At 40.1% G+C, this 214,521-nt stretch overlaps 6 protein-coding genes across 12 annotated transcripts; 2 read left to right on the top strand and 4 right to left on the bottom strand.

The window, feature by feature from the left end:
• Positions 1-2,222: 2,222 nt before the first annotated feature.
• ascc2 (activating signal cointegrator 1 complex subunit 2) lies at positions 2,223-11,021 on the bottom strand. The gene is made up of 15 exons (XM_049578541.1): positions 10,904-11,021; positions 8,407-8,513; positions 8,132-8,290; positions 7,795-7,968; positions 7,476-7,605; positions 7,263-7,330; positions 6,611-6,724; positions 5,722-5,834; positions 5,561-5,635; positions 5,357-5,461; positions 5,199-5,267; positions 5,006-5,080; positions 4,410-4,641; positions 2,930-3,126; positions 2,223-2,378 (listed from the first exon to the last, which is right to left on the bottom strand). The coding sequence occupies exons 2-15, from the start codon at positions 8,488-8,490 to the stop codon at positions 2,255-2,257; spliced, it is 1,719 nt and encodes a 572-aa protein (XP_049434498.1). The 5' UTR covers positions 8,491-8,513; positions 10,904-11,021; the 3' UTR covers positions 2,223-2,254.
• Positions 11,022-13,121: 2,100 nt separating this feature from the next.
• On the bottom strand, positions 13,122-55,063 carry slc39a14 (solute carrier family 39 member 14). Of its 4 annotated transcripts, none has more exons than XM_049578552.1 (10): positions 54,828-55,063; positions 44,582-44,770; positions 41,350-41,698; positions 35,483-35,660; positions 31,483-31,652; positions 25,858-25,980; positions 20,173-20,346; positions 18,115-18,349; positions 17,826-18,010; positions 13,122-17,237 (listed from the first exon to the last, which is right to left on the bottom strand). In XM_049578552.1, the coding sequence occupies exons 3-10, from the start codon at positions 41,668-41,670 to the stop codon at positions 17,085-17,087; spliced, it is 1,539 nt and encodes a 512-aa protein (XP_049434509.1). In that variant the 5' UTR covers positions 41,671-41,698; positions 44,582-44,770; positions 54,828-55,063; the 3' UTR covers positions 13,122-17,084. The 4 variants fall into 4 exon arrangements, with proteins under 4 accessions (XP_049434509.1, XP_049434506.1, XP_049434508.1 ...); XM_049578549.1 differs by lacking the exon at positions 31,483-31,652 and adding an exon at positions 28,621-28,790 and having other exon boundaries at positions 54,828-55,062; XM_049578551.1 differs by lacking the exons at positions 31,483-31,652; positions 54,828-55,063 and adding exons at positions 28,621-28,790; positions 45,392-45,567.
• A 1,767-nt stretch (positions 55,064-56,830) lies between these two features.
• LOC125890118 (STAM-binding protein-like A) lies at positions 56,831-159,386 on the top strand. 2 transcript variants are annotated; one of them, XM_049578598.1, is made up of 10 exons: positions 56,842-57,180; positions 60,113-60,337; positions 60,736-60,811; positions 60,903-60,998; positions 61,473-61,872; positions 62,081-62,205; positions 62,778-62,915; positions 63,374-63,486; positions 63,649-63,748; positions 64,816-65,879. In XM_049578598.1, exons 2-10 carry the CDS (start codon positions 60,135-60,137, stop codon positions 64,870-64,872), a joined length of 1,308 nt encoding a protein of 435 aa, XP_049434555.1. In that variant the 5' UTR covers positions 56,842-57,180; positions 60,113-60,134; the 3' UTR covers positions 64,873-65,879. The 2 variants fall into 2 exon arrangements, with proteins under 2 accessions (XP_049434556.1, XP_049434555.1); XM_049578599.1 differs by lacking the exons at positions 63,374-63,486; positions 63,649-63,748; positions 64,816-65,879 and adding an exon at positions 158,329-159,386 and having other exon boundaries at positions 56,831-57,180.
• Positions 65,862-74,769, bottom strand: LOC125890083 (zinc finger BED domain-containing protein 4-like). 2 transcript variants are annotated; one of them, XR_007449502.1, is made up of 4 exons: positions 74,481-74,769; positions 70,590-72,115; positions 66,442-68,449; positions 65,862-66,354 (listed from the first exon to the last, which is right to left on the bottom strand). XR_007449502.1 is itself a non-coding variant. In XM_049578534.1 (3 exons), exons 2-3 carry the CDS (start codon positions 71,933-71,935, stop codon positions 67,954-67,956), a joined length of 1,842 nt encoding a protein of 613 aa, XP_049434491.1. In that variant the 5' UTR covers positions 71,936-72,115; positions 74,481-74,769; the 3' UTR covers positions 65,862-67,953. The 2 variants fall into 2 exon arrangements, 1 of the variants encoding a protein (XP_049434491.1); XM_049578534.1 differs by having other exon boundaries at positions 65,862-68,449.
• On the top strand, positions 76,270-123,678 carry ppil2 (peptidylprolyl isomerase (cyclophilin)-like 2). The gene is made up of 20 exons (XM_049578545.1): positions 76,270-76,421; positions 76,634-76,683; positions 78,422-78,467; positions 78,738-78,800; positions 79,256-79,307; positions 81,449-81,500; positions 81,905-81,996; positions 84,213-84,302; positions 84,386-84,461; positions 84,583-84,743; positions 90,596-90,671; positions 93,049-93,155; positions 100,630-100,719; positions 105,123-105,156; positions 110,907-111,024; positions 112,494-112,550; positions 115,976-116,048; positions 118,114-118,176; positions 119,849-119,991; positions 123,439-123,678. The coding sequence occupies exons 1-20, from the start codon at positions 76,390-76,392 to the stop codon at positions 123,539-123,541; spliced, it is 1,578 nt and encodes a 525-aa protein (XP_049434502.1). The 5' UTR covers positions 76,270-76,389; the 3' UTR covers positions 123,542-123,678.
• Positions 159,387-159,525: 139 nt separating the features above from the next.
• Positions 159,526-207,798, bottom strand: ypel1 (yippee-like 1). 2 transcript variants are annotated; one of them, XM_049578653.1, is made up of 5 exons: positions 207,356-207,798; positions 193,738-194,022; positions 169,861-169,904; positions 165,323-165,431; positions 159,526-162,243 (listed from the first exon to the last, which is right to left on the bottom strand). In XM_049578653.1, the coding sequence occupies exons 2-5, from the start codon at positions 193,852-193,854 to the stop codon at positions 162,154-162,156; spliced, it is 360 nt and encodes a 119-aa protein (XP_049434610.1). In that variant the 5' UTR covers positions 193,855-194,022; positions 207,356-207,798; the 3' UTR covers positions 159,526-162,153. The 2 variants fall into 2 exon arrangements, with proteins under 2 accessions (XP_049434610.1, XP_049434609.1); XM_049578652.1 differs by lacking the exon at positions 207,356-207,798 and adding an exon at positions 203,961-204,236.
• Positions 207,799-214,521: the final 6,723 nt, after the last annotated feature.

Below are 214,521 nucleotides of genomic sequence, written 5' to 3'. Positions count from 1 at the left end.
ATATTCTAGTTTCTTCAAAATAGCCACCCTTTGCTCTGATTACTGCTTTGCACACTCTTGGCATTCTCTCCATGAGCTTCAAGAGGTAGTCACCTGAAATGGTTTCCACTTCACAGGTGTGCCTTATCAGGGTTAATTAGTGGAATTTCTTGCTTTATCAATGGGGTTGGGACCATCAGTTGTGTTGTGCAGAAGTCAGGTTAATACACAGCCGACAGCCCTATTGGACAACTGTTAAAATTCATATTATGGCAAGAACCAATCAGCTAACTAAAGAAAAACCAGTGGCCATCATTACTTTAAGAAATGAAGGTCAGTCAGTCGGAAAATTGCAAAACTTTAAATGTGTCCCCAAGTGGAGTCGCAAAACCATCAAGCGCTACAACAAAACTGGCACACATGAGGACCGACCCAGGAAAGGAAGACCAAGAGTCACCTCTGCTTCTGAGGATAAGTTCATCCGAGTCACCAGCCTCAGAAATGGCAAGTTAACAGCAGCTCAGATCAGAGACCAGATGAATGCCACACAGAGTTCTAGCAGCAGACCCATCTCTAGAACAACTGTTAAGAGGAGACTGCGCGAATCAGGCCTTCATGGTCAAATAGCTGCTAGGAAACCACTGCTAAGGAGAGGCAACAAGCAGAAGAGATTTGTTTGGGCCAAGAAACACAAGGAATGGACATTAGACCAGTGGAAATCTGTGCTTTGGTCTGATGAGTCCAAATTTGAGATCTTTGCTTCCAACCGCCGTGTCTTTGTGAGACGCAGAAAAGGTGAACGGATGGATTCCACATGCCTGGTTCCCACTGTGAAGCATGGAGGAGGAGGTGTGATGGTGTGGGGGTGTTTTGCTGGTGACACTGTTGGGGATTTATTCAAAATTGAAGGCACACTGAACCAGCATGGCTACCACAGCATCCTGCAGCGACATGCCATCCCATCCGGTTTGCGTTTAGTTGGACGATCATTTATTTTTCAACAGGACAATGACCCCAAACACACCTCCAGGCTGTGTAAGGGCTATCTGACCAAGAAGGAGAGTGATGGAGTGCTGCGGCAGATGACCTGGCCTCCACAGTCACCGGACCTGAACCCAGTCGAGATGGTTTGGGGTGAGCTGGACCGCAGAGTGAAGGCAAAGGGGCCAACAAGTGCTAAACACCTCTGGGAACTCCTTCAAGACTGCTGGAAAACCATTTCAGGTGACTACCTCTTGAAGCTCATGGAGAGAATGCCAAGAGTGTGCAAAGCAGTAATCAGAGCAAAGGGTGGCTATTTTGAAGAAACTAGAATATAAAACATGTTTTCAGTTATTTCACCTTTTTTTGTTAAGTACATAACTCCACATGTGTTCATTCATAGTTTTGATGCCTTCAGTGAGAATCTACAATGTAAATAGTCATGAAAATAAAGAAAACGCATTGAATGAGAAGGTGTGTCCAAACTTTTGGCCTGTACTGTATAATATACGCAGGATTTCATGGGCGCACAAGTAAAAATGCCAGTATATAAAAGACTTCTGATTTCTTCTTAGCTGAGACAGCTGCAGATGATATGATGGCGAGGAAATTGAATATAAGTTGAGAGATGTATTACATTGTTTTGAGGTTGTTTGCCAATTTCATCCATTATGTATTATTTTTGCTACACTGCATTCTTTATGATGTCGATCAAAGGCACATTTATAATGTTGATTTAAAATTATTGGAGTGATTAATTTCATCATTCTTCTAATTTACATTAATCTCCATGTTAATGATCATAATTTTATCCTGAGAAGTACTTCATAAAGTCAGTTTCAACATGAGCACAAAATAGAATCATTGATCATCCTTCTGATGTTTAATAATAATAATGATTGAGATTTTACTGCGATGAGGGTGAATTAGAGGCACGGATACTACAGTTATCCTCAGCTGCTCTGGCAGCGTTGGGGAATCTCTGCGATGAGACAGAGTCGGTGAAAGTACACTTTCTTTCCCGTATTTCTCACTGACCGCTCTAATGAGTGGATATGCTAACGTATGTTTAAGGCTTTTTCTACATCCATTTATGGTGAACTGTGGGTGTGGAAATGATGCTTTTGGCATGTATGCCCAGCACTACAATGATCAAGATTTATGAAACAGAATCAGCGACACGTCTTTATAAATCTGAAGATAAGAATGCGTATACCGTACACAGTTTTAGTCGTGAATCTGCACAGAGTTTTAAGCATCTGGCCACAGGACTTTTTAATCCTCCTGAATGCTCTTACCTCCTGCCCTTCCAGATGCGGGACATGTCCACCTGGTCCCTGCGGAAGATGTCAAACTCATCATCATCAAACACATTAGATCTGGTGTGCAGAACATCTGGAAGCTTCTCCTTCACTGGCCTAAAGGGACAGAAGAAGAAGAAGAAGAGCAGGGGTCAAATACATCCACTCCGTCCACCACAAATGATCTGCACAACAAAACTTGTCTAAAAAAAAAATTAGAAAAAACACTTCTGAGTTTCAAGTAACCAAATAAGTAATTTATCAAGCAAATACACCAAAGATTCATCGATTTTAGGCTCTAATTTTAGAGATATGCTCATTTTTTCTACTTTATATGAATATTAAATGACTACCTTTGAGTTTTGGATTCTTGGTTGTACAAAACAAAAGTATTAAAAAACATCTCATCAGAGTCTGGGATCTATTTTTTAACATTTCATTTACTATTTCTTGGACTTAACAATAATTCATCAGTAGTTTAAATCGATAAAGGAAACTGTCATTAGTCGCAGCCCTTTGGGAGATATTGCGGATTATGAATGTTGTGATGATCATATTTCATATTCAACCTAGACTTAGTACTGATACACTGTGCCTTGCATTACAGTGTGATGTCATGTGAATCTTAACAGAACGCTTTCAGCATTAAACCCAGTGTGGGGTGTCACCTTGGCATGGCTCGGTCCAGTTTGTCCAGGTTGGGGGCCAGGCGGTCCTCCAGGATGTTGTTGATGACCAGCTCAGAGTTGTAGCCGTACTCCTGCAGGCAGGCCAGCAGGAAGCCTTCGCCCAGATCAGGCAGCAGGTCCCTGATACACGACAGCAGAGATTCCAGCTCTGCCTCGCTCACAGGACACACCGCACCCTGAGGACAAACAGACAACAGAGTGCACTGTCAGAGTCAGGCTGGGTCGTCTCTACGTCGGTTTTTATCTGTGAAATCCAGAGTTTTATCACACAGCTGATACGTATAGCTCTTTATCTCTGCGCTGTAATGCACTGAAACTCCAATATAACATGTTTTCTTTCATCCTTTGTGTGTTTTTATGCTTTACAAAAAGCGCGTTGAGCACCTCCTTTGAGTTTTAAAAATGCTACACAATAAACTAGGTGTTTCAAAGTGGTTATTACTTGAGTCATTTTTTTCTCCCGGCTTTTTTTTTTGCAGCTTTGCTCATTTTTACTGGATCTTCATCATTACCATTTGTTATAGTACAGTATGACATAAAATATTGTTTAAAAGAGTGGTATGAAATAAAAGATGTCCTAAACAAAGTAATGGTATAGAATGCCATTAAAAAAAGTCATAGTATAGGACATCATTTCTCAAAGTGCAGCCCTCGGGCCAATGACAGCCCTCAGAAACTTCTGCTGCGGCTCTTTGAATGTGACATGAAATGATCTGTATACATGTTCACTTTCGATAGCTGACCTTTAATACACTCCTCAGCTACTGCGTCAAACTGCGTCCCTCTAACAAGCATCTGTCAGGTTAATAATGACGACTTGTAGGAAGCTGCTGGCTACATGGCTACAAGAGGCACCTCGCGAGTGTAGGGGGAATTATGTCCTGTCATTTTTGCCAGTGCTGTTTGCTAAAGTTAGTGATTTCTATGGACAACTCAGCAATGGTTAAGTGACACGGAAAAGATATTTTGTTTTTAATGCATGCACTTTTCCTGGGTGTGCATCATTTACATGCTTGCTCCCCTAAGTTGTCACTCACTCATCTTGCATCTCATCTGCAACTATTTTGATAATTAAAAAAGCTATTTTTAATGAAAAAAATCCAAACACTTTCCAGTTATAGCTTCTCTCTCTTCTTTTATATGATAGCAAAATAAATATTTTTGGGTTTTGGACTGCTGGTTGTAAAAAACATGCAATTTAAAAATGTTAACTTTGGGCTGTGGGAGATTATAAAGGGCATTTCTCACTATTTTCTGACACTTAATAGACAAAACTAATAAGAAAATAAGGACATAAGATGAGAAAATCGTTATTAGTTGCAGCCCTAGATTTTACCTAAACGTACCTTGTTAAGCAAACAAGCATATAACATTGTCTTTGAAAATGAATATGATGTCTACAGGACACTGAGCTGTCATAGGAACAAATTAGATTTGTTGTAATAATTACAGAACTCACATTGTTTCCTTTCTGGGGAACATCCAACATGGCCTCTGCTCCCCTCAGGCTCTCTCCTCCCTGTTCTTCTTGCTCTCGAGCCTCCTGAAAAGTAAAGCCAGCTGAGGAGGCGCCAGCAGCAGCACCGCCCGCTGCTCCCTCATGTTGAATCTGGCTGTGTGGTTTCCGTCGCCCAACAAAGTCCCAGGCACTCTCCACCCCCTGCAGCAGGTAGGACGTCCTGGTCTCATCACTGAGGGGAACAAGCCGTTAAGGTAATGACAACAACTAATACTGCAGACATTATTATCTGCTACTACTAATAGTGAAGTCCGGTTTTGGGACTCTCTTTCATCTCGGATGTCTCTCCACTACAGCTGTGTATGTATAGACCTTTAAGTTAATTATGGTCAAAGTTAAAGGTCTAGAAAAATACTTAAATATACATATTTACATTTGGAAATATACTTTCAAAGTTTATTGTACATCTTTGTCTTGAATTTGACTTTTATTTGCTCTGCTTGGTTAAGAAAATATCAGCTATTTTTAGGTGGCACTGCATGCCAAATGTTATTAGCCATAAAAAAAAATCTGTTTACATCACATCATAAGGATACATGACAGGGAGGGCCTGTTGTAGGAGGCTGATGTCGTCTGCGATGGGGAACTGCTCATCATAGTCTGACAAGAACCTGGAAAGACAATGAAACAAAATGACAAACCCCTTCATACACTTTGTCATCTTACTTAAAAAAAGTGAAACACACCCCTTATAGGAGCCTCAGAGCTGATCTTAACCAGTAATTTTACCTTTTCTCAGGTAAAATAGATGTGAAATGTTGTAGGAGCTCCTCTGCAAACGTTTGTATGTTTTCTCCCCTGCAAGGCAACAAAATCCAGCAGAATTAATGAGTGTATGTTTAATGCTAATTCTGCCGAGATGCACGTTGAGCGTTTGGACGTCTTACCCCTCCAGGATCGGCTGTAGGCAGGTGTGATGCAGCAGAAGGTGAACCATCTCCACTATCTTACGACAGGAGTGGGACAACCTCTTCCACAAGTCCTCCTGAAGACTAACAGAGAAATTTAGGAGATTGTTTACTATCATTACTGTCTCAATATTCTCTCATAGCACTTACATTTTTAAAGTATAAAATGCAGCATAAACTCACCCTTTATCATCAAAGTTTCTCTTCTTCACCGCCTTCTCGAGGTCAGGCACAGCGGTCTCATAAAACGAGGTCAGTCTGCCAGGAGAGAAACCAAAATGATCACCAGAAGCTTCAGCAAACGTTTTTGCAGCAATACTGCCGGCTGTACTTCTTCTGTATACCTGCTGAGGAAGCCGTGGGAGTGGAAGCTGGAGCAGGCGGCAGGGAAGATGTCCAGGAAGGCATGGATGGTGGTGGTCGAGTCACACAGGTACAGAATAAGATCTGAAAGATCCTAAGAAAAGAAATCAAAACACAGATACTATCAGTGACATGAAGCAGTCGGTGTGTATCCAATTAGCCACAATTTAAAGTCTTATTCCAGTCAAAATTTTTTGACATGAAACACTGGCTGCTTGTTACCAACTCTTCCTGGCACTTTTAGTAAACCAAATATCAAAAGAAGAGTTCAGTTTTCACAAACTCCAGTCAAAAAGTCATGTTAAAATGTCTTTTCTTTGTCCAGCCAATTCAATTTACTTTAATCTAATACAACGAAAAGCATAGAATCAGACATTTCAGAAACTAAAACCAAATGTTTTACATTTTTGCCTGAAAAATGACTTAATAGTTGCGGATTAATCATTAAACTAATTGTTCTACACTCTACACTCAATCTCTTACAGTAAACACTAAATATACTGCAGAAATACTGATTTATTTTTTCATTAACACTTAAAGAAATTTCTGTGTAACTGTAAAAAAAAGTAATTCACTGCTGGAAAGATGGTCTTTTCTTAAAACCGAGCCACCTATGCAGTAGAAAGACACAAATACTTTAATTGGAGCCATGTGACCAGAAAAAAAAAAACAGGAAAAGGCCTGTTGCATTTCAGTTTCTGGCAGACATATAGATGAGGAAAAGTTGTGTTAGGGAAGTGCATATCTATTTTATAACACTGGGTGGTACATTTTTTTAATGTACCACCCAGTGCCACACAAGATATTATTATTATTGTACATTAGTTCATGACATGCAGTGATCAATGAAGATGTGTGTGTTTGTCTGACCTGCTGGCTCATGGTCATGGCAGTGGGCTGTTTGTGTGCGTTTAGCTTCATGGGCTCCATGGCGGTGGCTCCCTCACAGTGGAGGCCACACTTATCCAGGATGGTGTCGAACACCTGAGGGTGACAGAGAATAAATGAATGACAGGAGGAAAATAACCTACAACCTCACAGATAGACATTTACAGCTAAATAGTATATTATTTTTGTGTTCCATGTCTTAAGCTTTTTGGAAAACCTAAATGTGGTGACTTGAAACAAAACAAAATGTCTAAAGAAACCACTGAGGGGTGAACTTGTTCCAGGCACGTGTTCTGGGCTAAGAATAAACCAATGTCACACCAAATGGCAATCAGAATATTCTCAAAATAATATACCCATTCTCACCGTAACACAGAAGGGTTGACAGCACTGTCCGTATGTAATCATTATTCCATTCAGCAAATTCACTCTTCCACAGCAATACTCACTTCACACATGACTGCTACCCCCTGTGTTCAGTTTTATAACTGCATGTGTAAATTTATATTTACCTTGTGTTTAGATGAGGATAAAATTAACGAACAAAAACTACATTATGGCTCCAGTACTAAATAAACCCAGTCTCACACTTTCCACATAAATAAACACTTGCATGTTTAAAATCGGAGCTCACCTGTAACACAGTGGGCACCGTCTCGTCCAGGTCGCTGTAGTAAGACGGCTGCTGGGTGAAGATGTTCTCTGAGAAAGTACACCAACATGGAAGTCAACCAAGAGAATCATATGGCAAAATGGATAAAAACTACAAGTTTGCACTACACAGCTTAATCAAAATATTTCTTAACACGCAACAATGCTTAGAAAGGATTCTTATGATTTAGCTCACCTATCATCTTGTGCAGCAGCTGGCTGTTGCCCTTTCCAAAGAGCACACACAAATCCAGGATTTTGGGAATGTCAAACAGGAAGTTCTCATAGATAATTTCTCCAAACACAGCCGGGGTGAGGAAGTTCTCCTGTGGAAGAGACACACAAAGCACACACAAGGAAACAGGTTACACAGTCAAGGGTTTGTACTGGGAGTGGCACTGACATGACTGTGTTTGATGTGCTGTCTTAACAGTTGACTAAAACTATAACAGGTATTACTAGGGATTAGCAGATCATCTCCCTCTGTGGAGTTCATATTTGGGAGCTGCTCCTACCTTGGACTCTTTATGTGTGGCCATCCTGAGGAAGGTCAAGAAGACTGCCTTGTGGACAGAACGCTGCATGTCGGCTACTGCCGGGGAGGAGGGCAGGGTGGCGAGGTCAAGGCCGCGAGGAGCCTGATGCAGGTATGAATCTAGGCATCTCTGCAGAGACTCATCAAACACCACCTGGTGGAGGTGACCGACCAAAGCAGAGGAGGGAGGAAGGGAGAGTGATTTTACAAGTGGGAAAGAAAAAATACTCTACGTTACGACACTGTGTCTACAGTCTTGTTCTAGCTGCTATACCTTTGTGGCTCAGAGAGATGTTAACATGTTAATGGTCCCTCACCTGACACCAGAACTTGTCATGGGGCAGTGCGAGCAGCCACTCCAGGTCCTCTGTGATGAATTTGGCATGTTCCAAAAACTCCTCCACCTCAGCAGGAGAGCTGTCTTCTGGTGGGGATTTGTAAGGCACAAAACAGCGCTCCTCCTTCCTGGCTGGGTGCTAGTGTGGAACAGAAAGCACAGGGTTTGTCTCTGATAAAACTCCAGGTTATTCCTGGAGCACCACAGACTGCTGTTTGAGTGTATGTCTGTGTGAAATGAGGTGAAATGACTCACCAGTGCAGGCAGTGTGTGCTCTTTTCCAAGTGGGCCCGGCTCGGTCACCTGCTGCTCATCCAGTGGCACTCGGGCACAGGCCATGACTTCTCCCTCTCTAGATTTCTCTACCAAATCACACCAACACACATAAATTAGACATCCATTTTGCTTCTTTATATTAGTAAATTTAGTGTAGTGTAGGAGTTTTAAAAGACATAAAAAAATAATTTACAGTTTTAAAGTGATGAAGTGTTGTACCTGTTCAATCACAGAACACGACAAGCTTTGGAAACACTAACCCTTTTATAAAGTAGTGCAATTTGATTTTCTAATATGGTACTTATTTTCATATACTCACAATATGAACAAATACAAGATAGATATAGCCAAGACAATACATAAAAACAGCTTTTGTAATCACCATCTACATAAGCAGTAGGGTAAGAAGTATTCAGATCCTTCATTTAAGTAAATGTACTAATAACACACTGAGAATATACTCTAATACTAGTCCTGCCTTCAAAACTTTATTGAGAATGCAGTAAAATGTTCCCTGTCAGTGTTTCACAGTTATATGTTTTTGGATTGGATCTACTGCAGCAGACGTTTAAGCCTGTGCTACTTTCAACTCCTTTATATATTGTTGGATAGTTGGGTACTAGTGTGCCAGACGTGAGAGGACACTGGCGTTGCTCGTTCACCGCTTCACAAACTGAATTTATTTTGTAAAATACATCCAGAATTCAGCTGCTCGTCTTCTCACTCACTCCCGCACCCGTGACCACATTCCCCCATCCTTCATAAGCTCCACTGGCTCCCTGTCCCCCAGCGTATCCACTTCAAACTCCACATAATCACCTATATACTGTAGCCCTCCACAGCCTGCCTCCACTGGCACACTCCCTCCTGCACTCTTGGGTCTGCTGATGTCCTACCTTTTTTTGCACCAGTGAGAGTATTTGCTCAGAAATACTGTTATGTTCGATTTTGTCTACCAGTCCTCACATTAATTCAAGTGATTTTGAGGAGATTAAAAAATATCGAGATACATATCATGTATCGAGATATAGCTTAAAAATATTGTGATATAAAGTTCAGGACATATTGCCCAGCCCTAGAACCAGGTGGCTTGAGATAAACTGTCTTTACATTTATGCATTTTCCAACTGATCCAAGAGGGTTTTTACAGAGCTAATTCACCTCCTTACTTATGTGAGCTCTTACGCATCCACACACCTGTCAGAACTTTGAGGTCATCCAGTCAGATGTTGCTGGATGTCCCTAGATCCAGACTAAAAAATACAGAGGTGACCGAGCTTTTTCTGTGGCTGCTCCCAATCTTTGAAATAGTTTACCCATGCAGATTAGAACTGCTCAGACCGCTGAATCTTTAAAGATTTCACTAAAGACATACCTTTTTTCTTTGGCTTTTAATGTGAGCTGATCTTTGATATCTTGACTCCACATATTGTTTTGGTTTGTTTGCCCTGTGTTTCTGTATTTTGTTAGTTTCTTTTATGCTTGTGAAGCATTTTGGTCGACTCTGGTTGTTTTTAAATGTGCTATATAAATAAATTTGACCTTGACCATGACCTATACAGCTTAATAAAAAGGAGGAGAACTTTCTTAACACATAAAGGGAACCCTTAAACCTTCAGGTTATCACAAACATTCACAATCAACACAACTGGAGATAGGCGGTTTTCACTGAACAGGGAAGGATGAAAATCTGTAATCTGAAAAGTAACTAAAGCTGTCAGACAAATGTAGTGCAGTAAAAGGTACAATTTACCTCTGAGGTGTAGTGGAGTGGAAGTATGAAGTAGCATACAATGTAAATATTCAAGTACAGTACCTTGAATTTGTACTTAAGTACAGTACTTGTGTAAATGTACATGTTGGACAGTGTGAGAAAACCTATTTATGGGGCTGTCCATCCAAATATTGGAAATATTTAACAGCAGTAACCTCCACAGTCACATTTGAGTACATAAACTGCAACTCAACATCTGTAGAGACGATGCTCATCCTTTAAATTAATATATCCTCCTTAGCTGTATCGAAACAGCTGAAGCAAAAGGAGCCCTTGTTAGCTAGCTAGCTAACAGCAGCAGTTTATACGCCACAAACAGCCACTGTTGTTGTTTAGTCATGTTGTCGTTACCTAGCTGGTTAAATCAACGTTAGTCACCACTGCTAGCTACTGAAAAGTACTGTAGCCACCTGTTAACCACTAATCTACCGTCACACAGCACCAGGCTATCTGCGTAAATCGTGGCGATGCATTTAATTAGCTGACTTCTGGCAGTAAAGCAACAAAGTCCGGTTAAGTAACTTGCTAGCTATATGCTAACGTTATTCAACTACCAAGTTGAGCCGAAGTGACAGCACGTCAATGAATGGAGAGAAGCTAATGCTAATGTAACGTGGCTAACCAGCCGGTCACTTTATAACCGTCCTCCCGTCACTTCGTATAAAATAACTGTGAAGGAAATAAGTTAATAAATCTGCCCACCTGTTTATGTGACTGTGTGTTACTCGTTCAAGCCATCTCATCACATTCGTCACAGCTTTCAACAGTTTCAGTTTCCAAACGTTTTAGCATATGTGATGGCACCGGAAGTGACGTCGATTTGTTGTTGTTGTTCTAGACTGTCTTTATCGCCCCCTGGTGGGCGCCAGAGCGCAGCGCCACTATGGATCAGGGCCATGTCTCTAGATAACTCGTTTATTGACCATATATGAGCTGGTAAATCATAAAAAAAAAGTATCTTATAGCATTCATCCATTTCTTGCAACTCATCCAGATAGTGTTTTGTATTGGTGGAAAGTAATTCAGTAGTATGTACCCCAGGAGAGAAGCACATCTACTGTTTAAACACAGTTGAAGCTGAAGGGGCTCTCAGTTGACTAATCTGCTAACTTCAGTGGGTCAGAACATGAATTTAGAATATTAGACCTGTGTATTAACTGAAACTTTGTTTTTAGGAGGGCCGACAGGCAGAGCGGTCCATTTACACTAACACAGTGGCTCCCAACTGGTGGGCCGCAGTCCAAAAGTGGGTCACGGATCCTTTCTAAATGGACCGCAAGTGTCAAGTTTGTAAAACAACACAATTTGTTTTGAAGTACAAAAACTTTAAAATGAAGTGTGTTTTACTGAAGTACATCGACACCCCAACCCTCACCTATGGTCATGAGCTCTGGGTAGTGACAGAACGAATGACATCGCAGATACAAGCGGCCGAAATGAGTTTCCTCCATGGTGTCTGGGCTCAGCCTTAGAGATAGGGTGAGGAGCTCAGACATCCAGAGGGAGCTCGGAGTAGAGTTGCTGCTCCTTCATGTCGATAAGGGTCACTTGAGATGGTTTGACATCTGATCATCTGGGCGCCTCCTGTTAGAGGTGTTCGAGGCACGTCCAACTGGTAGGAGGCCCCAGGGCAGACCCAGAACATGCTGGAGGGATTATACATCTCATCTGGCCTGGGAACACCTCAGGGTCCCCCAGGAGGAGCTGGAAAGTGTTGCTGGGGAGAGGGATGGATGGGGTGCTTTACTTGGCTTGCTGCCCCCCTGACCCAGCCCCGGATAAGCGGATGAAAATGGATGAAAATGGATGGATGGATGGATTTTGAAGTGCAGTGAATTTCCGGCACGGAGCTTTTATTTTCAAGTGCCGTTTCCTGCTGTAGAGTGAGCTTCTAATGGACAGCTACTACACAGAGATGGCAAACTAGCTCAATGACATGTTCAAATGCAAGTATGACACTGAATATATTAAATTGTGTCCAAAGAAAAAATGTCTTAAAACATGACAGTAAAATGTCAGAAAAAAATAAAAATTGTCCAAAGAAATGTTGATAAAATGTCCAGAAAATATTAATATTATTAAAATATCTAAAGAAAATGTTGACAAAATGTCAGAACTATATTATTACAATGTCAGAAAAATATTAAAAAAAATGTCTGAAAAATGTTGATAAAATGTCAGAAAAATATTTTTAAAAAGTCTGGGAAAATGTTCGAAAAATATTGATAAGTTGTCCAAAAAAAGTTTAATAACATACAATAAAATGTCCAACAAATATTAATAAATTGTCTGAAAACTACAGAGGGTAACGTTAATGAAATTAATTAATTTTATCATTAATGAAATTAATAAAATGTCAAAAAAGTGGATAAAATGTCTGAAAAACATTAGTAAATGTCAGAAAATACAGTAATTAAATGAAAACAAAAAATATCTGAATTTTTAAAAAAAAATGTCAGAAAAAAATTAGTTGTCAAAATATCAAAAAATGTCTGAAAAATGTTGATAAAATGTCAGAAAAATATTTAAAAAAAAATGTCTGAGAAAATGTCTGAAAAATATTAATAAATTGTCTGAAAACTACAGAGGGTAACATTAATGAAATATCATTAATGAAATTAATAAAATGTTCAAAAAATTGGATAAAATGTGTGATAAACATTAGTAAATATCAGAAAATACAGTAATGACATGAAAAAAAAACTGAAAAATTGTTGATAAAATGTCAGAAAAATATTAATTAGTTGTCAAAATAATGTTAAAAATGTTGATAAAATGTCAGAAAAAAATATTAATAAATTGTCTGAATATATACAAATATGTCTGAAATGTATCCAAGTAAATATCAAATCAAATCTTTATTTAACTGGTTGAATCACTGTTGAGATAAAACAGGACAATAATGATGCTTGACACATAATTTTCTTGGAAAAGGATGTTTATAAAAAAAAGATTTCCATGACACACAGAGAAGGCTGATGAGGATTCCCATAAATTACATTAGATACAATATTCTTTAAAACAATGCATCAGCAGTCTGATACATTATCAAACTCTCCAGAATGTCAAACACAGGTCGTATGACACTGAAAAAAAGAGACACTGATAAAGCAGTTTTATTGTCTGTGTGCTCCTGAATTTATTATCTGATTTACTGGTTTTGTGTCTGACCATAACATTATGAGGTTTAAATTATCATTACTGACCAGATATTGTCTCTATGTGCGTATGCTCTGACTACAGTTCTTAATACACAGTTAAAATGTGCAATGCATTAAACGTCCCATTTCTTCTAAATAAAATACAAAAACAAAGATTAACGACAACATCAAGACGACTGCATTTTTGTCTGCTTTCATGGCTTGTGGCGTAAACTGAAACTAAATACTTTATCTTGGGTGTAAAGCATTACATAAATAATGTATGGCTCAAGCAACAACGCATTATCTCCCATTCATCATTCGTATCAAGCAGCAGTAATACTGTACCTCATGGTACCCGTTTTAATAGCTGGACTTTTCCATTCAGGAACGACAAAGAACTTAGTCTAAACAATATTACGGCCAATCGCTTCCAGTTTCTATCGCTAATAAATAATCATCTACAGCTCTACTCTATGCTCATATTGAATCTATAGAAAAGTAAGTAATGGATCACTTATCCTGTGTTGAATGGAGGAAAAATCTGTGCACTCCTTGACTCTGAACGCAGCTGTGCGATATCAATAAATATGGATCAACAGATTTGTAGTGTCAACAGTAGCATCCAGGATGCTGTTGCTATGGTGTCAATGGCTGTTTCATCCTTAACAATACTACCATGACAGCTTGTTGTTGTAGCTGACAATATGACAAAAACACCAACAACTGGTCCCCTGAACATCAGCATTGCAGATCATGAACCGTTTTTCAATGGCCAAAAGTATGTGGACACCCAAACTCATGTCAGAGTTGAACCGTGAGCATTAATCATCTTTCTGTTTTTGTCTTATTTCCATCAGATGTTGGAGCCTGGCTGCAGGGGATTGTTTCCACTCAGCCACAAGTGCGTTAGTGAGGTTCAACACTGATATGGCCACAAGTTCCTCTGTATGAAACTGGGAAAATCGTTCCCTCATGGACCTGGGTTTGTGCACAGGGGTATTATCATGTCGAAACAGGACATGACCTTCTGTAAAAAAATTCATAGTCTAACATATCATTGTATGTTTTCCAGGTGCAGCTAACAATCAGTTTTAGTCTGGATTAATCAGTCGATTATTTTCTTCCTAAACCGTCCGATGCATTACAAAAAAATTCCATCACAAATTTTTCAAAGCTCATACTCAAATTTCTAGTTTTGTTCGACCAACATGTGAAAAACCCAAAGATATTAAATCAACTATCATAGCAGACAACCAGCAGAAAGAAATCCAGCAACACTTAAGAGGCTGTATTCAATTTGTTTTTGGTATTTTTACGATAAATAAAAATTACAGTATTACACATTTAAAGGTAGAGTCTGCGATTCTGGAGAATTGGTGATATTCCCTTCACCTGTGCTGTCAAGTTTATTCAATGACAGCTGAGACGTGCTCTTCAGAGCTATGAAGTATGACACATGCGCAATGTAACTGGAGCTGCAATGTTGGGGGAATACAGCAGACGGCACTAGAAGTAAAGAGACATTGTGCGCTTAGGTGCTCTTTGTTTGCGCTCTTTTTAGCTTCCTCAGGTGCACTTGGTCTGACTTTTTTAAAAATTTTTATTAAGGACCTTTAAAAAACTGCACAATTGTTATCCTCACCCATGTCTTTATTTTTCATATAAAATGTAAAACACCTCAAGGCAGACTGCGGTCGAGACAGCGAACAAATCAATCACCCCTGTGCTCTATGATTGTAGAAGATTTCACTGCGCATGTGTCGTACCCCAATGATATGACATGATGTGACACAGTAGCTTCTCCTCTTTTTAACCTCCTTGTGTCCTGCGCGTGAGCATGAACGCCCCCCGTTGCTGATTGGCTGATATAGTGTTGTGTAACTCCAAGGTTGTGTTTGATCACTGGACTTTTTTCCCCTGAGCAGACACAGAATGGACACCTAGCAGACTGTGAGGAGATATTCGGTAAATTTGACAAAAAGTGTGTGTTGAATTGGAATCACTGACTGCACCTTTACATGATGACCAAAGTAGTAGCTGCTAAATCTTTCTCTAAGTGCTGCAGCTCTTAAAGTCTCTCGTGTAACCAGCTTAAAAAAATGTTTTTATCTGAGTATCTTTTGATGCAGTCTGTTGTAAAAGTCTCTGAGGATCCAGTAAGTACTTTCAGAACAGAAGTAAGTGTTATTAAATGATTTCCTGTCTCTTTCAAAGATCTCCTGCCAATTATTCTACAGCAAAACAGATGCTTAGAGTAGCTCTGTAGTGCACTTGCGAGGAACAAACTCCGGCTATCAGAAACCATGAAAAACAACCCCTGACCAAAAGTGTATTTAGGCATCATGTCCACATACGTTTGGCCATATAGTATAACTCACAAAAAATCAGAGGGTTTGTCATAACAACCTAACTAGATACAGTATATAAGTAATTTTTTTGTCATGGTTATGTGTGACATATATGGATAAGGTCACAGAAAAGTAGGCGAGCTGTGCGTGTATATATGATTCAGCTTACAGTATTCTATTCAAACTATTACTGTTCTGTAAAAGAATAGATAATTCTGGGAAAAATAGTCAGCGGGATGTGCGAAGACCATAGATTTGCACTTCGATTTCAAGAATACGAGGAATACAAAAACTACTCGATGCTATATTAATGAAGGGCACAGATGGTTAACTCTGTGGAGAAATGCTGCCGTGGACGCCAAGTGCTGTTTCATCTAATCTGGATGAAGCCACTCATTTCAAACTCTGGACTTTGTCACGTTACATATCTGACTCAGGCTTCATTAGGGATTTCTAATTGCATGCCGAGGATGAAGACAAGTCCGTACTGAGGAGAAATAAGTGTGCCCTTCCAAACGTCACTGTGTAGCCCTTCACCATTCTCAATGGTCTGCCCATATTTGGTCTTCAAAAGTCCAATTTCATGTTTATCACGTATAAAAAAATAGAACATCAACACACAAACATCAAAGTCCAGCTGGAAGTCAGTTTGATGTTGACACTTGATTAAAATTCCAGTTCAGGTCCGTGACGATTTGTTTTTGGTATGTAATGAAAGAAAAAAGGGGGAAAGGCGAGGGTGTTAAAGTCTGGAACATAAGGATAAAATTCAAAGATGTCAGCTGCTGTTACCTGATTGTGCTTTTCCCACCTCCTAAGGAAGTGTTGTGGGCACAAAGGATTAGTGATATAAATACTCTGTATCTACTGAATCTCAACAGTTGAGGCTCAATGACATCCAAAGAGGGAAGGACGAGAGGGAAAAAAACAAGAGCAGGAGCCAAAATGGCTCATCAGTAGTCTGGGGAATAGAGAAAAGTTTGCCTGGGTGAGTATTGCACGTCAGTTCATGTTCAGCGCAGAAGTCTTTAACTCGTCTCTGCAGGCTGAGCGCTGCTTCAGTTGATATTTCTAGACTGTTGGAGGGAGCAGCTGTCAGGAAAAGGTTGATAAAACATGACAGAGAGGCTGCCACCCCCTCTGCCTGGGATCTACTGCATGTGGGAACTCTGCATGAACTGCTACTCGAACATTTTTGATAGAGGAGGTGTGCGTACCTGCCGCACAGCAGCCAAACTCCCCAAACTCCAAGAAAGCTGAGGATGGGAGGAAAACAAAGAGAGAGAAAAAGTCCTTTCCTGTTGGGGTCAGTTTACACCAGCACAAACCAGCCGACATCTCAGGTTCATTTCACACTGGTCACAGCTACTGTTGGTACAGAGGAGCCTGGTGCTAGCCCAGCTGTATCTGCCCCGAGTAGGTGGTGAGGAGGAGCATGATGGAGAAGCCTGTCAGCAGGCCGGCGTTCTGGATGGCAAAGGTGAGGAGGAAGCTGCTGCCGCCTGCATCCTCTTCCTCACGACTCACCTCATTCATCTCTGGAAACTGAGAAGTAAAAAAACAGAGAGAAAAACTTGTTTTACTTTTATATAACCAGGAAAGTACAATTAGCAGGCATGCACCTTCTCAGCATGCTTCACACTGACGAGGCAGTCCACTGATTTTAATTTCATTCACTCCTTTTTTTGAACCACTTATGCTGTTAGCGGTTGCGGGGGGCTGGAGCCTATCCCAGCTGACATTTGGTGAGAGACGGGGTACACCCTGGACAGGTTGCCGGACCATTTCAGGGCTGACACATAGAGACAGACAACCTTAACTGTACGATTGTTATACTCACTGAATAAATAAGTTAACTATTTAAAAAGTAATGTCTACTGCCAGTGATAAACTCAGCATTTCTGAATTAATGTTGTTGTTTGGTGACTGATTTTTCTTCTTGATTTAATCACCCATATGTACATGATGTCTTTAACTACAAATGGCCTCTTCCAGTCCGTGGAATTGAAAATAAATATCTTCTCATAACAAGCTTGTGAGGGAGTCAAATTATGTCTCATGAGAGCCCCTACAAGAACATACACGATACAATACATCTGTGTTGACCTCATCCCTCTTCGCTCAAACACTGACCATGTCTGCCAGAGCGATGTAGAGGAACATTCCCCCCGCCAGGGCAAAGATCCAGTTGGGGGAGAAGCTGTTGCCGGCCAGGATGCCAAAGCCCATGCCCAGGTAACAGCAACAAGCTGACAGGAAGTTAAAGAACAGAGCCTGCTGTATGCTCATGCCAGCGTTCAGCAGGATCACAAAGTCTCCTGGTGACACAAAGAGAACGACATTAAGACAAGTAAATGTATCAGGTGAGACTTGTAGCCTGGTCGAGGCTCAAGGCAGCAGCCATTAGCAGCAGTCCACTCACCCAGCTCGTGGGGGAACTCCTCACAAAGGATGGCTACGGAGGTGCTGATGCCCTGGAAGACGGAGGCGGTGAAGGAAGCGCCGATGGCCAAGCCGTCGATGAAGTTGTGGAGGCCATCGCTCAATGTGATCATCCAGGCCAGTGTGCCGATGTCAGAGTAGGTCGTCCCCTTTAGCCAATAGCAGCCACCACCGCTGCTGCCGGACCGCCCCCCGCTGTCTGGGCTCTGGGAGTCCTGGGATCAACAGAGCGGGAGACGCCCATTAGAGGTTAGGACTGAAATTAACAATTGTTTTCATTGTTGATTAATCTGTTGAGGATGATATGATAACTGATAAGTTGTTTGGTCTATTAAATGTCAGATAATGGTGAAAAATGTCAATAAGTGAAAATGACGCCCTCAAATGTCTTGTTTTGCCCACAACCTAAAGATATTCAGTTCAATTTCACAGAGGCGTAAATAAACCAAAAAATATTCACATTTAATTTTTTTTTTCCCTACAGAAAATAGTCAAACCAATTAATCAATTACTAAATTAGTGGCAGTTTATTGAATAGCTGTCAACTAATCAGTTAAGCAATAAATTGTTGCAGCTCTATTAGAAGTAAATATAAAATCATGAAGAAGGATGTGTTTGTTAATTCATCTGATAACAAATGGCTACAAACAGAGTTTTAGGTATTATTTGTGAAGACTTTTGGAAGAATTACCAGATGCAATTTAAAGGTCCAGTGTGTAGAATTTGGGGGATATATTGGCAGAAATAGATGACTGATGACATGTTTTCTTTAGATAGATAGAGCCAGTCACATTTTTGCATCAGCCACCATAGTTAGCAGACCCACGGCGACAAGAGCATCTTTAAATATTTTGTGTTTTTCTGGTTAACATAAACACATCCATTTGTTTTGGAGAGGAAGAGACCTCTGCGGATAATTGGGCTCCCTGTAAAAACCTCCTGAATGTCTGGATCTTAAGTTATCAGATAAACATGATGAGCACACATTAGCAGGTGCTGATTTAGTAGCCTGTCTCTGACTTGCCAGACAGCGTCTGAGAAACACTGATTTGTAATATGAAACTGCTTTATTCAGTGGTTTTACTTGTTTAAATCACCGGGTCTGTTTGTTTTGGTAAGGAGGAGACTTCTGTAGATAATTCAGCTCCTGATAAAAATCTCCTAAACATCTAGATCAGAAATAAGGTGAGCACACATTAAGTTACTGAAGAAAATAAGTGAACAGGTACTGAGTGAGCGGCCCATCTGTGAAGTGCCAAACAGTGTAGGAGAAACAGCGATTTATAACATGAATCTGCTTTATTTTGCATTTTTTGGGGGGTTTAAATCACCTGATCCGTTTGTTTTGGAGAGGACGAGACCTCTGCAGATGATTTGGGTCCCGGTTAAAAACCCATAAACAACGAACATTGAAGGAATTCTAACCAGGAGAACTGTCAGCTGGTTGCAATCTGCAATCCTCATGGCTAACTGCCCCTTAATCCCCTGAATCTTACACACTGGACTTTTAAATCAGTGGTTCCCAACCTCTGATCACTCGCCACAGGCTGAATACCTCTGTGAAATGTGAGCAGTTAATCTAAAGAGATTTTGTCCACTTAGCCTCCCGGTTTGTGTCCTAAGTGTTAGAAGCCTGAAGATGTAAAACTATTAAGTATTTACGAAAAAATAAAGATTAGAGACAAAGCTGGAAACAAAAACAACCCCCAAAAATTCACTCAAAACATTATTTTTCTCTTCCTATCTTAAAATAAGTTGATTTTTTTTCCTTAATATTCATGCAGCAGCTTTTTAACGTCATCTTCTATGTTACAATTTCATTGTTTTTATTATTTTCTAAAGACAGGTATGTAATGTCTCCTCTTGTGTCCCTGTGATACAGGTTTTATGATCTCATTCTCAGAAATGAAAATCCAGTCACAGAGGAAATATAAATGTAGATATTCCAGTCGCATTAAAAAAAAAAAACAATCACAAAAACATTGACAACTGAATGAATCGAGGTCTTATTCTTCTCCTTGCACTGCCTCCATCTCACCTGTGGTGTTTGTGCAGGACTGAGCATGAGCTCGCCCTCCCCAGCGTCCACCTTGCCCAGAGCCAGACTGCTGGCTTCCCCATTCTGCTGCAGCTTCTCCTTCTCGCCTTCCTCCACATCCCCATCGGGCGTCGAGTAACGATCTGAGCCGGGGTAATGACTGTGACCGTGGCTCTGAGGGACAGAGAGAGACCAGGCATCATGATCAATATATAATGTATTATTCATAAATAATATAAATAATAGATTCTGACGGATGCATTGCTGCTAGAAATGTTCCTTCCTGCCAAACAAAATAACCTTGAGCTTTGCTAAATCAATAAAAGAACAAAAAGGCAATTACACTCAAGCTGACTTAAAATTAAGCACAAACAGTGGTTCCTAGAATCTTCCTCAAGATGTCCTGTGCTGCTTTTATTCCATGTGACCATCTTGTGCTGCTGTTTCCTCCAGGGAACATGCCATTCACTCATAGTTGTTCTATTGCCTGCATGTGGACAACATCACGGCTAAAAAAGCTATACAGATATGATTTAATGCAAATATAACCATGGCCCGTATTATCCATGATAGCTTGTGATGTTGACAAAATCCCACAATACTTCTGCATTTAAACTCGCAGCACTTTCTCATTAAACAATACTTCTGAGATTCTGTGTGACATTTTAATAAAGTTTGCAAAGACAACAGACCTCATTCACTACTATAAGTGTGTGGAAATGTTCTTAGTTTGTGCACAAGATGAGTGCACACACAAATTTACCGCATGACATGTGTACCAGCCAATTTTGTTATTACTACCTGACAGGCGTGTGCCCGCTAGTTGCAATCAGCATACGGCCATGCCCCCATTACTCTATATACGTAAATAAGTCCCCGCCTGATCTGTTATTTCCACCTGAAATGTCCCTGTGGCCAGGTAACCAATGGTGAGCAGGACTTGAACCTGAGAAGGTACTGAGTGACCTTGGCAGTCAAAACAGCTGACAAGCTATTCGTCACTCTCTTCAAGCCAAGCAGCAAACTCCGGGGCTGAAAAAGGAAATGGACGCAAAGTGCCAAAAACTGCAGTTCCTTGAACAGCCACTTGAGGCTAGTTCTAAAAGCGAGTCAATCCCCATGGACCCCATCCATGTTAAAATGCCCAACTTTACATTGGTATAAAAAAACAGTTTTTTGTCTCTACACATTTCAGCATTCACCACAACTGTACAGGGGGTGATTTTTTTTTATAACTCACCCTGTTACGTTTTGTTAAAGCTTAAAATTATGCATATTTTGAAGGCGGTCTGTTTGAGAAACGAGCTGTCTGCGAGGCACCACTACAGTCTGAGAGTCAGCTCCCCCCTCTTGTCCAAATACGAACAGTCTGTGCTTCAAACATGTTTATCGGCCTCTGATGCACTCTCGTGACAGCAAGGGCTGCAATATCTTCCAGCAAGGCTAGATATCTTAACACTTGTTTGGACAAAAATCTGAATCTTTATCAGCTGGCTAAGAATTAACACTGGCTACCTGAGCAATTTTATGGCATTAGAAATTGTTTTATTTTATGAACATTTTCATAAACTCCATTGAAAGCTAGGATGGGACACATGACAATAATTGATGAGGATGAAAGGGCATCATTTTCATAGTTATTTAATATATTTGGCCAATGCATGAGCGAATTCAGTTTTAAATATTGTTATCCATTAAAACATTTTGTTGTTAAATGCAGTTTTAATATGCTCTGCATTAAGTTAAAAGGTCTGGGTTTACATTCTTTAAGACAACTGGGTGTTTATCATTTGTGTGTATGTGTGGTCTTCTAAATTTGTTCACAGATTACAAAGAAATTCAGGTAGTAAAATACTGATGAATCCCAAGACACAAGGTTTCAGCGCAGCCTTGTGTATACGTACTGTTTGTGAATGAGGCCCACTGATTGTAAGCTTGCCACACACCTACAACAAAGTCCCAGGTAAAGGGTCAGCTGGAGTACAACACTCCATGAATCAGAACAAACTCAATGTTTTGCTCAAGGACACTTCACCACAGCAGATAAACTGACATTTCAATGAACAGATTCCCCTCTCAGTACTCAGGCAAATCAAGTTTATTTATAAAGCACATTTCATAACTAAAGGCAATCCAAAGTGCTTTACAGATTAGTAGAGTCAAAGTTCATGGTAGCAAAATCACAAAGCATGCCTCAAAGGGTTGTACAAACACTAATTTCAATTCAATTTCAGCAACGACATCCCTCTGTCCTTGGACCCTCGCAATGGATAAGGAAAAATCCCCTCCAAAAAACCCTTTAACGCTGCAAATTTATACTTGTCTCCCAACATTTTAAGGTTGACACAGAGAGATTTGGAGTAGCTAAGTGACTTTTTTTTTTGGCTGTGAAGCACAAAAGCTGACAGCAGCACTGTAGGTGTAAATCTGTGTCAAAGAGCTTCTGTAATTGGATCAGCAGGTCAATGTGTTAATTAGGTTGGCTGGACCATATGGCTTGCAGCACAGTAACCACAAGGTGGAGCAAGTGTCTCCCAATCATCCCCTTACTCATTATTCACTGCTGCTTTTTGTGAATGAAATCAGCATCACTGGAAAAATGTATGAATGTCTGCAGGTTATAATTTCAGGAAAGATGAGTGTATAATTTAATTTAGGGGAAAATCTAGACAGAAACAGTGTTCTACATGTACCAACGTGTCTTCTAGATCATTTCAGCTGTTAAAATAACTGCCTCATACACTACTACTGCACTTAGGAAAATAGTCAGGGAAGGAAGGCACAGTTGCCAAGTGGCCAAGAGCCAATATCAAGACACACTGGAACAGAGCAGTCTATTTTTAAAAGACATCTTTAAAACAAACAAGTAATTAGATCTCATCACAGTCTGAATGAAAACAACACTCTAAGGGTGAAAAGAAAACACAGCAGTAGGACAAAGCCTTCAGATAAAATGAAAAAGATTCATATGTGCATGAATTCAATACTAAATATAGAAAACAACTAAACTATACTAAATAGAAAACAACTGATGAGGCCAAAAAAACCTATGAAACACGTCCTTGATCTTCGGTTTTCCAATGGACCGTTCGAGCAAGTCCGGCTTCTCTGCTGCTAACGCTGCTGCCGGGATACAGCTGAGGAGACTGCTAATGCTATGTCCTGGGACATTGCTTGCCGTGCTGCTGTAGCTCAGTCGTAACTGTAACTGATGCTGAGACTCTACTGACTGTGTGACTGGTAGACGGCGGTGGGTGGCGCAACAGGCCAAAACACAAATTCAAAACATAAACATGATTTGCGGACCGTAAATTTTTTTTTTAAAATGCAAATATTCTGGCTGTACTATTGTTGTCGGTGAGATCAGTATGTTATATGAACATTATTCCTTAGTCTCTTTGACATATTAGGAGGATTTTACAACTATTTGCTTTAGATTTCCTACATATAGCTCCTTTCATTGTGTAAAATGTTTAAAAAAAATAGTGAAAAATGACCTTATTTGTCCAACCAAAGCTTGTCACAGTCAATGTTGACTCAATTGTTTGTTCAATGCTTGTTTCTTTACTTAAATATAAACAGAAGGGAAAAAAGGGCATCCTTGTCAGGTGCGACACAGCAGAGTAAAACTCTATATTAGTCCATTAGTGATGGCACAAGCTGTGGGTGAAGTGTAAAAAAACCCTACTCAATCTAAAAACCAAATATCTACAGTGCTGAAAACACCTCAGACAGTTGACCTCTGTCAAATGCTTTCTTCAACACAAACCCTAAAGGTGAATTCCACTCATATCTACAACAATATGTACAGTAAGAAACAAACGTATTCACAGTTCAGTACAGTAAACTCCTGAGGGTAGTACTGTGAACTTGAATCACCAAAACCTTTGCCCTAAAGTCCCGTCCAACAGGTTAAACCTGCCACTGATAAACAGAAAGTAAAAGTGGAAACAATTTCATTTGCATGTCACGATGGCTCTCAGAGCTAATTATGATTTGAGACAGTGCTTAGCTGTCTGAAAACAACCTTCATGTTTTTTTAACTTGAAGTATTAGAGGACAAATGAATACATAAAATGAGTAAGAATTCGCAATAGTTGCGACTACGTACACACATGCATCCACTAGATTATGCATTCACACACACAACCTCACACCTTGTCACTAGTCTAGTGATGCTTCCCTACAACAACTGGGCAAAAAAGGGGATGTGGCATAATAAGGTGTGTCTATGTCTGTCTATCTGTGTTGTCTTTCTACAAAGTTTGGCCATGCTACGTGAATGTGTTCAGACGTTGTGCCTTTCTGTTATAGGCCAACCCTTACTCCCCGCCCCCATTGGCATCAACAGCCAATCAACTGTCCTTCGACTCATGACAAATCTTTCAACCAAATCTTGAGCAAGTCTGTAAATCCATTTGGAGGTTAAGCCCCTTTTTGTAATGGGCTACTCTCACTGCCTCCTCATCCCCAGCCAATGCTAAATTTCAGCCTGTGGCCACCAAAGGGTGCTTAAAAATTTTGTGAATCAACCAATGTGCTCTACAATATTAATTATCTAATTAACGTTACATAATTTCTTGATGAAATGTCTTCCATGTTTTAGCAGGTCGAAATTGATTATGGAGATTAGGAATTTAGGTCCTGAGCAGGATCATATTGCCTTCAAACTGTGAACTGGAAAATGGTTCCAAGCAAATAGTAATTAAAAGCCTGTGAAACTGAATATTGAGACTTTGTTTAGTCTGTAATTAAAACAGTGGGAAACTGTTTATTGCAATACACACCAATTTGTTTATTTTACCTGTGCACATTGCCATATTTATGACATACACTGGTATTGGATGAATGTCCTTCTTTAACTGAGTTGTTCTGCCCTAGACAGTGTTTGCAAGATCCAATTAAAACAGTCTCATAGCGCTCAACTGTTCCATGATGTGTCAACTGGCTCAGTCAACTCTGGGTTTTCCTCTCCAGCTTTGAGCGCGTGAAAAAGTGTGAAAGAGGCAGAGTTGTTAATTACGAGCGACATCATCACAACCATGAATGAAGCACTTAATGTGCTACTCATCACCTGCATCACCAATGTTCTGTTTTGGGGACAGCAGAAAGTCCTATTAATCGGAGTGAAATATAAACCATCGTCTTTAATCTTACAACAGAATCAGTAGATGTAGAAACACTAGAAATGATTTCCAAATATTAAAAGTAGGCCAAGGCTTAATTCATGTAGATATTATTATACATGATAAAAACATAAACTTAAACCACTGTACACTGAACTGAACTACTGTGATTTTATGAAGAGCGAGTGGGCAAAATTCAGGAGAAAAACTTCTGTTTAATTATTATATGATTTAAGTATATATATATATATATATATATATATATATATATATATATATATGAAGTGTAACAGTGAGTATTTTTTGCTATTTAGTTCGACGATTAAGAAATGTCTCTAATTATGTCACATAAAAACAAAACATAACACCACACTCTCTCTGCCGAGTAAAGAACGGAAAAGTAGTTAATAAGTGATGAGGTCTATCTCAGCGAAATGTTGCATTTACAGTCACAGGAGCCATTACACATTATTTTTCCAATAACAGACAATCTTTGGTTTTAATCAAACAGTAAACCAATATATGTATGTCACATCATTCTTGCTGTGTATGTACTCACCCCCTGTTTCTGTTTGAGAAGCACTCTGAGGACCTTTTCAGTGAAGAAGAAGAGGTAAAAGCCTCCGAACACCACCGCAGATTTGGACACGTAGAAATCCACCATGGGGTCAAACCCAAAGGCCTACCATTGGAGGAAAGGAAGATGGTGTTAGCTTGTGATGCATATTTATAGTAGCTGTTATTACATCATCACTTAATGTGCATATTTTGAAACAACTATCAAATGCAATTACTTGTTTTGAGACTGAACTGCTTATTGTGAACTCTCAGTGGGTCTACGCTGCATTGTTAGCTGTGTAAAGTTTTAAAAGTTTTAAATTCCCATGTTTATATTCGCTAATTAACAATTACATCAACTGGAGCTTACATCCTTTTGTGATACTGCAGAGATATTTCACAGCAGTCTCTAATCTGAGAGACAGGTTGAATTATACATGTAATTGTCTCCCGTCTAGTCGACACAAACCTCCCATAAATCAAATCACTCACAGCTCTGAAGTATACAAATGCTTTTTTTCTTGGTGTTCACCCGAGGTGAACTGATGCAATGAATTACACAACAGCTGTAAACCTGGCCATGATGGATGTGCACATCGTCTAGACGCCTTCTAATAACCCAAACAAATTTCAGTCGTGGGTTCTGTCATTCTGACAATATGCCCTGCCTTTGAACTTCAGTCAGTTTGTTGACATGCACCTGCGCCTCCTTCACACAACTTATTAAACTTCATCTAAATGAGAAACCTTAATTGATTCATTAGGGTAAATATTAGATTAGAATCCGTGTTTACTTTAAATCAGGTTTCTAACTAAGGCCATTCAAAGACTTTAGACACACAAAGTAGTACTAGTCTGCTGCAGCAGCATGTTTTAGTACACTTCAAATGTGTCAGGACATAATGTTCTGTTTTTGAAACGGTTTTAGAGGTGTTGATTCAGCTGCATGATCATTTTGGAGGGTGCAGTTTTTGAATTGTGCTGCATTATACAGACAGGTGTTTGCATTATTTTGTCAATGACAAGTAAACATGATGACCTTCAAAAAGTTAGGACTTATTGCAGGACTGCATTAGTTTGAGCTAGGTGGACCTAATAAACTGGCAACTCGGTGTATATTGCTATTACGATGTAAAGGAGTTGTATATGATATTGAGAGCATTAATATAGCAGGAGCTATTAATTTAATCCCTAACTAATTTAATAATCGATTAAAGGGTTTGAGTAGTTGTTTCAGAAATAGAAGTAAAAATTCTCTGATTCCAGCTCCTTCAATTTGGATATTTTTCCATTTCTTTACTCCTCTAGTGCGATCAACTGAATATCTTTGAGCTGTGGACAATACACGACATTTAAGGAGGTCATCTTGAGCTTTGGGAAACAGTGATCGACATTTGTCTCCATTTTCTGACATTTTATAGACCAAAGAACTCATCCATATATTGAGAAAATAATCCACAGATTAATCAACAATTAAAATAATCATTAGACACTGGTTCACATTACATGATTTTCACCACGATTTTGATGTCGCAGAGGATCTTGAGAGCCACATTGGGTCGGAGGTGAGTCGGCAGATAGTCTGCCACGACGAGTCCTCATGTGTGAACAAGCCTACGAGCAAGCAAAACTGGAGAAGTGTGAGACAACTCCGGATACGTCCCACGTCAACACGCAGGAGCACGTAAGAAATGTGAGGAGGACAAGTCGCAGGGTTGCCAGGTCCGCTTATTAGCCGCGACTTTGGGCTTGTTTCTAAAGTGGAGTTGCTTATTTGGGCTTGCTCTCTAAATACCACCTTTTTCTATATATATCCGTCTAATAAGTTACTTGAACGCATGATAGTCGAAAAAGAAAACGATTACGATAGTCTCCGCAACGCAAAATCAGGGTGAAAATCGTGTAATGTGAACTAGGCTTTAGTCCTTTTTGAATACCCCACTGGCTAGCTAATAGCCGCCAATCTGCACTGTGCTCTTACGGTGGTTACCGCTGATAACGGGACGCCATCGTCGTAGAAGCATAGCGCCCACCCTCTGGTTCCACCCAGTTAACAGTGTTAACTCTGCCAGCACTGTTGCCATTGTTAGCGCTGTTTATAGAGTTAGCACTGTTAGCTGCTAGCCTAACATTGAATTTCTCCTCAGGGGGATTAATAAAGGAAACAAACTTAAACTTAATAAACTTAAACTTAGCCACCTCCATGTTGAGAATGGTTGCGGGCAATTCTGTCCCAGACTCTGAATGTCATATACAGCTCCTTTAAAATAACATACATAGAAATATAATGACTTTCTATCCACCACTGCTGCCCATCGGCCAAGAGTTGCGTTTGTGAAAAGTAGCCCTAGGCACACGCATTTTACGAAATTAAACATTATTTGTTTCTGATTTCTCATGAATTTGCTTTGTAAATGCTGCTTTTTGAACATATCTTATTTGACATGCCGTACGTAGAGTGGCTGATGTATGCTTTTTAATCATTCCCAAATATAACCCTAATTTCCACTGACAATTCACCCATTTCAAATTTAAACCTCTCTTTTTTAAAATTCTGTCTGACATTTTTCTCATTGCTCTATTTAGTTTACGATGATGATGTCGTGATGGATACCAATTGGAGCATCACACTCTATATCTTGATATTATACACAACAATAAGCTCATCCTACTCATCATCTTTCTTGATACTGCATAGCAACCTCTGCACTGAGGCACTGTGAAGGAGCTGCAGCTAAGTGAGTCACGGCAGCATCGACACTACCTCTGGGATGAGCTGAAACAGGGCGTTGGAGTACAGCGTGCCAATGGCCAGGGCTATGAAGTAGAGCAGCAGTCGTTTGTAAAAGGTTTTCTTCATGAAGGGCACCACGCTTGCCCCGACCAGCGAACACAGAGAGATCAGTGTCACACACAGGATCCCATAACCCCACACTGATCAACAAGAGATGAGGCAGAGGAAAGAAAGGGAAGAAGGTGACAAGAAAAAAAGACAGAGATGTAGTTAGTTGGGAACTGATTTTATCTGATTAATCACCCATATAAGGAAAAACAAAATCAAGAGCACCACCGAGTTAACCCCCTGAAAAGAAAGAAAAAATTGAATGGAATCAACCTGAGAAAAAAAGATATCAAAGATGCCTTTTTTTCACAGACAACCGTTGAATTTGTCAACTGAAAACAGATCATCAGAAGTGACACCACCTTTCATTTGCATTAGAAGATAACCACCCTTTAAAGCAGTCCTCCTGCCTTTTTCATTTTGATGGAGGGTAGAGGTGAGTGAGGTAAAATCACAGTTTACTTGTGCACAGACACACAGACACACAGACACACACACACACACACACACACACACATACTTTTGTCTTAGTCCACTCAGGTGCATCTGTACCACTGTCCTAGCCTCAGGGTACACACCAGCTATCACTGCAAACACAAAAGGGGGGCAAATGAACTTTAAATAGCCCTACAGTGGCAGAAGGAGCACTGCTAATGAGGGGTTACATTTCAATTTGAAGGACACTTTAAGGGTGCTGTGCCCCATTTCTCCAGGATCATCTTACACAAACTGAAAAGTGTGAATCCTTAAGCCAAACTAGAAATACGGCCCCGTGGTTGTATGCCTCTGTGCACCAGTCAAGTGTCTCATACTATTTACATCCATCTAAACAATCTAAACAATCAGCACAGTTTCAAGGAGGGCATCTGAGATTAGTGTCACCAATTCAGTATCTGACGAAATGTCTCCCTTTCTGTTCCTGAGATATGACGTTGAGTTATGGCTAGAAAAGTGTTTTATGCTGATTATGATGTCACGGTGAAGTTGACCTTTGACCTTTTGGATATAAAATGTCATCACTTCATCATTTTATTCTATTAGACATTTGTGTAAAGTTCTGTCATGATTTGCGCAAGAATTCTTGTTATGGCCAAAACGTGTTATGCGAGGTCACACTGACCTTGACCTTTGACTGCCAAATTCTAATTAGTTTATTCTTTAGTCCAAAAGAACGTTTGTGCCAAAGTTAGAGAAATTCCCTCACACTGTTCTTGAGAAATTGTGTTTACAAGAATGAGACAGATGGTGGTCACACTGACTTCGACCACCAAATTCTCAGTTCATTGTTAAGTTCAAGTGAATGTTTGTGCCAAATTTGAAGAAATTCCCTCAAGGTGTTCTTGAGATATCCCATTCATAAGCATGGGAGAAGCAAGGTCACAGTAACCTTGACCCTCAGCCTGTGACCATCATGTTCATCATTGAGTTCAAATGGATGTTTGTGACAAATTTGAATAAATTTCCTCAAGGCATTCTTGAGATATTGTGTTCACAAGAATGGGATAGACGGGACAATACGAAAACGTAATACCTCCAGCTAGGGTGGAATTTACGAGCATAAGCCGTAACCTACACCATAGCCTGATGTGCACCTCCCCAGAAATGTAACTACAAGTCGCAGCGACACAGACCTTCTGTCTATTTCTGTAAGCTGAAACCATTTCCCTCAGTGGAAACAAAGCTTTTATTTACTTTAATTTCACAGATAAGAAACAATAAATTATGAAGGACATAGGCTTGTGCTAATAATGTTAGCATGCTGTATTTGTTTGGAAGACGTGTTTAGTATAAGACAGTTGTTTTGTCAGTGAACCTTGTGAGTTGTAATGGAGCCGAATTTTACAACGTTACCTTTGTTAAATGTTGCTGAAAAGTTTGCTAGCTGCTAGGCTAATTTATACAATGTAATATGCCATAGGCTTGTGCTAAAAACATTAGCATGTTGTATTTGTGGGTAAAATGTGTCCAGATAAAGACAAGTGTTTGTCTGTGAATGCTGCAAGTTATAGTGAAGCTGATTTGTGTACTTGTGTTTGAAATTGTCTCCATGAAGCCATGTTAAACATGTGTTTAATGTGTGTCTTGGGTGTGTTGAATCAACTAAACTTCACAGCACTTCACAGAAACCTCAAACACTGACTGGTGTATTGGTGGTGTAACTGCAGAGTGACACAGACACACCACCGCACAAGTACAAATGCTAACAACGGTGTACACGACATGAGTAGGCTACAGGGTAGGATCTGCTGCATGAGTATAAATCCCGCTTAAGGCTATCGCCGCTGTGGAGCCATAAAAACAGACTAAGTGAAACTTTTTTATCATATCTGTTAGCTGTTCCTCATGCTGCAGTAGTGGAGCTGAACCATCTCTGCATAAAAACCTCGTAGTTGGCCTAGATCTCAATGCCAGAGAAGGTGCAGACACAGATACAAACAAACAGTGCACACAAATACTGCCAGATGATTGGTGATGCAGTGAGGGTAGAGCGAAACCAAAAAGCCTTCACAGTGCCTATTAGAGCCCAAGAAAACCACAGAGAGCACAAATGCAGGAAGGAGAGGAAACTGATATAACCACAGGAAAGACAAAGGAGCACTTGGCCAAAGGTGAATTAGTTTTATAAACAGCCATGTGGCACCACAGTGAACTAAAGAGACCTTCACCTTCTGTGTTTTAATGTTTTTGATAAGATAAAAAAAAAAAAGAAAAGAAAAAGTTTTATGGTATGTGAAAAGATGTGTAAATAAAAGATGTAGGTAGGGATATGGATGGATGGCAAACCTCTGGCAGGAGCTGCAGGATGGCATTGGAGTACAGCGTGCCAATGGCAAGAGCGATGAAAAAGATGAGCACGTATTTCATATAGCGTGTCTTCATCAGGGGCATGATGAAGACTCCAGTGAGAGCGAAGGCATTGATCACTGTCACACTCAGGAAAGAAAAGCCCCACACTAGATGTTTGAGTGACAGGAAGGTTGGATGGAAGAGGAAGGTGCGACATTAAAACAAACTTCCACGTACAGTGTGTGGTAATGTAGCTGTGAATGCAGCTTGAGCACTGCATAATCAACCAAACATTTTTTCTTTCAATAAAATTATGTGATGAAATAAATGCAATGCTAATTTATGTCACCTAAATTCAAGTTAAAATCAAATGGGATCACATGTGATTTTGGATGTCACCAGGTGGCACAGTTTAATTCATACAACTCAGCTATGTTGTTAAAGAACATTTCTATCTAAAGGTGGTGAAGATACACAGAGGTAATTAAGTGGCTCTGAAATACTTGATAGTTTTACCTCTTCAGGCCACTAAAAATGATTCAAATTAAACAATCTAGGAAGGAAACATCCCTCTTTGGTTGAACTACTCAAAACATAGACAAATGCACCTTGTGACCAATAGACATTGCTTTGCTTATTAGGGTCACAAGCCAAAAATGTTTGGAAACACTGCCTTTACTGATACCTGTAGAAGAAAAAATAAGGCTTGTAGACATTAGTTAAAAGGTTTTTGTACCATTTCTTGTCCGAGGCTGCAGCAACTGTGAGGTTTTTGAGAAGGAAAAGTTAAACTTAAAGAGCTTCAAGTCTGGTCTGTGGTGTGACAGAACTTATCTGTGCTGAAAAGGAAACAAAAACTAGATTACGATGATTGGTGTTGATGGCAGAAGCAGACGTCCTTATAGGGTAAAGGCACAAATCCAGTCTCTGGGAAAACAGACATTTAATCACGTGTGTTTTTGGCCAGTGCACCAATCACCAAAATCTCTGTTGTTACTCAACTGAGGAAAATCCTTATTGAGTCAATCACCAGTTTCTGAAATTTACAAGGTTGTCGACTGGGCTTAGATCATTAAAATAAGCAGAGATGTAGAGCTGTGTATCATTTGCATACCATTGAAAACAGATTATGGAATTTCAAATGAAAGAACCCCATGGGAGGATTTAAAGACAGACAAAAAATGGGGCCCAGAACTGAACCTTGGGGCACACCACATAAATTATCAAATCTTTCTGAATGGAACTCCCCAAAGGAGAAGCAAAGCCATTGTTAAGTTGTAAAATTGCCTAAAGTTATTAATGTTACTGGCATCTAGAGTACCTTTTTTCAAAACAGATAAAGCCAATGTAGTTTTGAAGTCCACTGGAGAACAGCCCGTCTGAAGGAAATGGTTGTTTTGTGCAATAATTCTGCTTACAAACAGCCAAAGACCATCTTAAGACAGCTGCTAAGCATGGTGTCAAGAGCACAAGTTTTAAACTTAAGAGAAGTCACAACTAAATCAGCATCAATGACATTAAAACAGATAAAAGGTGCTGGCTGGCGGAGGGATAGCTATGACTGCAACGTGACCAGTGATTTGTGTTGATAGTAAATCTGATGTGAGTTATCTTGATCTCTGAAAAACAGTTCTTATTTAGATAATGAGGAGAAAAAATCAGGATAAACAAGTCAGTGAGATTTTCAGTAGAGATGAATTTCCATGGCATCTGCCTCCCTGCTGCTGGCAGATCTCCACAGCCTAGGCAAAGAAAAACAGCTCTCAAGCCAAAATAAGCTGTCTGCAAGGGCAAGTGTGAGGCAAGCTGAGGGCACATGAGTGGATGATAAGAGAAAACAAATTTGTCAGTGGAGAGGGAAAGATGGAGCCAGAGCTCTTTGCCATTAAACTATTTCTCCTCTACCTGCCAAAAGATAAGATAAACTGGGTAGAAAGTAACTTAAATTTGCAAGCTAACTTAGTAACACTACAGCACAATGTGATTAGTTCAAAGGAGCATATAAAGCCCACTCGCAGTCATTACATTGATAATGAAAGCTGCTATTTTTCTTTTTAGTGGAGACTAATGAAGTATGGTGAAGATTTCTGAAGCATTGCTGCTTTCAGACATCAATTCTGCTGTAGCATAGAGGGCAAAACATCACAAGCTGACCAAAATCTCAAAGCCTGTCATTAGCTAGCCACGTATTACAATCCCAATTTAGCTTCCACTTAACAAGAACTCAAAGGCTTGTTAAATTGGATGGTGGTGCCAAATGGCATTCTAGGGCTCTCAAGGACATCCTTATGGGCGTGTACAGCCAATAGCCCGTATGGAGTTACAGTGAGTCAGCAGCTGAGGAAAGAAGAGCAGTTTGTTGCTGGGATGGTTTCCTGTCTCACTGTCTTTACCTAGATGGGATCTCTGCTGCATACTAGATGTGCTGACTGAGGCAGGATTGTGGAGAATAAAAGGATGTGTTGGTTTTTGAGCCAAACTGAGAAATGCAATCTGAGCACTGGCTAACTGTGCCTGCTTATTTTGGCTTTCATCTCCTTTGGGGACATCATGATATCACTGTCTCCAGGCAACAGAACACACACATTCAGAGCTCTGATCTGGTGAAGAAGTGTGCTTTCAAGGTCTTGTTGCAATGGGCTGAAAATACAGTTGTAAAAAATGAGAGAGCAAAGGGGAGAACTTGTAATAGAGTTAGTCATTGACAGAAATGATGATGATGTACACCATCTAGAAGGAGCAAAAGAGTTCAAATATACAAATGGACACATAAAAAGCTGTAAAAAGAAGAACAGCAAAAAGCAAAGTCCGACCAGGCAACACAAATGGTATCAGTACATCAAAAAGTACAAAAGTACAAGTGTATAATCATCTGAAAATGAGAAAAGTTGTGTTTTTGTTACCTTAGAATGAGCCATTTATATCTACAGAGAGAGCAGGTCCTTGTCTATAAAGATTGCTATGTTGCACCACCATGTTTCTACAGTAGCCGAGAGTGGACAAACACTTGCTCTAAATAGGTCCATTCACGTTCTCACTTTGGTCACCGTAGTTAGAAGCCCCCGCAACCAGGGCATCTAGAAATCACAGGTCTTTTAACGTAAATTTGCTTTATTCAGTGTTTTTACTGGATTAAATCACAGAGTGTGTTTCTTTTGGAGAGGAGGAGAACTTTACAGATAACTTGTCTCCCGATAAAAACCTCCTGAAAGTCTCAATCATAAATTATCAGAGAAAAAGGTGAGCACATGTTAGCATGTGCTGGACAAGCGGCCTGTCTCTGACATGCCAAACAGCATCAGTGAAACACTGATTTTTAGCGTGACACTGCTTTATTCAGTGTTTTAACAGGTTTTAATTACCGCGTCCATGTGTTTTGGAGAGGAGGAGACCTCTGTGGACAATTCTGCTCCCAGTAAAAACCTCCTGAACGATAAACAGTGAAGAATTTCAGCTGGTTGCAATTTGCAGTCTTTACCACTAGATGCCACTAAATCCCCCGACATCTTACACACTGTTTCTTTAAAGGATATGGCTGCTGATACTCTACATTTTTGTTACTATCAACAAATTCCATAGAAAGACCAAATCCAAAAATATATTGGTTGGTTTAGTCCGTCTGTGTTTCTCAGTTTCTACTTAAAGCTGCAGTAGGTAGAAAGCCTGAAAACGGTTGATTTTTGAGTCTCATCTGAGTTAGGTTTCGTTTGTCTCCGCCCTGAGCCCCTCCTACCAGACGAGCACATGAGTATTTTATCCTACTTGGTTCTATTTCTCCCTCTCTGGGAGCCTCGGCTCTCCCACACCGCACAGCAGCCCTCCCCATCCCTCCCTCGCGGCCCCGCACATACTCCCGAACCTCGCTCTCCACCACCAGACCTATCCTTTAAATACATAGAATTAAAATACAAGAATTTTCAAAAGTATTTTCAGTGCCAACAAGATAGACAAATAGGTAATATTTTACGTTAATGATCAGTAGTAAGTCAGTGCACACCTTCAGCATCTGAGGGCCTGGCGGAGGGGTCACTGCTCGACTCCTCCTCTTTTTGCGCCTTACAGGTGCCAGCATCCAACTGCTGCAACATGGTGGGGCACAGCTCCCGTAGGCCCTGCCCATCCAGCCGGGACTGCTCGCTGATGCTGTAAATGGCCAGTGTGTCTGCAGGCAAACACTGGAAATGAAAACATAACAATCAGTCAGTTGGCCAGAGAGGAGTTACTTTTATAGTCTAGAAAAATGAGTTAGCCAGGATGTATTCAGTGGTAGATCAGGGTGCATTTTAACCAGCCTCTAGGTAGGCAGGCTTGGATTTAGAAGTTTTAATCCAAACCTATTTAGAGAATTGATTAATCATGCAAATAATTTCTCAAGCAAGAGCACCCAAAAATTGCCTGGTCCCAGTTTCTCAAATGTGAGAATCTTTTGGTTTTTGACTGTTGGTTAGACAAAACAAAACACATGAACATGTCACCTTGGGCTTTAATAAACTAACTATAAATTGACTAGTTACATTCATGATCTCCTTGTTCCTAATTCCACTTCTCTACTACTCCAATTCTCAAATCTCTGCCTTTTATCCATCCCCGCTCCAACTGCAAAACAAAAGGCGATCCTACATTTGCTGTTTTAGCCCCAACCCTCTGGAGCAATCTTCCCCAATTCATCAGATTGGCTGAATATTTGGGCTAATTTTAGCATCTACAAAAAACCCATCTTTATAACTTAACTTTTCTAAAGAGCTTCTTCACGTGTTTTGATAGTTTCAGTTTTGTCTGTCTCTCATTGTGCCATTCCCTATATTTTAATTCATTTTTACTTAATTTATCCATTCATTTCTATTTTTCATCTGTGTGTGCGTGAAGCACTTTCTAACTGCGAATTTTAAAAAGTGAAATATAAGTAAAAGTTTTACTTATTTACTATTTTCTGACATTTCATTCATTCATACATTCATTTTCCATAACCGCTTCTCCTGCTGAAAGTCACAGGGATGTTGGAGTCTATCCCAGCTGACACTGGGTGAGAGGCAGGGTTCACCCTGGACAGGTCACCAGTCTATCACAGGGCTGACACATAGAGACAGACAACCATTCACACTCACATTCACACCAATTAACCTGCATGTCTTTGGACTGTGGGAGTTGGAGTACCTGGAGAAAACCCACGCTAACCCATGCTGTGAAGCAACAATGCTAACCACTGCATCACCGTGCCACCCAATTTTCATTTCATTTATCAACTGTTAAAAAAAACCAATGAATCACTTAATAATGAGAAGAATGCCTAAATACCTAAATACAGTAATTAACAGGGTTCCCACACATTTTCATGGACAAAATTTCTTCTTTTCCATGACTTTTCAAGGACATATAAATAAATTAAAAAATGTTCTTGCCTCACTTTCCCGGCATTTACAGCACAGATTCAATTCAAACATGATCTATTGTTAGCTAGCTGGCATGCATGAAGAGAGAGATGGGATGTGGGGAGAAAAACGTCACAGATTGACACATATTAGAGCTGCGTTACGTTGTAAGCGCCAGAAAATAAATTTGCAGTTATGTTACATAACATGGAAGGTTATCTACGAAAAATTATTCAAACAATTTCATTACATACAACCGTATTTGGTGAATTTCAAAAACTTTCAATCATTTTTATTAGCTTCTTGACTTTTCCAGGCTTGGAAAACATGATTGTAAAATTCCATGACTTTTCCAGGTTTTCCATGATCGTGGGAACCATGGATTAAGGTCTAGTCTGCTGCCATCAATTCAACGTATTTTTGAATAAAAATGTAAATTAACAAACAGTCTTCATTTTCTTTAATATTATTTCTAAATGTAGGGTGTTTGCCATAAGACTTGAAATTTAAATAAAACTACAAATCATAGTGCATTAAAAATGTTTACTAACAATGTAGAACTGGACAATTACAGATGGAGGGGATGCCCAACAGCCACTGAAAGGAAGATAAGACATATACAGTAATGTCAGCTTCTGAAATCTCTCTCTCTCTGGGGTATCAAACCTCAAAAGTCACATTGAAAAGTCAAGAGAAACTGAATCCACAGTAAATATTTCATTGCTATATTGGGACACATGAGCCAGTTAGACTTTCATCTCCTGAGGACAAAAAGTGAAGCTGAATCAAAAACGAGTGGAGCTTTCCACAGCTGCAGAAAATGTATTAAATATTCTATTAAATTATTATATAAACTATTCTCAGCATACACAATGAAACATTCATCGTGGCAGCCATTAATATTGGAAAGCAACGTGTGCAGTTAAGAATGGCTGCTCCTGAACAGGTGATTAACAACATGCCAGTGACACATGACTTTTGATTATTGAGTCACACACCTGTACAAAACAGGCACTACCTGTTTGTGTCTTTATCTATTTATACGGGTAAAGAAAGCAACACACATTGGTACGTACAAAAAAACAAGATCCAGGGAGTCTCAAATTAATGCAGACGACTGTGGAAAAAAAAAATCAAGGCACTGGGTTGTCTGCATTAATTTGAGACGTTCTTTTACCAGCCTCACCAAAGAGCACCTGTTGGATCAGCCATTAGTGCCAAGCAGCGTCTTTTTTTTCCATTGCAACCACTCAATAGTGTGGATCTCCTCTAAAATCTGAACTACATGTGACCTCTATTTAATTTCTTTGAAGAGTTTGTAGCTTTGCCACCATTACTAAATCTATTCAAAAGCAGATCAGCAAGTGAGTCAATCATCCACGACACTAAGCATGGGAAAAATGTTAAATATGTAAGCTATCTGGCACCGGTGGCTCCTGCTTCTTCCAGGCAGGACTAAAGCTGGATTTACTCTTCTGCTTCAGAGTGTTTGAGGGGACGCTGAGGCTCCACCGGAGGTACTGACACAGCTAACATGTACCTCCTCAAAAAAAAATGTGAATACACATCATGGCTATAGAGTGCCGACGCGGAAGTTAGCATCGCCCTGGTTCCCTCGTCAAAAAGCTTCAGGGATTGCGCCACTGGATTTTGTATTATTGCAGAAATAAACACTGTGGCACACAATGGTTTATGACTCTCACACATTTTGTTCAGCAAGATAATCTTCACAAACAAACACCACTTTTTTGATTTTTGAAGCCTAAATACAATCATCAGAAGTTAAAAGCTGATGAAATAAAAGCTTAACAATTCACAGGTGGGGTTTTAACTGGCATATTTAAAGTCGTAGAACAAAACGTGAAAGTCTCTTGGGCTTGTGTTAACCACAGGCCTTTTTACAGGCATCTAACCAAAAACTCATTCAAAAAAAAACAAACCTTGACTTAGAGACGAGGGACCCAGGAGTGCTAAAATGCTAACTCATTTCTGGGTTTTAAGACTCATTCCTGGAGCACTCTATACAGGAGATACCACATGTAAACCATGCCTACATGATTCTGTAGCTGGTGGAGATCGTCGATTATGAAGACAACACATATTACACTACAAGGGATCAGTAGTCTTTGAAATGTTAAGAACTAATTTGAGATTTAATGATTTAGCAGAGGTGCTTTAGGGTGTTTTGTGTGTCTCCCTCTGTTTCTGGCTGTCAGCTCTTGCCTAATTGCTCGACCACACCCACCTGTCCTTACCCAACGTGGAGCAGGAATAGTGTGAAAGAGCCACTTTGTACTCCTGTTTGCTTTCGTTGGTTTGGTTATCATCCATTGTTTACACATCATAACTTGTTAGCACATATAGTTTTCATAGTTCCAACACTCAACAGCTCGCTGACGACCAATCACACACACCCAGGACTTGAATTGTTTGAATCATCATAACTGTCTGACAATTAGATAACACACATTAACGGTTACTGTATGAACCTCCCTTGTTTGTTAAGGCCTACAGAAGCCTGCTGTAACACTGGCAACACCCTTTTTCCTGTGTGAAGAACCTTCCTATTAGCACTCTTCATCACACGCTAGACCAACACAATGATAGAAGGTTGACACACTTAAGATATATCAAGCTCAAACAGCTCTACAGAGAAGTACAGATCCAGCTTAAATTACCTACTCTACAGGTCTTCTAGGGTCCAACATTTGGTACCAATCTAAAATGGACAAATTCAGAACCAAGCCCGAACAAGACGTACATAAGAGCCCAGGATAATTGAATCTATTCCCGAAGGCAAAGGACTGGCAATACACTGGCAGCCGTATGAAGCACCATCAATTATCATGCAGCTATGGTCGGAAAGGGTAATTGTACTCATGCAATGATTATGACTGAATACGAGTCCATCTTGATCCACTAAAGTATAAGACATATTGACACACAGACATGTAATCCAAGACAAATAGAACAGCAACCTGTTGCACCAGCTCTGTGTACGTTCAAACTTCGCCAAACCTAGTTAAAACCAGGGCTGGTCAGTTGGTCGATATGATCTTGTCAAACTGAATTCTCATTGGTTAGACAATCGCTGGTGTTCTTTTCATAGGAGGTTGTGTGTACACCAAGGCATTTTTATATCTCTGACATGTGACATATGAACCTTCTAAGACCCTAAGGACATCTGGGACCGACCTATTGACCGTCCCAAGAGTCAGAACAAAACATGGTGAAGCAGCGTTTCGTTATCACGCAGCACAAACCTGGAAGAACCTCCCAGATGATGTCAGATAAGCCCCAACTCTGAACATTTTTAAGTCAAAGCTAAAAACACTAGTTTTTCACATTGTTTTCTTCACCCTGTAATGACTGAAAGCTTATTTTTAAACTCAGTTTTAAATTGTTTTTTAAAAAAATATATAATCTTTGCACTACTTGTCTACACTTCTGCTATTTTTTTTAATTGTAACCCTTTATCTTTTTTCTCTTTACTCATTTCTATGTCGTTTATTATGTTTTATATTTTATTGCTCTGTAAAGCACTTTGAATTGCCCTTGTGTATGACATACATATAAAGCTGCCTTGCCTTGCCTTGCCTTTGTACTATTTTATTACCTTATTTCATTACAAACTAACTAGCAGTTCCTGAGACTCTAGTGTTGAATTTACAGCCTAAATTAAAAGAGAACTTTCACATAACTGGTGCAACCAGGTGCAGAATTGTGCCCAGACCTGGTGAGACTGAATGTAATTAAGACTGGGCCGACCACCGAACAGTTTCTAGTAATGAAGACCTCTAACTCATGATGGGACCATCTCAGTAGCAGATCAATTTCAGCAGTAATCATAAAAGAATCAAATAAAATGAAGCTATAAACTGTAAATCTGGTTTAATTTATGAAGCTACTTATGCAGCAAGATTCTGCACACTATATATTAAACTATGTGGCAGCGCTGAAATAATTAGTGGATATATCAATAGTCAATAGACAATCAAAAAAAAGATAACTCATTGTTCGTTCCAGCCTCTCAAATATCAGCATGTGGTGCTTTTCTCTCTTTTATTTCACTTTATATTAAATATTTTGGGGTTTTAACTCCTGGTCAGACATCAACTTGGACTCTGGGAAACTGTAACATGCATTTTTAGTACTGTCAAAATCCTTAGAGTTTCTAAAAATCTGTACTAGTAACTCTGTACGGTATCTTTTATATTCAACACAGTACAGGAACAGCTGGCGAAAGCAACGCTTGAAGAAAGTCACAGTGCATCTATGCCAACGCTGAATAAGGTCTACAGTAAGTTGTTTTATTCTTATATAATGTTTCCTAATTAACACTTGGAGGCAAAAACATAACATTATAAAAAAATATATAAAATGTGGTTGCTTCAGATGCAGAGATTCAGTTTGCACTCATTATCTAGGCCACAGAGGGGCATCCTGTCAACTCAAAGTGCAAGCACAAGATAAAAAAAAACCCCTTTATTCTCACCTTGGAGCTGTTGGATTTGGGAGGTGAGGTCACTGTAGGTGTCTCAGTCGTACTGCTGCTGTCACTGTCACCTTCACCCTGACCCTGGCTGAGGAGGGCCAGCAGTGAGCGCAGCTGTGGCACCGTGATGGTGCTGTTGTCTCCATAGCGGGACAGCAAGTCCTGAAGCACCTGGGCAGGGGACTGTGTCTGACCTTCTCCCTGACATGTCACGCGGCCCAAGGGGCAGATGAGCGCAGCCAGGGCCAGGACAAACATCAGCTGGGACTGGAGGGGGGTGATGGTCATAGCGGCACGGCCATGAGGGCGCCAGATAAGCATGGCTTCTTCACTGGCTGCAGGCGTTAATCTGTGGGGGGGAGGGCAGGAAGAGAATAAGAGGAGTACTTTGAAAACTACAACAAAAATAACAGTATTCTCCAAACTACAAACTTATAGAAGCACTGGATGTAAATACTATTCTATAAAGAAAAAACTCCACAGATAGCTTTAACAAAAAAGCCAAACATTTCAACATAATATCATAGCATAAATAAAACATTAAAATCATGACTTAAAGGTCCAGTGTGTGGGATTTAGAAGGATATAGTGGCAGAAAAGGAATACAATTCCTTACTATGGTTTCATTAGTGTATAATCACCTCAAAATAAGAATCAGTGTGCTTTCGGCACCTAGAATAAGCCGTTTATTTCTACACACCAGGGGTCCTCTTCTACAGAGTCCACCATGTTGTATCTACAGTAGCCCAGAACAGACAAACCAAACACTGGCTGTTGATAGGGCCATTCGCATTTTCACATCGGCCATCGTAGCTCTTCTACATGCTTGACACATGGAAGAAATGGTGCAACCTCACCACTAGATGCTACTAAACTCTACACAGTAGACCTTTAAAAGACATGCTCTGCAGAATTTTCCTAAAACACAATGTTTAGACTTTATTTTGTTCTCATTTTGCTCTGTTTAGGATGTTCCTGCACAGGGCACAGGTGTGGCTAGGAATTCATAAACAGGTTGTGACCAAGTGCCAGACCATTTGCAGCACGGATCCAAGGGGAAGCTACAAAAATCAGACACCATGCTGAAAAAATGCAAATGTCGCAAGGCCAAATGCCAAGCAGACAAAGCTTGTTTCAAAATGATGGAATCCAGGCATGGTTTTCACTTTCACTGGCGATACTGTTACAATTCCTGCATATTTAAATCAAGCAATATCTGATCAATAAGACACAAAACAGAATTTGAAGAATAATTCTGTACCCATTTTTGGCACTCAACAGTTTTGAATACTAAACACAATAACTGTGGGTCAGTACTCAAAAGAGCACTGACACCTGACCCAAGAGGGGACTGAATTTATTTTGAACAGTGCAGCTTTAGATATGTGAATATCCAATTGTTCAGAAGGTAAGGGGCCAATCCTGACTGCAAATTAACACCCAAACTCTACCCAAAGGCCCACTGTTCACCAGCACAAAGCACACTGAGGGAGGAGGAAACCAGTGGGACAAACACAGCTGCCAATTACACACAATTACAGACAATTATAGCTCACATTCACCAGACAACATATGTATTAACCAGCAATGCAATATAGTAACACTCTCTTCAACTAAAACCAGACATGCAGGTTTAGTCATAATATCTGTGTGGATAGTATGGATTCTTAGCCAATTGTCCCATTGAGATTTAGAGACAGTTTTTTCCCTCATCACTTAAATTGTACCCAGTTTTACACACACAAGAATTACAAAAAAATCCTATTTTGAATTAGCTATGTGGGGGAAAATAGTATGCAAGCATTTCGCCTATGAACAGGGTTCCTGCAGATCCTCAAAAAGTCACTGAACTGTTTAATCTAAAAATAAGCCCATAAGGCAACCTCCTGCATTTTATGTAGCCTTGATTCAGTATACCATGCATCTCTACGTTTTATTATAAATGCAAAGTCACTTACTCATCACTGCATTCTTTATGATTTGGTGGGTTGGACGTCATTGACCACTCGCAGACAACAGTACTGGTATATTTTCATCTATAAAGCAATATTGGGCAAACTTTAGGCCTCCCTCTGCACCCTTCTGTGTGTCAGCTCTGGTAATTACCAGCAACACTACTTCAAGTGCTTGCTTTTTGATGTACCTGGGTTTTAACAGATCTTGGGAAAACTGCATTCTCCTACTCTGCACCTTGGACATGAAACAATCTTTAAAAAGGTCTAAAATTAGACACACACTTATATCTATGGATGAAGTCATGGGCATCATGTGGTGATAGAGGCATGTGCTCGTTTTCTTGAGAGGCCACTATGTTTGAATAGTTGTTGTTTTATTGTGGATTTTTGTATTATATGTTGTATTCATTGCATTCTAAATGTGTTTTAATCGGCTGCTACCTCGGCCAGGTCTCTCTTGTAAAAGAGATTTTCAATCTCAAAGGAACTTCCTGGTTAAATAAAGGTTAATAAATAAAATAATTAGTATTAAAGTGTCATAAATCAATCTTTCAAAAGTCTTCAAATGCAAAGACATGGGAAATAGGATTTTCTCATTTTTTTCTGATGTTGCATTAAGAAAAACCCCAAAATAATTGGTGACAACTGTTTTATTTTAAATAATTTACTGAAAAGTGGAACCAACAAAACGCATATTTTGTTTCTGGCCAGGATGCTCAGAGCAGAGGATCCACTACCTGTTAGCTAGCTGTCACTGTACCCTGGATGATGTCGGGAAGGTGTAAATTCAACAAAAACTGGCTATATAACCAAGAATTTCACTGCATGGCAAAACCAGTACAAGGCATTGTATTCAAGGCATATGGTATTGAATGCAAAAAGTTTTTCAAACACTTAATGGCAGTGGACTCTCACATGCAGAGTGAGAAACACAAAATTGTCAAGAAAACTCAGCAACAATCACCAAGTATTTCCCAAAAAAGTCGTGTTTTATGTTATAATGAACACTTTATTTAATTCTGAGTAGGATTAAAAAAGTCTTAATAAGTCCTTCTTGCCTCAAGCTGAAAGAACCCTGTTCATAGTGCATCCACTTTTTCCATCCCTGATACAAACTTTCACATACACACACGACACACACAGGGCAAACTGTAAAGTTCCCGTCCCGTGAGCTCAACACACAGAGCACTGATTCATTTCAATGCACCCTGCAGGTACACATGCAATCCTGGGCTGAATAAACAGACCCATTCATTTCTGTGCGAAGAAACGCTCACCTCTTCCTACAGAGCCTCTAATGATAGCTGGTGCGTAAAGCGCTTCAGTCAGTCTGTCTGCCCCGAGGTTCTGGGCGTGCTGAATAATGCCCACAGGTTACCTGGGAGTAGAGATGGAGTCGGGGGAATAGCAAGTGGTGAGGAAGAAATGCCCGAACAGAGCAGCGAGCTCCTCAGGAGTGCAGTGGACTGTGGAAAGGAGAGAGACAGATAAAACAAAGGTTACGACTCACCGGTGAGGAAGAAAGAAATAGGAACGGATGGAGGAAAAGAAAGAGGCAGTGGAGAAGAAAAGAAACCTGAAATGGCAGCTGCCGCTTAAATGTTCTGTGCTCGCTCTATCCATCGACTTGCCTTCTTCAAATTCCAATCTAACTCTCAGGCCACGAAGTCCAGCACCGTACATAAAGAGAAGGCCGTTTAGTTTGCTACCAGAGGAATCTGATGGGGAATTACTGCAGCTACAAACATCTAGTTCAGCTGCACACTGCCAGCCAATCAAGTTTCCGTCACCGAGGGCTTGGAAACTCCAGAAAACTTGCTTATGAAAGGCAGGAGAGTCGAAATAAATGAAACTCCCCTCTCTTTATATATACTGCAGACATCCCCTTGAGCAAAGTGCTACACACCCCAACTGATCAGTGGCCAACAATACACATCTGTGTCTGCTGGACAGCTGTGTGGAAATGTGACACATTATGAATGTAAAGCAGAACATTTATGAAAGAGTCGACTCCTCCCAAGATAAAATACAACTTTCAAAAGGTCAGTCTGTCAGCTGCCCCTTTCTTCTAATCTGCGTTCACTCACCAACTTTCTCCTCTCGGAACTGAGGAGGCAAAGAAAAGAGTCTCCTCTTCAATAAGTCACCCTCTCCCCAATGAATTGTATCCTCTCTCCCAAATCTTTCCCCTGTGCTTGCTCTAATGAGGCCTTATTCTGAAGCAATGGGGGAAAACAGGGTACAGGAAATAAGAAAAAGAATCCTGTTTAAAGTCTCTTTAGCTCCAATTTTTCATTTCTCTCCCCTCCCTCTTACACAATCCTTGTAAAAGTTGCAAGAGCTCTGAACCTTGCCCTCCTTACTGCTGGCTGCTATTGTTAGTGAATAACAGGTTGAAGCCAGGAGTGGATAAAGATGCTGTAACAGTTGGCTGATTGACAGAAGCAATTACGACCATTTGTTGACTTCTTACAGACTGAATGATTAATCAAATAATTATCAATCATTACCGATTCATTTTACAAAGGTAAGAGAAGAGAATTCCTGCACACTGTCTTATCACTCGCATCCATCCATCCATTTTCAGCCACTTATCCGGGGCCTGGTTGCAGGGGCACCAGGCCAGGCAAAGCACCCCAGACGTCCCTCTCCCCAGCAACGCTTTCCAGCGTTCCTGGGGAACCCCAAGGCGTTTCCAGGCCAGATGAGCTATGTAATCCCTCCAGCATGTTCTGGGTCTGCCCTGGGGCATCCTACCAGAAACACCTCCAGCTGGAAGCACCCAGGAGGATCCTGATCAGATGCCCGAACAACCTCAGCTGACCCCTTTCAACGTGAAGGACCAGTTAACAATAATTAACTTCATTTAAATAACACACAACCTTTTTGATCCTTGGACCTTCATCAGGCCTAAGGACTAAGGAGGATGGAAACACTGTGTACTTAACTGCACATAATAAGACAGAGTTACTGAAGGTGTGCATGAGCCTCCGCATTCTAGATTAATTATACTTGAATGAATCTGCACTAAACCTAAACATTCATGTTGCAGTGCATTTAATTAAATGACTATGATATAACTATGCAAAATAAACAGTCATACAAAGTAATTTAGAAAATGAATAACATTTCTGTTTATTGAAAGCAGAAAAATAATAAGTACCAGGCCTATGTCTCTAAAAAATAGTGTCACAACATGTATTTTTGCATGGCAATATATTACAATGCCACTGTCTTGAAAATACCATTTTCAAATAGGAATATAATTGAACAACAGCTTTAGCTTTTTAGCCTTTTCTTGAAAATTCACTGAACTGTGTTTGATGCATTAATTTCTGAAACATTAACCATACAGAGCAGAACAGTTCTTCCAAAGTGATCTGCAACATTTCACGCCTAGTTTGACACAACCATTCATCACTGCTGAAGGCATAGCTAAAAACTGAGGAGTTGATAACCCTCAATGTAACACAATGCTGATTTGTGGTCAGTAGAGGAAGTGCAATAATAAATAAATATTTAAAGAGATATTCTGACTGCTGGCAGCGGGAAAATAATAATTATTTAATTATTGAAAATTTGAGCATGGGCCGCGGGCCAAAACTAAATCAAAAAGAGAAGATAAAGCTGTATTATCTAAAGGCAGGTAAGGAGTTCTAGATTAATTATACTGAATGTTGCTGCTATAACCTATTGTAACAGCAGCCCTTGTAAACAATACAGATAAAATCCTCCATTACAGTTGTATCAGTACAAGGTTCCTTTAAGGTACCGACTAAAACGACCTAGTACCAAGTAGGGTGGGGGGTGAGGAATCAATACTCCTCTTCCACATTTATTTTTCATTAGGAGAGAGAGGAGAGGCAAGGTGTGTGGAGAAATGTTTCAGAGTGACTAAACGCAGCAGCTTGGATAAACACATGTCTTCTTAATTTGTTTACATGGTGTACTACTGTGTTCCAATCTAACATGCGGATACACACACGGGTTAAAGGTAGAATACATGTGGGAAAATATGCACTACATTATTTTCATGACATTTAAACAATGGCTGTTAACAAGCAAGGTAAAAGCGATATAGGAGTGGAAACAATTTGCATTGGGAAATAACAGGGTTTATGGGAAACAAAAGTACTTACGATACCAGTGGGAACACAGAGAATCCATTATTACATCAATGTACCACAAGTAATCTGCCACTGATGTGTCACTGTTTGGGTTTGCTAATCCATTACTAAGTAAATAGAAGATAAAGCTGTATTATCTAAAGGCAGGTAAGGAGTTTTCTTGAAGCTTTCTCTGGTGGTGTTGCTGCTATAACCTTCACTGGTCAAGAGTTTCATAGGTGGATAAACATCCAACAATAAGCTCTGCTGCTATGCCTCTAACAGCCTGCAGCCACAGGTAAAGTGATATCGCTCTCCTCTTCCACATTTATTTTTCATTAGGAGAGAGAGGAGAGGCAAGGTGTGTGGAGAAATGTTTCAGAGTGACTAAACGCAGCAGCTTGGATAAACACATGTCTTCTTAATTTGTTTACATGGTGTACTACTGTGTTCCAATCTAACATGACATTATTTTCATGCTGTCTTATTCATAAATATATAATCATTTCATATCATCATTTAGCTGTAACAAACCAACAGATCATCGGTTTTATGCTCTGACAACTGTCATTTATATTTTTAGATTCTTCATTAAAAAATACATTTAGATCATTTATTCAAAATGTAATAAACAACAGCAACTTCTTTCACCAGTCAACCAGTCAACAAGAAACCAGGAGAAGAGCCACTAGATGGAAACAGAGCACTTCACAGCAACAGCTTGAGTTTCATCACCTGCAAAAGGCCACTCTGACTTCACTTTAGCAAATAAACTACAGTTTTCCTGTCAACAACGCGTCACTCGATTACGTAACTCCAGTACAGGAAAGGCAAAATGTTGCCACACTGCTGACTTAAGGGAAGAACTCTGGATTTTCCAAGTTTCTCCATAGTCTCTGACTCAGGCAGTGGCCATGGGGTCATCTGCTTTTGATGATCGAAATCAAAAGCTCATTTTGACTAACTGTCGTTTCAGAATCGAAATCGTGACACCCCGTTACTCCATACCAAATGTTTGCAAGAAAATCAAGACCTCTGAAACTCTCATACAATAATATCATCCTCAAACATACAGCATCGGCTGTGCTCTATCTGTCATATAGCAAGATAACCAGTGTGGAATAGCTGTTGAAGTGCTGCCTGTCACCCTGCTTCTTCCCCAGGACTTGGTATGAACCTTAAATACACACATGCACTCATGCTCCTAAATAAGACCTCATTTTGCTCTGGAGAGTGCACACGTCTAAACAGCGAAGCTACAATAAACAGTGAAGGAGCAGAATCCTTCTTTACTGGCAGACCTTCGCCTCGGTCTCAATGTGGCTACGGTCCAATTAAAACAATGTAGGTACTGCTTTTAAATGTCAGCATGTCAGGTCATACTGATGTCACCACACACTCAGACGCACATGCATTTAGAGTCCAAGGCCTATTTGTAGCCGTGGAGATAAAGGGTGGTGGTAAGAGACAGGCAGTCTGCAGCAGGGATGTTAGTCCTTCACCACGCCGGTGAAGGCCTCTGCCATGATGTTAAATATGAGTTTCAAAAGGGAGCCAAGAGCAGAGGAGACAAGAAGGAAGAGCAGGATGGGAAAATGTTTAGTCACAGTCTGCTGGACTCCAATCCCAAGGGCATGCAGCTGATTCCAGTCTGCCCAGTATTTCCAATTGTTCTCTGTTCTTAGAAAGTCACCTGTGTACCCTGCTTCTTATTTATCTTCCATCTAATGACGTTTCTGTCAGATTAGAAACCACAAACAAAACAGCACAGAGAGGTAACTTCCAGTCAAGCCACGAGCAAACGTACTAAATCAAGAAAACACACACAAATTACTTTCATTTTTTCAACAATGTCACTGGAAAATCTGGGCAACAGGGAGTGAGTAAATCCACATGTTATGATTAGGCTTAATCAGGCCAAACCAAACAATGTTATCAGCACTTATGTCACATCTCACACGCACACAGTACTTCAGACCCATGTTAACACACCTCAATGAGAAATTTCCATTGTCATCATCAATTTCACCACCTGACTGAGCAGAAATCAAATCTCTGATGGGTCACGAGTCTAACAGGAGCTCAGGCAGGAGACGCTGCCAGCTCAAACTCTTTTCCACCAACCAGCCTATGAGCGATATCCGAGCACAGAATGACACATGAAGGACTGCTTACCCATTTTGCCAGAATTTATGTAACCACAGCCCATCACCACTCCAAACCCACACACCTTTTAAATAAATAAGTGAGTAATTAAGGTGCTGGTAAGCTGAACAACACTCTCTAAAGCACCTTGGAAAAGTGTTTTTATTAGAGCTGTTAATCAGCTGCACGTAGTTCTGCAAAAGGAACAACAAACTCAATCTAGGCAAAGTTATGACTGATAAAAGTGCTGATGGAAACTCTTCTGACACTGCAGTTGTCTGCTGGATCATGACTCAGCTTTTATCTGTCTTAAAATATTTCCAAGAGAAGCCATCCTCATTTATTTTCTATCCTGCAGCAACAACAATAAGTAAAGGGTTTCTCAGTCTTATAAATGTAATCCATCAAACTACTGTGCACTTGTCTGGTGGTAGGTGATGGGGATACAGTGCTTTTACAGACAGCTATACATCTAAACTCAACTTGCTTTTGGTTGGGATCTTGATTTAACTGCCCTGTCATGTAATAAACTAGAACAAATTCTGAGGCAACAACAACTGGATGAAAAACTAGATTTGGTAAGAATATTTGTGTTGATATGCCACATTGTATTTAAGTTTGCACAACAATTTCTGTATATTTTGAATAGTGTATGGTAGTGAACTATACTAAGGTTATGTTTATATTTACCTTATTTATGCACTAAAGGAGATTGTGGACAACTTCGTGCATAAAGGACGACATAAAGCTTGTATTGGTTTGGATCGTAATAAGTTTTTGACCATGTTATGCAGTGTTGAAGTATAATGACGCATACTACATGAGAATATATAGAAACAGGACATCGAGACGGCAGTGGACCACACTAGGTGTAATTTTGGGAGGATTTGGCCTGCCACTTGTTTCCTTTTTTTTCAATCTCAATAAACCTCGTTCAGCTTTTTCCCAGCCTTGTGAGTACTGTGGATCTCCAGAAAAGGAACAGAAACACAAGTCAAAATCTTGACACCTAACAAACTAAGTGTCCTCTACACTAGACACTGCTGTACTGTCACGCCACACACTGTATCAATATTCTTCTGTAATCCAAGACTTAAAATGCACACTAAACCTTGTTCAGATACCTTTAGCACTGTAATCAACACCGTGTAGCCTGTATCAAAGCTGTGCATCTCAAACAGCTCTGCTGGTATTCAAATACACGTAATTTAATGCAGTCCAGTGATTCTGTTAATCCCATTTTGCTGCGATAAAAACAAAGACTGGCGCGAGAGAAATCAAAGTTCAGACTTATCGGATAAATACAGATATCAGATATTTCCTTTGTGGACAAAATTTGCAATTAAATACCACAACACAATTTCATTTATAAAAATACTCAGCAATGAAAACCACTGAGAACGCCAGCCATATGGAACTCTGGCTTCTGGATTATGATAAAACAGCAACTTAATTTTTTTTCAATATCATGAAATGGGTTGTTTTCTCGATTTACTGAATAATCGTTCAGTTTTTAAAGAGAACAGTGATAAATGCCTCTCATTAGCTCAAGAGTCCATGGTGACAGGTCTAGTTTTCCAAAAAACTCAAAAACATTCAGTTTACCCTACAACTCCTGCATACCCTGTTCTCAGACATTTAAAAAAAAAAATACTTCAGCCAAGTACCCCCTGACCGGTACAAAACATTTTTGGTAGACAAAGAAGCTTATATAAAAAGGTATATTACAGCAATGCGCAATCAGTGTGTGATTTACTCAACAACAACCTTGTAACTAACTCAGAATCCATCGCTAAATTCACGTCAAACCATTTTTTGTCATCATGCAATTACACTAAGACGGCATTGCAGTTGCATTGAACTGTGTGTTTGTGATGACTTGCACCTACGATTTCGTGATATTACCATTTTAGGAATTATGCATGACTGATATTCTTTAAATTGACGATTAAAACAATCTCTCATACATCCTGCGGTACTCCAAAGTACCCTTATGGGTGCACGTACCCCTGTTTAAGAAACACCAGCATAAAGCATACCCTACCTTTAATGAATGGAGACTCACAAAAGCAACCTCCAATCTTGCTTAGTTTCTTCCGAAATCAAAGCGGTCTGTTCCTCAAAGCAGACCCTGGCTTGTCCTCTCACATCTGCACACTCACCTGTCGCTTTATATACCACTGGGGCGAAGGGCAGGTTAAGCTGTGTATCGACTCATCAACCTTTACCCAAGGCCCATAATTATTGTTTCGCACAGCCCTCAGGCTGATATCATCAAGCAAGACTGTCATTAGATGAGAGAAAGATGGCTGTGGGCACCCTGCTGGTTCACTGAACTTATTGTCCATGTGCTCCACTCATCCTGAGAGTATACAACAAAGCACCATTCACCATACAATTAAAGGGTTTGGACAAGACTTGGTCTGGCTCAACCCCCTACTTTTACCAGAGGCCAGCTTAGAGGTCAGAGATCAGGAAGCAGAAAGCCACAGAGCACATGTATTTAAGTCCCGCCGCTGAGCACAACTGCTTGTCTTAGTTTTTTTTTTTTTTACACTTTCTCCTCACTACATTTCAAGAGAAAATGTTCATTTTATTTCACTAGCTCCAGTTATCTGACAGCTGCAGTTGTAGTTTATTTTCCTTTACAGTATTGCTCAGGGTTCACACACATTTCCAATGAACTTTGTTGGCTTTAAACAGTGTTGGAAATTAGCACCAGCCACCAGCCAAATGTTGGTAAAATATGCAAGTGGCTGTGAGATCTGCTTCACTCACCAGCCAAAAAAACAATGGTTATCTCTTGAGTGGCTGGCTAATTTTGGAGTCCAACAGCCACAGTGGCAGGTTGACAAAAAAGTTCATTTCCTTGGCTTTAAACCAATTCTATGACATAAATGTATAAATGGATAAATAAATAAATAAATGGATAAATTCTGCACATACATAAAAAAATAAGAGAAATGTGCTGAGTGAAAATCAACCATGATCATTCCAAAGTAAAAAATACTCCTTGTATTATTACAAAAGTTAATGACAGTTAAGTGTGATGACTGTTATGTCCACTCTTACACTGCATGATGATAAAACATACATAGATGAATGGTTTGAAATGAATATTAAATCAAACTGTTTTTCATATTTTTCCAAAACCAAATGTGAAAAAGTGTAAAAGTTCCGGAACTTTTACAGGAGCTAAAGTTTACTTGGTGCTGATTGGATGTACTCAAGGCGGGATGTGACGTCAACAGAAAGCAACAAAATAGCCGGCATTTTTAAAACTCAGCAGACAAGGGTTAGCTCGTTCATAGCTTCCACCGCCATGTAAACGAAGAGACATGCCAGAAACCCAGCAACCACCTCAGCTCCTTCCATGTTGATTATCGTCTTTCTTATGTCTGCTTTCTTCTTCTTACATCTGCTTCGTACTTCTGCTTCTTATTCTTTGTTTGTTTCTTTGCCGCGTTGCCCTGCTCAAAATGGTCGCGCAACGATTCCGTCACATCCAGAGCCCAGTAACTTTACAGGAACCTTCCTCCTACTCCGCCCTCTCAGTGGAGACACGGCGGTTGAGAGGGCCGAGCGAGAGGACGTTCCTGTAAAGTTCCTGGCCCCCAAATAGTACCAGGAACTTCTTCAGTGGAAACGGGCTATAGACTGTTTATCTAGAGCCAGTGTTTGGTTTGTCTGTTCTGGGCTACCGTAGAACAACATGGCGATCTCTGTGGAAGAGAACCCGCTTCATATGCCGATATAAACGGCTCATTCTAAGGTGACGGAAACACAATTCTTAGTGTCATGCCATTATATACTTGAGAAAACAAACTCACAAATTCACACTCCCACAACATCTCAAGACTTTCATTTTAATCACAAAAACTTTGGCCCAAAAAAACCCATATTACTCAACTGGAAAGACAAAAAAAAATTATCAATAAACCATTGGCTAAATCTGTTGACGGACTACGAAAACGTAGGAAAGCTCACAGCAACCCTACAAGACAACCTGACCCCATTCCATAACACTTAGTCTCCATTTCTGCAGTTCATTCAGAGCTGATTCCTCTTTATACTGTTTCACTTGCTCACTTCATCCTCCCAATACCAATATGACAGCAAAAGTTTGTTTCGTGTTACTTGTGTCATAATGTCTCTCTTCTTTGTTCTGTAAATATGTTTGTTGTGCACAGGTGGTAAAAAATAATAATAAAGTGTTTACAAAAAAAAGAAAACAAACATACTGTATCATATTCCATTTCTGCCAACATATCCTCCTTCTACTACTACTTCTACTCCACTTTATCTCAGAGGCAGATGTACTTTTTATGCCACTATAGTTGTCTGACATCTTTAGTTACTTTTCAGATGACAATTTTCCATACTCTCCCTCTCCACTGAAAATCACACATCTCCTGATTTGGTGATGCTGCATGTTTGTGATAAATTCTGACTTCTTAAGCTAAATAAACTTTTGAAAATCCTCTTGCATCAGCTGGAAAAAGCATCACCACAAAGCTGTTTCTGTCACCATGAAAAGCTGACTTCTTAGAGATTTGTAGCTCTCACAGGACAGCAATGCTACAAACACATGATGATCTTATAGAATATGATGCATTGCTGTAGATTAAACTACCCAACAGTGTATAAAGGAGTTTTAATGAGCACAATCTTGAATATCTACAGCTGTAAAATGCAATACACACATTAATACAACAGTAATAGTACTCCAAACACATCATGGTGGCAACCTCTGACTGCACATTGAGTACTTTTACTATTGAAGTAGGTTAGGTAGTTTTGCTGATACATAGCCCACTTTAACTTAAGGTTTTGAATACAGAACATCTTCCACTACTAGAAACAGATGATTTTGAGGGAGAACCTGCCCTCATCTAGTCATACGATGAGGGTTACCCACTGGCAGGTTTCCTACGTTTCTCCTACACACCCACATGTCTGCACACACTTCCCATCGCTCTGCTCATGATAATCATTCTCACAAATATGAAACGAAACCACCGACTGATGGAGAAGATCACACAATGAGCCACAAAGCATTTACTCCTAACTTGATATAGCTAAATGATGTTAGCTTCTACAGCAAGTCTTGACTCAACCACGCGTCAGTGTTAGTGAGATTACCGGGAACGAGAAACGTGTAATGAGCAAATAAACATCTTCACGGTTAATTATGAGCCGGTCTCGGTTGGCTAGCTACGGTACAGCCAGGTGATATTAGCCGGCTTTTGATTAGCCGTGACAATTAGCTTACCCGGTGATGCTGTTGGGGGCAGAAAATCAGGCTTGACGTCAACTCCTCTCTAACGGCAGCGTCCTTCTAGCTCCGACACACCGGATGTGTCACTCTCACACACTCTCACGGGCAGATAAAATGTCAGCAGGATGTCTCCGGTACGTTCACAGGCGGATGGGAGTATGGTTTTTTCCTCGTCCTCCCATTCAAACACACAGCAGCAGCGCGTGGAGGATGTGGTGGGGTCATTCTCAGCGGTGACGTCGACGGTTCGCTCTCTGGGTTTTCAAAATGGCGGTGTCTCCATCTTGTGGCCGCAGCCGGTACTGCTCATAAGGCTGCTCATTTAGAACCCTGGTATGTGGACACAGGCCCGAGCATGAACTGCTCTTTATCTGATGATACTACAACATTGTTTCTCCTTTATTTTCAGCAGTGTTATTTGCGAACTGTGGATTTGTTTTTAATTGTTGTCCTGCTACATATATACCGTGTTTTCACAGTAATACCTTATTATATAACAGTATGTGAGTAGTACTGATTTGGACACTATACACTGTACTTACAGACGTCGAAAGTGACACCATACAATAAATGCTGTTTTTTGTTATCAATTATTTTTATAATTTCAGCAGAGACAGAACAAACAAACAAAAAATAAACAGCAGCCATAGTATTAATGTGTGTCTACCCTACTGTGACCATGCAAGGTCAAACCTTCCATCCCTGTGGTGACCTGTATCCTCCCCTCGCTCCCACCATAATTCGACATTTCATGACACATAAATTCAGAAATTGACAGCCTTATATCGAAATGCACTTCCATACAACACAATGGTTTACAAGTAAAATGTTCAAGTCAGCAGCTTTTTAACATCTCCTGCTGCAGAGGAACATGCTTGAATAGTCCTTTCAGTAGCCCCATGTATTCTGGGTATAGATTGATCCAGTAGTATGATGTTCAAAAAGAACGTCAACCATTGTACAGGAGTAAGTGTGTGTAGGGGTTTCCATCTAAGCGTTAACATCTGGCCTGAAAACAAATCATCAAATCATTTGGAGGGAGACAGAGCCAGTGATGATGTATCATTCAAAATCAGCAGCCTGGGACAACAAGGTATCTGCACATCCAGTAAATCTGATAAAGTAGATGACAGACCTCTTTCCAAAACATGGCAAATGCAGGACACTCCCAGTACATATGTAAAAATGAACCCATGAGACCAAGGGAACATAAATGACAAATTGGAGAGGATACAAGTTAATAATAATAACAATTTCAATGACACTGAATTATCACTGAAATAATGGGCTAGTCCGGATTTGAACCCCTGACCTCTGCACCATTATGCACATTGTTTATACTTATTACAGCTATTGGTGTATACAGAATGGCATTATGACACAAGTTAACTAAGCAAGCATTTGTGTGCTGAAAAAAAGAGGTAAACTGTGCAATTAAATGCTATAAATGCACATTTTAGAATAGTTTATATGAAATACAGAAAACACATATAATAAACTGCTGCATAAATAAATAATCTAAGTTTCTACCTCGTCAAAACAAAACATTAAATTAAAAAATCTTGATCTGTACAGATGTAGGCCTATCTACCTATTATTTTTATTAGCAATAAAATATTAAAAATTATTATCTAACATAAACAAGCATGTTTTTTCAGTTTATTATTTTTAAATAATGGTTTTGTTTCTTTCAAAGTAATAAATTCAACATTAAATAAATACCACCTGTTTGGGACTCAAAGTTTAAAGTTTAAAACTGTTACTTTTTTTATTATTATTAAACAAATAATTACATCTATTATTTTTTTTATTACAAGGGATACCAGGTTCAAGGGTGATGTGTTGTCATTGTACAACACAGGAAAGTACACAACGAAATACAGTTGTAGTCCTTAATGCTACACAAGAAAAACAAACAACAAAACAAGAACAAAAACATATTTTTAATGGTATACACGCACTAACACACACAAATGAAAGGGGGTGGGGGGGTATAGAAAATAAATAAATAATACAAAAATAATAAATAAATCTTAAAATAAAAACTACGCGTCACCCCACAAAATTTTATAAAAAATTTAAAATCGTATTTACTCCTTACAAGTTCTCATAGTGGACATTTATTTATGCTATTAATGATTAGTTATTGATGTTAGTTATTATATCGAGATCCTCCTATCTTCCGATGACGTATGACGCGTCAGGCGGAAGTTGTTTTTGATTGCGGAAGTGTAGCTACAGATGCTGTAGGCGCAGCCCAGTGAAGCAATTTGACTGTTGTAATTTGACCGTATTTTGATTCAGCTTTATGTAGGCCTCCGGGAGCTTCAGTAAACAGCTCGATCAGGTAAGAACGGAGATAAAGTTGCTCACTAGTTGCTCGATGATCGACCGATTCAACTCGAACTGAGCTTTGCTAAGTTAGCTAAGTTAGCGCGGCTAACGCAACGTCGTTGCGAGACATTCATCACTGTAGTGACAGGGCAAGCGAGATATGAAGACCAACGGAAGGGAAAATATATCTTTATGACACCCAGAACCCAGACCTGAGGGTTTCTAAATGATGTAAATGTAATGTTGTGTCACTCATTAGTTAAGCTGAAAGGGCCCATAGTTTAGCATTTAGTCTAATCTGCTACTGGACCTCTACTGACTTGTTTGCAAGATATTCAGACCCGAAATGTCGTTAAATATCGGATTATAAAGAAGATATATAAAGTAAGTATGGTGATAAGCCGTTGTTTAGTGGTGGAAGAAGTATTAAGATCTTACACCAAAGTAAAACACCAAATACCACACTGTAAGTACTCCACTTCAAGTAAAAACACCGCATTCAAAACATTACTGAAGTTAAAGTATGACTCAGCAAAGTACTAAAAGTATGAAAAGTACAAATCAAATGTTCCCATCAGTGTTTTACTATTAATCCTGATGATTTGGAGTAGTGTTACTGCTGCATTAATGTGTGAGTTGTATTTTACTGCAGTAGATGTGTTTAAAATCTTGATCTTTAAATGTACAAGCAGCTGTCAGATAAATACACTGGAGCAGAAAGTAAAATATTTCCTTCTGAAATGTATTGGAGTCTAAGTATAGGGTATAATAATGTAAAATACATCAGAGTTGTACTGACTCATATTTACTTTTTAGTCACCAACTGTTGCTATGTCATTTAATTAGTTTTACCTTCCTGAGTTTATTACTTTTTAGAAACATAATGTTACATTGCCCTTGTTTTTAAAAAGAGTTTTTCTACATGTCGCTATAAATGCCAAATTTCTGACCATTTTATTGGTAAATCCAGTGGAACAACAGTTTAGACTTCTATACAAAGACAGCGTGAAACACTAAACTGCTTTCAAGTACCTTCACCTTTCTCCTTTTATCAGAGCCACACCTCTTGAGCCAAACTGTTAACAACTGACCTCTCTTGACTCACTGTGTTTCTGTGGGCTTCACCAGCTAGCCAGGAAGCCCTCACGGCAGAATCAATACAAGCCATCTGACTATTAGTCAGCATGCTGATGAAGCGTTCTCATATTTGTCTTCATTTTATCAATTAAGAGTAGAAAACGTCAGTCATACCAAGTGGACCCTCCCAGTAGAGTCAATGCTTTTTTCTAAATATATTCAGACTGAGTTGTGGCCTCAATACAGGGTGTGAAGTGACTTGTAGTGCTAGTTCATACAGGATATTGTGTGGGCTTGCATACTTACTAATTTACTAAGAACATATATGCATACTTAAGAAATTAATGATGAAGCCCTCAGATTAACACATCATTTGAAATATGTTTTAAATACTAATATGTCTATACAATTTGTCAGATTTCCAGAAATTGTGAGAGACGAGGGTTAGCTCGTTCATAGCTTCCACCGCCATGTAAACGAAGAGACACGCCAGAAACCCAGCAACCACCTCAGCTCCTTCCATGCTGATTATCGTCTTTCTTATGTCTGCTTTCTTAGGGTGAAACAATTGTGATTTTACTAAAAAAAATGCATTTTGATTTTTGAAAATAACTCAAATTCAACTAGAAACCCACGGATATGGTAGGTTTTTTTAAGAATTTGGATTTTAGCCAGCCCTCTAATAAAGCATTAAAGTTAAAGTCCCCTTAGGACTGGAGTGATTGCTCAATCATATGTCCTTACATATTAATATTTTGGTCTTGGGTGGAAGATGCTCAGCAGTATTGAGGGAAGGAAAATGTTAGTTCAGAAATGAGAAAATACACAATTGACTTACACAAAAACTGCAAAAAAACCAACAAAAAAAAAAAAACTGCTGTGTGTTGGGCACTGTGGCTGTCACCATTCCAAGTCTTTTGTCGACACACACCATGCTTGACATCAGCTGTAACACAAATATACAGTATGTCACTGAATATTTGAAATGGCTTCAATACTTATTTTCTGCAGTATCAATACACTGGCGCCAGCTGCGCTTTCTCGCTCTGTGTTATTGTGAATGTTTACTACAGTCATTCTGCTGTTCTCTGCCACTAACCAAGCAAAAAAGAGTTGCTGTTGCCTTGTTATATTTATCTTTTAACACAAATTGGACATTTTATGTTCAATGTCAATTTTTTCCCCTGTGGTATTGAAATGGTATCGATCATCAATATTTTTCAACGTTTTTTGTTCACCGTCATGACAACACTACTGCAGGTGCTAAAAGGGTCATTTTACACTAACCACAAAAAAGAAAAAAAAAAAATCACATTTCTCCTTTTGGTTTCTAGCCATAGTAGATAGTTTTCAGTTTTTCTCGAGGGGGAGGGAATATCATGCCAAGATTGAATCACTTTCAAATGAAACGTTTCAGTGAAAACGATCTGTGGATTACCTAGGGAAACCGGGATATTAATTTTGGAAATAAGTGTTGTCATTGAGGTTTTAAAATGTCATTTCTTTTTAGTGCTTTGAGCAACTCATTTAAAATAAATTCCATCTCCATCATTTTGAGTTGGTGGCAGAAGTTTCAGAGATTGATTACTCAAAAACAGTCTGCATGGCTGCAGAGAAACGATTCAGAACATAAAATGGATGAACAGACACTTAAAATTATGAAGCTATCAGAATCTAGTTTCGGGCATTTTTTTTTTTTTTTTTACAGAATTGTATCTCAAGTGTGGATTGAGCCATAAATAACAACAACAGAGGGTTAAAAAACGTTCTGACTGGCAGTGTACATTGTTGACTTCAGGTGTATCACCACAGTGTTAAGTTGCAGAATCCCTTGAATATAGTATTCAAACTTGAGTTTGTCTTCCCAGTGTTCCAGGTTGAGCTGTCACGATGACAGACCACACTGACATCAGTCTGCAGCCAGAGGAGCGAGTCCGCGCTCTGACCAAGAAGGGAAGCTCAGTGGAAGTTAATGACGATGTGCCACCACGCCGCTACTTCCGCTCCGGCATGGAGATGATCCGCATGGCCAACATCTACGCAGAGGAGGGCAACATTGAGCACGCCTTCCTCCTTTACAATAAATATATCACGTAAGTGTTCATCAGCTTTTTGTGCTTGATTGTATTACATACCTTAATTTAAGTATTAAGTCATTTGTCCTTCATTACACAAATAAATACATGAAATATGTTGTGGGTTAAAATATTAAGTTGAGACGAAACATGCAGGACAGTTCAAACAAAGATCTTCCTCAGGATTTGGCTCACTAAATAACAACTAAATAATTCAAAACAAAGTGACATTAACACGTCCTCCTTTACATTCTGTGATTCGTCCAATGAACAGTAAGTAGTTTTTGTTGTCAGAAAACCAACCAGAGTCTACTACGTCTGTCATTTCTCTGAATTACAGTTTTTTTAGGTCATGGTTTTGAGCAAGCATTCCTGGTATAGGCATGACAATATTTTTTTTTTTTCTTCTCACCAAGGCTCTTTATAGAAAAACTTCCCAAGCATCGGGAGTACAAGACTGCCAACATTCCAGAGAAGAAGGACACACTAAAGGTACACAGACAGTGTTTATACTCTCCTATATAACCTATTTTAACTGTTTTTAAGGAAATACTGAAGCAAAACATTTTTCTTTCTTCTCCAGAAACTGAAGGATGTTGCGTTCCCTCAAGCAGAGATTCTGAAAAAAGCTCTTTTGCGGAAATTTGAGCAGGACTATGCACAGTATCTTGTCAAAAAGGTAAACTGTCTGTCAGCTCCTGACACACTGGAAGGAGTGTGTTAACAGTCTTGTATATTAATTGCAATTTTAATTAAGTATTCTGACACTTAAATGTATGTTATGAAGGTTACTACATGTTATGAAATGAACAAAATTATCTAATACACACATACAGCACAACAAGCATTGTACACTGATTTCAGTGTGTTGTGTGAACCCTTAATGAGGTGAAACATTTATCAGCACCTGCATACCATGATTGTAATAAAGGAAGCATTTGTTCATTAACAGAGTAAATGGAGGTACGATAATGACATCAACCTTAAATAGTCACATTTTGTGTTTCAGTGATTTAAAGAGATATTAATTATAAATCAGCTTAAACCTCACATGAATTACTCTGCAACAAAACTGCTGCTGTAGAAGAACTAAACACAAAAGTGAGACCACCTGCTGAAACTGAAACTTGCGATGTGTTTTCTGTATGCTCAGAAAGCCGAGCAGGAGGCCTTGGCGCGGGAGCAGTCCAAGCAGCGAGCGCTGGACGCAGAGCGGGAGCGTGTGGCCGAGATGCAGCGGCGACAGCGGGAGCAGGAGCAGTTCAGTGCCTTTGAGGAGATGATCCGCCGCCAGGAGCTGGAGAAGGAACGCCAGCGCGTGCTCTTGGAATTCGCCACCCCTGCCACGCCTTCCCCTGACACACCCCTCCTTCCAGGCATCCAGGGCCCCCCGCAGGTCTCCCCCACCGCCCCGCAGAGCCCAGGGGACCTGCCCGGCAGCACCAACCACCAATACAATCGCCCTCCTGCAACCATTGGCACACCTGCCGCTGCCCCACCCACTTTCGACCGCTCACTCAAGCCCGGGTCTCTGGTCAGCCCAGGGAACAACAGTGAGTTAATCTTTCTCACATCAGGGGCCGGCCTACAGAGGATTTAAATACTGCCCTTCTCCTGCTGTAAAGTATTTACACTTCTGAGCTGATTTCTTTCCCCATGACCTATTTCATTTCCTGTTTACACCATGCCGTGTTTGAGGACAACACAGGAATCTAACTTTCCCATTCAGCTTTTCTTTATTCATCTACATGGTTTTTGCAGATACAATGGTGGATGCCCTTCGGCAGTTGGCCGTTCCCGCTGAGCTGTGCCGGAGCTTTCTGAGACTGGCCGAGGCCAACACAAGCCGAGCTGTAGAAACTTGTGGCATCCTGTGTGGCAAACTGGTAAGACTCTGGAACAGAGCGACTGTGTTACACCACTAGTGCTGAATCCCCCTTCTGAATAAATCTGTTACAGGAAGCACAAACATGTAGGTGCTCATGAAATGTTTGTCATCACGTGTTAGTAGTTTTAATCATCAGTGAAGCTACATATTTTCATCATTGAATTCCATAACGTGAGATGGTTAAACTAAGACGTTCCTTGTTCCAGTGTTGGAATTAATGTTTCAGGATGTTTTATAAGGCTATAAATATTTATGGAATGTGGATTTTGAAACCGTGACATCAGCTGACTTTTTGCCCCATAAGGGTAGACCATCATCTGACACATCTCTCACTGTACCAGATCTGCTGTGGCTTTTGTTTGATTTATTTCATGTCCTGGTCAGTTTAACTTAAAGCTCCTTGCACTTTTTTTTAATCAGTATGACTAAGCGGTTTTTTGCCAGCAGCAAACCAGTCAGTGCTCTGTTAACTTTGCTCAGACAGAGTCCTTGGGTAGCTTTTTGGCAGACAGTCTCTATGCATAATTTAAAGGACTGCAATAGCGTGACGTCGTTTTGTGTTTGTTCCAGACCAGAAATGCGTTTACTGTGACCCACGTCATCGTACCAAAGCAGTGTGGTGGACCGGACTATTGTGACACAGAAAATGAGGAGGAGCTCTTCCTCATACAGGACCAGTACGATCTCATCACCCTGGGCTGGATACATGTGAGTACAGATAGGCAAATTCTGGCCACTGTCTCACAGTGTGTAAACCACAAAATCAGCAAGTGCACTGCTGCTCTCGGGAGCACGAGCTAATCCTGCTGTATCTGGAAAGAAAAATGCACTCTGGAAAAACAGGAAGAGAACATGTGATGCAGTGAATACCATGCTTTGTGTCTGGTGCATTTAAAAACGCGTTTACAAATACTTGTCCTGGTGTTTTCATGCACAATAGTAAGGGGAGAAAAGATAAAGTCAAGTACTGTCAAAGTCAATAAACATAAATTAAAAAGAAAAATATAAAATACAATACTTGTTTTTAAATGAAGAGTTGTGCAGTTTTGTGCAGGTGTGTCTAAAGTTCACAATATAAGGAATATTTGCAGTGTGCAGAGATGATACTCCATTGTACTGAAAACCTATTGATGCAAACTGAAGTCCGTGCACTGTGTGTTTCCCAGACTCACCCCACACAGACGGCCTTCCTGTCCAGCGTCGACCTCCACACACACTGCTCCTACCAGATGATGCTGCCGGAGGCCATCGCCATCGTCTGCTCGCCTAAGTTTAATGAGTGAGTCAGAAAACTGCAGGTGTTTCATCATTATCGCCATCAGATGTGTGGGAGGAAGATTTTTGTCTTATGGCTCGGCCTCCATCTGCACTGTTGCAAGTGTTTGTCAGAGCACTGCCACTAAATCTTCTCTGTGCTAAAGTGTGACTGTGTTTGTTCCAGAATCGGCTACTTTAGGTTGACAGATCGGGGAACAGATGAGATCTCCACATGTAAACAGAAAGGCTTTCACCCTCACAGCAGAGATCCACCTCTATTTACAGTGAGTACGGCTCCACATTCATTGTTGTCAGTTATTGAAATAACTTACAACAAGCGGGAACACATAACAGTGAACAACATCCTTGATACGACTGCTTGATTCGGAGGTTTAACACCACCCCAGAGGAGGACAGAATTTGTTTGTTGTGTACTTTGAAGAATGAGGCCCCTTTTACTGTCCTGTATATGAAGACAGCAGGAATGTACTTTTAAGTAAAATGACCCCTGTCTGCGTTGAGTTCTTTTGGCTGCATGATCATGAAAAATTTGAGTTTTGTTTCAGAGAGGGAGCCTTTTTTGTGGCTGAATTTCTTTGCCAGGCCTGAGGTAGAAGGCGGAGTATTCTGTTTCTGGACTGAGGAGTTAAATAACATGTATTTTTCATTGTTACGTCATTGTCATGGTGTCTTGTAAACCCATGAGGGTTTGGTACTGTAACGAAGAGCACTTCGTAGGGTTCTCCGTGGGTACGAACACCGCTATGAACTCTCCGGGCAGGACCAAGTGACAGGATGGGAGAGGGGGTGTTGGCAATCGGTGTGCATGTTTAGTAATTGTTATTAGGTGTATTTGTATTTTGGGGTTAAGTAGCATTAATGGTAAATAATGTGTGCTAATTATATTTAATATTTAGATTCTGTATCTTAAATACAGAGGAGACAAAACGTGCGAATGCTTGTTAATGGAAGGGACCGAATAGTCATGTGGTGACACTGTACAAAGGCTCTAGTTTTTATCCGTCTGTGTTGCTGGTCAGATCTCAGACCACGTATGTTTGGTGCTGTTGTTTATATAAACAACCTGACGCTGCTTGTCATCTCCATGTCCTGTTATATCCAGCTGCTAAATGGTCATTCTAACAGGCACATGTAAGTGTGCATGACGCAAATGATAATAAATCAATCAGTCAAGTCATATATCAGTATCGGCAACTGGCCAAAATGAGTTGGAAAGTATTGGCATATAACATATCTGCAAAAATTTTATATCGTGAATCCCTAATAATAGATGCGTATGTTTTCTGTTTCTGTGATTAAACTCTAACTCAAATCTGTTTCTTCTTTTCAGCACGCGGGACATGTCAACATCACCGATGACACTGTGTCCATGATGGATTTGCGGTGATTTTTTTTTTTTCTTTTCTTTTTTCACCAGAACACTCATAGACTGTCTGTTTTATCAAACTGCAGACATTTTACTGGAGACAACACTCATTTTATTTTCAGGACGGTACTGAGCAAATGCCGACCACAAGTTTACCATTTATAAGGACTTCAATTGTTCTCAAAGGGAACAACATTGTGAACTTTTTTTTTTTTTTTGCTCTGTAAGAAAGAAAAATCCACATATTATTGCACTTTCCAAGCATACAACTATCCACAAAACAGACTGGCAAACCTCCGACTCTTCAACCCCTCTGTTTTTGTCGGTATGTGCTCCACTTCCTTCCTGTTCCACTTTTGTTTTTTTGTTATTAATAAAACATGTATGTTTGTCAGCGTCTGGTAACCCAACCTTTGTTCTGTAATTGCCATCAAAGTTTGGTTCTGCCTGACAGATAAAGTGCCAAGGACGAGAACATTCATTCTCTGTTGAGTTGTTCATTGTGCAACATGAAGTCTAGTGTGAAACTATAGTTTGTAATCTTTGTTTTGACTCGGTGTTTCCTTCATAAGCTGTCAGAAGTGCTACGAGTGATGGGAAATATGAAAGCCAGTTGTAACTCAGGTATGCAGGCAGTGCTGCTGCTCTGTATTATATTTTTATATAAAACCATCACTCCACACCATCCTTTATCTATGAAGGGGTTTGTTTAATTCCTGCTTATGATGGATTCACCTTTGACATGTTTTTATTTCCTTTATGTTTGGGGGGGAGAAAGCAGTTGGTAGTTACCTGTATAATGTGTCCATGCTTTAGAGGACGTGTGTGCAACAGGCGATCTGAATGTACCTCCTGCTCCACGTTATCACACATCACTAACCACATGGCCAGGATTCATGCCTCTAACCATTTTTGTTTGCTCCCTTCACTTGATAGAAGAAGTAAATGATTAGCCATAATAACTGTATGAGAATACCTGCGATGGATTAAATGCCAAGTCAAAAATAAACTCATTGTAGATAAATTTATTCTGTATTTTGTCACGTTTGTCCAGTTGGTTACAAATTTAAAGTGATAGAGTAGAAAAATATCTTTACATGCAAGAGAAAAAGTGAGAATAAGCATTTAAACTAAATATAAGGGGATTATTATGTATGCACCAAATGTAGGAGACATAAAAGTTAAATTATAAATACCACAGCTGTTCTCAGTCTAATGTGCATACTTTGAAATGAATAAAGGAGCCAAATGTTTCCATCATAACCCAAACTAACCTCTGTCTACAGGTGATCAGAGACATTTTAACACTCATTGACAAATGAGTGTCATATGGAGTATTCAAACAAGGCTGGTTTTATGATTTACAGTGTCAATAAATCACTTTATGCAGGTAAAGGGACGATGAGAGCATTAAAGGAATACTTCACCCACAAAATGACCATTTGTGTGTCTATGACTCACCCCGTTTGTTTTTCTCTCACGCCTCCACAGTGGACAGAGAATCTAAAAAAAGGGCAAATATTCAGTTTACAAACACACAACTTGTGCAGTATAATCTAAGTCTCATTTATCCAGTAGTATGCTCAGTACCTCCCAAACCCATCTTGCTAGCACCTGGTTGGACCCCTTTTGCCTTCAGAACTGCCTTAACTCTTGGTGTCATAGATTCAACAAGCTGCTGGAAACATTCCTCAGAGATGTTGGTCCATATTGACATGATGACATCACACAGTTGCTGCAGATTTGTCGGCTGCACATCCATGATGAGAATCTCCCGTTCCAGCACATCCCAAAGGTGCTCTATTGGACTGAGATCTGGTGACTGTGGAGGCCATTGGAGTACAGTGAACTCATTGCCATGTTCAAGAAACCAGTTTGAGATGATTTGAGCTTTGTGACATGATGCGTTATCCTGCTGGAAGTAGCCATCAGAAGATGGGTACACTGTTTCAAGGTTGGACAAGGTGTTGTTGCTTCAGAGATGGTCTTCTGCGGCCCTTGGTTGTAACCAGTAGTTATTTGACTTCCTGTTGCCTTTCTATCATCTTGAACCAGTCTGGCCATTCTCCTCTAACTGAAATGCATTGAGTTGCTGGCATGTGATTGGCTGATTAGGTATCTGCGATAACATGCAGTTGAACAGGTGTACCTAATAAAGTGGCCAGTGAACGTATGAGCTCTGCTTGAGCAAGTTCCCCAGTTACTTCAATTGATGAAGAATGTTCCCCTTTTTAGAAATACTCCATCATCATAGAGGCATGTGAGAAAAACAGTTTCCTCACAAATTCAAGGTAACACACAGTGAGTTATTTATATACAAATGGTCATCTTGCCAGAAGTATTCATTCAAGACAGTGACAGAGCTGCATAAGGTCTGAATATATGGGAGACAGTAACATAGTTGTGGTTTGGCTAGAGATGAAAAAAATCTGAGGCACTCAGTTTTAATACAATTTTTTTTAAAAAAGAAAAAAAAATCATTAATTAGAGCATATTTGTATAATTTTTCAATTGGTATAGTATTTCTAACTTTGAAATTTGGAGTTTGCATTTTTTAAGAAAAAAAAAAACAGAAAAGTAATTTCAAATTTTTTATTCATGGTTTTGAAATTTTCTTTTTAGAAAGTATGAATTTAAAAAAGGCGGGAAGACAAAAGGAAACTCTTGTTCCATTCAATTTTTGGCCACTGGCTCAATCCATCCAGTCAGGCCTCAGTTTTTCTCGGCATTTAGAAGACAGCGGACCGCAGGCAATAAAGTGACCAGAAAGTAACAAGATACAAAAACACAAACCAACAAAAAAAATGTCTACCTCCACATCTGTATCTATCTATATTTGTAACTTAAGCTCACTTCTCAGTGCAGGCCAAACAAGTCACTCTGCCACGTGTCGTATCGTGTTGTTGGGCTTTGAGCGGGTGTCTCTGGAGATGTCAAGTAAAGCATGCTGACACTCTAATTACGGAGCCACAGCTGCACCGTCATGACAGCTTCTATATCACAAGTCAATGATAAGGTCTGTAGTAGCTGCTTTTTGTTCTAGGAAGCTGAGGCAGTTTGAGAGCACTGTAAGGTAAGAGGGAGGAATAGAGATCTCGACGCTCACTTCTTTAGCATCAATGGCATATTTTTCTTTATAAAAATAAGCATCTCCACATTTTTGGCAGACAGCTTGTTCCTCTTGTCATCTACAACGTTCCCACCGGTGATGAAAAGTTGCTTGCTGTCCACATTTGTGCACGGGGCGCACAGGTAGGTCCGTGCCGCTTGTGCGAGAGCGGGAAAGCGGCCTTTATTGTACTGCCAAAAAACAAGCGGCTGTCCGTTTCGTGGGATAACTGGCTCCGACAGGTAGAGGTTCATCTGCGACGATGCTGAGCTGCAGCTGTCGTCGCCGCCGTGTTCCCCGTCTTCATCCAACAGTTCGGCATACATAGCATGCAAGGAGCCAGCTCGTGGGACTTTCTCTGGGGGCTCGGAGTCGCTCGCTGCCAGACTCCCCTCACCATTCTGCTGCTCCGGCCCAGCAGCCAGGACGTCAGAAAGCAGCTCACGAATCTGGGGTTTGAGTGCGTCGGGAAAATATCTGTCTTTATACCTTTTTATGAACAAGAAAAACAAAACATTTAATTTACTTGCTGCATTTTGTAGGTCATGCTTAACTCTTGTTTTGGTAAGTCTCAGGCTTTGCCTCATAGCATACTCCAAATTTGCGTTTTTATTCTGTAGTCTTATTATTAACTCTTCCAAATGCTTACTCCTAAAGCACATTTAGCCAAATTTAAAGCCACTGTATTCACTTTAACTACTTAAGCAATAGCCCCTACTAGTGTTGTTAAAAATACTGATTTTTCAATTTGCATTGATTCTGTGTTGAAATGTTTTTAATACTTATTCACCCACTTTCTCGCCTGCTCTCTATTTAAAGGCTAAGTTTGGTATTTTTAAACCTGAAACCTATAGTCCCATATTTCAGTGGCCAAGTGACAATTTTTAAATTGGTCCAGGAGTTGCTTAACAGGCTGCAATGTAACCATTCAGGCATGTTCACAGTCAGTGCATTTACATGCACAGTTAAGTCGAGCTACGGCTACAGCTCCACTAGGCCAATTAATTGGACAACTGTCCTTGTCCCAGGATACAAGCATATGAGGGGAATTGATTTATTGACCAAAGTATGTCCAACTCCGCTACAGTAGGTGGCAATACGCCTCCTTTCACCTTGTTATTATTGGACCTTTTTGCGCTTGACCTGTTACGTCACAGACCAAACAATCGACAAGCAAGTTAGCTACGGTTAACTAGCGGCAAACTTGTATTTTAAAAAACTCTTTAAGCTGACACAGCATGAACTGTGTCTCCTTGTCCCTCCAAAAATGCACAGCTCTAGATGAAGAATTCGCCAAGTTGTTACTGGCTTGTTTTTCTGTTACACATTTAATGCTATTTAAACTTCTGGAAACTGTAGAGCATGCACAGAGCACCTAGGCTAGTTGGGTCCAATTGACTGTATACATGCAGAAGTAATTCGACTCCCAATCCCATTATCTTGGTGTGTTAGTCCGACTTTGAGAAGTTTTGTTCACGTGTATTTTAAAAGTCTGGATTTAGTCGCACCAACACAATAAATCTATTTTCTGTAATAGTGTCTGACAACATTATGGAAAGGATCCCTACAGAGATCGACCTCTTTGTTAAAGAGTAAGATCCTTTTTGTTTAACCAGGAGCAGACACCAAATCACTATCTCCAATCCCACCAGACTCAATTTAAAAAAACTGCAATTTTATCATCATAAAACACACTTCATTCAAGGTCAACAGAAACAAAATAAAACTCACAAAACCATCTTGGTTTGTCTTTCCACTGTTCCAACCATCCCCAACTCTGGTTTGGTTGAAATAAATCCTTAATTCGCCCATTTAGACGTGAAAATATGCTGAATCTATACACGCTAAAATGACTGTTTATTTAAATTGAGTCTGGTGGGATTAGCAATAGTGATTTTAGGGCTGTATCTGGTTAAACAAAAAGGATCTAACTCTTTATTAAAAAGGTCTATCACTGCAGGGATCCTTTCCATAATGTTGTCAGTAAGGCTGCAATGATTAGTCGACTAATCGATGACTAATCGACTATTAAAATAATCAGTGACTATTTTAACAGTCGACTAATCGGTTTGAGTCATTTTTCATGGAAAAGTACTATAAAAGTACCCCAAAATACTCTTATTGCAGCTTCTTACGTTCAAATATTGGCAGCTTTACACACTCTCCCATGACGGTGAACTAAAACCCTTTGGCGTGAGTATGAAACAAGACATTAGGTGACGCAATTTTGGGGCTTGGGAGAGACAGACCGACATTTTTCAACATTTTAACACATTTTTCGATGAAATGATTAGTCGACTAATCGAAGAAATAATCGACAGATTAGTCGACAATGAAAATAATGGTTATTTGCAGCCTTAGTTGTCAGACAATCACAGTAACAATCTGAACCTGTCAATGGAAAAACAAGCACTGTTAATGGACATACACTGATGGTGCGAACATGCCCCAAGTGATTACACTGCACTGCTCTCGCTCAATACTGCACAGTTTTAAAACTGTTGTTCCCATTAGTCATTTGACACAAAAACGTGGGAAAAAAAGGATCCAAGTTGGAGAATCTCTAACTTGATAGCTGGACACACACACACACAGGAATGTGAAGAATGTGTACATAATGTTTTCTCACCTCGGATCGAGGACTGTGGCGATGGTATACAAGCGCTCAGATTCAATGTCACGGAATCGCTTCTGGACCGCTTCCAACAACGTGGCTTTAGACGTTTTAGCATCCTGGTCAGTCTCTGCTGTCTTCTCAAGGAGACGAGTTAAAGCTCTGATGGATGGTATGACATCTGCAGCCGATGCAGTCGATAAGCTGATCTGCTGCGTGAGCTCCTCAAAGGGGGCGAGCAGGGAAATCATATTTTCCACCAATGTCCACTGGCTGTCTGTGAACATGGCAGGTAAGTCATAGTCAGCTCCATAAGCAGACAGGGCCCGTCTCTGCTCCAGTAGACTCTGGAGCATGTACAAAGTACTGTTCCACCTGGTGGGGACGTCTTGCTGTAGCCTTTTAATAGGCTGGCCCAGCTGTTTCTGGATACTTTGTAGTCGTGAGTAGGCAAGCTGGGAGTGTTTGAAATGACTGACGATGCGTCTTCCAGAGGCTATTACATCACTGAAGCTACGCTGTGACAAAACTCCCTCAGACACAGCGAGCTGGAGTGTATGCGCCATGCATGGAAGGCTGGGTAAATCCGCATCCCTCATGGCCTTCTCCATGTTCTTGGCATTAACCCTTAGAATAACGTGCACCTTTTCCTTTGGGATTCCCCACGTCTGGAACATGTCGATGAATGTGGCAGCGAGAGCCTCCACCGTGTGTGACCCTGAGAAATCTTGAGAATGAAGAACAACTTTGTGTAGTTCAAAGTTTTCATCAACAAACTGCGCGTTGAGGCTCAACATGGACATGGGACATACATTCGAACTCCAAATGTCACTTGTGAAACTGAACGATTTGATGTTGTCCCTCATGAGATTGTCAATATGCGTATACACTTCTTGGTATAACTGTGGCAGGCATACATCAGTGAAATATTTACGTCCTGGCAGAATGTAGCGTGGATCCAAGTACGACATGAGTCTTTTGAACCCTTCGTCCTCCACGATAGACAGCGGCTGGTGATCAAGGCAAATGAATTCCATTATTTTGGCTGATATTTCTTTTGGTTTCTTGCTGGTCTTGCTGTAGGGCTGCTGCTGTTGCAACGTCTCTGTTACTGGCAGCTGAGTGAGTGGTGCTTGAGCCGCTAAACGGAACCGCTCCCTCTCTGCCTTGGTGCTGGCTAGCTTTGAAAACTCGTCATATTCCTCGGCGTGCCTCACCTTCAAATGTCTGATGAGGTTCGTGGTGTTGAATTTTTTGGGTTGTGACCCTCCACGAGGGATTTCCTTGGAACACACCTTGCAAATTGCAAATTTACTGTCTTTTTCGGAGACCTGGTAGAACTGCCAGACCGGCGACGCCATTTTAGCAGCGCGTAAAAAAACTGTCTAAGCTCTCAGGTCACAGTGGTCATTCTGACGAGTCTTCCTGTCGGTACTGAGAACTTCCTGATGCTGCTTCCCCTCTGATGGTGTCTCATACTGTGAGGAGTCTGGTGAGTCCAGGAACAGCTTCAGGGATGAGAATCAGGTGACTCAAATGACCTGTAAAACAAGGCAGATTCAGTTTTAGATTGTACTGTCATGTAATAATATCAAGGTGATTATGGTATGACAGAGTAAAACTTATAGTTCATTACAAAATCATCATAAATGATTAAATAATAAATACAAATAAAATAATATAAATAATGTAAAGGCATTCTGCGGCTGTAAATGGGACACAGTAAATACATACTATAAATACAGGACGCAGGTTTTTCATGTGCAGGTGTTTGTTAAATGGAGAGAAAACCCTACTGTTGCTCTGGCAGTGAGAATTTTGTGCATTTTTTAGTATGAGTATGTATGAGTGTGCTTTGGTTCAGACACAAACTCCATCAAAAGTCTCTACAACTGTTAATAAAGCCGACTGACAGCTGATCAGCGATGATACCCCATTGCTGTCATCATCAGAATCGGAGGTGGCTTCATGTGAGCTTCTGAGGAAACAACGTCTCATTTCTCCAAAGACATAGGGTGCGTTCTGAATCAGATACTTTTTCTTTTTACTTTTAGTATGTACTGTAGCTGTCCTTAAAAAGTACGTCCACGACAGTGAAATTACATTTGCATTTCTCTGGTACTGTTATCTAATACCTGCCATTTTGTTGTTGGTTATATTTCTGATTATTTTGTTCAATTATTATCCATCCATTTTTGTCCGCTTTTCCAGGGCCAGGTCGTGGGGGCAGCAGGCCAAGCAAAGCACCCCAGACATCCCTCTCCCCAGCAACGCTTTCCAGCTCCTCCTGGGGGACCCCAAGGCATTCCCAGACCAGATGAGATACATAATCCCTCCAGTGTGTTCTGGGTCTGCCCCGGGGCCTCCTACCAGTGTGCAGGAGGTGTTCAGGAGCATCCTGCTCAGATGCCCGAACCACCTCAACTGACCCCTTTTCAACGTGAAGGAACTGCGGCTCTACTCCGAGCTCCCTCCGGATGTCCGAGCTCCTCACCCTATCTCTAATCCATCTCATGCTCCATTCTACCCTCACTTATTAACAAGACCCTGAGATACTTGAACTTATTCGTTTGAGGCAGTAACTCTCTCCCAACCCAAAAGGGTCAATCCACCAGTTTCCGACAGACAACCATAGCCGCAGATTTGGAGGTGCTGATTCTTATCCCAATGGCCTCACACTTGGATACAAACCACCCCAGGTCCTGCTGGAGGTCACACTGTGATGAAGCCAACAGAACCACATCATCTTCAATTAATTAATATTCCTATGATTGCTATTCGACTGGTCCCCAGCCACTTTCATGCTGTCATCTGTCATTGTGGCTTCTGTCAGCTGTCAGTGAGCTGTCAAGCTGTCATCTGTCTGCATCTCAGTCTATGTGACGCATCTTCAGCTGCAGAGGATTGTGGGTCAGAGTAGCCAGAAAAGCATGCTGACTTGTATACTGTTAATTGCATGTAGTAGAACATCCTGCTATTTTTGGCACACTGTATTTGACACACTATGCAATGCGACATGCTAAATAATTTCTGTCATACTAAATAGTATAGTAGTATGGGTATCAGATACACAGGTTTTTCCATGTTTCCAGCCTCCTTGCATGTCTCCTTGTGTCCCTCCATGCATCCCTGATGGGAGGGACTAGGATGCAAGGAAAAGAAGCAAGTGAGGAAAACGAGGATGCAATTTAAGAGACTTGGGATGCACCTGGAGTCGTGCGCTCGGACCCCCATTGAACGCAGCATGTGTACATCACAGCACTGGCCTTGACCCAACTTTCCACAGTTCAGCTGGCCGCCAAGTTGTAGCAGCACATTAGGAAATGGCTAACAAAGCTACACAACGTTACCAGGCAAATAAATCTAAAAATAAGTACAGGTTGACCTTTTGTTGTTTTTCCCACGTGCACCTTCATGACAGACTATTTACAGTCTTCACCGCTATGTGTTTCTTCAACGTTTCTTCCTTGAATTGAGGTCCGTGTCACTGCAGACTCTCCTCTCTCCTGGATCTGGGGTGGGCGTCGGCAGACACATGAACCCCAACATGTAGAGGGGGTTCAAGTAAATATACACACACAGCTGCTGTGCTCATAAACCAGTGAGGCTCACAGACAGCAAGAGGCCTTCACGTAGCAGCAAAGCCTGAGCTAGCACAGCAGGATAGGGCTTCACAAAGCAACAAAAAGAAGTTACTTACGTACAACCTGCTGCTGTCCTTATTTAACTGGCGTCAAATTAAGCTTATCGTCCACAGCTCTCTGTGTTACATTACTTTCTCTACGTTTCTTCAGCCTGTTGGCCTACGATCTAAGCTAGCCGCGTTAGCCGCGCAGCATGCTAACGCCAACTTCATGAGGAAAACCTGCAAGACGAAAAAGTAAAACAGACTATAGTAAAACTTACAGCTTCCAAGTTTGAAGTCAGGTCATAGACAGCCAGTGCAGATCCATCCTGAGCGTCAGATTTGAAGCGAATCCTCCTGTGAACCACTGACCCTCGTTTAGAAAGCGGCTGCTTGTTGTTGCAGCGACACTTCAACCAACAATGCTAAAGAGAAAACTAAAAATAAACTTATTAAAGGTTTTTGCTGTCAAGAAATGAGCTAGCATGTCTTGGTCCTGTTGTGTTAACAGGCGCAATGCCCCCAATGGCGGCCAGAGAGGTTGTTGTTTTTTTTTCCCGCTCTTCTTCTGTCTTTTCTGTGGAGTTTGTGGCGGTTGACATTCACGTGCGTTGCACTACCGCCACCTAGTGGATCATATCAGTGTCGCAGTGTTCACCAAAAGTCCTACTCTTAAATAACAGCACAGGGATTATTGGAAGAAATAAAATAAAATAAAATAAAATAAAATAAAATAAAAATAATGAAAACACAAGCAAAAACAAACTGTACAATATTAAAAGATACATGCAGAAACTGAGAGATAATTGAAAAAAGATACAGCTTAAAGTGAAGCAGCAATATCTGAAACCACCTTAAATCATCTGGCAATGTTGTCTACCATGTTTCTCAAACGATGAGATGTCTTTAAAGTTTTTTGTTTGTCTGTTTGTTTTTAAATACTTCACAGAGGACATCCCAGAATGTCTACAGTTAAAGTTCAACAAGTTTTGGTGAGGAAGAAACTGAAGAAGACTGGCTTGTGAGTGTGACGTTAGCCCAAAAGACGCAGCAGTTTTTTCAAGTTATTAACATCAGTGTTTAAAAAAAAAGTCAGAAAAGTCTTGCTTGGTATAAAGTGATGTAGAAAACCATGAGAAAATAATTATGGCTTGTTAGACATTCAAAACATAGACCACACTTTCAGTAATAGGGACAAATACCTTATAAGACTCCTAGTTTAGTTAGTTTAGTTTTGTTCAGACATACGATAACTGAGAAAAGTTTCCTTTTTGCAGAAGGAACATAAGGGGGAAACATCAGGTCTAAAGTTATGAAGGAATTTATTACACGGATAGTATTTGTGGAAGATTTTAACACAAATTTCTTTGACTTATTGGGGACAAAAATCTATTAAATTTGGTCCAAACATTCTTGCTAATGTGAGGAAACATCACTTTCCAATGTTGAAAGGAGTCGGGACACTGACTTTGAATAGAGGTAGGAAGAACACCCCTGATATGAGCATTATTACAAAAACCAGTGGTCCTTGAGAACCTTCGAACCAAGGCTTTATTTAGTGGGAAATTAAGAAATCTCTTATCCTTACTGTCGGGTAAACTCCTCATAGGTAGGTTCCCCATATCGTTTAGTACTTCAATACACAAAATAAATAAACACAATTAATACAAATAATAAATGGATAAATGTTTTTTTTTTAAATACAAAAAAATAAAGACAATACCTTGGTCATACCAGTCTTTTAAAAACAGAGTCTTATATTTGTACACAACACTTTTACACATTTTCAGATAGATATAGCAGGAAAAAAGGAGAGTGGATGGTCCTTTCTCACACTGGGGACACATACGTATCTATGCTTAAACACCACGAAAAAGTGCATGATATCTCACAAAATAGACATTTAATATGGTATATAATGTGGTGCTAAAGCATGACATATTAACATAAATCTGGGGTTTGCTAATAATAAGACATTGTACTGCATTGTGAGAAATTGTGTTGTATTGTAACCGTTGTTCCACCAGGGGGCGGCAGAGTGCCTTTGACATAAGTGCTATGCCGTTAATGACGACGACGAAGAAGAACGTAAACAGGAAGCTACAAAAGGCGAACAGCTCTTTCAGTTGTTGTCGGTAAATTCTGTCATTTTTACCTAAATAATCTTTCAGATCACCACCAAAACTCAAAATGGGGAAGCGACAGCACCAGAAAGACAAAATGTGAGTATCAGATTTATCCCGAACAACTCACCGCAACGTATTGCGTGTTGTTTTTAGCTTAGCATGCTTGCTCCCGAGCTAGCTAAGCTAACCTACTGTAGTTTATTTCTAGCAGTACTTTAGATGTAACTTTTATAAAGGTTGGATCGTTGTTTTTCTTATTGTTTTGTTATTATTTAATGTTATGTGTGTGTGTTTTATCCTCGTCACAGGTACATCACATGTACAGAGTACACACACTTTTATGGAGGGAAGCGAGCAGGTAAGTTGTACATTTCTTTACTTGGTCAAAACAAACGTTAACAGTGTGAAGCTGAGAAGAACCCGTATAAGAGATTAAATGATTAGTCAATTAATCGTTTATTCGATCGACAGAAAATAAATCGGCCACTATTTTGATAATCAGTTAATCGTTTTAGTAATGTTTAGCCATGTTTTCAAATATGAGATTTTCTTGCTTTCCTTGGTCTGACATTATAGTAAATTTAATAATTTGGGGATTAGAAATGTTGATTGGATTATATGAAACCACTTTAGGCTCCAGGGTGTTGTAACAGGCTCAGTGTTTTCTAATATTTTGTAGATTAATCAAGAAAATAATCGACATAATCGTTAAAGTTGCAGTCCTGTACCATATGCTTGTTAGAGGAAATGCTCAGGTCTTTTACCTGAGTAAAAGTAACAATACTACAGTACAGAAATACTCTGTTATAAGTAAAACCCCTGCTGTCAAATTTTATATAATTGAAAGTACAAAATATTAACATGGAAATATACTTAAAATGCCAAAAATAAAAGTAGTCATTGTGCAGGATGGCTCGTTTCAGTGTATCATATATTATATTTTTGGATTGTAATTACTGATGCATTAATGTGTTCATCACTTTAGTATTGCAGCTGGTAAACATTGAGGTAATTCTAAATATTTGTATATTGTTGCATAGCTTCATACATAACCATATATCATAATTTATTATTTTATATGTTGTTTTTATAATCCGAATTTACAAATTAAATTAATATAGTGCAGTGAAAAATACAATATTTAGTGAAATTGAAGTGAATCAGAAAATAAAAATCCTCAGGTAAAGCACCTCAAACTTACACTTAAGAACAGTACTCTGATAAATGTATTTTGTCACTTTCCACAACTGGCTGACAGTCTATTAGGTAGCTACACCCAGCTGAAGCTAATCCAGTCAACAGCCCTACAAAAAGTCCTACTGTCATGAAGGTTACGATGTTTAGTTTGTGTTGAAGCTATTTTACAGATGCATTGATTCAACTTTGATGCAGATTTTTGTGTCTGGTGGTGCTGCTGAATTTTGTTGTGTGAACTAATATTGTTTTATATGAATAAAGACCAATATTTAACAGCACTACAAACTAGAAGCCTTCAAAATCACCATAGCATTGAGTCAGCACCTGCACACGAGGTAGAATTTATTGCAGGATTGTTGATTTGGGGCTCCCAGTGTTTTGGCTTGTGAGCCCTTAAAACAAAGTAATATCTACTCTTGACTCCTCATCAGCACCTGCATATGTTTGCCATTTGTGGCCAGTTCAAGAGAGGAATTATTTCCCTTTTCTAGTTACCCAAAGAGGTAAAATTATCTCGAAATTAATGAGCAAAATTAGATGAAAGACTGAAAAGTCCAACATGGTTTTGTGTGGCCAAAGTGTTTTATTATTTTTTCTCTTCTGCTTTTCTGTACAGTTAATAATATTGCAACCACTTGCGGTGGTCATGAAGCCAATGTTGGTGACCACTGTATAAGACTGTATTAGTTTTAGCTACAGTAGGTGGACCTAATGCACTGGCACCTTGGTGAATATGACAACACTGAATTTAATAAAAGCTAGTTAAGCTACTTTAAAATCCATGAGTCCACCTGTCATTGTCTTAAAATTATTGTGTGGTGTAACTGCTTGTGAAAATGTCTTTGGACAATCCAACAGATGTATGGAGATGAAGACCATCTGATGTTTTTACTTTTCAGAAATCCCACAGGCAAACTTCAGACGGCTCCCGTTTGACCACTGCAGGTAAGAAGATACTTGTTAACCATCCCCAGCAGAGGTACAGTAGATCCGCCTAGGCTGCATTCTGCTCACAATAAGTTTGTTATTAGACCAGCAATAAATCCTGGCCATGCTTCTCCACCAGTAATGGAGGATACGTGGCAGCAGTATATTGCACAGATGGGAAAAATCTGTGTAATAAAATCTGTCTGGTTGTGGATTTTTGCTGCGTATTTGTGAATTATAAACCATCTGTCTCGTTCTGACTTAATTGTTTTCTCTGAAACATTTCAGCTTGTCCCTTCAGCCGTTTGAGTATCCTGTGTGTACTGAGGAGGGAGTCGTCTTTGACCTGCTGTAAGTAGATAAAAAAGACATTATTTTTACAACAGGCATGCTGGGGTGTATTACCTGTGCAGGCGACTGGACAACCATGCAAAGAAAAACACATAAATGTCATGATCTAGTTAAGCCACTCAAACCAATTAATTATCAACTGTGTCTTATTGCTTGTTTTGGTCTGGTAGTAGAGGGATGTTAAGGATGACTTTAATGGTCCATCTGTTGCATTATTTGTACTGTCACCTCAACACTAGTTCAATTTAAGATTTCTCTGCGACTGTCTGTGAGTGGAGTTCTTAATAATCCTACTTCAAGCTTTGTGTCTTTAGTGTTGGTGTCATATTACACACAACAGGAAAGCAAACTGTTAGATAAGATGAATTAGATGAGGATGAGGGATGTTTGTGGTATTGTAGATAGTATATATCGTGATATCTGGTTGATTACGTCGTTTCTACTCTGTCTTTCAGGAGCATTGTCCCATGGATCAAGAAGTACGGCACAAATCCGATCTCTGGAGAGGTAAGCAAACAACAGACATCACACAGCATGTTTATCTACTGCCATCTTGATAAGGCAGTTGCTGTGTGGCTAACATGTTAACCTGTATAATTTTAGTTTAGTGGCCATGTAAAAAAAACAACACATTAATCTCATACGGAGAGACGTGATGCCTCGTACTGTACCAGATTTAGCTGTTAGCTACTTTTTATCTGTAGGTCTTGGGCAAATTGACACAAACCCTTGTACTACTAGTATAAGTGATAGAAACACAAGTTAAAAATGCAACGAATACTATATACAATCATAGATCCGTACAGTACATACAAATTCCCGTCGTCATTTCACCCCTGTGCAAGGTAAATGCTTATTCCCAGTCAGACCCCCTCCTACTTAATGTTAACCGGGCGAATTGCTGAAACAATTATCGTCTGTTGAAAAGAAAAATAATCATCGACAGTTTGTTAATTGATGAAGTAAATTATCAAGAAAAAAATGTAAAACATTTACTGATTCCAGCTTCTCAAATGTGACGATTTTGCGGCTGCCTCGATTCTACATCGTTGTAAATTGATTATCGTTGGATTTTGGCCAAGACATATGTAGACGTCACTCTTTCTACTTTTAGCAGCAGAATCAGGGGTGAGCAAGGATTATATGCTCTGATTGATAGACCACTGATCAATATCAGCTAATATTTGTCCTGAATAGTTTCAAAAGCCAATCAGATGACACAAAACACAAAAGACAATTTCTCTGAGTGCCGCTAAAGTAGCTTCACTGGTCTGGCGGCTCTGATGAACTGTAGCTCACACTGAGCATTCACTGTTAGATTCATGGTGCACTGCTCACCTCACATCCAGGTCACCTGCCTGTCCCCAGTGCAGTCACACCATCTGTCTCTCCTTGCTCGCCACACACACACACACACACACACACACACACACACACACAAACACACACATGCAGCACTGAATGCTTCTGTAGAGGCTGCGAACATTACATTAGGCTACATTTGTGTCATTTATTTTTGTTATTTATTGACAAATATATGCAAAACTTCTACAATAAGAAATATGGCCTGTGAACCACCCTTAAATGTTTACATTTTTCAACATAAGTAAAATGTAGACAAAATTACTTATGATGTTCAAGAAGCTTGTTACAGTAGTTTAATTATGTTGCCTGAGAAGAGGGCAAATGCCAAGCTGACTAAAACAACAGACGCTGAACTGAAATGACCTCGTCACGTTTTTTTCTTGAGTAGTTGTGGTTGTAAAATCAATTTATAAATGTCATATATAAGAGAAAAGACCACATTCATTTTTACTATAGCTGCAGTGTAGCACAGTTTTGGACCCTGGCTGTTCACTCTCTTGACTGTTCATTTTTTAAACTGCCCTGAACTCATGTCCCTCCTTACATTACTTTTGTAATTGATTCTAGGAGGAGATTTTCCCTGTATCCTCATGCTGACATCGACTGGAAATCCACATTTTAAAGCTGATCTTTAAAGATTCCTTTCCCAGGGTGCATGCCCCTCAACCACACCAGAGAGTTTACATTATGTAACCCTGTTTCCACCGAGCAGTCTAGTTCAATTCAGGACACTTTTTTTCCGTTTCCATTGTGAAAAGTTGTGGGTGATACTAACAGAACCGTCCCTTACCGTCCCCATTTTTTGTCCCCCCTCTGTTGGGGTACCGAGCACACAGATCTGCTACTAAAAGGCGGAGCTGTGAACACTGCAGTCTGTTGATTGGTCAGTAGAGAACGGTCACTTTTGTTTAGGGCTGAGTTGTGGCTGGTTTTTAAGGTCGTATAACCACTTCATACTGTGGCATGCTTTACAAACATTAGTAAACTATAATTATAAAATGAAGGGATGTTTGGTGCCTTTAGCAGCAGCTGTATTCTGAGAATTAAATGACCGTATTACCACTTTTTTACCACAAGTATTTGTTATGAATTGTTCAGCTGAAGAACTTTTAGTTGTCTATACAGTTAAGTTCAGCTTGAAATCCATTAGCTCTGGTTCACAGTTCAAACGATTCAAAGAAGATGATCTCTCTGAGTTTTGTACAATGTCTTTGCCATTCTGTTTTTGTAAAAACATTTTTGTGACGACACACTAACATTTCAGTTTTCCTTCTTTGTCACAGAAACTGGAAGCCAAGTCCCTCATCAAACTTAACTTTGCCAAGAACAACGATGGTAAATATGTGTGTGTTCAACTTTAACTTTAAAGGGTTCATGTAGAAAGCTGATATTGTCATTACAGCTTAATTTCCCTGATTCTAATCACCAGAATCAGTCAGTAGTTTGGAATAAAAAGGTCAAAGCTGCTCTTATCTTACTGCCCTGCTGTGTCTGAGTGCATATTGGAAAAGAAAATTAGACTTAAAGAGTGTTAAAGGGTCATTTTTTGGGGGTGGATAAGAACAAATTAAAGCAAGTGGAGGAGGAAGATGTGGGAGAGGTGATATAAATCAGTAGGAGCACAGTACATGAGGTACTTCTTCTTCTGGAGGAGATGAGTTTTCAGGCCGTGGCAGCAGACTGAGAGCGACTCTACCGCCCTGCTTGCTTCTGATTCTCTTTTTCTTATTTTGTTCCAGGAAAGTATCACTGCCCCGTTCTGTACAACGTCTTCACAAATAATTCTCACTTTGTTGCCAACAAGGTCACTGGCAACGTGTTCTCTTATGAGGTGGGTGAACTCACACACTTTCTTTACATTGATCCTCATAAAAATACTTTTGTAACACAGATCAATGTCTAAAATTACACACGCACACAAACACACACACACACAGATGTTATTGATTTTGATTTCAGTGGGATACAGTGCAGATGCTCCGCCCACATGGTCTCACAAGATGCTGCCTTACATCACATTGAATTAGCTCCGTACAATAAATGTTCCAAACAAATTGAGGATTTCACACTGTGCAGGACAAGCTTTGGTTTTAAAGATGAATTTGACAAAGTGGGCCAGTAGTTAGCGTTGTCACCTCACAGCAAGAGGGGCTTGCATGTTCTCCCCGTGTCAGCGTGGGTTTCCTCCAGGTACTCCAGCTTCCTCCCACAGTCCAAAGACATGCAGGTTAATTGGTGACTCTAAATTGTCTGTAGGTGTGAATGTGAGTGTGAATGGTTGTCTGTCTCTATGTGTCAGCCCTGTGATAGTCTGGTGACCTGTCCAGGGTGAACCCTGCCTCTCACCCAGTGTCAGCTGGGATAGGCTCCACCCCCCCGCGACCCCGCGATAAGCGGTTACAGAAAATGAATGATTGAATTTGACATAATAGAATCTGCCTTTTTTTATCTCCCACTGGCAATCACGCTTTCGGTAATGTGTGTGAGTGTGCGTTAGGGCTGCCACTAACAATTATTTTCATTGTCGACTAATCTGTCGATTATTTCTTCAATTAGTCGACTAATCATTTCATCGAAAAATGTGTTAAAATGTTGAAAAATGTCGGTCTGTCTCTCCCAAACCCCAAAATTACGTCATCTAATGTCTTGTTTCGTACTCACGCCAAAGGGTTTTAGTTCACTGTCACGGGAGAGTGTGTAAAGCTGCCAATATCTGAACGTAAGAAGTTGCAATAAGAGTATTTTGGGGTACTTTATAGTGCTTTTCTATGAAAAATGACTCAAACCGATTAGTTGACTACTAAAATAGTCACCGATTATTTTAATAGTCGATTAGTCATCGATTAGTCGATTAATCGTGGCAGCCCTAGTGTGCGTGTGTGTGTCTATTTGTCAGCAGCTAATCTCGCAAACTACTGGACCAATCAGCGTAATATTATTGTGCACATATATGACTGTATGCTCAAGAACCAATTTTTGTAAAACCTGTTTTACTGACTGTGTTATACACACTGCTGACTCCTCACACCTCTTAACCGGCCACTGGGGGTCACAAGTCCTCAACAAATTCTCATAGCAAAAAGGTGTTTCTGACAGTCTGCTCGGCTATTGCTAGATTATATTTTTTTGTGTGCATGTTTGACTAAAAGCTCAAGCGCCTCTGGTGGTTGCGGTGAGGCACAATTGTTATAAAACCTGTATTGTTTACCGCTGACTCCTCTTAACTGGCCATTGGGGGTCGCAAGTCCTCGACAACATCTCATAGCAAAAAGGTGTTTCTAGCAAACTGCTCGGCTGAAAACAACAAGCCTTGCTGTCTGTTGCAGGCCTAATATTTTTGTGTACATGTTTGACTGAAAACTCAAGGACCTCCTGTGGGTACGGTGAGCCACTCCTAACTCCTGATAGGAGCCACAAGTGATCAACAAAATCAAGTAGCAAGCAAAAGGCTCTTCTGGCAGTCAGCCCGGCTAAAAACAAGCCTTACCGTCTGTTGCACGCCACATTTTAGCCTTCATTGTGGCTCTAACATCCAGTGTTGGAAATCAGCACCAGCCATCAGCCAAATGCTGGTAAAATATGCTAGTGGCTGCAAGATTTGCTTCACTCACCAGCCAAAAAAACCAATCTACTGAGTGGCTGGTCGATTTTGGAATCCACCAGCCAAAGTGACAGCTAGACAAAAATAGTTAATTTCCACCCCTGCTAACATTTAGAGAAAAGTTTGGTCTCATTTTGAACAAGAGCCTCTGCAGGTGAATTCCATTCCGAAATTAGTATGAACCACTAAATTTAGGCACGTTATGAGATGAATAAATCCCCATTTTTTTGTTATCTTCTGTAAGGGAGCCAGGAGGGACAATTGAGTAAGATTTAACTTGTCTGTGTTCCACTACTGTCATGCATACATGCTGGACACACAGCCTGTCATATTGCTTTTAAACAACAAATAATTAAACTTGAGTTTCCCTTTCACCTAATTTAGCGATCTTGTTGTGTGCCAAGAGAGGCTTTTGTTTTCTTAAATATATTTCTGTGTCCACTCAGGCTGTTGAGCAACTCAACATTAAGACCAAAAGTTTCAAAGATCTGCTGACCGACGAACCCTTCACCAGACGGGACATTATAACACTTCAGGTGGGTGGTTGCTTTGTTGTGGTTTTAAAAAGCATTTAACCTTTAATCTGATGATGAGTATTTTATTTTGTTGTGTTTTGTAGGACCCCACAAACTTGGATAAATTCAATGTGTCCAACTTCTTCCATGTGAAGAACAACATGAAGGTGTTGGATCCAGGTGAGATATCGATCTTAAAGAAGGTTAAACTTAATTTAGTGTTGAGTTTTAGTTGAATATGAGAGTACTTTGGTTAAACTGTTTCCTTCCTCTTGCTCTTCTTTCTCCTGGCACGGACCAGACGAGGAAAAGGCCAAGCTGGACCCGGCGTACCACCTGAAGACCACCAATCTGGAGACCAGGGAGACTTTAGCTGAGCTGTACAAAGACTACAAGGGGGATCAGCTCCTGGCTTCCACCATGAAGGAACCCGAGGCCAAGAAGACGGACAAATTAAACGCTGTAAGCAAAATCACTGCGATGCTGAAGTTACTGAAAACAAGACAAGGAAAGAGGAAATGGAAAGAGAAAGTTAAGCGGTGAAAATATCTATTGAAAACCACTTAGGACCATAAAGAATCTAGGCTTTAGTATCTTAAAAATCCTCCTGGTAATAGAGGTTGTGACATATCTGGATAAACAAAACCTAACAAGGTAATGGGAGCTTATCGTTCAACAGCTGCTGAAATTTAGCTGTTTATCGACTTGGATACAAAGCATTTAAATGAATGTGTAATTCATCCATGTCTGGCAGGAGATAGGAGCTTCCAGGCATGCTACAGTAAAGTCTTTATGAATCCGTCTCCTCGTAGCTTTAATCCCATGATTACTCCAAAAAACATCAGTTCTCTTTGACTGGAAGTTAAGTCGATGATGAATTAGGCTGAACTCTGACCTCATGGATAACAGCAATGAAAGGGAAATTTTCTACCAGATTATAATCATCTTTATTTTTGACAGAATAATCTCAACTTTCCTGGAGCCTTCAGCTGTGTCACATTGTCTGTTGTCCATTCAGGTGTCATGGAGATGAGTCTGTTGACATGACAACATAGTAGCAGTTATGATTTAATCCATCGGTTTTTTTAGGACCAAAAGTTTAGCATCAAAGATCATTCTTTTGAAGATTTGTTTTATTGAAATATGCTGAATTTACAGTGTGAAAAAGGAATAGGAAAAATATACACAAGTGCACAGATACACACAAATGTCCATGTTGAAACAAAGGTTAAAACATTATAATGATACATCAGTGTAAATGAATATACATGTAAAATAGTGATGATAATAAATATAACATTACTCATAATGAACCTGACCTATAATAGCAGAGAATATATGCATACACACAGCTGTGTCTCACCAGGTAAAACAGTCTTCCAGTAATCAGAATGTCAGTGGTTTGATCCCTGACCTCTGCAGTTGATATGTCAAGGTGTCCTTGGGCAAGATACTGAACCTCCGCGTGTGTGATTTATCGCTCCTGATGAGTAGGTGGCACCTTGCCTCAAGTGTATGAATGTGCGTGTGAATGTGTAAATGCTGACTTGTGTTGTAAAAAGCCTTGAGTGGTTGCTAAGATTAGAAAAACACTATTAAAAAAATGCAGTCAATTTACCATTTATGCACGTTCATACCAAGCATAGATTGTATGTAAGAGGTACGACGAGTCTCCACTTACCCCACTGTACAAAAATGAAGCCAAAATATCCTGGATATGGCTGCTGCCATCTTGCGCTGGTGATGTCATTTGGAGCCAGAGTTTGCACAGTAGCAATCTCAGCAGTGTGGAGCTCCAGCTTATACACTGTCAGACCAATCAGGAGCAGCGCCATTGATCGCCAACATACTGATTGACACAAGTAGCTGTTAATCTGGATGTCAAACCCCCAAACTTATCAGAAAAACACACACTTGAACATACATCATTGTGATAAGAACTACCTAAAATGGATTATTTAATGTGTACTATGAGTTTTTAGTTTGGCCCATGTCCCATCTGCTAACATGGAGGGAGCTAGACTAATGATCTATACTGCAGCCAGCCTCCATCGTGGGATCATTTTAGGGAGCTGTCATGTCGTCCATCTTTATAAACAGTCTGTGAGACCAAGCGGCAACCTCTGGGGCAGAAAAGTGAAGCCAACAAAGAAGTGCCAAAAACTGCAGTTCTTTGAACGTCCACTTGAGGCTGGCTCTGAAAGTGTCTCAACAACTAATTTCAACATTCGTGGCAATTGTGCATGCAGTGGTGTATTTTTATATAACTCACCTGTTTACATTTTATTAAGGCTTAAAGTTACGCATAATTAAGTGTGTAGCTGCTTTCAGTGACAGGCTGTCTGCTGATGGTGTCCTTGGCTTCTCAGTCAGATCCACCCCTCCTTTCTTCACAACGCCAGCCTCTCGCTCAAATATGATCACTTCTGGTTCCAAAAAAATCAAGATGGCGTCTCCTGAAATGCCAAAGTCAAACGGCAATCCACAAACCAATGGCTGACGTCACAGAAGCTACAACCATTATTTTCACAGTCTTTGGGAATTAAAAGAATTGAATAGAATAAAGATTGAATGTCAAAGATTTTCTTGACCTCGGAAATAATCATTTGAAGGTCCGCGATTTCCCAAAAAGTAGAACTGAAGATACTAGAAAAAATTACAAAGATAACTTTTCTGATTCTACAAAATCCAGATGAGTTTTACCGAAATGTAGATGTAGGCTCTTTTCTTTTTTTATGCAAATATAATTCTTCTGTTGTGCTGCTGCAGCATTTCAAGAGAACATTCATTTGGTGAAGTGCAATTTCTGCTGTGTGCACAGGAGGGCGCCAAACACACAGTAATACATTGACATTAATGTAGGCGACAAGATAAACAACTGCATCCAGAAACAGAACAAAGAACGATTACAGTGCTGTGAAGAACATAAATAATGTTTTACATTACAGGAATTTAAGTAAATATAAAGAAAGATTTAGGCAAAAAGACCATGTCAGTGTCTGAAATATTAGCCTGAGGGAGAAATCGAATAAACAAAGGTGTCTGTAGTTATGCAGCAGGTTTACATTCTGTATTTTTATATATCTTCTGGATACTTAACCTTCCTACATGTCTGCTCTCAGTTATTATTGTCCGGATTAACTGCAGGGGAAACAAACACACACAGATGTCTAACAATAAAGGTCAGCCGCGGTCATGTTAACACCACAACCGTGTCCTTGAATAACCGGGGAGAATGAAGTCAATTTAAACAGCATCAGCATCTCTTTTCTTATCAGCTCTCTGTGCCATCCTGTCCTTTTTTTTATTTTTATTTATTTTTTTTTATTTAAACGCCAGAGTTTTTCCTTGGTTGCTCTCCGTCTCGAGTTCACAGTTGAGGTGACGCTCTGACAGCATCTGAGAGAACAAGGAATATAGGTCAGACGGAGCACACAAGGTAAAGTCTGGGCTTTCATGCGCCTTCACAAGAACTAGAGCAGAAGAATGCTAAACCAGGACCGGAGAGTAGACTTGAGCTTTTGAAATCCATTTTCACGTCTCCGCTTTCATCTCCCTTCAGTTGTTATTCTATTGACTTCAATAACTCCTCCAGTCTCACTGCATTGTTTGTGGTATTTTTGGATGCTGTATATTACTACTCAGTCGTTCTACTATGATTTAAGCTCAAAGAACCTTAAAGCATCTCCAATGCCCCTTAATTATAAGATGTTAGAAATCATCCAAGCTGCAGAGGCTGAGGTTCTTAATCATACAGAGGCTGCAGAGGCTGTCATTAAGCTAGTTTGCACTTGATGCACCACTTAGCACAAACCGAGGAACCAGCCAAGTATGTGTCGGCCCTGTTGAAGTTCCTCTCAGTGCTCAGTGCGTTAAGCTGATCCTGATTTCCAGAGGAATATTTCACTTCATACAAATGAGTGCTGCAAGTAATGTTTATTTTTATTAGTTATTATTTTTATTTAGAAATCTGTCTATGGTACAGTCTATAAAATGTTAGAGAACAGTGAAACAAACCAATCACGTTTTACCAGAGTGCAGGAATGTAGTTAAAAATACCAAATATATTATTTTACAGTGATATAAAGCAAAGAACAGCAGCAAATCCTCACATTAGACTTTTTTTGCTTGACCTAAACAATTAAATCACAGATTATCACAGATTCATTTTCTTTCCTTTGACTAATCCGTTAAACCAGTGGTTCCCAACTGGTGGGCCGCGGTCCAAAAAGTGTGGGCCCATTCTGAATGGACCATAAGGGACTCACAGACGTGCCAAGTTTGTAGGTGCAGTAAATTTCCAGCACAGAGCTTTTATTTTGTTGTGCCGTTTTCTGCTGTAGAGTGAGTGACTACAACAGCTACGACAGCTGCTTGACAGAGACAGCAAACTAGTTCAACGACATGGCCAAATGCATGTATGACGCTCAATTATGTTGACCTTGAAGTAATGACTAAGGACAAATCTGGACCCCGTGGCTGGACCAGTTGGGAACCACTGCCTTAAACAGCTCACTGCTATTTCAGACACATTATTACACCTAAAGAAGTGTTTCACTGCTGGGTTCATGGTCTTTTTGTTAAACTAGGCTGTCCATGCCGTTGAAAGAGGCAGATACTTTAGAAATTGGTGCCACATAGAGAGAAAAGGGGCTGTGACATTTGCCTTTGCTCAAGAGGTAGAAAAGCTGCAACTACCAGAATGCTCTGTGCCGCATCAAACCAACCAACAGTCCCACTGGTGGGAGTTGCCTATCTAGAAACAATATGGTGGCCGACTGGTAACAAACAATCTCATACTATAGTTGGACAGTAAGCTAAAATATGTTTCTGAAAACATTTGAGACAAGAAATAGGCAACGCAGTAACAGAATCTTGGTAAGCACTGTATAGTTTTACTGTTTGATTGGAGTTCAGAGAGATCGGACAGTCTCTCTCTTGATCCACTTCTGTACCCTTTTACCCCTTTTCCACCAAGTTAGCTTCTTATCTGGTTCAGGACTCTTGGAACCCTGGTGCTCGCTAGCAAACCAGTTTGTGTTTCCGCCAGTTTTGATCAGAACCATTGAAACAAAGGATGTGTCATCAACTGAGGGCGTCGCACAATGCACAGCAGAAGTAAACAGTAGTAGCAACATCGTGGAATGCATTGATTACCTGCCACATTTGTTCTGTAATCATGGATATTGTATTTGTTTTTATCCAAAAAAAAAACAAAAAAACAAGCAGTTAATGGTCAATTACTAATGAGACCACTGCATGCTCTTTTTGATGATTTCTCACTTGGCTCCTCTGTTGTTGCCTTCTCTATCTTCTCTCTCCAACCTGACATTTACACGGATGTCGTCACCATCTTTTTTGGTTCCAGTTGGGATCCAACTTTTCGAGTACCGAAACCAGTTTATTTTTGGCCAAAATGCTCTGAACAGTTCTAATTAAGGTGCTGGAACCAGAACAAAATTGAAAAAGGGGTATGAGTGTCCATGGTGGTTGGCATACCAATATGTGGAAGTGCAATCTGTAGTTCAAACAACAGCGCCAGAGCCGGCAAAATCTGCTGGGTGACGTGAAACGGGGGCGTTTGGGTGGCAAATAACAGGAAGATCTGGCCACTGGTAAGGTGGAGGGAAGTTTACCACAGTTCATTTACACATACTACCCAGATTGTTACGATACAAAGCTGGTTGAAAATGGATAAAGTATCTATTTAAAAGAGCATCAAATAACTGCGACAGAACAAACACAGAAAATATTAACACAAGGTTCGCTTGCTTGCTTTTTTGAGAGCTTTCAGGCACATCTCATCCAATAGTTTGTATCTCAACCTATATACAGCCCCTGTTTTCAGTGGTGGCCCATAATACACAGGTAGCGTGATGGTAACGGGGACAGCTGTGGCTCAGGAAGTGGTAGCTTGTCATCCACTGAATTGTGAAATGCTTTGGATAAAAGCACTATATGAATTAAATTCATTTACCATGACAACCACTGATTAGATGCAGTTGAAAGCTCTGGAAAACGCTAGACAGTGGACCTTAAATTGGGATTATTTCATTTTTATTTTGGTCCAGCAGCATTAAATTAAATTCCTCTATCAGTTGATCAGTTGCTCTGACTGTACTGGTGCCCATTGTTTTCCGTCTTTTCCCAGAAGAGAAAAAGAAAAACTAAAATGTGCTTTGGAAGACAGTTGTATCTGTCAGTTCACCAACATCATAAACGTATACATTAACAGAAGTAGACTTTTAAAAAGTTGAGTTTAAAAAACACGAAATAAAAGATGTCATTTTTTATTTTTGTCTCTTTTTCCCCAGGCCCACTACTCCACAGGCAGAGTTTCCGCCTCTTTCACATCCACAGCCATGACTCCTGCAACAACACACGAAGCAGGCAAGTGAACATCTCACACAAAAAAACCCTCTGCAGATTCCCAGCAGACAGAGACATTCACCTTGTCTTTCTTTAGTCGCTTTAATCGTTATCTATCTAGGGGAGACCGGCTAGTCACGCCTGGTCTTTTTGCAGCAAAGTGCAGCTTCTCGCTCACACAGCTGAATGTGGCTGCAACTGGGAGCTGCTCAGTTCGACTGTGTTTTCTCCTCCTGTCAGCCTCTGAGCTGTTCCATGGGAGAGATTTGCTGTTATGCAACTGTATAGTAGGTTCAGTACACTTCAGAAGAGGAGGACAATGTTTGGATTTAGTGACCCAGTTCAGTTTTCTGAAAAAGGCATGCCATATATATTTATGGATGTGTGCCTCAGTCTAAGTACCACAGAATACCGAGACATGTTGTCTTTATAGTGTAAATATATTTTGAAATGTGGGTTGTAATGTTTGATTTACGTATACACATTTTTTTCCTCATTTTTTGTTGAATGTTTCAGGACATACATGTATCAGTAGTTTGGGGTCTCAGTGCCCATTTGTAGAGAAGTAAATATCCATACTTGTAGGTAAATACCTCTATACATGGAGATATAGTGATAATAAAAATTAAAGGTCCAGTGTGTCAGATTTAGGAGGATATATTGGCAGAAACAGAATATAATAGGTTTGCTTTCTTTAGTGCATAATCACTTGAAAATAAGAATCATGTTTTCTTCACCTGTAGCGTGGGGAAAAAAACCCCACTGATTTTTAATGTGAAACTGCTTTATTCTGTGTTTTTACCGGCTTAAATCATCTGGTTTGTTTGTTTTGGAGAGAAATAGACCTCTGTGGTTTATTCAGCTCCCAGTAAAAACTTCCTGAACAATGAACATTAAAGGAATTCAAACTGGGAGACATTTCAGCAGGTTGCAATTTGCAGTCCTCGCCACGAGGTGTAACTAAATCCTCCTAAATCTTACACAGTGTTCCTTTATGTAAAAAAAGACTTAATTAAAATAGTAATGGCATGTGCATTTTTTAATCCATAATGTCATTGGGTGTTGTATTCTTTTATGATTCTAATTTTTAAATTGTTTGTTTTTGTAGACCTCAGTGCAACCTTCGTGGTAGTTAGTTGCCAACTTTGCCCATCTATTTCATTTGTGGTATTTATGTTTACTGTCAAGTTTCATGCTCCTTTGTATTTCTTGGAATTCCCTGATTTAATTTGCCTAAATCCTGCATTGTTTTAAATCCGGGATCAACCATGTAAAGCCCTTCTGTATTATTTTTTTTTTTTTTTTTTTTTTTTTTTTTTTTTAAAGAAGAAAAATGTAAATGAATTAATAAAAAATGATAAAGAATGAAGAAAATAAATAAATAAATAAAAATAAAAAAGAAAGCTGTAATAATGACACAAAAAAGAGAGAATTGATTAAAAAATAAAAAAAAAATAGTAAAATAAAAATACACTTCACATTAAAATAACAGCAAATCATCAAAGGATTTATATTTTCCTACCCAGGGTGTCCGCAGAGTCTTAAAAAGTATTAAAAGTTGATAAATCAAATGTCGGAAAATTAAGGCCCTTAAAAAGTATTAAAAAGTCTTAATCGCGATTTTATGAAGTATTAAATTTTCTTGGCATTCAAGCTTTAACAAAAAGTATCCATGAATGTATAATTTATTTTCCTCCTCGCGACTATTTCAAACAACGATGTGTAAGTAGGCACACTCGGACTGCCACTCGGGGCCGTGCACGTACCTGTGCAACATCACGCGACGGCGTACGTCCAGGCGCCAAACAGAGGAGCAAAAGACAATAAAAAATCCCTCTCATCTTATCTGAGTTCTGTTGTATGTTTGTGCTCCATGGATTTACTTGCAAACTACAACTTTTTAGTAAGTTAAAGATGTGTTGCTGCTAACGACAGCTTGAAGTGGCGATGAGGTCTTAAGTTTTTTTTTGGAAGGTCTTAAAAAAGTCTTAAAAAGGTATTGAAATTAACCTCAGGATTCCTGCATATATCCTGCTACCCATGTTTAATTGTTGTCAGATTTATTTCTATATCAGACACCTTTTGCAAGACCTTTCTAAGAGTAACATTGTCTTGCACTGAGGCAAAATGGTAATTTTAAAAAGCTATTTGGATTTAAAGACTGTTCACAGGAGAATAACGCTCGCAAGAATCTAAATAACAACCTGCACTGCTCTGAGGGGATTTTAAAGGTCAGAGATCTTACCTGCAGCGGCATCAAGCTGAGACTCATAAACAATCAATAAACTCTTAAGATTGCTTTTTCTATATAAATAACAGTCCCTGCCTGGTGTAATCTCAGATGTTGACATCTATAAAGACGAATTAAAGTAGCTAAATGTGTGTTTTTATTTTACAGATGCCATCGCAGACGACACTGTGCGTTACCAGTATGTGAAGAAGAAAGGCTACGTCCGTCTGCACACAAACAAGGGAGACCTGAACCTTGAGTTGCACTGTGATAAGGTAATGACATGCATATTAACACATACAACACAACCATGAAATCACCGACCAAGTAATGAGAAGAAATGATTGTTGTCGGGGGAAGATGGTTCCAGTTTCTACTTCTGAACTTGAGACAAGATAGAAATCTCAACTGTCCTTGTTACTGAACTGACTGAGCCTGCAGGTTATTTTTAATTTCTACATGATCACTCAAGGACAGAATTACAAGTAAAAAGGGACTTTGAGGTTCATCTGAAATCATACGTCAGGTCTTTGCAGCCCTTGGCAGGTAGCTTTGGAAGGTTGTTGAAGAGATAAAAAGTCTAAAAAGCAGTATTACTTCAAGCCTTTAGGAACTGTTTTCAATGTAACTATATAAGTAAATGTTTGATGTTGGCAACGCTGACCAGTTTAATCTAAAGTTTTATAAGTGAAGTCTGGTGTTTTTGTCACTGAGGCTGTGATTCATGCTTGGCTGATTTAATTCACTGGTATAAGGTTCTGAAATAATGTTGTCGCAGTGTAGGTTTGGCCTGAGCAGGTGGTTAAATCGTATTTAGGGCGACACATCCAAAACACTGAAATCAGTCTCTTGCAGAGCCTGTGCCCCAGGTTGCCAAGTTTACATCTTGGCAAAAATGTGTTTCTTGTGTGCCTCCGTTTTTTAAAGTCAGGTGTCAGAGGCTCCAGAGAGACAGCGTGAGTTCCAGGAATGCATTTCTGCCCCGGTAACCAGGCGCTTCGTGCGCTTGGTTTTCATTGGCTTCTGAGCTGTCGAATCAGAATAATGAGGGGAAAGTTGCAGCAGTTAGACAACCTGCCCTCTGCGCCCTCCCCATCCTCCTCCCCAGTGGTTTCCACACAAGATTGCAGCTCTATTCGTGGCCTGCTGTTTATGAATTAATGAGTGCCGCTTCACTGTCACATACACTCTCAGTCACACAGACCCAGAGCCCACCTCCCTGTAAAGTGCCCATTTGCTCACCCAGTTTTGGATGTTTCCGTCGCCTCTGCCCTCGTTGTCCCCGGCTCGGGTGAAGTGTGAGGGGGCAGATGTTGGAGATTGGTTGACGTGGCCTGGGCCTTAGTCACACATAATACCTAGGAAGGTGGAGTATATTCAAAAGCACTGTGGATAAAGTAGATAGGGTTCACCTGAGTGGGAAAGAACAGGATGACTGTATTTGAATTTACATTTTAATCATCTAAAACCTATTTTTAAAATCCAAATTTACCATTTTTGATTAGTTTGAGATTATAATCAAATACAGGACATACAGATAGCGGTGTACATTAAAGCTGGGGTAAGCAGAAATTTAGAAAATGCAAAAAGAAAAAAAAACAACAGAATTTGAAAATACACATTGATTTATTTAATCTTATATCATTCAACAGTTGCACACAGCTCATTCAATCAGCCCCTCCTAGCCCTGCTCTCTCTGTTTACCAGACCACAAATGAGACAAGAATTAGCCAGCTAGCCACCCCACGGTCTCTCCACCTCACTCCTTGCAGCTGTGGAGTGCTTCTCTGGGAGGAGAGTGGGCAGCAGCTCGGAAACAGACTGCTGATCAGTGGCTGTAGGGACTCGAATTTGGCAAATGCAAACCCTCAGCACTGGGTGTCACAGTGGGCTGTGGGCCAGCAGCAGCAAAAGTAAGTTTACTAATCCGCTGGTGAGTCGGGAGCTGAGGTTTGTGCCGGCTGCAGCTGCTGATTGGGGTTCCGTCTCCGGAGTTGCTGCCCACTTTCCCCCTGGCGAGGTGGTCTGTAGTGGCGGGCAGTGAGGCAGAACACATAACGTGATTCGAGGCTCTAGCTAATGTTAGCTTAATAAGCACGAACATGACGCCACAGCTGTGAACCTTCAGCTCCGGTAAGCAGAAGGCTAAACTGTTAGCAGCATTTTCTCTCCATCTCTGAAATGCTTTGTCAATACTGACACAGCCTACATTGAAGCCAAGAGGACGTGTGGAAGCCTAGTTTTCTCTCAGACCACTTGAATTACAATATGCTCAAAGTTTATCATGGGATTTTGCCCAATGACACCAAGATTAAACTGCCTACCTCAGCTTTAACGTGTAGGGAGAGGGAGAATGTCCAAAAGGACTATGTAAGGGTATAAAACTAAAAAAGTGTACTCAGTAAAGAGCAGATTTTTCCAGGTGTGTCTGGGGGCATGTGGGTAGGGAACAGGGAGTACAGCGCAGACTGTGTGTTATGATAGAATAGGTTCCATCTTTCAGTATTCTGCAGATGCTCCAGTGTGAAAGGAAATTGAACTTACTTTTCTCTGTATTGGTTTACATGTATTACTTTGGGATTTTTCTATGTTTATTTTAATTGTAGACTCCTGACTGTTTTTTTATTTGCTTACTTTGCGTGCTCCTTTTTGTCATTTTTTGTTGCATTTTTTTTTCTAAAGTATGAGTAGTTTTTCATTTGTTTATTTTAACTTTTTTATTTTTGTTTGTTTTTCTCCTTAAGTTGAGGAGAGGTGCACTGTATACGCCTGTAGCATCTTGAACTTTCTTGACACATTGTTATTTTTCGTTATCTGGAATTTATGCAGTCTTGTGTCTGTGCGTGAATACAATCAATTAAATAAATAAATTACACACAATAAAATAGGATAAATCTCAAAGGCTGTTTGGAGGCGCATGTAATGCATATAATTCTGGTAGAAAAATTGTTGAAGTAAATTAGAAATATCAGTTTTATTCTTTAGATTATTGGGATTATTTTAATGGGTTTTGTGTCCCTCAGGGCCTTGTGTTTCAGGTTGAGCGCCTGGGGAAATAGAGGAGCCTGCAAGCATTTGTGAATAGGGACATTTTTTTACATTTTTTTTTCCTGTCTGCATCAGCAAACATTGTTTCCATGCTGACATAACTGATTGCTGACAATTTTAGGCCCCGTTTAGGCATGTTTCTAAATTGGATTGCATTTTAAACATTCTCAGGCTCAAACTCGCACACAGAAACACAAAAGCATGCATGCAGACACGCTGAATTAACCACCATTGCAGGGTAGCAGCAGATAGAGATCTCTGACGTGAAAGATTCTGGCTAGTGGCAAAACCACAAAAGGGAAAGCCTTGTGTAAATTTGTGCTCGTTAAACATTTTATTCACACATTTACTATTCATCTGATTAGATAACTATTTTTAGGTGTTCTTTTCTATGCTAAAGATCCATTTTAAGGCTTAAACGGTTAAAGTCAATCCATTTTTTGTCCAGTGGTTTAAAACAATAAGCCTCTTTGTACCAGATTGCTTTGAAAGTCTGGGATTTATAATAGAGGGGAAAAGAGGCAGAGCGTTGAACCCCAACAGGAAGATTGAGACGTAGCGGGGAAATAAGACCAGTAGAGCTTAGACGATCCTGTCACACAGCAAAAGGCCAATGAATAAATATAGTTTTCAATGAAAGCGTCTGGTGATTCTTGGAAACCACCAGCCATTGTTGCCAAGGGGGAAAAAGTTAGTTCTTCATGCAAACACACACACAAGTGTTCCTCAAGGCTGTTGATGTTAATAACAGTAGACCTGACCAACGTCATGGGCAAAACCACACCTTCTGCTTTGGGGGCAAATGCAGGCTTATTTTACACAGTGCCAGTCAGTCAAAATGAGCTCCTGTCAGTGTTTGTTTTAGTAATGATTTACAAGAAAGTTTTTATGATCCCGGATGTACCTTCAGCAAATCCAGATGTCTGTTTTTTTACAGCAACAAACAGAGCTTTGTAGCAGACTGCTGAGCCTGACTTCTAGCTGTATAGATTCGTGACGCCGCCTCAGGCAACAGTTGAACTCTACTTCGTTGCAGACTTGTGCGTAAAACACACTTTCTAACAGGTCAGACAGAGTTATAAATGTGGGACTCTGTTTGTTTATGTGAATGCAAAGCTGTCAGCTCTTCCTGGAAGTTGAAATATAAGCTGCCTCTCTGTAGCTGTCCAGAGTCTTCTGAGACTCCGGTCACTAAAGGAGGCTGTGAACAAAGACGTTGGCGTCAAATGGCTGTGTCATCCCTCCTCTGTTGTTTAGCCCCTTAACATTAGAGTCACAGTTTACCTCCCAGTCAGCACTGGACTGTTGTTAGTCTGTCTTTACAGAGATATTTCTGTATATTTTCTGTGTTTATACGCAGTAGTTTCCTGTATATATTTACAAAGATTGTCGACTGTAATGAGGTATGAAAGGATGTCATGATTTTAACACCTGTGGCCATCATGTGGCCTTGTTTATACAGCATTTATTAATCTGTGGTAGATTAAATCCGCCAGAAAGACAAATAATGTTTAAAATTATCAGGCACATAAACTCTGATGGCTTGTTATATAGGTTCTGACCATATTCTGTGCAAACATGTCAGGCTAAAAAGATGAGAAATCAAGTTTTTAACCTTGTCACCATATGGTGTTTTTTAATATGCTACAGGATATATCATGAGTGAATTTCCGCCTTGGAACTGCAGTGTACCAATGACAGTCTCAAAAACCCAGATTCAGACAGCCAGGGTTTGTTACCTCACAAACCATCCTGTCATCTTGTTGGATGGGGCTTTCTGTTTCATTAGCGTAACGCTATGTTGAAACGAGGGGTATAAGAAATGCCAGGTGCAGCTACATATCAATATTTTGCAGGCTAAGTTTAATTTCAGTTTGTCAGAGGTGGTTTTTATCTAACATTAATTTACTTGATCTACAGAACCCTTATTAGCAGTTTGGTAAGAAAGTCAAGTCTGTTGCCATGGCGTTTCTAATGTTGTAAATAGATGAAGCGAGCGGCTATGGGGTGATTTGATATAGAGGCGGGGCTAATTTGCTTATTCTTTGATGATAAATGGAGCGCATTTAAAGCGCTTGTCTATCTAAGTGACCAATTAAAGTGATTTAAAAGCCCAAGCACCATTCACCCATTCACACACACACATTCACACAAGGTGCCACCTGCTTATCTTAGCATTCACACTTACTGGCTCACTTAGCAATTTGGACACATACTGTAGACTGCCAGGGCCAGGGACAGATTGGTAGGCGACCACTCTACATCTTTGCCCCATACTAAATGAGGCAGAGGTGTGGGGTTACATTTAAGCCATTTATAAGGCATGAAAAAACTTCTGTAGATGTAATTTTAAAGAACAGAGAACACTTTATTGCCCCTCGGGGACAAATAAAGTGTTTTGAATTGAAGTTTTTAGGCGTTTAATCAACGGCAGGAGAGGAAACCTAAGATTGCTGTAGAGCCTTATTTGCTTATTGAATAACCACCGAACAAAGGCCCATTTGGTTTTTTGACATAAAGTCAAATGTGTTTTATTTGAGCATGTTGACATGTAACCGCATAAATGAGCAAGTACTGTATCTAAATACACATACGTGCAGTTCGATCGTAATATGCTCTTTTTCCTTTTTTTCTAAACATATACTGGACAGTAACAACTGAGAAAACATGTATACAAATGCATACATATGCACAGAACATACATGCATACATACACGCATACTATAAAATGAACATAAAAATACAATTAAAATAATAATAGTAATAATTCTAATAATAAAAAACACCCCACCAGCCCTACCCTTCCGTCACAATGGTGATTTTTAGGTCACAGAAGTAAGGTAATGAATAAGTGGTGACCAAACCGTATCAAAAATTTGGTGCAGTTTCTTTGCAATAATGAGACTATAAGATAGGAAACATTGCTGTGTGTTGCTTAATTTTCTGTCATCATCAGACATTCCTGGAATAATAATGAGTGGTTCTGGTTCTTGCTGAATTTTAAGTATTTTAGATATTAGTTTGATGATCCAGTAGGTCTTCACTTTGGGACATAGAGCGAAACTTTGGAGTCGTGAGTCGTGCTTTTTGACTTAAAGCAGCTGTGTGGAACTTTCCGTTTTTGTTGATTATAGTGCCCCTTTTGGCCGAAGCGGTATGACACCCACAGCCTGTTGTCGAAAAATTCCGACTGCAGCTTTCGGCTTCATTCGTAAAATCTCGACTGCAACCAGCAATTACCGCATGCATTTGTTTTGGAGAGCGAGAGGAAAATCATAAATGCTCTGGTGTAGCTCTGAATTTCTTATAAACTGAGGACAACTGCCTGCTGTATATTTGTGTTCATGGTCACAGTCACAGATAATTTTGTGGCGTTTGTTGTAACGTTACTAGACAAAAGCGGTTCACATCAGCTAACGGTACATTTAGCTTGCTTATAACTTCCATGTTGTCATATATTGAAGTGAAACAACGTCTAACAAGTTGCGGTATATTCTCTAAATAAAAACAAAAATTACATACCTGTTGATTAGGAAAAGGGCCAACTCGGGATCAGTTTTAAAACCTTTCAAATCTCTCAGCTCTCTCCACGTGGTGAATGCCGACCGAGATTTACATGCATTTGGGCTCGAGCCCTATCACTGTCCTGTTTAGCCTTCTTCTGTTCTTTTTCTTTTAGATGGTGCTCCTTCTTTATCCACCATGACATCGAAAGTACAACCAAGTCCTTATAGATACATCTGGTAAAACTGTTATGTGTTCAGCAATGCCCGTTGCGTACCGCTTACTCAAAGAACACTCTCTGTAAACACGGCTCTTCTTCTTCTTCTCTCAATTTATTGGCGGATCGCAAACAACTTCCAGGTGCATACCACCACCTACTGTACAAGAGACTACTCCCTACTACATGCCATTTAGCCTGTTTCTTAAATCCTACTCGTAAACACGCCTCCTTCTTCTTCTATGGTTTAATGGCTGCGGGCCGCTGCGGGCGTGCAGACTTACTTCCGCCTCCGGGTGCCGTATTCTGGTTTGCTGACTAACGCTGTGTCCGACCCGACCGAGGCTACGCTAAATAGCCATATAGAGAAAGGCTTTGTTGTCGCTGTTGGGTTCAAATAAATATGCGGATCTTCAAGGGGGTGATACGAGGATACGAGGTGATACGAACTAGGGACAGTTTTATAAATGGAAACACCCATTTGTTGTGATCTGTGGCTGTGTTGCAAACATGCCCCATTCTAAAAGAAATGCTTTATCTATGTATATTATGTATACCATCAGATGATATCAGACGAGTCTGTTTTAAAGTGAAGAGGCATCAGACGGGTATTCACATTCCCCATCCACTCTATCTAAACGTAACAAGGTTGAGTGTGTGATTGTTGATGTATTTTTGGCAAACAACACATCACTTTCAGAAGACTCGGCAGTGATGTCTGACAACAATCTGCGTCTGTGCTTTTGTTTTGGCTGTGTTCACGACGCTACTTACTAATTTTACAACTCAGCACAGATTCCAGTAGGCTTATAGAGCAGCTGATATTATTGGCTGTGGAGAGCCCATTCAGTATGTTAAAACTGGAATTGTGTGAATAAATAGCTGTGAATCATTAGGAAAAAATATCTTATTTACTTAGTTTAACTGTGGGTGTTTTTTCTAAAAAAAAAACAAAACAAACTCTGATCTCTTTCCTCCAGGTTCCCAAAGCTGGAGAGAATTTCATCCGTCTGTGTAAGAAAGGCTACTATGATGGGACCATCTTTCACAGATCCATCCGGAATTTTATGGTAAGGGTTTTGACCAGATGATAAAATGCTCTTCTGCGGGTTTGCTTACCTCCACCACAGCCACCAGTGTACTTTTAAATGGCTTTGGCACACTCTCATTTCCACAATGGCAGGTTTAGAGCCAAAATAAAATGCCACCTTTGGCTTTGATTGTTGGTTTGGACAGATTATATTGGGTTAAACAGGAATGAGTGGGATGTTGTAACAGGTTCTTTGCACATAAAAAAAGATCTAATCTCAGCAATTTAGTGATTAGGTTGTAATTTTTTTTTGTGTGTCGATAGGGACTGTCCCTTTACTGAAAATGTCACTGGTTAAATTCTGGAAACGGGCCTCTATGTTATCAAAGCGCTAACGTGTTGCCACATAAAGGTGGGTGAATTAGGACTCCTAGTCAGTGATTATCCTGAAGTTAACATTCACCATCGCAAAAGAATAACTGAGCTCAGATGCTCTTTAAACTCCTCTGTGTCACTGCAGCAGCACCCAGAGCTCCCCGCCTGTCCACCAGCAAACACCAACCAGTGGGAATTCAAATTCTCCTGGAGTATTTTGGTAAAAGGAAACTCAATAAAATAGCTTACAGTGGCTTAGGCTATACAACAACTTACCTCAGCCAGACTGCCAGACGCCGCTCTGGATCAACAGGATCCTGGTAGTTGGTCTTTTGCCTCCTCAGATGAGGCGCTAGCATCCCCAGAAGGACCTCAAACTGTCCCACCAAAATCCAGAAATATGTGTGGAACCGGCTGTGGTAAAGCTTCAGCTCCCATATGAGGTGATGAAAGTCTTTTTCTCTACATTGTAAAATGGAATGAACCAAAAATCTCCTCTTGTTTTGTCAAGTGAGGAAGAGGAAAAGGTTATCATCACTGGATAATGTTAAATCCATTGTTTGTTTGTTTTTTTTTTATGAGAAATGAGCTGGCGCCAATCTGTTTAAAGGCCCAGACACACCAAACCAACATCAAATAACTAGTGGTGACAAAGACCGACTGTTGCGTCACTTCACTTCACCTGTGTCTTGACTAAAAATCAGAACTTGAAAACTGCATGGCTACTGCAATGACTACAGCCAGCGGCCAGCTAGCACGTACGTTCTGTGCTGGCATGAGAGGAAATAACTCTTTGTACCAGCGGGTGGCGGTAGTTTGTGTTCATCATTCAACAAAGGGAAACCGATATGCCGAAAGGGACGGATTCATGACACTGATTAGCCAGTTAGCACATTAACAACTCAACCCCATGTTGAAAGAACAAAAGATATTTGCCATGCGCTAGCAAACAATAACAAAAAACATTACGAAACATTTCTGCAGAAGAGCTCAATGGCTAAAAAAAATTGTTTGTTTCAATCTTGAAACAAATTAGATTAGCCAATTAGAAGCCCCTTTTACACTGCCTGTTTAAGGCAGGAATATTGCACTGTTATTCTGTACGATCACGGAATGGAGGTACAGAGTTGTCTTGCCTTTGAGCCAGGAACGTCATCAACAACTCCTCCCACAAGTCTTCAACAGCCCCTCCCATTGCGGAAGACTGCCTTGGTCTTTTTAAACTAAAAGGGTTCCGCCAATATGACTACCCCTATGAGGCGGGCACCTCGGATCAACTCGCCAATTGGCTCGGCGTGTCTAAACGCTCACAGCTTGCCGGCAAAACGGCCCAACATTCGTGGAAAATCTGGCAGTGTAAAAGGGGCTATTAACCGACAGCCAGTTGGTCTGGTGTGTCAGGACCCATACCTTTTTATTGAAGTGTAGCAGCTGTCCCATTTTGCATTGCTGCCGGTATGAATAGTTTTGATGCAAATATTTGTGAACTATTTGCCCTTTACTATGACATCTTATATGAATCTAAGTTAAAGTTTGTGTCATGAAAAATCAGGCTAAACTAGATTGAGGTGGGTTTCTCTTTCACCACATCCCTGTCTTAAACTGTTCACCACTTCCTGACCGAGTAGCTTTAATCCGAAATATTAATGAAAACCCAACCATGCTGTGATTTAGTGTCATTATCTCATATTTTGTTGAAATAATAATGTTTTAGTGTTTGCTGTTTCAGAGATGAGCAAACACAGCCTTTTCCTCCAACTGAATCGTCTTAACCAAGACTGAGAATTTGAAATACAGGTCTCTGATCAGCCTCTCGTCTGTGTATTTCAGAGCTGCAGCTCCCATAATTAAAGTGGCTCTGAGTGGACATCTGGTCTCGAGGGGACCCTTACCTTTTTTTATTCGGTCCCATGGTTTTCATACACTGAGGCAAGCTGTGAATTGTTTATCTGTAATTACTGTGCCACTTATGCCTTCGACTTATCCTCCGCAGCTGAAAGGGACAGGAGGGTGGCCTCAGAGAGAATAATTTCATAGCAACAAACACTTTTAAAGTGGTGTGTTAATGGCAACGGAGTCGTGGCCCTCACTTCCCCGTTTAAAGCAGTTTATCAGGACCCTGCAAGTGAACCGAACATCCTGAGATGACACTTCCAAAAAATTTGACAGTTTTACTTTGAGCCTGAGGGGTAGCAGTCTTGATGGGCCTCTCATGTTTCAAACACTGAGAGGGATTGTTCACGCCGATATGATGCAACGGTTATCCACGTGAGTTTGCTCAAGTACCACATTATAGTGCAGTCTTGCAGTTTCTTTAAACCTGCTGTCTCTATTCAGTCAGGAAACATAAAGGCGTTCGTCAGCTTTGATTCACGTCTGCTGAAACAAACTAAAAATATCACCTAAAGCACATTTTTTTTCAGGTGATGTAGTTTGACATGGAAGTGAAAGAACTAGACTGCTTTTTGTTTTTAAAGTATTTGAATTAGAACTGGGCAGTATATTGTTATTATATAGATATTGAGATATGAGACTAGATATCGCCATTGATTTTGGATATGTTAATTTTAAAGGCTGTGTTACAATAAAGTGATGTAATTAACATACATACATTAATTATAAAAGATCTCATTGTGTAAATATTTTGTGAAAGCACCAGTAGTGAGCCCCACAGTATCAATATCGAGGTAACTGCTCAAAAATATTGTGATATTTGTTTGTTTTTTCTGTATCACCCAGGACTTACTTTAAACTGCTACTTGAGCATTTTTCAAAATCCACTTTACAAAGTGCTTCACAATGGCAGGAAAGTAAAACAGTCAAGTCATGAATTAATCAGGTTTTAGGAGAAAGAAAAGATTTGGTGTATTATGTGTATACAGTATGGGAAAAGGTAAAGATGGTGAATGAAAACACTTTTCATAAGGGAAATAAGACAAGACAGTTTAAAGACAAATTAAAACCAAAGTAAAACCAGGAAAGGCTCTCCATTAAATTATATTTTAAGACTGGACTCTGGTGGTCTCTTAGGTGGACGGTATGTCTGTCTCTCGCTCGATGGTAACAAAATGCTCCATTGGGGCTCACAAGAATGTCTGTACACTTTGAATAATAATAATAATACAGCTAATTGACTGATATGTTTAATAGTATGTAACTGTGATCTGAGTAGCTCACCTTGCTGATAAGGATAAGTGAGTAACAGCCTGTCATCAATGGTGTGATCATTTGTTTTAATGAATGGGCATATTTATCTTTGCTAATCCTATACTGGATTCATCTCAATGTGTATTTTGAGATGTATTTTAATTTTTAGAAATAATCAAATGAATTAAGACAAATTAAATTATCAAACAATAATTTGGCGTCCCCCCTGCAGTAATGCTCTACAGGGGGCACGGACCTCCTGTTGAAGACCCAGGCTTTAAAATGGTAGACTATAGTAGATACTCAAAATAAGCTGTTGTGGCTGTTTGTGCTATGAGGGAGTAAATTAAGACTTCCAATAAAAAAGGGCTGCCATAAATGTCAGACTTGTCCCAGATGAAGATATTGTTCTTTGTGTTTTTGCTTTTTCCATTTGTTGTTGTATGAGGCCGGCGACACACTTTGAAACCAAAACGCAGAAAATAATCTTTGCACAAAGTAGTATTTTGCCAGCCCTTTGCACACTGTGTTCATGTGTGTTGTTGCTCAGTAACACTACAGGGACCCACTCCTCAAAACATCGCTCGACAGCAGCATGAGCGGTCAAAAGCCCCAGTGTGTCTTTAAACAAGACGTCCAAATAAATGCACAGAGCAGTTCTCCACTATATTAACAAGAATAGGAAAGTTGAGCCTTAACAATGAACAATAGAGGCCTGTATCCTTTGTCAGTGACTCCTAGTGCTTACAAGAACAAGGTTGGATGTGTGACAAATGGAAATACTGTAAGGTTAAATTAAAGACTTATTAGAGCACTTTACAGGAATGAGACATTTTCCTGTTATAAGTAAGAGGAGCAGCTCTTCTAATGTGCAGCAGCTAACGTCACCCAAACCTAACAGAGTTTCTTTTTGTTTTCCAGATTCAAGGAGGGGACCCCACTGGCACCGGCACAGGTAAGATGAGGACTGCACTTAAACCACATTTGGAATTACATAACACGTCTTTGTTGAATTATTAATAGCTCCTTTTTGGAAGCTTTGCGTAAATACCGCTTGCAACTCAAGATGCAAGTCAAGAGTGTTACTAAATATACTTTGTGAAGGCACATGGGAGCACTGACGACATTTCTGCACACACACACACAAAAAGACAGAGAGATGGTGTGGATGGAAGAAGGCTGAGTGTAAAGTACAAAATAGGGGTGTGGTGAACAACCAATCAAGCAGCATTTGGCATAATTTTCCTGCTTTAAAAGCCAGTTTAAAAGGCAGCGGAGTGTAATTGAGAGGGAGGCTTGCTCGTACAGTTAATTCCCTGCCTTCATGTCGTCTGTGCTGCTCCGAGGGTTCGCAGTACAAAGTGTGCTTTGTGTCTGTGGGCGTCTCTGAACACGATGCAAAATGCGTCCACCATGACAGATTTATGAAGGTGCAGAATTCCTGGCCAGTGGGTAAAAATTCTCCTCATCACTTGGACTGAACAACATGTGCACACAACTCATGAACAGACCTTTAACTGGATTTTAAAGGTGGATTTCTCCTCAGTGTTTAACAGTCCTGTATAGGGTTGCAAAGCTTCGGTAAACTTTTCAGGGAATTTTCCAAGGAAGGTTAAGATGAGGGATTTTTTTTCTTCACAACTTCAATGTGAAAATGTTTTTTATAGTGAACTTATTTTAGGGGAACATATACACATAAGTACTCGGTCTATGGTAGGAGCGGTATTGAAGATAACCGTCATATTTTAAAAAATGATGATATCGTATAAATAATCCAGCGCTTCTTAAATTATTTCCATTTCTTTCTGCTCTTGCTTTGTTTCCCTCTCCACTTCCCCACACTCATATTTTGAGTTTAATTAATTTGCCAAAAAAGAGACAAAACACACAATAAACAAAGTTAAAGATGAATTTGACTGATAGCTTTATAAATATTTTTTTCCAAATTATCTGGGGGGTATCCCAGCTGACATTGGGCAAGAGCTACAGATCGCCAGACTATCACAGGGCTGACACGTAGAGACAGACAACCATCCACGCTCACATTCACACCTACGGACAATTTAGAATCACCAATTAACCTGCATGTCTTTGGGCTGTGGGAGGAAGCTGGAGCACCTGGAGGAAACACGCTAACTCCACACAGAAGGTTCCCCCACCTCGGGTTTGAATCAGGAACCCTCTTGCTGTGAGGCGACAATGCTAATCACTGTACCACCGTGCCGCCATAAACATGTAGTGAAAATAATATATCATACCAGCCCTAGTTAATAAAAGTTAATAAAAGTATGCCCAGGGTCGCAAAGGTTTGGGAAGTTTCTGTAAATTTTCCAAGAGAAGTTAAAGTGTGTCAGATTTAGGGGGATTTAGTGGCACCTAGTGGTGAGGATCGAAGATTGCAACCAGCTGAAACTTCTCCCGGTTAGGATTCTTTTGTTGTTCATTGTTTAGGATGTTTTTACCAAGAGTTGAACTATCCCCTCTTGTTCTCTCCAAACCACACAGACTAGTTTATTTAAACCAGTAAAAACACTGAACGAAGTAGTTTCACGTTTTTACCAGAAACTGAATTACCTGCAGGTCTCTTCCTCTCCACTGAGTAAAGCAGTTTCACATTAAAGAAAATAAGTGTTTTTCTGACAGTGCTCATCATGGAGGGCAGCTAATTTCGTTGTCCAACGTGGAAACACAAATAGCCCTATCTTGAGCCAGTCTCTGCTTTGTCTGTTGTGGGCTACTGTAGAAACATGGCAGTGTAACATGGCAGACTCCCTGGACGAGGACACAGTGCCTCTGTAGAAATAAACAATTTATTCTAAGGTAATGAAAACACAGGTGATTGTACTCTGAAGAAAACATATGATTATATTATATTCCATTTCTACCTGTATATCCCCCTCATTTCTACACGCTGGACCTTTTAAGCTTGGGAATTTTTCAGAGAAAAAAGAAGAGTTTCAATATAAAAATTGTACCTTTTAAATAGTGAACTTATTTGGAGGGGAGTCATGGGGAACATAGTAGATGCAGTAGTTGTCTAGTTACTCAATGTAATTTTGTGTAATATTAAGAACAAAGCAGGCAGCTGCCATGAAGCTTTGGACTAATGTCACTCATTTTCTTGTTTACCTTCTGTCTGTTTGAAAAATCTTGTGTGCAGACAACAGCTGAGGTGACACATTTCATCTTTTGTTTGATATTCTGCTTTTTGAAGAGGTAATATGTCTGTTCACATGCAGAGATAAAGATTAAAGACAAGCTGCAGGAGCATTTGAGAGAAAAAATAGCGTTTAATTTAGAGACAATCAAACATTTGTGTGTTTTTATGCAGGGAATTGAGATAGCAAAAAAAAAGATATTGAACCATGATGTAATACTCTCCTGACACTTGAATCTTTGAGATTTAAGTGTCAAGAAAATCCCACGAAAATTGCTCACACATTTTGAGTGAATCCCTCTCACACACATCCATCCAGCAGACTGCTCACTGTAGCGTTAACACTTTCCACGAGTTCAGAAGAGCCTCATTTATCTAAAACCCCTTCACAACCAGACGCTTTGGAGAGAGAAATGTTTTAAACATTGACTTGTAAATGAAATCCCAGAGACGCGTTCAAAATATGAAACGAGGAGCACGCGCTCACATATTTTAAAATGCCCAAATAATGCGTTCATTAGCAGAGATGCTTCTCAGCTGTCAGACAGCAGAGGATATTTTAATACACGTGCTTTCTTTCCAGTTAACCCTGGCCAAAGTGTGTGCTTCTAGTGTTTGTGTAATTCAAGTGGATTTTCAAATGAACATCAGAGAGAATGCAGTTTGATTTATTGCTTAACTCTTTGGTGAGAATTAATTTCCCTCCTCATCCTCCTCTCTCGCCCATTCATTTATGATCCAGTCTAAAATGTCAGAGAGTTGATAAATTATGCAGAAATGTCACAAGGGGAAGTTGGCGGCTGCAGAAAACCTCTAAAGAGTTGATTGGTCGGCAGCATGCATCCACACCACAGCATAAACACGCACATACTGTACCTATACGTGCGCACACTGTTTCCTGCACGTACACCAGCTGGCAGGACAGTGAAACACACCTCAGGGTGACAAATCCTCTTCCCCCTGTCGGGAGCCAATAAGCTCCTGCAGTGCGTATTCCTGTATACTCATCATGATGATTCTTAATGATGAAGTCAGTCTGAATTAATGATTCACAGCTGAAGGCTCTCAACATGGCTCCATGTTCAAGGGCAAACAGGCATCATGAAAATACATGGTGCCTTATTTCTGTTTCTCTAACGGTGCAGTCATTTGAATAGATGCTACGGGTAGAGCCAGCTCTTTGTGTCGTTCTCTTACAAACTGTATACATTTCAACAGGTTCGCTTCTATTTTTCAATATAAAGATGTAATGTTGTGCATTGGAGCTGAAAATTAAAGACTATATGAACTCCATCTTAGCTGTTTACCCCCCAAAGTGCACTCATTTTTGTTTACATACATTAAATCCCAGATGGAGCAATTAAATGACGGATTAACACTGTGAACTGTCGGCAAACTTCTGCCCGAAAATGCAGTTAAAATGATTTTCTCAAAAGAAAAACAGCCCTGCCCTGCCGGCAACATAAATCTCTGAAGATGCTGGAATTGATTTTTATGGACAAGAAGTGAGAAGTGTTTGCCCAACTGTGTTTAAAGTTCCCCGCCCTCTTCACAAGGATGTTTTTGTTCATACATTAAAGGTGCCCTGTGGAGTGTTCTTATAAACGAACTCAGGTTATTTTTACATTCGGGGTTTCTCACCCAAATGCATTGTGTGCATCCTTTAGGCCATTTTAAATACATTTCCTTCCTTGTTGAACATTTGTAAAGGTGCATTGTTTACAGTCACATTTGTATGTCAGCTAGCAGCCTCCTTTCCACCATGTTGTGCTGATGTTTTGCTGCATTTATTGGCTGTTAACTGGTCATCAGTGGGAGAGCAGGAACCTCCACCTTCATTTGATAGACATAAGCCATTCATACACCGAGATCCCGAAATAGGCTATGACCCTTCATTTCAATGGCTTTGCTTTTTTATACTGAACCAAACAAGGTGGGATTAATGCTGTCCCAGTGTGTGATTTTAGACAGTATGCCAACGTTCTGGAAGCAAAAGACATGGCAGCCTTGATGTGTTATACAGCAGTGTCAGCCTTTATGTCAGGCAGCACTTTCTAAACAAAAACATGGCATAACATGTCAATACAGTCATTTACCGACCCCGTTATACGGCAGTTGATCTTGTCTCTACTCACATAGCAAGGAGCTCCCAGAGCTCACTGTCTCCCCAATTTGTGTATGTAAGTAGTGGTTAGCTGACAGGTTTAGTGAAGTTTATTTAGAGTCAGAAGTTCTGGAGTAAGATTGTTGATATTTGAACTCATTATCCAATCTAAAGGCGGTGATCGCACAGAAATGAGACACTAGAAAGGCGGGTGCTTCAAAGACACTTCAAATGCTGGAAGCGCTTATTCAATGCGCGCTAGACAACAAAAAAAAACAAAAAACAGCAAGGAGCGCCTGTGGAGTGGGGATGCATGCGTAAAAAACACACACACACACACACACACACACACACACCTCCTATCATCTCCCTATGTCTCCCCTTGAATATAGTGTTTCCCTCAAAGACAGTAGAGACAGTACTAGCTTACATGAAACTATCACGAGCTATCAAATCAAATCCAACTTTGTTTATATAACACTTTTCATTACATAAAAATGCAGCACAAAAACTGTGAACTACGAAATAAGGTCACCAGCCCATATTATCGTTGTCAGTTACATTGTACTCACCAGACAAATTCGTTGCGCTGCTCGCACAGCTCCATGCGTGTCCCCTCCTGTGTTTGTTCGAGTACTGAGGTGTGCGTGTGTTGTATTATTCTTCAAAATCAAATATTGTCAGGATAAATTTCTCGTCTTCGGATTGTTTTGTGTTGTCTGTCGCTCTTAACTGCCATAACTGCCACAACAAAACAGGAAGGTAGATTTGATTGACTGCCTGGGCCAATGACGACAATGACGAATGGTGCTACTGGTGTCTGACACTCAAAAAGTTGAAAATATTTTAACTTTTCAGCGTCTACGCACATCTAAAAAGAAGCCTCTACAAAAACGTCGGAAAAACGGCCATCTAAAAAGACGCTTGAACGCTGGTCAGACGCGCCGTATCATAGGAATACAATGGTTTTACTGGCGTCGCGTTTCTAGCGTCTCATTTCTGTGTGATCGCCCCCTAACACACCACCAGTTTAAAATCCTTCTTGCTCCCACGAACGCCCAAATATTCACAGCAGATATTTTCATAACATCATTTAAAACATTATGATGGCTCTGTTCCATTTAAGTGCCCTAATAAAGAAAGCAAGTAAACCTGCACATGAAAATGGAACACAGCCATCATGAGTGTTATTAATTACGCCTGTGCTTTTCCTGCATATCACATGTCAAAATGTCTACTGTGCAGGAGGTTTTTAAACTGAGCAAATATTCGAGCCTCATATACAGAAACTCATTATGTCTTAAACCACAAATCTTCAACTGCAGTAATCACTTTCCAGAAAAGATGATGCTGAAATTGTCTCGCGAAACACTACTACTGTCTGTCTCTCTCACTGTCTCTTTGTGTCCTTCCTTCCTCTGTCATCTGCTTCCTTCCTTCCCAGGAGGGGAGTCCTTCTGGGGAAAACCTTTCAAGGATGAGTTTCGGCCCAACCTGTCTCATACCGGTCGCGGGGTTCTCAGCATGGCAAACTCTGGTCCAAACACCAACAAATCTCAGTTGTAAGAATTTTTTTTTATTTTTTATTTATTTATTTTTTTAAAGCGTCTGTGCTAGAAAGTCAGTCAGGAGAGAATTATGTTTTGTTTTTTACTGTCTCTTCCTTCCTTTGATTTCTTTGCAGAGGCCCCTCAGGTGACTAAGACAACAGAAATTCAACACTGCGAGAATAAAATATCATGTATTGAATGCACAAACATTTTTTATTCAGTAATACACAGTCGTTTTGGCTAATTTAAAGATAAACTATGCAAGATTTTCTTTAAAAAACAATATGTAGACTCATACAGAAGTAATCCATCCTCCGTGACGATGTATTTATCTGCAGTGACTCTGCCCTCTGCCTGTATTTTCTTATTTTCTGTGCTCAGGGGTCTCATTTATAAAACAACGCATAGGATCCATACTAAAAATGTACACACAGACAAAAGCCAAAAATGGTGGCCAAAACAAATATGACAGTTTCTACAATCAGGCTTCCAACTCACCATATCCTCACAGCGCTCAGACCATAAGCAGCGGGGTGCAACAATACATCCATCTGGATCATTATATTGATTAAATGATCAATGATCCATTATCATTGATGTAAAGTGAAAGTGAAAACATTGATAAATATCCTCATCTCTAAGATTCCATGGCACATTTGGTCAACATTTCCGTCCACACACCTCCTTTCTAAACATTCAAACAGTGCAGGCGGCCTAGCGCCAGGCAGATAATGTAACCAGCCATGAAAAGACAATGAGGATCATAACTAATATCGTCCCATATTGGTCACAGGTCCCATATCGTATCGTGAGCGCAGCACTGAATTAACGCCAATATAGCGAGGTAACCTACAATCCTGCAAAATATATCTTAAAACAATTCTTCTTCATGAAGTATAAGTGTTGTTAACCTAACACATACCTTGTTTGGATTGTATTTCTAATACTACACATATGTTAAAATTGAAACTGTCATTAGAGATTTTTTATGTGCATCTAAAGCTAATTTTTTGTCTTGGTAACAACTTATTTTATTCCCCACTATTTAGCATTTCTAACTGTTAATTTAATTGATGTAGTTGTCATAGGATAGGATAAACTAGTTGAAAATACTGTAATAAATAATAAGAATCCTCATACATGCTGATGATCATATTGCAGTGTGGTTAAATGTTCATATACTCCTTGTAAATTTTAAAGAAGGAGGTGAGGGGAGCTTAAGAAAAGTGTTGCCTTTTGCTCGATGGACTTTTAGTGAGGAAAAACCCATAAATGTGTTGTTTATCTTTTGTTTTTGAAGGTTGTTCTGTTCTGTGTGCTTAATAAAACTAAAGTAGTCATGTAAACACACTGAACTGTAAAGGCAAAGCTCCCTTTTAGACTTCTTGTTTGTTTCCATTACTTTTCACTGATTGATCCACTAAACCTCAAAAATTTTGAATGTTTTACAGATGCAATGTTTTTGTTCTGTTTTCTTTCAGCTTCATCACGTTCCGGTCATGCACCTACCTCGACAGGAAACACACAGTGTTTGGAAGGTACAGTGTGTGTGTGTGTTAGTCATTTTTTAAATTGACTCCACTGCGGCTTAGCAACAGTGTTTTGTGTAATTTAGCAGCCGTGGCAGATGGTTTTGAAAGGTGACAATCCTGACAGACACTCACTTAATGCTCAGTGCTATTTACACAAACAGTTGGGTCAGTGCCACATGTTCTCTTCAGCTCTTCTTTATCTTTCCTTGTCCTCTTCGTCTCCTCCTCACTCACTGTCTCTATTTCTCACCCTTTCGCATTATTCTTTAATACATATTTGGTTCCTCTGGAGCTCCAGACAGTGCAAACAATTTTGTGACTTCCAGTCTGACTCCTGGCCAAGAGCAGTGAAAAATTTAGTAGATGCTGAATCTAAACTGAAAGGTTCTCTCTCTGTGCTGAGCTGAGCATGATCTTAAATGGTTGTCTTTTTTAGGAGAAAGCCAAGGCTGTTGTCTAAAAATATTCAGGCTGCTTTCATCTGACTGATTCTTAACATGGTCAACACACTTAAAAAGCTTCTGCTTTAACCCCTCGTCCAGCTTTTTATCTTTTCCAGACAGTAGTCTTTGCACATTTAATGGGACTGGTGATGTCAGTCCACTTAACCTGATCTATACATAATGCGAACTCTGTCACAGAGGTTTTTCTGACATGCAAATCAGACTGGACTCTTTGTCTTTTTTTGTCTGGTTGATAAGGTTTTGCCACAGACAGGTAGTTCAGCTGCGGTTCTATAAGTGAGGATCCTCTATTGGCATTTTTAAGGCTCAAAAGATGTATTTAAACCAAACGTGTAGCAAATTCTAGCCTTATGTTACTCATGGAAACACTGCAACTGGACTGTTTGTTCTGAATATTTCACATCTTGTGAATATTTGCCCTTAAAGGTTCTGTATGCAACATTCAGAGCTTTCATATAGCAGCAAACTGCTGTTTGTTATGTAAGGACATAGTGGAGTAATGGTGTCCTGACCTGAGCAGAGACTGAAGTCATGCTGCCTCAGTGTGTGTTGTAATCCGAGCTTCGCTGTGGTTTGTTGTGGTAGGCTGGTTCGGCCACGTGTGCATGTTAGCACATGTGTGTATATCACTTGCAAGCTCATCGCCGCTGCTTTGCACTGTGCTCATACGGCTGTTACAGCTGATATCAGGACAGCATTGTTGCAGAAGTATAGCGGCCACCCCCTGGTTCCCTCATAGCTAGCACTGTTAGCTTTGTCAGCATTGTTGATGTTGTTTAGCGCTGTTTATGGAGGTAGCACGGTTAGCTGCCCGCTCAGCCAATGTCTTGTTTCATACAACAAACAGTCTAAAACCTTGATATTCATTTATGATATAAACCAAGGAAAAGCAGCAAATTCTGTCATTTCAGAGACTGGAACCAACAAATATTTGCTCAATTAAGCAGTGGATTTACTACCCTCTTAATCATTTGTTTTTGTAGTTTATTTCTACCTTTGATAATCAATACTGCCCCTACTATAGTCTGCCTGTCTACAGAATCTGTTTTAGTATTTCTTGTATTAGTGAATTGGCAGTCGAGCGATGACAGGAAATGAGAGAAGAGAAAGAGAGAGACTGTATAAACAGCCAGAAATACTCTTAGGCCCCTTTTCACACGTGGAACCTGCAACATTTCAGGTTTCAAATATCTGGTTTTTGGTGTTCAGACAGACGTCTCCTGGAAAAATTCCATGTCCGTCCTCTACCTACATAACTTGACCTTTCACTGACCCAAAATGTTCTTTTTTCATCTCAAGTGACAGCACTGCTGGAGCACAGGGATGACTCGAAAAATGAAGAAACCACGTATCCAGAGTGGTCTTAATTCTCACACAGGGTGTCTTAATGATGATGATTTTTGTATGTATTATTTTGAAGTTGAACGAGATGTGACGCTTTGTGTTTGCCAACTGACTTTTACCTTTAATTTTAGAAGAGCATAATGGGTTATCCTTTGTCTGTGTGGTGGTGGGCAATATGATGATTACTGTGAGAGAACATAGAGAGCAACGAGTCGGGCTGCTTTATGGCAATATTGGATTTTTATATCATTTTTGCATCGTCTCGGGGGAGTACTTTGATTTCTTTGTTTATTTGTTTTTCCCGTGCCATCAACAAGGTGTTGTCTGTCTGCCGTCCTTCCTAATCCACGTGAATGCAGCATAATCATGTTGTATGAATATATAACCAAATATATTTGTCTGACATTGCGAGGTCAGTGAGTCATCATGTGTGGGAGCTCCTCTGTTCATCCGAACATGTGGAAGCACAGCACATGTGGCCTGAGAAGCCCCCCCCCCCACACGCTACAGTAGCTATTGGGTGTACTGATTGTGTGTCTCCTCACTCCACACATGGTAACAGGGGGCCCCCACAGGAGCAGCTGGATAAAGACTTTGCAGTTTAAAGAGCAAAGTGAGAGCAACTTCTTCTAAAGTGCTCTGCAGCAGGGGAGTCGCTAACAGATTCGCCTCTTGGCCCTCAGCTTTTTGACAGACTCTATATCTTCAGAGGTTGTTTTCTCTGCTGTGTTTACACCATGAGGCCACTGTGCTGATAACAAAGCCTATAAACATTTGCTTTTTCACAGCAACTCGTGTTCACTGTTGTCTGAGGAATATAATGAGGTCTGCACGAACCCCCCCCTTCAGCCCCTGAAGGATAAACTTAAAATATAAAAACTTAAACATTACAGGTTGAGATGGTAGTACGCAGGTTTCTTTAATTCTCGTTTCTTTTAGCACACGTTACTCGAGTGGTAGTAAATAGTGTATTTGTTGTGGACTATTTTCAGCTGCGGATTAATCCACATTTGGGGAGTATTATGGGCAGCAGGACAGTGAGGCCAAATAAACTATAGCGTGTGTGTTCACTGTAATGAAGAAACATATCACCCAGTGCAACAGTGTGACTCATCGATGTGTTTTTAATAGCTTTATAGACAACAGTGGAGCTATAAGGCGCAGAGGGAGGAGATATGGGTGTAAGGAATTAAATCCCCATTTTCCCCTCCACCAAACCTCAGAGTCAACCGCAGTTCAGCTGCCGTTTATACGAGAGTGATGTGGCATCTGGCTCAAGGGCACTTCAACAGGATGGATGGTTTCGCAGGGAGTTGAACTCAGTGTCACCTTTATCTTCGACACCACCCTGAAGCCCTCATGTCATTAATGAAGACATCAGTATTTATATAGGAAATGCTATTTCGAATTGTAAAAATGGCTGAATTAGCAATGAATTTATTCCACAACTCTCCAGTGGTTACATTTTTATTATATATTTTGTTTTGCTGCCTTTGTTTTATCTTCCCAGTCGAAGATCAAAGTGATCTGGGGCCTGTGCGGGGAGCCCAGGTCTCTCCTGCTCGTACACAGATGTATAAAGGACTTGTCATGAAGTAGCTTTTGTGTGTTTCTCTTCTGCAGGATTGTTGGTGGATTTGAGGCACTCACAGCTATGGAGAACGTGGAGAGTGATCCCAAAACAGACAAACCAAAGGTAAGAATTAGTGGTGTTGTAAGGCTGTAGTTTGGCGGAAACCGAATTTGACTATGCTCAGAAATGTATGAGCGTAGAACAGAGTGTCTGCAGGTCCACAAAAAGTCTTAAAGGTGAAGTGTGTAAGATTTAAGAGGATTTGGTGGCATCTAGCAGTGAAATGCAGATAACATCAGCTGAGTCTTCTCCCGGCAAGAATTCCTTCAGTGTTCATTGTTCAGGAGGTTTTATCAGGAGCTGAATTATCCACAGAGATCTATTCTTCTTAAAAACAAACAAACCACCAAAAACTCTGAATAAGGCAGTTTCATGTTAGAAATCAGTGCATCTCCAGTGCTGTCCGGCATCTCGGAGGCATGCTTTCGTGTGCTCACCCCTTTTCTGATCCAAACGTTCAAGAGGTTTTTGCCTTGAGACAAATTATCTGCAGAGGCCTCATCCTCTATGGTGATTTAAACTGCTAAAACACAGAATAACGCATTGTCACGTTGCAAATCTGTGTATTTCTGACACAGTTTAGCACGTGGCTGTGGGTGGCTAGTCCAATACATGCTAATGTGTGGTCACCTTTTTACTCCTATAACATAAGGTTGAGACATTCAGGAGGTTTTCAGCAGAAGCCAAATTATCCAAAAAGGTCTCTTCTTCTCCTAATCAAATGGATGAGGGGATTTAAATCAGTAAAAACACTGAATAAAGCAGTTTCATGTTATAAATCAGTGCAACTCCAGCGCTGCTCATTGCAGCTGAGCTTCAAACTTTGGTGGCTGACGCGAAAACGTGTATGTCCCTATCTAGAGCCATTGTTTGGTTTGTCCGTTTTGGGCTACTGTAGAAACATGGCAGTGCAACATGGTGATCTCCTCCCAAAAAAAAGACCTGCTCGCTATGTAGAGATAAACAGCTCATTCTAAGGTAATAAAAACACAACAGTTCCTATTTTCAGGCTGTTAAACACTAAAGAAAGCGTACTTATTATGTTATATTCCATTTCTGCCAATACATCCCCCTAAATCCTACACACTGGACCTTTAAATATCTTGAATTTAATTTTATATCCCTTTTAGAGTCATTAAATAGTCTTAAATTTGAATTTGCGAGGTCTTGCTACAAACATTTTTCCATCTTTTAATTTATTCTTGTCAAAATGAGTCAAGATCTCTCCTGTGTGAAAGTCACATTTCTGATGTTACAGATCTTTAAACCTACCACTGAACCTAATAATATCTATTTCCTTTATAACTGCACTTACCTGCTGGCAAAATGTATTAATAATGTAATGATTATGACTCACTCTAATAACCATATCCCTACATAACACCTCTCTCTGCACAGGGCCATATATATATATGTTACTTACATTTTTACTCACCTGCAATGCCTGAATAAGAAAAAAAATGACTTGTCCAAATATCAGTCTTAAATTTGGTTTAGAATAATCTTGAAAAGGTCTTTAAAAGTATTCAATTTAAGTGTCTGATACCTGTAGACCCCCTTTAGAAATGTCCCTCCACAGGTTTTTGTTGAAATGTAGCTGAGACCCCTGTCTAGAGTAAATTACAGAGTGCAACTGTAGAATCAGTTTAAGTAGATGACTAACATTAAAAGCAGCTGAGGAGAGCAGGAGCTATGGCAGCATTTTGACCCTTACACTGATTGTCTAAAGGTCTGGTGGTAAGACAAGAAATGAAGCAGTGGCAAGTGAGAGATGAATTTGAGATGCCAATGAGGAGCTAAATTCAGACTTTGCAAAGTGTCATTGTACTTTTTTAAATTACAAATACACTTTAAAAACATAACAAATGCAGCTACAAGTTTAAACTGATGTCAGTATCTCATTTTCCTGCAGTTCTCAATAAGTTTGTCAAGCAAAACTGCAAAACCAATGTTCTATTTCTACATGTTTTATATGGTAGATATTCAGAGGCTGCCTGGGATTCGATAGTATATGATAGTAGAACTTAATATTTGAGATGTTTAATTATTTACAGATCATGTAAAGGCAACCAGCATAAGAGCACATTACTTTTTGGATACTATTTTTTCCTGTTTTTCTGTTTTACAGTCGGAGATCAAGATCATAAGCGCAACTGTGTTCGTGGACCCGTACGAAGAGGCTGACGCTCAGGTTTGTATCTGTCAACATGAATAATACTGACTGTGTGATATAACAATTTCCTCCACACAAAAAGGCGCTACCTGCTGACTGTTTGATTTCTACAAAGAATGAGTGTGTGTACTTACAGAGCAGAGCGTGGAGTATTTGGACAGTGACACACTTTCCATTGTTGTCGTTCTGCACAGCAACACGTCTGAATTGAGACGGTGTGAAATTCTGTCAAACTCTGCACAGTGAAGGTCAAACATCCAAGAACATAATAAGGAAAAGACATTTCTGCCTTAGATAACTTAAATATAGTAACTGTTAAATCAAACCAGCTGTATCACACTGATGCAAAAATAAAAAAAATATAAAAGCCAAGAATTGACTGTAAAGAAGTTGTTGACCAATTTTCCAACAAAACCTACGATGCCATTATATAGCATGAGATATTATAGCGATACATGGCTACCTGGGTAGAAACTGAATAGTCACAACTCTGCTGATTAATAAATTATCATCATGTCACCAAACCATACTGATCAGTGTTGGAACTGTGGCTCTTTCTATATACAGTCCCTCCTGTTTTTAACAGCGCAGCAGGACAGTCGAGGGCCACATTGGACCGTTTGCTAAGTCTCATACCTCGAACACAGACTGGCCATTCTTAGCGATGCATCAGCCAGCTCCGACAAGGGTCAGACAACATCATGGCTGTTCTTCATAGATTGTCATTAAATTGTTGAAGATTTTCTTTATTTTCAGGCTGGTTTTGTAGATTTCGAACTAAACTTTGTGCCTGGGGCACGTGTAATAATGATACTCGTTATCCCAAGTGGTAGGAAGGAGATATGCGTTTCTTCTCCGTTCCAAAAGCAAAATCAAACCCTGAAAAGTGTAGGGTTGGCTAGCTCGCTAGCTAGCTACATAAGGTACTTAAGCTCACTGAATTTAAACACGTGCTACTTTTGCTTTTTAGTGATTATAACAGTGGAAAAAAAGGCCGACCCTGCTGTACAGGAACCAGTGAAGGGAAGCAGGGAAACTTTGCTGATATTCAACCAGCTGTGTGTCATCACATTGTGCAAAGATGAATGTTGTTTGACTTCCCCTGGAGATCCCTGCCCGTCCAGCAGAGGAGGTCCGGGTGCTGGCAGCGGCACGGGGGCGAAGCCGAACACGGTTCATCTGCAAACACTGTGATGCCACACAGCTGGTTCAATATCAGCAAAGTTTCCCTTTATATTCATTGTCTTGTGTGGCGATCAGCAGTGATGTGGTGGTTCACTTTTACACTGTGATCTGTAGCCTATAGTTCGGCTTTAGCTTCTAACTATCTTTGTATTTTTAACCTGTTGTTGCTGCTGAGTCAGTTTGACATCCTGGATATATCCTTCAAACACAGACTGTAGACCCCTCTGTCTGCTTCTCTCTGGAATCACTTTTATGTTTTTACAAAAAATGTATAATATTTCTTCTGTCAGTGTAAAACCTTTTTTTTTTTTGTCCAGTGCCCTACGTAGACAATCCTCCTGGAGCTTGTTGTCTCTCCTGTATTTGAAACACTCATTGCACAGAGCAAGTGTCACCATGGAAGTAACAATTACTGAGCATTAAGTCCTGCGGTGCGAGCGTCGCCTCTGTATCCTCTGATCTGGCGTGCAGTTGTTGGGATTTATATGATTTGCTTTGATTTCAGATCGCAGCAGAGCGAGAAAAGGAGCTGCAGAAGGAGGAGGAGGAGAGGCAGCAGACCAGCATCGCCCAGAAGAAAGCCAAGGAAGAGCAGGCGCCAAAAACCTTCAAGGCAGGTGTGGGGAAATACATCAACCCTGCCACAACGTAAGAACGCACACACACACACACACACACACACACACACATACTAATTTATTATTCACCAAACTACACTGTGCTTCTGCTGTGGTGGGTATCACTGTGACGTGTGTAAAATGCATAAGAAGAGACAGAAGGAGAATATTTATTCCACCTTCCAGGCAGAAGTTGGATTACAAAGTTAACCCTGCCCCCACACAACCATCACGTTTTTTTCTCACAGGCTGATGTAATGTCCTCAGAAACAGGATGGTAATGAATGGATGATAAAACATGAGAATTACACGGCGACACAGAACGAGCAGAAACATAATGTGCAGAATTGCCAATTATATAGAAGATTACCTATTTTCCCCGTGGGGATGATTCAGGTTTATTGTCCAGACCATATTTTAGCTGAGTTCAGGTATATTGTGTTGTTTTTCTGTGACATTACAACATATTTCATTTTAGTTTTCTTTATTTTTTTTTTAAGTTGATGTCTAACAACACTTGTTTTTGCCGTGTTGACACAACATTTGGAACAATTTGCACTTGTGTGTAAAGTTTACTTTTCAAAATAATGTCAGTCAAACATGAAATATGAGACCTAGGAACTTTAGATTCTCGTCTCTTTGCTTTATTAAGTTTTTTTATTTTGGTTTTGTTTTTCTTTCTGTGGCGTTACAACTCAACACTTTACATAATAAGCATGTAGTATTTGTGGGAATATTAAAATTACTGTCATTATGCAAATGAAGGTGCATTAACTGAACTGAAAGTGTTGCACTTTGGCTGAAGTGTGCATTAAGAGATAAGTAGGCTCATGAGTTTTCTCTCTTTGATGGTGTTTTATCTCCAGAATTTACCCACCTGATCCTTCTCTTGTCATCATGTTCATATATTCTGGTTTATACAGAGCACGTTGGTATTAATGTTCCCAAATAACAGTCAGTTCATTCCCCAGACAATTAAATATAAAAATGGCACACTGGGTGTTTCAGCAGCCACTAATGGTTGGTTCAAGGGTTTTGTCAGAGAGAGTGCTTGTTCATTTGTGCATTTAAGGTAAGGTTAACCTTTATTCATCCCAAGGGAAGTTGTAGTGCATTTGTTGCAGTACAGAGCAGGAACAGTGCTAATATAAAACGATAAAAATATTATCGATAAAACGCAAACCAAATATATACAATGCCAGAATAGCTGGAGGTTAGCAGTAAGGATGTTGAAGCCTGTTTACATCAGATATTAACATGTGTTTCAGTGGACAGCCAAGATACATCGCTGTTCACACCTGTGTCTACATGCCTCTCCAGCTTTTGTTACTGCTTATCTCAGTTACGGCCAAAATGCACTGGACACTCTCACGGCTTGACACGTCTGCTGCAGCATGCCCACAGCAGAGCGTGTTCATTACAGTAAGCTGAAGCTGCTACACTGACCCTGGAAGCCACGCTTGCCTGTGTGGGAGCCGCTCAACGTTTTTTACACAGCTGGTCAATTTTTTGTCCCCTGTGTGGGGCTCCGCCGCCCTCCAACAGGCGAAAAACTACATAGAATTGTGTAAAAAACAAGTCTGTTTAAATCTGATTGAAATAAATACCTCATTGTACCAGAGGCAATGCGATGCAGCAGAGCACCCTTGTGAGTGTGTTTACATTTCATATTAAAAAAAATCAAACCATTGTGATTAGGGCTGGGCGGTATGGCCTAAAATCAATATCATGGTATTATTTTGGGTGGATGCGGTGACGGTATGATATCGCGGTATCTCTTTTTTTTTTTTTTTTACACCTTAAATAAAACAATTTAAAAAGCCATACAAGTCCAGCATGGAAACTATTTATCGTCAGAAGTAAAATGGTTGCTAATCCATCTATTATTGTGTATAAAACGTTATATAGTATGTATAAACGTTAGAGAGAGGAGGGAGGGCCCCCTTCTCCTGCGGGCCTGGGTTTGGTGCGGTCGGCCAGGCCAACTCCATCACGTAGCAAGGGAGGTGCATGAGGCAGGCAGGCAGGCCGCCGGGCCCTGTTCTGCCGCCGTAGCCGGAGTACTGCGGTATAAAGGTAACCACAAAAGCAGTCCCGCGGCTCATGTTTACTGCGGTAAGATACCGTCACTGTGAATACCGCCCAGCCCTAATTGTGATTAGATAAATAATTCAGTACCAGTTAATATAGCCTATGCCAGTGGTTCCCAACTGGTCCAGACACAGGGTCCAGATTTCTCTTTAGTCATTAGTTCAAGGTCCACACATTCAGCGTCATACTTGCATTTTGACTTGTCGTCAAGCGAGTTTGCTGTCTCTGTCAAGTAGCTGTCCTTCAGTCACTCACTCTTCAGCAGGTAATGGCACTTCAAAATAAAAGCTCACCATACTTGAAAATGAAGTGTGTTTTTTTTACAAACTTGACACGTTTGCAAGTCACTTGCAGTCCATTCAGAATGGGACCGCGCCCCACCAGTTGGGAACCACCAGCCTACGCTTCCAAACCCTGCAAAACCAACTGCATTTTCTTGTGACAAAACTCAATACACACACAGTGGAGCTGGCAGCAACCACACGCTACAAGTTTGTGTAGCAGGTAAAAAACCCGCTCTGCCCATGTGACATGTCACGTCAGAGCCTCATGTATTTCGGCTGTTACACCAGAAGGTCAAAGGGCCCTGCACACAGTTACTGCATCCACACTCTTGCTAGCTGCTCGCAAGTTACATCAGCTGTTGTGTCAGTGCAGCTGGAGATATCACTGTCAGCAAATTTCAACACGTCTCCTTCCATAGGGCAAAAATGATGGACGGTCACGCAACACTTCATCCATCCACTGTCATCAAAACAACCACCACGTCTTGTATTGATGACGTAATCCTTGTCAGGGATCCATCAGGACGCATTAGTGTTTATAGTACAAAAGATATGTGGTCAAATGCGTCCCTCACCACCTCGGAAAGTGGATTTAGTGATCGGATCTTGGTGGTTGTTTGCAGTTGTATTTAGAGCTGTCTGCTTGTGATTAGAACGACCAAGGCACATTTTAATACCAAGTGTAAACAGGCTCATAGATGTGTATGAGAAGTGTCATGTCGCTTGTATTTATGTATCTCCAGTGTTATTCTCATTTGGACAGTGATTGTAACAACACACCTAATTAATGATTAGCAGATGACTCAATAATCAATCATGTGTTTATGTCTGATTTGAAGGGAAAATCTGTTTATTGTTGCACAGCTGGTTTTGAAAAGCGTCTCTCTCTGAGGAGGAATTCTGAAAGGCCTGTGTGCTACAGTATACAAAGGCACAAACAACCTGATTTACAAAGAGAAAAGAGTCATGAGGAGTTAAAAGGAGGTAAAGAGCTCAGGCAAAAGGAAGACCAGATCAGAGGAACACATAATCTACAAGAAACAAGACGCACACATCTGTGGAGTAAAACAGCTGATTGTGATATTATATTTGCTTTCCTTTAGAAAACGTATGGCTGCTGATGATGAAAGCGGACCGTCCACCAGCGGAGTGGCGCCCAAGAAGTCCAAAGGCAAGACCAGCTTTGGGGACTTCAGCTCCTGGTAGCACCGACACACTCGACATTCACCAGTCTGTATTTTGTGTTGTCGAGTTGAGCACTCACAATTAATTTCATTCATACTTGTTGTCTATCGTCTCTCAATAGTGTTGGCGTGTTGTGGAACAAATAAAGTTACTTTTTTTACAAAGAAACCGTCCTAATCTCATTTTATACGTCTTTCTTCAAAGACACGGTGTGACCATTGATTTAAAGACAAAGTATTGATGTTGTTTTGATGCGATGAAGCAGCAGTGTAAAGATATCAGCACTTACTAAGAGGAAACTCAGAGTGTGCCATAATTAATCTTATCTTCATCACCCAAGACAGTCCAATCAATATTTGGGCTAAAACCATGTGATCGATATCTTTTTGTGCTGGACCGTTTAATCAGTGTTTGGTCCAGGATGGTCTAATCAGTATTTGTGAACATGATTAACTCCCAACACCAGACTGTGTTCATTTTCTGGTGAAGAATGACGACATGCAGCCGCTTCAGCTGTTAGCCGTTTCTACTTTGGCTCGACTCCCGAGTGTTTTTAATGGATTTGCTTGTCACGTTTCCATAATCATTTAGCACAGCGCTCCACAGAAAGAGTTATGGTTATTGCATCAGGTGCCCCGCACGTGAAAAAAAAAAAAAAAAAAAAAAAGAATCTGGAGCTCGGCCACTGTGTTATGTCCACACTGGGGGTCTGATTATTTTAGGACATACGCTGATTCTTCTCACCTAATATAAACAGTTTGATTTTTCATTTTAACCACTGCGCTGTCACAAAACCCTTTTGTAAGACTAAATTGACCAAAAAAAGTTGAATGTTTGTGTTCTTAACTGTCATTCAACATCAGAGTTTAACAAAAAGTGAGCTGAAAATGCTTTCAATTTTTCATTTTCAACGATCAACAATGAAGGAAATAACACCATTGTTGTTAGTTGACTGTGGCATGCAGTTATGGGAATAATTGTTGTATTGGATTGGTCTTTTTGCAACGGCATTTTTATACGGCATAGTCATGTCTGTATTGAATTGGCATCATGGTGTGTTTTTTAAAAATCTACTGTGATCCTCTGTGATGGCAGTTTTTGTTCCTGTCAACCCCTTTTGTTTTGCCAGAAGGTAATTTTCAAATTGTACTGTCGTTTTTGCAAGATAGACAGCAAAAGTTTTTGATCCGTTTAACTTGCAGGCATTTATACTACGCCATCATCCAGAGAACACTCACTGAGTAAAAGAAAGACAGTAGAAAAACGTGACTTTTTTTCGGACGCATTTTTTTAATCCTTCATCATAATGCACAGAAACCTTGCACACTGATTCAGGTGCGTTTTATTGTCCTATTCATTGTGAGAATTCACAATAAATGACAGAATGAAAAGGCACATTTCCTCCTTTGCCTCTCCCCACTGGAGTTATCTATCTGACTGTCACACTGCAAATTACCAACCAAATTTCCCTAAACACAGAGGTCATGTGATAATAATAGTCCCGTGCCAGTCGGCATCCCTGTGATTTTGGGTCGTATCTAGTTTTGTTTGTTTGTTTCTTTTCTCCATTTCTCTTTTCTTCCTCTTTCCCGATCGAGAAATATGTGATAGACCGTTTCTGCAAACCACAGTTATGTTACATTTGTACATCATTACACAGTGGATACCTTGAATCTGTTTATGTGTGGGCACAAAAAACACTTGCTTATGATTAAGAAAAGATCATTTTTTGGCTTGAAATACACTGGCTTTTAGTGGCATGAAATACAGACTTGAGGAGTTTTTTCCAAATTACCAAAGGTCCCCAGCTGATACTCGTCCCATGCGAATACCGCTGTTGCTGGAGAAGCTGAGAACTGCACAGGTTCTTCCTGACGTTGTCAAAAGTATGTCAGTAAGTAAGTAGAAATAAAGGTAAAAGTAGAAAATTACGCACTTCTTCAGAGAGCTTGCATTCAAACATATGCGGCGACTTGTTTACTTCTGGTGCTTCCCCGGATGAATCTATTTAAATGTCAACATTTATTGACTTGAAAATTATATTTTGTCTTTGCATACAGTACAGCAAAATAGCAGCCATGTTTTCAGTATGTCCGTAAAGGCAAGAAAATGTCTGCGAACAACCCTTACCTACATTAGAAATGTGCCCACTGGCCTGACAGACATGTGATGCAGGTCTATCTGGGATTAGACATCTCTCAATCGAGGCAAACATTTCTTTTCCCCAATTGCCATGTAGAGTTGGTCTCCACTGTTGAAGCCTAATGGGAGGTGGTGTGCTTGCCGAGAGCTCTCCAAAAAAAAGGGGGCGTTCATGTTTTCCTAGCAACTACAGCAGTTAATATCTGTTTCATCTGGTCAGTGTTTTGTTTCCCATTGGATAACCGACACATCTATTAGCAGTGCACGCTGAACTGTATGTGTTACCATGAGCTTTACAATCCCTGAGTATCATAAAACATCTAAAATGGCCACCATGGACATGATGTACATTTTCAAACAGCCTATCGTTCCTTAAAAACACTTCACTTTCTATACACTAGCAACGTTTTCCTAGAAACACCTAAAATAGCAGCAAATGTAAAATCTGTCTTGGTCTGAGACAGGCGTGTAATTGCATGAAGCTGTGTGGGATCATTCCTTTTAGGATCCGTGTTGCGCAGCTGAAACGGCGGTATTGGTGATAGCACCCTTGTGTCACATAACACATAATTTATTGCGTGCTTGGTTATCGCCCTAATGCTGCTCCACTCGAGCCTCATTATTTAGCTGTGCTCTTGGCAGCAGTTGCCAAGCTCTGGGCTTTTACCTGAATGAATACACCCTTGAGCGTCCTCAGTGTTTCACCCCATGCCTGAGCGAGTCAAAGCTTTGTAAATATGAGAGGTGGGAAGTTGGTGCCCTCCAAAACTGGAGTTCCAGACCTACACGATTATCCTTTTCACACATGGAGTGCTAAAAGTGAGCCGCAGTTTGATGGGGAAGTCGTTCTCAGTCCGTCTCCCAACTGTCCAGTCAGCACAGAGGCATGAAATGAATTCCAGCGGGCTGTAAAGTCACTAATTTAATGAATAATTGAGGTCTGTGGTTCTTGCAAGCATTAGATTGGTGACTTGAGACCGGGGAGTGACAAGCAGTCAGTAACCTTAGACAGTAAGTTGCACACATAACACTCACATGGACAGTTTATTAGCTACACCTGTAATGTAGAGTCAGATGAAACCCAATACAACAGCTTCACATATACTATGGTGCTTGTAATGTTTAGGTTTTATTGACAGTTGGTTTTCTAGAGGTTTTGTGGTAATTTGCAAGTTTATATTGGACTGCATTATAAATAGATGGCAGCGGTAGTGGGTCAACTCATAGATACATCAAGAGAACTGGATGCAGAATTGGAGGGAAAACTGCCCATTGTTCCAACGGCCCAAAATTCTGTATTCTCGTTACTCTGAAAAATGTCCCACTGGACCGACAGCCTGTTATCCCAGTAACAAACGCCCATTGCTCAGAAGTCCTTTTCTCCTAAAATACACACTCCCTGCAGTTTGACAACCCAATGGCCAGTAAAAATGTTTCCATTGTACATTTACATAAACCACTGAAACGTTACATTCGTCAACAGCGCTATGTTCAATGTGTGGTTTGGTTAAGGCACAAAAGATGCTTGGTTATGGTTTGGAAAAGACCATGTTATAGCTTATAACACCCGTATTTGGTGGCAGAGAAAGTTGCTGGAAAAGCAGGGTAAGATCAGTGAAAAACACCCCGGTGTGGAGGCTTAAACGTCGCTGAGAAATACAACAAAGCTTCGGTAAAAGCACAAAATCAGTGGCTCAAATGCTGCTTGGAAACACCACAAAGGGTTGGTAACTGCAGGATGTATTTTTGGAGAGATGTGACGTAGGAGCAATGGGTGTTTGTTTTTTGGATGACACGCTCTCAGAGAAATAAGATTTAGGTACAATGGGACATTTCTGGAGAATTGCAGCTTTGAAATTTTGGGCTGTTGGAACAGTGACATGGTGCCGTTCATTCTTAGGAAAGTTGCTCAGTGGCGCATGAAGCCAAAAACGTTTGATTTCCTGGGTGTAGAATTTCCTGGATCTTCCACTGGAGACTTCACCGGCCAAGCAGCTAACTTTTGGTTTAGCGATCCACTAACACGAATGAGGAAAAAAATGATTTAATTGTGCAGTTCGTCTTAACTTAAGACATGTTAGCAATTTCTATTTCTATTTCTACAATGTCCCCAAAGTAAAACGAGTCATTTCTCAGGGATTGTGACACTCAAAAAAATATATCCACTGATTTCCATACATCTCTGTCACAACACAAGTGTTTTTGAAAAAGTCTTTTAGTTGCCCGATGGCATCAGGTGACAGACCCAGAAGTTGTAGTTAACAGTTTGGCCACTATGTCAAATAAGCTTCAAAGTCTGGTGCACGTCCCAGAGGCCTGGATCAGCCACTCCAAGGTGAGATTCATTACAGTAAATTTCTTGTTTATATACATTGTGAGTGTGAATGTTAATTCTTGACTTTGGAAAAAATAGCTTTTTCCGAAGCTTTCTACCACATCTCAGTCTTTCTCCACAAATGGAATTTGCTCAACTGGTCTGTGTAACACTTTCATCTCCTCCAATCAGAGATGAGTTTGTGACTCAGCCTCTTTGCAGTCTGTTTGGACACCTACAGGAAGCCACACTGGCACATGTCTGATTTTTCTGCTAAGTTTCTTCATTATGATCTTGTGTTGTGTGTTTAGATCGCTGTTGATGTTTAAATTTGATCACTGCCAACTGAATGTGTCCAGCTGGTGCCAGAGACGTTATGATCCAACATTTGGCGTTTTATCTCACCTGACACGATAAGGAGTTCTACAGCATGGTGAGTCCTCTACAGGTAAAACCTCATATTACTGAGCTCTAAGCAAATGCAGTGTTCAGAAATGTATCTTGCCATATACAGTTTATAAAATTATGAGCTTTATAACATGTTTCATCCAGTTATACTTTAGCTAACAAGCTTCCAGGCTTCCTTAATATATTCTGGGAAAAATCCTGAGAGAACAAGGGTGGCCACATCTAATTTATGATCTGCACAAATTTACTGCTCAGGCCTAAATTGTAGTTTATCACAGAACAAGCATGCAGCATGTGACAGCTAAATGACAGCTAAACAGTACTCAGCAAATGAATGAATGTGGGTTTGAGGGAAGCTAAATATTTCCAGTTTTACAGCTCACCCCACACACAGTCAGTTGGAGAGCTGCACCAAATTTAAGGGAAATAAAATACTAATTTAGCCAATTTAATATTGATGCTGTAATGCTTCTATAAATAGATGTGTAGAAAAAAATGTATGGAGCGCTAATTGAAAAAACAAAAAAAAGCTTAAATGTAATGAGATGAATTTCACACACAAATAAGGTTGGATTCAAAGGCATGCTTTGTTTTTGTTGGGACGTGTTTATATTAAACCAAATGCCAGATGATTGCTAATTATTACATTAATCGATTAAAGATCTAGTTTTGTAACTGGTTATGTCAACAAAACTGCAGTCCGATCTGGCGATGGGATCACTCCAGCCGCGACAGCAACAGGCCCAGACACACCAAACAGACGTTGAAGAACTAGCAGCGGCAAAGGCTGACTGTTGACTCACATCGCCTGTGACTTGGCCAAAAAGTTGCTCCTGAACACACCGCGAAGACTACAGCCAAGGCCAGCTAGCATGTCTGTACTGCGCCTGTGTGAGAGGAAATAACCCTCTGTACTAGCAGGTGGCGGTAGTCTGTAGTCGGCATTCAAAAAGGGAACAAAGTATGTTTACTGTGCGCTAGCGAACAAAAACACAGTTACGAAACCTTTGTGCTAAAGAGCTCAGTGGCTAAAGGAATAACCCTGATAGTGTCTTGACTTTAGTTAGTCTGATTTCCTTACTTCTGTTTCTCTTTTCGTGCACTGAGTTGAACTGCCATTCAGAGCATCTCAGATGCCGATTCAGCATGCCAAGTCTGAGTGTGGGATACACCACAGAAACTGAGGCCGCAGACGCTCACTGGCGGCCTGACATCAATCAACAGTCAACCATTTGCTTGGTGTGTCAGGGCCCTTTAATCAAATGTAAAGGGGCCCGTTCCTTACTTCCTACCCCTGTACTTCAAGTGCCCTTTCTCAGGCCCACACCCACCTTCAAATTCTGCCTTCATTGTAATCTCAACCACACACCTGTAAAGTTTGGTGTCCACATCTTGCACGGCTGTTACATTATCACATTGACAAAATCCATCCCCAGACAGACAGACACTTGTCAAACACCTGGCATAGTACTTAAATCGGTTTCCATGGTAGTTCCCACTACAGTACTGTAGGTGTCAGCAGGACCAGATTTGCCACGATGACACACACACACACACACACACACACAGACTAACACTCTGAAAACAATACCAGCTGTCCTGACGTTGTCATGGCTGGTAATTAAGGTGATTATCGCACAACATGTAAGCAGCCTTTTGTTCTTTCAGTCCTGTTCTGTTCAGATTCATGGCTGTAATTTAAAGTCTGGGCTCTACTGTCATCTTAAACACAGGAAGCAGTGCTGTTTGGTTGTTTACCATTTGAATCCTCAGGTTTTACTGCATTTCCACAGATAGATGTGGTTGTTGTCTTTGTGCTAAGCTAAGCTAACCAGCTACTGGTTGTAGCCTTATATTTAACAGTTAGATATCAGAGAAGTATCAGTCTTCTCATCTTATTTTCTGACAGAAAGCGAAGAACATATTTCCTAAAATGTCAAGCTGCTTCTACGTTGAGGGACGTCCTGTTTTTTTTTAATGTAACAGGAAGACAAGAAATTGTTTTGCCCTCCAGGCAACTTCTAGTTTAAATTAAGATAAGCTAACTTTAACAGGCAGGAACAGCTGTTTACAATAAACACACTTACTAGGTATCATGTACACAGTTTTTATTCAGGATCTTTAAAATCATTGGTTCTGTTTGGATCCAGTTTTATCTCGTATATAAAAGGCCAAGTAGAGGACACAGTCTTTATAAAGTAAAGTTATCACCCCACCTCTTCAGTACTGTAATAAAAATTGACCAGAATCTCTCAGTGTACGTGCTTAAAATTGTAATGCGAGTCTGTGCACATCATCATCATCTCTTCCCTCTCATTCTCACTTTTTATTTCCAGGCCTCCTTTTGAAGTCGACCATTGAGAATAGACATCAGCAGAAATACTGTAGGGGGAGAGAGAGGGAGAGTGGGTGAATGTTGTGTGGAGTTACTCACTCAGCAGTCAGTTTGTTATCAAGTTCAGCATCCTCCTCCAGATTCTGAGACAGTCCAGGATTATTATCACGTTTTAAAATCTCAGTCATGACAGTGTCATTTGAAGTTCTGCTATGCACTCATTCTCAGTTCTCTGGTCCTGATGTAGGACTGTATGTATACAGTGTTTAAGGGCTGTAACTATACAACATGAATTTAACGTCCGTCAGTCCACCACTTTGATCCAGACTGGAATATCTTAACTATTGAATGGCTTGCCAGAAGTTGAATCCTGCTGATTGTGGTGATCCCCTGACTTTTCATCAAGCACCATCATCAACACTTTAATTTGTCTAATTGGTTTGTAACCAATTTCTTGCAAAACCTATGATATTCTTTGTGTTTAATGCTTGTTAGCATGCTAACACGCTGCCAACTAGAGGACAAACAGTACAATTATACACCAGGTCATACTGTGTCCACAGGAAGGTTGAGGCAGAGAGGTAGCACCCATGGGGTAAAGATCATGTGTGGTCAGGGAAGGTCCAACGGAGACATATGTGACTCATATCACATACTTCCGTGAGTACACTTCTGTGTAGTATACTATGTGCACTATGTACTTGTTGGCGTAGTGTGCGAATTTCAACAGTGTTGTCTCAAACCAAACACGGCCGTTGTGCACTCACCGGAAATGACGGCCGCAAATTAGCTAGTTAGCAAACTAGCATTAGCATTCTCATTATCGTTCGCGGTACCAAATCATTACAGACTGCTAAATTAACCCAATAAATATACTGCTGGCTTATACCTGACAACAATATAGTGGTGCTTAGTGCAAAAAACACGGTCCACAGTTCATGGTCACACAGTCCTCGGCTGCTATTTCCAGTTTAAAAGTGGTCCCTCGCCCTTTGCTACGTAGCCAAGATGGCGACCATAGAGGGTGAGAAGTGTCCATAGTTCCACACTCAACTTTTTGCGTTTTGAGTGCACCATCTGGGTAGGGGAGACCGGGGATGGTTGTACCATGGATTAGTTGTAACACTTTCAATTTATCCAATCAGGAACAAGTTACAAATCATCTGATTCACTCTGCACATGCTCAGTTTAGTCCTTACTCCACATCTGAGGAAGTAGCACCTTGTGGCAAACACAGCTAATTTTAGAGGGAAAAACTATTTTTTTTCCACTTCATTTCTTTTTGTAATAGCATTGCCTCCTTTGTACATAAACTCATCAACCTTAAATCATGTTAATTATGTGTTTGTGTAGATATTTTCCATGCAAGTTGTTAGTGATAATGTTTTAGTTGTTGGCTGTAAGGCAAGTGAGTTCATGGCTACAACAGTCGGGGTTAGTTGTAACAACATCAGTATGGGTTAGTTGTAATGTGAGAAAATGTTACAATCGACCCCAAAGAAAAATGTAAGTTAATTTATATGAAAGGTTCAAAGAAAGGTCTGGACAAGAAACAAGACAAATCAACTAGCATAAACCAAGAACGACCCAGGCTGTCAAAGAAAACATCAGGAAAGAAAAAACTGAAAATGCATAACATCATGCCACAGGACATAGATTCCTCAGATGATGATGACACTTGTTGCATTGTGTGCATGGAAGACTTCAAAAACTCAAAACCAAAAGAAGTTTGGGTTCGGTGTACAGCCTGTAGTCTGTGGGCCCACGAAGCCTGCACTCCAGGAGGGCCATACATTTGTCACCACTGTGACTCACACACACACACACACACACACACACACACACACACACACAATATTGTTCACTTGTTGATTCTGTTGCATATTTGTGCGTTTTGTTCAGTTTTATAGCTGTGTATAAACGAGAGACAGATGTTCAAGTTTTGAAGCTGGAGCACATTTGTAGAATTTGTTTCGTTTTAACATCACACTAATATTCAACTGTTAAATCTGGTGCATATTTGCACATTTTGTTCAGTTTTACACAGTAGCTGCTAGTGTAAGACACAGAGAGACATGTTCAAGTTTTGAAGCTGGAGCACATATGCAGAATTTTAGTTTTAATAGTATGTTCAAATATTCATGTAACACACACACACACACACACACACACACACACCAATTATGTAAGCATTTAAAAGTTTTCAGTATCTTAAGTTCTTGTCATACCCTTTTTTCATAATGTTACATTTCACCCCATGGTCCGTTACAACTAACCCAGACTATGGGGTAAATTGTAATATTTCACTCCTTGTGTTTGAGACTGCATTTTCTGTTTGTGTTGCAGAGACAACAATTACACCATTTAATAATGGAACATGAAACTAGTTTGTATCACATTTTGAATGCACTGGCTTAAAAGAGCCCCGAGTTACAGACAGAAATGTCCAGTCTCCCCCTACTCATAGTGCACTGCATTTTTCCATATTTCTCAGTGTGAACGCACTTGTGCACTCAAAATATTAAATGTAAGTACAGAAGTACGCGATTTGAGACACAGCATATTGCTGTCTTGGCAGGTCGAAGCACAGTGTACAATCCAATGCAAGGAAGTAGTCCGATGTAATACTTCAGTCTTTTCATATGTCCAATAAAGGGTCCCCAGATTTTAGAAAACTTGATGAGGGAGTTTTATTATTTCAAAGCAGTCTCTGCAACATTTTGTCAGACTGATAGCAAATAAGCAGACACAAAGCAGAAGGGAGTGCCCTGTCTTTTTTCTTCCTCAATCTGGTCTATTGCAAAACAAGTTCACAAGAACAACCATCATTCACTTTGGTAGAATCTTTCGTTAAGAGGGGGAGGATGGGGTTTAAATAGATTTTATTATTTCAAAGCCATCTGTGGGGCATGTAAATAATAAGCAAAATGTACCATACATCATTATTGTAATTATTTGGTAATAATGATCTACGGGATTATTTGAAAATTCTGTCTTATTTTAATTTCCTCAAAACTCCTTTTTGCTCCTTCAAATAACTTAGCCTAAATGAAACTAAAATTAACAGTTATATGAGAAACTATCTGAATAAAAGGAAAGTAAGCAAGACTGATCATTTTCAGTATCAATATTTAGTTGTTTTTAATGCTGACTAACTATGCTGCATTTGCTTGCAGCGTTGTATTGGACAGCAGTTTCAAACCGCCTCTGATTAGACAACAAATTTCCACAATTTTCATTTGGGTTTTACCACCAGCTTTAAACAGTGGCTTCAACAATGAATAATATAATTTCTCTCAGCTGTGTCTGGCCAGAAAACGCTTGGCTTTCATAGAGATGTTTCCCTCCAGAGCCCAAACAAACATCCAACCTTCAGTCTTACAGGCCCCTGGGGGACCTAGCTGTCAACACCAGCGTTCAGACCTTTTTATATCTCTCCCATTCAAAATTATAACCATGAGCTGTCTGTCTGCTTTCATTTCGCAGGGCAGCCCTCCATTTTACATGCAGCAACCATTTCATCGGAACTGTTTTGAAAGCAATAGAGGTCACTTGTTACTTTTTAAGACAAGGAAATGAATCACCCATCCTGGAAAAGGAGCTAATCTGTGACTCTCAACACTCCCTTCCCCTGCACCACAGCAGAGGGCAAAGGGTTTGTTGGAGCTGCATCCCAGCCGTAGCTTTTTAATCTAAAACATTTATGATGTTACACAGTCCAGGGAGAGATGTCGAAGTGAGCAAGAGAAACTCTCCAATGTCAGAAAAGCTCCTATACAGACACTTCTGTGCTCAAGGTGCTCATGTCAGATCTCTACGTGGTCATTTGAGCAGTTAAATTTAGAGCTTTTAACAGATCATCATTTGGTGATACATGACAGGATGTGACATCTGAATTAATCTGCTGATATACAGTTTTATATCAAGTGATAAAAATGTTTAAATGTGCTTTTCAGAGAAGACATTAAAGTATAGCATCACAAGCTGTAACATAACGTCCAAAAATAGCAGTTTTAGGAGGCCAGATGATTAAATGTACCTGCCAATACTCTTGCTAAAACTGTATTTACTAGTCCATACCATTGAGTGCACAGTTGCCCATGTACAGTTTCACATGGTGTGTGTTTGGGATACAGGTGATAGGAAATTAAGATTAAATAGTCAAGTGAACCCATTAAGAAGAGCAATGTATTCAGACAGAGTTTTTGTGAATGTGATAGTACGATTGCTTTATTGAAAGTACAGTAGATTGACCACGTCAGTGAGTAGAAAAACGTGGGACAGACAGAATGACTGACTGACAGTTTCTGTGATTATGTACAGCATACCATACCATGACTTAGTCATACCAACAATTAGAAAACAACAACAACATTGGTCCACAGGGGGAGCCACAGCGATCGGTCGCATTTTAGCCATTTTGAAGCATTTTTCTGTTGTTATAGCGCCACCCAGTTGCCAATTAGAGTTAAATTTCTCCAGTCACCTTGAGGCGTCCTGTTCTACATATCTACCAAGTTTAGTAAAAATCCATATGGCGGTTAGGCCTAGATAAGAAATGAGCTCTCTAGCGCCCCCATTTTGTTTGATGGGGTCAATAATGGAGGGGTCCCCTCAGATTATGTGTGGTCATATGCCTACACCTTTATGTGATGAGCCCAACAGCGTCGGAAGCAGGGGGGGCAGGGGGCCATTGGCCCCCCCACTTTTACCCTCCTGCCACATTATTTTTAAGCTGAATCAAAGGTCCCTATATTACATTACTTACGGTAAAAAAGACTTTCACTCTTCACTTCCACTCATATGGTAGGTAAAATACAGAGAGGGGCCATAGAGAGAAAGATACAGCCTCCAGCAGGCACTCAGTTGTGCGCACCTGTTACTGCCTCACCAGCCCGGTAAAGCCTCGAGCATCCTCGGCAGGCTCCGGGTAGACTCTCGGCCGTCTGGCTCTATCCAACAGCACCTAGCAGTAATCCCCACTAACCCTGGCACCATATTGTAAGAACTCCCCAGTTATAAAAAAAAAATAGAAATAAATCAGAAAGCGAGCCAAACTGTAGGCCTATCTGGTTCGTAATCAAACATTTCTAGCGCTGGTGTATTTGTTTTTTTTCTCAACGCCCCTCCGCGGCTCCGTAGTACACAAACATAAAACAAAAAATAAAATATCTGAATTTAAACTCAATTTGTCTGACTTACATTTATCTCTTTCATATCATGAATGCATAGATCTATGCTTTTGATGTGATATGCAGCCTACCTGACTACATAGACTACAGAGGCCCTGGAGCTGCTGCGCACAGAGGTGGAGCGACGTTTTGATCAGGAGGGACTCCGCATAGCTGCAGGGCGAGAGCTGGCACTTCTTGAGGCGGCTCAGGGGAAACGAGAGCGGCTAATAGAGCTTAGATCGGGCCCAAAAAATCCAGCCCGACCCGGCCTGAGCCCGTGCACGTTATGTCTGGGATTTAAATTATGATTTAAACCCATCATTTTTCAATAAGTTGGCTGTTATAATTAAGAGTATTAAACCACAATTCTTGTTGTGTGAATGACAGAAATAAAGGATCTTAATGAATGGTGCAACACGGAAGCATGATTATGTAATAAAACAGGTGTTTATTTTAGGATCCAGGTGGTGAAGGGCTGTGTGCGCACAATGTTCCAACAGGGGACAGCCCTCTATTCCAAAACACCACCGTTCCGAACCAGCCCCACTCCGAAATTGATTTTCAATCAAGTTTGAGAATTGTATTGCGGAGTTTTGCACAGCGGCGACCGGATCTTTGCTCTCAAACCACAAAAAGATGTGATGGCACAACAGTCTCCTTCAGTACATTATTCTATGCTTCCTTTTGATTTTCACATTGGCTAGTCATCCTGTTTCATTTGTCTTCTGATTAAATCAGAACCGCTGAAACAAGTTGTAGGAAGCCTCTGCAAGTAATTGGTTGCTGGCAGACACTCTGTGCTGCAATAAAATGGTTAATCAGCAGTGCCGTGCACTGTAGAGCCGATGCACTGCTGGTTCTGCCGGCCTGAATAGAATATAATGTCTATAGCCTTACTGTTGTGTACAGCCTTTATAGACTGAGCTGAGTAGTGATGTGCGGGTCGACACGTAACCCGCGGGACCTGCAAATGGACCTGCGGGTCGGGCAGCAGTGATCGTCTGTTAAATCGGTCTGTAAATGATAGTTTGACATTATTATTATTATTATTATTATAATCATTAGGCTATTACTGTCACGGCATAGCTACTGATGCCTTGAGCAGGTGACAGTCCGCGGTCGTTTTCAAAACACACTTGTGTCACGCACTCCAGAAACCGTTGACAAAAACGGTTCCATAATTCATATTAAATTCAAAAGATAACGAAAAAACAGCTATATAAAAATATGTTAAAAAAAAGAAAAAAAAAAAGAATATTGAATACCAAATTTTCATAACGAATATCTACCCATAGAAACGAATATTCGAATATCCAAATATTTGGGTACAGCCCTATCCATAAAGGGTTCAAAGTGTTCAGGTTTCATGCAAACACTGTTAAGAAATAAACTGTTTGCTTTTTTTCCTCCCAAGATAAAGTTCGTGATTAAATACATTATCTGACTCTTTGTCTTTCTTCACCATCTTTTTAATGAGAGAGGACGAGCTGTAACTTGCTGCAAGATACTGCTGCTTTCACTAAAACACACTGTTGCCGCTGTTGCGCAAGCTCACACTCAACTCAGGCTGTACTTCAGTCCCTGATCACTACGCACCTTTAACTAGTCCCTATTATTAACTGGACATTACAGAGATAGCCACGCCCACACGGTGACAAGCCCCAGACGCACAGCACTTTTTGGCCCCCCCACTTCTGAAAAGAATCGCCTGGATGAGCCACGCCCTCCGCAATATTCATTGCCTTATAGAAGCTCAGTTTTAGTAAGTTTTTCAACTTTTGCCAAGAGGGAACTTTAGATATTGGTCCCTAGATTACGTTCACCCAGTTTCATGCAGATCGGTCAAACTTCCTAGGAAGAGATCGATTTGAAGTGTTTTTCAAAAAAATCAAAATGGTGGAAAATCTATGTAACCGGAAGTTATGGGTTCTTGAGGCAAATGTGTTCCTCATGAAGAGAGGCATCTCTGTGCAAAGTTTCATGTCTCTACGACATACGGGGCATGAGATATGCCCAAAGTTTGCAATTTCAATCGGTTGCTATAGCGCCCCCCTTTGGCCAATTGATGTAATATTGTCAACTAAAACTTCACCTGTGGGCTCCCATACGGTGAGGCTGATGTATAGACCTGATAATTAACGATGAAATAGAATATGTCTTCATATGACATAAATACTGTACATTGAAAATCATTTAAAGTGTCTGTATATCTGCTTACAACAACATTATATTGTGCCATAATGTTGTTTGCGTTTGCAAAGAGCTGGTGCAAGTCATTGTAAACTTGAACATCAGTAATGAGGCTTTTCAGGGTGTCTCTGAATCATTTTTATGCTTTTGAGCTGCAGTTAAAAAAAAAAAAAAAAAAGCACGTCTCCTCATTTCACATCACATTTTACCGGTGGAACAAGGTGTTTGAGAGATGGCACTGAATCATAAGCAGCCTCACACGGCGACTCGACTCCTAAATGAACTGTAACTGCAGCCTGAATTTGTGTTTAGGTTCTTGTTTGTTCCAGAGCGCTTTCTTGTGAATTCCACTTTACTTTTACTAGAAAGCAGAAATGGCAAACAAACTGTGCTGATGTTTCTTCATGTGTTGCTGAGCAACGAAGGCAGCTGCTGGTTTTGTGTGTGAAAGGGACGATCCAGGTAATTTGATGCCTTTTAAGGGACAACATGAAAGGGTTTGAAATCAACAATGCTGCTGTTCCAAAATATGATGTTTTACTGGCTTTTCTTTGTGAAAGGGGGGCTGCAGGGAATTCATCAAAATGGCCTCTTAATGCTTCCAACATAATTCACCAGACCTTTCCACACATCAGACACAAGGAGATCAAACGAAATGATCGTGATTACTGCGGGGAAATTGGGCAGCTGCAGCACTAAACAGTAATAGAAAAGAAAAAAGGTTAGAAACAAGAAAGCAGTGGATGGACGTTTTTTTTAAAAGGTTTCCTTCACCTAAATCCCAAAGCACCTTTCCTCTGCCGCTACATAGTCACCATCAACGTGCCTGATTTTTATTGTTTAAGTTATTTAAATTATGACCAAAAAAGGTGTTTTCAGAGTGAAACCAAACTGGGAGTCACTGGCCACTTTAACTAAATCAAGACATGTATCAACCTGCATTTAACTTATTTTTTGGCCGGTTGAAAGCATTGGAAATAAGCTGTTAACATAATATTCTCACCTTTTTAATGATGTGTTAGCGAAGCAGTGGCTCATTTGCACATCCAGCAGATACTGAGCAATGTCAGCATTCATTTAGAGACGTAATTCTGTTCATCTGATGAATTTGCGTCCAATATCAATCCTTTCTTTTAGCTCTGGTTTCAAAGTCAAAAGTCAAGTCAAAGTTCACTTATTTGTCTCTTGGGAGAAATTTGGTTTAGAGACAGGGTACTGCTGCATAAACAGCAAGAAACATACAAACAAAAATACGTAAAAGACAATAAAACATTCAGCATTAAAAACATACTGGTAACCAGGTAGGGACCAATGTGCAAAAAGATATTTGCTCATCTGAGCTGTGCAATTTGCCATGCCTACTAGTTGAAATTAAAGGGGAGCGGCTAGCACACCTAATGGCTGACGGCGCCCCAGACTAACATCCAAGAACACAAAATTGAATCCACAAAGTATCTCCATACTGCTCATCCGTAGTGATCCAAGTGTGCTGCAGCCGCGACATAAAAAGTTGTTTCGAAAAACGTCATATGAACTCTGTTTTTAGCCTCACTGTAGCCTGTAGCTCTGACTGCTTCTTTGTGCTCTACGTTCACCTGTGTGCGCCTGCGCAAGACCAGCGAAAGCATGAGCTTTGCTCACCCGTGTTTACATCATGTGACACGTGCACCGCAGGGAGAGACAACAGTAGCCACAGTAGCTAAAAGATAATTTGCACTATGGTCTTTTAGCAAAGGACAGCCCAACATGCCTGAAGACGTTGAAACTGAGGAGGAACAGCATTTCTTTGTTGAGCTGTATTTGTTTGAGCCCGAGTATACGCACGGAACTCAGGCTACTGGACGAAGCAGCCGCCACAGCTCATGAGCCTCAGCCAGCCGCAGAATACCGGAGTCGAGCACTGGAAACCTGGTGGTGTAGTTGTTTCAAATGCAAAGCAATGCCAACGGATGAGGAAAGTCTTTGCTGCTCAGACTGGGAATTGGCGATGCCTGCGCTTGAGAATCTGGACATCAGTACTGACGAGACTGCTGCTCTTCAGAGATCACTGATCACCCTGAGCGTGCACACGTGAACACGGAGCACAGAGAAGCAGTCAGAGCTACAGGCTACAGTGAGGCTAAAAACAGAGTTCCCATAATCTTACCCGCTACTCTGACCAGGTTGAGAATCTGAGTTTTTGATTTGACATTTAGGTTCCCAAACCAGCTGGTGATACCGTACCGTAAAATGGACTCTATTGTTGCTCTGTAGAAAATTAGCATTATGTTTTTGCAGACACCGAACAACCGAAGTCTACGCAGAAAGTGGAGGCACTGATGAATTCTGGTACAGACAGTGGCTACCTGTGTCTGCCAGCTCAGGTCACTATCAATATGAATGCCTAGGTACTTGAAAGAAGTCACCTGATTAATGTTATTACCATGTATGGTCAGAGGGCTTCGATCGCCAGTTGATTTGGGGTCAAACAGCATTGGTTTGGTCTCAACCAACTCTTCGCAAAGAATATTTGGCTCATTAGCTGCTATATGCTTCACTATGTTCACCAGCTAGTCGCTAAAATCGTCTGCCATCTGCTGCTAGATTGGTGTAAGGGTGAAGTCACACCAAAGCAACGTCAAAGAAGTAGTGGCGACAAAGGCCGACTGTTGCATCGCCTCATGTTATTTGTATTGGCCAAAAAGTTGCACTTGAACACATCACATAGGCCAGCAGCCAACTAGTACTATGTTCTGCCCCTGCATGAAATTTAGTAACTCTCCATACCAGCACTGAGTGTATTTATCACTCAGAAAGGGAAACTGGAAGACCGACAGGATGGATTCAAGAGGCTAGTTAGCCACTGAGCACATTAACAACACAACCAGATGCTAAAAGAACAAATTATATTCAGGCTACCGTGCACTAGTGAACAATTACACAAACAATTACAAACTGTTTCTGCTAAAGAGCTCAATGGCTACAAAAAAAACATCTTGCCTAATATAACATGCGGGTTCAAACTCATGCCCTCTTGACTCTTCCTGTTTGTTTGCTTTCCTCATCGTGGTTTCTCTTCTTGTGCGTTGAGCTGAATTGGCACTCTGAATTGTAGCTCTGATGCCAATTCAACATGCTGAAACAGCCAAAAAACAGCCGACAAAGGCGGACGAGCGCAAACGACATACATCGCAAAAAACTAGAGTGACAGACGCTCACAGACTGCCTAAAACTGACCGATGGCCGACCGTCGGCTTGTGTGTCACAGCCCCTTAGAGTAGTAATTCAAGTAGGCCTACATGGCGGTCGGCACATCCCGAGTTTGGAGAAGCAGGCTAGAGTATTGACACTGAAGCTCAACTGCTGTAGGCAGGGGTTATCAGCAAAACATGTTTTAGCAATCTAAAACAATCAATATCAGTTTAAATGTACACTACATTGAGAACATTTTCACATCTTTACCTTGCTGTCAGACAGACCTGCTCCTCTGGCACTACATATTTTCAACCATAGAACTTCTGTAAGTGCAACTATTCCATGCACTGTATTATAACACAGATCAGCTGTTTGGATCAGACTTCAACTGGTTTATGAAAGAGACAACAAATACAAGAAAATTCAAAATGAGTCATTATGACAGGGATGATGAAATGACGTTCACCGTGAAGACAAGAGGATGACTTTATGAACCAGAGAATTCAGATTGAGGGAGACTTAATGGGCCAAAAGAGAGAAATGTGTAAGAATATGGATTTCTATGGTTTAGGTTTATTTATTTTTAACACACATTAATATCAATGGTGCAACAAGGGAACGAAGTCCGATGAGCTTGTACAAGAGTTCCACCCCTTCCTGGTTGAGGAAAGGGCTGTCTGATGGAGACGTACAGCTTTTTTAGGGGGCTAAATATGTTTTACTGCTGCCCCCTCCACAGCAGTACATTGCTTAGCTTCTATGTCAGTACTCCAGCGAGCAGGCCTGACCGACATCTACTGTATGTAACACATTAAGAACCTCATGCAACCCAACTTCAAAAAAATCTGAACTATCCCTTTATGTTTATGTCCTTTTCTGGGGGTCAGGGGGTAGCTTTATTTTTGCATTATTGATAAAAATAACACCTCACAGATCCTGTACAGTATTACCAAGTTTTATGTTGTTTTCTGTTGTGAGTGATTTTGTCATCAAATGTAGTTCTGTGCAGGCTGATCGGGGCCTGCTCTCCGTCCATGCCCTGTACTGTTTTGAGCCAGTTTCCGGCCCTGTGCCAGACCCCACCTAGAAATGCCCCCCATTGTGATGAGACGAGGGTTAATTGCTTATATTGGTTCCATAAAAAGGACTTGCAGCAGCTCCAGACAGCAGTAAAACATCTGACGCCAGCCCTCACCTGTTTCTCTCAAAGAGATAACTGCTAATGTGACAGCCTCTCTTGTTAAGTTGGTGCGTCAGCAGAAGATCTCTGACACTGCTGTTTGGATACACATCTCTGCCTCAGTCCCGTCCTTCCAATGACATCACTCGCCTGCTCTCCCATTGGATGAAGCGCCAGTCACTCTGACACGCTGACCAACAGGTTCAGCTGGGGGGAGTGTGGCAGATGCAGTGTTGTAGCCATGGCGACAGTGGATGCTGAGCACTGCCACGACTTTGTGTAGGCAGAGTCTGAATGGAGATGACATCACTCAGGGAGACAAGAGAAAAACAACATCTCCTTCAGTTCCTGTGTCTGTTTTTCTGCCCGTGACAGTAACACCAAATGCTAGTTGGAGACAAAGATGCTGGTTTCTTTGGATAGAAATACCTGGAAATGAAATCTGATTCTTTCAAAAGCGGAAATAAACTGTTTATGTCGTTACCATGCAGTGTGTAAAACGATTTAATCAGTGATACTTTATGAAAGACAGTGCTGTTAGTTATTTGTGTGTGTACTGTGGTCATCAAAGAATAACATTAATGCCAATTTCTTCCAAATTACACAACTTTTCAGGCTTTCCCAGAATTATTTTCCTGGAAAAGCTTTTTGTTCAAATGTAGAATTACTCACCATGAAATATGAAAAATGCTAGAATAAAAAATCCCAAATATAGCAAAAATTATTTTGGAAAAAAAAGTCATAAAAACATTATTTAAAATTTAGAAAATCCAAAATATACCAAATATTGTTTTTAAATGTTAAAAAAAATCGAGAAACAAATTATAGATTTATAGAGTGAAAAATACCAGAAGAAATTTAAACATATACAATCAGAAATATACATTTTAATGTAAATAATAATAAATTGAATTTTAAAAAATCACATATATACAAAACAATATTTTTAAGTGACAGAAACAATAATTAAGAACACAAAAAAAATCACAAATATGAAAATAAATAAAACATGAAAATATAAACCATCCCAAATATACTAAACAGTACAAAAATCAAAACATAAAAAATCCAAAATATACCCAAAGTATTTTTAAAAATTCAGAAACAACTTCAATGTATTGTTTTAAAACAAATTTACTCATTTATTTTGTTTATTTTTTTAACCTTTATTTTACTAGGAATATTTCCACTGAGCATCAAATACTCTTTTAAAAATGACTCTTGGAGAAGACAGCAGCAAAAAAAAATTCAAATTGAAGATTTTTTGTTTTTTAAACATTATGACAAACGATTGCCAAACGTTTATATTAATAAATAAAACATGAAAGATAAAAACTCTTCAGTGCGGCTTAACTGACTGTTGCATGCAACTGTGGTCAAGGAGGAACCTCAATCAACAAAACCATTGAAAGGCCAGTATCAGCCCAGTTACACCAGTATGTAGTTGCTGGTTGTCACTTGTTACTGTTTTCCTCAGCTTGTACATTTTTCGGCTGTTTCTCAGGTGACAACATGGGGACAAACAGTGTACCTCCACTGTTGTTTGGATGCTGTATACCTCTTCCTCACTGAATCTCCTCTCCTCCCCCTCCCTCCCTCTCTCTGGCTCTGACTCACCGCTCCGGGGATGAGGGCCCGGCCCCTCCTTCACATGACATCAGAGGGCTTGAAATAGCAGCAGCATTAAAGCTTCCAGTCATGGGAGCCTGCTGCGAGGCCTGCAACCCAGGGCAACCACTTACAGCTGAAGGGGTGGGGGGAGTGAGTGTGGGAGGGACGGATGGATGGACGGGGGTGAAAAAAACAAAGTGACAGAGGAGATAATGAAGTGGCGGGAGCAACAAGTCAAAGGGGGTCATTGGCGCGACATCCTCTGAGAGCTAATATCACACGCAGAGGGGGTGCAAAACGCGAGAGACGCAATTATTTTCTGTCAAATTAAATACTTGTGCTTGAATACTTTTTCACTGGTTGATCTTCTTTGCCGCTCATGTTTCCTTATTGTGTAGTTAAAACATAAAATATACATGATGATAGATGCTTTTCAGGAAGTGCTGAAAGAAGCATTCAGATCCTTTTCTTAAGTAAAAGTACCAGCGATACACCATAAAATCACTTTTACAAGTAAATTCCTTCCTTTGAAATTCTGCTTACATAAAAGTATAGAAGTATTTTTAGCCAGTGTCAATGATCAAATGTTCTTTCTCTCAAAAGTGCACTTTCTTCCAAAGTCAGTTAAAGCTGATAGCGATGATAATAAGACCCACAAAGCTCAGCCTTCAGGTTTAAGGCCAACCCATTCACTCAACCCGGTCTCATTCCAAAGTCGTCGAAATCTGGCACTTGGGCAGTGACTTGCGGCAACAGACACTGACAAAAAAGCCATCCTTTAATGATGGCATGATAGTTTATTGTGGCATAAAGTGGCATCAGGAGAAAATGCAGCAGGACAAGAATGAAAGTGAAGGTGGCGAAGGTCCGACTAGGGCGGGAGGGAATGGTGGATGGATCCAACAAACACTGACTTTCACCCAGGAGAGCAGTGCTCACGTCCCGTAAGATTCTAAAGCCAAACCCTGTTCTTTTTTCCTAAACCTAACCACGTGCATTAGCTGTTGGAGAAGAGAAAAAAGTTAATTTGCGGTGTTGTGCTGACATAGTGCGTTTATTCTGAGGTAAAATTCCTCTGAAAACGGAAGTGTGTTTTGAAACAGACTTCATGTAACAGGCAGAACTTGACACGGCGTCCCAGAGCATCAACAACCAGCCTAGGGCACCCAAGGTACCTTTCACGTCGTATCTAGACGTGGAAGGTCCATGACCAAACGTAGATATGTGACGAGGTCGGAGCGGTGCAACACCAGATAAAAAAGTTAGCATTGTACTTTTCTGCAAAGCACGGACGTTTGCTCGGAAAGACCCACTTTTGGTGGCTAAAAAGCCTCTGGAAAAACAGCGATGGGTCGTTAAAAGACAACCAGTTACTGCCCCAAGCAAGGGAGTTCAAGTATCTCTGAGATAGACTGGCAGTTTGGCGCAGTGTCTGCATTGATTCAGGCTCTGAGCCGGACCATCGTGGTGAAGAGGGAGCTGAGCTGGAAGGCAAAGCTTTCCATTTACTGGTCCATCTACGTCCCAACCCTCACCTATGGTCATGAGCTCTGGGTAGTGACTGATAGAATGAAGTCGTGGATACAAGCAGCTGAAATGGGTTTCCTCAGATGGGTGGCTTGGCTCATTCTTAGAGATGGGTGAGGAGCTCAGAGTAGAGCTGCTGCTCCTTTGTGTCAAAAGGGGTCAGTCGAGGTGGTTTGGGCATCTGATCAGGATCCTCCTGGGCGCCCCCCATTAGAGGTGTTCCGGGCATGTCGCACTGGTAGGAGGCCGCGGGGCAGACCTAGAACACACTGGAGGGATTACATATCTTGTCTGGCCTGGGAACACCTTGGGGTCCTCCAGGAGGAGCTGGAAGCGTTGCTGGGGTTGAGAATGAATGGGTGGACTTTAACTTGTAACTGAATATTTTTACAGTGTGATGTTCTACTAAATTAAAGGATCTAAATACTTCCTCCTTCACTGCTCCTGTTTTATATCATCTGGCAGTAGAGAACAGCCAAACTAGATTTCATGTACAGATTAGTTTAAAGAAGGTCAGTTGGTGCGTAAAGCTCCATCCTCCCTCTCACTCTCCATGTCTCCCTCACACCCAAACACTTACTGTGTATCCTTATCTGTCTCCTTCCTGTCTCATGCACAGGACCTGTCTGCGCTGATGGAGTGTGAACAAAAGAAGAAAGACAACCACTGGACGCTTGAACCATGACACCACTCTCCCAGCGTGAAACCCCCCGCCTCCCCCCCCTACCCAAACACACACACACGCAGAGACCCTCCTGTGGAAGAGCCTGGACTGTGTGACCAGAGAAGTAGGTCAGGAGACATGAGGACTGTGAGCATGAGAATAACACGCGCCGACATAAACAGCCAACACCACTACATCCTGTCTATCTGCAGCCATCACAACAACACCAACAACAAACCCACTCCTACTCCCCCTGCTCTCTGCCTCTCTCTGCATACAGGATATGGTCCTTACAAAGTAGAGGTTAGATTTGATTCACACTGGGGGCCTGCTGCTCTGAAATATGTATGCACTAAAAGTACCACGAGGTACTCGGGATAAAAGCATCCACTGCTCCGTCGTCTCTAACCTGGACAAGGAGTATTTTGTTAAAGATGAAGATATCAGTGCTACAGAGCGGCACCTGCACACTGAATAGTGGCTTGTTAAGTTAAAGTACAACAACACAGTGCCTTCATCAGGTTTACTCAGACCAAGATCAGGACATACACATAAGTGCATCATTTATACAAGTACATGACCATAAACTTTGGTGCTCCAGCAGCATAAGGCCCCGATCACATAGAAAGTGTTTTGCAGGTTCCAAAATGCGAGGAAGGCGGCTTAAAGAGACAGTACAAGAGAAGTAATGTGTTTTTTTTAACATTAAAACAAGTCAACATGTTCTAGTAGAAACCCAAAATACAATGACCCTCAAAAAGAGCACAATATAGGACCTTTAGATGTAAGGTTTTTATTTCCCAGAGTCTTGTCTTGTCAGGCAGTGAGTATGCTGCAGTGTGTCACCTTCCAACAAACTAATTTTCTGACTTTAATGAATAACTTCCCCACTCTGAGCTGTTGTCCTGAGCCTTGAATGCAATTTCTTCTTTTAATTCTAAGTACAGCAGCTGCTGCAGAACGTTGGAGGATAATCTTTACTCTCACTGGAACTAACTACATACTGATTATTAGTTACACGATTAAGTTCCTTATAAAGTTGTGTTTTTTTTCCCCCACTGATTTTAAATTTTCAAAACTGCAATGATATCCCAAACTTTTTTCATGGCACCTCTTCAAAGGAAATATTTTGTTATGGCACCTAATTTCAGATTTAATTTTTTATATTTTATTTTATTATATTATATTATATTATATTATATTTTACAATGTTATTATATATTTTTTATTTTATTTAATTTTATTACATGATCTCACATTATATTATGTTATAGTTATGGGCAGTATGGTGGAGTTTCACAGTGCAGGGGTTAGCATTGTCGTCTCGCAGCAAAAGGGTTCCTCGTTTGTTCCCATGTTCTCCTCACGTCAGTATGGGTTTTCTCCGGGTACTCCGGCTTCCTCCCACAGTCCAAAGACATGCAGGTTAACTGGTGACCCTAAATGATCTAAGTATGTGTCAGCCCTGTGATAGTCTGGCGACCTGTCCAGGGTGTACTCTGCCCCTTGCCTTGTGTCAGCTGGTATAGACTCCAGCCCCATGACCCCCAACAGGATAAGTGGTTACAAAAAATGAATACATACATATATTATAGTAAGTTGATTAAAATAATTAAAGCCATCAGATGCTCTGCAGATTTACAGATATATATTTCATTTCAGATAAAGAGGATAAAGAGGACCTGGAGAGTTAGGCGATACTTCTGTGTGAATTTGTCTTTATTAGTGACATTTTTCACGTTAAACAATTTGCAGTTGTTAATGTAAGAATATAGATTAGAGCAGCCTTGCACATCAATGCAGTTCAGTGCAAAAAAACACCAAACATGCCACCATGTGCATGCATAAGGGCTCTATATTCATGTCCTTTTGTTTTTTTGCTTGTGCTACAGTGAAGTGATATAACATATGGCAGCAACAAATTAAGCAACCTCTCATATCACACCTTGTACAAAGTGAAGTTAATTTTATTTTTATCCTTTTTTTTTTTACCCTTTTATTTACTTCAGGCGCATTAAATGCACCTATTTTTTTCTCTGTTTACATGTTCAGGTTTTCCTGCATCTGTGAACTTATCATTTAAAAACTCTTTTCTGTAAAATGAAATGAGTGCTGACGCTACAACATGATATATGTAATTTCATCTTTGGCTCAATAAAAACACTTGGGGAAAAAGCAACAAATTTATAGCAAAGACAAACGATCTTCTGCATGTATGAAAGACTTTAGTGTGCAGCTTGAAATCTATTCTATTTTTCATTTATCACATTTTTTAATCTGTGAAAGAAGTAAATTAAAGCGTTGTACAGTAAATGTGTGTGTGTGCAAAACGGTAAAACCCAAAAAATAATTATAATCTGAAGCTTAGCTAACTAACTGGTTTTGCTACTCTACCGTTCTTTCTTACTGCTTTGGATCATAGTTCCTGTCACTCCAACCTCCTGTCCCGCGTCACCTTGACAGCCTGAACGTGACGTAATCCAGTCAAACCAGGGTCTACATGTACAGTATGGACACACGGGGGTCATGTTCAAGAACACAGACGGATAAGACATAAAATATGCAGTTGATTTATTACCGTCATGTGAAAATGTTGCAGCTTTAAGAACAAGGCAGGGAGTGTGAGATAAATTAGAGGCTGACAGGCTGCTTTGTGCTTGAAGACAAGCCAGGCACCTCAAGGACATCAAAACACGAGGCTGTGTGGGCATCAGAATCACAAGTGAGGAGTCGGAGAGAAAGTGCTGTGCAGAGAGGAATCATCTGAGTATGTACTACTGCCATAGCAACTCCGGTCCATACAACAACTTTATCAAGTGATTCATGTTTTATTAACTTTGCTGCTGCCGGTCTCATTATCTTAATCTTATCTTGAATTTACTGATGATCACAGAGCTCCAAATGAATTTACAGTTCTGGATGTTTTCAGCGTACTCAAGTTTCAGAGCTGTTAAACATGGAGTCATGAGAACATAAATCAGTTATGAGATCAGCTGTTGTGATGGTGACACCTTCACGGGTCAGTGAAACCAAAAAACAAATTGTCACTTGCCAGTAATGGCATCTAGTCTAGTCAAATAATTTTATTTATATAGGCTCAAGCCTTTCCAGCAATGATAGACAGTTTTATTTTTATTTTCCCAGGGGTGGAGATATTTTATATTTGCCAGGTTTTGAAAAATGCTATTTGGAAAATGAGGTAAATTCACTCGACAGTGTCTGACAGTCATCTCTGTTTGTATTTCCACGTTAGGCTAGTGTATACTTCACAACATTTTGGAGGTTAGTGTTGTACTTTTTACTCCACTACATTTATTTGATAACATTTGTTACTTGTGTGTATATACACTCACTGGTCACTTTATTAGGTACACCTGTTCAACTGCACATCAACAAAAATAGCTAATCAGCCAATTATGTGGCAGCAACTCAGTGCATTTAGGCATGTAGACATGATGAAGACGACCTGCTGAAGTTCAAACTGAGCATCAGAATGAGGAAGAAAGGTGATTTAAGTGACTTTGAACGTAGCACGATCTACTGGGATTTTCACCACAACCATCTCTAGGGTTTACAGAGGATGGTCCCAAAAAGAGAAAATATCCAGTGAGCCAAAATGCCTTGTTGATGCCAGAGGTCAGAGGTCAGAGGAGAATGGCCAGACTGGTTCAAGATGATAGAAAGGCAACAGGAAGTCAAATAAGCACTGGTTCCAACCAAGGTCTGCAGAAGACCATCTCTGAAGCAACAACACATCCAACCTTGAAGCAGATGGGCTACAGCAGCAGAAGACCACACCAGGTGCCACTCCTGTCAGCTAACAACAGGAAACTGAGGCTACAGTTCACACAGGCTCACCAAAACTGGACAATAGAAGATTGGAAAACGTTGCCTGGTCTGATGAGTCTGGATTTCTGCTGCCACATTCAGATGGTAGGGTCAGAATTTGGCATCATGGATCCATCCTGCCTTGTATCAACGGTTCAGGCTGCTGCTGGTGGTGTAATGGTGTGGGGGAGATTTTCTTAGTACCAACTGAGCATGGTTTAAACACCACAGCCTACCTGAGTATTGTTGCTGACCGTGTCCATCCCTTTATGACCACAGTGTACCCATCTTCTGATGGCTACTTCCAGCAGGATACCGCACCATGTCACAAAGCTCACATCATCTCAAACATGACAATGAGTTCACTGTACTCCAATGGCCTCCACAGTCACCAGATCTCAGTCCAATAGAGCACCTTTGGGATGTGGTGGAACAGGAGATTCTCATCATGGATGTGCAGCCGACAAATCTGCAGCAACTGTGTGATGTCATCATGTCAATATGGACCAGAATCTCTGAGGAATGTTTCCAGCACCTTGTTGAATCTATGACACCAAGAATTAAGGATTAATCTACCTGTGAGGCGACACTACTAACCACTGCACCACTATGCTGCCCTAATGTTCTCAAATAAACAAATCCTAATCCTAATTATCATAAATAATAACATGTTTCTACCCTTATAAATGAAGTGGTCAAAATAATAGAAACACCTCTCAGTATGAAACAACACGACTCAGCACCGCAAACTGCAGCCTCCAAAATAAATGAATCATCCTGGAGGTAGGATTTATTGCAGAGCTGTTGTAGACTGTTTTAGTTTTGGTGAAAGGCATAAAAAATGGTCTGTGCATGTGTGTCTAATAAACTGACAACTGAGCACAGATTCTTAAGGATTCGATGTGATGACATAATCATTTAACTTCTCATATAAAACATCAATGAGAGGCCACATGTTCTCCCCAACATCAGAGTGTAACAGCTTCCTGTGATCAAATGAGAAATATTTCTGTGTGACAGCCTTTTTTGCCAGATGCTCAGTTTCAGTGTGACAGGCTGATGTATCCACTCATGCAACAAATTTATGTTTTCTGTTTCTTCGAGCGACCTCAGGCTGGCAGAGTGGGCAGGTGTGAAGCTGGTTACCTTTCAGAGTGAGCAAAAACTAAAGCAGACAGAAGATGGAAAGATAAACAAGCTTAAAGGGACAGTTCACCGCAAAATCAAAAATCAGTGTTTTTCATTTTACCTGTAGTGCTGTTTATCAGTGTAGGTTGTTTTGGTGTGAGTTGCTGAGTGTTGGAGATATCAGCCATCTTCTCTCTAATATAATGGAACCAGATGGCACTCAGCTTGTGGCGCTCAAAGTGCCAAAAAAAAATACTTTTGAAAAACTCAACAGCAATGTCTCTTTCCAGAAATCATGACCCAGTTACTCAAGATAATTCACAGACGTTGTTGTGAGCAGTTTCATGTACAGTAGGAACTAGAGATGTCCCGATACCATTTTCCCCCTCACAACACTGATACCTGAACTTGTGTATCGGCTGATGCCAAGCATTGTTGTAATGAAGGGAGCAGGTTAAACCCTTTTTGTAAAACATGAACATGCCATACAGAGAATAAGTGCCACAGAACTTTCTTTTATTATTCAGTTGACATTTTGCTAACAGGTAACATTACACTACTGGAAGTCAGCTCTCCTTCTCGGCTCTAAAGCTCAGCTCAGACCAAAGATTCACAACATCGTTTCAGAACGTTGCAGAGAAAAGTTGCGGCAGTGTGAACTGGCTGGTCTGAGCTAGACTCAAACTGGCTGATGGTGTCACCTGCAACTCTGATGGTCAAATCGCCAGCAGCTGGTTTTAGAACATAAAGCATGTCGGCAATCAGCTTGTAGTGAAGTCCACTGTGCCAGTGTCGGATGGGTCGCTGCTGCTGCTTGCTGTATGTGCTTATGCCCCGCCCACACTCACATTCTCTGTGACTGATTAATCGACACTGCCTTTTAATATTATTATTACTTATTTATTATGAATACAGTCCATCTGATGCTCGTTTTGTTTCTGTTTTTTTGTCATTTCATCTCTACTACACATGCAGCTGTAGCCAGTATCTCACTATCACTATCCTCATTCATATTTTAAGAAGCTACAAATTATATTCAGCCACAAAATAAACCCGAAAAGCTGGAAAAAAGAGCAGAAGTACAGAGAGTTGTTGCATAGAGATGATACACCGTCTCATCTAGTTGCATTGGTGTGAACCATCAGGTTTTTAGAAAGTTGCAGAACGGTGCATTGGAAGTAGTTGCCTGTGTCAACTCATCTTGTTACGAATCTTTGGTTTGAACAAGTTGACATGACAGCGCGTGATGTAAACATTAATGGCATCCTCCTCAGCTGAGATGTAATGTTAGTTCAGTTGTGCTAGGTGAGCTAGCAGTAGATGCATACTTCCCTCTGCGCAGTGATACGGTCAGCAGGTGTAGTTTGATGTAAAGAAAATAGTTCTTGCATGAAACTGCTCACAACCACGTCTGTGGGTTATCTTGAGTGACTGGATAATGATTTCTATAAAGAGACATTGCTGTTGAGTTTTTAAAATGTATATTTTGGCACCACAAGCTGAGTACCATCTAGTTCCATACATTGGAAAGAAGGCAGACATCTCTACGGCCGATATCTCCAACACTCTGCAACTCACACCAAAATCAATCAATCAATTTTATTTATAAAGCCCAATATCACAAATCACAATTTGCCTCACAGGGCTTTACAGCATACGACATCTCTCTGTCCTTTGGACCCTCACAGTGGATCAGGAAAAAATCCCCAAAAAAACCTTTTAATGTGGAAAAAAAAAACGGTAGAAACCTCAGGAAGAGCAACTGAGGAGGGATCCCTCTTCCAGGACGGACAGACGTGCAATAGATGTCGTACAGAACAGATCAGCATAATAAATTAACAGTAATCCACATGACACAATGAGACAGAGAGAGAGAGAGAGAGAGAGAGAGAGAGAGAGATGCAGGTAATGACAGTATCTTACAACAACATTGTTGAAAGTAATAATATTATAGTTATAGTTCTGGCTACTGTGGTACAATATGTTGAAGGTATGTATTAATATCTGGCAGTATACATGTGTGACAATAGTCATATGTGTATAATAACCACACACGTCACGCTGTCCAGGCACCGCTGTGATATGAGTTAATCTGAGAGACAGTGGAGCACAAAGGCTCCGGAGAAGAAGCCGAGTTAGTGACATCCAGAATGGCTGAGTTAGCAAGATGCAGAGAGAGAGAGAGAGAGAGAGAGAGAGAGAGAGAGAGAGAGAGAAGGTGAGAAGGTGCCCGGTGTATTATAGGGGGTCCTCTGGCAGACTAGGCCTAAGTCAGCCTAACTAGGGGCTGGTACAAGGCAAGCCTGAGCCAGCCCTAACTATAAGCTTTATCAAAGAGGAAAAACGCAGATGAAAAAATGCAGTCCATGAGGTTTGTTTTAAATGAGAATTAAAAGACAAATCTTGATCAAATATTACTACGAGGTTTCTTACGGTAGTGCTAGAGGCCAGAGCAATCTAGACTAATAAACTGCACGACAGGTAAGAGGACAAATGTGTATTTTGATTTGGGGGTGAACTGTCCCTTTAAGGAAACAACGAACCCAACAGGTGAACATATTTTTTTAGGAGTTAACCTGACAGTGCTATGAAGTAAATATGTAGTCAGTTTGTGAGGTTTATGTTTTGTTTTTGGCACAAAGTCTTTTTAAACTCCATCCTCCATAAGCTAATAGAATATTTATGGCTTTTATGCATTTCTATTTCTGTTTTTAGTTTTTACCTCATATAATGTGTGAACTTGCGAACCCCCCAAAGGGTGCCCAGCTTTTTTATTTCGCACGCACACTGCTCACACACACACATAAACAATGAAGAGTTCTTCTCATGATACACAATATTAATATTCAACCTTTCATTTAACTTACAGCAACTGCAGGTTAAACAGAGTGAGAACAGACTGACAAGCTCCCGGGAAATCAGAGGTGAGATTCAGTCATCACCTCGAGCCTTCACACTCTTCAACTGAGATAAAAATATGAAGCTGAGCAATTTTATGAGGTAAGACGAAAAACATTTTATCCATCTTGTGTTTGGTCTCATATTCCAGTCCTGGTTTATCTGTGTGATAGATGTTGTAATGCCAGTGAATTTGTTTCTTTATACACCCAATATATCATTTTTATTACACTGCATCTGACAGTGTCTTTACTTGTTTTAAAAAACATGGCACGGTGATGCAGTGGTTAGCATTGTCGCTTCACAGCAAGAGGGTTCCTGGTTCAAACCCAGGGTGGGAGCCCTTCTGTGCAGAGTTTGCATGTTCTCCCCTTGTCAGCGTGGGTTTCCTCCAGGTGCTCCAGCTTCCTCCCACAGTCCAAAGACATGCAGGTTAATTGGTGACTCTAAATTGTCCGTAGGTGTGAATGTGAGTGTGAATGGTTGTCTGTCTCTATGTGTCAGCCCTGTGATAGTCAGGTGACCTGTCCAGGGTGTACCCTGCCTCTCACCCAATGTCAGCTGGGATAGACTCCAGCCCCCGCGACCCCTAACAGGATAAGTGGTTATGGAAAATGAATGAATTAATGAAATGAATGGTTTATAAACTTTGACACTTCAGATCAACACATTATGACTCATCATATTAGTGATAATAAATTGCCAGAAAAACATTGCACGTGATTATGTGGCGGATATGTTGAAGCTTTACACTTCAACAACACTGTGGCTGACGTGGTTGGATTTAGACACAAAAACCACTTGGTTGTAGTCAGGAAAAGATCATGTTCTGGTCAAAAATACCCAGTTTTGGGGCACTGTCCATGCAGGAACAGCAGCAATATCGCTGCAAAAAACAACCGCTTTTCATTCCACTATCTCGCAGGAAACATTGCGATGTTTTGGTAGAAAAAAACTCAACTTTTCATGGCACTGTCTCAGCTGGAAACAGAAACAGGTCGCTACAAAACACCCATGTTTGGTGCCTAAAAAGCTGCTGTGAACACAGCAATGACTCACTAAATCACAACCTGTTTGTTGGTCTCTGACAGTGGTCTGCAGCTTGGCAGGCGTCTTGCCTAGGTCACATGTCATCCACCATACCCTCCATCTCCTCATGACAAAATCAACTCATACACCACGTCACTTCAAATGTGATACATATGAAACATGCAAATGTAACATATTCATGGTTTGCAGAAACGTACAATGCCAACATTTTCTTCTGGGCTGCAATAAGTCTTAGAGAGGAGGTTGTTTCGAATGGTTTCTCATTTGTTTTAGGAAAAATAAATAGAAATACATCAGAGGAATGCAAAAAAGTTTAAACAACTCAAGATGAAAGCTGATTAGTTTTATTCAGGGTAAATGCAGATGTTTACTAAATCTATTTTTGGGTGAGGAGGAGGACGCCTGGCTGCAGCTGACTTCTAGGTCAGTAAAAATGAGAAAAAGAAGCGCCATCAGTGGAAACTCTGCAGGTCTCTCTGTTTTAAACTAATTACCTGACAGTCTGCCAGCCTGACACACTCCACTCTCAGTCTGAGACTCACACATCAGTAGGGCGACCAGTGAATTTCATGCTCCACTGATTGTTTTACATATAAAGGCCATTTTCTGACATATTTTCTGCCAGGCCTGTACTATTTAATCAGACATTTGGCCTCTGTGGTAAACTGACAAAGTTAATTGCATCTCTCTTTCATACATATCACACCCGACGCAGACCACTTCCTCTTTTCAGCTCTGTGTTCTTGCAACAACTGCTGATGTTTTGTTTTCATTATGTGTGATGCTCTTGTGGCTTTCCACATTTTAATGCTCTCATAATGCGAAACTAATAAAACTTGTGACCAATATTTGGACAGTTTGTTTTTGTTTCTTAAAGGTCGAGTGTGTAAAATTTAGGGGGGTTTAATGGCATCTAGTGGAGAGGCTTGAACGTTGACACCAGCTGAAACTTCATCCGGTAAGATTTCCTTAAGTATTTATTGTTCAGGAGGTTTTTACCAGAAGGCAAATTATCTGCAGAGGTCTCTTCCTCTCCAAAACAAACAGACCCCGTGATTTAAAACGCTAAAACAGAGTAAAGCAGTTTTGCGTTACGAGTCAGTGTTTTTCTGATGCTGCTCATTGCAGATACAGGTACAGGTACAAATAAGTGAAAATATTCACATTTCTAATTTTATCTAAAATGTTTCTCCATATATATTAGATTTTTCATATTTGAGATTTTACCAATTTTTTTTTTTTTACCATTTTTTTGTGTATATATTTCAAAGCAAGATTCATCTGAACATGAAACATAAAATACATAATGTCTAAAGATAAAACATTTATAGATAAAAAACATTTCTTTCCTTAGTCTTTTCCCAAAAATGAACGATGACTTCACGCAATCCACGACTTAATGCCATTGAAAATTTATTGTGATATCTGATAGTTTACATTAGAGTGAAAACAGACATGTGACATGGCTTTACTAAGACAGAATGCAAAGCAATGTAGTCAAATAAAAAGCATATAATATTTGTTTTTAAATTTAGGAAAAAAAATAATAATAAAACAGGCACGACATATAGCCATTATAAATACAACATGCTTTAGACCTTAAACTGTAGTTTAACAGTCCTAAGAAAAGAACTTGTACAGTCTTTTCCCCTGTATACCCATCCTGCCTTTGATTAACATCCTTTCAGGTTTTCAGAAAGTAACAGAGCTCAAAAAGTAGGTAGCCAGTGTCACAATAAAAACAAAAATAACAATAAAAAGTAAACAGTTTTTTCTTTTCAGCAGCAAATATCTACATTTTTTCTTCCAGGCTGCTTTGACGCTGTTAAGTTCAGAGAATCAAAACATTCTACAGAAACACAATGTCATACGCGACAGGATTTCTCCACTTTAATTTTGGTATAGCAGTTAAAATCTCCAGGAGTCGCTCGACCCCTGGCTTCCTTCCTGCCCACTGACACATGACACTGATGCATTCGATAGAACCTGGTTCTTATTTGGTACAACACCGGCGGTGACACTGGCAACTGCTTTTTGTTGATTCGAGTTAGACTGACTGATCGAAGGGAGAGTATAGAGGCTCTGCAAGCGACCACTGCTGACGCCAACGTGGAGGTCCTTTGGAGGAACTGGCTGTGTGCATGTAACCAGTAACAAGTCTGTCTACTGTCGGTCCATTCATTAATGATTTAAGCTGATGTGAATGGCCTGGTACCACATTGTTTTGTTTCCAAATTTAGCTACCAGTGCCTTTTTCTTTGCTCCATAAGTCTTTTTAGTTTTAACTTGGTAAACTTTACCAAAACGGCTGTGTTTCAACATTTTCAGTCAGATATGTTCATCATATCGGACAGTGAAAGCTGGCTGACCAGATAAAAACTGCATCCCAATTCAGAGGCTGCAACCTCTGTGAAGCATGCAGCCCTTGAAAGTGTGTCCTTCAGAGGAACTGAAGGCCAGTGTAGCCTCAGGGACATAAAACCAATGATGCATTCAGGCGCTCCTCGTCTACTCCTCAAGTCAATTGAAAATTGACAAAATAAGCACAACACAGGGTCCATTCTGCAGCTGTTCTGGAGCTTTCATTGGATCACACAATCTTCTTCAGCAGATAGAGCTGCCCAGAGGAGTTACAGATGTTCAAATTTTCATTCCTCTGAGCACTTTACAGACTTCTGTGGCCCTGATCAGACAGTGTGCATCGTGCAACCTGTAAAACACGAAGCACACCGGACTGCCCTAATCAGACAGGACACTTTTTGCAGTGTGCTGCCTCTTTTTTTTAATATTGCTGCTACCGAATCACCTCTCCTTAGCTTAACTGCTATGGTGACGTAAACTCGCAGATCTGTATCTTAAAATCCGCATAAAAAATGGACAGGCAGAGGATGCTCAGGGACTGGACACTGTTACATGTTAGAAAGTAGCTGAGGCTACAATTTGTTCAGGTATTTTTTTACAGCTTGCCTAGGGCAAAGACGACAGTAAGGTAATGTTAGCTTAACCATATGCTACCGCTTGTTGCCATCTTCACCACAGAAGGCCCGTCTCTGAGTTATTCAACCCTAGGCATTCAAAGCGAGCCCCCAAAAAGGCAAAGCGCCTGGAGCAGAAAATTATGAGGCGCTCAGCAACGCAAAAGCAGCGGGCTAAACGTCTCACTATTATTGCAAACAATTACAAAGACTCACCCCAGGTTGCTAAAACGTGCTCTGTCTGATCGGGGACCAAGCCAGACGAGTGCTCAGACAAACTGTATATTTGAACATCTACACATCAAACGCTCCATAACAGCTACCCAATGGACCTTGTGTTGGATTATTCCAACAACTGCTGCTTCCAAGGTCAAGAATGAACTTTCAGTCTCAGTAGTTTTCAAGTTTATCACCAGGAAATGGCTGACAAAATGGTGAATACCAAGTTGTAAACTCAGGTCATGAAATGTAGCCGGTTAACCAGCACTGATGACCACAGGAACACAAATAACAATGAGTTCATGTTGTACTTCCCAACTTTACGAACTGACAAAGATCGCTTGAATGCATCATAAAAGAGTAACGAAACACCAGGCTGAGAAGTTTTGTCTTCTCCTCTCCAGCATCACTGATGGTTGTAGTCCGTAATGTGCTCAGTTGCACCTGTAACCACACCCACCAGTGATGTCATGGGGTACTAACACACCCTGGAGTTCACTTCTACATCACTGCAGCCAGGTTAGTGAACAACAAGACTTTCAGCTGCTGAGCTGCTCTTTAACAATGAATGTGCAGTTGAACTTGCTGCATTTGAAGGTTTAAAACAGAACAGACCTTGTTTGACCTGTAAAGAGTGTAGAAATGCAAACTTCAAGGGATGCAGCGACTTAGCCCAGGAAGCTAACATTATCAAAACAATCAGTCACATAGATTCAGGGAAGTAACAGTTCATTTTCGGTCAAAACCAGCACAGAAATTCAAAAGTTCTCAGGAAATACAATCAGATATTCACAACCAGTGTTGCAAAAAAAGCTAAGGACCTCCAATATGGCCGCCAGAGGGTTTGTTTCATCACCTGAAATCCCTCTACACAGGAGACACTGACTGTGGTGGCGAAAGGGTCTTGGTAAAGGCTCTCCCTGCGACATGGTGGGAGATTCCAGCTCGCCCTCAACGTCTACATGGCTCAGCAGAGACCTAAACATCGGCCCTCTAACGGGCTCTCACCACACAAGCTAAATAAACAAGCTAACAGAAAAAAAAAAAAACAGGGATAAATCACTTCCAAACAAACTAACCTGGCTCTCGACCTCACAGATCACCGGGAGAGAAACCAAACAGCTGCGAAAGAAAAAAAAAAAAAATTCCAACAGGACAAATAAAAACACTTCCAAACCAAAAAAAGAGGAGAAACAAAAAGAGAAATAAACTGTCTGAGGAAAAGAAACTAAACATTCACTTTTGTGTGCAGGCGTGCATGTGGGCTAATACACATGCATGCACACACACGCACACACTCACACCCAAACACACACACATACAGACGCACACAGCCAGAGGTACAGTGAACAAAAGTGCTTCAAGTTGGGGAAGTAAAAGAACTAACCCAGTAGAAATACGTATAAAACCTTAAATATGTTACTTTATGTACAAAAACTGTAACACGGGCCAATATCTCAGCTGTTTATGTCTTTATATTTTCAAGTAGGTATCACTGCTAACTATTAAGGGTTTGCATTGTCAACGTTTTTAGGATAAAAGGTCGTGTGATCTGACTGACCTTGCCGGCAAAGTAATCAATCACTGCTGATTTTTTTTTTTCTTTTAAATCTCTCCCATCCTGCCCTGCCCAACCTCCACCTCAACCTGCTGCCATCTTGTTTTATCCTTCCAATAAAAAATCAAACAACAAGCCCTGGGCATCCTGCATACTCCGATCCTCCTCCTCTATGCTTCACTCTGAGAAATAATATACTGAATATCTGTTTTTGCACCTCTAAATCTTAACGTAGAAAATATAAGTGTGTATGTATACCAAGTCTCTGTTGTCCAAAAACAAAACAAAACAGGGAAGAGCTCTATGAGGATTTTGGTGTTGTTGTTTTTTTGAGGGCCACTTTGAACCAGAAGGGGGGGAAGACACATCGGTTCACACAAAGGTTTTCGGAGTTATGCACTGCACAACAGAAAATAAGAGGGGAGGCTGATCATGTTTTGAAGAGGCACAAGATTCATACGGCTTAGAGGCAAATCACAAAGAGAAGAATCACACACTCTAAGAAGGAGAGACGGATAAGCATTTAAAGTGCAAAAGACCTACAAGAGCGGGAAGGAAACGACGGGATTTCTACGATAGCAGCAAAGAATCATCGGAAACTACACTTTTCTCAAGCGGAGAGGAAAAGCAGAATTTGTCGATGTAATTCAAATCAAATGATCCAGAAGCGTCTTTACAGTCTTAACGGAGACAGCGTAAACCCCTCAAACTGTCCAGGTCGAACTTTCTTTCCGTCTCCAACAATCTGTCTGTGAGAAGGCCATTAAATGAAAAAAACAAACAAACAAACAAACAAAAAACAGACGAGAGCGAACAAAGTTTTTGCCTCTAAACTGAGATGAACCAAAGGCCTCTGCAAAGTGCAAACGAAGTAGCATCGTTCAAGTATGTCACTGTGTAATGCGTGACCACACACACACACACAATGCATATACACACACGGTCATATGCATATATACATATGTGCATGACAGCAAATATATATTCAGAATCCATGTTCCAATATCTACGTACTACGAACATTTTCATAGTATTTATGGATATGTCATCATAGTATGTGTGTATATATATTCATATGCAGTTGTGTCTCTTATTGTTTCATTACTAGACAATGGAATAATACAGTCTGCCCTAATGCTTTATGACATGTGGCCACTGATGTCAGGTTCCCAGTCTAGAAAGTATTTCTGCTTCTTCTCATGTCTTTTTCACTTGTGGTACTGCTGCAAAATGGGACCAGCCACAATCGCACTTAGCCAAACACTACAAATATTTATATATCTATATATTTATATATTTATATATATATATATATATGTATATATATCCATTTATATCCAACAAATAGGTGCTGCTTCCAATGTTTTTTGGGTGCTGAAAAGTACCAGAAAAGGGGGGAAATTAAGAAAATTCGTAAGAAAAAAAAAAAGATTAAAACAGAAAAAAATATCAGGAATAAAATCCCACACTACTGCAATCCCATCCTTTGCCATTTTTTTTTTTTAAAAAGCAAGATGCTGCTACATATTTGTAACTACAATAAACTCCCTTTCCCCTCCGCTCCTCACCTGTCCCTGATTGCTCATTTGGACATTAGCAAAGAAAAGCATGCTCAGCTAAAGGCAGAGATACAACAAGCCAAAAAATAAAAAAACAACTAAAACAAAACATGACAGACTTGACAGGGAAATAAAATGCTAACCAGTAACATCCATCTGCCATCAAACCAAAACCTTACCAAACCCAGAAGTTAAAACTAGAGCAAATAACATTAAAATAATTATCATCCGTCTCGCTGGGCGGGCGAAATAAAGAAAACAAAGATGTCCCCTCAGTGAAGTCTATCTCCGTTCGCATAGTGGTCGCCATTATCACCACAATCACTTGTAAGCGTGGTTCGGTGGGGGGGAAGGGGGTGAGAGTGAGCGGGTGGGAGGGTCAAACCCAAAAAGGTCCGGCACTGCGAAGGAGAACACACAATCTTTAAAGTAACGACTCCTGTGACGTGATTTTTCAACAGTTGCTCCACTTCCTCGTCGTCAGGTTTATTTTATTTTTTTTTAAATGTCATTTGTTCTGTTCAGTTTCACGATGAGCAGGTGGCTGTGTGTGCACGTGGAGGAGGCGAGGGGGTGGAGGTTCGTGGAGGTTGTTTTTTTGTAAAGGGGGTTCGGGAGGGGGGGCAGGGTGGTCAATGGTCGTCGCTCCACGCAGTTCAATAAAGAGCATTCCAAGGTCAGAGAAAGAAAAGAGGAGCGTCACTCCCATCCGTTGTCCTTGATCATGTGAGCCAGCTCGATGATGAACTTTCCCTCTTTGTACTTTTGACTGCTCTCAAACGCGTGTTCCTGGTAAAAATAAAAACAGAAAAAAGAGAAAAACTTTAGTGACAAGCAGCGGTGGACTATACATTTACTCAAGTAGTGTACTTGAAGAAGTATTTCACCACTGGAAAGATTGTCCTTTAATAAAACTGGGCTGTCTATGAAGTAGAGAGACGCAAATACTTTTGAAATTGGTGCTACATGACCAGAGAAAACAGAGATAAAGTGCTGTGGCATTCCCTTTGCCCAAGAGCTAAAAAAAACCCTACAACTCCCAGAATGCACTGCGCTGCACTGGACCAATAAACACTCCTGCTGGTTGGTGATGTAATGCAAGCTCGTCTGTTTGCCATAATGGCTGCCGGCTAACAAACAATCTCGTATTACAGTTTAACGGTAAGCTAAAACAAAAGGCAATGACAGGCAATACAGTGACAGAATTTTGGTTCAAATTTGATCAGAACTGCTTAAATTTACTGTTTGAGCTCCATTTTTTTCAACCACCGCTATTACAGCTAAACAGTGCACTAAAATATATTTCTAAAAATATTTTAGGCCAGAAATAGGCAATATAGTCACATAATCTTGGTTTATATTCGATCACTCCTGCCTAACTTTTGATCTGAGTTTGGTCTGAGAGAGACAGAGAGGTGCAGGTCTATCTCTTGAGCCACTTCCATACTCTTTGTGCTCACGGTGGCGGCATGGACCGGGGCAAAACGAAAATGGGGAAGTACATTAAGGCACTGGTTCAAAATGGGGAAGTTTACCTCAGTTTATTTACACATACTACCTGCAGAGTTGTTATTTTATTACCTCCATAAGCAGGCTATGCTATGTTTTGGCTGGGCGTCAGTAGCTTGCACGAAATGCATCCTTTTACTACTGGCATGGCTCCTCAGCTTTCTTAGCCTATACAGCACACACTGAGGAAATAACTGCTTCAGTTGACTACATTACCGTCAACACTGGCCGGACATCAACACAAAAGGTGGCGAATTGTTCCTTTAAGGTCATAACAGTATTTAAGATGACAAATATTATAAAGAATGCAGTACAATTTTATCATCATGGCCACATTGTGGATTTAATCTCCAACTAGTGTATCCAACTCTTTTTTCAGTTGGCCATTTTGATTTCAGGAAAAAATTTAAGACTACAAAATACAGTCATTTAGCCATGTATGCCAGTAAAAATAATCTAATAATTTGAGAGACGCTATAATCACTTAAAATTCTATACAAAGGCGATTTAATGTGTCAAACAGGGTTATGCCCATTGTAGCATTTTCAGATGAATTTGATGAAAAACAACAAAAATCTTAACTCAAGGTCCTCTTAAGGCTTTTTCTGGCACTTTCAACCCCTCAGTTGTTAATTTCCCCTTTTACACTGTTAAAGGCGGAAATATCGCGCCATTATGCCGCCTGGCTGTTTTGTAAATAAGATACGATTGCGAAATTGGGGGAAAGAGTGGTCTCGCCGATTATCTGCCACAGGAGGAAGTAACAGAGCTAAAACGGTGTCTGTATAAACAGGACAGCCATGGGCAGGATGACGTTTCAACGACGTGCTGTGCATGCAACCCAACGCGGGAGATTTAAAAGGCAGCAAATAGCAGTTAGCAGCTAACTCAAGCAAGAAAAAAAACAGCCAAAAATGTCTGCAGATTGGAAAAAACAATGAGATTCAGGAGCTCCTTACCCTCCGAGCAGAGGATGAGATTAGCTGCTATATAACAGGGACTGTGAATGATTGTTATTGCCATGTTATGTCATTGTTTTTGTTTATAAAGTGCTGGTGATGCGTATGTTATGTCACACCAGAGGCCAACGCTGATGCTGCTATCATTTGCATCTGTGTATAAAATGGAAAGAGGAGACTTCATCGCAGCCCTTCAGCGCAATCTCTGTGTAAAAAGGGCTAATAAGAGAAATCTCCCTTGGCCCCATATACAGCATTTTGTTGTGTATTTCAGTCTTGTAATGAATGATCTCCATGACAACTGAGCAAATGAGATGTGGTTGAAAGCTCCTGTAATTGAATCCTAAGTTTAGATTATTTTTGTCAAACCGCTGTTTCGAAAGTAACTATTAATTTCACTGATTTCTGCGTCATTTCTCCCACATAGAAAAACGCTGTGAAATGTGTCTGTGGTCTTGAAAAAGTGTTTTAGATGCTTTTATGTAAATTATGGAGAAAACTCGAAAATGCATTTATTTTAACACTGCAGAGGAGGCACACATCATGTAATAAAGTATGTAATAACCCAGCAGTGAATTTGATTTCGAGTCAAATAGGCAAAAAGACAAATATACATTTATTCATCTGGCCTCATTATCTGAGAGAAACAGGAAGTTTAGAGCTGCAGAGGAAAACAAAAAGCGCTTTTTAAGAACTGCAAATGAAGCTTTCCTCCAGTGACCAAATCACCTCCTTTCAAATATCTCAACTTCCTGTCTGACAACACATCTCCCGAAGTGCTGTATGATTTCCGGCATATATCCCGGTCCTGCTGGGCTTCAGGAGAATCAGGATGTTGTCGTGGGTCTGTGTCTTTGATTATTTGCTCAGCTCTGCTTTGCCTTGTAAACCAGCTCTGCTCTGCTTTGCTTGCGGGGGCCTTTCAGAGACTCTCTAATTGTTTTTGTCACTGAAGGAGCGCCTTTAAGTGAGTCCCTGTCTCATACTTTGTTCAGTTATTTTACACCCTTCTATAGTCTTTTCAGACAATTACTGGGACAAGCCTCTTCAAAATGGCCTGACATTTAATCACTGTAGACTCTCAGAGGTACCAGTCTGGCTGTCTGCAGCCAACCTTTCGGCACTGTAATTATCTCGCGCTCTAGGAGACCACAGAGTGCTCAATCTCTGAGCCTAAATACAACCCTGAGCAAAAAAAAACTGTCACCATGGCTTTAAGAAGCAATGCTTTAATGAGAGCAACCTTGTTCCTTTGACCTGTAATAGCATCATTTGTCCCCTTGCAAAGCCAAGAAACCACATCGTGGTGCAACAACAGAGCAGCTGGCGTTAAGTGGTGCATCAAGAAGCATTAAGAGGGGAGAGTTAAAGGCCTTGGGTGAAAGTTTAAGGGGACTTACATATTTCCAGCCCAGGGTGGTTTTACAGTTTTCACAGTAGATATCAGCCACAGCATGTAAACCTGTGAGGAGTACCCGCTCCTCAGCTGGCCCGCAGCCGACATTCACCCTGCAGGGAAGACAGGAAGTGGAGAAAAGGTCACGGAGGTCAGGCAGAGAAGAAGAAGAGGAGCTAAAATTTTTCACTTAAAGGTCCAGTGTGTAAAATTTAGGGAGATTTAGTGGAATCTAGTGGTGAGGACTGCAGATTGCAACCAGCTGAAATAAAAGTCACGTGGACTGGTTGGAATTCCTACAGTGTTCACTGTTCAGGAGGTTTTTAGCGGGAGCCGAATTATCCGCAGAGGTTTCCTCGAGTCCAAAACAAACAGACCCAGTGATTAAAGCCGGTAAAAACTCTGATTAAAGCAGTTTCACGTTACACATGAGGGTTTCTCTGGTGCCGTTTAGCATGTCGGACAAGGGCTGTTAGCCTAGCACCAGCTAATGTGTGCTCACGTTTTCTCTTTGACAACTTAATATCCAGATGTTGGGGAGGTTATTACTGACAGCTGAATTATCCACAGGGGTCGCTTCCTCTCCAGAACAAACAGACCCAGTGTTTTTCTGATGCTGCTCATCATGAAGGGGCTTCTACAGTGGCTGACACGAAACCGCAAAAACGCTAATGGCCCTATCTATCTTGGTTTTTCTGTTCTGGGTTTCTGTAAAAACATAGCAGTGCAACATGGTTTAAGGTAGAAGCAGTACACAAGTATTCAAAGTACAAATACACATTGTGAGGCACAGTCCCTGTCGAAGTGTACTTGGTATATGTTAATTATCAAAAAATTGGGGGGGAAAATGAAATAAATCTCCCAAAATTGAAGATACAATAAGAGAAGACATTCATATTTCCAATTTTATCTCACTTATTCTCCATATATGAGATATTATGTTTTTCATATATGACATTTTATCAATTTGGGGTTTTTTGTTTTACACTTTAAACTGTTAAAGAAATTCCAGGTGTCAAAAATACATTGCCATAAAGCTTAAAAAAAAACTGCTTAGACCTCCTAAAAGATGACATTTTTGAGATAATGTTTTATCTGACAACAGTGACATTTTCAGAGCTTATCTTATCTTTCATATCTTCACATAACTGTAAAGAAGGAAAGTATGAAAGTCTCACAAAATGGAAATACGACATTGCCAATACTTTAAAACTGTACTTAAATACAGAACTAAATAAATAAACAGAATTAAAGGAAATGCCACGGACAAATAAATCATTTTATGTAACTGAGCTACATGAAGACATTTGCAAAACTCTCATTTTTCCACCAAATGTATCTGTTCTCAGGCTACGTGTCTTTTTACCAGCAAGGCACCAAAAACATTGTTAAGTGGATTTCGCATCGGGCATGATTGGAATGATTTATTTGGACTCCAGCGCCTGTAGAGTGCTTCTTTCACTCAGTTCATTCTGGCAGGTAGGAACAATGTAATTCAGAGTCGGGTGGCACAAAGCAGTTGCAGTGTGACACCTGAAAATGTCTCAGACCTCCGACGGGGGTGAGAAACTTCTGTGTGGTTCATGAAGAGTGAGAGCCAATGCCCAGGAACCGACCAAGCGAGAAATAAACGACTAAAAGTGGCTCATGGGTTTAAAGAGATGGATGTTAACCAGCAGCTGCTGTAGCATCGACTGACATGAATGTTTTTTGGATGTCTAGGTTCCATGTAACCATCGTTTCAACAGCATTTCAAGGACCTGAGTCACTTTAAAATATAGTCATTTTCATGCTTTTAAAACATTTATATTTAACACAGATTCAGCCCAGTTTTAACATAAATGTCTCGGCCATTTTTGACCTGCAAATCACGACATCGATGCTTACTGGGTACAGTTGGCAGAGACTGGAATCAGACTGGTTTTGATTCCCTGTGTTGCTACAAATCTTTGCTGCCTCCTCTGCTTTCACACTGGCAATTAAGTACTTAATTAAAAGTGTTTCAAGGTAACCAAGATATTCTACCCAGCTCCACTTAAAAGAGGTGGTCCAATTCTGAAACTATGCACATTGTGGCTGCAGCAGTGCACTAATACGATGTCTCATGGGTGTTTGGACAAAGAGGCAAGTCAGTTGGATGCAATATTTTTTCCGAGGGTATAAGAAGTCGAGATATTGTAGACTACAAACCCACTGCCATATCATGAAGTCAAATACCTTATATTATATATTACATCCATGGATTGCTCAGTACACCCTGGGTGCATGTCTAATAATACTATCCAAGTGCCAAAGAATAATCTATACATTATTTATTACGCTCATGGTATTCCACTCATTATTTCGTTTGCTGATGGGTGAATGACAAATTATTCCACCGTGTATAACCTCTGGGATCAGTGCTGTTTCGCACACAGCAACACAGCCTCTGATTTGTCAACAGGCTTCCGCTAAGGGCTTATTTGTTCTAAATGCTAGAGATGGAGATGTACAGGGACTTAAGTTCGTACTCTGCGCTATTATGTCTGTATTTGCGCACGTTCTCTGAGAGCGAAATGGGGCAGTACCACCGGTGATCGTGGAGGCAGTGTAGCATAGTTCAAGTGAGATATGACCGTAGGAAACAACGAAGAAATTTAAATAATGACAGAACAAATTGTTAATATATGCTACAATAATATATAGTGAAAATAGAGCACAGAATTTTCCTTCCACGTGTCAAGATATATATACTGGCTGCACAGACCACCGCTGTTTTCAATGCTGCCTCCGTTTAAAGGTACAATATTACAACGTCCTCCACTGTTGCCTTGTGTGTTGTGTGAAACTGTTGACTCTGCCCTCTAGTGCCATCTATTGGCTGTATCTATGCTAACGTAAAGGACACATGTCAGTATGTTTGAAACGGACGTATCTATTTTCTTACGTAAAGGGAGTTTAAATTAGCCTTAATGGCTAAGGAAAACAACTCCTTTTAACATGGATATATATAGATAAATACTCATAAAAGAAATTCATTGTGGCATTTATTTGTTTTTTTTAAAACACAGGTGATTCATGCTAGATTACAAAATGTCTGAAAGGCATCTGATCACACCAGAGCACAAAGCTACAACAGTGATAAAGCGGAGGCCATTTAAAGAGGACCACAGCATTTCAGAGATACTCTAAAATTGGTTAATAGGGTATTTTGATGTTGTATACGACATCGACGACCTTAGAGGGTTTAGAATTTATCAATAAATTACATGGCATCTGATTGGTGCATAGACTTGCGTACTCCCTGATATCTAATCCAGTATTTTAGGCAGTGTCAAAGGCATTGCCCACACTGGTGTTTATATCGGAACAACTCTAATTACAGGGTATATGCAGGAATCCTGAGGTTAATTTCAATACCTTTTTAAGACTTTTTTAAGACTTTCCAAAAAAAAACTTAAGACCTCATCGCCACTTCAAGCTGTCGTTAGCAGCAACACATCTTTAACTTACTAAACAGTTGTAGTTTGCAAGTAAATCTATGGAGCACAAACATACAACAGAACTCAGATAAGATGAGAAGGATTTTTTATTGTCTTTTGCTCCTCTGTTTGGCTTCTGGACGTACGCCGTCGCGTGATGTCGCACAGGTACGCGCATGGCCCCGAGTGGCAGTCCGAGTGTGCCTACTTACACATCATTGTTTGAAATAGTCGCGAGTAGGAAAATTAATTATACATTCATGGATACTTTTTGTTAAAGCTTGAATGCCAAGAAAATGTAATACTTCATAAAATCGCGATTAAGACTTTTTAATACTTTTTAAGGGCCTTAATTTTCCGACATTTGACTTATCAACTTTCAATACTTTTTAAGACCCCACGGACACCCTGAATTAGAGGAGGGGTGGTGTATTTACTTTTTATTCTATTTCATTTACTTTTTTACTCATATTAATCCTTTTTCTCCAAATTTGGAGTAACCTATTAATGAAGTATCTTTGAGCAAGACACCAAACCTCAAACTGCTCCCTACATGGGTGTATATATGGGGATTTTGGACAAAGATTGTGTAGCGTTAATCCAATGTAGTATAGTTTGTTGAAACAGATACTTAAACGTGATAATTGGGAGTAAAATCTGTAGTGATAGATGTGAATTTTACAAGTGTATACCTGCGGCTCCACCTGCCTGTACATTGTTAAAATTTTGTCCATGTGCATCAAAACAGAATTTTGACATAGGTGTGCAGTCACTGTGTCAGCAACAGTAAACAGCTGCACAGAGAACAACAGCAAACAAGGGTGAAAGCAAAGCAGTAGGTGAAGGTAAAGGGGGGACTTCTGATCTCTGGTTTAAACTCAAACAAGCACACCCAGTGTGAACACGGTTTATGACTCCGTCCAACAAAGTAGCTGCTTGTGAGTCCACATAACTTTTATTTACAAGCCCCAGATCACTTGTAAATAACAATGGCTGAACCTGAATAAATGCACAGAAAGAGCAACAAAGCAGAGTTTTCCATTCTGGAGAAATAAACTGTAGGTGTGGGCCTCATACTTACACTGAATTAAACAGGTAGGCTCTTCCTTGACTGCCTTGAAATGACTGAAACGAGAAACAGAGACAGAGAGAGAACAGCATTAAGTAGACGATACAGAGCTGCACCACACCACTGAGTACAAGAATGTCAGCAACTGACGCCCTGGGGTGCTTTTCTCCCAGCAACTGCTGTGCATACTTGTTCTTCCACCTTGTTGAGGTTCCCACACACAAGTTTGGCTGGAGGTAAGAAATAAAATGAGGCTCAGAGAGGCAGAGATGTCTGAGCAAGCCTGTCATCAACATATTAACTTTAATGATGATGAAAGAGATGTTGTTGTTTCCTGAGAACTCAAGTTGGACTCTCATTTCCTTGTTGCTCATTGTTACATCATACAGAAGAAATAAACTTCAAGATTTCTCACCAGTACTTCACTTAATGCAAAATATTTACTCGAAAATCATTTAAAAAGCTGCTGGCATGTTTAGAAACCCTCAAAATGCAGGTGGGAATTTTGGTTTTGAAACTATACTTGCCAAAATCAATGAGATTAGACAAAATCTAGAAAGTCACATGTTTCCCTGCTGCAAACTAAAGACGTCAAGCTTCATTGCTGACAAGCAGCTTTACAGATATTCCGTGTATTTGCACAACGACAAAGCAGCTTCTACAGCAGCGTCTAACAGCTGATAGGAGAGGAGACTTTGATGCCTGAACAATGACGAGAGTCTGAGCTTTCTGAATGAAATGTCAATAAAAACACAGCCAAGATGCAGTTTAGTTGGATATTAAGTAAACTGTACGCACACACACACACACACACACACACACACACACACACACACACACACACACACACACACAAGTACAGTACTGATGTTTTAATGATTCTGCAAACCCTAAGTACATGCTGAAAAACCTGTTAGCTCGAACGCACGGAGGGAGGAACAAGTTATGTTAAAGGTGCCCTGTGGCGTTTTCTTCTAAACAAATATTGTTCTGTTTACATTCAGTGTTTCTCACGAAAATGCAGCGTGTGTGTGTGTGTGTGTCCTTGAGGTGTAACAAACACGTTTAATGCATTTCCTTCCAAATGAGGCGGGAATTAAGATGCATGTCTCTGCAGATCTACACAGAGAAAGGTGTTATGGGTAATCGCATTTTGCTGAAAAGTCATCCTGCACACCAAAATCTCGTCAACTCCAGCCAGACAAACTCAAAAATGACACTTTTCCTGCGTGCAGGGGAAAACTTGTACTTGTTGCAGTTGAGCTAGTTTGGAATATTGTTATACCAAAATGAAATTTCTATTGCACGAATTGAATGTTTGTTCCTGCATTGTGTGTATTGGTTGTGCTGTATGTAATCACCACCTGCAGACACTGAGCTCCACCTCTAAATGTAAAAAGGTGAAAAAAAGAAAAGAAAATGATGAAAAATTGGTATTAATAATGAGAAGAAAAGGAAAGAAAAAACAAAAGAAAAATGTCCCCACTAAGGGAGCTGATGGTTAGGTTTAAAAAAAAAAAAAAAAAAAAAATCATAACAATAATTATAATAATAATAAAAAGTCATGGATTATTTATCTTTTAATAAATAAAAAAAATCAAAATGTATTAATTTATTTTTAAATAAAAAATATAAAATAAATATATATATATATGTATAAACCTGACTTGTGTACATCCTTGTTTGCTTATTGTCTTCTCTCAGGGCCAAGTGCAACTATTTTTGGTTGCACATGCAAGCGAAAATCGTGTATGAGTAAATATTTTTATTGGTTGCAACAGTGAACCTGACTTAACAGGTCTGTCACTGTATGTAGCATTGTTTTCTTCCCAGACCCGCCCTAGTCTGCCTCTAATTGGCTCTGACTCTGATATTCTTCTTCACTGAATGCTGGTAGGGTGGATGTGTGAAATCACGCCCTGAACTCCCTTCAAGCGACAAACCAACCTTAGAACAAGGTAATTCAAAATTAAGAAAACTATTAATTGAATTTGTTTGTCAAGAAAATACAGTGCTGCCTGTTACACCTGGCTCTAGCCCTGAAGGCCCACATCTGACATAACTTGTAGTTTTAACTTGTAGCACTTTGAGATCTTTTGATGAAAAGGGCATTATAAATAAAATGTATTATTATTATTATTATTATTAATCGGCAGAGGTAACCGCTCCACCACCCCTCTCCCCTGTCCCCAGTAAGCTGCCAACACAAAACATAATGTAAATAGTTTGCTGTTAACAAAGACAGACAGGACTGTGTGGCTCATTTAAAAGTTTGAAAGATTTCCTCGGTTTGGACTTGAAAAAATGTCTCTAAAAACAACTTGTTGAAATACTATGAAAATCCCTGGATTTCTATGAAAATGGAGCACTCTATGAAAGTACCGCATTTCATTCTAGTAAAAAAATAAAGATCATGGACTCAACCTTTGCTAGTCGAAACCTGAAGAATTAATGGTCAATTTATCATGAACCAACTGTTGACAAAAGTACTTTAAATATAAGATAAAAGTACAATCAGACAGGTGAAACTATAAATAACACAAAATCAATCACATTGTTGTGATGAATGCAGGAGGTTAAATAAAATCTGTCTCTATAATTATCCTGCTGCCCGCCTGCTGCTGAGTCCACACATGACGTTACTGTATATTAATGTAAACAGAGCAGTAAAGCCGTCACAGTGGGTGACGACAGAGCCTGCCAGGCTTCTCTCCTCCGGCCCCTTCATCCTCGGCCAGCAGACAGGCCCCAATCGGCTTTGCTTTTTCCATTGCAAATGAGTGCGGCAGATAAGTTTGTGGCTGCGGTTGAGGGTGCTGAGCTAATACCGCCTAATAGGAGCACCAGCTGCCTCCTTCCCCTCCGCTGACCACAGCCACCACCATTACTACCACCACTGAGGCTCAGGGGACGATTTGTTGGAAGCATTTGTCAAAACTGTAAAAGTTTTATTCGAGATAATAGGTTTGGCTTGGAACTCATTCAAGAACAAGTAAAAAAAAAAGAGGATTATTATTATTTTCTCTGCTCCCCTCGTCTGGTCGCTGTAGGTGTTGATGTCTCACTGTTACATCCTCCCAGCTCATTGTTTGTGTTTGAAGTGAAGTCTGCACACACGGACAGTCCAGAGCCACAAGACATGTGACCTTTAGCTGCGAGAGGGAACTAGGTCGGTCCCCGTGGAGTCAACAACAAGTCCTCTCCACAGTGTTTATAGTCCAGGGAGGGGAAGGAGGGGGTTACTCCATGTGACAAGCGCTGGGTGTCATATCTGAGCTTCACTGTGGCTCAGTCATCAACTTAACCACTGGCAAAAAGGGACGGCTCAGTCTCTCGCTGCCCTTATCTGTTTCCCACAGTCTATTTTTACTTTGGCAGCGTTTTTGTCTCCCTACCCGAGCTGCTGCAGCAAGCTTCGCTGTACTGTAGATCACTGGGCTATAAAAACACATAAGGAGGCATGAGGATGCTTGTCACATAGTCTGTTACGAATCTAACAGCAAAATCCTTCAAGATCAGTAAAAAAAAGACAGGATCATGTTTTTTGAATGCAGACAACAGCCAGACAGCATTTGGGGGCTGCACTAACCCCCTCCAGACTCCCAACAATCCTATTAGACGGCCCAACAGGATCCTGCAAGGATTGTTTCCAAAATGTAAGAGCAGAGAGAGTCAGACGCAGGCTGGAAGTACTCCCACAGGTTTTTTTTTTCCCTTTCTTTTGCTGCTTAATAAAACATGAGCAAACGGGGAGTGTGGTTACTGAGCTCGTTTTCCTTAAGCTGCTGCAATTGCATTTGTTTTAAAATGCTTGTTCCCAAGAAATGAATTCTACAAAGCAAATCTCAAAATCCCTGAATCCTCTTGACCACACGGGACTGAAGGGAACAATACCTCGCACAGAGAAATCCGCTCCTTCAGCCAAACACACAAAATACAAATCCAACCCCGAGAGGCAAACATGCTTCAGCAGCGAGTTCTGTGACTGTCTCGCAGACAAACTGCATCTGATTTCGCCAAATTTCACAAAAAAAGCAGAGGACGGGTGGGGGCATTTTGGCCCTTGTGAAATAAAGATTAACTTGAAGCTATTAACAAACCTGCTGAGGTCGACTTTTACCATCTGTCTCAACAGATGCTCGCCTGTGGTAGGTGAGGGTTCAACTCCAACTTAAATGCCCAAAACCAAAAAGCTATATTTAAATTCAATTTAAGGAGAGACTTTTAAAGGATTAAATGTCTGATATTTACAATCCTACACTGTGTTCTGCATAAGTTTGAACATTTAAAAGGTCCACTGTGTAGGATTTAGGGGGATATATCGGCAGAAATGGAATAAAACATGTGTTTCCTTTAGTATATAATTTCCTAAAAATATGAATCACTGTGTTTTCGTTACGGAGCAGATTCATTGTCCATGGAGTCCGCCATGTTGCAGCACCATATTTCTACAGTAGCATGGAGCAAACAATCCAAATACTGGCTCTAGATAGGCCCATTTGAGTTTTCCTGTCAGCCACCGTAGTTAGCTGTCCCTTACGAGTGTCAGAAAAACAGATTTTTTTAATGTGACACTGCTTTATTTAGTATTTATACCAGTTTATTACACAGCTCTATTAAATGCTGTATTCTGATTGGTCAGTAGCGGCATTCTGTGGTCTGATATTACTGTGTAATGACCGCTGCTAGTAACAACGGTCATTACACACAGTTGCTATGTAGCCCAGCGTTGCTAGGGATGCTGCCCTGCAACACTGCAGCTGTCAAACAACTTCCGAGGGAAAAAACAAACAGAAGTGGCTGATTTTAACGGATGCCGCTGAAGAAAAAGAATACCTACGGACTTTCTCTGCCAAAAACAAAAGAAGACGGATTTGAATACACACTCGGCAGTCATGCTTACTGACATTTTACGCGAGTTTTATGCCTCGGTTCAGTCCACTAAGCCTGGGTGAGTACAAAACTTTCACCAAAAGTTGTCGAATCCGGTCAGTTTTAATGCACTTCGCAGAGGCAGACAACATTATTTATTTAACTGATAATTAGCCGTGTAATAAGCGGGATAATGTATAATGAGCCGGTGAATACTGGGAAAATAACTCCCTTCAGGGGAATGAAACTATTCTATTCCCCTGTCGGGAGTTATTTTCCCAGTATTCACCGGCTCATTATACATTATCCCTTACTTAAATCACCGGTTCCATTTGTTTTGGAGAGGAAGAGACCTCTGCAGATAATTTGTCTCTTTGTAAATCTACCCAAACATCTAGATTTTAAGTTAGCACAGAAAAGAGGGGAGCCAAGATTAGCAGGTGCTAGGCTAGCAGGCCATCTCCTACACGCCAAATAGTGTCGTAAAGACACTGATTTGTACCGTGAAACTTCTTTATTCAGTGCTTTTATGGTTTAAATCACGAGACAAGCAGACCTTTACTGATAATTATGCTCATGGTAAAAACCTCCTGAAGGTCTGGATCAGAAATAACCTGAGCACATTTCAATCCCCCATATCGGCTACTTACTGAGGCATTTCACTCTGGACTAAAGTGATGGACCAACTGGAGGCCCTCAGCTAGTGTAGCTACGATATAGTTTAATAAAACCTTGCTGACCTTGAATACGCTTGGTTTAATTATGATATTAAAAGAGAGAGTGGCGGGGCGGCAGTAACAAATTGGCTGCCACGGTTACGTCAGTCACATGTAAACCATCAGAGTCTTGGCAAACTTCCAGCTGGAAGAAGAATGAGAAAAAACCCCAAAAGGAAGTGCGTCTGTTAATGGCGAGAAAAGAAAAGTGTGATCAATCCATTACAGGGGCTTCCATCAGCCTGATGGGTGGGACGAAGCCAAGGTGCTGAATAAAACACTCAGCCTCCTCCTCCTCTTCCTCCTCAGTATTCAGGCTGCATTGTCCCGCTCCAGGACCACGTTCACACTGCAGGCCTCTGCTCTCCAAGTGCCGCTCACACTGCTATCTGATTTCAGGATGGTGCTCCTATCTGCTGTAGGATGTAACCCATATTATCTGATAAAAATATGAACTGACGCCGATGGTGAAGAGATTCGGCGTGCTCAGGATGACAATGACAACAGATGTCGGATCTGATTTTGTGGCTGCACTTCTTGTTTTCAGCATGTTTTGGGAGAAGATGTTGACTGAAATGAAGTCAAGCTGGTGATGGTGTTTTACGTGATGCCCCTCATGTTAACGGAGTCTCATCCAGTTGACCATTCACTAGTTATTGTACAATCAGGAACTGTAATGGGACAGTGTGAGTGGAGCTGTAATAAGACTGATACTCAAGGAATCAATTATTATCTGTGGGTTCGACTGCTCTAAAGCTAGCATGCCAGGCTAACTAGCTTACAGTAGAGATCTAGTATTATTGCCAAGGCTTAAGGAGCATAATCAGGGTTCACACGGATTCTTAAAAAGTCTTAAAAGGCACTGAATTCATTAATATAAGAATAAGGACTTAATTAGTATTACAATGTCCTAAATATATTGTTCAAAAGTCTTAACAATGCTACGAAGTGGGATTTTATGAGTCTTTTCTCTGACATTACATCATAAATTCTCAAAGTAATTGTAACGTCTATTTTTTTTAACAACTTAACAAATGCCTCTTTCATTAAGGTCATGCAGGTCATGATAGCTGAACCTAGACACTCATATTTAATTTCCAACTGGGATTCTCAGCAGAGAATAAACCGTCTGCTTGCTATCACTGGGCCCTGGAAGACATGGGGAAGTGTGAATCCAACAAAAATCGCCAATTCAACCAAGATTTCGCAACATGGCTGAAACCAGTACAAGGCAATGCTCATAAGGCTCGGGGTATAAAAAGATTTTCAGACTCAGCAGGATGGAGTCCCACATGCAGAGTGAGAAATAAAAAAAACCCATCAACAAACGCCAAGTGTTTCCTCAGTTTTGCTCCACTCACGTCTCTGCCACAAGACAAAAAGCTATATTTTATGTTACAATAAACATTTGCGCAAAACTTTCCCTAACCCTCAATAATTAATGTTGGTTCATTTATTTTAAATTCTGGATTTTGTAAAATCGGTCTTGATTTAATTCCAAGTGGCGTTAAAAAAGTCTTGTTAAGTCTTAAATCTACCTTGCCTTGAGCTGTAGCAGTGGCGTAAGGAAGTTACGATAGGCCCTGGTGCATGCTATTATTATGAAGGTGGCAATCACTCATAAGGGCCCATTCTCCACCGAACGCACTGTTGGAGGGCCCACTGTCTTTATTGGCCCCTCTACCCCACGGGCCCCAGTACAACCTCACTGCCTGCACTGCCTAAATTAACGCCCCTGAGCTGTGGGAACCCTGATAATATGTGCTATCTACAGTATTCAAAAATCCCAGAGCTGGAACATTCACTGTGTGGGAGCAGAGATGCCATTAGCAGCTCTGTCCTGTTCTTTATTTGGATTGGGGAACTTTACACTCGTTAGCAACTCTTTACCTGAGACAACCAGTTCATCCTTTTCTTCAAACCCTTTTCTCTCTTATAGGATTCTCAATTTTAAACTGGAGATGCAACGCCAGGTAGCTACAGCTGATAACATCTGCCCATTTCAGCTGGAAAAAATTCTGTACATTTATATTTTTTGGCTAGATACATGAAGCCTGATTTTGTTTATTTAAGCATGAAATTGAGGACCCATTGTTGCAAAAATTCCCATGAATTTTGAGTGGTAAATCCCCCACTGTTATCATTACTATAAACGTTGCAAATGTGCCCTCGTTTTTTCGTTTTATGCTGCTTTTTGCTGATTATAAATAGGGAAAAAGAACAGAACATCAAGACTTTTTAGCTGCAGTGTGAACGTAGCCAGATTTAGACGAGGTCAAGGTTGTGTGCAGCTGGAAGGATGAGTTAATCGAACAGTCGTTCAACGGTAAATTATGATTAATTACTAGTTATTTTTCATGCAAAAATGCCAAAACAGTTGGTTGTTTCAGCATCTCTAGTGTGAGCATTTGCTGATATTTTCTGTTTTATGTCAGTATAAATGGAAACTTTGTGCTTTTAACTGTTAGTTCGATGAATAAAAACATTTGACATTTTATAGACGTAACAGCTAATTGATTAATAAGGGAACTAATGGTCAGGTTAATCCAACATTGCAGCAGCTTCAATAACATCTATTATTAATTTAATGTTTTTCAGGGAGTTTTAATGCAAAAACAAAACTTTACCCAGTTAGATCTCCATCAGTAAACTGGTAGTCAGGAGCTTCCCATATTTAGTGAAGTGGTTGAGGGCAGGAGGGGAGGAGGGTGGAGGGACACTGTGCCTGCCATACTTCCTTCTGGCCCGTATGCTCAGGTTAATCCTCTCTTTCGGGCTGCTCCATCTGCATCTTTGCTCGCCGGCTGGCATGCCTCGAAGACTCAGCGCATAAGCTCGGGGAGGGGAAACAGTTTTTTATACCTGGCTCAGGAGATTTCCAGTACTCAAACTGCAACTGTGGGGAGAAATCTGCCAGAACCTGCAGAGCTCCTCCAACACCTCCCTTTGTTGCACGGCTCAGTAACTCGTTTCTTCTTTTTCTTACTCTGAGCCGAGTAAAAAAAATAAATAAAAAAAATAAAAAGTTAATAATAAACGTTGAGCTGGAGCTTCACTTTGCAAATTTCACATGAGATGAAAATCAAACACGGACAGGGCGTGTGGCCCTTGGCAGCATGTAGTGGAAAACACCAGACTACGGTGTCATCTTCTCCTAAGTAACATAATCGGCTTAGAATGGTTGATGCTGAGGACTGGTGATGCTGCCTTGGACTACTGAACACACAAATGCTAACGTGGTGTGGCAGAGAATAGAGACCTTATTAATAGATCTGTGGGCAGTGTGCTCAAAATCAATATCAAGATATTAATTAGAACAATTTTCAGATATTAATCTATATTTTCATGTGGAAAATATGTTTAAAATTAGCTCAAACAGAGACTGTATTAACAATTTTATTCTTTAGTCACAGCTTCTTGAGGGTACACTACGCAGGAACAGTTACTGTTTATCACCAATGAAAGTGAAAGCTAACCGCAGCTTTGTCCACTCAGCGTTTCTCCTTGCTATATTTGCTTATATTTGCACTGTGTCCGCCATTTTCGTAGCTTCCTGGTTGCTACCTTCTTACAAAGACCCGACCTAACCTGAGCACTGTGCCTAAGTATGTCCAAAACACTGCTAAATAAGATGAAAATAAGAAAATACGGACAAAGGGCAGAGTCTCTGCAGATGAATACACCACCACACTCCTACAGGGGTCATTAGTGATGACGGAGATTATTTTTGTATGAGTCTACACAAGGAAAAGGGAAAATCCTGAATAGTGTGCCTTTAAATATAAGTATTTGCTGCTTTTCTCTATTTTATATTATAATTAATTTAGTATCTCTGGGTTCTGTACTGTTGCTCGGAGAAAACCTTAATTTTGAAGATGTCATATTAATTCATGGGAGCTTGTTTTGCTATTTTTGACACTCTTAAGACTGAAGATTTACTTGAATAATCCAAAAAATTATCAGTAGTGATGAGAAGTCCTGATCAAATTGACGTTGAATGCAGTTGATTGTGTTCCACTATTATACATTTTACGTCAAATTAAACTTTAAACAAATGAATAATAGCAGCGGGGGGCTGGAGCCTACCCCAGCTGACATTGGGCGAGAGTCGTGTTAAACCCTGGACAGGTCGCCCGACTATCACAGGGCTGACACAGTATTATTTCTTTTACAAATACAAATTAAACTTAAGGTAGTCTACTAGAATAATATAATAAATTGCTTTTTCAGTCCACTAGATACATTTTGCTGCTGCCAAAAAATGACTGAAGTGAGAAGAACAGACTGAAAACTTGATGAAACAGATGTTGACCAAGTTTCCCTTGAAAAAAAAGGAATATATTTTATCACAATACTATATCGCAACATATTTAAAATTGAAATAATATTGATTTGTCCTGTGGGTTTGAATGTGGACTCTCACATAAGCTTTATGTCGTAAATGGAGTTTGCTTACAGTGTGTATTTAAAGGTTCTGCACTGCAAAACAGGTTTGCCTGGTGTTTGGACATAATTCATTCCATTTTTACTGCTTCTAACCTGTACTGACTTTATTTGGATTTCCACATTGCTTCCTGTATCATCTTTATTGTCGTTAGTGTTATATGTTTCTATGTATTTTCACATTGGGAACTTCAACTGAGCAGTTAATGTGTAGTTGCATTAAAACAATATAAAGTGCACACAGAGATGATGTCATTTACCTGTTCTTTAAGAGGTTTAAAAAGTACTATCTCAAAGTACTGAGTAATATTTGTCGATTTAACTTTGTCAACTACACCAGCATCAAAGCAACATGTTTACCCCGTGAAACCTCCGGCAGAGAAGACAGACTGTCCAAGGAAGATCCCTTAATTAAATCCACTTATTATTTAAGTGGATTGTTTCGACTAATTAGGTCATTTGTCAAGAGTCACTGAATGGCATTGGCCCAATGAACGAGGAAACACAACCTAGTTGACACTTCACTGCAGTGGTCTCTGAGTTTTTAATGGTGAGCAGCTTTTATGTCACTGACCGGTTATTTTCATTATCAGTGAATCTAATGATTAATTAAAACAAACAAAAAATTTTTCCATCCATTGACAATGGACGACAATCTTGTTCCTGCTTTTGATTTTATGTAATTTAATGTAATATAAGGTAGAAAGTTTTGACAGTAACTTCACTGCAACTCATTTGAATTGGTAATTCTGGCAAGACTTTTCTTAAGAATACACAATTAATATAAATAAAGACAGATTTTTATCCACTTTTGCCCATAGGCTAACACTACTGAGACCCAGTCGCCAAAAAAAAAATAAAAAAATGTTAGCATTATATATATATTATATAACTGCAGATGCGTAACATTTGTACATTATCATGTAGCGCAGTGTTTCTCAAATGGTGTGCTGTGATGCCAACCACACATTATTATTGCAATATTCAACTGGACCTACACAAAATGTTTTGAATGAATTTTTAATTGACTGTATCAGTATGTTGTGCGCAAACTCTACCTAAAAAATATTATGTCGCTGTTTGCGTGTGGGAAATATAAATGTGTGACACATCCAAAGCCCTGATTGACAGCCAGTGTGAGGGGTAATAGCATTTTAAAGGAGAGAGCTGTGAGACGTACAATGGATCGCTTTATTGTACGGAGGAAATGACACCAAACACCAGCGAAGATGACCTTCCACCAAAAGAAATGGGGAAAAAAATCTGTCAGTTTTTATTGTCTTATGTCGTGATAAGAGTGATATCAAATAGAAGCTATTGTGCACAGATTTAAATGCAGGTGTGCCTTGAGATTTCAACTTGCCCTTTGGTGTGCCTTGGACACAAAAAGTTTGGAAACCACTGATGTTTAAACTTTACATTTCAACAATGCTGTGGTTAATGTGAGGTTATGTTTAGGCATAAAAACCACTTGGTTATGGTTAGAAAAAGATCATGTTTTGGCTTAAAATACCCAGCTTTGGGGACACGATCCCTGCTGGAAAGGTGGCAATGTCTCTGAAAAGACACCTGCTTTCTGTGCCACTGCCCCTGATGGAAACACAGCAACAGGCCGCTAAAAAAAACACCCAAAAAGCAGCTGGAAACACAGCAATGACACGCATGATTGGTTTTTTTGTTTGTTGGTCCTGAACAGTGGTCTGCTGCTTGGCAGGCATCTTGCCCAGGAGACACACCATCCACCGTGCACTCCACTTCCTGATGGCAAAGTCAGCTTATACTGTCACTTTAGAAACGCTGATATGACATGTATGAAATGTGCAAATGTAATAATATCATGGCTTGCAGGAACGTACAATGCCAACATTTTCCTCTGGTGAATGGACTGCTGAGAAACTGTAACCCAAGCATACAGATAGGGTTTGCATTTAATGTAATTACCAATCTTCTTGCTTACAATCCAACGATTTCAGGGAAAAGTTTGTCCTTAGCAGTGACCTCATGCAGCACAAGTGGGTTTAATTAACATGTCCAACCGACTACATAGCTTTAAGAGCATATTTCCAAACCTGTGCAGTACCTGTTCCTTTAAAATATCTGAGAAACAAATTCTCCTAGTTTGTTTGTCTGGTGGACTCAAGCTTTCTGCAAAAGTCTGCACAGCCAAAGCACAATGAGACACAAGCCGGAAAGCCAACATTGCACTGAGGTGAGACATTTGCCAACAGAGCAGATTACAAACAGGGAAATCTGAGGTACAAACACGCAGAGATGGTTTCACTACAGCAGCGGTTTACAGACTGGCTGTGGAGTTACATAATAGTGGAGCACAGTGAAGGCTGGATTTGGATGCTACACTGCTAGCACAGCATGGAGAAGTTTGTCCCCTAACACGTCTTGATGATGCATCTCATGATCAATTTAGTGGCTAGATGATGCAACTGTTTCCTCATCAAACACATGGCCTTTGGTGTGTGATATAACACCCTCCTCCTGAAGGTTTATATATTTCTTTTTTTTCCCTCCTTACATTGGCAGTCTGAACGACTCTTAAAGACAAACACCAAGTGATTACAACATTACTTTTAACCCAATCACTTGTTGCAAGAGTTTATCTGACGTAAAAGGTTGTAGCAAAGGAGGTGTTCATGTTGGGTTTTTAAAACTACTTTAAAGTTAATTATCTTCTAACAGGATTATGGAGATTGCTGAACTGTTGACTGACATCTTAGTGTTGTCTGAATGCAAATATCACATCCTCCACCTCTCCCTAACTGTAACAACCCAAGCTTAGCTTCATGCTAATAAACATGACCATATGTTGGAAAGTATGGCTTTAAATCATACTGAAGTTTTAGTGTCTAGACATACAGCAGAGGACAAAGAAAATATTTAAATAGCAGTGTCTTAAAAGTGAACCACAACACAAGAGGAGTTTAAACTTATATAAACAGAAACCACAAATTAGCTTCTAATGCAATGACAATGTCAAAACTGTGGGGAACTCCCTTAGCTGCAACTTCTGTGCAGCTATAAATCTAATTTAAGTGCATTTCCCAGTGCATAAAGCTCACTGGTGCTACTGGTTCTCCAGCATTCCCGCTTCAGTGTCAGCTCCGAAGGAAAATGTGGCGTGACACTGACAGAAACAAACACAAACACCCTTTAAACATCTTCAGCCTCTCCCATAGTGACCTCAGAAGCACCGACGCCTCACATCATAAATATCTCGCTCTGATCTTATTATCTGTCACTTAGAAAGCAACAGTCAGAGCTCATAATAAGTCACACTGAGGAAGACAAATGTGCAGCTGAAGAATAATTCTAAAAGAAAATAAAGTGGGGAAGAAAAGCTGGGTTTTGGACTTATTTGAGTAAACTGAACAACAGTTGAATGGCCCCAAACTTACAGCTTCTTCCATCTCTGTTAATTCCTGACATCAAGAGGTAAAACCAAAATCCTCTATCAGTTACAACCATATGAACTCAAGCCCCTCTCCCATGGAGTGCAGCAGCAAAAGGGCGGCCATGTTACATTCAATTCAGTACAATAAAACACAGACAAAATACCTGACGGCAAGAGGTAAAAACAAAATCTTCCATCAATTACGACCACATAAAATCGAGCCCCTACACAAATTAGGTGACACGTAAAACACAGAAATTACTACGAGAGCAATGACACTAACCTCTCCCATAGTGTACAACGGTAAAAGGACAAAGGCGGTAGACACCCCTTTATATTATATATATATTTAATATTACAAATGTACATTTGACTTTGTTACACATATTACTGCTATATAATTGACCCTGTTACATCTACGCAACCCTCCCCCATGTGATTTTTCTGCCCTTGAACCAGTTATCTGAAGCATCTAAGACCACAGGTCATCACTACAGCAATCATTCCCCAGCATTGAGCCCCCAGCTGACTCTGAAACCATCCAGAAAAACCTCATGTACAAGCAGACACTTTTAACAGCTGACCTGTAGTTGGTGTTTTGGCACAGGCGTATCACTGCGCTGCATCGCAGCCAATAATCTGTAAAAGCATTTCCCTCTATTCATCTCCACTACATGCTCCTCTATTCATTCCATGCCACATGGAACCACAAGAAAGTGTTGAACTTCAAACACGTGCTAACCTGCAGTGATACAGCCCAACAATTCACTGTTCAGTCATTCAGACGTTTAATAGTGTGTTTCTATGAAGACTGGTACTGAAAGTATGTTGTAGCTTCAATAAACTAGCAGCCATTGATAAATAAATTCATCATCAAGCATTGTTTATTCAAGGAAAATCGACTGAGCATTAAACTCTTTCACATTAGTGCCCTGAATTTATATTCATACAGGCTAGACGGATACATAGTATATGATAACAACCGCAATAAAATGATGAAAAATATCCATAAAAATAAATAACTGGCAGCAACATTTGTCAAGAATGATAAACAGCGATAAAGACTATCAAATGACAAAAGATTTAACATAAAAAAACAAATAAATAAACAAATCTGCCACGAATGAAGAATATATAACAGCAACAGCAATAAAATCAGTAAAATGTAGAAAATAAAAACAATAAATAAATAACAATAAAGCAGGAACACTGTATAAAAACCACATCATCTAACATCCACTTAAAATGATCCAAGGACACGTACTCGTCTAATTTCGATACCTCTTGTAACTCCATTTATTTGGTGTGGAAAAACTAAAAGCTAATTTACAGAGCTCAGAACTGATCTGAAGAGTTTCGAGGGATAAAAATTCCTGTGAGTGTGTGTGATGAGAGATGGATTTGAGAAGGGTAACTTGCCTAGCAATGTCTTATAAACAAAAAGCAGGAAGTGTCTTTCCCTTCTGTCAGTGGGAGAACACCATCCCACATTATGATATTGATATAATCACAAAAACTTGTGTGATCATTGTCAATTTTTTTCCTTGGATTGCTGCTAAACTGAGTTCTAACATTAGCTAAGAGGTAATGAGCATTTCTAAACAATAAACACTAGGGGTGTGCCATATCATCTTGTTCACGATAATACCGGCATAATTTTTAGTATCATATGAAAATAATCATACCGTGATATTTTGACTTGTTGACATGTTGACGTCATACTGTTACCTACGGCAACAACAAACATGGCTGAAAGCAAAATGATTACCGACCCCACGGTGGTTCCAAAAAGAGGAGCAGCTTCAGTAGTGTGGAATAAACTGTGAATGTTTTATGAACAGCCCCGGACTTCTCAGACTCTTTTAATGACGTACTGCTCAGAGGGAACTCATTCAGCGGCTCCTCTGGCAGCAGCACAGCGTCTCTCCCTCTCCTCTCTCGCCATGCGCACATAGGAGTCGGTGTCATCAAGTGATTTTGTCATAACCGTAATGTACACCTACGTAACTCGGTATATGTGAATGTGTGATAGTTGTGGTATCATAACAGCCTGTCACAAGTTACAGCGTGATGATTAGAGGAGAAATGGCAGAGCATAAAGGTCCAGGTGGAAAAAAACAACAACTCAATCATTTAGGATTTTACTAAAAGAAGGAAATCACCTGTTGATTTTTATATATATAGGTCCCAGGGGACATAGAGTGTGCCAGTAAACCCGGAACTCCGTTAGCGCTTTTAGCACTTCTGGTTCTCTCGTCTAAAAGTCAATACGTTTTTTGAATGGGATTTTGGTAAAATGCCTCAGATAAGGTCTGTGGTTAACAAAAGCTTAAGCGAGTTTCAGGTTTTGTTCTGCGACATAAAGCACGTCAGTAAATACCCTGCTTGTGAATTCTGAAGCTTTTACGTGTAAAAAAGGTGGTTGCTAACAAGTTGCTCAATATGACTACAAACCCTGTTGGGGACATTAAACGTCATCACCCCCGAACAGGCGAGAGTGCTGGCAGTCCGCCATTACAGCTTCTTATTTAGCTTAAACAGTCCGATTTTCCCATTACACAATGTTTTTAAAATAAAGTGGCCGAAATCAGTTGAAAGCTTAGTGGAGGTGACATCAAGAGTCATGCGACTGTGGAGTAGTCATGTAGTCCATTAAAGCCTAACGTTAGCTTTTTACTTCTGGTAATCGCATTTAAGCTTCAAATGCGGTATGAAAGGTGTTCATATGTTTTGCTGAACAAAACCTGTAAGTATCATGAAGTTGTGTTAGCCACAGAGCTTATTTTCTGACATAATCCAAAACGCAGTGCAAAAATCACATTCACTTTCTCTTCCGGGAACCAGCACGATGCTAAACTTCCGGGTTTTGACGTCAGCCCTGGCACATTCTATTGTTTGTATTTGGGAGCTGTTTAAATGTGTAATTTGTGGTAGATCATCAAGCCATGATGTCAGGCCGGCCCAAAAAAGTCCTGGACACAGAAATGGTGAACATGTGTAATGTGTTCAGAAAGAAATCTCTAATTTTACTTTACCAGGACTTTACATGATAGAAAACCGCTGGTCAGAAAATACTTGTTTTAAGAAGCTGTAACGTGCATTTTCCAGTATTTTTTGACATTTATAAACAAATAATGAATCAAGACAATAATCTCTGGCTTAATCACATCAGTGCTGTATTTAAAAAATGCATTTTATTTCTATGTATATATTCTATTTACGCATATTTTTGTTACTTTTCCTCAACAATTTTCTTCTTTCTTCTTCTTATAAATCCAATAAATTGACAACAACTCTTTTTTTCAACTTTCAATTTACAGAGAGTTTCACACTGGTCTTCGTTTTGCTGTGAGCGTGCTCTTTAGGTTACCAATTCTCCTTTCTGCAAAACACTTTGAGCCACATTCTCTGTATGAACTCTGCCACATATATTCAGTTTCATTATTATCATTAGTGGTGTTTTCTTCCTTCTTTTATGTCGCCTCTCAAAACCCATGAACTTCCTGATTGCAAACAAGAGGATGTGAATCAGACAGGAGAAAAACAGTTGTCTAGCAGTTCAAGGCTTTAAATTTGTATCTTCTTTCTTGTATCTTGCATATTTCCTCTGCATTATTCTTGTGTTTGAACTCAAGGATATTTGTATGATGCTTGGTTTCTAACCTCTTATTCATTTTTGTTTTCCGCATCCATTTAAAATTTGCTGCAGCAACAATTTAACTTGCTGTACAGGCCAATAAAACCTCCCTGTGTTTCATCATAAAACACCTCACACTGCCTTGTCACACAGTTTCTGCTGTGAGACAATTAATCCGCATATCTGACACGGCTCTGGACAGGTTAAGTGAGGCGCAGATAAATGAGAATAGTCCCTCTCTTTGGCCAACGGCTCATCGGCGTGATTAACGACGGCCTTTAACAATTAAAACCCTGTGAAATCCTTGTTGTGCAGACTTCACAACTCCAAAATTACCATCTTGAGGCCTCTGATCCTGCTGAAAGGAACAACACAGTCTGGTGGTAGAGCTGTTTACCGAGCTCGTCTTCCTGCTTGCACTGACAAGCTGCGAGCTTCCAAATCTCTGAGCTGCAGGAGGCAAATGGATTTCGACATGGAGATGGCGAGCGCGTAGATTGATCATCTTTGCCATTTGAATAATCAGCTTAGAGCGTAGTGAGAGTGCAACACAAGAGGAGCACACTGTCACTGTCTTATTATAACACATAAAGGTCATTGCTTCAGTCGCTGCAACTCCAGTTCATCTGATAGTTTATAAACTTTGCTTACTTACAGCTCACCAGCTGTCGATTTACAGTCGGCATTAAAAGCAGCACTGTGGCAGCTGTGCATGTTTGTGGCTCCAAATGTCAGCAACTTTTTGGACAATGTGGACTTCAATACCCAGAAACCCTGCAACAAATTGATACTGTTACGCCTCACAGCAAAAGAAACCAGATGATGTAATTCCTGTTTGTATTTCACTCAGGTTCAGATTCGTCACTCTCCGTGGGTGGATAAATGACCAGACCCGACAGGACAATTTCACATTGGGGAAATGGGCTGAATCGTCAGCATCCTACCGTGTGACCTGACTGTAAAATTAGTTTTTCTGTGTTTGTTTTTGTCTCTGCTAGGACTGATAATTATTGAGGACAGGATGTGGGAGGATTTATGTGTAGGTGGGCACAAACCTATCAATAGTAGTTTATGATGGGGAGAATTCGACTGGGAGTTAAAAATTAGTTGTTTTTTTTAAAAGGACCAAACTGGTGGTGTCGACTTTTGATAAGAGCTCAATAGCAAGTGTGTGATGATAAAAGATCCCTTACATATTTTGTGTCCAGTGTCAGAGGGATGTTTTTAAATATCAAAGTCCTGCTTATGGCTGCACAATATGAGGGACACATGGGCTATACAATAACGAATGAATAGTTGTTGTTTTATTGTGGATTTTTGTATTATATGTTGTTTTTGTTGCATTTTCAATGTGTTTTGATTGGCTGATTGGCTAACTGGCGCACAGAAAATGTGCTTCTGGTGTGAATTGCCAGGTGACTGGTAATGGGGGGCTGCAAGACTGCGCAGCGCACTAATACCATATATACGATAATTTTTTTGGCTTTTTGCCTGTATTAGATAGGACAGTCCAAGTGTGAAAGGGGGAGAGAGGGGAGACGACACCGCACAGCTGCTGCAGCAAGGACACTGTCCCTGCACATTGGGACACCAGCTCCACCCACTAATGGTGCCCTCAGACCTAGAGTCGTCTCCTTTGGTCTGAATCAGGGACTAATTTTGTCACAAAGTTGTGTAATTGCCTAGAGTTGGTTCATGTTCTCACGGCAGCATTTACAAGCGGACCAGATCAAATGCCTTGTGTGAGAAAGCTGCTCTTGATTGGTCAGAATTTCCATGTGGGAAAAATCCAGGAAGTAAAGCAAACGTTGAAGAAGAGTACACTTGCAAGATAAATGTGACACTTTCTAATGTCACAATGGAGGGACAACTACGCAGGTTGATTTTAGCGCTGCTCATCGTGGACTATATTGCTGTCATTGTTCATTTTAGTCAAACCATACAGTTTGAAAACGAGGCGTGGCTCCAACTAGAAAACAATGTTTTGATGCATTGGATGTGCTGAATGTGCATATTAAGGCAGTACAGGAGGAGGTGCACATTAATAATCCTCCAGGGCTGTAACATGCTCATGTTTAACCCAAACAATGTGTCATGTGACTGCAGCTGGTTCACATCCAGGTCGGAACACGTTCTCACCACAAACTAACCGCACCACAGTTTGTTTGTAACTGGACTGAGACCACTTGTTTTGGTGTACACCTGCCCAAACGTACCGCACTTAAGGGGCAAGCGATCTTGAGTTTGATTGAACAGAACCAAACAGGGCAGGTGTGAAAGCACCGTAAGCCACCAGACACCACAGAAACTCAATTCAAATCATCTGAAACTTGAAACTGGATCAAAAAAACCCTTAAACTCAGTGATATCATATCTTATGTTTCCTTTACATTTTTAAGCCAATTTCTGATATATGTGCAACATAAAGAGATAATTAATGCTCATTTCCATCAACTGACTTTGTGTGAAGATATTCAAGAGCTCTTGACAGGGTTTCACAGCTAATCCAGCAGCAGCACACCCCCGACATCCACCATTTTTATCATGTCCGGGGCTTTCTGATGGAGTAAAGGCTTATAATTATGAGTGGCAGCAAGATGTAAATGTTTTGTCTGCAGCAGAAGAAAGAGAAGATGAAGTACTGCGACGTTAAGGTCTCAGTACAGTTTACATCAACTTTTATAGCATCACCTCTTTTTTGGTATGCCAACTTTTCCACAAAATCTATTCTATCCGCAAATGTAAAATCTGTGTTAAAACAAGTAGGCGAAAATGCACTTAAAGGCTGAAACAAGTCTACACACAATCATTTTGCACTTGAGACTTCCTGTATGATAGGCCGCAGAGCATTATGTTCCAAAAGACCTTTTAACTCAGAGCTCAATGTCAAGATTTGTTCCCAGCAATACTGAAAATCTTTTCTGGTGCATCTTTAAGGCATTTACCACTGAATATTACTTTGAGAAGAACTCATTTAAAATTCAGACCAGCACAGCCAGACACTTTCTGACACTTATAATAAAAATGTCATTTGGATTCACTTCAGGTCACAGTCTCACAGAGACGAGATTCTCTGACAACAGTCTGACAGAAACACTGCATTAAACAACCGACATGTCTTATTTCTGAGAAACCAGAGGAGCAAGAACTCCATTGTTTAAAATGTTTCGTTCTTTTTACAGTTTCTTAAAGCCAAAAATTTACCACCTCTGTGTGAAAAACCTTCTACAACATCTATTACTGAAATGTTAAGTCAATTGATAAAAAAAACAATCAAGAATTTTACTCATATTAAATGATTTACCAAATAAAATACCAAACATTTTAAAGTTTCAGTATGTGAATATGCAGTTTATTTCCATCTTATATCATTGTAAACTAAATGATGTTCAGTTGCTGCAGACGCTGGCAGAGGTACTGTCTCAGGGGCAGCTGAGTCTGAGGCCAAGGACACACTGCGATTCAAGGCTCTAGCTAATGTTAGCTACATAAACTGAAGGTCCATAAGGTGAACTATTAGCAACTTTTTCTCTCCATCTCCGCAACACTTCACCATTATTGACACGTATTTTACTTTATTAATTGTCAGACTCGCTTTGATAAGTCCGCCTTCCTTTTTTTGGTTGGCTTTGCAGTGTAGGCTGTTGTTGCCAATGCTGGAATAGCAACTCACTGCAGGATTCTTCGCCATTAACACTATCCCAGCCAATTGCCTTTGCCAAGATTTTCCTCTATTTGTGACAGAACGCTTTCCTGCCCTTGACAAGATATTCCGGCAATCCGTGTTTTGAATGTTATAAGATAGGGAGCGCTGCTACACATCTTGTGAAATAAAACAGCACTGCCGTGTCCAAAAACAAACCAAAAGGAAGATCTGCTGGAAACTGGAAGATGATGTTGTTTACAGAGATGTAGCAGCTTGAAAACGGCACAAAAATGCCGACGCCGACGGAATAAGTTTACAGTTGCACAAGCCGTGGAGATGTTGATGGACACACAGACAAGACGAGACGGAGACAACTGACATGTACATCTGTACAACAGCCAATAGGAACGCCCTCTCTCTGAAATGACCTGTGATTGGCCAAAGTCTCCCATCTAGGGCTAAATTTCCTAAATCATGAAAGCAGAGCCAAAAGGAGGTGCAGAAGTCTACTGCTCTCACAGTCCACTTCAAATACAGAATGCTCAAAGTCTATTATGGGATTTTTGCCCAGTGACTCCAAAATTAAATGGCCTACCCCAGCTTTAATAATCCATACTGCTGACCTGTTTTTTGCCATTGCATATATTTAATATATTTTGGATTTGCACTTTTTCCTACTTTGTATTGCAACCACTACACTACAGTTTCCCTCGGGATAAATAAAGGTCTTATCTTCTTATCTTATCTTACATTAAGCAATTTGAGCACTGAGAACCTGCCATAAGCACTTATGCTTATTTTCTGATAACAGACTTATAAAAATAAGTTAATCAAAAAATAGCCCATAGATTAATACATAAGTCATTGGTTGTCGCCCTGAGGACACCTTCGAGCTCTGTGTCCAGCAGTATTGAGTATCCCTATGACTGGGAGGACACAACACAACCAGTCCATGCAGTCCATTTCCCTGAGTTCATAAGAAACGTGGGCAGTGAGGCAAATCTGAAGCCTGATTGTCTTGACTTTTTATCTCATATTTTGAAAGTAAACCACTGAGGTCTAAGTGAGACTCAGCAGCAGCACTTTATTTATTTATTTTTTTATTTTACTCAAAATCAGCAACAGAAACAAAAATAGCCGAGACAGTCACACTTTAAAAGACTGACCACAGAAACCGACTTCAATAATAACACCAGCAGCGGCTGTCATCGAAGCCTCTGAGAATTTATCAGTAGAAATAAAATACAGATGCAAGAGCAGACAGGTACACGAGCTTCGAAGATGCAATAAGGCAGGTGAGCATCAAATAAAATTATATTGCTGTCAAATCCAAAGAGACATTTGCCACAACTAATACCAGAGGACAACACTCAATCACTGCCAAGAATTCACAGTTTAGCCGAGCGGAGATTTATTCATTTCCAAAATATTACAAGGACGCCGTCAAATTTTTATCATCATGACTCATAATGTCATGCAAAAGATGATTAATGAGACCGAGATAGGCAATATCCAGACGAGTCTGGAGATTTATCAGCGTTTGATTTGAATAATGAAAAACTGGATAAAATTGCCATAAAACTTTTAATGCAACAGCTGAACTTTGTAGTAACCTGACAAACTGGAGAGCAAAGTGCACTTATGTTTCTCAGCCTCCTCCTAAATGAGTACCACTAATTTTGAAGCTGCTTTAACAGGAGAAAAGGAGTCACCACTCAAAACAAACACACAGAAAGACAACTTTGCAGCTCTGCTTTTTAGCCTCTGTTTTTCAGGTAATACAGCACATTTACTGCAACTGTTTTCGAACAAACAAGTGCCAATAACCATAGTGTACACTAACCACCCAGCACCAAAAAGCAAACACACAAAGTTAGTGACTAGCTGGTAAACATATGGAGCATTTAGCAACTAAAGATCCAGATATCATTGTCAAGAGGTGGTGGAGACCAAACCAGAGCTAAAACAACACTTCACACTAACATTGCTGCACTTGTGATCCTTGCAAATGAAGTAGAAGATGTCAGATACTGTAATTTGCACACTACTGTACTGCAGCTGGTGAGCGAAATGCAAGACATTCGGAAATGTGCTAATGCCAGTCACAACTGTCAAGGTAACCACCAGTTAGCAAGGTAGATAGCTTGGTCGCTAACAGAACAATAACACTGCATTTCCACTGCATGGCATGACACGGCTCAACTCGACCAAACCACAAAACTAAGCCGTATAACTGACAAAGTGCAGACGATCCTTAGTTTGGTTGCTGATGAAATGAGAATCCCGCCTCCACTAAGAGGGTTTACCCGCAGTGGAAAACAAAGTAGAGAAAAGAAGCTGGTACCAAAAGTCAGCTGAATCGAGTCAAACCATGCAGTGGAAATGAGGCATTAGTTCACACATTTTACTCTTGCCAGTTTGTTGGTAGTCAGTGGGGCAAACTTAGTCGAATTTCAACCATTGAAATGAATTGACTTTGCTGTGACAACATAATTAATGTGTCTACACTCAGTTTATCAGTCTTTCTACTACCCAATAGCAACAAAAATGATGGCATTGTATGCTTCTGCAAACCACAGCTACATTACATTTGTACATTATTACGTAGCAGATACGTTGAAACTTGATTATAGTTAGGAAAAGATCATGTTTTGCCTTAAAATACCCAGTTTGAGGGGCCAAATAGCAGCAGGAAAAGCAGCAATGTCTCAATTAAAAAGATACTTTTCATGCTTACAAAGCAGATGGAAACACAGCGACGACTCGCTACATCACACCCGGCTTTGTTGGATTTTTTTGCCTGCAACAGTGGTCTGCAACTGTCAGGCGTCTCACCTCTGTGTCACGCCATCCACCAACTCTTCCGCCTCCAGTTGATAAAGTCAGCTCATATATTACGTCATTTTAGAGGCATTGAAATGTAACATATTGGTGGTTTGCAGAAATGTACAGTGCCAACATTTTCTTCATATCTTTTACATGTTACTTTTCTCCAAATGACCTTCATGAAGGCACCAAATATGGCTGCTGGGAGATTTGTGACATGACTATAAACCCCCCTAAAGCCTTGTCATGTATATGAATATAAACAGACCAACTGAATGTCATGTGAAATGCTGCAAGGTGACAGGGACAGGGACAGGGACAGGGAGGACTGGAGCTGCTGTACCTTTGAGATGAGCTCGTCGTGGTTGGCCAGGTGTGCCCGGCAGTGGATGCAGCTGTAGGTGCGATGGCAGCTCGGCAGGTAAGCCTGGAAGGTCTTTGACTTGGTCATCTTCACCATGTCAGTGGGGCAGGGCTCCTCGCTGGTGTCAGGGCTGGCACTGGAAGAGTTGCAGCTCTGCTGGACTTGCTGACAGAAGAAACACTGGAAGATGCAAGCAAAAGCCGTCGTTGTTGTGGAGTGGGTGTGTGGCACGCTCCACACAGACACCACAGGAGAAAATCAAACCTGCAGGGCCAAACGGAAAGAGAGGAGATGTGGTGAGAGACAAGTCCCATACTTCCTATTTTTAGAGCTCATGATCTTGATTGCATTTCCAATATAAACACAGCTCGTTTGCTTGAGCAATCATTTGATTACAATTATCTAATATGTGATTACAATCGCATGTTGTTGACTCCTAACATGGCTGTGCGGTGATGTAACTTAATGTCATGACACGCCAAACAAACCCTCGTTTATGTAAAAGCCACACAACATGTTTCACTTGGTGACAAACGATTTCAGCGTTCATAGTTTATGTCCTTGTCTTTTCTGTCTCACTGGACCGATGCATGCAGGATGAGATTTTTGTTATCCTCCGAGATAAACGTTCGGTGTTTTTATTTGTTTGTACGGCAGCAAAATCATTTATTATTTACAGAATCCCTCAAAGGGCAGATTTGTGTATCTATAAATTTGTCTTACAGACTTTGTTTTCACTGCGAGAAGAGTTTGTGTTTAGTTTTGCAACAACAGGTTCATAAATGTCCAGCCTTAATGCTTTTAATTGTTGGCATCTATACATCACTGTATCCAACCAAAGTCAAATTTCGGAGTTTATTTAACTGTGTTCATTCACATTTATTGTTGCATTACATACATATATCGAGAAAGTACAACCTTGAACTGCATTTGTTTATTTATTTATTCTAATATTATTTGTGTAGTTTTGGCTGTTATTTCTATTGATAATGATTAAGTGATTGTTCTCTACAGCAAGTCAGATGTGGAGAAGGAACATGATTGTTTAGACAATCAGACAGGTTGTAAATGAGTATGAGAGCTGAAACGTTAGAAGGAACCCCCCAGTTACTTGAGCACGTCAAAGCTGAACCAGGAAGTCAGTCTGCAAACTGTAACTCATGTTTACAACAAACAGTCTGAGTAATAGTTTCACTGTTTGCCTTCATTTTCCTTTACAAATAAGTTTGGCTAACCTCAGGGTTTGTTTACAATCTGCCGGATCATCTGACTGCTCGTGTTTGTTTTTTGGCCCGCTGGACTTCTTTTTAGTGACCTCGTTCCCACATCTCTGCAGTGATGAAAGAAGTACTAAGATCTTGTCCATAAGAAAAAACACTGTTAGACCTAACAGTCATGTATTCGAAATCTTACAAAGTAAAAGTACAAATGTTTTAGCATCAAAATATACTTAAAATACCAAAAGTACGAGTTCTTTTTTCTTTTTTAATTTGCTTTTTTAATTTATTATCATTGCTTATTGTTGCTTATTTCCTAATATTGTATATGTTTTTGTGTTTTTATATTTTACGTATGTATATGTATTTTTTCCGCCTTTTACCTTATTTTTTTGGCATCTACACATATGTTAAATAATCCTCAAAAATACAAAAAGAAAGTGCAAAATCTGCAGAAAAGCTCATATCATTATAATAATTGATGCATTAATGTGTTAATCACCTAACTGTTGCAGTTAGTAAAGGTGGAGTTCATTTTAATGGATTTATATACTGCTAAGTAGCTCAACCTGTAAAAATGCATCATAATTTATAAGAGGATTTAAATTTTGTACTCATAATCTAAATCTGTAAAGTGACGGACACCGTAAAACAAATATTTGCCTAATAAATAGAGAAAAGCATAAGTACAAAGTAGCATAGAATGGAAATACACCTTTTAAGTACCTCAAAATTGTACTCGAGTAAATGCACTACGTTAAATTCCACCACTGGATCTGAGCACTAGTGAGTACAATGTTATCATATCCAATATCTGATTTTATCATAGCAACAATATGTCTCTTGGGCTGTATGCTCTGTGAGTTGACCTTGGGTGTTTTGAAAGATGCCTTTTAAATCAAATGTTTTATTATATTATCATTAATATAAAACTATAGACAAAACTAAGAGAATACAACTCCAGTTGTACTAAACTGGAGTTGTATTTTAAAAGTTACAAACAAGCAAACAAAAAAAGGTGAGCTCTATTATAAAAACACAGAAAACATGTCTGAACAGAAGCTTTATCCTGTTTAACTGCCTGCAGGAGATTCAGCGCCACAGAAACAAATGCATACCGGTTCAGTTCATCTGCAGGACAGACTAGAATAGACGATGAGACAATGCAGCCAAGACACAATGAATGAGGGACTCCAGTTGACAAAAACATCTCTGCAGGTGTACAACTACGCCAAATATGCACCAGAATGTAGACCTGCTCCACCTCCTGCTGCTGTCTGGACTTTGGTGTGGCAAGAAATTTGATTCCAGCTGATCAAATATGATTCATGCTTACACCCATACCAGAAATGTGCATATTTAATCTTTTAAAGCTGGAGAATCACACCGTTTCCTCAAAAATAAATGTCAAGACGTGCCTCATTATTAAAAAATGACAAATAAATCTTAAATGCTGCTGCCTCCATGCTGCCTTTTATGACCCTTTTTATTTATCTCGTCTATTAAATTATCATTATTAATCGTTTTGTTTGTGTCCGTGGTTCGCAGTGAGTGGGAACTAAATGGCTGTTCCTGTAAACACTGAGATGATGGCTGTTTGGTGTCTTTAAGTGGACACTGAGGTTTGAGGTCTGTTCACAGAGTAAGCCTGTTACTTTTTTATTTTCCTATTGTTTGTTACTGTTACGTTGCATCTTGTTTATTGATCTTTTTTATTCATTTCTGTGTGAAGCACTTCGTGTTGCTGAGAAGGCATCGTGGAAAGAAAGCTGAATTTGATCTGAGGTGATTTAACCACATCCAGCTACAGTAACAATTTTACTGAACCTGTTTTAACGTGTTCCTCTCATCTATTTTATTTCTTATAATATAACATTTTTATTTCCTGTGTGCATTAATCTTTAATTGTTTTACTGTTGTACTATCGTAATTCTTTAGATTGCACTAACCTGTACAAAATAAAGTTTAACTACTTGGTAACGCTGCATTATTAGTTTTTTTTTTGGTCACTCATGGACAGCAGAACAAGCTATTAACACAAAATCAGACAAATTATGACCACAGACTGTAAAAATAATAGATGTAGTTTCCGTGACGTCACCCACTGGTTTATGGACTTCTGTTTTTAGCATTTCAGCCGTTGCCATCTTGGGTTTTTTGGAAACAGAAGTGACCATATTTGGGCAAGAGGCTGGCACTGTGGAGGAGTGAGGAGTGGATGTAACTGAGAAGCCGAGGACACTATGACAGCCTGTCACTCAAAGACGCCTGCCCTTAATTATGTGTAACTTTAAGCCTGAATAAAATGTAAACAAGTGAGTTACATAAAAATTCGCCCCCTGTACAGTTGCCATGAAGAGGGAAATTAGCCATAGAGACCAAAACAGTTTTTGTAACAGGCTGTAAAAATGATTTTTTTTTCTGCTACAAAGTTTGGAATTTTAATATGGGGGTCAACGGGGATTGACTCTGATTTGGAGCCAGCCTCAAGTGGCCATTTGTGGAACTGCAGTATTTTGCGCTTCCATGTTGACTTCATTTTTTAGCCCCAGATGTTGCCGCTCAATGATGACCTTATACAGTTTCCACAGATCCTGTGAAAAATAATCTGGCTCTCTAGCTGCTCAATGCTCACCAGCTGGTTGTTAACTTACTTAATTTATCTGTCTGCTTGCAGCGCAAAGTTTAATTCACCACTAAAAAAACAGAACAGTTTGCTGACTTTGACACTTTTTAAGATTATTTTTTGGGCATTTCCCCTTTAATTGATAATACAGCTTAATACAGACAGGTGGGTGGGTGAGAGAGAGAGAGAGAGAGGGGGGATGACATGTAACAAGGGGGGCTTTTCAAGCTGCATAATGACTACTCTTGATACATAAAGTACGCTATATTTTGCTAAGTCTACTTTAGCTAACTTTTGAATGCAGGATTATATTGCACTGGCTTTTTATAAATCCATTAACATCACTCCATCACTAAGGGAGCGATCACACCGAGATGAAACGCTAGAAACACGAGGCCAGTAAAACCATTGTTTTCCTATGATATGGCGCGTCTGACTGGCGTTCAAGCGTCTTTTTAGACAGGCGTTTTTCTGGCGTCTTTTTAGATGCGTGTCTACAAAAACGTGCATAGACGCTGAAAAGTTAAAATATTTTCAACTTTTTTGAGCGTCAGATGCCAGTAGCTAGCGCGCATTGAATAAGCGCTTCCAGCGTTTCAAGTGTCTTTGAAGCATCCGCGTCTCTAGTATCTCATTTCTGTGTGATCACCCCCTAAGTTTGAAGCTTCTTCTAAATTAGCTAGTTTCAAACTACTGATTTCCTAAAATAGGTTGCATCATGAAACATAATAAATGTTTTAGCTGCTCAAGACTTCAATGCATATTTAAGAAACCCCTAGCGCTGTCCAAGGTAGGATCACGAAATAGCATACTGTTAAAGTTCAATTAATAGCCCGGGCTATTATTTGCTTAAATCACTGAAATCAACAGGCCTATATTTGGGACGGGCCTTTAATTACTTTCACACAAAACTGTCAGCCAAAATCAGGAAATATAATACTTATTTAAAAATTAGGCTTCAGATTATATATCAATTATGAATCGGTGGATTATGGCACCCGGTATACCGACACAATGCCACTTTATCCTGTTAAAAATGGTACTCACAACTTGGATTAATTGTTATGAAACCCCCTTTTTTCCGAGGACCCTTACGAACTAACTTTATTAAATTAAAACTTTATTAAAAAATAAATAAACCACACCAGACGTCTAATTGAGACTGATGTGTAATTGTGAAAATGTGTAGCCACACTTAGCTAATAAAAGGGACAAGACGTTAAATTAAAGTTACACATTCCAAAAATTTGTTTCAGAGAGGCAAAAAAAAAACCTTTTGTAAATATAGGTGTTGTTTTGTGTATTTAGTGTCTTCACACACGGTGCAAGCTGTGTTTTAAAGTTTAGAGTATTCAGATATTTTAGAATGAGTAGGAAATAGCCAGTTTACGCTAACGCGAAATTAGCTATTTAGCTAGTCAAACTGTTATTGACATATTACTTTGTAATTAGAGGCACATTTGTTATCTTTGGGAACTGTGGTTTAACATCTGTAAGAGTAACATCAATATTACACAGCATTTGTCAAGTTTCATAAAGTTTCAGGCATTTTCTGTTTTACTTTTACTTTTACTTTTACTATAACTGTCATATGTTAGCAAGCTAACGTTGCCCTGCAGAAAAAACCAGCATGGACCAGCATAATGTCTGCTGGTCCATGCTGGTCTGATCGATGCTCATTTTTTCAGCAGGGTGGCTTTGTCACTTAGCCACACAACAGTCAAAGCAGCAGTTAGTGGGTGTACAAATTAAGGTAAAACTAATCTCTATGTTACAACTCGCTTGTGATGTGCAACATGTTTTAATTTAATTATGCATACATCACAATAATAGTACTTTAAGTGAAGGTTGTGAGTACCTGGCTGCAGTGACCGCTGAGTGAATGGCTGCACTGCTGTCATGGATCACCAGTGAGTCGACTATGTTGTGTTTTGTTGTTGATTAAAATTAGACTGGGTGGTGCCATGTATCTGCTCAACCACAGAGGCTTTCACTTCTTATATGTACTACAGAAATATATTAGAAAAGATATTTTCTGTGCACCTCATGATCTTTTATTTCCCCCAGGCACAGACCAACCAGACAGTAGAATTAGTGACTTTTTTGGTTGTTTTGTGACTCTTTGTAGTTCCTTTGCATCTCTTTGTAGTTATTTTGCAGCTCTTTAAGGTCATTTTGTCTCTCTCTGAGGTGACTATGTGTCTTTTTGAGGTAAATTTTGTGTCCTTTTTTGGTCATTTTGTCTCGTTGAAGTATAATGTGTCTTTGTTTGGTCATTTTGTCTCTCTTTTAATTTCTTTTGAATCTCTTTGAGGTCACATGATGTATACTGTTTCTTCTTTTGGTTGTTTTGTGACTCTTTGCAGTTCCTTTTCCTCTTTTAGGACATCTTGTGTCTCTCTTACATATATTTAGTGTCTTTTTTGGTCATTTTGTCTCTTTGCCGTATAATGTGTCCATTTTGGTTGTTTTGTGACTCTGTGGTTCCTTTGTATCTCTTTTAGGACATTTTGTGTCTCTTTGATGTATAATGTGTCCTTTTGTTGGTCAATGTGTCTCTTTTTGTTTCTTTTGCATGTCTCTGAAGTAATTTTGTGTCTTTTTGACATATATTTAGTGTCTCTTTTGGTCATTTTGTCCCTTTGATCTTTTCTTTTTTTTGGTTATTTTGCATCTCTTTTTTCTCTTCTTATATTTAGTGTCTTGTTTTGGTCATTTTTTGGTAATTTTGTGTTTCTTTGTAGTTGTTTTGTGTCTCTTTTTAGTTCCTTTGCATCTCTCTGTGGTAATCTTGTGCCCCCCTGATGTATATTGTGTCTTTTTTTGTCTCTTTGACGTGTTTTTTTGGTTGTTTTGTGTGTCTTTATAGTTCCTTTGCATCTCTTTGTGGTTATTTTGCATCTCTTTTAGGTCATTTTGTGTCTCTTTTAGGCATATTTGTGTCTTTGTGGTTGTTTTGTGGCTCTTTGACATATATTTAGTGTCTTTTTTGGTTATTTGCGTGTCCCTTTTAGATATATTGAGTCTTTTTTTGGTTGTTTTGTGACTCTATGTAGTTCCTTTACATCTCTTTGTGGTTGTTACGCATCTCTTTTAGGTTATTTTGTGTCTCTTTGAGGTATATTTAGTGTCTTTTTTGGTAATTTTGTCTCTTTCAAGTACATTTTTTTCTTTCTTTGGTAAATTTGTGTCTCTTTTTAGTTCCTTTGCATCTCTTCAAGGTCTTTTCGAGTGCCTATGAGTGTTTTAATTTGAGTGACATCTTGCAGGTGACGACCAGCCCCTGACACTTCGGGCCCATAGGCCTGAGCCCGTTCAGTAATTGATCCATTGACAATAATGCATATCATATTACTGAATTATAATAAGTGATGTGTACATCACTTAAGTGGGGATGGTGGGGATAAATTAAATTACTTTGTATACTGTCGGGTAGCTTAACCTGCAAAGATACATAAGAATATATTGGTTGTATATATTATTTTTTATATTCATTATTTAAATGTACAAACTAACTAAAGCTGTCAAATAAATGCAGTGGACTGAGTAGTACAATAAATGCCTCGAAATCTCTGTCGGCCTGATTTTGAGAAGGTCATTCATGCTTTTATTCCATCTCGGTTATATTGTTGCACTGCACTGTACTCAGGGTTAAACCCAAAGACCATCTCACGCCTTCAGCAGGTACAGAACGCAGCTGCTCGTCTTTTAACAAACACCATAGAGACAAGATTCCATCACTCCTGTTTCAGCCTGTCTTCACTGGTTACCAGTCACTTTTGGAATTGAGTTCAAGATTTTACTGATTATCTTTAAAGCACTTCATGGTCCAGCTCCCAGCTACATTGCTGAGCATGAGTCATGGCCTCAGATCCTCAGGCAGAGCTTTGCTGCCTGTTTCTCACAGCTCAAAACTAAAGGTGACTAGGATTTTAGAGTCAGGGCCGTCCGATCTGGAATTCCCTGCCTGGGGATCTGAGGCTTTCAGAGTCAGTGACATGTTTAGAATTACTTGTCAAAATGCACCAGCATTAATCATATCTTATCTTGTTATAGCTATTGCTTTCAATGTTTATATTAGTTTTGGGAATTTCATTTTCATTTTAATGAGTATTGCTGTGTGATTTAAAGGTCCAGTGTGTTGGATTCAGGGGGCAGAAATGCAATATAATACAATAAGTATGTTTACTTTAGTGTGTAATAACCTGAAAATAAGGTGTTTTCGTTACTTGAGAGCCGTTAATATCTACATAGGGAGCGGGACCTCATCCGGAGAGACTGCCACCATGGTGAGCACACATTAGCAGGTGCTTGGCTAGCGATGAGCCGAACAGCATTGCAGAAACGCTGATTTATAACTTGAAATTGCTTTATTCAGTGTTTCTACCAGTTTCAATCACCTGGTTTGTTTGTTTTGCAGAAGAAGAGACCTCTGCGGATAATTCGGCTCACTGTAAAAACCTCTTGAACAACGAACACTGAAGGAATCCTAACCGGGAGTTAGGTGAAGTTTCAGCTGGTCGCAATCTGTAATCCTCACTGCTAGATGCCACTAAATCCTACACACTGCTCCTTTAATGTCACTGCAGTTCTGAAATGTTTTTGTTCCAGTTTTAAACATATAAAGCGCTTTGTTTTTGATGACACTGTATAAATAAAGCTTATTATTCTTATTAAAATGTCGTAGAGTCACAGTGTAAAGTGGCATAAAATGGGAATACTTGAGTAAAGTACAAAGACCTCAAATTGTAATTGTTTGCTACCTGATACCTGATGATCTGAAAAAGTATTTGTAATTTATAACAAAAGGACAGACATTGTCATAGATGACCTGAGTGTTGAGTTTAGGAAAAAAAAAACTCTTTGTCTCATAAATACATTGTCTCTCTCGGCCCACAGGCTCGACACTCACTCTAACCACCAACAAAAGCGTAACAAAGGTTCCACCTTGTTAAAAAAAACTGCGACAATAACTCTGCTGCATCCCTGAGAGTGAAAACACAATGACAACGAGCCCCAGAAGTTTCCAGTCGAGCTCAATGTGCTGCAACAGGAAGAGCAGCAGCGCCGAGACAGAAGCCATCAGCCAGACGAGAAAACAAAGGAGCTTCCGCAACTCAACAGGAAGCAGCCGTGACCTGACGTGAAGCATGGCTGCTCTGCAAACACACACATTTACACAACTGGGAAGGTGCAGAGAGGTAAAAACTGGCGGCCTGCAACCCGGTGACCCCCCCAGGCCAGCCATATTCACATACATATACTGTATAATCTGCACAGGTGCCTGAGGAATAATCCCTGCATGAAAAGGACAAAATCCCCTTTCTGAATTAGCCCAGTTTAACCCGGCTGCACGTGCACGAGGGAAGGTAAACACACACACACACACACACACACACACAAACAACAGATTTGAGTGTCACACTTCAGCATCATCACCATTAGTGATTATATTAGCTTTGTGCAGTGCATCACACACACACACACACATACACAGACAAAAGCATGCCGTTATTTGCATTAAGACAGCATGACACGACGCACACACTTGACTTATTTTTCATGAATGCCAAATAAGGACAAGTAAACGTCTGTGGAGCTTTTTCTTTGTTTGTTTTGATCCCCTGTGAAGCCAAGTTCCTCACTTCAGAGCGTGTGACAGCACATGGTCTTATTTGTGTTCACTTTTTATGCTCTTATTTCAGCATTTTCTGTTTATTTCTTCAACTATAACAAATAAAAAATACTTAAAAAGATGTCTTGAATCCTACAAAATCATCTCCAGGCACTAGAATTTGTGCTTTCTTTGTTTCAGCCTTCCTCTTCACATGGCCATGAGTCAAATTTTGATGTCAACGACGCTGTTTTAAAGGATAAACAGAGGAAAATGAAAAAAATAAAGGTGATATGAGTTGAGTCGACAGGTAACCCAGCAGGAACAGCTGATATTCAAACTGAGCAAAGTGAAAACAAAGAGGCAGCACACTGTGCGTCTTTGGTAACCACTAACAGGAAGAAGTGTCCAGACAAAAGACTCGCTCCACTCACCACTAAATCTAACCCACAGAACAGCACATTGAACGCAACATGCGGTTTTAGACATTATTTTAATACTCTAAATGACTTAATCTTGACATGACATGATTTGCAACCCCCCTCCTCCTCTTCTAAAATGTGTTTATCCCCAACAAAGAGCAACGACGCCAGCTCAAGCGCAACAGTGTCGCTACCAGTATCTGGCTGCTTTTTTCCCCCCGATTGTTTGTTTTTCCGAGCCTGATGCAGTCTGTGAATCCAGCACGACACCAGAACCAGGTTTTGTGAGGTAAACATTGCCCTGCTGCTGCTGCTGTACTCACCACCTGGATCAGAGCTGAGCAAAACGCAGCTTGGTGGAAAACTGCCTGCTGAAGAGAGAAAGATGTTTTTCAGTTTGTTGTCTTTTTTAAGTTAAATAAATGATTGTCGTCGTCCCAGGCTCTGGTCCATGTGTGACGCTGCCAGATGGGAACTTATTGTTGTGTCCTTTGGGTGCTGACGGATCTCATTTTTCCCAACACGGGCTTTTGTTGTGTCTTTTGTGTGCGTAATGGACTGGCCTGGTTACTTTGGTACGGAAACGTCACCACGTGGGAGGGAGATGGTGCTGTGATTGACAGCCAGGGCTGACCAATGGGTGCCTGCGCTGCCTTCAGGCTCCCGTGGGAAAGATGGAAACCAGGTTTTAAGTGGCATTTGAGGTGAAAATGAAATGTTTTTATTTCTTTATCCTTTTTTTAAATTTGTAATTCATTTATTTTTCTATGTGTTTTTAATCATTTTATACTTGTCTGATTGCTATTTAATTGTTTATTGCAACTTCCTCATCTTCACTTGCACACATGTATATAAATATACGTATATAGGTGACTGTAAATATTGTTTCATTTGATTTTACTCTATGATAAGATAAGATACACCTTTATAAATCTCACAATTGAGAAATTCCAGTGTTGCAGCAGTCAAGAAGAGAAACAGTCAGATTAAAAATTTAAAAAAAAAAACAAGGCATGCAAAAGATACAAAAATACAAGAAACAGCAATAAATAATAATAAGCAGTGGCCTAAATATTTCTATATATGTTCTCTGTGTGTATATTGTGAAAAAGCAAGTTTGCATTTCATTGTCCACACTGTGTTGAACTCAGAACAAAGACAAACTTAGCACATCTATTTCCAAAAAGGTGCGTAGGAGAGGGACAATAGAACACAGCTTTTAGAAAAATAAAACTACCGCACACTTGCAAAAATAATGATTTTAATGCTGAAACATTTCGGTGACTACACCTCGATATGGTTTCCCCGATGACGGTCTAGTCACCGAAATGTTGCTGTGTTAAAATCATTATTTTTGCGAGTTAGACAGTGTGTCTACAAGTTGTGTTTCACACTGTGTTGTAAAATGACAAATTAATCTTCAGCCTTTAATCTATTTGAGATTATTTGAGTGTTAATACACTTTGAAGTTACCATTTATGTGTAATGTATAGGCCTATCATAGCTATTCACTACCATTTATTTTTGACAATTTTTGACTAAACTTAACCTTATCTTAAATTACAGTTATTCCTTGAGTAAATAGCTACATTTACTTCAACTTTATGATATTTTTGGTTGTTAAATTGAGGTATATATTTGTGTTTTGCTCAGGTTGGGCCTTACAAAACACAGTAACAGAGCTTCTTTTGTATGCTTGCTAAAAATAAAAGGTCCTTTAAACTTGTTCCCCACATGTGTTTCACTTCAGGTTTCAGGTTGTTGACTTCAACAACTGAAACTTGTTGCTAGCGAAGTCCAAAATACATTTTATTTTTTGTAAAACATGAACTCTGATGCATCACATTTAACGTGTTTGAGCATGACAAGCAACAAATTAAATAATATATTTTGGTTTCAGGATAACAAAGCTCTGAAAGTTGTTTTGTTATTGCTGAAGTGCTTATTTCCCATGCGACATGAAGGCGCCACTGAGAGGAGGAGGGAGCGCGCAGATACCCGGATGTGTAAATAAATACAAGATGAGAATATGAATCTGAATCCTCTTCTTTCTCTGATATGAAACATCATTAGTTTTGATTGTCATCCTCAGTTTTCAACATGCAGCTCTCTGTAGCAACCAGAGGAAAAGTCACGTTTGGTTTCTGCACGTTTTTGGTGCATTTTTCACTCAAATTACAATTTGCATGATAAATATTAATATTTATCAGTCTGTGGAAAGATTAAGTGACAATATGAGTTAAAATAATTTAAGAAAAAGCACCCTGACATGTTTTATGAGGATGTCAAACACAGCGGATGATGCAATCAGATATTAGAAACACCAAAAAACATGGAAAGGTCAACTTCAGTCATAACTGAGCACCATGGAAACACTGTGGGAATATTATAGGATGCTTATTCCTGAAAAACAACCACACAGCTCTCTGAGCCAAAACAAGCCTGGCCCTATTAGCTAATTTTAGAAACAGATCAATAGATTCCTCGAGTGTTGCTTTAGGCTTTGACATGTGAGCCAGAGCCGAAATTCTTATTTTATTTAAAAGATTAAAAGACACAAAACAGCAGCCTGATCGCCCACACCACCTCCACCACCACCAACTCCTCCTCCTCCTCCTGCTGCACTGTTTATGTGTCAGTACTGCATCATCCTGACACTGAGCAGAGACTCATCTGAAACATAATGCCATGAATGATGACATTAGTTTATGAAAAAATGGCTAAAAATAAACATTAATCTGGTTCCTACCTCCCAAACAAAAGCCTGCCCTCGTCCTACCCTTGCTGTCCTGACGTCGGGTACGCGCGTGGACTTAAAGACAACGACAACAACAACAACAACAACAACAACAACAACAACTCATGGACTGTTTTTTTTTTTTAAACTGCCTTTTCATTGAAAAAGAAACATTCACAACGCAGCACGAGCCACTGTCACTGTACAATACCGCCATATGAACGCATGTAAACACAACATTGCATACTGCAGAGATGCACTCGAGAGGTGCAGGCTGTGCGCGCGTGAGCGTTATGAAATCCATCCTTTCACGGTGTTTTCGTCGCCTGTTCACGTGGCACCATAAGCCCCCCAAAAACACTGACCGAGATCTGCAGCCAGAGAGGCGCACAGATGAGGATGATGAAGGCGATCATACACGGAGATAGCGCACATCGTGTCCGCTGGAAGGAGCCGCACGTCTTTGGCTCTTGAATGTAACTCGAGTATCAAATTGCAAAACGTGTCTCATTAAAGAAAGGAGACATTGTATCCTAATTATTAATTTAAACATGTAATTATAAGCCTATAAATCCTACAGTGCTGTCATCCTGGAGGAGCAGGGGATTTAGGAATATCATACATCACGACATTAACACCGCTCTTTAAGTTTCTAGGGAGATATTAGTGTTATGCAAATGTTATAAATATGTCATCAGAATATTTGAATGTTTTTCCATGCATTACATAGTTTAGTGGCTCTGCTTGCATCCCAGAACACAAGAAGCCGAGTGCTACCATGCATTTAAGCTATAAAATATGAATATATGAAAACTATAAATGCATTGGTGCAACAGGAAACAAACACCATATAATAACAGCTATAAACTCACTACACATGCACACTTATAAGTCTCTGAGAGGTTATAACAGCAAGTCTATCAGTTATTATTCTGACAAACACACGCGTGTCCTCCAGCAGGTCACTGGCGCTGTACTCACCCCAAAAACACTTCGCCTTCCCCCCCTCGGAAACCAAAACAACCCGCTGAGGAAATCCGTCTCTCCGCTGGAGCTGCAGGAGTCTGGATGTCAGTAGAAAACATAAAAAAACAAAGACGCCTTCACCGTCCCATAAAGGTAGCAGCAGCCTGTCTAGGTCGGGCCGAGTGCCATTAAAAAAGTCTCCAAAAACATCAATCTCCTCGGTGGATCTTCACTGCGCTCATGAGCCAGAGACTTTCTGCGTTAGACCGTGAAATGTGCAGGATACCTCCGCAGGTCCGGTTTGAGTAGAGTCCCATCCGTGAGGCGGGTCAGAGTGTGTGCATGTTGGAGCAGCTCGCAGCTCGTTGAAGGCTTTTAACCTCTATACCTTTAGCTCTCCGACACCAGCGGCAGGACAGGCCGAGCTGTCCCGTCTGCGGCCTTATTTATACTGAAATCCTAATTAGCTCCGTGATGCGCAGCGCGCTTTGAATAATGCACAACAACATTCGCCACCCCGGAAATGTCGGAGAAGACTTTAAAGTGTTTATGTTCTCATTGGGACTGATTATGAGAGCTGGTTTGGGTCGTAAAAAATATATAAAGTGCAGAAAAAGCGCTGTTTTATTACAATAACCGGTGTTGCCTTTAAGCTCTGCAGGAAATAAGAGCACTGAGAATCGAGCGCACAATAACAACAACGTGGAACATGCCTGAACAACTTCAACACAGGAAATTTGATTTGCAGCCAGACATTTAACCCATAAATCACAGGGAAACAACGACGAAGCAGCAACAATGTGCTGTCAAACAATTCAGGATACACTTCTGAACACAGACATTTGAACTCTGAAAATGTTTTACCAAAATGAAAAGTAGAAACGCTTACTTGTTTCTGAAGCTTTCCTCCACATCTGGTTCTCTTCTTCAGTGGATGAAGTTGCTCAGTTGTCATCGAGAAGGTTTAGTTGTCACGTTTAAATCTTTATGGCATGTTTGAGGAAACATTTAACATGGTACACACACACACTGAACAACAACAGAAGTAGCCCGTTGCTTATTTTTAGTTTGGCCAATTTACAGTGTTACACAGCCTACGTGTATTTTAGGCTTTAAAGTGAGTTGGGAAACTTTAAACATACTTTGTCACGATGCGATTTACTTGAATATATTTATCAGTTATATTTTTTAATTTTATTTCTGGATGGTGAAAGCAGAAATCATGGACACCATGTCAACAGCTGCTAAGACTGTGCATTAAGTTAAAAAAAAATCGCAGCTTTTAATTCAGTTTTTGACTATTTCGCTTTTACAGTCTCCAAAAAGTTTAAAACCTAATTTGCTGGATGTGTTTTAGCCGCAGGTCCAACACAAAACAACTAAAACCACGTCTTCATCCTCAAAGTCTCTTAAATTTGATCTTCTGTCAGGTACTTGAAGGCAGCAGTAGCCTAGCTACACAGCCGGTTCTACAAATAGCGTCCAATCAGCGAGAAGAAGAATCTCCGTCCGGCCAATCCGCTTCGAGGGAGGGCGGGGCTAAAGCTCCACAGCCAATCAACCCGAGGCCACACTCTGGACAAGCGTGCACGCGTGGCTGGGGGTTGTTTTCGGCTGTGCGCGCCACCGACACAGACGTATGCCAAAATCCCCAAACCCCACAGCGCGCATGCGTGACCGCATTGCAAGCACGTGGTTAAGAAGAGCAAGTAAACAAACCCCCCGGAAATCAATACAGTTGATTGATGTTTAAATCACATGTTAACTGTGGTTAAATCACATGTATTTATCACAGGGTTAAAATATCGTTTAAAATATCATATTTTATAGAATAATTGTACTAGTTTTTGTTTTTTTTTAAATTAACTTAGACCTCATTTTATTTATCTACTTTAACTGTATTTATTCAAATACTGTATGAATAACAAAATATATTTTACACAAATACAAAGTGTTAATGTTCGTAGCTTTTTAAATAAATAAAAATGCATTTAATTTGGATCTTATTATGGCTTGTAGGCTACAAAGAGTGAATGAAATTAATTTATGAATCACACTGTCAGGAGCAAGGACAGACTGCAGTGGACGTTATTAGCCAATACAACAGCGCCCCCTGAAGGACACTGTGGCATAAAGCGTCTACAGCACAGAATGAGTGAGATAACTCAGTCTGTTGAACATGAGGACTTGACAATTTTAAATGTATTATGTATTTGTGTTAAAATTAGTCTTCAGTATAGAAGTAAAGCAACAATACTCGGGTAGGCACCACATCATTACACCACCAGCAGCAGCCTGAATCGCTGATACAAGGCAGGATGGATCCATGACGCCAAATTCTGACCCTACCATCTGAATGTGGCAGCAGAAATCCAGACTCATCAGACCAGGCAACGTTTTTCCAACGTTTTTTTTTTTTGACCTCTGACCTCTGGCATCAACAAGGCATTTTGGCTCACTGGATATTTTCCTCTTTTTGGGACCATCCTCTGTAAACCCTAGAGATGGTTGTGCTGAAAATCCCAGTAAAGACTCAGACCATGCCACGTTCAAAGTCACATAAATCACCTTTCGGTTTGAACGTCAGCAGGTCATCTTCACCATGTCTACATGCCTAAATGCACTGAGTTGCTGCCATGTGATTGGCTGATTAGCTGTTTGCGGCAACAAGCGGTTCTTCACAGTATCTCAGCTGTTCCTAGGACTGCACTCTTTTGGACAGAGGCCTCAGATGTTGCACCTGGAATCCGCTGGAGCCACTCTCTCAGTTTGGGTGCTCCGATCACCCCTGGCAACACTGTTGCCTTTCCTCCCCTCATCATATATACATCTACACCTTATACTGTATTGGGTAATTGTTCATTCAAGTTAGTGTTGAGCCCTGAACATTACAGATTAATATAAAACTTTTTTGATCCTCGAAGTTTAGAGTGCAACTGCAAAATGAAAAGTGGCAGACAATAACAGCCACACGTCATGCTTCTGGAGTAATGCACCATTTTTATTAAGAACTTTCACTCTTCTCATTGAACACAATTAAACCGTATGCTCCGACGCTCCAATAAACATTTATTTTGTAATAGTGTGTAATGAAAGACGCTGACTGCAGCTCAACAAGTAGTCTGCTGTCGGCTGAAATCTTACAAAGAGACTTCACAGAGGAGTTAATGAAGGTACAGTGTTTTTAATGAACGTCTATTTAAATGTCATGGCAGAGTTGCAAAAAACAAAAACAATAAACCAAACATTAAAAAACAGTTTTTTTTTCAAAGTGGCAGTCAGTCTTTAATAATAGCAAAGAAATGCTTCGTTCAAGTCAAATCCTTCACACGACAGCAAAGTAAAACTGACCGATCAATTCAAACGTTGTCTATGGCAGGTCAAACAGGAACCTTTAAAATACAACCAAGGATCTTATTTTTTTTTTCTCTTTCAGAAATGTTAACTACACAATTAAAGGTTTATACTGAGCAAAACATACAGAGTGAAGTAGTTCCACTGGAGACAACTCAAACAAGATTAGTGTCTGATAGAAACATAACATTCATTTTACAATAAAAATATCTGCACAAAAACATCCCCCAGAAAGAAAAAAAAGGGTAACGCAAAAAATATAAATGTTTGCTTTTCATCTTTTCAATACAGTCACAAATCACACAGCTGTGGCAACAAACCTCTTTAAAATTTACATAACTGAAAGATAAGGATACCCCCCCGTGACCCCTCCCACCCTCAGACTTGATTGTGTTCATTTTTAAGAGCGTATACTGCGATTACAAACGGATTCCCGACTGAACAAAAGCTGCACATCAAATCTTGGATATCAAGACTATCAAAAAAGGCACAAACAGACAGGTTGCACAAAGAACTCAGCAGAAGCTTTTTTATACAACTAATCCCAGTAAGGTTTCCAGTGCCCTTGATGTTCTAACTAAACCCCCACCCCCCACCCCCAAAAAGACTATCTACAGGCAAGTCAAGTCCCGGCAGGCACCTCGGATTACAAGTCCCATCCCAACTACTGTAGAAGCAAGTGCATTTAATAATCGTGTGACAGACTGGTGTATACAGCGAGTGTGAGGAGCACTGGGACAGACGAGTCTTTACCTCACGCTCAACGTCTGCTCTGAGAGTGCAAAAACGGTCATTTCTGCAATGGAGGTTTGGTCATTTTTTAAAGTATCATCAGATGCGTTAAATCTCCGTCGACAGAACCAACAAAACCAGTTTTTTTCCGGGTTTCGCTACGAGGGAACTCTGAACAAAAACGTAATTTTTTCACACATAAAATCTGCTTGATATTTTCTGGTATCACTTTATTTTTACAGGTCTTTTAAATCCCTTTATCATGATGAAAGTTTCCTAGAGAGAACTGTGTGACATCACACTTATGACACGAAAATAGAGACAAAGTTTGAGATAGTTATTTCACTTGACTTAATTATTAATTTATTACTGGAAACTCATGTACGGCTGCCTAAAACGCACAAGAGTTCACGGTATCTAAGCTATTAACTGGAATTACCCACTGTTCTACGTTACGCTATCTTAGCAATCAATTGGAATGAATTCATTGGAGGTGAAACCATTCAACACTAAGGATGCAAGAATTAGTTTGTTAATTTAATTGTCAAAAAATCTTACAAATGACTCATTGTTTAGTCATTTATTAAGGTAAAATTAAGCGGCAACAGTCCAGGGCTGAAAAATGAAGCTGATGTGGAAGTGCCGAAAACTGCAGTTCCTTTAATGGCCACTTGGGGCTGTCTCCAGAAGCGAGTCTATCATGATATACGACCACGTTAAAATGCCAATGTTTACAGCCTGGTATAAAAACAGTTTTGGTCTCTGCAGCTAATTTGCCCATTCATGACCACTGTACAGGGGGTGAATTTTTATATCACTCACCTGTTTAAATTTTCTAAAGTCTTAAAGTTACGCATAATTAAAAGGCGGGCTGCTTGGAGTGACAGACTGTGCGCTGATCCTTGGCTTTTTAATCAGATCCACCCCTCGCTTCTCCACGGCGACAGCCTCTCGCCCAAATATAGTCACTTCTGGTTCCAAAATACCAAGATGGTGACAGCGGAAATGCTGAAGTCGAGGCTTCAGAACACAAGTCCACAAACCAATTGTAGACATCTCAATAGCTACATCCCTTATTTTTTACAGTCTGTGACTCAAGTACGACTACTACTAACATTTGCTGGCTACAGCTTCTCAAAAATGTGAGAATATGTTGATATTATTTTTTTTTTTTCAATTTCATATGATCAATAACGTGATATCTTTGGGTTTGGGTCTGTTGGTGGGATGAAAAAGGTCATCTGGGAAATTGTGATGGGCACTGTCACTATTTTCTGACTTTTTTTAGACCAAACAATTAATTAAAGGAAAATAACAGACACACTTAATGATGAAAATATATTGTTGCAGCTAAAGTGAATGCTGTTCAATTAGTACCAAATGACACAATTCTTTCCAGAAAACTTTCAAGAATATTACCAATTTACAGACCTGTAAAATAAAGAATAGGCCAGCTATTTTACCCTTATAGTACAGATTTATCCGAAGTTTAACTTCTCAACAGTGTCTGTGAATCTTGTTTTCGCTGATCTCCAAGCTGCAGTGACAAAGGAGTGCACTCCTGGGTCACACCATGACATCACTGGTGGGTGTCATCTGACTGACCAATTATGGCTTGTTTCAGCAGAGCATCAGCTTCCTCTCTGAGCCCCTCCTCAGCATCAGGCTAGCATAATTTATCCAGCTCAAAGAAAAAAAACACACATTTAAACTGTGGTTCTTTGGCTCTGTCCACTGTGATTTACTTCGACCGGAGCAGCTCTGCCCTCGAGAGAAATGTTTACACAACTCAGACTTACTTTTTGACATGTATGAAAACGTAGAGTAAGAAAAGTTCACTCATCTTCTGTTAGAAACATTAAATCATGAGTTTACAGCTCGCTCAATACTTTTGTCACAGACCATATACATTGTAATCGTCACTGGAAAGAATTAAAAATCAGCCGATGCAGCTTGATAGCTCTTAAGTTGTCTTATTTTATATTCAAATCTCTAATTTCTTACTTTAAGTGCCAGCAGAGAAAGATTCTTGGAGAATCCTTTCAGGTAGATTTTGACTTGAATCTACTTCAAGACGCTTTAGTGTCGTAAATAATACTTTGTTTCATTCATTAGGTCACTCACACATCACCAGACGAGCTTTACTTTTGAAGCTGCGGTACTGTAACCCAACCAAAGGCTAGGCGTTACCATGAAACAGAATATATTTGAGGCCCACTTGTAAACAAACTGAAATGACAGCCATTAGACGCTGCAGTGCTACTCAAATGAAATGACACGGTTGGTTGATGAAGCCTCTGAAGCTTCTGGCTTGTTTGTTTTCCCCCCGAAGTTTACACATATATAATCTTTAAAGTCTTAATTCCCTTCACTCGAAATAAAATCTTCAAATTCAACAGTCTTTAATCAGCAGTTACTGACAAGAAGTAAAAATATGGTCTTGACTTCTGCTGCTTTTTCTTTTTTTTGTTGTTGTAGTTGTACTGCAGTTGTCAGCTGGTACGTACACTACCAACTGTTATCAGCATGAAAATGTGCAATTTAAAGCTTTTTTACAACGGACACAATGTAAAACCTGATCTGTTAGGTTTGAGTATTGTTTCAACTATCAAGTCTGGATCCCATTTCTCAGGCTGAGGAAACAACATGTTTTGTGGTTTCGGCGTGACTGGTATAAATACAGATATATGGTTATTCTCCTATTTGCAACCACAACAAGACGTCTTAGCATGCAAGATGGAGTTTGGCTAAGGAGACTGAAATCTGTAAATGGAAATAAAATGGAAATAGACAAAGAAAACGCGGAAGCAAAAGAAACAGGACAAAAAGCACCATGTGATTGGGAAGTGTGATATACCACAAAAAGGTAGAACAGAAAGAGCCTGGGCGCTCTCCCAGCGGATCTGCCCGGCTTGTGTGGCACTTAACATCGTCGTCTTTGTATACAGAGCTTATAACAGTCATGCAAAGGGCACAGTATTATTCTAACAAGGCGAGAGAGAGATTAACAGAGACTGAAGAAGTAGAAAGAAAAACACGAAACAGGAAGAAAAAGGAGGCACAACAACAGACGGAAAACAGGTTCTGTGTGAATT

This window comes from Epinephelus fuscoguttatus, linkage group LG6 (assembly GCF_011397635.1).
Source record: "Epinephelus fuscoguttatus linkage group LG6, E.fuscoguttatus.final_Chr_v1".
In the NCBI taxonomy this organism is placed as follows: Eukaryota; Metazoa; Chordata; class Actinopteri; order Perciformes; family Serranidae; genus Epinephelus; species Epinephelus fuscoguttatus.
This window is presented reverse-complemented; position numbering and strand designations above follow the sequence as displayed.

Coding starts and splice junctions, on each gene's coding strand:
- ascc2 (XM_049578541.1), bottom strand. CDS start 8,490: ATGGCCTGTGCCCGAGTGCCACTGGATGAGCAGCAGGTGACCGAGCCG. Junction 6,725..7,262: donor CGGTGCCCACTGTGTTACAG/GTGAGCTCCGAT, acceptor TGTCACCCTCAG/GTGTTCGACACCATCCTGGA. Junction 3,127..4,409: donor TTCCCCAGAAAGGAAACAAT/GTGAGTTCTGTA, acceptor GTTTGTCCTCAG/GGTGCGGTGTGTCCTGTGAG.
- slc39a14 (XM_049578552.1), bottom strand. CDS start 41,670: ATGCTTATCTGGCGCCCTCATGGCCGTGCCGCTATGACCATCACCCCC. Junction 25,981..31,482: donor TCCTGCAGCTCCTGCCAGAG/GTTTGCCATCCA, acceptor CTCCAATGGTAG/GCCTTTGGGTTTGACCCCAT. Junction 20,347..25,857: donor TTCTCAAACAGAAACAGGGG/GTGAGTACATAC, acceptor TCTGTCCCTCAG/AGCCACGGTCACAGTCATTA.
- LOC125890118 (XM_049578598.1), top strand. CDS start 60,135: ATGACAGACCACACTGACATCAGTCTGCAGCCAGAGGAGCGAGTCCGC. Junction 60,999..61,472: donor CACAGTATCTTGTCAAAAAG/GTAAACTGTCTG, acceptor CTGTATGCTCAG/AAAGCCGAGCAGGAGGCCTT. Junction 62,206..62,777: donor GCATCCTGTGTGGCAAACTG/GTAAGACTCTGG, acceptor TGTTTGTTCCAG/ACCAGAAATGCGTTTACTGT.
- LOC125890083 (XM_049578534.1), bottom strand. CDS start 71,935: ATGGCGTCGCCGGTCTGGCAGTTCTACCAGGTCTCCGAAAAAGACAGT. Junction 68,450..70,589: donor GCCACAGTCCTCGATCCGAG/GTGAGAAAACAT, acceptor GTTCATAAAAAG/GTATAAAGACAGATATTTTC.
- ppil2 (XM_049578545.1), top strand. CDS start 76,390: ATGGGGAAGCGACAGCACCAGAAAGACAAAAT. Junction 111,025..112,493: donor AACACCAACAAATCTCAGTT/GTAAGAATTTTT, acceptor GTTTTCTTTCAG/CTTCATCACGTTCCGGTCAT. Junction 112,551..115,975: donor AAACACACAGTGTTTGGAAG/GTACAGTGTGTG, acceptor TCTCTTCTGCAG/GATTGTTGGTGGATTTGAGG.
- ypel1 (XM_049578653.1), bottom strand. CDS start 193,854: ATGGTGAAGATGACCAAGTCAAAGACCTTCCAGGCTTACCTGCCGAGC. Junction 165,432..169,860: donor GCCTACCTGTTTAATTCAGT/GTAAGTATGAGG, acceptor TCTTCCCTGCAG/GGTGAATGTCGGCTGCGGGC. Junction 162,244..165,322: donor CCACCCTGGGCTGGAAATAT/GTAAGTCCCCTT, acceptor TATTTTTACCAG/GAACACGCGTTTGAGAGCAG.